Source organism: Rhinoderma darwinii, chromosome 2 (genome assembly GCF_050947455.1).
Source record: "Rhinoderma darwinii isolate aRhiDar2 chromosome 2, aRhiDar2.hap1, whole genome shotgun sequence".
In the NCBI taxonomy this organism is placed as follows: Eukaryota; Metazoa; Chordata; class Amphibia; order Anura; family Rhinodermatidae; genus Rhinoderma; species Rhinoderma darwinii.
The window spans coordinates 47049244-47337601 of NC_134688.1; the positions used below are offsets into that span (position 1 = coordinate 47049244).

At 43.0% G+C, this 288358-nt stretch overlaps 2 protein-coding genes across 2 annotated transcripts in view; both read left to right on the forward strand.

Annotated features, from left to right (window-relative positions):
- Positions 1-58166: 58166 nt before the first annotated feature.
- CRYL1 (crystallin lambda 1) lies at positions 58167-217011 on the forward strand. The gene is made up of 8 exons (XM_075849995.1): positions 58167-58302; positions 77399-77506; positions 112832-112958; positions 182521-182682; positions 184281-184475; positions 195380-195485; positions 211332-211438; positions 216742-217011. The coding sequence occupies exons 1-8, from the start codon at positions 58262-58264 to the stop codon at positions 216853-216855; spliced, it is 960 nt and encodes a 319-aa protein (XP_075706110.1). The 5' UTR covers positions 58167-58261; the 3' UTR covers positions 216856-217011.
- Positions 217012-288159: 71148 nt separating this feature from the next.
- The window catches only part of GJB2 (gap junction protein beta 2), a 6245-nt gene continuing 6046 nt past the window's right edge, over positions 288160-288358 (forward strand). Inside the window, exon 1 of the mRNA XM_075849996.1 lies at positions 288160-288305. The gene's annotated coding sequence lies outside the window, so the exon portion shown is untranslated. The remainder of the gene's footprint in view (positions 288306-288358) is intronic.

A 288358-nucleotide genomic window follows, 5' to 3' on the forward strand; every position in this document is an offset into this window, starting at 1 on the left:
AGTCCAAATCCTAATCAATGAAAACATTTTCATCTAGAACAGGGACTAGTCCTTAACCAGTGGCGGATTACCAAATGGGCGAATGGGGTGACCACCTGGGGTCGGGGACTTTGGGGTGGCCCATAGCTCAGGTGCCCAATACACCCCTGAAATTAGACAAACAATAACAGCGTAGGGAACCATCGGGTTCCTGCACCGCCTTATGATTTCGTAGGCCATGGTCTGGTTTAGGCCTGTAGCCTACGAGGCACCGGGAGTATGCTGATGACACCGGCGGTGCTTCACGATGACGTCACTGCATTATGCCGTCTGCACCAGGCCGCTGATCTCGTAGGAAGCAGATTGTCCGACCCGGTTGGTCGTCTATTAGGGGAGTCAAATTTTTTATATTAGAGGTGCAAAGGGGGCAATATTAATGGGGGGCATAAAAGGACTGAGTGGGGGCTTACAAAAGGGGGCTTCCTTACTGTGGGGGCATACAAAAAGGGCATTAATACCCAGGGGATGAAAAAGTGTCACTCTAAGTGTGAGGGTATTGCAAATAGTAACTAATGATAGACGCACCTCGTATAGGTGAGATATTGCATCGGAGAGTCCCCCTGGCAGCAGGCAGCCAATCTTAAGGTGTTCTGTAAAAAAAGGATAATTGTGTAGTTTCAATTCTCCAGACAGACTGACGTGTGCTCAGTATAGATCACCCAACAGCAATTTCATGTGGACGGACCTGTATGGTGGCACACAGACTGCAGTATTGGTAATGTAGACACTCTGTGTGCGCTGTGTGCTCCTCCATAACCCAACAATGTATTAGGAAATTTAATAAATAACAAGTCCCTCATATATTTCTAATATCATAATATCTGGTGTATGGAGCATTTCTATAATAATACAGAGCTGCAGTAAAATTCCCAGCGTTTACTTTTGCTACATGTGGATGAGGTTCTGAAACTGTAAAATTCACCTGTAACACCTGTGGATTTTGCTGCGCAGGAGTACAATATAGTACTCAAATAATGCAATCATACAGTGCCCAAATAACACCGCCAGACAGATATTGTCTGCCACACTGTAATGTAATCCATTATCAAGGGAATGTATCTGCATCCTGAGCAGTGCCTTTTCCTTAGGTTTTTACACCAAGTGTCGGGATTTGGTGTGCAAGCACTGGGTGCCCAAGACATCATTGCCAGCAGTGCCCCATTCAGTAGTGACAGGTGATTCACTCAGTGTAACCGTACAGGTCGCACACCCCTAAGGCAGGCCCTGGTTGACAGGTCTGCAACATTGGTGAATTTGTTCCCACAGTCTTACTTGTCATGTGTCTCTATAGGAACATTCTGGATGACATCAGATTATAGAATTTCTATAGGTTATTTGCTATAATACTTACATATATACAGTGGATCTTCCAGCATGTCGGCTGTCACTGGTGCCACATATTCAGATGTTATAAATCTCTGTAAAATACAGAATGGGTTTAATACATATACATAAAATAACCCCATATCTAGAATGAATAATAATATATTTACTTTCACACATGTAATTTCCTATCAAAGGACGAGTCAGACATTGAACACATTTTGTAATGTTAGTGTAAACCCAGGGAACATAACTATAGGGGTGAAGAGGTTGCAGTCACACAGAGGCCCTGGTGTCTATGACTGGCATAAGGGTGTCGCAATCTGAGCAAATCCCCAATGCCCCCATCTCCTAGAGGAATCCTGATTTTACTTTTGACCCCTTTGACTGCCCTCAACCACCAGATAATGTAAAAATAATCTAATTACCTCCTTAGACCACCAGTGAATTTACAATGTACCTTTTCACAGCCCTAGACCACCAGATAAATTAAAAAAGATGTTGTGGTGGGATGGCGGGTGCGAGTCTACTTTGTTTGTTGCCCAGGACCCCATTTTCCATAAAACCAGTCTATTGTGTCTGTGGTGTCCAGATTATATATGGTATATGATGGTTAGCGGGACCTGGTGAAGATTTACGTAACTTAAAATCATGTCTCCATGTAAAACCGAACCTTAAAGGGAAGAGAAACTATAGAGAAATGTGGAGTTTCTGATTCTCTTTTTCTTTTGTGGTGTCTCTGGGCACATATAATGTGGATACATGTAATGAATATACTGGGCATGCACCAAGTTTGCAGACCACAAATAAGTTTAGGTGGCAGCTTCGTCTAGATCCATAGTTGACCTCATCGGGTTTCCAGACTCTTGGTCTCTTTTCCTAATATATTACAGGTTTGTAGCTTGTCAGTAATAAGCAGTCACTATATTTTGTGAGGGGCATTTTTTTCTATTCTTTCATCTACCACCCCCAGTATTGAAGCGGGGAATATTAGGAAGAACAACCTTGTTTTTTGAGGGACAATGTGAGAAAACTGAAATTGGGTTCTTGGATTTCAGTACCAGAGAAAATATCCATTATTGTTATAAACCATCCAGCCAGTAAATATGTGATATAACGTGTGTGTAGAGATACAATAAATATTCAGCACTTACCTTGGACTCTCCTACTTTACATGCTGGGCATTAGTTGGGTGCTCTCCTTATTCTTTGAGCAGCCCGCCTACACCTGGACATGAGACCATGGTAGAGTTCTTCATTGTGCGGTTCCTCTTTTATTATTCCTGGAAATGTACGAAGAAATTGACAACTGGGTGCTGCTATTTCCTATTGTCATTGGTCGTGGTCTGATACTATACAATCAGTGCTGATAGTTTCAGAATGTTCAGGGACACGGCCTATAGACGAGAGATGGTATCCCCAATATTTATACATTTCCAGGAAGAATAATAGAGGAATGGCAAAATAATAATTTGGGATGTGTATGAGTAATATGCATGCAAGGTAAATTAAAGGAAATATAGATCAATACCTGAGTGCTGTATTCAGGACACTGCACCGGCTGCAGCAGTTCTGGGACAAATCGAGGTATCTATTCAGAAAAAAATACAAAACCTCTAATCACAGGATAGATACAAGAGTAGTTGTCACGTTACAAGAAGTTACACTTATAAACGTATAAATTAAATGTATACAATTTTTAGCACTGGAGACTATAGGTTACAGATGACCAACATATGACATCTATCAGAGGCGTCAGTCACAGCCATCCAGTAAGAAAAAGTATATAGTATGTTAAATATATAAAAAAAAATGTTAACAGTATGTGTGACGGTGGCTGATGGATGGCATCTGTCGGAGGTATACTTTAACATCTCCTGCCATACTTCTCAGGATATGTCAGGTTTAGAGATAAATTAAGGAAAGACACATCTGTATACATGAAAGATAAATTAATGTAAAGATAGATCAAGCCTGAGTCTGTATTCAGGAGGCTTCCCCGGCAGCAGCAGTTCTGGTACAAATCGAAGGATATATTCAGACAAAATTCAAGATAAAATATAAATCTCTAATCACAGGGTAGATACAAGAGTAGTTGTCACGTTACAAGAAGTTACACTAAAGTGGAAATGTAATTTATTTGTTAAAATAAAGGAGAAAAGGAACCCCAACATTTGTAAAGAAATTTCTCCCGAGTACGGCAATACCCATTTGTGGTCATAAATTGCTGTTTAGGCATACGGCAAGAATCAGAAGGAAAGGAGCGCCATTTGGCTTTTGGAGTGTAGATTTTGCTGGATTGGTTTCTGGGCGCTATGTCGCATTTGCGAAGCCCCTTTGTGAACGAAACAGTGGAAACCTCCCAGAAGTGACCACATTTTGGAAACTACACCCCTCAAGGTATTCACCTAGGGGTGTAGTGAGCATGTTAACCCTGCAGGTGTTTTGCAGAAATTAGTGTGCACTCGATGTTGCAGACTGAAAATTTTATTTTTCCCATAGATATGCCAATATGTGGTGCCCAGCTTGTGCCACCATAAGACAGCTCTCTAATTATTATGCTGTGTTTCCCGGTTTTAGAAACACCCTACATGTGGCCCTATTCTTTTGCCTGGACATTTGACCAGGCTCAGGAGTGAAAGAGTGCCATGCGAAATTGAGGCCTAATTTGGCGATTTACAATGTATTGGTTCACAATTGCAGAGGCTCTGATGTGAAATAATAAAATAAACTCCTGAGAAGTGACCCCATTTTGGAAACTACACCCCTCATGGCATTTATTAAACAGCTGTTTGGGCACGCTGTAGAGATCAGAAGGGAAGGAGCGCCATTTGGCTTTTTGGGCATGGATTTTGCTTGGTAGGAGTTTTGTTTGGAGTATTCCTGGTATTTAGTTTATAATGTGGTGGTACATGTAAGCTGGGCAGAGTAAATCAGGGGCATAGTCAGGTGGCATAATAATGGGATAAAAAAAACCACAATAAAATGATCCATAAATGTGTGTTACGCTGTGAAGCAATGCTTTCTGCACAGGCTGATGTTGCACTGATAAACGGTGTCCTTACTTATCCCCCTTTTGGCCCACACTCAGCATCTTGGCAGTTTGGGGAATTTTGCTGGGGAGTGTTGTCCTGGTATAATACAGGCACATTCGCTTCCAGCAGATCTGCTTGGGCCCTCCCCTTCCTGGTTCCCTAATTTTAGGGGCTTGATAATTCACCTCTTGAAATAGAAGTGTTCCCCTCGGGCCTGCACAATTGCATATTTTTTTCTTTCCTGGCTTATTTTTGGTTTTTTTGCGGGACGGGGACGAGCTGTAGTTTTTATTGGTACCATTTTGGGGTACATGCGACTTTTTTTTTTTTTTAACACTAATGAAACGAAAACAGAAATTGAAAACAAAAAATGGGCTCTGAGCCTTAAGGCCCAAACTAGGCTACGACCTTAAGGGTTTAAAGGGAATGTGTCGCTAGAATTTTATTTTTATTTTTTTTGTTAAACAGTTAGTGCATACATGATTAGACATTATTATAATTTTGTAAAATTTTTTCACAAGTCAGGAAATATTATAAATTAGATTCAAATTTATAACATTTCTCTGTGCTGGTCACTAGAGGGAGCAAGTCCCAAAATTGCAGCATTGGCATGTGGTAAAGCAACCACATTGCTTTATGCTGCAAATTTGGTGTAAACACACACGCTCTAGTGAGCTCACAGAATCCTTCCTCCCTATCCTGGCTAGTGCCAGGAGAAAGGAGGGGATTGAATGTTCAAGCCTCCTACACTGTGTGCTGCCATTTTTTGAGCGAATGCACAGTGTAGTAGGCTTACATACACAAACATGACTTACCTGCTCCTGCCGCCGCCTCTCCCTCCGGTCCGTCTGCTCCCTCCGCTTGCTTCTGAACACATGCCCGGAAGCCGCAACCGGAAGTAGTCATCTTACTGTCCGGCCGTGGCTTCCGGTCCACAAGAAAATGGCGCCGGATGTCGCTCAGCCGAAGACCTTCCATTTGGACTGTGTTGGAGCGGCGCATGCGTACAGCATAGTGAATGGAACGGCTCCCGTTCGCATTCTCTATGGGGCTGTATGTGCCGTATTCCATGTCTGTATGTGTCGTTAATCGACACATACAGAGATGAAAAAAAAAAATGGCAGCCCCCATAGAGATGAAAAAGTTTGAAAAAAAACAAAAGTTAAACACAAACACACAAATAAAGAAACTTTTTTTTAATAAAACACTAAAAGCAAATTTATCGGAAAAAATTTTTTTTTCGCGACACCCTTCCTTTAAATGCTGCGGTCGTGATTGACCGCAGCATTTCAGGTGTTAAACGGGTGGAATCAAAGTGAACTTTGATTCCGCCCGTTGCAGTGAGGTGTCGTCACCCCCTGTGTATGGGCTGCTATCCCACGAGACTGTATAACTGTATGTACCTGAGGAAGGGACCTGTCCGGTCCTGAAACACTAATTCAGTAGGAGTCGCCACGGTGGCCGAGCTCCTGCAACTGCTGATCAGCTTCGGACTTCAGAAAGAACCGCACCAAAGTTCTTTCATAGAAGCTAAGGCGCAGCGGACCGACGGGGACTACCAGGAGGACGGCATGAGGGGGCCGGTGCCTACTGCTCACTCCCATGAAGTCCTTCCCGGCCACGAGCGGGAGGTCAACTTGCTCGGACTTGGAGCGCGGAGCAAATGTGCCCTCTCATAGACTTACAGCGTGTGGCCAAATTCATACCCCTAAAAGTGTCACCTGGCCAAATACACCGGGGTAAGGTGCCAAAGTACTCGGGCTCCTGGAACTGCTCCCCGGCTACTGCCCAAAATACAAACCTCATAGGGTTTTTTCTCCATAACGGCAATGAAGACCGACCTTCGAGCGAGGCCGACGGGGACTTCCAGGAGGTCGGCATGAGGGGTCACTGCCTACCGGTCACACCATGGAAGTCCTTCTCGGCTTGGAATGGGAGTAGCTCCCCGCTCGGACGTGGAGCACGTCCTCCTTCACGGAATTCGGTAGGAGTCGCCAAGGTAAGCGAACTCCTGCAACTGCTGGTCGGCTTGGGACTTCAGAAAGAACCGCACCAAATTTCTTTCATAGAAGGTTAGGCGCAGCGGACCGACCAGCGAGCGAGGCCGACGGGGACTTCCAGGAGGACAGCATGAGGGGGCCGGTGCCTACCGCTCACTCCCTGGAAGTCCTTCTTGGCCACGAGCGGGAGGACATCCCGCTCGATTTTGGAACGCGGAGCATATGCGCCCTCTCATAGACTTACAGTGTGTGGCCAAATTCACCCCCTTAAAAGTGTCACCTGGTCAAATACACTGGGGTAAGGTACCAAAGTACCCGGGCTCCTGGAACCGCTGCCCGGCTAAGGCCCAAAATAAAAACCTCAGGGTTTTTCCTCCATAACGGCAATAAAGACCGACCTGCGAGCGAGGTCGACGGGGACTTCCAGGAGGCCGGCATGAGGGGGCCACTGCCTACCAGTTCCTCCATGGAAGTCCTTCTCGACTTGTAACGGGTGCAGCACGTCCACATTCAACGTTCCTTCTGTAGGAGTCGCCGAGGTGGCCGAGATCCTGCAACTGCTGGTCGGCTTGGGACTTCAGAAAAAACCCATCAAAGACTTTAAAGAAGGAAGGTAAGGCGCAGCGGACCGACAAGCGAGCGAGGCCGACGGGGACTTCCAGGAGGCCGGCATGAAGGGGCCACTGCCTACCGATCCCTCCATGAAAGTCCTCGGCTAGGACGTGGAGCACGTCCTCCTTCAAAGTTCCTTCGGTAGGAGTCGCCATGGTGGCAGAGCTCCTGCAATTGCTGGTCGGCTTGGGACTTCAGAAAAAACATCAAAGTCTTTTAAGAAGGTAAGGCGCAACAGCGGACCGACCAGCGAGCAAGGCTGACGTGGACTTCCAGGCAAGCGGCATGAGGAGGCCGCTACGTACCGTTGTCGCCCTGGAACACCTCCCGCCCTAATCATGACCTGGAGCTTCTCTGCCCCCTCACAGACTTACAGCGTGTGGCAAAATTCACCCCCCTAAAAGTGTCACCTGGCCAAATACATCGGGGGTAGGCGCCAAAGTACCCGTGCTCCTGGAACTGCAGCCCGGCTAAGGGCCAAAATAAAAATCTCATAGGGTTTTTTCTCCATAACGGCAATGAAGACTGACCTGCGAGCGAGGCCTTACGGGGACGTCCAGGAGGCCGGCATGAGGGGGCCACTGCCTACCGGTCCCTCCATGGAAGTCCTTCTCGTAACAGGTGTGCAGCACGCCAAGTTCCACTTCATCCCTTGGAGGCGCGTTCTTCTGGTACCCATATTAGTACACCATTCCTCTTCTACCTACAACAAATGACCCATTCTTTGCCCACAATATGGGAAAGAATGAGGGGCACACCGCCAATTCGAACTGGAAAACAACAATCTTTGTCTTAACGTGTGACAAACTTGTATGTATTCTGGACTATCAGGCTATAAAAAATGAATTTAACAACATGTGTGCAAGCCTTCAGTGCATGCACACATGGTGTTAAAAAAAATCCGGCCAACTACTGCCCTTCATCCAGGCCATTCCATCTCCAGAATTGGTGCATTTTTAGGAGTATTATTACACCAATATTTCCGAACATCTAGTTTAAAGATAGGATAGTACCTGCTTGCCCAGAATGTCCAACGCTCCCTATCGCAAGTGCTGTCCATACCTTTCCTAAATGTGTTACTCCACGATCCAACAGGTGTGTAGCGCGCTAAGTTCCTCTTCATCCCTTGGAAGCGTGTTCTTCTGGTACCAATATTAGTACACCATTCCTCTTCTACATACAACAAATGACCCATTCTTTGCCCACAATATGGGAAAGAATGAGGGGCACAATGCCAATTCCAACTGGAAAACATGCTTTGTCTTAACATGTGACAAACTTGTATGTATTCAGGACTATCAGGCTATAAAAAAAATGAATTTAACAACATGTATGCAAGCCTTCAGTGCATGCACACATGGTGTTAAAAAAAATCCGGCCTCCTCCTACCCCTTCAGCCGGCCATTCCATCTACAGAATTGGTGCATTTTTAGGAGTATTATTACACCAATATTTCCTAACATCTAGTTTAAAGATAGGATAGTACCTGCTGGCCCAGAATGTCCAACGCTCCCAATCGCAAGTGCTGTCCATGCCTTTCCTAAATGTGTTACTCCACGATCCAACAGGTGTGTAAGTTCCTCTTCATCCCTTGGAGGCGCGTTCTTCTGGTACCAATATTAGTACACCATTCCTCTTCTACCTACAACAAATGACCCATTCTTTGCCCACAGAATGGGAAAGAATGAGGGGCAAAACGCCAATTCGAACTGGAAAACAACATTCTTTGTCTTAATGTGTGACAAACTTTTATGTATTCTTGACTATCAGGCTATAAAAAAAATATAAATTTAACAACATGTGTGCAAGCCTTCAGTGCATGCACACATGGTGTTAAAAAAAATCCGGCCTCCTCCTACCCCTTCAGCCGGCCATTCCATCTCCAGAATTGGTGCATTTTTAGGAGTATTATTAAACCAATATTTCCTAACATCTAGCTTAAAGATAGGATAGTACCTGCTGGCCCAGAATGTCCAACGCTCCCGATCGCAAGTGCTGTCCATACCTTTCCTAAATGTGTTACTCCACGATCCAACAGGTGTGTAGCGCGCCAAGTTCCTCTTCATCCCTTGGAGGCGCGTTCTTCTGGTACCAATATTAGTACACCATTCCTCTTCTACCTACAACTAATGACCCATTCTTTGCCCACAATATGGGAAAGAATGAGGGGCACAGCGCCAATTCGAACTGGAAAACATTCTTTGTCTTAATTTGTGACAAACTTGTATTTATTCTGGACTATCAGGCTATAAAAAAATGAATTTAACAACATGTGTGCAAGCCCTCAGTGCATGCACACATGGTGTTAAAAAAAATCCGGCCTCCTCCTACCCCTTCAGCCGGCCATTCCATCTCCAGAATTGGTGCATTTTTAGGAGTATAATTACACCAATATTTCCTAACATCTCGTTTATAGATAGGATAGTACCTGTTGGCCCAGAATGTCCAACGCTCCCGGTCGCAAGTGCTGTCCATACCTTTCCTAAATGTGAAACTCCACGATCCAACAGGTGTATAGCGCACCAAGTTCCTCTTCATCCCTTGGAGGCGCGTTCTTCTGGTACCAATATTAGTACACCATTCCTCTTCTACCTACAACAAATGACCCATTCTTTGCCCACAATATGGGAAAGAATGAGGGGCACAACGCCAATTCGAACTGGAAAACATTCTTTGTCTTAACGTGTGACAAACTTGTATGTATTCTTGACTATCAGGCTATAAAAAAATGAATTTAACAACATGTGTGCAAGCCTTCAGTGCATGCACACATGGTGTTAAAAAAAATCCGGCCTCCTCCTACCCCTTCAGCCGGCCATTCCATCTCCAGAATTGTTGCATTTCTAGGAGTATTATTACACCAATATTTCCTAACATTTAGTTTAAAGATAGGATAGCACCTGCTGGCCCAGAATGTGCAACGCTCCCGATCGCAAGTGCTGTCCATACCTTTCCTAAATGTGTTACTCCGCGATTCAACAGGTGTGTAGAGCGCCAAGTTCCTCTTCATCCCTGGGAGGCGCGTTCTTCTGGTACCAATATTAGTACACCATTCCTCTTCTACCTACAACAAATGACCCATTCTTTACCCACAATATGGGAAAGAATGAGGGGCACAACGCCAATTAGAACTGGAAAACATTCTTTGTCTTAACGTGTGACAAACTTGTATGTATTTTTGACTATCAGGCTATAAAAAAATGAATTTAACAACATGTGTGCAAGCCTTCAGTGCATGCACACATGGTGTTAAAAAAAAATCCGGCCTCCTCCTACCCCTTCAGCCGGCCATTCCATCTCCAGAATTGGTGCATTTTTATGAGTATTATTACACCAATATTTCCTAACATCTAGTTTAAAGATAGGATAGTACCAGCTGGCCCAGAATGTCCAACGCTTCCGATCGCAAGTGCTGTCCATACCTTTCCTAAATGTGTTACTCCACGATCCAACAGGTGTATAGCGCGCCAAGTTCCTCTTCATCCCTTGGAGGCGCGTTCTTCTGGTACCAATATTAGTACACCATTCCTCTTCTACCTACAACAAATGACCCATTCTTTGCCCACAATATGGGAAAGAATGAGGGGCACAACGCCAATTCGAGCTGGAAAACATTCTTTGTCTTAACGTGTGACAAACTTGTATGTATTCTTGACTATCAGGCTATAAAAAAATGAATTTAACAACATGTGTGCAAGCCTTCAGTGCATGCACACATGGTGTTAAAAAAATCCGGCCTCCTCCTACCCCTTCAGCCGGCCATTCCATCTCCAGAATTGGTGCATTTTTAGGAGTATTATTACACCAATATTTTATAACATCTAGTTTATAGATAGGATAGTACCTGCTGGCCCAGAATGTCCAACGCTCCCGATTGCAAGTGCTGTCCATACCTTTCCTAAATGTGTTACTCCACGATCCAACAGGTGTGTAGCGTGCCAAAATCTTCTTCATCCCTTGGAGGCGCGTTCTTCTGGTACCAATATTAGTACACCATTCCTCTTCTACCTACAACAAATGATCCATTCTTTGCCCACAATATGGGAAAGAATGAGGGGCACAACGCCAATTCGAGCTGGAAAACATTCTTTGTCTTAACGTGTGACAAACTTGTATGTATTCTTGACTATCAGGCTATAAAAAAATGAATTTAACAACATGTGTGCAAGCCTTCAGTGCATGCACACATGGTGTTAAAAAAAAATCCGGCCTCCTCCTACCCCTTCAGCCGGCCATTCCATCTCCAGAATTGGTGCATTTTTAGGAGTATTATTACACCAATATTTCCTAACATCTAGTTTAAAGATAGGATAGTACCTGCTGGCCCAGAATGTCCAACCTTCCCCATCGCAAGTGCTGTCCATACCTTTCCTAAATGTGTTACTCCACGATCCAACAGGTGTGTAGTGCGCCAAGTTCCTCTTCATCCCTTGGGGGCGCGTTCTTCTGGTACCAATATTAGTACACCATTCCTCTTCAACCTACAACAAATGACCCATTCTTTGCCCTTAGTATGGGAAAGAATGAGGGGCACAACGCCAATTCGAACTGGAAAACAACATTCTTTGTCTTAATGTGTGACAAACTTTTATGTATTCTGGACTATCAGGCTATAAAAAAAATATTAATTTAACAACATGTGTGCAAGCCTTCAGTGCATGCACACATGGTGTTAAAAAAAATCCGGCCTCCTCCTACCCCTTCAGCCGGCCATTCCATCTCCAGAATTGTTGCATTTTTAGGAGTATTATTAAACCAATATTTCCTAACATCTAGTTTAAAGATAGGATAGTACCTGCTGGCCCAGAATGTCCAACGCTCCCGATCGCAAGTGCTGTCCATACCTTTCCTAAATGTGTTACTCCACGATCCAACAAGGTGTGTAGCGCGCCATGTTCCTCTTCATCCCTTGGAGGCGCATTCTTCTGGTACCAATATTAGTACACCATTCCTCTTCAACCTACAACAAATGACCCATTCTTTGCCCACAGTATGGGAAAGAATGAGGGGCAAAACGCCAATTCGAACTGGAAAACAACATTCTTTGTCTTAATGTGTGACAAACTTTTATGTTTTCTGGACTATCAGGCTATAAAAAAAATATTAATTTAACAACATGTGTGCAAGCCTTCAGTGCATGCACACATGGTGTTAAAAGAAATCCGGCCTCCTCCTACCCCTTCAGCCGGCCATTCCATCTCCAGAATTGTTGAATTTTTAGGAGTATTATTAAACCAATATTTCCTAACATCTAGTTTAAAGATAGGATACTACCTGCTGGCCCAGAATGTCCAACGCTCCCGATCGCAAGTGCTGTCCATACCTTTCCTAAATGTGTTACTCCACGATCCAACAGGTGTGTAGCGCTCCAAGTTCCTCTTCATCCCTTGGAGGCGCGTTCTTCTGGTACCAATATTAGTACACCATTCCTCTTCTACCTACAACAAATGACCCATTATTTGCCCACAATATGGGAAAGAATGAGGGGCACAACGCCAATTCGAACTGGAAAACATTCTTTGTCTTAACCTGTGACAAACTTGTATTTATTCTGTACTATCAGGCTATAAAAAAAATGAATTTAACAACATGTGTGCAAGCCCTCAGTGCATGCACACATGGTGTTAAAAAAAATCCGGCCTCCTCCTACCCCTTCAGCCGGCCATTCCATCTCCAGAATTGGTGCATTTTTAGGAGTATAATTACACCAATATTTCCTAACATCTCGTTTATAGATAGGATAGTACCTGTTGGCCCAGAATGTCCAACGCTCCCGGTCGCAAGTGCTGTCCATACCTTTCCTAAATGTGAAACTCCACGATCCAACAGGTGTATAGCGCACCAAGTTCCTCTTCATCCCTTGGAGGCGCGTTCTTCTGGTACCAATATTAGTACACCATTCCTCTTCTACCTACAACAAATGACCCATTCTTTGCCCACAATATGGGAAAGAATGAGGGGCACAACGCCAATTCGAACTGGAAAACATTCTTTGTCTTAACGTGTGACAAACTTGTATGTATTCTTGACTATCAGGCTATAAAAAAATGAATTTAACAACATGTGTGCAAGCCTTCAGTGCATGCACACATGGTGTTAAAAAAAATCCGGCCTCCTCCTACCCCTTCAGCCGGCCATTCCATCTCCAGAATTGGTGCATTTTTAGGAGTATTATTACACCAATATTTCCTAACATCTAGTTTAAAGATAGGATAGTACCTTCTGGCCCAGAATGTCCAACCTTCCCCATTGCAAGTGCTGTCCATACCTTTCCTAAATGTGTTACTCCACGATCCAACAGGTGTGTAGTGCTCCAAGTTCCTCTTCATCCCTTGGAGGCGCGTTCTTCTGGTACCAATATTAGTACACCATTCCTCTTCAACCTACAACAAATGACCCATTCTTTGCCCACAGAATGGGAAAGAATGAGGGGCAAAACGCCAATTCGAACTGGAAAACAACATTCTTTGTCTTAATGTGTGACAAACTTTTATGTATTCTTGACTATCAGGCTATAAAAAAAATATAAATTTAACAACATGTGTGCAAGCCTTCAGTGCATGCACACATGGTGTTAAAAAAAATCCGGCCTCCTCCTACCCCTTCAGCCGGCCATTCCATCTCCAGAATTGGTGCATTTTTAGGAGTATTATTAAACCAATATTTCCTAACATCTAGCTTAAAGATAGGATAGTACCTGCTGGCCCAGAATGTCCAACGCTCCCGATCGCAAGTGCTGTCCATACCTTTCCTAAATGTGTTACTCCACGATCCAACAGGTGTGTAGCGCGCCAAGTTCCTCTTCATCCCTTGGAGGCGCGTTCTTCTGGTACCAATATTAGTACACCATTCCTCTTCTACCTACAACTAATGACCCATTCTTTGCCCACAATATGGGAAAGAATGAGGGGCACAGCGCCAATTCGAACTGGAAAACATTCTTTGTCTTAATTTGTGACAAACTTGTATTTATTCTGGACTATCAGGCTATAAAAAAATGAATTTAACAACATGTGTGCAAGCCCTCAGTGCATGCACACATGGTGTTAAAAAAAATCCGGCCTCCTCCTACCCCTTCAGCCGGCCATTCCATCTCCAGAATTGGTGCATTTTTAGGAGTATAATTACACCAATATTTCCTAACATCTCGTTTATAGATAGGATAGTACCTGTTGGCCCAGAATGTCCAACGCTCCCGGTCGCAAGTGCTGTCCATACCTTTCCTAAATGTGAAACTCCACGATCCAACAGGTGTATAGCGCACCAAGTTCCTCTTCATCCCTTGGAGGCGCGTTCTTCTGGTACCAATATTAGTACACCATTCCTCTTCTACCTACAACAAATGACCCATTCTTTGCCCACAATATGGGAAAGAATGAGGGGCACAACGCCAATTCGAACTGGAAAACATTCTTTGTCTTAACGTGTGACAAACTTGTATGTATTCTTGACTATCAGGCTATAAAAAAATGAATTTAACAACATGTGTGCAAGCCTTCAGTGCATGCACACATGGTGTTAAAAAAAATCCGGCCTCCTCCTACCCCTTCAGCCGGCCATTCCATCTCCAGAATTGTTGCATTTCTAGGAGTATTATTACACCAATATTTCCTAACATTTAGTTTAAAGATAGGATAGCACCTGCTGGCCCAGAATGTGCAACGCTCCCGATCGCAAGTGCTGTCCATACCTTTCCTAAATGTGTTACTCCGCGATTCAACAGGTGTGTAGAGCGCCAAGTTCCTCTTCATCCCTGGGAGGCGCGTTCTTCTGGTACCAATATTAGTACACCATTCCTCTTCTACCTACAACAAATGACCCATTCTTTACCCACAATATGGGAAAGAATGAGGGGCACAACGCCAATTAGAACTGGAAAACATTCTTTGTCTTAACGTGTGACAAACTTGTATGTATTTTTGACTATCAGGCTATAAAAAAATGAATTTAACAACATGTGTGCAAGCCTTCAGTGCATGCACACATGGTGTTAAAAAAAATCCGGCCTCCTCCTACCCCTTCAGCCGGCCATTCCATCTCCAGAATTGGTGCATTTTTATGAGTATTATTACACCAATATTTCCTAACATCTAGTTTAAAGATAGGATAGTACCAGCTGGCCCAGAATGTCCAACGCTTCCGATCGCAAGTGCTGTCCATACCTTTCCTAAATGTGTTACTCCACGATCCAACAGGTGTATAGCGCGCCAAGTTCCTCTTCATCCCTTGGAGGCGCGTTCTTCTGGTACCAATATTAGTACACCATTCCTCTTCTACCTACAACAAATGACCCATTCTTTGCCCACAATATGGGAAAGAATGAGGGGCACAACGCCAATTCGAGCTGGAAAACATTCTTTGTCTTAACGTGTGACAAACTTGTATGTATTCTTGACTATCAGGCTATAAAAAAATGAATTTAACAACATGTGTGCAAGCCTTCAGTGCATGCACACATGGTGTTAAAAAAATCCGGCCTCCTCCTACCCCTTCAGCCGGCCATTCCATCTCCAGAATTGGTGCATTTTTAGGAGTATTATTACACCAATATTTTATAACATCTAGTTTATAGATAGGATAGTACCTGCTGGCCCAGAATGTCCAACGCTCCCGATTGCAAGTGCTGTCCATACCTTTCCTAAATGTGTTACTCCACGATCCAACAGGTGTGTAGCGTGCCAAAATCTTCTTCATCCCTTGGAGGCGCGTTCTTCTGGTACCAATATTAGTACACCATTCCTCTTCTACCTACAACAAATGATCCATTCTTTGCCCACAATATGGGAAAGAATGAGGGGCACAACGCCAATTCGAGCTGGAAAACATTCTTTGTCTTAACGTGTGACAAACTTGTATGTATTCTTGACTATCAGGCTATAAAAAAATGAATTTAACAACATGTGTGCAAGCCTTCAGTGCATGCACACATGGTGTTAAAAAAAAATCCGGCCTCCTCCTACCCCTTCAGCCGGCCATTCCATCTCCAGAATTGGTGCATTTTTAGGAGTATTATTACACCAATATTTCCTAACATCTAGTTTAAAGATAGGATAGTACCTGCTGGCCCAGAATGTCCAACCTTCCCCATCGCAAGTGCTGTCCATACCTTTCCTAAATGTGTTACTCCACGATCCAACAGGTGTGTAGTGCGCCAAGTTCCTCTTCATCCCTTGGGGGCGCGTTCTTCTGGTACCAATATTAGTACACCATTCCTCTTCAACCTACAACAAATGACCCATTCTTTGCCCTTAGTATGGGAAAGAATGAGGGGCACAACGCCAATTCGAACTGGAAAACAACATTCTTTGTCTTAATGTGTGACAAACTTTTATGTATTCTGGACTATCAGGCTATAAAAAAAATATTAATTTAACAACATGTGTGCAAGCCTTCAGTGCATGCACACATGGTGTTAAAAAAAATCCGGCCTCCTCCTACCCCTTCAGCCGGCCATTCCATCTCCAGAATTGTTGCATTTTTAGGAGTATTATTAAACCAATATTTCCTAACATCTAGTTTAAAGATAGGATAGTACCTGCTGGCCCAGAATGTCCAACGCTCCCGATCGCAAGTGCTGTCCATACCTTTCCTAAATGTGTTACTCCACGATCCAACAAGGTGTGTAGCGCGCCATGTTCCTCTTCATCCCTTGGAGGCGCATTCTTCTGGTACCAATATTAGTACACCATTCCTCTTCAACCTACAACAAATGACCCATTCTTTGCCCACAGTATGGGAAAGAATGAGGGGCAAAACGCCAATTCGAACTGGAAAACAACATTCTTTGTCTTAATGTGTGACAAACTTTTATGTTTTCTGGACTATCAGGCTATAAAAAAAATATTAATTTAACAACATGTGTGCAAGCCTTCAGTGCATGCACACATGGTGTTAAAAGAAATCCGGCCTCCTCCTACCCCTTCAGCCGGCCATTCCATCTCCAGAATTGTTGAATTTTTAGGAGTATTATTAAACCAATATTTCCTAACATCTAGTTTAAAGATAGGATACTACCTGCTGGCCCAGAATGTCCAACGCTCCCGATCGCAAGTGCTGTCCATACCTTTCCTAAATGTGTTACTCCACGATCCAACAGGTGTGTAGCGCTCCAAGTTCCTCTTCATCCCTTGGAGGCGCGTTCTTCTGGTACCAATATTAGTACACCATTCCTCTTCTACCTACAACAAATGACCCATTATTTGCCCACAATATGGGAAAGAATGAGGGGCACAACGCCAATTCGAACTGGAAAACATTCTTTGTCTTAACCTGTGACAAACTTGTATTTATTCTGTACTATCAGGCTATAAAAAAAATGAATTTAACAACATGTGTGCAAGCCCTCAGTGCATGCACACATGGTGTTAAAAAAAATCCGGCCTCCTCCTACCCCTTCAGCCGGCCATTCCATCTCCAGAATTGGTGCATTTTTAGGAGTATAATTACACCAATATTTCCTAACATCTCGTTTATAGATAGGATAGTACCTGTTGGCCCAGAATGTCCAACGCTCCCGGTCGCAAGTGCTGTCCATACCTTTCCTAAATGTGAAACTCCACGATCCAACAGGTGTATAGCGCACCAAGTTCCTCTTCATCCCTTGGAGGCGCGTTCTTCTGGTACCAATATTAGTACACCATTCCTCTTCTACCTACAACAAATGACCCATTCTTTGCCCACAATATGGGAAAGAATGAGGGGCACAACGCCAATTCGAACTGGAAAACATTCTTTGTCTTAACGTGTGACAAACTTGTATGTATTCTTGACTATCAGGCTATAAAAAAATGAATTTAACAACATGTGTGCAAGCCTTCAGTGCATGCACACATGGTGTTAAAAAAAATCCGGCCTCCTCCTACCCCTTCAGCCGGCCATTCCATCTCCAGAATTGGTGCATTTTTAGGAGTATTATTACACCAATATTTCCTAACATCTAGTTTAAAGATAGGATAGTACCTTCTGGCCCAGAATGTCCAACCTTCCCCATCGCAAGTGCTGTCCATACCTTTCCTAAATGTGTTACTCCACGATCCAACAGGTGTGTAGTGCTCCAAGTTCCTCTTCATCCCTTGGAGGCGCGTTCTTCTGGTACCAATATTAGTACACCATTCCTCTTCAACCTACAACAAATGACCCATTCTTTGCCCACAGAATGGGAAAGAATGAGGGGCAAAACGCCAATTCGAACTGGAAAACAACATTCTTTGTCTTAATGTGTGACAAACTTTTATGTATTCTTGACTATCAGGCTATAAAAAAAATATAAATTTAACAACATGTGTGCAAGCCTTCAGTGCATGCACACATGGTGTTAAAAAAAATCCGGCCTCCTCCTACCCCTTCAGCCGGCCATTCCATCTCCAGAATTGGTGCATTTTTAGGAGTATTATTAAACCAATATTTCCTAACATCTAGCTTAAAGATAGGATAGTACCTGCTGGCCCAGAATGTCCAACGCTCCCGATCGCAAGTGCTGTCCATACCTTTCCTAAATGTGTTACTCCACGATCCAACAGGTGTGTAGCGCGCCAAGTTCCTCTTCATCCCTTGGAGGCGCGTTCTTCTGGTACCAATATTAGTACACCATTCCTCTTCTACCTACAACTAATGACCCATTCTTTGCCCACAATATGGGAAAGAATGAGGGGCACAGCGCCAATTCGAACTGGAAAACATTCTTTGTCTTAATTTGTGACAAACTTGTATTTATTCTGGACTATCAGGCTATAAAAAAATGAATTTAACAACATGTGTGCAAGCCCTCAGTGCATGCACACATGGTGTTAAAAAAAATCCGGCCTCCTCCTACCCCTTCAGCCGGCCATTCCATCTCCAGAATTGGTGCATTTTTAGGAGTATAATTACACCAATATTTCCTAACATCTCGTTTATAGATAGGATAGTACCTGTTGGCCCAGAATGTCCAACGCTCCCGGTCGCAAGTGCTGTCCATACCTTTCCTAAATGTGAAACTCCACGATCCAACAGGTGTATAGCGCACCAAGTTCCTCTTCATCCCTTGGAGGCGCGTTCTTCTGGTACCAATATTAGTACACCATTCCTCTTCTACCTACAACAAATGACCCATTCTTTGCCCACAATATGGGAAAGAATGAGGGGCACAACGCCAATTCGAACTGGAAAACATTCTTTGTCTTAACGTGTGACAAACTTGTATGTATTCTTGACTATCAGGCTATAAAAAAATGAATTTAACAACATGTGTGCAAGCCTTCAGTGCATGCACACATGGTGTTAAAAAAAATCCGGCCTCCTCCTACCCCTTCAGCCGGCCATTCCATCTCCAGAATTGTTGCATTTCTAGGAGTATTATTACACCAATATTTCCTAACATTTAGTTTAAAGATAGGATAGCACCTGCTGGCCCAGAATGTGCAACGCTCCCGATCGCAAGTGCTGTCCATACCTTTCCTAAATGTGTTACTCCGCGATTCAACAGGTGTGTAGAGCGCCAAGTTCCTCTTCATCCCTGGGAGGCGCGTTCTTCTGGTACCAATATTAGTACACCATTCCTCTTCTACCTACAACAAATGACCCATTCTTTGCCCACAGTATGGGAAAGAATGAGGGGCAAAACGCCAATTCGAACTGGAAAACAACATTCTTTGTCTTAATGTGTGACAAACTTTTATGTATTCTTGACTATCAGGCTATAAAAAAATGAATTTAACAACATGTGTGCAAGCCTTCAGTGCATGCACACATGGTGTTAAAAAAAATCCGGCCTCCTCCTACCCCTTCAGCCGGCCATTCCATCTCCAGAATTGTTGCATTTCTAGGAGTATTATTACACCAATATTTCCTAACATTTAGTTTAAAGATAGGATAGCACCTGCTGGCCCAGAATGTGCAACGCTCCCGATCGCAAGTGCTGTCCATACCTTTCCTAAATGTGTTACTCCGCGATTCAACAGGTGTGTAGAGCGCCAAGTTCCTCTTCATCCCTGGGAGGCGCGTTCTTCTGGTACCAATATTAGTACACCATTCCTCTTCTACCTACAACAAATGACCCATTCTTTACCCACAATATGGGAAAGAATGAGGGGCACAACGCCAATTAGAACTGGAAAACATTCTTTGTCTTAACGTGTGACAAACTTGTATGTATTTTTGACTATCAGGCTATAAAAAAATGAATTTAACAACATGTGTGCAAGCCTTCAGTGCATGCACACATGGTGTTAAAAAAAATCCAGCCTCCTCCTACCCCTTCAGCCGGCCATTCCATCTCCAGAATTGGTGCATTTTTATGAGTATTATTACACCAATATTTCCTAACATCTAGTTTAAAGATAGGATAGTACCAGCTGGCCCAGAATGTCCAACGCTTCCGATCGCAAGTGCTGTCCATACCTTTCCTAAATGTGTTACTCCACGATCCAACAGGTGTATAGCGCGCCAAGTTCCTCTTCATCCCTTGGAGGCGCGTTCTTCTGGTACCAATATTAGTACACCATTCCTCTTCTACCTACAACAAATGACCCATTCTTTGCCCACAATATGGGAAAGAATGAGGGGCACAACGCCAATTCGAGCTGGAAAACATTCTTTGTCTTAACGTGTGACAAACTTGTATGTATTCTTGACTATCAGGCTATAAAAAAATGAATTTAACAACATGTGTGCAAGCCTTCAGTGCATGCACACATGGTGTTAAAAAAATCCGGCCTCCTCCTACCCCTTCAGCCGGCCATTCCATCTCCAGAATTGGTGCATTTTTAGGAGTATTATTACACCAATATTTTATAACATCTAGTTTATAGATAGGATAGTACCTGCTGGCCCAGAATGTCCAACGCTCCCGATTGCAAGTGCTGTCCATACCTTTCCTAAATGTGTTACTCCACGATCCAACAGGTGTGTAGCGTGCCAAAATCTTCTTCATCCCTTGGAGGCGCGTTCTTCTGGTACCAATATTAGTACACCATTCCTCTTCTACCTACAACAAATGATCCATTCTTTGCCCACAATATGGGAAAGAATGAGGGGCACAACGCCAATTCGAGCTGGAAAACATTCTTTGTCTTAACGTGTGACAAACTTGTATGTATTCTTGACTATCAGGCTATAAAAAAATGAATTTAACAACATGTGTGCAAGCCTTCAGTGCATGCACACATGGTGTTAAAAAAAAATCCGGCCTCCTCCTACCCCTTCAGCCGGCCATTCCATCTCCAGAATTGGTGCATTTTTAGGAGTATTATTACACCAATATTTCCTAACATCTAGTTTAAAGATAGGATAGTACCTGCTGGCCCAGAATGTCCAACCTTCCCCATCGCAAGTGCTGTCCATACCTTTCCTAAATGTGTTACTCCACGATCCAACAGGTGTGTAGTGCGCCAAGTTCCTCTTCATCCCTTGGGGGCGCGTTCTTCTGGTACCAATATTAGTACACCATTCCTCTTCAACCTACAACAAATGACCCATTCTTTGCCCTTAGTATGGGAAAGAATGAGGGGCACAACGCCAATTCGAACTGGAAAACAACATTCTTTGTCTTAATGTGTGACAAACTTTTATGTATTCTGGACTATCAGGCTATAAAAAAAATATTAATTTAACAACATGTGTGCAAGCCTTCAGTGCATGCACACATGGTGTTAAAAAAAATCCGGCCTCCTCCTACCCCTTCAGCCGGCCATTCCATCTCCAGAATTGTTGCATTTTTAGGAGTATTATTAAACCAATATTTCCTAACATCTAGTTTAAAGATAGGATAGTACCTGCTGGCCCAGAATGTCCAACGCTCCCGATCGCAAGTGCTGTCCATACCTTTCCTAAATGTGTCACTCCACGATCCAACAAGGTGTGTAGCGCGCCATGTTCCTCTTCATCCCTTGGAGGCGCATTCTTCTGGTACCAATATTAGTACACCATTCCTCTTCTACCTACAACAAATGACCCATTCTTTGCCCACAATATGGGAAAGAATGAGGTGCACAACGCCAATTCGAACTGGAAAACATTCTTTGTCTTAACGTGTGACAAACTTGTATTTATTCTGGACTATCAGGCTATAAAAAAATGAATTTAACAACATGTGTGCAAGCCTTCAGTGCATGCACACATGGTGTTAAAAAAAATCCGGCCTCCTCCTACCCCTTCAGCCGGCCATTCCATCTCCAGAATTGTTGCATTTTTAGGAGTATTATTAAACCAATATTTCCTAACATCTAGTTTAAAGATAGGATAGTACCTGCTGGCCCAGAATGTCCAACGCTCCCGATCGCAAGTGCTGTCCATACCTTTCCTAAATGTGTTACTCCACGATCCAACAAGGTGTGTAGCGCGCCATGTTCCTCTTCATCCCTTGGAGGCGCATTCTTCTGGTACCAATATTAGTACACCATTCCTCTTCTACCTACAACAAATGATCCATTCTTTGCCCACAATATGGGAAAGAATGAGGGGCACAACGCCAATTCGAGCTGGAAAACATTCTTTGTCTTAACGTGTGACAAACTTGTATGTATTCTTGAATATCAGGCTATAAAAAAATGAATTTAACAACATGTGTGCAAGCCTTCAGTGCATGCACACATGGTGTTAAAAAAAATCCGGCCTCCTCCTACCCCTTCAGCCGGCCATTCCATCTCCAGAATTGTTGCATTTCTAGGAGTATTATTACACCAATATTTCCTAACATTTAGTTTAAAGATAGGATAGTACCTGCTGGCCCAGAATGTCCAACGCTCCCGATCGCAAGTGCTGTCCATACCTTTCCTAAATGTGTTACTCCACGATCAAACAGGTGTGTAGCGTGCCAAAATCTTCTTCATCCCTTGGAGGCGCGTTCTTCTGGTACCAATATTAGTACACCATTCCTCTTCTACCTACATCAAATGACCCATTCTTTGCCCACAATATGGGAAAGAATGAGGGGCACAACGCCAATTCGAACTGGAAAACATTCTTTGTCTTAACGTGTGACAAACTTGTATGTATTCTTGACTATCAGGCTATAAAAAAATGAATTTAACAACATGTGTGCAAGCCTTCAGTGCATGCACACATGGTGTTAAAAAAAAATCCGGCCTCCTCCTACCCCTTCAGCCGGCCATTCCATCTCCAGGATTGGTGCATTTTTAGGAGTATTATAACACCAATATTTCCTAACATTTAGTTTAAAGATAGGATAGTACCTGCTGGCCCAGAATGTGCAACGCTCCCGATCGCAAGTGCTGTCCATACCTTTCCTAAATGTGTTACTCCACGATCCAACAGGTGTGTAGCGCGCCAAGTTCCTCTTCATCCCTTGGAGGCACGTTCTTCTGGTAGCAATATTAGTACACCATTCCTCTTCTACCTACAACAAATGACCCATTCTTTGCCCACAATATGGGAAAGAATGAGGGGCACAACGTCAATTCGAACTGGAAAACAACATTCTTTGTCTTAACGTGTGACAAACTTTTATGTATTCTGGACTATCAGGCTATAAAAAAAATTATTTAACAACATGTGTGCAAGCCTTCAGTGCATGCACACATGGTGTTAAAAAAAATCCGGCCTCCTCCTACCCCTTCAGCCGGCCATTCCATCTCCAGAATTGGTGCATTTTTAGGAGTATTATTACACCAATATTTCCTAACATCTCGTTTATAGATAGGATAGTACCTGCTGGCCCAGAATGTCCAACGCTCCCGATCGCAAGTGCTGTCCATACCTTTCCTAAATGTGTTACTCCACGATCCAACAGGTGTATAGCGCGCTAAGTTCCTCTTCATGCCTTGGAGGCGCGTTCTTCTGGTACCAATATTAGTACACCATTTCTCTTCTACCTACAACAAATGACCCATTCTTTGCCCACAATATGGGAAAGAATGAGGGGCACAATGCCAATTCGAACTGGAAAACATGCTTGGTCTTAACATGTGACAAACTTGTATGTATTCAGGACTATCAGGCTATAAAAAAAATGAATTTAACAACATGTGTGCAAGCCTTCAGTGCATGCACACATGGTGTTAAAAAAAAATCCGGCCTCCTCCTACCCCTTCAGCCGGCCATTCCATCTCCAGAATTGGTGCATTTTTAGGAGTATTATTACACCAATATTTCCTAACATCTAGTTTAGAGATAGGATAGTACCTGCTGGCCCAGAATGTCCAATGCTCCCGATCGAAAGTGCTGTACATACCTTTCCTAAATGTGTTACTCCACGATCCAAGAGGTGTGTAGTGCGCCAAGTTCCTCTTCATCCCTTGGAGGCGCGTTCTTCTGGTACCAATATTAGTACACCAATTCTCTTCTATTTACAACAAATAACCCATTCTTTGCCCACAATATGGGAAAGAATGAGGGGCACAACACCATTTTGAACTGGAAAACATTCTTTGTCTTAACAAGTGACAAACTTGTATGTATTCTGGACTATCAGGCTATAAAAAAATGAATTTAACAACATGTGTGCAAGCATTCAGTGCATGCACACATGATGTTAAAAAAAATCCGCGCTCCTCCTACCCCTTCAGCTGGCCATTCCATCTCTAGAATGGGTGCATTTTTAGGAGTATTATTACACCAATATTTCCTAACATCTAGTTTAAAGATAGGATAGTACCTGCTGGCCCAGAATGTGCAACGCTCCCGATCGCAAGTGCTGTCCATACCTTTCCTAAATGTGTTACTCCACGATCCAAGAGGTGTGTAGCGTGCCAAGTTCCTCTTCATCCCTTGAAGGCGCATTCTTCTGGTACCAATATTAGTACACCATTCCTCTTCTACCTACAACAAATGACCCATTCTTTGCCCACAATATGGGAAAGAATGAGGGGCACAACGCCAATTTGAACTGGAAAACATTCTTTGACTTAACGTGTGACAAACTTGTATGTATTCTGGGCTATCAGGCTATAAAAATGAATTTAACAACATGTGTGCAAGCCTTCAGTGCATGCACACATGGTGTTAAAAAAAATCCGGCCTCCTCCTACCCCTTCAGCCGGCCATTCCATCTCCAGAATTGGTGCATTTTTAGAAGTATTATTACACCAATATTTCCTAACATCTAGTTTAAAGATAGGATAGTACCTGCTGGCCCAGAATGTCCAACGCTCCCGATCGCAAGTGCTGTCCATACCTTTCCTAAATGTGTTACTCCACGATCCAACAGGTGTATAGCGCACCAAGTTCCTCTTCATCCCTTGGAGGCGCGTTCTTCTGGTACCAATATTAGTACACCATTCCTCTTCTACCTACAACAAATGACCCATTCTTTGCCCACAATATGGGAAAGAATGAGGGGCACAACGCCAATTCGAACTGGAAAACATTCTTTGTCTTAACGTGTGACAAACTTGTATGTATTCTTGACTATCAGGCTATAAAAAAATGAATTTAACAACATGTGTGCAAGCCTTCAGTGCATGCACACATGGTGTTAAAAAAAATCCGGCCTCCTCCTACCCCTTCAGCCGGCCATTCCATCTCCAGAATTGTTGCATTTCTAGGAGTATTATTACACCAATATTTCCTAACATTTAGTTTAAAGATAGGATAGCACCTGCTGGCCCAGAATGTGCAACGCTCCCGATCGCAAGTGCTGTCCATACCTTTCCTAAATGTGTTACTCCGCGATTCAACAGGTGTGTAGAGCGCCAAGTTCCTCTTCATCCCTGGGAGGCGCGTTCTTCTGGTACCAATATTAGTACACCATTCCTCTTCTACCTACAACAAATGACCCATTCTTTGCCCACAGTATGGGAAAGAATGAGGGGCAAAACGCCAATTCGAACTGGAAAACAACATTCTTTGTCTTAATGTGTGACAAACTTTTATGTATTCTTGACTATCAGGCTATAAAAAAATGAATTTAACAACATGTGTGCAAGCCTTCAGTGCATGCACACATGGTGTTAAAAAAAATCCGGCCTCCTCCTACCCCTTCAGCCGGCCATTCCATCTCCAGAATTGTTGCATTTCTAGGAGTATTATTACACCAATATTTCCTAACATTTAGTTTAAAGATAGGATAGCACCTGCTGGCCCAGAATGTGCAACGCTCCCGATCGCAAGTGCTGTCCATACCTTTCCTAAATGTGTTACTCCGCGATTCAACAGGTGTGTAGAGCGCCAAGTTCCTCTTCATCCCTGGGAGGCGCGTTCTTCTGGTACCAATATTAGTACACCATTCCTCTTCTACCTACAACAAATGACCCATTCTTTACCCACAATATGGGAAAGAATGAGGGGCACAACGCCAATTAGAACTGGAAAACATTCTTTGTCTTAACGTGTGACAAACTTGTATGTATTTTTGACTATCAGGCTATAAAAAAATGAATTTAACAACATGTGTGCAAGCCTTCAGTGCATGCACACATGGTGTTAAAAAAAATCCAGCCTCCTCCTACCCCTTCAGCCGGCCATTCCATCTCCAGAATTGGTGCATTTTTATGAGTATTATTACACCAATATTTCCTAACATCTAGTTTAAAGATAGGATAGTACCAGCTGGCCCAGAATGTCCAACGCTTCCGATCGCAAGTGCTGTCCATACCTTTCCTAAATGTGTTACTCCACGATCCAACAGGTGTATAGCGCGCCAAGTTCCTCTTCATCCCTTGGAGGCGCGTTCTTCTGGTACCAATATTAGTACACCATTCCTCTTCTACCTACAACAAATGACCCATTCTTTGCCCACAATATGGGAAAGAATGAGGGGCACAACGCCAATTCGAGCTGGAAAACATTCTTTGTCTTAACGTGTGACAAACTTGTATGTATTCTTGACTATCAGGCTATAAAAAAATGAATTTAACAACATGTGTGCAAGCCTTCAGTGCATGCACACATGGTGTTAAAAAAATCCGGCCTCCTCCTACCCCTTCAGCCGGCCATTCCATCTCCAGAATTGGTGCATTTTTAGGAGTATTATTACACCAATATTTTATAACATCTAGTTTATAGATAGGATAGTACCTGCTGGCCCAGAATGTCCAACGCTCCCGATTGCAAGTGCTGTCCATACCTTTCCTAAATGTGTTACTCCACGATCCAACAGGTGTGTAGCGTGCCAAAATCTTCTTCATCCCTTGGAGGCGCGTTCTTCTGGTACCAATATTAGTACACCATTCCTCTTCTACCTACAACAAATGATCCATTCTTTGCCCACAATATGGGAAAGAATGAGGGGCACAACGCCAATTCGAGCTGGAAAACATTCTTTGTCTTAACGTGTGACAAACTTGTATGTATTCTTGACTATCAGGCTATAAAAAAATGAATTTAACAACATGTGTGCAAGCCTTCAGTGCATGCACACATGGTGTTAAAAAAAAATCCGGCCTCCTCCTACCCCTTCAGCCGGCCATTCCATCTCCAGAATTGGTGCATTTTTAGGAGTATTATTACACCAATATTTCCTAACATCTAGTTTAAAGATAGGATAGTACCTGCTGGCCCAGAATGTCCAACCTTCCCCATCGCAAGTGCTGTCCATACCTTTCCTAAATGTGTTACTCCACGATCCAACAGGTGTGTAGTGCGCCAAGTTCCTCTTCATCCCTTGGGGGCGCGTTCTTCTGGTACCAATATTAGTACACCATTCCTCTTCAACCTACAACAAATGACCCATTCTTTGCCCTTAGTATGGGAAAGAATGAGGGGCACAACGCCAATTCGAACTGGAAAACAACATTCTTTGTCTTAATGTGTGACAAACTTTTATGTATTCTGGACTATCAGGCTATAAAAAAAATATTAATTTAACAACATGTGTGCAAGCCTTCAGTGCATGCACACATGGTGTTAAAAAAAATCCGGCCTCCTCCTACCCCTTCAGCCGGCCATTCCATCTCCAGAATTGTTGCATTTTTAGGAGTATTATTAAACCAATATTTCCTAACATCTAGTTTAAAGATAGGATAGTACCTGCTGGCCCAGAATGTCCAACGCTCCCGATCGCAAGTGCTGTCCATACCTTTCCTAAATGTGTCACTCCACGATCCAACAAGGTGTGTAGCGCGCCATGTTCCTCTTCATCCCTTGGAGGCGCATTCTTCTGGTACCAATATTAGTACACCATTCCTCTTCTACCTACAACAAATGACCCATTCTTTGCCCACAATATGGGAAAGAATGAGGTGCACAACGCCAATTCGAACTGGAAAACATTCTTTGTCTTAACGTGTGACAAACTTGTATTTATTCTGGACTATCAGGCTATAAAAAAATGAATTTAACAACATGTGTGCAAGCCTTCAGTGCATGCACACATGGTGTTAAAAAAAATCCGGCCTCCTCCTACCCCTTCAGCCGGCCATTCCATCTCCAGAATTGTTGCATTTTTAGGAGTATTATTAAACCAATATTTCCTAACATCTAGTTTAAAGATAGGATAGTACCTGCTGGCCCAGAATGTCCAACGCTCCCGATCGCAAGTGCTGTCCATACCTTTCCTAAATGTGTTACTCCACGATCCAACAAGGTGTGTAGCGCGCCATGTTCCTCTTCATCCCTTGGAGGCGCATTCTTCTGGTACCAATATTAGTACACCATTCCTCTTCTACCTACAACAAATGATCCATTCTTTGCCCACAATATGGGAAAGAATGAGGGGCACAACGCCAATTCGAGCTGGAAAACATTCTTTGTCTTAACGTGTGACAAACTTGTATGTATTCTTGAATATCAGGCTATAAAAAAATGAATTTAACAACATGTGTGCAAGCCTTCAGTGCATGCACACATGGTGTTAAAAAAAATCCGGCCTCCTCCTACCCCTTCAGCCGGCCATTCCATCTCCAGAATTGTTGCATTTCTAGGAGTATTATTACACCAATATTTCCTAACATTTAGTTTAAAGATAGGATAGTACCTGCTGGCCCAGAATGTCCAACGCTCCCGATCGCAAGTGCTGTCCATACCTTTCCTAAATGTGTTACTCCACGATCAAACAGGTGTGTAGCGTGCCAAAATCTTCTTCATCCCTTGGAGGCGCGTTCTTCTGGTACCAATATTAGTACACCATTCCTCTTCTACCTACATCAAATGACCCATTCTTTGCCCACAATATGGGAAAGAATGAGGGGCACAACGCCAATTCGAACTGGAAAACATTCTTTGTCTTAACGTGTGACAAACTTGTATGTATTCTTGACTATCAGGCTATAAAAAAATGAATTTAACAACATGTGTGCAAGCCTTCAGTGCATGCACACATGGTGTTAAAAAAAAATCCGGCCTCCTCCTACCCCTTCAGCCGGCCATTCCATCTCCAGGATTGGTGCATTTTTAGGAGTATTATAACACCAATATTTCCTAACATTTAGTTTAAAGATAGGATAGTACCTGCTGGCCCAGAATGTGCAACGCTCCCGATCGCAAGTGCTGTCCATACCTTTCCTAAATGTGTTACTCCACGATCCAACAGGTGTGTAGCGCGCCAAGTTCCTCTTCATCCCTTGGAGGCACGTTCTTCTGGTAGCAATATTAGTACACCATTCCTCTTCTACCTACAACAAATGACCCATTCTTTGCCCACAATATGGGAAAGAATGAGGGGCACAACGTCAATTCGAACTGGAAAACAACATTCTTTGTCTTAACGTGTGACAAACTTTTATGTATTCTGGACTATCAGGCTATAAAAAAAATTATTTAACAACATGTGTGCAAGCCTTCAGTGCATGCACACATGGTGTTAAAAAAAATCCGGCCTCCTCCTACCCCTTCAGCCGGCCATTCCATCTCCAGAATTGGTGCATTTTTAGGAGTATTATTACACCAATATTTCCTAACATCTCGTTTATAGATAGGATAGTACCTGCTGGCCCAGAATGTCCAACGCTCCCGATCGCAAGTGCTGTCCATACCTTTCCTAAATGTGTTACTCCACGATCCAACAGGTGTATAGCGCGCTAAGTTCCTCTTCATGCCTTGGAGGCGCGTTCTTCTGGTACCAATATTAGTACACCATTTCTCTTCTACCTACAACAAATGACCCATTCTTTGCCCACAATATGGGAAAGAATGAGGGGCACAATGCCAATTCGAACTGGAAAACATGCTTGGTCTTAACATGTGACAAACTTGTATGTATTCAGGACTATCAGGCTATAAAAAAAATGAATTTAACAACATGTGTGCAAGCCTTCAGTGCATGCACACATGGTGTTAAAAAAAAATCCGGCCTCCTCCTACCCCTTCAGCCGGCCATTCCATCTCCAGAATTGGTGCATTTTTAGGAGTATTATTACACCAATATTTCCTAACATCTAGTTTAGAGATAGGATAGTACCTGCTGGCCCAGAATGTCCAATGCTCCCGATCGAAAGTGCTGTACATACCTTTCCTAAATGTGTTACTCCACGATCCAAGAGGTGTGTAGTGCGCCAAGTTCCTCTTCATCCCTTGGAGGCGCGTTCTTCTGGTACCAATATTAGTACACCAATTCTCTTCTATTTACAACAAATAACCCATTCTTTGCCCACAATATGGGAAAGAATGAGGGGCACAACACCATTTTGAACTGGAAAACATTCTTTGTCTTAACAAGTGACAAACTTGTATGTATTCTGGACTATCAGGCTATAAAAAAATGAATTTAACAACATGTGTGCAAGCATTCAGTGCATGCACACATGATGTTAAAAAAAATCCGCGCTCCTCCTACCCCTTCAGCTGGCCATTCCATCTCTAGAATGGGTGCATTTTTAGGAGTATTATTACACCAATATTTCCTAACATCTAGTTTAAAGATAGGATAGTACCTGCTGGCCCAGAATGTGCAACGCTCCCGATCGCAAGTGCTGTCCATACCTTTCCTAAATGTGTTACTCCACGATCCAAGAGGTGTGTAGCGTGCCAAGTTCCTCTTCATCCCTTGAAGGCGCATTCTTCTGGTACCAATATTAGTACACCATTCCTCTTCTACCTACAACAAATGACCCATTCTTTGCCCACAATATGGGAAAGAATGAGGGGCACAACGCCAATTTGAACTGGAAAACATTCTTTGACTTAACGTGTGACAAACTTGTATGTATTCTGGGCTATCAGGCTATAAAAATGAATTTAACAACATGTGTGCAAGCCTTCAGTGCATGCACACATGGTGTTAAAAAAAATCCGGCCTCCTCCTACCCCTTCAGCCGGCCATTCCATCTCCAGAATTGGTGCATTTTTAGAAGTATTATTACACCAATATTTCCTAACATCTAGTTTAAAGATAGGATAGTACCTGCTGGCCCAGAATGTCCAACGCTCCCGATCGCAAGTGCTGTCCATACCTTTCCTAAATGTGTTACTCCACGATCCAACAGGTGTATAGCGCGCTAAGTTCCTCTTCATCCCTTGGAGGCGCGTTCTTCTGGTACCAATATTAGTACACCATTCCTCTTCTACCTACAACAAATGACCCATTCTTTGCCCACAATATGGGAAAGATTGAGGGGCACAACGCCAATTTGAACTGGAAAACATTCTTTGTCTTAACGTGTGACAAACTTGTATGTATTCTGGACTATCAGGCTATAAAAAAATGAATTTAACAACATGTGTGCAAGTCCTCAGTGAATGCACACATGGTGTTAAAAAAATTCCGGCCTCTTCCTACCCCTTCAGCCGGCCATTCCATCTCCAGAATTGGTGCATTTTTAGTAGTATAATTATACCAATATTTCCTAACATCTCGTTTATAGATAGGATAGTACCTGCTGGCCCAGAATGTCCAACGCTCCCGATCGCAAGTGCTGTCCATACCTTTCCTAAATGTGTTACTCCACGATCCAACAGGTGTGTAGCGCGCCAAGTTCCTCTTCATCCCTTGGAGGCGTGTTCTTCTGGTACCAATATTAGTACACCATTCCTCTTCTACCTACAACAAATGACCCATTCTTTGCCCACAATATGGGAAAGAATGAGGGGCACAACGCCAATTCGAACTGGAAAACATTCTTTGTCTTAACGTGTAACAAACTTGTATGTATTCTTGACTATCAGGCTATAAAAAAATGAATTTAACAACATGTGTGCAAGCCTTCAGTGCATGCACACATGGTGTTAAAAAAAATCCGGCCTCCTCCTATCCCTTCAGCCGGCCATTCCATCTCCAGAATTGGTGCATTTCTAGGAGTATTATTACACCAATATTTCCTAACATTTAGTTTAAAGATAGGATAGTACCTGCTGGCCCAGAATGTGCAACGCTCCCGATCGCAAGTGCTGTCCATACCTTTCCTAAATGTTTTACTCCACGATCCAACAGGTGTGTAGCGCGCCAAGTTCCTCTTCATCCCTTGGAGGCACGTTCTTCTGGTACCAATATTAGTACACCATTCCTCTTCTACCTACAACAAATGACCCATTCTTTGCCCACAATATGTGAAAGAATGAGGGGCACAACACCAATTCAAACTGGAAAACAACATTCTTTGTCTTAACGTGTGACAAACTTTTATGTATTCTGGACTATCAGGCTATAAAAAAAATATTAATTTAACAACATGTGTGCAAGCCCTCAGTGCATGCACACATGGTGTTAAAAAAGATCCGGCCTCCTCCTACCCCTTCAGCCGGCCATTCCATCTCCAGAATTGGTGCATTTTTAGGAGTATAATTACACCAATATTTCCTAACATCTCGTTTATAAATAGGATAGTACCTGCTGGCCCAGAATGTCCAACGCTCCCGATCGCAAGTGCTGTCCATACCTTTCCTAAATGTGTTACTCCACGATCCAACAGGTGTATAGCGCGCTAAGTTCCTCTTCATGCCTTGGAGGCGCGTTCTTCTGGTACCAATATTAGTACACCATTCCTCTTCTACCTACAACAAATTACCCATTCTTTGCCCACAATATGGGAAAGAATGAGGGGCACGACGCCAATTCGAACTGGAAAACATTCTTTGTCTTAACGTATGACAAACTTGTATGTATTCTTGACTATCAGGCTACAAAAAAATGAATTTAACAACATGTGTGCAAGCCTTCAGTGCATGCACACATGGTGTTAAAAAAAAATCCAGCCTCCTCCTACCCCTTCAGCCGGCCATTCCATCTCCAGAATTGGTGCATTTTTAGGAGTATTATTACACCAATATTTCCTAACATCTAGTTTAGAGATAGGATAGTACCTGCTGGCCCAGAATGTCCAATGCTCCCGATCGAAAGTGCTGTACATACCTTTCCTAAATGTGTTACTCCACGATCCAAGAGGTGTGTAGTGCGCCAAGTTCCTCTTTATCCCTTGGAGGCGCGTTCTTCTGGTACCAATATTAGTACACCAATTCTCTTCTATTTACAACAAATAACCCATTCTTTGCCCACAATATGGGAAAGAATGAGGGGCACAACACCATTTTGAACTGGAAAACATTCTTTGTCTTAACAAGTGACAAACTTGTATGTATTCTGGACTATCAGGCTATAAAAAAATGAATTTAACAACATGTGTGCAAGCATTCAGTGCATGCACACATGATGTTAAAAAAAATCCGCGCTCCTCCTACCCCTTCAGCTGGCCATTCCATCTCTAGAATGGGTGCATTTTTAGGAGTATTATTACACCAATATTTCCTAACATCTAGTTTAAAGATAGGATAGTACCTGCTGGCCCAGAATGTGCAACGCTCCCGATCGCAAGTGCTGTCCATACCTTTCCTAAATGTGTTACTCCACGATCCAAGAGGTGTGTAGCGTGCCAAGTTCCTCTTCATCCCTTGAAGGCGCATTCTTCTGGTACCAATATTAGTACACCATTCCTCTTCTACCTACAACAAATGACCCATTCTTTGCCCACAATATGGGAAAGAATGAGGGGCACAACGCCAATTTGAACTGGAAAACATTCTTTGACTTAACGTGTGACAAACTTGTATGTATTCTGGGCTATCAGGCTATAAAAATGAATTTAACAACATGTGTGCAAGCCTTCAGTGCATGCACACATGGTGTTAAAAAAAATCCGGCCTCCTCCTACCCCTTCAGCCGGCCATTCCATCTCCAGAATTGGTGCATTTTTAGAAGTATTATTACACCAATATTTCCTAACATCTAGTTTAAAGATAGGATAGTACCTGCTGGCCCAGAATGTCCAACGCTCCCCATCGCAAGTGCTGTCCATACCTTTCCTAAATGTGTTACTCCACGATACAACAGGTGTGTAGCGCGCCAAGTTCCTCTTCATCCTTTGGAGGCGCGTTTTTCTGGTACCAATATTAGTACACCATTCCTCTTCTACCTACAACAAATGACCCATTCTTTGCCCACAATACGGGAAGGAATGAGGGGTCAAACACCAATTTGAACTGGAAAACATTCTTTGTTTCAACGTGTGACAAACATGTATGTATTCTGGACTATAAGGCTATGAAAAATGAATTTAACAACATGTGTGCAAGCCTTCAGTGCATGCCAAACTGTTGGGAAAACAAAATACTATATATATCACATAAAACAAGGCCTCATACAGCCGCGTCAATGAAAAAATAAAAAAGTTATGGCTATTGAAATGCAGAGGGGCAAAAACAGAAAAAAATTAGCTGGTCATTAAGGTCCTTTCAGGGCCGGTCATTACGGGTTTAAAGGATCTGCTGATAACGTCTTGGTGCCACAGATCGCATATTCTCTGGCATGCAAGCTTACAATCCCTGTGACATAATTAGTGATGTCACAGGGTTCCCTAGCAACCTCGCCAATGCAGAAGCAGCGCTTTAACATCCGGCAGCTATCCATATGAGCGCATGTGTGACAGCTCGATCGTAACGATGGGATTGTATGCAGGATCGCGCAGTGTTATAAACACATGTAAATGAACAGGTTCCTGGCACAGGGATGAGTCCATTAGCCCACTAATTTACGTGGCTGGGGAGGGAAGCGGGTTCAATTGCACGGTACTTGGTGTCAGAAAGATGTCATACTCCACAGCAGCAACTAGTTGGAGCCACCGTCTAAATTTACAATCCGCATACCTTTAATATAAGCTTCCCATTCTGGATGTAGCCCCTTCTCCAGGTGATTGGTTACCGGGCACTCTCTTCGAGATGAAGCTCCACCTCTAGCGGATTGGTTCGGTTACTGGGCACCTACTTCTGGATGTAGCTCATACTCGGTGGATATTGTCACCAGGGCATAATGGGGGTTGCAAAATCTGGGGGTAATATAAAATCACTTTACTATTTATACCTATCCACCTGTAGCTGTCCTGCTCTCTAAGCCACACAGGGGTAAGAATATATGTAATAAACCGAAAAACTAGAGATGGAGGCTGAACCAATAAAAACTATTTTATTCGAAATTTATAGAGTAGTTGAATAAATATCATATAATATAAGCTTCAAAATTTGGACAAAGAAACGAGGATCAGTGCAAAGCTGCACAAGTATTAACCCCTTCCCGACATCCGCCGTATATATACGGTGCACACCCAAGGTCTGCCATCTTTGTACTCCTCAGGCAGGGCTTCATAGGAGACTGTCAGAATCGCGTTATACTGCAATACATTAGTATTGCAGTATATCGTGCAAGCGATCTAACGATGATATAAAATGAAATGAAATAAAAAGTGATCAAAAAGTCTCACGTACCCCAAAATGGTACCAATATAAACTGCAGCTCGCCCTGCAAAAAACAAGCCCCATACGGCAATATTGATGGAAAAATAAAAGAGTTATGGCTTTTGGAAGGTGGGGAGGAAAAAACAAAAGTGAAAATCCGAAAAATGGCTGCAGAGGGAAGGGGTTAATACAGAATCCATATAAATTACCACATATCATCAGTAGACAACTTTATGTCAAGTTCATCTAAACTAAATATACAACTATATATATATATATATATATATATATATACATACAAACTCTAGCTATAGCAAAGACAATGCTGTTTATACTAAAACCAAGCAGAAGAACTAGAAGTCCCAGCAAATGTATTTAAATAATAGTTGGTAGAACCACAGATCCCAGCAATTTCAGTTCAATGGAGTTCATAAAAAAAACAGGCACTTACAATGTTCTTTTGTAGAACTATAAGTCTCAGCAACTCTAAATCAGATGTATATAGATACCACTAAAGATATTCTCATCTTCACATACAGTATATACTCACAAATGTTTCTCATTACAATTTGGAGGGGGCTCTATTGGTCTTCATATAATCCACAGGTAATACCACAGATGAATCCTCACTGGTTTTCTTTATAATCCACAAGTAGTAGGCAGATATTTCCTCACTGTAGGCCCATCTCAGAGGCAACTCACACAGAGGCCACCACACAGGTTCAACTGCCATCCACACAAAGATAGGTAGACTCTCCCTGGCTCCAACTGCCATCCACACAAAGATAGGTAGACTCTCCCTGGCTCCAATTGTCATCCAAACAAAGATAGGTAGACTCCCAGTGGCTCCAACTGTCATTCACAGGTAGTTTGGTTGACTCTCACTGGCTCTATTTGTAATCCTCATATAGGTAATGACTGCAGTCCAATCTCACTGTCAGCCTATGCATAGGCTATTATTATCCTGGACACAGGCTATGGTCTATAGCTCAACTCCTAAGTCACAGTCTTCTTTTGGGTCCTCTTCAAATATCATCAAAAAAGAAAAGATTTCCCTTGGCTGCTCTGCTTGGGGTGGGACTTTCTGTAGGCAGCTCTCCTATTGGCCAGGGGGGTCTTCTGGTAGGCGGAGCTTCCTCTCTCCAATGACTCTTTATCTTGGCTTACTTCTGCTGGTCCTGTTGCTTCTGTCCTATCAGCATCATCGCCACTCCTGCTCCTCTGACTCTCTTCTGGCCCTCTTCAGCTCCTGATTCCATTTTGAATTGCCTCTGTGCCACAGTTACCATAGTAACAGCAGTCCAGTGGCCCATCAACAGAACAAAGGCCTTTATATGGGCCCATACATAAAAAAAAGCTGTTTCTACCCCTCACACATGCAAGGCTGCAGCCGCAAGCGGCTGAAAACGCACGCCAGTGCAGTGGAAATTCCCGCACGATTTAACCGTTAATCGTGTGGCCATTCGCCACCGCATGAAGCTTGGTTTAGTTTCGTGCAGCTTCCGCCAAGTCTGTTATTACCCCCAGATGCCGCAGTTTTATTCATTAGCTGAGTCAGCCAATAACGAAGTCTGCTCATTAGCTGACCCAGATAAGCTGCCAAATGTCCTTAACTCACATGTGGAGTAGAAAGCTTTACAGCTACAGATGATAGTTAGTCCTGCAAATCAGAGCAGGTGCAGGTCAATGTAAGAGTCAGCCGATCTTTAGGGCAGGGCCAGTCTCCCAGTAGACATTTACGGCCACACCAAACTTAGGCCCGTGGATCAGTTAGCATGGCTGCAATTACTCACCGCTCCCCAGACTTCTTCTCCTCCTCTTGTGCTGTCTGCAACACATTGCGTCCTGACGCCGTCCAGCGTTAGGACGTGGTGAGTGGTGGCTGTAATGCGTGGCGGATGGCAGAAGAGGAGGAGAAGACGCCGGGGAGAAAAAAGTGGTACGTATAAGTAAGCGTCTGATCTGGGGTAAGCGTCTGATCTGGGGTCTGATTAGTTTAAGGGGTCTGGTCTGAGGTCAGATTAATTTAGGGGCCTGGACTGGGATCTGATTGGTTAGGGGATCTGGTTAATTAGAGGAATCTGTCACCGCATTATTCGTTACAGAGCTCATATCGTAGTGAATTTCTAGATATTCATGAGCTCCTGACTCCCCCTGCCCACTGTTTGATAGTTTTCTTGCTATGCACAGTAATTGGGAGAAAACTGTCAATAAGCGTTGGCTGGGGGGGGGGGGGGTGTGGCAGCTCATGAATATGATGGACTCATTCTTCACACTGCGATGCAAGCGCTACAACAAATAGAATGTACATTTTACAGAAACGACACCACAGGCTGACATAACACTCACAAATCTGAAATCAGTTTTTCTGTCTCTACGTTATGCTGCCCTGAGAGAGAGCATCATAGAGGTGGTGATAGATTTCCTCTAAGGGGTCTGGTGTCTGAATTTGTTTGTGTTGCTATAGGTGTTGGGAATGGCTGCAGAAATAAGGGGCCAAAGATGTGTCAGCATCAAACTCTACAGTCGGCCGAAGAAGTCATCATAACGGCCTGGGCCGGACGGAGAAGAAATGAAAAGAGAACGGATACAATTAGAGAAGATGTCACCTGCAAATCACTGGATTTATAGAGGAGCTGTCACCTCTTCTGACATCTCTGTTGCCGATGTATACCTGTGATAGAATGTGCTCCCGTGTTAAAAAAAAACTGTTTACTACGTGGTATACATTTTTTTGCGGGATGCCTCTTCACAAAAAAGCATAATCAGCAATGCATTTCTAAGCAGCAATGTACATGTATACCGGACCGACGGAGGCCAAAAGTACACTCTTTTAGCCTCTGCGAGTGAATACAGGCCTATTGGTAAGTTTGGCGTATTTGCTGGGAGCTTTTCCCTACATATACGCCAAAAGTAGGGCTAAAACGTGATGTGAACAGAGCCTATTGACAGGCTTGGTGAATGTTGCCAATGATAACCAGCAGAATATTGAATGCAGCTCATGAACAATGTAGATGTCACATGACTGCATGTCCATCATGGTTGATAGTTTACATATAGCCACAATGTTTCTGAAGAGTGGACCCTGGGAAGATTTTTTACAAAATGTATTTTATTAAATGTCAATGTTATTATATCCTAAAAAAAACAAACAAAAAAAACCTTTTAAAATAGAAGCGCAGCCTGATCATACTTATTCATGAGCCTCCACTTGTATATCTACACTTGCAGGGCGACCTAAAATGACCTACTATAAGGGTGTATTCAGATATTGAAGTTGAGGTAGTTCCGCAGCTTGCACAGGTGAAGCTCATTAAAATTTCTATACTGCGCTAAATCAACGTGTGTGTTTTTTTCCCATGCGGCTTTCATACACCCGGCAAGAACCGCACCTCAACTGCAAAGTCTGAATACACCCTTAGGGCTCATTCAGACAAGCATGTTCCTCATCCGTGTGCTGTGCGTTGAAATAACTGACAGCACACGGACCCATTCATTTCAATGGGTCTATTCAGACATGCGTGAGATTTCACGCAGAGTGTCCGTTGCATGAAACTCACTGCATGTTCTATATTGGTGCGTTTTTGTGCACGTAGTCGCCCATTGAAGTCTATGGGTGCGTGACAACGACGGACAGTACACGGACGACATTCGTGTGCTGTTCAAGTTTCATGATCAGTTACAAAGAACTGCAGAGAAATAAAAAAAAGAATTGCTTTCATAGACGTGAAAAACGCATGCCACAAGCAAAGCACACTGATGCTAATACGTGACGTACACTGATGGCACCCGGACATGAAATGTAGGAAAAACGCACATTTTTATGTGTGCAAATCGGACACGCTGGTCTGAATGTAGCCTTACCGTAAAGATGTCAGGCCTTGTGTCCTCTGTGTCACTGTCTTAGTCAATACTAAGGGCTTTACTCACACAAACGGTGTCAAATCAGCAGGGAAAAATGTCAATTTTTCATGGTCGATTTGCATCTGTGTAGGACTTGAGGGATCCATGAAGACAGGCAAAAATAGGACATGTGCTATTTTTTCACGGGCCACTCACACAGTACAATAAAAAATAGTTGTATGAATTTCCCTATGGAAGTACATTGAATTTAATGTAGCCGTGTGATGGCCCTTAAAAAAACGTCCGTCACACGGCCGATTATCCCGTTCGTGTGAATAAATCCTAAGCAAAGTTGTGTTCTCAGGTACTTCTGCTGGATTCTTGTGCAGTTATGTATGTAAGTCAGTGGTGAACTTTTTACCTAAGGTGTAGCGTGGTCCCACTATACAGGTTATTACCATAATTGTTCCCTTGCGTTCTGGCCAGTTATTTATCACTTAATTCTGTTAATCTGAAAAAGAGTTCAATGTCGGTGACTGCAACATATTCTGTATGATTTACTTTTAGTTTATTAACTATGGATGGCCCGTAAAATAAAAAAGTAGGACATGTCCGATTTTTTACGGAAGGTTTCTACGGCCCGGACACATGCAATGCCCCCCCCCCTCCAAAAATTGTAGATTGGAAAGAGGGACAGTTACATGTGACGTGCAAAACTTGCCATTACAATATGTTGCAGAAATAAACTTCACTCTGGAATAATCTGGTCACACTTTCAAACCAGGGGTGCACACCCTTTTCTGGTTGACAGGTCACATTGTCAAATTATAATGCTCCTAGGATCCCCAATAAAATTTTAAGAAATATCACCATCTGGGAGATTTAAAGTTGCAAGAAAAAGAAACTGAACACTTTGGAATTACCTGGATTTCTGCATTGATTACTAATAAAATGTGGTCCGATTGTTAGGCTATGTTCACAACTGCATCAGGTCTTTCCGTCGCTCTGCTGCGTCAGAGGAGCAGAATAAGGGATAAACCAGAAGCGACAGTTCGGTAGCACCAAAGACACCACCGGTGGCCGACGGAACCCATTGACCTTATTGGGTTTCGTCGTTTTTCCGTCGGGTTTTCCGTGGTTTTACAGGAAACAATAGTGCAGCATACTCGGTCGGATCTACTACTACGGAGGCCCCTAACGGAGCTTCCAACACAGATATGAACGAGGCCTTATATCAGTCACCATTATAAACAAACAATCTAACAAAACTAATAGCACACAAAAAGTTGTACAGTTCATGTCTTTTATTGAGCACATTGAGTAAATATTTACAGTGCAGAGAGAAAAAGTTAGTAAATGTTTCTGTGGTCACAATGGTACCACTACGCCTTGATTTCTGTAGGTTCCAAATTAGAAGTAGGTATATACCAGCTGTTGAATCAGTGACGCTGAGACCAAGTTCTCAATAGGAAATATTCTCATTTATTATCATATACAGCGTATATTTATAGGACACAGAACAAAGAGCATAACTCATAGAGCGTAATCAGCAAAGGGAAAATCCCTCCCTCTGACCTTGAGCGCCATCCCGAACTGTTAGGGTATGTTCACACGGCGGGTGTCCGTAACGGCTGAAATTACGGGGATGTAAAACATCCCCGTAATTTCAGCCGTACCGGCATGTGCAGGCGCTTGAACGCCGCGTCAATTACGGCCGTAATTAGCGCTGCTATTCATTGGAGTCAATGAATAGCGGCTCCAATTACGGCCAAAGAAGTGACAGGTCACTTCTTCTACGCGGGCGTCTATTTACGCGCCGTCATTTGACAGCGGCGCGTAAATATACGCCTCGTGTGAACAGACAAACGTCTGCCCATTGCTTTCAATGGGCAGATGTTTGTCAGCGCTATTGAGGCGCTATTTTCGGGCGTAATTCGGGGCAAAAACGCCCGATTTACGTCCGTAAATAGGCCGTGTGAACATACCCTTACTTGTATAAACTGTTGTACTGCCAAAGAGAAATAACTGAGTATTCTGCAAAGCATCTGCAGATCATTACAAGACAAACTAAGAAAAAAAAAAAAAATGAATGTTACACTGCAGTGTATACTGACACAAAATACAAAACATGGAATTTTGAAATGATTCCTTCACAAATCCCACCTTTTGTAATAAATTAGGTTACTGAATTACCAATAAATGGAACTTTGGCTACTTCCTTCAGCGAAGGCAGGGCTTACGGAAGTGGTTTTCTTCACCTGATTCACCATAGATCAGTGACCTAATATCTCACAACAATCCAGTGGCAGATTAAGTAGACCATAGGCCCTGGGCTGTTCCACAAGCTTGGCCCCCCCCTTCTCCACCACCGCCCTGCCATGCTGTGTCTATATTAAATACCACCTTTCTGTGTGAGCATTGACAAATGAGTGTTACGATTCCCCTTGTCAAAGAGCTGTGTCCCTACATACTGACAGTCTCCAACCATCACTGACAGTATCACACTGTGTAGGGACACATCCTCCTGACAAGGGGAATGGTATCACACATTTGTTTATTAGTCCTGGGTACACAAAGACTTTATGTGGAATACAAGGATTTCCTATAACAGACATGTGAGGAATGGGGACAGATCTATAAATGCAATGTCTCACAGGTGATGTCTTCACTGATGGGTCGTTCTCTTTTCTTCTCCATCTGAAACAGACCGTTATGGAGACTTCTCCTGATGACTGCAGAGTTTCCTGATGAGAAATCTTTGCCCCTTGATTGTGTAGCCATTTTCAGCGTCTATAGAAACATAAAAATTCATAAATTAAACACCCTAAATCGTCTTATAGCCCAGACCCCTAAGCAAATTAAGACCCCAGGCCCATACATTAACTCAAACCAATAAATTCAGTCCCGAAGGGGTGACTAAACTTTTAAAAAACACTTGGCGTGTCATAGTGATATGTCAGAAGTTTTGATCGATGGGGGTCCCAGCATTGAGACCACCACCAATCACTAAAACAAAGCAGCAGGAGTGATCGGGTGAGCGCTGTTCCACTTAATTTCTGATTGTCTTTCCTCGGTGTGGTGTACGGACTTATAGGCTTTCTGTTGTGCCCATACACCGCTTGCTCAGCTATCAGAGGAAAGACGATCAGAAACAAAGTAACTCACCTGAGCGCTTCTGCCACTTTGTTTCAGTGATTGGTGGGGTCTCAGTGCCCGGACCCCCACCGATCAGAACATTTGACATGTCACTATGACATGTAATTTTTTTAAAAAAGTTTAGTTACCCTTTAAGCAGTCAGACACCCCTCTCCAGTGCGTCTGACTGACTGCTGAGTGCTCTATCGGAGGGTCTTAGAGTCTGACACTTATGGCTCTGGGGGGGAGGAGTTATGCCCCTATAGAACCCTCAGCAGTCAATCAGATGCTCTGAGCCCCCCTTGCACACCACACACTATATATTCAAACCACACACACTACATGCACACACTATATAGACTTACACTATATAAACTATACACACACTATATAGAATTACACTATAGACAAATAATACCCACAGCACACACTATACAATATATACACACATATTATATCCAATATACACACACTTACACTATATACACTTACATTTAACACACTATAAAGTCTATACACACACTATATAGACTTACATTATACACACCATACACTATAAAAAACGTACATTATACACAGAGCAGACACTATACACACAGCACACACTATAAACACTATACACACAGCACACACTATATACACTATACACACACACTATACACACTGCACATACTATATACACTATACACACAGCACACACTATACACACATCCCACACTATATACACTATAAACACTATACACACAGCACACACTATAAACACTATACACACAGCACACACTATATACACACAGCACACACTATACACACAGCACACACTATACACACAGCACATATTATATACACTATATACACTATACACACAGCACACACTATACACACAGCACATACTATATACACTATACACACTATATACATTATACACACAGCACACACTATACACACATCACACACTATTTACACTATAAACAAAATGAATAAATATACACACCGCACATACTATAAACACTATACACACAGCACACACTATATACACTATACACACAGCACACACTATATAGACTTATATTATGTTCCCTATATACGCACACACAAACACACTTACCAGAGCCTCTTCCTCTGCGGTGCTTGTGCTCTGGCAGCCTCCAGGACCTTAATCATGTGACTGTGACGTCACCACAGGTCCTTCACCTTCTAGTTGCAGTCTTGCCATTATCAGGCAGCTGCTGGAGGTTTAGACAGGAGGGACAGTGAACAACAGAGGAGCAGACTGTCAGGGAGAGAGACTCCAGCACCTGCCCATCACAATCTCTGACAGTCTGCTCTCTACAGCTGATGTGCTGTGCCCCTGTTCCCGGGCCGCAATTAACTCCCCCTGCATATGCCCCCCTCCTCTTTATCAGCATGTGGGACCGATCCGGCAGCAGCCCTGGATAGTTTTTTTTAACTTGTGTGCGGTTTGGGCCAATATGGGGATCCGCCACTGCAACAATCTTTCATTATATAATAGAGGCCTTTTACCAAAAGCCGTCCTTATTTTACAAAAAGTATAACAATTAAAACATGTTCGTATCACAAACAAAATCTTTAAACATATAAGTGGTTGAAACAGGTAACTTAATATTTTTGAGGCCGTGGGTGAGAACCCTGTAAAGATGTCATACCAATGATGTGTAGTGACATCCTGAAGTTGCGATGCCAAGTGTATTCAATGGCCTCCAGTAATAGTGGCTGCCATTTTCATAGTTTGTAAAGTCACATTGTGCGCTGTCATCATTTTCCTCACCTGGTCAGACTCTAGTAATATTTCCCTAAGTTTATTCAAGGGCAAAATAAGATTTTGGTAGGGTAAAGGTTTTGGTACCCATACTGTACTAATAGTTTCCTCTAGATTAGGAAGAAACACAATGGTTTGGTTGTTCCACTGTATGTGTGTAATATTATGCATACAGCCTGAAAAGGCACCAGTTTTACCGAAGGGTGTTAGAGTTTCTGGTTTCTTAGTTATTATACATATATGCTGTGGACTGATTTCGACATATACATAGGTATTCACTAGATATTATTGTGAATGCTCATGCGTTGTCTACGTGTTCCATTAAACAGGGTTCATACATAGCAGATTGTTGGTTACATACATACCCTTGGTCTGTTAGCTGACATATGTCTATGGTATGTGTATTGTTGGTGTAAATATGGGTGCCCATAAATATTTGTATGGTCCCATTCAATAATATGGAAATTGGTATGGAGTGATTCAGACACACCTGCATTAGTTCAGCAAATTTCAATGCTGAAGTGACTTTCAACTGTGCGATTGTTTATCTGTAGGTGAAATCACAACAAGTCATATTAACATGCAGGGTATAAGTTACATTTACTACTCCTTGGTCTATTTTGACAAAGACAACTCCTTGTCTGTCCCTTCTCCCAATGTACCAGGAGCAATCAGATCTTGAACACGTTATATTGAAGACATTGTACTTGTAAGTAAATAAACAATTTAATCATTTTCGAGTTCTTCCGTGTCCTTCTCCTCGGGATGTAGAACCTTTTTACAGTGGCTGGCGTGAATCCAGTTGGGTTTTCCTTCAAGTTTCCCCGAGGTACTTGTGGTTAGCAACACCTGGAAAGGACCATCGTATCTGGGGTCAAGATCTCTTTATCACAACCTCCGGGTTTCTTCTTCTGGGGTGTCAGTGTCACTAAATTCCCCATCTTGGTCATGCTACGTATCCCAGCATCACCTTGTCTACTGGAATAGGGCATACTCAGTAGCGTAGCTATAGGGGTCGCAACGGTCACAATAGCTACCGGGCCCAGAAGCCAGGGGGGCCCGCAGCCCCCCGCACCACATCAATGAAAAGTTACTATAGTAACTGGAGCCTATGTAATAAACTACACAAGCCCCTGTTACTATAGTAACTGACAGTACTTACCCTGCTCTTCCTGGAGCGCATCGGAGGTTCTGACGTCACAGCGCTGTGTGCAGCGCATAACGTCATGATGCTATGCGCTACGCACAGTATCCCGACACTTGTTGGAGAGAGGACCTGCGGCCGAAGAGCAGGTAAGTTTAATGTTAGTGTCTTGCTGATGGGTTGGGGTCAGACACCCGGGACCGCCGCTAATCAGCTGTTTTGAAGGGGTTGCAGCCGCTCGTACGAGTGCTACTTCCCCTTCATTCCGGTCACTTTCTCACACTGTATCGCCGACACGGACGTGCGGCTGCAACCTCTTCAAAACAGCTGATTAGCGGGGGTACCAGGTGTCTGACCCCAACCCATCAGCTATTGATGGCCTATACTGAAGATAGGCCATCAATGTTTAGGGACTGGACAACCTTTAAAGCCTACCGTGTGTTAGGCTTAGATACAGGGTCCCAGCTTATACTGCATAAGAATACAGTCTCCTGCACCCTGTATCTTACCCTACATTACATAGTATTACATAGTATTACATAGTTAGTACGGCTGAAAAAAGACACATGTCCATCAAGTTCAACCAAGGGAAGGGAAAAGGGAAGGAAAAATTTCTACACATAGGAGCTAATATTTTTTTGTTCTAGGAAATTATCTAACCCTTTTTTAAAGCCATCTACTGTCCCTGCTGTGACCAGCTCCTGCGGTAGGCTATTCCATAAATTCACAGTTCTCACTGTAAAGAAGCCTTGTCGCCTCTGCAGCTTGAACCTTTTTTTCTCCAGACGGAGGGAGTGCCCCCTTGTTTTTTGAGGGGGTTTTACAAGGAACAGGATTTCACCATATTTTTTGTATGTGCCATTAATATATTTATATAAGTTAATCATGTCCCCCCTTAGTCGTCTTTTTTCAAGGCTAAATAGGTTTAATTCTTTCAATCTTTCCTCATAACTTAAATTCTCCATGCCCCTTATTAGCTTCGTTGCTCTTCTTTGTATTTTTTCCAACTCCAGGGCATCCTTTCTATGAACTGGAGCCCAGAACTGGACTGCATATTCTAGATGAGGCCTCACTAATGCTTTGTAAAGTGGCATTATTACATCCCTGTCCCGCGAGTCCATGCCTCTTTTAATACACGACAATATCCTGCTGGCCGTTGAAGCAGCTGATTGACACTGCATGCTGTTATTGAGTTTATGATTTACAAGAACACCCAGATCCTTCTCAACAAGTGAATCCGCCAGTGTAGCGCCCCCTAGGACATATGATGCATGCAGGTTGTTGGTACCAAGATGCATAACTTTACATTTATCTACATTAAACTTCATTTGCCAAGTGGACGCCCAAACACTTAGTTTGTTTAAATCTGCCTGTAATTCATGAACATCTTCCATAGTCTGAACTATATTACATAGCTTGGTGTCATCTGCAAAAATAGAAATAGTGCTATTAATCCCTTCCTCTATATCATTAATAAATAAGTTGAATAATAGTGGTCCCAGCACTGAACCCTGGGGTACACCACTTATAACCGGGGACCATTCAGAGAAGGAATCATTGACCACAACCCTCTGGATACGGTCCTTGAGCCAATTCTCAATCCAATTACAAACTATATTTTCTAAACCTATAGTCCTTAATTTACCCATTAGGCGTCTATGGGGGACAGTGTCAAATGCCTTTGCAAAGTCCAAAAACACTAAATCCACAGCGGCCCCTCTGTCTAGACTTCTGCTCACCTCTTCATAAAAACAGATTAGGTTAGTTTGACAACTTCTGTCCTTAGTAAAACCGTGCTGGCTGTCACTTATAATGCTATTTATTGTCACATAATCCTGTATATAGTCCCTCAATAGCCCCTCAAACATTTTCCCCACGATGGATGTTAAGCTTACTGGTCTATAATTACCCGGGGAAGACCTAGAGCCCTTTTTGAAAATAGGCACCACATTTGCGCTGCGCCAGTCCCTTGGCACTATACCTGTCACTAGAGATTCTCTGAATATTATGAAAAGGGGGACAGAAATAACTGAACTAAGCTCTTTAAGAATTCTAGGGTGTAACCCATCTGGTCCCGGAGCCTTGTGCACATTTATTTTATTTAATTTAGCTTGGACCATCTCTACATTCATCCAATTCAGTATATCAACTGATATATTAACAGCACTGGCACCGGCTATATCAGCTGCTCTTTCTTCTGTTGTATATACAGAGCTAAAGAACCCATTTAGTAACTCTGCCTTCTCTTGATCCCCTGTGATCAACTCCCCATTACCATTATCTAGGGGTCCTACATGTTCAGACCTTGGCTTTTTTGCATTTATATGCTTGAAGAATTTTTTAGGATTTGTTTTACTATCCTTGGCCACCTGCCTTTCATTTTGTATTTTTGCTAATTTTATTACATTTTTACAGATTTTATTAAGCTCTTTATATTTTACAAAGGCTACAGCTGTACCCTCAGATTTGTATTTTTTAAATGCCCTTTTTTTGTCATGTATTGCCCCTTTCACAGAAGGTGTAAGCCATGTGGGGTTTAATTTGAGTCGTTTATACTTATTACCTGTAGGAATAAATTTTGCACTATAATAACTCAAAGTAGATTTGAAAATCTCCCATTTATCATTTGTTCCATTATTTGACATTAGTTCTTCCCAGTCTATATCCTGAATTGCAGCCCTCATCCTGGGGAAATTGGCTTTCTTAAAATTAAATGTTTTTGCCCTCCCAGCCTGCGTTTGTTTTTTACAGTATAGGTAAAATGTAACTATATTATGATCACTGTTACCGAGGTTTTCACGAACATTGACATTCCCAACAAGATCTGCATTATTAGAAATGACCAGATCCAACAGAGCTTCACCTCTAGTCGGGTCTTCCACAAACTGGCCCATAAAATTTTCCTGCAACAGGTTGAGGAAATGTCTCCCCTTTGCAGTTGAAGCCGAACCATGACACCAATTAATATCCCGGAAATTAAAATCTCCCATTATCACTACAGTACCCGCCTGTGCAGCCCGCTCCATCTGTTTATATATCTGACCTTCCATCTCCTCAGTTATATTGGGGGGTCTATAGATTACACCAAAAGTAATTTTTTCAGTGTTTACCTCCCTTTCTAGTTCCACCCACAAGGTTTCAACCTCCTCACAGTCTTCACCCACTATTGTCTCTTTCACACTCGCCTTCATATCACTTCTCACATACAGACATACACCACCACCTTTCCTATTTGTCCTGTCTTTACGAAAAAGTGTAAAACCCTGTAGATTTACAGCCCAGTCATGTGAAGAGTCCAGCCATGTTTCAGCAACACCAACTATATCTATATTTTCTTCCAGTATCAAGGCCTCCAGCTCCCCCATTTTGCTTGCTAGACTTCTGGCATTTGTGAACATACACTTTAACTTGCCTGTCAGTTTTTCACTTTTATTATCAGAAATGTGATTTGACATTAATCGGTCCTTTTTATTTACACTGATGTTTTGTAACGAAAGGATCTCCTTATCTTGTTGTCTAGTCCTCTCCCCACATTCTGTTTCTCCCCCCACCAATATAGTCTGACCCCTCTCTAACCTGGCTACCCCTTTTTTTTCTACATTGACCTCCCTCCTCAGCCCTAGTTTAAATACTCCGCCACCCCAGCTAGAATTCTCTCCCCCAGCACAGCGGACCCCCTTCCATTTAGGTGCAAATCATCTGCAGAATACAGTTTGTACCCCAATGAAAAGTCAGCCCAGTGCTCTAGGAACCCAAATCCTTCTCCTCTACACCAAGACTTCAGCCATGCATTTAACTCCCTAAGCTCCCGCTGTCTTTCCTGTGATGCGCATGGCACAGGCAGTATTCCTGAGAATACAACCTTGGAGGTCCTTCCCTTCAGCTTGTAGCCTAGTTCTTTAAAATTATTCTTAAGGCTCCTCCACCTACCATTTATTCTGTCGTTGGTACCGACATGGACCACGACAGCTGGATCATCACCAGCCCCTCCCAGCAATTTGTCCACCCGTTCCACCACATGCCGAACCCTGGCACCAGGGAGACAGCAAACCATTCGGTTGAGGCGGTCTTGGCGACAAATTATTCTATCCGTCTTCCTGATTATAGAATCCCCTACAACTATCAATTGTCTTGGCTTGCCTGCATTACCATCCCGCCGACTACTAGCTGGGCTGTTCTCCCGGCTGTTAGGGAGATCAGTATCCACTAGGGCTGCCTTTTCTGAGACTGACACCCTCGCATCATCACCCAACCTGGCAATTTTGCTTGGAATGCCAGAAACCGGATCGGCCTTCCTTGTCTTTGACCCCTTTCTACTGCCCCTAACTACATTAACCCAGCTACTTACCTGATCCTGCTCACCCATGTCTTCACCCTCCAGTTCTAACCCACTAACTGCATGCTCTGTGAGCAGCAAGCTCCGCTCAAAATTGTCTATCCTCCTCAGTGTTGCATTCTGCTCCTCCAGATCTCTAATACGAGCTTCCAGGTGAACAACATGCTCACATCTGCCACAGAGATATTCACCCTGGAACTCCGGCTCCAGTCGTGTATACATATGACAAACTGTGCACTGAAGAAAACCTCCAATCTTGCTATCCATTATCCAAGTTACACCAAAACAGCGAACAATTGTCAAAGAAAAAGAAGAGTACTTACTGGGGCTTCAACTCCTCTTTTCAAATCCGGTTTTAGAACTCCACTTAGTTCACAAGCCACTTAAACCACCAAGCTCAGAAAGAGCAAGCTCAAAATGAGGTCTGATGACTAATTTATACCACCTGTGTCCAGTTAACCCCTTCCCCCTCGTCAACTGCTCAGCTGGAACGAATCTGCAAGGGAAAAAAAAAATAAAAATTTACAAATTTTTTTTTTTAAATTGTGTGAGTTTTTGCTATCTTCTATTTGCTAGCAATCAAAACAGATTCACAAACACAGAAATACAGCAACACAATACAGAAGTACAGCAACACAATCCGGTTTTAGAACTCCACTTAGTTCACAAGCCACTTAAACCACCAAGCTCAGAAAGAGCAAGCTCAAAATGAGGTCTGATGACTAATTTATACCACCTGTGTCCAGTTAACCCCTTCCCCCTCGTCAACTGCTCAGCTGGAACGAATCTGCAAGGGAAAAAAAAAAAAAAAATTTACAAATTTTTTTTTTTAAATTGTGTGAGTTTTTGCTATCTTCTATTTGCTAGCAATCAAAACAGATTCACAAACACAGAAATACAGCAACACAATACAGAAGTACAGCAACACAATCCGGTTTTAGAACTCCACTTAGTTCACAAGCCACTTAAACCACTAAGCTCATTAGGCTTAGATACAGGGTCCAACAAATAGTATCACACATGCACATGGGCCCTGTTCACATCACCGCTGCCCTTCCGTTGAGGGGTTCCGTCTGGTTAACCCCTCAACGTAAAGGCAAACGGAAACCTTAGCTTCCGTTTACATCACCATTGATCTCAATGGTGATCGAAACTTTGCTAATGGTTTCCGTTTGTCACCGTTGTGAACGGGTTCCGTTGTTTTGGTGGAATCAATAGCGCAGTCGACAATGCAAAACAACGGAACCCTGCCACAACGGTGACAAACGGAAATCTTTAGCAACATTTCCGTTACCATTGAGATCAATGATCAATGATAGTGTTAGTGTGTGGTGTTTACAGTGTTTGACACAATTAAATTAATGGACACAGTGTATAATACCATTATATACAAAGGGCGCAGTGTATGGTAGTATTATATTGAGGAGTACAGTGAATAGTACTATTATTTTCAGAGGCGAAGTGTATAGTACTATAATATTCAGGGGCGCAGTGTATGGTAGTAGTACATTCAAGAGTACAGTGTATAGTACTATTATATTCAGGGGCATAGTATATGGTACTATTATATTCAGGGGCACAGTATATGGTACTATTATATTCAGGGGCACAGTGTATAATACTATTATATACAAGGGCGCAGTATATATCACTATTATATTCAGGGGCACAGTGTATGATACTATTGTATTCAGGGGCATAGTGTATAGTACTATTATATTCAGGGGCATAGTGTATAGTACTATTATATTCAGGAGTACAGTGTAAAAGTACTATTATATTCAGGGGAACAGTGTATAGTACTATTATATTCAGGGGCGCAGTGTGTATTACTATTATATTCAGGGGCACAGTGTATGGTACTATTATATTTAGGGGCTCAGTGTATGATACTATTATATTTAGAAGCATAAAGTGTGGCATCATGAGAATTTTATCTTCGCTTATAGGTGCGGAAATGTTGGAAAAGTGAGGAACTGAAGAAATCTGAGCTGAAAACTGCAGAAATGGGTCGTGCCCGGGAGAAGTCATCATAGAGGTCTGGACCGGATGGAGAAGAAAAGAGAAAAAGAACGAAAAAGTATATGGGACATCATCTGTGAGTCATTCAACGTAAATGTTTATTCTCCCTGTGACTGATCAGTACTGTAGTTGCATAACCTAACCATTGTTCAAGCTATACTGGGAGCTGTCGTTTTATGTCGTACAAATTTATACAGCAGGGGTTAAACTGAATTAGCAAATGATCTCTGTACTGAACTGTATTTGTTCTGGTGCTGTATATATGTACTGAGCTTCGTTCTGGCGCTGTATATATGTACTGAGCTTGGTTCTGGCACTGTATGTACTAAGCTTTGTTCTGGTGCTGTATTTATGTACTGAGCTTGGTTCAGGAGTTATATATATATATATATATATATATATATTTACTGAGCTTTGTTCTGGTGCTGTATATATGTACTGAGCTTAGTTCTGGAGCTGCATATATTTACTGAGCTTTGTTGTGGCACTGTATTTATGTACTAAGCTTGGTTCTGTTGCTGTATATATGTACTGAGCTCGGTTCTCGTGCTGTATTTATGCACTGAGGTTGGTTCTGGGGCTGTATATATATACTGAGCTTGGTTCTAAGTATGTATATTTGTACTGAGCTTGGTTCTGGGGCTGTATATATTTACCTTCTCTAGGTAAAAGTAGATGTTAAAATCTACTTTTACCTTAGGAGAAGGTAAATATATACAGTAAAAACTAAACCCAAAAAAACATGGAGGAATCTCAGTTTTTTCCAATTCACCCATTATATGGTACTTTAAATGGTGCCAATAAAAAATAAAAAAAATTAATCCTGCAAAAAAATAATCCTTCACAACCCACTCCATTGACTTAAAAATGAAAAAGTTATAAAGCTCCTTACCACTTTAGTTTCTCAAAGTATTCTGCTTTTACAGCTAATTCACAACCGTGCCAGATCTGTGTCTGCCTAAACAGAAATATGCAAATATATACAGTACATCGTCTTCAAAGTCCTGTCTTCAGTGTTCGGGGGGGGGGCAGACTTGAAAAAGTGCTCGGGGCTCATGGTACCCTTAATCCTCCCTTGGGGATAGGGGGTCCAAGCTGAATTGTTGCACCATGGCCCATGAGCCTTTAGTTGCGCCTCTTGATCCCGGATAATCTTCCACATTGTAGTTACATATCTTTCCATACAGATTGGTTCCGAAAACACATTCTCTGTTATCATGCTATACAGGAAAATAATATAACCATAATAGATAAGGAAATTGCACAAATAGCGGTTCCCCCATATATTCTTATTATTGCTGTCACTCCTTTATGAGTAAAGCATACCATTATTTTCTGTGGGCTTACATATGAAAGCCTTCTTATGAAATAGTAGGCATGTGTAGGTACAGTAGGACCCATTAACTGCTATGGATGCCGTACTATGTTTCCATACAATTCGGAGGTTGTACAGAACTGCAATACGCCATATGTGCATGAGCCCTCAATGTGATATGTCATATGTATGTAGAAGCAAACTGCGAAAAGGTTCAATATTAAAGAGCTGTATTTATTCCCCCTTTCGTCTCATGTAAGTTTTCCTCTGTTATCACGTGGCAGCTTTATTGTTATTAGGTAACCAATCTATCATTATAATTCCTCTTGTAAGCAGATCAGGCCAAAAAGGCAACAATATGTAACACTCGTAGGTGTTAGTTTTATTTGTAACTGACAATTTATGATTGACTAAGGTGTCACTGGGTATAGTGAGAGCATGGGATTTCACTACAGTGTTTGGGTCAGTTCACACAGAGTTTTTTGGCGCTGATTTTGACACGGAAACCGCGTTGGAATCAGCACCAAAATACGGTCTATGTCACCTTCCATTGATTTTATTGCTTTTAGCCGCTCGCGCGAAAAAAAGCGGCGGTTCCGCCTCTAAACTCCCATTGAAATCAAGTCCTCAATGGCCGCAAATGAAAAACGCTGCTAAAGCAGCAGAAAAAAAGTGCAAATTCCTGAAGGAATTTTGGGTCAGATTTTTTTCTAGTGTGAACTAGGCCTTATACTTCATTGCATGAAGATTTGTATACATCAGAAGTGATTAGGATATTTATTGAATAGTTTTTTTTTCGTAGATTAGAGCTGGGCAGGCATTTTCATGGAGCGTAAGGGTATGTTCACACGCTTACTAAAAAACGTCTGAAAATACGGAGCTGTTTTCAGAGAAAACAACCTCTGATTTTCAGGCGTTTTTGAAGCTGAAAATGAAGCTTCTTTTAATTTGGAACTTCTTGTGAGGCTTCTTTTCAGGCGTTTTTTTGAGGCGTTTTTCATAGTGTTCAATGGAAAATCAGCTCCAAAAAATGCCTCAAAAAGTGACATGCTACTTCTTTTTACGGTGCGTCTTTTTACGCTCCGTTTTTTAAAATAGCAGCATAGATAGACGCCCCGCATGAACTAAATGCTGTTTTTCTCATTGATTTCAATGGGCATATATTTGTAGGCAATCAGCTTCCATTTTTACAGGCGTTTTTCGAGGCATAAACGCCCCAAAATACGCCTGAAAACACTGCGTGTGAACATACCCTAATGCTTGTCAATGATAAACATATACTTATGGGACTAGTAGTAAACATAGAAAAATTGAAGAAGCTCTTGCATATTTACCATTTTGTTAAATGGACAATAAGAAATATAGAAAAACTTCCAATAATATAAGTACTAGATGAATGTACATATAATGCGCGGCCCCTCACTTGCATTCTCCGCTTTCCAAGCCAAACTACACCTACAGCACAGCGGATTTTAGAACATGGAAAGAAGAAACATGCCATGTAGATACAGGGTAAGGCTTCATTCTCATCTGTGTCAGGACTCTGTTCATGGGTACCGTCTAAGCATTCCGTCAGGGGAACCCATGAACAGAATCCAAACTGAAACAAACGTAAACCATAGGTTTCCATTTGCATCACCATTGATTTCAATGGTGACGGATCCGGTGCAAATGGTTTCCGTTTGTCACCGTTGCGTAAGGGTTCCGCTGTTTTGACAGAATCAATACCGTAGTTGACTGCGCTATTCGTTCCGTCAAAACAAAGGAGCCCTTACACAACGGTGACAAACGGAAACAATTTGCACCGGATCCGTCACAATTGAAATCAATGGTGATGCAAACAAAAACCTATGGTTTCCGTTTGTTTCAGTTTGGATTCCGCTCATGGGTTCGTCTGACAGAAACTCTGACGGAACCCATGAACTGAGTCCCGAAGCAGATGTGAACGAAGCCTTACACTTCAATGCCCATGTCTAAGGATCTTCCGTACCTTGTATGCATCTACTTGTTTTCTAAGGAAAGTTCTCATATCAGTTTCATTGATCTTTATGACTAACTGGCTGTTATTTGCAGGAGCCACAAAAGAAAATGGATATTGCGTTTTCATTTCTGGTGCTAGTTTGAGGCATTAGTTGTTTTGCTGCGTTTTTAAGCGTTTTCTTGGCGTTTTTAGTGCAGGCAGATGTTACATTAAAGTCTATAATAAAATATAAAAAAACACTACATACACTGCGTTTTTGCTTGTGCCGTTTTTGTTGTATTTTTGGCGTCTTATACAAATGCAGCATGCTCTGGGTATGGCGTTTTATAGCTGCCATTTTTTTCCCCATAGCCTTCTCTATAGCGCTTAAAAAACAACACTAAAATGCCACTGATAATGGCATAAAAAACTGCTGCAATATTTAAAAAACCGCTGACATTTCAAAATGCATTTTTTTACTTTAATTTTAAGATGCCAGCAACACAAATCTACGTGTAAAGGAAGCATTAGGCTGGGTTCACATGTGGCGGAATTTCACTTAAATTCCGCTGCGGACACTCCGCAGCGTTAATCCGCAGCGGAGCCGTTTGTCCATTGACTTCCACTTTAATTTAGCAGTGTTCGTTTAGACGATGCGTAAAATTCCGCTGCGGAGCATAGGCTGCGGAGCGGAATTTGGTGTCCGCAGCATGCTCTGTCTGTTGCGGAGCAGTGGCGGACTCATGGCGGAATTTCTCCATTGACTTCAATGGAGATTCTAATTTCCGCAATGAAGTCCGCAGCTGTCATGCACATGTTATGTGTGCTGCGGATGCGTCTTGCTTTTTTAACTTGACATTTCTTCATTCTGGCTGGACCTATGTATTTCTAGGTCTACAGCCAGACTGAGGAAGTCAATGGGGCTCCCGTAATGACGGGAGCGTTGCTAGGAGACGTTTGTAAATAGTCACTGTCCAGGGTGCTGAAAGAGTTAAGCGATCGGCAGTAACTGTTTCTGCACCCGGGACAGTGACTACCGATCCCAATATAGAGCAACCTGTCAAAAAAATAGAAGTTCATACTTACCGAGAACTCCCTGCTTCTGTCTCCAGTCCGGCCTCCCAGGATGACGTTTCAGTCTAAGTGACGGCTGCAGCCAATCACAGGCCAAGCACAGGCTGCAGCGGTCACATGGACTGGCGCGTCATCCAGGGAGGTCGGGCTGGATGCCGAAAGAGGGACGCGTCACCAAGACAACGGCCGGTAAGTATGAAATTCGTTTACTTTCACTAGGGAAAGTGCTGTCCCTTCTCTCTATCCTGCACTGATAGGGAGAAGGGAAGCACTTTTCCCGCAGTCCGCAGCAGCTAGTCCGCATCAAGTTTCTGCACATTTTGTGCAGATCCGCAGCAGAATCTGCAACGCAGATTCTGTGCGGCATTGATGCGGACAGTTGCGGAGGAAATCCGCCACGTGTGGTCATGCCCTTAGGCTGGGTTCCCACAGTGCAGATTTGCTGTGTTTTTTAAGCCAAAACCAGGAACAGAACCTAAACAGAAGAAATATATAAATGAAGGCCTTATAGGTCTTCTCCCCTGGATCCAATTTTTGGTTTTGGCTTACAAACTGCAGAATAAAACTTAATGCCGTTTTTGGTAGAATTTTTGGCTCTGTTTTTTGAGCCAACGCCACAAGTGGATCCATAAGGAAGGAAAGGTGTAAAGAAAAGTGTCCACATCTGTGTATGGCTCAGAAAAACGAACCCAAAAACGGCACTAAAAACTGCATCAAAACTACGTGTGTGATCCTGACCTATGGCAGAATTTACACGTCAGATTTGTTGACGACATTTCTGCGACTGGCCCATTCTTCTGAATGAAACTTTAAAAAAAACATGTACATGTTGCAGAATCGCCTCTATTCAAATGAATGGAATGGATTTTTAATCACAGAAATTTCTGCAAAACATCTGCTGTGTGTGACTACACCTTTAGGGTATGTTCACACGGAGTGTTTTCAGCCGTTTTTCGGGCCGTAAACGTCCCGAGAAACGGCTGAAAAATCGGAAGCAGAACGCCTCCAAACATCTGCCTATTGATTCCAATGGGAAAAACAGCGTTCTGTTCCAACGGGCCGTTTTTTTGCAGACGTTTTTCAAAACAGGCACGTAAAAAAATAGCCGCAAAAAAGAAGTGCATGTCACTTTTTCAGCCGTTTTTGGAGCCGTTTTTCATAGACTCTATAGAAAAACAACTCCAAAATCGTGAGTGGCTTAAAAACTGTGTGAAAATCAGGAGCTGTTTTCCCTTTAAAGCAGCTCCGTATTTTCAGACTTTTTTGCTAAGAATGTAAACATACCCTTAGTGTATTCTCAGTTAATATAGGGAAGTCTCACATTGGGGTCCTCCATCACTCTCTGTGTAGTACTCGGCACATATGTACATTACAAGGACAGCCCATTGATTTCAATGGTCACCATGTGATGCTTTATTCCTCCTATGGTGGCGCTGCAGGGGAATTGTACCCTTGCTGCTATGTTCGTCGCATATTATAGCTGATCGTTTGGGTTCCTAGTTGCAGAACCCTCTGTGATCAGTTCACATTAACTATCGAGATGCAGTAATACCTGTCAGCATCTGGTGTTTGCTGATGAGACGACGAGTGGCTGCAAAGAACGGGATTTCCGTGACTTCTCTAAAGTATCATAAAATTACTTACACAGGAGGGTACACATTATGGAATTTCTATTTATGCGATTTCCTAATACCCTAGTGCAGGTTTAACAAAGGTGACCATGAATTTTGATATAGCCACTAAAGTGGAAAATTCCTCAGGCCACAAAGGGGTTAACCGACTGGCTTAGTTAGTCCACTTTTCACACTACGCTTTTGATAGTTTGCCTTTAGTGAAACCCTATGTGATGGTGATTTCAATATACCAACCCTGAGCAGTTGTATCTGCCATAACAGAGTTGTATGAAATGAAGGTGGAGCACTGGACTGAATATCAGGAGCCAATCACTGTGCAACTTTTATGCTTCAGGCTGGAGCCTTTCAGGACAGCCAATCAGGTCAAGGATTGTATGAGACGTCGTGTAGACACCAAGTAAATAGTCTGGGTTGTGAAACTGCTGCTGGTCTAGTGCTGGCTGGATCCTTCCTGCAATCTGTAGTCTAAGCAAACTACCGGCGAACATGACTGACCCAAAGGAAGGGAGTATTGTGATCATTGGAAGGTAATTTATACACCGCATGCTGCTACAACTGCAATTCCTGTGTGCATTTAGTTTACATTTTAACTGTTTGTATAGTTTATAGCAGAAGTAGCAATTTTAGTTTTTCATCAACTGCTGTAGAAATACAAGTTCCAAACCTGACATGCTGGGGTTTGTAGTGCTACAGCAATTGAAGCGCAAGAGCAACTCTACACCCCGATCTCATATTTAACAAAGGAACCAGAACAAATTATTAAAATTTACCCGTGAATTATCGATTTATTTCAATAGTTTTTGTTGTTTATTCTTTAACAGGTTTACTATTTTACCTGAACATATTAATAATATGTTACATGTGAATTTTAGATGCTACAAATGATAGATTGTCTTTATAGGTGACTCGTATAATTTCATGTTTGCTCAGAACTTGAAGTTTCCAAAAATTTTTCTATCACCCTCAAAAAACAGGAAGCTGAGAGCTGATCCCAGATGACCTTCCACATTGCCAGAAACAGTCTCTGATTTTTTTGCTTTTCAGCAAGTTAATACAAGCATAATAGATGAGGAAATTGCACAAGTAGCAGTTCCCCCATATATTCTTATTATTGCAGACGCTACTTTTTCATACCTCCCAACTATCACGTATCGAAAAGAGGGACAACTGATGCAGTGCGCGTAGCAATTTTTTTTATTTTAACCCATGCCTGTAACTCTGCCCAATCCCTGCCCATAAACACCCGCTTCAGCCCTCACAGTATCCTGCTCCCATAGTGCCTCCCCACAGTATAATTCCCCCATAGAACCTCCACACAATATAATGCCACTATAGCTGCCCCCCACACAGTCTAATGCCAAATAGCTGCCCCGGCACAGTATAATACCCCATACAGTATAATGCCCACACAGATGCCCCCATACAGTATAATGCCCACACAGATGCCCCCCATACAGTATAATGCCCACACAGATGCCCCCCATACAGTATAATGCCCACACAGATGCCCCCCATACAGTATAATGCCCACACAGCTGCCACATATAATATTATGCCACCATAGCTGCCACCATACAGTATAATGCCCACACAGATGCCCCATTCAGTATAATGCCCCATAGTGCGACAATGCCCTGTAGATGGTGCCCACATAGATGGTGCCAGTGCCCACATAGTGCCACAGTGCCCATGTAGATGGTGCCCATGTAGATGGTGCCCATATAGTGCCACAGTGCCCATATATAAAGTGCCAGTGCCCATGTAGATGGTGCCCATATAGTGCCACAGTGCCCACGTAGATGCCACACCCCCCTTGAAGATAGTGCCCCCTGCTTGTAGATAGCGCTAACCCCCCTGTAGTAACGCAAGGGGCTTCTCCAGGAGGGGAATCCCCAGCCAGAGTTTCAGCAATGCTCTGGCCTCGGATTCCACTCCAGGAGGTGCCACTGACGTCTCTATCCATGTATGATGGGGCTTTCCCAAAACAGGAGTCCCCGGCCATGGAGCTTGCTCTGCTCTGGCCCAGTACTCTTTAGTTGAATGCTGGAAGCAGGGAGCTGATGGTTCCGTGATTCAGCATTGGATGCAAATGTATCTGCTTGTAAGCCGTCACTTTCCAGGCTGAATCCTGGACGGTTAGGAGGTGTGCCTTTATCAGTGGAGCATATTCATATTAAGGTTGTTGGACTGAAAATAATTCACATTCCCTCTCGCTGCTATGTGAATCTGTCAGCACAATGCAGAATGCCTCTTAGGGAAGCCTATATTCTATCTATGGAGCAACAGAGAAAGGTTGTCAGAAAGTAATAAGAATATAATAGGTAATTGCTACTGTACTGACCAGTTGGCTCTCATAGTTGCCAGGGCTCACGCAGTGCTCATATGTGTTAGGGTTTTCCAGTAACCACCTTTTAATAATGTAGAATGTTGATCCAGGGATTGCCAGCAGGGATGAGGAACTCTTCCGCATCATCCGAGTAATATGTTGCCCATAGAAGTTTATGGGATCCTACTATGCATCTGATTTCATACAGTGCCCAGTTCTGTTGAAAGCCGTATTACAGAGCCATTCTCCCTCTATAAGCACTGCTTCTATGGAACAATATCTCGGTTGTATGGCACTATATGGAGTTACCATATGGTGGCATGTTGAGTGCCTTCAGCTTTATACTACGAAACTTCAGGGTTTCTCTGTGCCTTAACACAAGCTCAGGGGCGGACATACAATACGTGCAACCAGTGCATCTGCACAGGGGGGTAAGGGCCCTACTGCCATCCTAAAATCAACTAGTAGCTTCCTACTGTCTATTAGCTTGCATGGTTGATTGTTAGAGAGAGAGAATGTTGCTCTATAATGAGCTTTTGGAGAGCAAGAAGCCCCTATACTGTTCTTGCATGGGCAGAGGTATGGGGGTAGTCATCAGAAAATGTGTACGCAAATTGACCTGCGGTGCAGATTCTCACCCTGCGACATGTCAATATATCTTGCAAACTTTTTGTACAGAATTTCTGGACAGAAAGTCTGCAGAATTTACGCTACGTGTGCAGGGGACCTTAGGAAGCATTCACACTTCTGTATTTGATCCGTATTTTGTATCTGTTTTATAAGCCAAAATCAGGAGAGGATACTAAAAAGTCAAGTATAAATGTTTACACTATACATATATTTTGTTTAAGATCCAGTCCTGGTTTTGTCTTTGTACTAGCCGAGTACTCAAGTGTAAATGAGGCCTTAGGCTATGTTCACACGGCGAGTTTATGTTTAACGGGTCCCGCCGCAAAATCCGCCGCAGTATTTTTTCTGCCGTTAGCAGGAAGATTCCTACTCCTATTCTCCAATGGGAGGGCAGAATCCACCCGAAGATCAGGCAGGATGCTTCTTTTGTCCGCTAGCTGAAAAAGTCAGCTAGCAGGAAAAAGAAGCGTCCGCCTCCCATTAAAATGAATGGGAGGCGGAATGTTGCGGCGGATTCCACCGCAAAGATTCTGCCATGTGATCAGGACCTTACTCCGGATTAGCTTTGATTTGTAATTATGACAAGTTTAACTCAATGGACAAATGCATTTTTTTTCACCTCAATATGTAACTCTAAAATATTTATTTTTCTTAAATAATATAAAGGAGTTATAAAGGCTCTACAGAAAACTTTTAGAAATTAACAAAAAAAAAAGCCTAAAACAATTCAAGACCAAATGTACAAGAGCCTTTATGTTAGGCAGAGAAGACTGTGTATCGTCCATGACAATGTTCATAAAATGGATTAACGTAGAATAAAATAAATCGGACACGAGGGGCTGTCTCCCTAGAACCTAGGGAGGACATCTCTATTTGAGGAAGAAGATGCTGATGCAAAGTTAAACAAGCAAGAATTGGCTCACCATGCAGCTCAAACATCCATTGTGGAAGTTCAGGGTTCCCTTCGGGCAGGGCAGTCGTGGACCGGGCGGCCATTGAAACAGATCAATAACAGAGAAGTGCAGAACTTCACCACTTCAATGGAATGTTTTAGTCATAGCATGAATTGTAGCAAAAAAAAGGGTTCCCTATGATATAATAATGCTATACAGTTAGAAGACCCCCCTGACTAAGGAAACAGAGGATCTCCTAAAATATCGGCTGACTCCTCTACATAAAAAGTCACTAAGATGTGGGTATATGACAGGTATTCAAAAAGCAGCAAAGAAAATAGCTGTCCCCTTATGTTCTGCATTAGATTTGTCCAGAGTGACCCTTAAAGCAAATCTCCTGCACTACTTTATCCGAGGGCAGCATAGGAAAGTGAGTACAATGCTAATGTAAAAAGATGAGGCTATGAAATATTATACATACGGTCAAAAAGTGGCGCTCTATAAACGAATACTATCTGAACAAGCAATTCTAGGTGTGGTAAACAGCCAAATTGATTCCCACTTTTTATAGTTGTGAAACCCACAGCAGGTACAATCACGGGGAGGGTCACCGGTAGGTTGTTGTGGCCGTATCGCCAATGAACGAGCGTTGACAACCAGGTGGATCTGCACTAGAGGAAAAAAAAAAAGACAGAAAAAAGTTTGGAAATTTCTGTAGGTGCTGCTCAAACGAGCAAGCAGATGTAGATGCATATAGATTCAATTAATAATTAATTTAACTGATTATTAAAAAGAGCTATGCGTTTGGATACCATACAAGTCTGAAGAACAACTTACCAGTAGTCAAACATGGTAGTGGCAGTGGAACTGTGTGCCCATACTTTTCTGCTTTATGACCTAGGCAACTTGTCTTAATTAATGGAACTATGAATGCTGCTCTGTACCAGAAAATCCTGAAGGTTTATGGCCTGAAGTTCATGCGCGATTGGTTATGCAGAAAGACAATGCTGCAAAATATTTAAAAAGGTCCAACTCTGAAAATTTGGACTAGATTTGTCAAAGTCATAACTTAAGATACTGTGACTGGATCAGGATTGGCAGTTCATACTCAAAAACCTGCCAATGTGGCTAAATTCAAACAATTCGGAATAGAGTAAACCAGTCTGTGGAGCAATTTTAGGGTATGTTCACACGAGGGTGTCCGTTACGGCTGAAATGACGGGGATGTTTCAGCCTGAAAACATCCCCGTAATTTCAGCCGTACCGGCATGTGCAGGCGCTTGAACGCCGCGTCAATTACGGGCGTAATTGGCGCTGCTATTCATTGGAGTCAATGAATAACGGCTCCAATTACGCCCAAAGAAGTGACAGGTCACTTCTTTGACGCGGGCGTCTATTTACGCGCCGTCATTTGACAGCGGCGCGTAAATTATGCCTCGTGTGAACAGACAAACGTCTGCCCATTGCTTTCAATGGGCAGATGTTTGTCAGCGCTATTGAGGCGCTATTTTCAGACGTAATTCGGGGAAAAAACGCCCGATTTACGTCCGTAAATAGGCCGTGTGAACATACCCTTAATCTCCGGCATTTGGTTGCAGTTGTTTCTGCTAAAGGTGACGCAACCAGGTATAATGTATTTCACATGGGTAGTATAGGTAATGGATAACTTTTTTTTTCCTTTTAATAAATGAAATAATAAAAAAATTGTGTTGTGTGTTTATTTTATCTTTTTAATTTTTGTGCCAAGTTTGCACATAGATTCCATTGACCATTAGAGTACAGGTAGCAGCCAGTGAGAGACTAAAATCATACTTTAAGCCACTCCGTCAGATATTTATAAAGTTATTGACTCTTAAAAACTATTTTCCTTGAAGTAATATCTTCAACCAGGAGAAGCTATAGGTCCTGAATCTCACTCAATCCCTAAACATTTCATGATAAAACTATCTTTAACCCTGGTACTACCTTTCTACCTAAAGTAGTCCCTACATCAAACATGTCTCAGGACATCCTACTTCTATGATTCTCCCCACCCCCACATACAGATAGCTAAAATACGGCTCTGTACATGAGCCGTATATTATGTGCAAAGCACAAGATCGGATCCTGTCAGACTAAAACAGGGAAACTTTTTTCCAAACATAGCCAATGTAAAATGTTTCCCTTTTTTGTTGTGACTGAAAATATACTTATAGCTCATGTTCGGTTGGTTTCTATTTTTTGAATTTTGTAATTGAGGCGTCTGCCAGGGTTGTCATCGTCTTTGTCGGGTGGTTCGGAGTGTAGGGGGGGGGGGGCTGCTTCATCCAATGCATTTTTGGGAGTGTTATTGTAAAGTTTGGCAGCCAGATTGGGACAGGAGAGGGAAGAGATAGGGGACTGTAGGCTGTCTATGAGTTGCTGAGTGTTAATGGCATGTAGATTTCTGTATGTCTGACAGGTAGGCATTACCTGAGGAGGCAGAGAATATTTTATAGTAAAGGAGAGAAGGTTGTGGTCAGAGAGCGGGAGAGGAGAGTTAATAAAGTCAGAAACTGAGCAGAGACGGAAGAAGACCAGGTCAAGCGAATGTCCGTCTTCATGTGTAGGAGAGTTAGTAAGTTGTGACAGACCTAGGGAGGAGGTTAAAGATAGAAACTGGGAGGCAGATGGAGAGATTGGGTTATCAATGGGGATGTTGAAGTCACCCATGATGAGAGTGGTGGGTGTTTCAGAGGATAGAAATTGTGGAAGCCAGGCAGCAAAATGATCCAGGAATTGGCGGGGTGAGCCCGGGGTCAGTAAACCACTGCCACTCGGAGGGAAAAAGGGTGAAATAGTCTCAGGGTGTGGACTTCAAAAGTGGGAAATGTGAGCGGGAGTACCAGCGGAATGACCTGAAAAGTGCAGTGTGGGGAAAGAAGTCTACCTACTCCTCCAACCTGCCTGGTCTCAGGTCTGGGGGCATGAGTGAAATGGAGACCACCATAAGATAGAGCAGCAGGGAAGCAGTGTCAGACAGGTGTAGCCATGTTTCTGTAAGAGCCATATATACAGTGGATATAATAAGTCTACACACCCCTGTTAACCCCTTCCCGGTTCCATAATCGCCGGCTGTAACGGCGGGGACCGAAATTAGCTTAGATCCCCGCCATTAACCCCTTAAGTGCAGCGCTCAAACGCGATCACTGCATTTAAGGTGTTTGCAGCTCATCGGAACCCAAGCAATGAAATTGCCAGGGTTCCGGTGGCTGCAATGGCAACCGGAGGCCTAATACTGGCCTCCCGGTCTGCCTAGCACGGAAGCCGGTCAAGATCCGCCCGGCGGCGGAGCCTGATCGGCTTCCGTAGCTGCCGGCAAGATGGCGCCGGGTCAGAAGCTGATCCGGCGTCATCAGCGGTGGAAGTCAGCTGTATATTACAGCTGACATCCACCTGTAACGGCAGGAGCCGGAGCTAGCTCCAATCATTTCCAATCATTTCTCTAAAAAACCTGTGCGGTCAAAACGCTCACTGTACCCCTAGATAATTTCCTTGAGGTGTGTCGTTTCCCAGATGGGGTCACTTTTGGGGGATCTTTACTGTTTTGACACCGCAAGAGCCCTTCAAACCTGACATGGTGCCTAAAATATATTCGAACAAAAATAAGGCCCCAAAATCCTCTAGGTGCTCCTTTGCTTCTGAGGCCGGTGCGTAGCATGCTACGGCCACATGTGGGATATTTGCTAAAACTGCAGAAACTGGGCAACAAATATTGAGTTGCATTTCTCTGGTAAAACCTTCTGTGTTATAAAAAAAATTGTATTAAAAATTTATTTCTGCAAAAAAATATGACATTTGTAAATTTCACCTCTACTTTGCTTTAATTCCTGTGAAATGTGTAAAGGGTTAAGACATTTTCTAAATGCTGTTTTGAATACTTTGAGGGGTGCAGTTTTTAAAATGGGCTGACTTTTTGGGGGTTTCTAATATATAAGGCCCTCAAAGCCACTTCACAACTGAACTGGCCCCTGTAAAAATAGCCTTTTGAAATTTTCTTGAAAATGTGAGAAATTGCTGCTAAAGTTCTAAGCCTTGTGATGTCATAGAAAAATAAAAGGATGTTCAAAAAATGATGCCAATCTAAAGTAGACATATGGGGGATGTTAATTAGCAACAATTTTGTGTGGTATAACTGCCTATCTTACAAGCAGAAACATTTGAATTGAGAAAAATGCTAATTTTTGCAATTTTTCGCTAATTTTTGGTGTTTTTCACAATTAAATATTGAACATATCGAGCAAATTTTGCCAGTAACTTAAAGGAACAGTGTCATCACAAATACATTTTTTATATGTTAAAGATGTTAGTGCTTTAATAAAAACGTTTATATTCATTTGTGTGTTTGTGTTTTACTGTTTCTTATTTTTACACTTTTTCTTCCCTATGGGGGCTGCCATTTTTTGTTCCATTTCTGTGTGTGTCGATTAACGACACACACAGACATGGAATACGGCAGCCACAGTCCCATAGGGACTGTGAACGGCTCCCGTCCCATTGACTGCCGTGTACGGCGTCTGTGTGGGAACTGCGCATGCGCCGCTCCCACACAGTCCTATTCGAAATTGGCGCCGTCCGGCGCCATTTTCCTGTGGACCGGAAGTCGCGGCCGGACAGTAATATTACTACTTCCGGTCGCGGCTTTCGGACTTGTGCACATGGAACAGCGGCAGCAAACGGAGCGGACGGGCCGGAGGGAGCCGCGGCGGCAGGAGCAGGTAAGAGATTTCAATGTATGTTAGTGTTTGTGTGTGTTTACAACTGTATGTAAACCTACTACACTGTGGGTTACCTCAAAAAATGGCGACACACAGTGTAGGAGGTTAAACCTTTCAAACCCCTCGTTTATCCCGGCACTAGCCAGGATAAAGGAGGGGGGGATGCTGAGAGCTCACTAGAGCGAGGGCTTTTAACCCAATGTTGCAATGCTGCAATTTTGGGAACTAGCTCCATCTAGTGACCAAAAATGGGTAGTATTATAAATTAGAAAAAATTAATAATATTTCCTGACTCGCGAAAAAAATAAAAAAAATTTGAACAATGTTTAATCACCCACACACTAAATGTTTAATTTTTTAAAAAAAAACATGTTTTTCTGGCAACACATTCCCTTTAAAGTGCAATGTGTCATGAGAAAACAATCTCAGAATCACTTGGATAGGTATAAGCATTCCGGAGTTATTACCACATAAAGTGACACATGTCAGATTTGAAAAATGAGGCTCTGTCAGGAAGGTCAAAAGTGGCTAAAGAGGGAAGGGGTTAAAATGCCAGGTTTTTGTCATGTCAAAAAAAATCAGTGCAAGATGACTCATTTCAGAGCTTTTTCCACCTTTAATGTGACCCATAATCTGTACGATTCCATTGCAATCAAACTGAAATCATTTAGAGGGGAAAAATAACAAAGCTACAATATTGTGGTTGCCTAAGTGTGAAAACCCTCTTATAATTGGGGATGTGGTTGTAATCCGAATTAGCCAATCACATTTAAACTCATGTTAAATAGTAGTCAGTAAACAGCTGCCATTATGTAAAGTGATTCTGAGTATCCCCATATAAAGTTCAGCTGTTCTATTAGGATTTTCCTGCCATTTTCTTTGTTGCATGTGACCGCAAATACCATGGTCGGTAAGGAGCTTACAACGCATCAAAGGGATCTGATTATTGAAAGGCATCAGTCAGGAGAAGGGTACCAAAGAATTTCCAAGGCATTAGATATACCATGGAACACAGTGAAGACGGTCATCAAGAAGTGGATTACATTTGGTACAACAGTGACATTACCAAGAACTGGACGTCCCTCAAAAATTGATGAAAAGGCAAGACGAAAATTGGTCTAGGAGGCTACCAAGAGGCCTACAGCAACATTAAAGGAGATGCAGGACTTTCTGTCAGGTACTGATTGTCTAGTGCATGTGACAACAATCTCCCGTATTCTTCATATGTCTGGGCTGTGGGGTAGGGTGGCAAGATGGAAGCCTTTTCTAACAAAGAAAAACATCCAAGTCCGGCTATGTTTTGCAAAGACCTACATCAAGTCTGCCAAAAGCATGTTGGAAAACGTGTTATGGTCCGATGAGACCAAGGTTGAACTTTTTGGCCATAATTCCAAAAGGTATGTTTGGCGCAAAGCCAACACTGCATATCACCAAAAGAACGCCATACCCACAGTAAAGCATGGCGGAGGCAGCATTATGCTTTGGGGCTGTTTTTCTGCAGCTGGAACTGTGGCTTTAGTGAAGGTGGAGGGAATTATCAACAGTTCCAAATATCAGTCAATATTGGCACAAAACCTGCAGGCCTCTGCTAAAAAGTTGAAGATGAAGGGTAATATCACCTTTCAGCATGACAACGACCCAAAGCATACCTCCAAATCAGCAAAAGAATGGCTTCACCAGAAGAAGATCAAAGTTTTGGAATGGCCCAGCCAGAGCCCTACATGAATCCCATTGAAAATCTGTGGGGTGACCTGAAGAGGGCTGTAAATAGGCGATGGCCTCGCAATCTTACAGATTAGTAGCGCTTTTGCAAGGAAGAGTGGGCAACAATGGCCAAGTCAAGATGTGCCATGCAGATAGACTTCTACCCAAAAAGGCTGAATGCTGTCAAAGTCAAAGGGTAATTCAACAAAGTATTAGTTTAAGGGTGTGTTTATTTATGCAATCACATTATTTTTGTTCTTTATTTAGTTTTTTCCGCCCTAAAAGATTTCTGTTTGTTTTTCAATACAATTATACAGTTTATAGGTGACATTAAAGGTGGAAAAAGTTATGAAATTGGACTGATTTTGGAACATGACAAAAACCTGTCATTTTAACAGGGGTGTGTAGACTTTTCAGATCCACTGTATGTGTATAACTGTTAGTAGTTGCCTATCACCTAAAAGTAGGATACTCTATAAAAGGCCGGGGAGGTCAGAGATTCCAAATTGTTCAGTACGCTGGAGAGTTTTAACATAGAGGCAAGTTGATAGTTTGTCAAAGTGCCTGCTCTGAAGAGCCGAAGCACTGTAACTTTATTTATACTCATTTTATGCTTCCTTATTATATAGCAGTACTCAAACATTACAAAGCATTCTAAACTTCTATTGACTCAAGTAGCGCTGGACCTTCTTAGGCCTTCAGAACCACAGCACTTTGTTGTGGCATAGATTCCACTAGGTGTTGAAATCGTTCTGCAGGAATGTCAGATTCTTAACATCCTCCTCTAACCCCCTTATTTCCATGGGATCCCCTTTCGGTGGATGTTTTTCCTCGATCACACTATTCTCGGTATACTTTCGACACCAATGCACGAGACAACCCAACCAATGACCATGCCTCGTTCAAAGTCGCGGAATTGCTATCAAATAAATATATGCCATTTTTACAGTAAGTAAGGACTATTAGGGGATATTTACTGTCTGTAAAAGACTAATCCTGCAATAGCAATATGGTGAACAACATGTTGCCTAACAAAGTACATCTCTATTGCGGAGTTCAGCACATGCTATAGTTGTAACGTTCTTTGCCACTTTTCTTATGGTAAAATTGTTGAACAGTAGTAAATCAGTCGAACTCTGAGCTTACTGTTTCTACCACAATATAGAAACTTCACTTGTGGTGGTCAAAGAGGTGGATATGGCCGGGGCCGGCCTGAGGAGTGTGCGAACTGTGTCATTGCACAGGGTGCAACACTCCAGCAGGTGGAAGGGGGCGCTGCGCTGGCTTCCTTCCCCTGCTCATGTTTCAGAAGGGCCTGGCGACTCAGCAGCTTCCTTTCCGCCCGGCGCTGCTTCTTTCAGTGGGGTCTCTACCTCTGTAGTAGCCATAGTGGCTGCTAGTGGTGACACTGGGCATGAGGGCACCCCTGCCATATATGGACAGAGACATCAAGCACTCCGTCCAGGAGTGGAATCCCCGGCCACAGGGGGATTCCGCTCCTTCAGGAAGCTACAGTGACGCAATCTACAAGGGGGCTGTGTGGCACTAGCTACGAGGGGGCTGTGTGGCACTACCTACGAGGAGATGAGGGGCACTACCTACGAGGGGGCTGTGGGGCACTACCTACAAGGGAAGGAAATTTGAAGCAGGTTTTTTCTGCCTTACAAAAAACGCTGTGTGAACATACCCTAAGAGTGTAGTGCTTGTTTTTAATCACTTTCTGTCCTAGGTGAGTAAAAAAAAATTGGGGGGCACGGTCTACAAGGGGGAGGTGGGGGGCTGTATGGCACTGTCTACAAGGAGGAGGTGAGGGCTCTATGGCACTGTCTACAAGGAGGAGGTGTGGGATTATGGCACGGTCTACAGGGAGTCTGTATGGCACAATCTACAGGGGGCACTATATACAAGGGGGGCATTATACTGTGTGGTGGCCACTAAGCAGACATTATACTGCGTAGGGGCACTGCATGGGGCAATATACTATGTGTGTGCCACTTAGGGGGCATAATACTGTGGGGCACAATTAGAGGACAAAATACTGTGTACTTGAAGGGATTATAATATATTATATTATTATTATACTGTGTGGGGGTACTATATAGGGAATTATACTGTGGGGGTATTATACTTTTTTATGGGCCATTTTTTTTATGATTGAGGTGGGGCGCCAAAAGATAATTTTGCACGGGGCGCCATCTATCCTAAGGCCGACCCTGGATGTGGCTTCATAGATTTCTCATTCAGCCTAAACAAAATATTTTCCCATGCAATTATGTCAGAAATCTGGTGTTAATCATTCTCCCCTAATATGATTTAAGAATTTACCCAAAAGCTCATTTGTATAAGAAATTTTGTACAGATGTGGAATTGTGCTTGCCACGGAAATGCCACTAGACAGAAAATTAACCCTCTGTGTCTTTGTTGGATTTGGCATAGGGCTAAACTTCTGGTAGAGACTAAGATGCGTATTATGTGCGGATTTTGCTGCACCAAATCCGCAGCGTAATACAGTACCAGCAAAGAAAATGAGATCTCAAGAATTTTTCCGCATATAAATTGCCCTGCGGTGCATATTTTAAAATCCTGCATGTCAATTTTATCTTGTGTTTTAATCTCAGAATTGTATCTGACAAGTTTATAAAAAAAAAAACGCACCAAAATCTGCAGCATAAAAACCGCACCTATTTCCGCATCAAAATGTAAAAATGCGGAAAGAAGTGCGGATTTTATGCTGCAAATTTTGGTGTGTTGTTTTTTTTTACTTGTCAAATACAATTCTGAGACGGAAACGCAAGATAAATTGATCTGCGGATTTAAAATCTCATTTACTTTGCTGGTACTGTATTACGTTGCAGATTTGCTGCAGGAAAATCCGAGCAGCAAATCCACACGTAATACGCATCGTGTTCATGTGACATAAATTGCCTCTTCGGGGTTGTGGACTTTGCTAAGGAAATGCCCAGGTCAGGTCTCCAACAACAACCGCTGTCAGCTGGAATAAAGCGGGGTACAAAATTGTGAGGCAGAAGCATGGTTGTATAAATCTGAGGTCAAGACTGGCAGAGTTCATTCAATATAGAAGAACAGATATGGGTCAGAGCAGGTAGCGATCCATAAGCAAAATCAGAAAACGTCAGTCAATTCAAACATAGCAAACCTAATAACCCCTAAACATAATAAAGAACTAAACAAACTTTGTTGTCCAGGTAAGGTTAGAGTGTCCGGGGCAGGAATAAATGCTAGAAGGCGCCTTGTTGCAGGCTGAGCAGAATTTAATTTGCTGCACGCTGGTCATTTAAGCAGGGCAGAACTTCGACAGGGAGCCAGGAGAAACATCAGCGTCCGGATAAGTGTCCGACGTCCTGTAATATTTCTTTAGGCTTGATTAAATGTATATTAGCAACTTAAGAACTATATTAAGGAAGCCGTGTACAACAACCTAAAATACTGATGAGAGGTTCCTATGAATCTGAATAAATAATTTCTATATAGGAAAAAGTTAGTCATGTAGAAATTATTTTCTGTATTACTAGTCACAAATTAGCTTTAAAGGCTATGCACTTTTGAATGGATTTTCTTTTTAAAGGCTATGTGCACCTTTTTGATAGGATTTTTTTAAAAGTAAAAAGCTCAATCATTGTGATTGGTGTAACTTTATAAATAGTTTTTTATTAAAAATTATTTTTACTTTTTGAGATACAGCTTCTCGTATTCTGCATACAGAGCAGCTGTATTGTTCGCTAACGCCTAAATCTGTCAGTCCCACGGACCTGTCAGGTTCAGTATCCGTCTCTGACACGCAGGATCCGCCTGTAATCTATCACATCTAAGTTATGAACTGTTCCAACAGACCTGACAGGAACAGGATTTAGCTAATGATACAGCTGCTCTGTATAGAGAATACAGCGCAGCTATATCTCAAAAAGTAAAAAGAATGAATAAAAAAAGAGTTATATAGTTGCACGAATCACACTGATTGGCCTGTTTTATTTAAAAAAAAAAAAATCCCTAAAGGTTACATAGCCTTTAAGCAATTTTCTAATTGGCTTTTTACGATACAGCTTCTGTGTATCCTGAATACATAGAGGCTGTATCGTTCTCTCTAAACCGATTCCTTCATTTCAGCTGAACCAATAGGCTTGGCTAATGAACTTAGATTTGATCGATATTAGGTGAATCCTGTGTGTCAGAGACACACAGGACCCACCCTCAGCTGAGCCATCAGTTCAGCCGAACTAACAGAATCGGCTGATAGAGCACGATACGGCTTCTATGAATACAAGATACATAGGGGCTGTATGGTAAAAAGAAAAAGGTGTAGATAGCCTTCAGGCTGGGCTCACACGACCTATTTTCAGACGTAAACGAGGCGGATTATGCCTCGTTTTACGTCTGAAAATAGGGCTCCAATACGTCGGCAAACATCTGCCCATTCATTTGAATGTGTTTGCCGACGTACTGTCCAGACGACCTGTCATTTACGCGTCGTCGTTTGACAGCTGTCAAACGACGACGCGTAAATTGACTGCCTCGGCAAAGAAGTGCAGGACAATGTAATTTGAGCCGTTCTTCATTGAAGTCAATGAAGAGCAGCTCAAGATTTACGAGCGTCACTGATGCCTCGCATAATGCGAGGAGGAACTTTTACGTCTGAAACGACGCAGCTGTTTTCTCCTGAAAACAGTCTGTCTTTTCAGACGTAAAAGGCACTTCTCGTGTGCACATACCCTTAATCTTTCAAACATTACACCTAAAGGCTTTACATTTCGCTGCCAATGTATGCACAAAGGTTGATAAACAGTAAATATCAGATTGTTTATTATTGTTAGTGTTCGTGCCCCATGTTGGTGGACTTTAGAGATAGATGTAATTTTAAATAATTAGTAAAATAAAGTTTTTACTTAAAGAGAACCTTTCACCTGCCCATACATGTGCAGCATGTAATGGGCAGGGCTGCACAAACCCTGGGGCACTTTAACCCCTTCCCTCTTTGGCCACTTTTGACCTTCCTGACCGAGCCTCATTTTTCAAATCTGACTTGTTTTACTTTGTGGTAATAACTTCGGAATGCTTTTACATATCCAAGCGATTCTGAGATTCTTTTCTCGTGACACATTGGACTTTATGTTACTGGCAAAATTTGCTTGATACGTTCAGTATTTAATTGTGAAAAACATCAAGATGTAACGACAAATTGCAAAAATTAGCATTTTTCTCAATTTAAGGGCTTATTCAGACGAACGCAATATACGTCCGTGCAACGCGCGTGATTTTCACGCGCGTCGCACGGACCTATATTAGTCTATGGGGCCGTGCAGACGTGCGTGATTTTTGCGCAGCGTTGGTCCACTGCGTAAAAGTCACGACATGTCCGTTCTTTGAGCGTTTTTCGCGCATCACGCACCCATTGAAGTCAATGGGTGCGTGAAAACCACGCATGCCGCACGGAAGCACTTCCGTGCGAACTGCGTGATTCGCGCAACAGCTGTCAAAAGGATGAATGAAAACAGAAAAGCACCACGTGCTTTTCTGTTTACAAACATCCAAATGGAGTGTCATAATGATGGCGGCTGCGCAAAAAGCACGCAGCCGCGCATCATATGCTGCTGCCACACGGAGCTGTTAAGTGGCTTTTGCGCAAGCAAAACGCCGCGTGTTTTGCGTGCGCAAAAACGCCATGCTCGTGTGAATCCAGCCTAAGTGTATCTGCTTGTAAGACAGGCAGTTATACCACATAAAATTGTTGCTAATTAACATCCGCCATATGTCTACTTTAGAATGACATTGTTTTTTGAGCATCCTTTTATTTTTCTAGGACGTTACAAGGCTTAGAACTTTAGCAGCAATTTCTCACATTTTCAAGAAAATTTCAAAACGCTATTTTTACACGGGCCAGTTCAGTTGTGAAGTGGCTTTGAGGGCCTATATATTATAATACCCCAATAAATCACCCCATTTTAAAAACTGCACCCCTCAAAGTATTCAAAACAGCATTCAGAAAGTATTTTAACCCTTTAGGCGTTTCACAGGAAATAAAGCAAAGTAGAGGGGAAATTTACAAATTTCTCTTTTTTGAGGGCCTTTTATATTAGAAACCCCCAAAAAGTCACCCCATTTTAAAAACTTCACCCCTCAAAGTATTCAAAACAGCATTTAGAAAATTTCTTAACCCTTTAAACGTTTCACAGGAATTAAAGCAAAATAGAGGTGAAATTTGCAAATTTCATATTTTTTTGCAGAAATAAATTTTTAATCAATTTTTTTTTGTAACACAAAGTTTTACCAGAGAAATGCAACTCAATATTTATTGCCCAGGTTCTGCAGTTTTAGGAAATATCCCACATGTGGCCCTAGTGTGTTAATGGACTGAAGCACAGGCCTCCGAAGCAAAGGAGCACCTAGTGGATTTTGGGGCCTTATTTTTATTAGAATATATTTTAGGCACCATGTCAGGTTTGAAGGGCTCTTGCGGTGCCAAAACAGTAAAAATCCCCCTAAAGTGACCCCATTTGGGAAACTACACACCTCAAGAAGCATTTTCACCGCACAAGTTTTTTACAGAAATTATTGGAAGTAGGCCGTGAAAATTAAAATCTAAATTTTTTCAAAGAAAACGTAGGTTTAGCGATTTTATTTTTTTTCCTCATTTCCACAAGGACTAAAGGAGAAAAAGCACTGCAAAATTTGTAAATCAATTTCTCCCGAGTAAAACAATATCCCATATGTGGTCATAAATTGCTGTTTGGACACACGGCAGGGCTCAGAAGGGATAGAGCGCCATTTGGCTTTTGGAGCTCAAATTTAGCAGGAATGGTTTGCGGAGGCTATGTCGCATTTACAAGGCCCCTAAGGGGGACAAAACAGTGGAAACCTCCCACAAGTGACCCCATTTTGGAAACTACACCCATTGAGAAAATTATCTAGGGTATAGTGAGCGATTTGATCCCACAGGTTTTTTGCAGAAATTATTGGAAATAGGCCCTGAAAAAGAAAATCTAAATTTTTTCAAAGAAAATCTGGGTTTAGCTATTTTTTTCTCATTTCCACAAGGACTGAAGGAGAAAAAGCACCGCAAAATTTGTAAAGCAATTTCTCCCGAGTAAAACAATACCCCACATGTGGTCATAAATGGCTGTTTGGAAACAAGGCAGGGCTTAGAAGGGAAATAGCGCTATTTGGCTTTTGGAGATCACATTTAGCAGGAATGGTTTGCGGAGGCCATGTCACATTTGCAAATCACCTGAGGGGACAAAACAATTAAAACGCCCAAAAAGTTACTCCATTTAGGAAACTACACCCATTGAGGAATTCATCTAGGGGTGTAGTGAGAGTTTTGACCCCACAGGTGTTTCATAGAATTTATTAGAATTGGGCAGTGAAAATAAAAACAATCCTTTTTCTTCAATACGGATTTAGCTCAAAATTTTTAATTTTCTCAACAAATAAAGGAAAAAAAGAACCCCAACATTTGTAAAGCAATTTCTACAGAGTACGGCAATATCCCATATGTGGTCATAAACTGCTGTTTGGGCACACAGTAGGGATTAGAATGAAAAGAGCGGCATTTGGCTTTTGGAGTGCAGATTTTGCTGGATTGGTTTCTGGGCGCCTGTGGGACCAAAACAGTGGAAACCCCCAGAAGTGACCACATTTTGGAAACTACACCCCTCAAGGTATTCACCTAGGGGTGTAGTGAGCATGTTAACCCTGCAAGTGTTTTGTAGAAATTAGTGTGCACTCAATGTTGCAGAGTGAAAATGGGATTTTTTTCCATAGATATGCCAATATGTGGTGCCCAGCTTGTGCCACCATAACAAGACAGCTCTCTAATTATTATGCGGTGCTTCCCGGTTTTAGAAACACCCTACATGTGGCCCTAATCTTTTGCCTGGACATTTGACAGGGCTCAGGAGTGAAAGAACACCATGTAAAATTGAAGCCTAATTTGGCGAAAGTATTGGTTCACAATTGCAGAGGCTCTGATGTGAAATAATAAAAGAAAGTACCGATGAGCTGCAGACACCTTAAAGCGATCGCGTTTGAGCACTATATTTAAGGGGTTAATGGCAGGGGTCTAAGCTAATTTCGGTCTCCGCCATTACAGCCGGATGTCAGCTGTAAGATACCGCTGACATCCGGCGATGATGGCACCGGCTCAGATTCTGAGCCGGTGCCAAGCATTTGGTGTATGGATACGACAAAATGCGGGAAGCACTAGCTTTCCATGAAGTATCCATACGGCAAATGTCGGGAAGGGGTTAAAAATGTTTACTATCCTCCTTATTTAGATATCGGTGCCATTATATTTGGCGCCCGATATTTAATAAACTCCCTGAACTGTCAATGGGGCGTGTAATTGGCAAGGGGGCGTGTAACATCGCCGTGACACTGTCCAATCAGCTACGGACAGTGTCACTGCAAGAGCTCTGCGACTATGCGCGCTCACGCTCTCACTCTTCAGCTTTCGGCAGACAAGCTGAGAGATCACACAGTCTTGTCCTTGTCTGCCGAGAACTGAAGCGTTAGTTCAGGGGGTTATTTAAATATCGGGCGCCAAATATAACAGCACCGATATCTAAATAACGTAGAAAGATAGGATTTTTTTTTATAAGGAGACGAGGTATGGGCAGGGCACTTAACAAACACTGACCAAGTTAACTTCAGTAATTTAGAGTATGTGTGGTAGTTTTAATAAAATTAATTTTAGACCAAGGTGTTGCTGCAAATGAATTAAAGGGTAGCCAACAAAATTGTGAAGAAATGTATGCTTAATTCACAAAGTAACAATTTGACTAAAAATATTTCATCTATTGACTGAAACCACAATCAGATCCCTAAAATCAAATGGTCAAGTTACACTTTATCAAGTGCACAAACCAGTACCTAGTACTACTAGTAACCAGTAAGTTGTACCAGTTTTATACGTCAGGAGCCCATAGGCAAAGAATTCTCGGTGCTGAAGGCCTTGCCCTTTATTCTAAAAAACATTGTCAAAAAATTGCAAGTGGATGTTTAACATTCCCCATCTTTTAATAAGGTGTGTCCCTACACAGTCTGACATTGTCAGTGCCAGAGTGTGTGGGAACATGCCCCATTGACAAGTGGAATGGTAACACCCAGTTGTCAATTTATACATTTCCAGGAGGAATAACAGAGGAACAACTCAGTGCAGAAGTGCTCCAGCATTTTTTTTTTATGGGGAATGTAAGTAGTTTAATAAAATGGTCCTGTTTAAAGAGCAAAAGTAAAGTAGATATTGATATGATAAATTTAGGTTTTATGGAATCCATGAAAATACTTGTTGTTTATATACTTTCTTCTTTTTTTTTTTCAGTGGTCTCATTGGTCGCAGCTGGGCCATGGTGTTTGCGAGTGGTGGCTTTAAAGTCAGACTGTATGATATTGTAAAAGAACAAGTCACCGCTGCTCTGGAAGATATACGGTATGGTTCCTAAATATTACAAGCAGGAAACATTAAACAGTTTTGCCCTCTTTGCTGGAATTAAAGGAATTGTACGGGATTAGAGAAACATGGCTGTTTTCTTCCAGAAACAACTGCCCACCTCTCCATAAATTTTGTCTTGTATTGCAGCTTCACGCCATTGAAGTGAATTGGGCTGAGCTGCAATATCACACACATCCTGTAGACAGGTGTGGCACTGTTTTTGAATGAAAGAAGCCATGTTTTTCTAATCATGTAAAACCTGTTTAACCCCTTTAGGACACAGCCTGTTTTGGCCTTGTGGCACAGCCGATTTTATTCAAATCTGACATGTGCCACTTTATGTGGTAATAACTCCGGAATACTTTTACCTATCGAAGCGATTCTGAGATTGTTTTCTCGTGACATATTGTACTTTATGATAGTGGAAAAATTTGGTCGATAAATTCAATATTTATTTGTGAAAAACACCAAAATTTAGCAAAAATGTGCATTTTTCTAAATTTAAATGTATCTGCTTGTAAAACCGATAGTAATACCCCACAAAATAGTCACTAGTTACCATTTCCCATATGTGTACTTTATATTTGCATAGTTTTTTGAACATCCTTTTATTTTTCTAGGACGTTACAAGGCTTAGAACTTTAGCAGCAATTTCTCACATTTTCAAGAAAATTTCAAAAGGCGATTTTTACAGGGGCCAGTTCAGTTCTGAAGTGGTTTTGTGGGCCTTCTATATTATAATACCCCATTAAATCACTCCATTTTAAAAACTGCACCCCTCAAAGTATTCAAAACAGCATTCAGAAAATATTTTAACCCTTTAGGCGTTTCACACGAAATAAAGCAAAGTAGAGGGGAAATTTACAAATTTCTCTTTTTTGTTTGCCGAAATTCATTTGTAATAAAAAAAATTGTATAACACAGAAGGTTTTACCAGAGAAATACAACTCAATATTTATTGCCCAGGTCCTGCAGTTTTTAGGAATATCCCACATGTGGTCCTAGTGTGCTAATGGACCAAAACACTGGCCTCAGAAGCAAAGGAGAACCTAGTGGATTTTGGGTCCTGCTTATTTTTAGATTATATTTTAGGCACCATGTCGAGTTTGAAGAGGTCTTGTGGTGCCAAAACAGTGAAAACTCCCCAAAAGTGACCCCATATTGGAAACTAGATCCCTCAAGGAATATATCTAGGGGTATAGTTAGCACTTTGACCCTACAGATATTTTGCTATATTTATTGGAGTTAGTCTGTGAAAATGAAAATCTACTTTTTTTCTGAAATAACATAGACATTTTTAATATTTGCAAGGAATAAAGAAGAAAATTCACCCCAACATTTGTAAAGCATCTTCTCCCGATTACGGAAATACCCCATATGTGGTAATAAACTGCTGTTTGGACCCACGGCAGCGCTCAGAAGGGAGGGAGCGCCATTTGGATTTTGGAGCACAGATTTTGCTGGATTGCTTTTTAGTGCCATGTCGCGATTGCAACCCCCTGGAGGGAACAAAATAGTGGAAACACCCCAAAAGTGACCCCATTTTGGAAACTAGACCCCTCAAGGAATATTTTTAGGGGGTTAGTAAGCATTTATACCACACAGGTCTTTTGCAGAATTTAGAAGAATTAGGCCGTGAAAATGAATATAAACATTTTTGTCCACTAAAATGTTGAATTTTTTCATTTTCACAAGGGATAAAGGCGAAAAAGTTGCCCTAACTTTGTAACGCAATCTCTCCCGAGTACGACAATACCCCACATGTGGTAATAATTTATTTCTTTAATAGAAATTAATTAACCTTTGCAGGAATGATCCTTTTTTCTTTTCCATTTTAGTTTTTCACTCCCCGCCTTCCAAACGCCATAACTTTTTTATTTTTCCATGAATTGAGCGGTGTGAGGGCTTATTTTTGGCAGGACGAGCTTTAGTTTTTATTGGTACCATTTTTTGGTAGATGCAAGTTTTTGATCACTTTTTATTACATTTTATTTAGAGCTTTGGTGGCCAAAAACAGTGATTTTGGCGGTTTAAATTCTTTATTTCTTACGGTGTTCATACTGCGCTATAAATGACAATTTTACTTTATTCTGCGGGTCGGTACGATTACGGCGATACCATATGTATATAGTTTTTTTATGTTTTGCAACGTTTGCACAATAAAATCACTTCTTTATAAAATAATTTCTTTTCTGTGTCACCGTATTCTGAGAGCCGTAACTTTTTTTATTTTTCAGTCAAAAAAGCAGTGTAAGGGCTTTATTTTTGCGGGACGGGTTGTAGTTTTTATTGGTACTATTTCCGGGTATATGCGACTTTTTGATCACTTTTTATTGTATATTTTGGGAGGGGTGGTGACCAAAAAATAGTGATTCTGGCATCGTTTTTAGTTTATTTTTTTTGCGGCGTTCACCGTGCGGTAAAAATAACATTATAGTTTTATAGACTGGGTTGTTACGAACGCGGTGATACCAAATATATGTACTGTTTTTTAACGGTTTCATTTTTTCCCTGTAATAAGAGACTTATTATAGGAAAAAAAAATCTTTTATTTTTACACTTTTGTAAAACATTTTTATTAACTTTTTTTTTAATTTTTTCTTTACTTTTTACACTTTCTTTTTTTACCTGCAGCTCTGATCGCTGCTAGAATACATTACACTACCTAGGTAATGTAACGTATTCCAACTGTCAGTGTGATGTCACAGTCACTCTGACAGTTAGTCTACGAGGACCAGCAGAGGCTGATCCTCATTGGCTTGCATACATGGCAGACCCGGGGGCCGTTGTTTGGAACCCGGGTGCCATCACAAGCATCAGCAGCCCCCACAATTGCATAGGGGCTGCTGATGTGCTACAAACCCTGTACATGCGGGGATCACAATCGAGCCCCGCATGTAACGGGTTAATTGCCGAAATCAGCGGCAATGAGCCGCTGATCGGCAACTAACTAGTGGAGTGTCAGCTGTCAGGGACAGCTGACCTCTCGGTTCCCGATGCACACTGTCGCCGATCGTGTCACAGACACTGTCATCGACAGTGTGAATCGCGAACGGCAGTGACGTCCTGTCACTCTGACAGGAAGTCTATCAGGAGGCTGATCCTGATAGGCTTACGTACATGGCAGACACAGAGGCCATTACTTGGCCTCCGATCGCCATGCTAGCCATCTGCAAACCTCACGATTTCATCGTGAGGTCTGCCGATGAGCTAGAAACCCCTGAATGCGGTGATTGCAATCGATCACCGCAATCAAGGGGTTAATTGCCGGAATCAGCGGAAATAAGCCGCTGATCGGCATACAGTGGAGTGTCAGCTGTCAGGGACAGCTGGCCTCCCGGTTCCCGGTGCACACTGTCGCCGACAGTGTGCACCTATAACCACTCAGTAACTGTACGTCCCTGTGCCTTAAGACACTGGCCGCATGGACGTACAGTTGCGTCCTCGTGCGCCTATTGGTTAATATACATAAAATGTTGGATTTCTAATTACTTTGTTTTAATTATTTTGTACTGATTTTATGGTACAAGATGTTCTTCATTGTGTTACTCTTTTACAAAAAAAAACCCGCAAATAAACAGCTCAGTATTTGCTCTGTATTTATCAGAGCAGCCCTGTTGATGAATGAGCTATGCACTACACTGAAGTTACACCAGTATCAATGAATATGCCCCAAAGTACGCATTTAGTTCTTATCTAAGGTAGCTTTATGTATATCAATCTTTACAACTCCTTGTTCAGATTTTGGAATATCTGGTGTGGATTTGGCTAGTAATCCACGGCAGAAATCTGAGGCTTAGGCCTTATTCACACGAACGTGTTTAACGTGTCGCACGGACCTATGTTAGTCAATGGGGCCATTCAGACATTCCGTGATTTTCACGCAGCATGTGCCCGCTGCGTAAAACGCACGACAAGTCCAATACGCATGTCGTGCGTGATTCGCGCAACAGTAGATCAAGAAATTAAGGGAAAAATAAAACCACTTCCTTTCTTGTTCTAAACATCAAAACCGCGTGTCATAAGGATGGCATATGCGTGAAAATCACGCAGCTACGCAGCAAACCCTTATGACACACGGAACTGCAACGCGCAAAAAACACAGCGTTCGTGTTAATAAGGCCTTACTGATGGATTTCTGCCAGGAATTTAAAGATCAATCTTCTTCGGATCTTCACGCAGATTAGTCCCATACAATGGCTCTAACCAGGTCCGACCTTAGGGGCGTGCGACCTGTGCCATTGCACAGGGTGCATTGCTCCAGCAGGTGGAAGGGGGCGCTGCGCTGGCTCCCTTCCCATGCTTGTTTCAGAAGCTCCCGGGCCCGGCGACTCGGCAACCGCCTTTCTGCCCGGGCGCTTCTTCACTCTGTGGCGTCGCTACCACTGTAGCAGTCAAACTGGCTGCTAGTGGCGACACCAGGCATGAGGGCACCCGTGCCACCCGTCGGGACGCCATGGCCGGCGGCGCTGCTAGCAGCCGCTTCGGCTGCTAGAGCGGTAGCGATGACACTATAGTAGAGCAGGGAGGTATCTCCTTGCTCTGCTATCTACTAGCGCCACTGTAGCTCCCTGAAGAAGCGGAATCCCCGTGTGGCTGGGGATTCCGCGCCTGTACAGAGCGCTTGATGTCTCTGTCCATACATGGACAGTGACATCAGGGGCAACTCCTGAAGAGGAATCCCCGTCCAGAGCGTTGCCAACTCTGTGACCGGGGATTCCACTCCAGGAGAAGCCAGTGACTTCACTGTCCATTAATGGACATAGACGACAGGGGCTTCTCCTGTGGCACTACCTACAAGGGGGCTGTGTGGCACTATTTACAGGGTGAATCTGTGAGTGGCAGTGTAAAGGATCTGCCAGGCACTACGTCTGTGGATACTCCCAGGATTAATCAGTCGACACCTGAGGCCAGACCTCTTAGACTGACACCGGCTCCCACCAATCAGGGTGGCAGGCTCAGGAGTGGGAGAGCCTATCGCGGCCTGGTCAGTCGGAGTTAGCTCCGCCCCCTGTCCATTTATACCTGCCGTTTTCTCTTCCTCATTGCTTGTTATTCTTCTTGGATTCCTGACCCCACTGCTGCCTTGCTCCAGCCTGCTTCTGCCGTGTTTCTGCCTTGCTTCAGTTCCCGCTTATCCTGTTTCGCTCTGCCCCTGGCTTGCTTCCTGCTCCGTGCTCTGCATTTGTATACTCCACTACATCCTGATCCTGACTGGCTCGTTCACCACTCCATTTCCTCACGGTGTTCCGTGGGCTACTGCCCATTCCCTTGCTTGTTCCCTGTCTGTATCCCCTTGCACTTAGTCAGCGTAGGGACCGCCGCCAAGTTGTACCCCGTCGCCTAGGACAGGTCGTTGCAAGTAGGCAGGGACAGGGCGGTGGGTAGATTAGGGCTCACTTGTTCCCTTCACCTCCTTCCTGCCATAACATAATAACAAGCCCATACCTAGTATACCTTTTCTCCTACGCTGACGCTATCATGGACACCCTTGAGACCCTGACCCAGCAGATGCAGGGCCTCTCCCTACAGGTCCAGGCCCTGGCTCAGAGGGTCAACCAGTCTGACGCTGCCGTAGTAGTACCCCTCACCTCACCTCTAGAACCCGACCTCAAGTTACCTGACCGTAAGACTTTTCTCTCCTTCCGGGAGAGTTGCAGACTTTACTTCCGTCTAAAACCTCACTCCTCAGGTTCCGAGAACCAGCGGGTGGGTATCATTATATCCCGACTCCAGGAAGGGCCCCAAGAGTGGGCCTTCTCCTTGGCTCCTGACGCCCCTGAACTTTCCTCCGTCGATCGTTTTTTCTCTGCCCTCGGACTCATTTACGACGAGACTGACAGGACTGCCTTAGCCGAGAGTCAGCTGGTGACCTTACGTCAGGGTAGGAGACCTGTTGAGGAATACTGTTCTGATTTTAGAAAGTGGTGCGTAGCTTCTCGGTGGAACGACCCGGCCCTAAGGTGCCAGTTTAGGTTAGGATTATCTGACGCCCTGAAGGATCTGCTTGTTAGCTACCCCTCTTTTGACTCCCTAGACCAGGTTATGGCCCTAGCAGTACGACTTGACCGACGTCTCAGGGAACGTCAGCTTGAATGTTTCAATGTTTTCCCCTCTGACTTCCTTGCGATTCCCCCCGAGGTCCCATCTCCTCGCTCTTCCACGGAAGACTCGGAGGTACCTATGCAACTCGGGGCCTCCATGTCCCCTCGACAACGTAGAGAGTTCCGCATGAAGAATGGTCTCTGCTTCTATTGTGGGGGTGATAAGCATCTACTGAACACCTGTCCCAGGCGCAAGAATAAGCAGCCGGAAAACTTCCGCGCCTAAGTGATCATCGGGGAGGTCACTTGGGCGCACAGGTATTTCCCGTTAATATGAAACGCAATAAAATTTTGCTTCCCTTTCAGGTCTCGTTTGCTGGCCGGTCTGCCACTGGCAGTGCCTTCGTGGATTCTGGCTCATCTGCTAATATCATGTCTGTGGAATTTGCTATGTCTCTAAAAATGCCTTTTATTGATTTGCCTTATCCTGTCCCGGTAGTGGGTATCGACTCCACTCCTCTTGCTAATGGTTATTTTACTCAGCATACTCCTGTTTTTGAACTCCTTGTTGGCTCCATGAATTTGGAGCAGTGCTCTGTACTGGTGATGCAGGGATTATCGTCCGATCTGGTATTAGGTCTTCCCTGGTTGCAGCTGCATAATCCCACGTTTGATTGGAATACTGGGGATCTCACCAAATGGGGTAATGAATGCCTGACGTCATGTCTTTCGGTTAACTCTATTTCTCCCCGTGAGGTAAACACGCTACCTGAGTTTGTTCAGGACTTCGCTGATGTGTTTTCTAAGGAGGCCTCCGAGGTGTTGCCCCCTCATAGAGATTACGATTGCGCCATCGATTTGGTACCTGGTGCTAAGCATCCTAAGGGTAGGATCAGTGGCGTAACTACCGCGGTAGCAGCAGTAGCGGCTGCTACGGGGCCCGGGGCTTGAGGGGGCCCGGTGGCGCCGCTAGCAGCCGTTATGGCTACTACAGCGGTAGCGTCGCTACTGTGGGGCCCGCGACGCCGAGCCTTACACAGGCCATCTCATGCCTGTAGGTGTCGCTAGCACCGGAGGGGGCCCCAGTGCTAGCGGCAGCCAAATACATGAATGGCCGGGCATGTTCCGTGCCTGACCATCCAGTGCCTTACAATGACACTGATTGGCTAGCGGCGCGATGACATCATCGCGCCGCTTCCATGCTTGGAAGGTGCTGATTGGCGGGGCAAGTCATTCTGCCCCGCCAATCAGCGTCATTGGAGGACGCTCGTTCAACTCCTGCAGACATGCTCAGAAGAGAGCATGTCTGCATCGCCAGTGAACAGCGTGGGAACCGGAGAATGTGAGTATGTCAAGTTTTTGTTTTTTTTCCCCTCATAAAAATGTGAATGGCATTATCTATGGGGGGGGGGGGTCATCTTTATGTGGGCTATTATATATAGGGGGTCTATATGTGGGGCAGTAGCTACAGGGGGGGTCTATATGTGGGGGTGTGGGCCATTATATACAGGGGGCTCTATATGTGGGCCATTATATACAGGGGGGTCTATATGTGGGGGTGTGGGCCACTATATACAGGGGGCTCTATATGTGGGCCATTATATACAGGGGGCTCTATATGTGGGCCACTATATACAGGGGGGGGTCCATATGTGGGCCACTATATACAGGGGGGTCTATATGTGGGCCACTATATACAGGGGGGTCTATATGTGGGACACTATATACAGGGGTGGGTTACCTGTGGGGCACTAGCAACAGGGTGGCTATATGTAGTGCACAGTCTACAGGGGTGGGCTATATGTGGGACACTATATACAGGGGGAGCTATATGTGAGACACTATATACAGAGGTGGGCTATACGTGGAGCACTAACTATAGGGGAAGCTATATGTAGGGCAGCACGGTGGCTCAGTGGTTAGCACTATTGCCTTGCAGCTCTGGAGTCCATATGTGGGCACTATCTACAGGGGCTTCTATGTAGGTCACTATCTACAGGGGACATGTTGTGTGTTTGTGACAGTTATATTTAGATGTGTTGAGAATTTTAACTTCGTTTTATAGGTGCAGAAATGTTTTAAAAGTGAGAAGCTGAAGACATCTAAACGGAAAACTGCAGAAATGGGTCATGGCCGGGAGAAATCCATCATAGATGTCTGAACCGGAGGGAGAAGAAAAGAACTAGAATCTGAGACGTCACCGGTGAGTCACTTAATGTAAATGTTTATTCTGCCTCTAATCAGTATTGTAGTCACTGTATGATCTGCAGCGAGATGATGGTGATAGGATTTTTTTTGTGAAACCGCATCTCCCAGCATATCCTTACCATTGTTCCGGCCATGCTGGGAGCTGTAGTTTTACGCCGTACAAACTTATACGCAGTGGCGTAACTACCGCTATAGCAGCCGTAGCGACTTCTACAGGGCCTGCAGCATGAGGGGGCCCGTGCCACCCGCCGGCACGGCCCCCTCCCATGGCCGCAGGCTCCGCTAGCAGCCGCTATGGCTGCTACAGCGCGACGCCACTGAAGGGGTTGTTCCTACATAAGACATGTATCCCCTATCCACAGGATAGGGGATACATGTGTGATCGCTGGCAGCGATGAGGAGAACGGGGGACCGAAAGTCCCCCCTAAGTTCTCCATGACAAACCTCGGACTTCCGGGGTCTGTGTCGGCAGCTCCGTAGAAATGAATGGAGCGCCGGTCGCGCTTGTGCGCATGCGTGACCAGCGCTCCTTTCATTTTTATTGAACTGCGCAGACGCCGGAAGTCCGAGGTTAGTCATGGAGAACTTCGGGGGACTTTCGGTCCCCCGTTCTCCTTATCGCTGCCAGTGATCACACATTTATCCCCTATCCTGTGGATAGGGGATGCATGTCTTTTGTAGGACAAACTATAGGACGTTTTTTTTTGGGGGGGGGGGGCTATATAGCGTTATCTACAGGGGGGGCTGTATGGCGTTATCTACAGGGGGGCTGTATGGCGTTATCTACAGGGGGGCTGTATGGCGTTATCTACAGAGGGAGTCTGTATGGCGTTATCTACAGGGGGGCTGTATGGCGTTATCTGCAGGGGCTGTGTATGGTGCTATCTATAGGGGGGCGCTGTGTGGTGGAATCTATAGGGAGGCACTATCTACAAGGGGGGGGGGTTGTGTGATACCCAGCAGAGGGGGGGCCCCAGTCAAAAGTTTGCTATGGGGCCCAGTCTTTCCTAGTTACGCCCCTGGGTAGGATATTTAATCTTTCATGTCCTGAACGTGAAGCTATGAGGGAGTATATCCAAGAATGCCTGGCCAAGGGTTTCATTCGCCCCTCGACTTCTCCTGTAGGTGCTGGCTTCTTCTTCATGGGGAAGAAGGATGGTGGTCTTAGGCCGTGCATTGACTATCGGAACTTGAATAAGGTCACAGTAAGGAACCAGTATCCCCTTCCTTTGATTCCGGATCTTTTTAATCAGGTTCAGGGGGCCCAATGGTCTCTAAGTTCGATCTACGGGGGGCATATAACCTTATCCGCATCAAAGAGGGGGATGAGTGGAAGACTGCGTTCAACACGCCCGAAGGTCATTTCGAATACCTGGTAATGCCCTTTGGGTTGTGTAATGCCTCTGCCGTCTTCCAGAATTTTATTAATGAAATTCTGAGAGATTACCTGGGAAATTTTCTTGTAGTGTACCTTGATGACATACTGGTGTTTTCCAAGGACTGGTCCTCCCACGTGGAGCATGTCAGGAAGGTCCTCCAGGTCCTCCGGGAAAATAATCTGTTTGCGAAAACCGAAAAATGTGTGTTTGGGGTACAGGAGATACCATTTTTGGGTCAAATCCTCCTCATGAATTCCGCATGGACCCTGCCAAGGTTCAGGCTGTGGTGGAATGGGTCCAACCTGCCTCCCTGAAGGCGCTACAGTGTTTTTTGGGGTTCGCTAACTATTACAGGAGATTTATTGCCAACTTCTCGGGCGTCGCTAAGCCTCTTACGGACCTCACTCGCAAGGGTGCTGATGTCCTCCACTGTCCTCCTGAGGCCGTCCAGGCTTTTGAGACCCTCAAGAAGTGCTTTATCTCGGCCCCCGTGCTGGTTCAGCCCAACCAAAGGGAGCCATTTATTGTGGAGGTTGACGCGTCCAAGGTGGGAGTGGGGGCCGTCTTGTCCCAGGGTACCAGCTCCCTCACCCATCTCCGCCCCTGTGCTTACTTCTCTAGGAAGTTTTCGCCCACGGAGAGTAAATATGATATTGTCAACCGCGAACTTTTAGCCATTAAATGGGCTTTTGAAGAGTGGCGTCACTTCCTGGAGGGGGCCAGACACCAGGTAACGGTCCTTACTGACCACAAGAATCTGGTTTTCCTAGAATCTGCCCGGAGGCGTAATCCTAGACAAGCTCGATGGGCGCTATTCTTTACCAGATTTAACTTCTTGGTTACCTATAGGGCTGGGTCCAAAAATATTAAGGCCGATGCACTGTCACGTAGTTTCATGGCCAATCCTCCTTCTGAGGAGGATCCTGCTTGTATTTTACCCCCTGGTATAATCGTTTCTGCCACTGATTCTGATTTAGCCTCTGACATTGCGGCTGATCAAGGTTCAGCTCCCGGGAACCTCCCTGGGGACAAGCTGTTTGTCCCCCTGCAATACCGGCTAAGGGTACTCAGGGAAAACCATGACTCCGCACTATCTGGTCATCCTGGCATCTTGGGTACCAAACACCTCATTACTGGGTTGCCTAAAGATGTTAGGGCTTACGTCGCCGCTTGTGAGGTTTGTGCTAGGTCCAAGACCCCTAGGTCCCGACCTGCGGACTTACTACATTCTTTGCCCATTCCCCAGAGACCTTGGACCCATATCTCCATGGATTTTATCACCGATTTGCCTCCATCTCAGGGCAAGTCAGTGGTGTGGGTGGTAGTAGACGGCTTCAGCAAGATGTGCCACTTTGTGCCCCTTAAGAAACTACCTAACGCCAAGACGTTAGCTTCTTTGTTTGTTAAACACATTTTGCATCTCCATGGGGCCCCAGTCAATATCGTTTCTGACAGAGGGGTACAATTTGTTTCCTTATTTTGGAGAGCTTTTTGTAAAAAGTTGGAGATTGATCTGTCCTTCTCCTCCGCCTTCCATCCCGAAACTAATGGCCAAACGGAAAGGACTAATCAATCCCTGGAACAATATTTAAGGTGTTTCATCTCTGACTGTCAATTTGATTGGGTCTCATTCCTTCCCCTCGCCGAATTTTCCCTGAATAACCGGGTCAGTAACTCGTCGGGGTCTCCCCATTTTTCTGTAATTTCGGGTTTAATCCAAGGTTCTCCTCCGTTTCTCCTGGTTGTTCCAATAATCCCGAGGTAGAGGACGTTCATTGGGAACTGTGCACAGTCTGGGCCCAGGTTCAGAAGAACCTAGAGGCGTCCCAGAGCGTACAAAAGATTCAGGCTGATAGAAGACGTTCTGCTAACCCCTGGTTTGTCGTCGGGGATCTGGTGTGGTTGTCGTCTAGGAACTTGTGCCTTAAGGTCCCGTGCAGGAAGTTTGCTCCCCGATTTATTGGGCCGTATAAGGTCATTGAAGTCCTCAACCCTGTATCCTTCTGTCTGGAGCTGCCCCCATCCTTTTGCATACACGACGTCTTTCATGCCTCCCTCCTTAAAAGCTGCTCCCCGTCCTGGTCCCCCTCGAGGAAACCTCCTGTTCCCGTTCTCACCCCTGAGGGGGTGGAATTCGAGGTGGCCAAGATTGTGGACAGTAGGATGATCCAGGGCTCCCTCCAGTACCTGGTCCATTGGAGAGGATACGGGCCGGAGGAGAGGACTTGGGTACCTGCTCGAGATGTTCACGCTGGGGTATTGGTCAGGAGGTTCCACCTTCTCTTCCCCACTAAACCGGGTCCTCTTAGTAAGGGTCCGGTGGCCCCTCATAAAAGGGGGAGTACTGTAAAGGATCTGCCAGGCACTACGTCTGTGGATACTCCCAGGATTAATCAGTCGACACCTGAGGCCTGACCTCTTAGACTGACACCGGCTCCCACCAATCAGGGTGGCAGGCTCAGGAGTGGGAGAGCCTATCGCGGCCTGGTCAGTCGGAGTTAGCTCCGCCCCCTGTCCATTTATACCTGCCGTTTTCTCTTCCTCATTGCTTGTTATTCTTCTTGGATTCCTGGCCCCATTGCTGCCTTGCTCCAGCCTGCTTCTGCCGTGCTTCTGCCTTGCTTCAGTTCCCGCTTATCCTGCTTCGCTCTGCCCCTGGCATGCTTTCTGCTCCGTGCTCTGCGTTTGTATACTCCACTACATCCTGATCCTGACTGGCTCGTTCACGACTCCGTTTCCTCACGGTGTTCCGTGGGCTACTGCCCCTTCCCTTGCTTGTTCCCTGTTTGTATCCCCTTGCACTTAGTCAGCGTAGGGACCGCCGCCAAGTTGTACCCCGTCGCCTAGGACGGGTCGTTGCAAGTAGGCAGGGACAGGGCGGTGGGTAGATTAGGGCTCACTTGTTCCCTTCACCTCCTTCCTGCCATAACAGGCAGGCTGATGGTCATTTTACTGTGAGTGGGGGGGCTGATGGGTATTTTACTGTGAGTGGCGTGCTGATGGTCATTTTACTGTGAGTGGCGGGCTGATGGTCATTTTACTGTGAGTGGCGGGCTGATGGTCATTTTACTGTGAGTGGGGGGCTGATGATCATTTTACTGTGAGTGGGGGTACTACAGGGGGCAATATACTGTGTGTGGCACTTAGGGGGCATAATACTGTGTTGGCACAACTAGAAAACAAAATACTGTGTCCTTGAAGGGGTTATATTATTATTATACTGTATGGGGGCACTAAAGGGGCATTATACTGTGTGGGGCACTATATAGGGCATTATACTGTGGGTGGCATTATACTTTTTTTATGGGGCATTTTTTTATAATGGGGGTGGGGCACTGAAAGATAATTTCGCACAGGGCGCCATCTATCCTAAAGCCGGCCCTGGCGCTAACATAGGTGTGGCTACGCAAGGCTGTTTTTGCATGGCAAAATGGTTAAGAAGAGACGTCGTTTTTTTATTTTAGTAACGCAGTTTTGATTCCTCACATAGAAAAGAGAGATCTTGAAAACCGTGAGGAATTATTATAGGCTAATGTAGCTTTGCTTCATGGTATAAGCGAAACAGGCGAAAACAAGAAGCAGACTATGCCACTGCTATGTCTGCATCACATGTTGCCTATGCTGCAGCAACAATAAACTTGAAGCTCCTTGTCCCCAAGATAAAATTCATAATGGGGGCCCCACCCATCATGTCCCATTTATGATACTGATGTCTTTTGGACTGGTCCACTCCCGGGCCAGCACTAACCCCAGTCAGAACGCCGCCGCATGACCTCCTGGTTCCTCCTAACGGTGAGTCACGTCAGGCAGAGCGGAGAGTGGTAGCGGTAGGCTACTGCTACCGCTCTCCTCTCTGGCGGCAGTGTGATACTAAGTACAAGCAGGAGGGGGTTTTGTGGCACTAACTACAAGGGGGAGGTGGTTGTGTGGCACTAACTACAAGGGATAGGGGGCACTGAGGCACGAAGTACAATGGGGTGGGGGCAGTGTGGCACTAAGTACAAGGGGGAGGGGGCAGTGTGGCATGAAGTTACTTGGGGGGGTTATGGCACGAAGTACAAGGGGGGGCTGTGTGGCGCTACCTACAAGGGGGGGCTGTGTGTGGCGCTATCTACAGGGAGCTGTGTGGCATTATATACAAGAGGGGGGCTGTGTATGGAGCTATCTAGAAGGGGCTGTGTGTCGCCTCTTTAATTTATTTTATTTTAATTTATGGTTATGGTAACTCCCTTATAGAACTATATTGCTTGTAAAATGTAGAAATGGTTTTATGCTCGAGTTACATTAAAAAAATTGTGAAAAAAAAAAAAGACACCTCATTGATTGGTAAGGAAAGCAAACATATTGAGGCAGAGGGAGATTTCAGGAAAGAAGTTGAAGGGGGGGGGCGCCAATCTGAATCTTTTCCCCGGGTGCAGGAGAACCTAGCTACGCCTCTGCAGTATGTCCAACCTTGAGCTTGTCTGCCTGAAACTAGTTGTGATGTCACAGTAGCTAACCAGACTAAAATCCACGTGTGATGTAGCCGCAGCTTACCTTACTGAAACAATTAGGGTCAGTTCACACATTGCGTAAATACTGCGGATTTTCCGCAATCGAATTCATTGTGTAAAATACACAGCATAATACAGTAGCAGCAAAGTGGTTGAGATAGAACAAATCTCATCCACACGCTGTGTAAATACTGAGCGGGAACACCGGCGGCGGATTCGAGACAGTTCCGCCGCAAAAAACGGAACTTAGAAAAAAAAAAATCTCATACTTACCCAAAAGTCTGTGTTTCTTCCTCCAGGCTGGCCTCCTGGGATGACATTTCATCCCATGTGACCGCTGCAGCCAATCACAGGCTGTAGCGGAGGTCACATGGGATGAAACGTCATCCTTGGAGGCCAGCCTGGATGATGACAGAGGGCCAGCCTCCTGGCATGACAATCACAAGCTGCGTCGGTCTCCTGGGATGAAATGTCATCCCAGGAGGCCGGCCTGCTGCAGTTTCCGCAGAGGACATGCCGGGCGAAAACTGCTCCACAGAGCAACGCTCTGGCCGGAGATTCTGTTCATAGAGGAAACCCCTGAAGACGTCGCTATCCATATATGGCCAGTGAAGTCAGGGGCTCCTCCTGGATGCCCGGAATACCCGGCCAGAGGGTCGCCGATCCTCTGGCCGGGGATTCCGCTCTAGGAAGAGTGAATTGCAGAGCAGGAAGCGGATAGTTCCTGCTCTGCCCTAGTATTCAATTGTATCTGCATCCTGAGGACGCAGATACACTTGAATGTGGACAGTCTCGGCAGATTCGGGACTGTTGGCAGATAGGCACACAAATAGCTGAACCAATTGGTTTGGCTTCTGAGCATGTGATCACTATGATCAATAAATCATGGTGATCTCTGAAAAGTTTGTTTGTAAAACAAACTTTTCACGCTTATCCTCTCCTCTCAGAATCCTTCACTCTGTCACATGTTTTTTAGAGAGGTAACTTATTGACAACATTGCAGACAAAGTGTGTGTGTGTGTGTGTGTATTTACAAAGTACTTTTTATTCCCTGTGCCCCTTAGTCTAAGGGCTTATTCACACAAACGTTTAATACATCAGTGCTACGCGCGTGATTTTCACGCGCGTCGCACGGACCTATGTTAATGAATGGGGTCGTTCAGACTGTTAGTGAATTTCACGCAGCATATGTCTGCTGCGTGAAACGCACGACAGGTCCTATGTTTGCCCGTGTTTTGCGCTGCACGTACCCATTGAAGTCAATGGGTGCGTGAAAATCACACTCGGCACACGGAAGCACTTCCAGGTGCCGTGCGTGATTCACGCAACAGCAGTAAAATGAATGAATGAAAACAGAATAGCACTATGTGCTTTTCGGTTTGTAAACAGAAAACCAGAGTGTCATCATGATGCTGGCTGCGCGAAAATCCCGCTACCACGCACCATATGCTGATGACATACGGACCTTTTGCGTGCGCAATACGCCACATTTTTTTGCGCGCGCAAAGCTGACACGTCCGTGTGAATAAGGCCTTAGAATAAGCAGGCAGGAACAGTAAGTTAGTTAGTGTATCCGTCTGCGCACAGTGTGAATAAGCTATCACCGGCCAGCAATACATGTTGCGAAACTGCATGTAAAAACCTTATTAAATCACAACGCAACCACTTTTATATCAATGGCAGTTGGTCACCATTTGGTATATATTAATCCTTCTTAAAGCGGATCAGTCAGATATTATTTATGGTGGCCTTTCTGAGGGTAGTATAAAGAGTGACAGACACGCTGATATTAGCGTGCTGTCACTTATTAGTTAATGTTAAACAGTTTAGGAGAATTTAGAACTTGTGGCCAGTGGTGCAAGTATGAGTCCAAGTATTCTCATATACAGTGAAGGAAATAAGTATTTGATCCCTTGCTGATTTTGTAAGTTTGCCCACTGTCAAAGACATGAACAGTCTAGAATTTTTAGGAAAGGTTAATTTCACCAGTGAGAGATAGATTATATTTAAAAAAAACAGAAAATGACATTGTCAAAATTATATATATTTATTTGCATTGTGCACAGAGAAATAAGTATTTGATCCCCTACCAACCATTAAGAGTTCAGCCTCCTCCAGACCAGTTACACGCTCCAAATCAACTTGGTGCCTGCATTAAAGACAGCTGTCTTAAATGGTCACCCGTATAAAAGACTCCTGTCCACAGACTCAATTAATCAGTCTGACTCTAACCTCTACAACATGGGCAAGACCAAAGAGCTTTCTAAGGATGTCAGGGACAAGATCATAGACCTGCACAAGGCTGGAATGGGCTACAAAACCATAAGTAAGACGCTGGGTGAGAAGGAGACAACTGTTGGTGCAATAGTAAGAAAATGGAAGACATACAAAATGACTGTCAATCGACATCGATCTGGGGCTCCATGCAAAATCTCATCTCGTGGGGTATCCTTGATCCTGAGGAAGGTGAGCGCTCAGCCGAAAACTACATGGGGGGAACTTGTTAATGATCTCAAGGCAGCTGTGACCACAGTCACCAAGAAAACCATTGGTAACACATTACGCCGTAATGGATTAAAGTACTGCAGTGCCCGCAAGGTCCCCCTGCTCAAGAAGGCACATGTACAGGCCCGTCTGAAGTTTGCAAATGAACATCTGGATGATTCTGAGAGTGATTGGGAGAAGGTGCTGTGGTCAGATGAGACTAAAATTGAGCTCTTTGGCATTAACTCAACTCACCGTGTTTGGAGGAAGAGAAATGCTGCCTATGACCCAAAGAACCCCGTCCCCACTGTCAAGCATGGAGGTGGAAACATTATGTTTTGGGGGTGTTTCTCTGCTAAGGGCACAGGACTACTTCACCGCATCAATGGGAAAATGGATGGAGCCATGTACCGTCAAATCCTGAGTGACAACCTCCTTCCCTCCACCAGGACATTAAAAATGGCTCGTGGCTGGGTCTTCCAGCACGACAATGACCCAAAACATACAGCCAAGTCAACAAAGGAGTGGCTCAAAATGAAGCACATTAAGGTCATGGAGTGGCCTAGCCAGTCTCCAGACCTTAATCCCATCGAAAACTTATGGAGGGAGCTGAAGATCCGAGTTGCCAAGCGACAACCTCGAAATCTTAATGATTTACAGATGATCTGCAAAGAGGAGTGGGCCAAAATTCCATCTAACATGTGTGCAAACCTCATCATTAACTACAAAAAACGTCTGACTGCTGTGCTTGCCAACAAGGGTTTTGCCACCAAGTATTAAGTCTTGTTTGCCAAAGGGATCAAATACTTATTTCTCTGTGCACAATGCAAATAAATATATATAATTTTGACAATGTGATTTTCTGTTTTTTTTTTTTATATAATCTATCTCTCACTGGTAAAATTAACCTAGCCAAAAAATTCTAGACTGTTCATGTCTTTGACAGTGGGCAAACTTACAAAATCAGCAAGGGATCAAATACTTATGTCCTTCACTGTATTTATCCCGCCCCCCCTCCCTGCTCCGCCCTCCAGCCGCTAAATCACACTTTTCTCCCTATGGACATTAATAGAGAGAAAAGTGTCAATCAGCGGCTAGAGGGTGGAGGGAGTATAAATCTATGAATATACTTGCACCGCTGCCCACGGCTCCAAGTATAAGTTCTGAATTCTGCTAAACTATTTGACATTCATTAATAAGTGACAGCACGCTGAAATTAGACTGGGCAGCATAAATATCTTCTTTGCAACTTGTACAGCATGTCATGTGTGTTCTTGTACATCAGAGGGCAGCAAAGCTAAAGAAAACCAAAAACTGGTCTGTACCCTGTGTACTGCATGTCATCTGCTATAAATTGACATCTACTGTTTAATCATTGCTATGCAGGGGATTGCATATATCAGGAAGATTACCAGGTTATGGAAGATGTGTGATTAGAAACATCTCCCTGTGCTTTTAAAATGCTGTATACAGAATACTTGAGAGGTAAGAGGGAACCAGAAAATTAGGCAAAACTGCATAAATATAGATCATATATGTAGTATACTTCATCTAATTCATTCAAGAAATAGTCAGGACTATAATCACGATTCTGTCCTATATGCCTATAGTATATATGCATTGGGGACTGAGGAAGACCGTTCCGGAGTGGCACGGCAAATATACGTGCTGCACAATAAAGTATAGTTTAAGAGCAATTGCACTGTAAAGCTATTTTATATGAATTGAAGTACGGTTCATTAATATAGCTAAGATAAAAACATAAAAAAAGATTGCCTTTAATCCGGATTTAGGACCATGGTGCAAATACCTGACAGGAAATCTAAGACCCTTCCGTCTGTGTGGGAAGAGGACATGGCATCTGCGCTGCATGCAAAAGAAAAGTGATTCAGAGATGTCACTTTTTTTAGTCCACTTAACCCCCACCCAACCCATGGGTCAGAATATGCAATGTGAATTTAACCCAAGATTGAATTGCTTTTTGTTAGGCTGGATTCACACGACCATGTTACATCCGAAGTGGACGGAACATATATTGCAGCCGCAAGTCCCGGAACGAACACACTGCAGGGAGCCGGGCTCCTAGCATCATAGTTATGTACGACGCTAGGAGTCCCTGCCTCTCCGTGGAACTACTGTCCCGTACTGTAATCATGTTTTCAGTACGGGACAGTTGTCCTGCAGCGAGGCAGGGACTCCTAGCATCGTACATAACTATGATGCTAGGAGCCCGGATCCCTGCACTGTGTTCGGTCCGGGACTAGCGGCCGAAATACGTTCCGTCCATTACGGACGTAATGTGCTCGTGTGAATCCAGCCTTACGGTACTTACCAAGATCGAGAAACCAGTTTTGCATGAAGTAAGTGAAGTGAAAATTGGTGCAAATCTGTTGTTTGATTTTTTTTGCCTGTTTGAGAGGTCAAAATGAACCAAATTTATTAAGGCTTTTTAATACATTTGGTGCAATTCACTCCAACTACCTACTCCACTTTGACTGGCATAATAAGATATGCCAGTATGAGTAAATGTGGGTCCATAATTCTGCCCTGAAAAAAATACATGAATTATAGATCACTTGTGCCCAATGGAGGTAGCTGGCACGAGTATTCTGCCTACTCTACTGTATGGATATCGCAATGTGGAATATCTTCAGGTTTGGATACGGTGTAGGTAGCGTGTGTCTCAAGTATGTGGACAGTCTCCTGGGTGCACTAGGATTTGGAACAATTGAGGGGTCCTTGGCATCACAAGGTCTGGGGGCACTTTGTAACCTTAATATATTAGGGTTGGTTTTGGATATGTTGGGGTCTTGAAAACCAAGATCTTGAAAACCAAGAGGAATTTATACAGAAAATATGATGGAAAATTGTAGAACTATTCATTTAAGGCCAGGTTTCCACAATGCAGTTTTTGACATCTGAAATGTGAGAATTACTGATAATGGGGCAATACTTTGGGTAATTCTTTGCCTTTTTTATGAATAATAATCACAATTAGTTTTCTCATGGATGTTATACTTTTTTTTATCACCAAATTCCTTTCCTGCTTTAAAAGGCAGTTGCTGATAGTTCTAAGTCACAATGAGCTAATAACTATGTATGGATTTATTATCCCGAAAAATAGCCTCATTATCATCTTAACCCCTTAAGGACACAGCCAATTTTTTTAAATCTGACGTGTCACTTGTGGTAATAACTTTGGAATGCTTTTATGTATCCAAGCGATTCTGAGATTGTTTTCTCATGACACAATGTACTTTATGTTAGTGGTAAAATTTGGTCAATATATTCCGTGGTTATTTGTGAAAAACACCAAAATTCTGAGAAAATGTACAAAAATTTTCATTTTTCTAAATTGAAATGTATTTGCATTTCCCATATGTCTACTTTTATGATGGCATCATTTTTTAAAAGTCCTTTTATTTTTTTAGGACCTTACAAGGCTTAGAACTTTAGCAGCAATTTCTCACATTTTCAAGAAAATTTCAAAAGGCTATTTTTACAAGGACCAGTTCAGTTCTGAAGTGGCTTTGTGGGCCTTATATATTAGAAAGTCCCCATAAATTACCCCATTTTAAAAACTAGACCCCCTCAAAGTATTCAAAACCGCATTCAGAACGTTTCTTAACCCCCTTAGGCGTTTCACAGGAATTAAAGCAATTCATTTGTAATACATTTTTTTTTCTTTAAGGGCATGACCACACATGGCGGAATTCCTCCGCAACTGTCCGCATCAATGCCGCACCTAATCCGGGTTGCGGATTACGGCTGCGGATCTGCACAAAATGTGCAGAAAATTGATGCGGACTAGCTGCTGCGGACTGCGGGAAAAGTGCTTCCCTTCTCCCTATCAGTGCAGGATAGAGAGAAGGGACAGCACTTTCCCTAGTGAAAGTAAAAGAAATTCATACTTACCGCCCGTTGTCTTTATGACGCGTCCCTCCTTCGGCATCCAGCCCGACCTCCCTGGATGACGCGCCAGTCCATGTGACCGCTGCAGCCTGTGCTTGGCCTGTGATTGGCTGCAGCCGTCACTTACACTGAAACGTCATCCTGGGAGGCCGGACTGGAGACAGAAACAGGGAGTTCTCGGTAAGTACGAACTTCATTTTTTTTTACAGATACATGTATATTGGGATCGGTAGTCACTGTCCCGGGTGCAGAAACAGTTACTGCCGATCGCTTAACTCTTTCAGCACCCTGGACAGTGACTATTTACTGACGTCTCCTAGCAACGCTCCCGTCATTACGGGAGCCCCATTGACTTCCTCAGTCTGGCTGTAGACCTAGAAATACATAGGTCCAGCCAGAATGAAGAAATGTCAAGTTAAAAAAGCAAGACGCATCCGCAGCACACATGACATGTGCATGACAGCTGCGGACTTCATTGCGGAACTTTGAATCTCCATTGAAGTCAATGGAGAAATTCCGCCATGAGTCCGCCACTGCTCCGCAACAGACAGAGCATGCTGCGGACACCAAATTCCGCTCCGCAGCCTATGCTCCGCAGCGGAATTGTACGCATCGTGTAAACGAACACTGCTAAATTAAAGTGAAAGTCAATGGAGAAACGGCTCCGCTGCGGATTAACGCTGCGGAGTGTCCGCAGCGGAATTTAAGTGAAATTCCGCCATGTGTGAACCCGCCCTAACACAGATGGTTTTACCAGAGAACTGCAACTCCATATTTATTGCCCAGATTCTTCAGTTTTTAGAAGTATTCCACATGTGGCCCTATTGTTCTAATGGAATGAAACACAGGCCTCAGAAGCAAAAGAGCACCTAGTGGATTTTGGGGCCTCCTTTTTTTTTTTTTAGAATATATTTTAGACACCATGTCAGGTTTGAAGAGGTCTTGTGGTAACAAAATAGTGGAAACCACCCAAAAGTGACCCCATTTTGGAAACTACACCCCTCAAAAAATTTATTTAGGGGTATAGTTAGCATTTTGGCCCCAACGTTTTTTTGCTAAACTTATTGGAATTAGTCTGTAAAAATGAAAATCTACTTTTTTCTAAAAAAACATAGACCTTTTTAATTTTTACAAGTAATAAATGAGAAAAAGCATCCCCAACATTTGTAAAGCATCTCCTGATTATGGCAATGCCCCATATGTGATGATAAACTGCTGTTTGGACCCACGGCAGGGCTCACAAGGGAAGGAGTGCCATTTGGATTTTGGAGAGCAGATTTTGCTGGAATGGTTTTCAGTGCCATATCGTGTTTGCAACGCCCTGGAGGGACCAAAACTGTGAAACCCCCCCCCCCCCCCAAAAAAGTGACCCGATTTTGGAAACTACGCCTGTCAAGGAATATTTCTAGGGGTGTAGTAAGCATTTTGACCCCACAAATTTTTTTGCAGAATTTATTTGAATTAGGCCATGAAATTGAAAATCAAAAGTTTTTCTAATAAAATATAGTTTTAGCTCAAATATTTATATATTTTTTAATATTCACAATAGATAAAGGAGAAAAAGCACCCCAGCATTTTTAAAGCAAACTCTTCTGAGCATATCAATACCCCATGTGTGGTAATCAGCTGCTGTTTGGACACACGGCAGAGCTTAGAGGGGAAGGAGCACCATTTGACTTTTGAGCTCAAGTTTTGCTGGAATGGTTTGCGGAGGCCATGTCACATTTGCAAAGATCCTGAGGGGCCAAAACAGTGCAAGCCCCGCAAAAGTGACCCCATTTGGCAAACTACACCCCTCATGGAATTTATCTAGTGAGCATTTTGAACCCACTTTTTTTTACTGAATTTATTGGAATTAGGCAGTGAAAATTCAAATCTACATTCTTTCCACTAAAATGTTGATTTTTTTTCATTTTCACAAGGAATAAAGTAGAAAAAGCACCCCCAACAATTGTAAAGCAATTTTTCCAGAGTATGGCAATACCCCATATGTGGTCATAAACTGCTGTTTGGACAACCTGCAGGGCTTAGAATTGCAAGAGTGCTACTTGGCATGCAGATTTTGGTTGATTGTTTTTTGTGCGACTTGTTGCATTTCCAGAGCCACTGAGGTACCAGTACAGTAGAAACCCCTGAGAAGTGACTCCATTTTGGAAACTACACCTCTCAGGGCATTCATATATGGGTGTAGTGAGCCTTTTGACCCCACAGGTGTTTCATAGATTTTATTAGAATTAGGCATTGAAAATGAAAAATTTAATTTTTTCGAATTTTTTATTTTCACAAGGGATAAAAAGGAGAAAAAACAACACGCAATTTGTTACCCAATTTCTCCCGAGTACGGCAATACCACATGTATGGCCATAAACTGCTGTTTGGGCACATGGCAGAGCTCAAAATGGATGGAGCGCCATTTGGCTTTTAGAGCGCAGATTTTGCTGGACTGGTTTACGGGCTCCATGTCGAATTTGCAGAGCTGCCTTAGGTACCAGAGTAGTGTTGGAAAGCCCAGAGAAGTGACCCTATTCTGGAAACTTTGTTAGTAAAACAAACCCCCAAATAGTGACCCCCATTTTTGATCACAGGATAGGTGATTATTTATGATCGCTGGGACCACCACCAATCGTGAGAATAAGGGTCCCGAACCCCCAGATACTCCTTCCCTGCTCGAGGAGGACATTGAATAGAGCGACAGTAGAGCATGCGCGCTGCCGCTCTATTCAATGTCTATGGATTCAATGTCCATTCAATATCTGTGGATAGGTGATAATTTTGGGAATACCTCTTTAAATGCCCATCCCATACACCTCAATATCCACACCTACTGTATACGTAGGTTCTGAAAATTGACTATGCCTGTCGTTGAAGCAATTTGGTAATGGAAATGTGTAAATTCAGTAAAATTTCTCATCTAAAATACTACAGCAGATGAACCGCCAAAAAAATGTCCAATATAAATGTGGCCTAAATTTGCTTTTGAAACACTACATTTCAGGCTGTGTATCTGGCACAGCCTCATACCGCAAAGTGCCAAAGTCCATCAAGTTCAGTTTATTATTACATCTACCTGAGTTGATCTAAGATAAAAATCAAATATGTCCCCAGTGAGATACTTGGCAACAAGTACAGGAGAGACCTAGGATCTAACAAAAAGTAAACACCATTGTGACTTGTGAAAATAAACGTAATAATCTAGTATATCGTTTATAGCATAATACGATTCCAATGTTTGGTGTCATAAACATCAACCTGTAATCTATTGTCAGGAAGCAGTGTGAAATGTACAGTTATGAGTACTCCCATAGCTAAAACAACAATATAAAGACTGCAAGGATATTCACCTTCTTACCATCATACCGCCCAGGATCCATTAACTCTTTATTCTACTATAAAACCAAGACATGTTGTATTGGGAAGTGGAAGTGGCCACAGCTTTATTATCAAAACAATATCTTTATTTTGAATAATAAATAAAATTAAATCAGCTTGAAGGCTTTATTCTCTTTAATGTTCTTCCAAAGCCTGAGATGCCATTGAAACGCTGTTCCAGCGGGCATGTAGGGTGCTAAACCGCCTTCATAGCTAAAAACTCTGCCATGAAGGGAAACCTAGAAACATACTCGTTTCCCCAACCACCCCACTAAGAAGCGCCAAACCTCGCTCGACCTCGTCGAGCAAATCTAAAATTAACATCTATCGTTTAAATGTACGCCATCTGGAGCCAGCAGACCTGCATTGCCCCCTTCTAGTAAGCGGTGACCCAAAGAAATTCCCCCCAGCGAACGCACAAATCTGGAAATGCGCACGTTCACCAATCTCCGAGCTCTCTCGATTGCTGAGATATCCCTGGCACTGCGGCACACTGACCTAGCCACTATCTCTAACCATATTAAAACGTACTTGGGGAACAGTTGCTGCAAACGACCCAGGTCTAAACGCATAAAGGACAATAACTCCGCTAGTTTTACCTGACCTAATTAGTTTCCCCCAGCATGTACGATCAACACTGATGGAAAATTAGCATTAGTAGCTAAAGAAACCAGCTTTGGCAAAAACTGTACCCACCGCATGCCCCTGAAACTGTGCCATTGCACATCAGCGTGAGCCAAGCCCAAATTGGCACCAAGAGGCCGCCAAGCCGCACATATAGCGGCCCCATGCACGTATGAGTGCCCTATGATCAAAACTTGGAGCATGCCGGATCCTGCTGAGCAAAGAACTATAACATCAGTACGTCAACACACAAAACATAATTATTTCAACACAAAACAATCAAGGAAACGATTCAAGAATGAAAACGCATCAACCATCCTTGACCACTAAATCCCGGCATACGTAAGATTTAAAACTCCCAGAAGTCCACCTGCCTAACCGCATTAATGCAGCGTCTTTCAAACCCAGCACCAGTGGCAGCACCTATGTGGAAGGAATGTGTCCCAAATTCATGTGCCGGCAGACCCAGGAGCCGTAAGCATGACTTAAAAACTGAGGTAAACTGAAAACGAGTAAGGGGGGAGTTGTTGGCATTTAGCAAAAACTGCAGCCCTGGGGCACGTACTTTCAAAAACTCAGACCCACAGCCATTGGGCAATGCAGCCCACCTAACTGACCGATGGATAACCAAGAACGCCTTCCCAACTGGTCAGTCTTAGATCTACGTACACAAGCTTTGAAAAATTCAGAACCCACCACCACCACATCCGAGATTGCCAGCCCCCCTTGACAGCACTAGGGGGAACCAATTCAATAACGCACAATGCAGCGAAGAAAGCCAAGGAAAATGTTGCACGAAACATAATGATCTGGACACACCTGCAACACTGCCACCAGTATTTTGCCTAATAATACAAAGGAAACCTGACGTCTCATATCCCGTGTAACTTTTTCCTCCTTCCAACCCTTAAGCGCTTGCCGCACCACAAAGGATTTTGTAACCTCAGTAACACCCCATAACTTCAACATAACAGCCACGCCGGCTTGCCCACAGTAGTTGCACTGCTGCCCGACTTACGCAAGCGAACTATAAAATCTATAGTAATATCCAAATGCCGGCTGTCATTAAACGGAAAAACATTATCAGCTACCTCCATCCACAAGGACCACGACTTACAATGGCTCTGCCACGTAGACGGGATGACAGAACCCATTAAAGAGGCTCTGTCACCACATTATAAATGGCCTAACTTGAACATGATGTGATCGGCGCTGTAATGTAGATTACAGCAGTGTTATTTATTTAGAAAATTATAATTTTTGACGGTGTTATGATCTATTTTAGCTTTATGCTAATGACTTTCTTAATGGACAACTGGGCGTGTTTTACTTTTTGGCCAAGTGGGCGTTGTGGAGCGAAGTGCATGACGCTGACCAATCCGCGTCCTACCCTTCTCTCCATTCATTTACACAGCACATATCGATCTAGCTATATCGCTATGTGCAGCCACATACACACACACGAACGTTACCGCAGTGTCCTGACAGTGAATATACATTACCTCCAGCCAGGACGTGATGTCTATTCAGCATCCTGACATTTCGCTATCGTTCTGTGAGATTTACAGCAAGGTAAGCGTAATCTCGCGAAATTCCGCTGTAAAATGTCATTTAAAACGAGATTACGCTTGCCTTGCGGTAAATCTCACAGAAAGATTAGCGAAGTGTCAGGATGCTGAATAGACATCACGTCCTGGCTGGAGGTGATACCTATTCATTGTCAGGACACGAGTAACGTTGAGTAACAGTGTGCACTACCAACATATTATCCATCCAAAACCGAATGCATCTATTAGCCATCTCATGGCCCCACAACTCCACTGCTAAAATGATAGGAAAGAGTTCCAATAAGGGTAAAGTCTTAGTCAATCCGAGGTCAAACCAAGAAACTGGCCAAGGAGACCTGCACCAGCTACGGCCAAATATCGCACCGAAACCATCGCTACCTGCAGCATCTGTAAACATCCGAAAATCAACACTAGAGACTTTCATATCCTGACTGACTGTGCGCCCGTTACAAGAAGCCAAGAAACAAACAAGTCCTTACGCATATTGGCAGAAACCCGTATAAAGTGATCCGGACATTGCACTCCCCTAGTAGCCAGGGACAATCCCCTCAAAAACACCCTAGCTGTAGAGCGGCAATAAGGAGACAATTGGTTTCTTTCGTACTTTTATTGATGTGAATTACAGTAGCAATACGCTGAGTGGTCAACTCGTGGCCAGGGACCTCAACTGAACGCAGGAGTTCCACCCTGTACCGGTTGCGTCTAATATTCGACCGGACGGTCGTTGTTCCTACTGCGCCTCCGCGGGTCACTGCGGGAACCACCCCACTACCTCACGGCCTACTCCAAGAGTAAGAGAGGAGCTCTCTGCTCTTGGTTGCGCCACGAACTTAGAGAACGTCGCTGCTACGCCACTGCTGGTCCTAGTGGTGGTTAACCACTACCTTTCACAGTATCACCGGTAACCCACACGAGCGTTTGCTTGCAAACATCACAAGCAACCCAATTTAATCTTCCGACAGGGGAATGTGCCACAGCATAGTTCGTAGTCCACCGTTCAATTTACGGGCTACCATCCCTTTAAGACCAACTCCCCATTAAACAGCAGATTTGCAGATAACTACACTCTGCTTCACCAGAACTCTAGAATGTAACACTTAACTTGTCCTGCAGGGTCTACTGGTTGCCAATAGGAGGGTCTGAGTGTCCTGTAGCTTTCAGCATATCAGAGCTGCTCCATTCAGAGAATCAGTAATACACTGCTCTCTCTCCTGCTGTTCCTGGATAATAAGGATGCAATTCAGCATCCATTCACTGCTTCAGGCTGAGGAAAGCCCTAACTCTTCCTCACAGGTTGCACTCTCTCTCTCTCTCTCTCTCTCTCTCGCTGTGTCTCTCTGTCTGTCTCTCTGTCTGTCTCTCTGTCTCTGTCTCTCAGCCCCTTTTTCGGGGAAGCGCTGAAAAAAAAACGTGCGCCAGGGTAGCATAACCCTGAAGCCAATTATTAAATATCAAGGAAAAAAATATGGAAGAATGAGTTAGTTGACAGGAGAGTACCGAAAGGAGCCACACCGCAAAATATCGAGTCCCTAAATTTCAAACGACTCCATTCTGATTCCTTCGCAGACGGGAGATTAGCCCCCCCCCCCTGGCGAAACCGAGTGAGCAGGAGCTCCCTCATTCACATTTAAACCAATTACAACAGCCTTTAAAAGCGAAACCAAATCATTACCAGACAAAACGCTCCTATTGAGCCATGCGTTATTGCATGTAGACTTACCAGTGGCAGAGGTCGTAGCGTCTACCGAAGATATAATGGCGGACAGGCAATGGAAGACTCCTGGGACAGCGGGACTGCCGTTGCGATCATACGATGTGCTTCCTGATGCAGACCGTGATTCCGCCTCCTTGAACGACCCTAGCCGACTCCCGCGGGGACCGGGAAGATGATGAAGACGAAGAGGAGGGTTTATTACTGGAGGATGACCGGGGACCTTTGACGTTTATGGCAATTATGGCAACGATGCTTCCTCGAGCGATTTCTCCTCCCTCCCCAAGACATCTGACGCAGCACCTGTTGAAGAAAAAAGTGACACGGCAGAGGAGTTGTAACCGATATTAACATCCTCCCTATCACCGACAACACTATGGACTTTTTTCTGACTGGAATACCTGGGAAGGGAGCAACTCGGTGCATCGCGCAACTGGTCCGCTCTGCGCGGCCGTGGGCGAACTTTCGACAGTACAGCCGGTTGCTCGTTCAATACCACCGGCCACACAGTCTACTCAACTGTAAGGCGGGCATTCTTGGCAGATATCTGTCTTTTCTGCCTGTGTCTGCGCCTCTTCCCTCTCACAACCGGTTCCTGGCCCTTTAAGGGAGCAGCAGTGCTGGGAGATGCTGTAAGTGGAGTCGCCGGTCACACTCCGGTGAGAGTTAGCTCCTGCACACAGGCTGCAAAGTAGGACACCATCTCGGCCACATCCAATGTAGGCACTGCCTCAACGCTGTCCCGAATGGTAAGTAGAGGGGTATTCCCATTCCCCACCCTACGCTCCGCAGCGGCGGGTGCAGGAATCGCTGGCGCCCCTGTAGGTGCATGCAATGCCAGCCTCCGCGGTCCATGAGGTGGGAGATGGGAGGAATGGGTCGGGAGGGGGAAATCCCATCCCCCACTGAAGCAACGGAGGAGGAACGCCTCTGACCTGTACGATGTACTACCTCTGCCCCACAATGTGCATTTGCGGCACTACCACTACCGGAAGCGGAGGCGACACGAGACCGGTGAGTACCCCTGGTGGCCGGGCTAGGGCTTAATCTAGCTGGGGGAAGCATCACGCGTTGCGGCCTAACTCGAGTATCTGTGGCACGATGGGTACGTGGACCCACTGGGCCGTATCAGGATAGCAGCTGGCCAACAGGATACCAAGTCACAGTCTATAGCTCGGATGGGACCTTGGCAGCAGGCAGACACCAGGCATGGTGTAACACGGAAGGCGTAGTATACGCACGACTACAACTCCCAATGGCACAGGAACAAGGTAGCACAGGATACAGGTGGCAGGTATGGGAACACTGGGAACTGGAAAAAAACTAAGGGACCATTTGCAAAGACTAAGGTAAACACAACAACGCTCAGGCAATTAGGGAAGAGGCAGGGCCCTTCTTATAGTCCAGGGTTAGTATGGGCTAATTACATATTAATTTTATGTGCGTGCGCTGGCCCTTTAAGGCTGGGCACGAATGTGCACGCGCACCCTATGGGACACTGCAGAATGAAGTGGAAGTGAGATAAATGGCTGCGGCTGTCAGGAGGTGAGTAAACCTGGGTGTTACAAGCTGCTGGTAACTGCTCTTGTGGCGGTTTGTTTACTCCTCTGTTCCTCCCTGTTAACCGTGAATCCAGCCAGGCTGTCCCTTCAAGAGCCATCGCTGTGCAACCAGGTGCAGGAGTTCGTCAGCCATCAGGAAGAGGATGAAGGCAGAAAATGGAGGCTCAATATCTTCCCACTTTACAGAAGGTGTACGTCTCATTGGAGCAGAAGGTAAGAGGGGGAACTTCACTTGAACCTTCACATTTATTAACCTTACCACACCCCTCTCACCACCCTGTAACCAATTCATGAACTTTTCACCTCCCCTCCTCCATCTCTAGCAGTCCCTGGCACTTTCCCTAAGCGGTTCATTGCCTACAATTCTGAATCTTTCCCAAATGCAATGGCTATGAAGGGGGTTGTTTATTTTGATAGAAGGGTCCTCCGATGCTTACAGATTAGTCTGTATCAGATGTAATCTGTGGGGGGGAAAAAACAGTAGAAAAAGTTAGACTTTTTTTCCTGCAGTGCCTTGACAGGGAAAACAAAAAAGCATTTAAAGGCTATGTACACATTTTTTGAGAGCTTTTTTTTTTTTTTTTTTAAATAAATAGATCAGTCAGTTTGTTTTGTGTAACTTCGTAATTCGTTTTTATAAAAAAGAGATACAGCTGTTCTATATTCTCCCTACAGAGCAGCTGTATCATTCACTATTCATTGAATCCGTCAGTCCTGGGTTCCTGACTGGTTCAGTGTCAGCTGGTCCTGCATGTCTGTAATCTATCACCTCAATGTTATGAACTTGGATCTGATAGTTTACTGGTGGATTCTGCGTGTCAGAGACACGCAGGACACGCTCCCACTGAACCAGTCGGGTCCGTGGACCTGACGGGAACAGGATTTAGCGCTAGATGCAGCTGTTCTGCATAGAGAATATAAAACAGCTGTATGTAAAAAAAGTTAAACAAAACACTAGTTAAGAACTTACACTAAACACACTGATCTATTTATTACAAAAAAACAAAACAAAAAAAAAATACACAAAGGTGTACATGGCCTTTTAAGGTCCTTTTTGGATGGCCCGATATTGGCCCTGAAAACGAGCGCCGGTTGCGGTTGCAACACGTCAATTCGCAACACTTGTTCATTTGCTCCAGTCACAAGGAGCAATGATCAGTGATTTGTAGAGACGAACGCTGTTAGGGTATGTTCACACGGCTTAGCAAAATATGTTTGAAAATACGGAGCTGTTTTCAGGCGAAAACCGCTCCTGATTTTCAAAAGTTTTTGTAACTACTCGCGTTTTTCGCAGCGTATTTTACGGACGTTATTGGAGCTGTTTTTTAATGGAGTCAATGAAAAACGGCTCCAAAAACGTCCCAAGAAGTGACATGCACTTCTTTTTCGCGGGCATATTTTTACGCGCCATATTTTGATAGCGACGCGTAAAATAACACCTCGTGGGAACAGAACACCGTAAAACCCATTGAAAGCAAAGGGTAGATGTTTGTCGGTGTAATGGAGACGTTTTTTCAGGCGTAATTAGAGGCGTAAAATGCCCGAATTATGTCTGAAAGCAGTGCGTGTTAACATACCCTTACTACGATCGTTCGTCCCTGTGTATCGGCATCATGTTTGCAGCACATCTCCCTGTTTACACATGGAGATGTGCTGCCAACTAGAGACCATTTTATTGGCTGCATAAAAGATCCGATCAGATGATGAACGAGTGCTTGCTGATCGTTGCCCTGTTTGCACAGGGAAATAAATGGGAGTGAGCGTTCATATGAATACTCGTTTGCAAGATCATTGGCCCATGTAAAAGGACCTTTACACAGTTTGCATTGAAGTCAATTGGCTGTTTGTGTAATATATTAATGTGCCGGGTCCTCCAGGGTTAGTGATGCTCTTTGTAACCACTCTCTTCTCTGACTAATAGACGAGGACTCTCGGCACCCGCCTCTAATAACTCAGAGTCCATTAACTAGGTATTTGAAAATAGGTTTTCTAAACTAGACAAGGCCTTTTAAAGAATTTGTCCAGGATTAGAAACTCATGGCTGCTTTCTTCAAGAAACCGCACCACATCTGTCCATGGGTGGTGTCTAGTCCTGCAGCCCGGTTCCATTGAAGTCAAGGGGACGCAGATGCAATAGCACACACAGCCTGTGGACAGGGGTGGCACTGTATTCAGAAGAAAGCAGCCATAGTTTTCTAACACCTTAAGGAGATCAACATTAATTTTGAGTGCTCAATATTGTAAGCAGTGATTGATTAGCTGAGCCTTTGAGCTTCGGCTGGTATAAATAATCCGACAGATCTACCAAACCTACCAAATGTATGTTATCAAGAAATAGGGGACAGATGAGAGTACAGCTGCAGGACCTGTGTAATGCTCTGCCCTAGATTAAGAGTTCAAGAGCATACATGGATACCAGTCCCTGGCTAGCGTAGTAGAAACTTTGCTGATGGCTCAGGAGCGGTGCTGCAGCATGGTACAGTGTAGCGGGAACAGACTTGAGCGAGACTGAACAAGTTACGGTAAATTGATCTGTGCTCCTCCAGCGCAGCACATGTTTCACAGCAAGCAGGGAAAAACAATTTCGGAAACTTTGACACATGGGGAGCAGAGTCAAAGAAATTCCTTTTTTTTTTTTTACCCTTAACCTCCAAGGTGGTATGGTCCTAAACATGGTCCCCACCAAAGTCCTCAATAGACTATTGGGCTGCAGATGTCAATCAATGTCGCAGAGGCGTAGCTAGGTTCTCCAGCACCCGGGGCAAACATTCAGTTTGGCGCCCCCCCCCCAACCTCTTTCCCGACATCTCCTTCCCCCTCGCCGTGTTTGTTTTCTCTACCAATCGACGTGTCATCTCTTTTTATGTAACGCGAGCATAAAATTATTTGTACATTTCACAAGCAATATGGTTCTATACACAGCACAAGAACCAAGCTCACTACATATATACAACACCAGCACAAATACAGCTCAATTTAGTGCAACCCCTGCTGTATAGGTGTGTACGGCGTAAAACTACAGCTCCCAGTATGGCCCGAACAATGATATGGATATGCTGGGAGATGCCGTTTCACAAAAAATAAATCCTATCATAATCATACCACCCATCATCTCACTGCAGATCATACAGTGACTACAGTGCTGATTAGAGGCAGAATGAACATTTACATTAAGTGACTCACCGGTGACGTCTCAGATTCTAGTTCTTTTTCTCCATTTGGTCCAGACCTCTATGATGACTTCTCCCGGTCACAGCCCATTTCTGCAGTTTGCCGCTTAGATGTCTTCAGCTTCTCACTTTTCCAACATTCCTGCACCTATAAATAAATATAAAGTTATCATTATACCACACACTACGCCCCTAAATATAATAGTGCCATACACTGCACCTCTAATTATAATAGCACCATACACCGTGTCCCACACACACACACTGTGCCCCCTGTAGATAGTGCCTGCCATAGAGCCCCCTGTAGATAGTGCCTGCCATAGAGCCCCTGTAGATAGTGCCCCCATATAGACCACCACTGTATATAGTGTCCCACAAATAACTCCCCCTATAGTGCTCTTGATAGCCCACCCCTGTATATAGCCCCCTGTAGATATAGCCCACCCCTGTATATAGAGATCTACAGATAGCCCAACCATGTATGTAGCCCCCCTGTAGATATAGCCCACCCCTGTATATAGTGCTCCACATATAGTCCACCCCTGTATATAGTGTTTCACAGATAGCCCACCCCTGTATATAGCCCCCCCTTGTACATATAGTCCACCCCTGTATATAGTGCTCCACTAGATAGTCCACCCCTGTATATAGTGCTCCACAGATAGCCCACCCTTGTATATAGTATATACAGGGGTGGGCTATCTGTGGAGCACTATATACAGGGGTGGACTATATGTCCAAGGGGGCTATATACAGGGGTGGGCTTTCTGTGGAGCACTATAGGGGGGAGCTATTTGTGGGATACTATATACAGGGGTGGGCTATATCTACAGGGGGACTATATACAGGGGTGGGCTATATCTACAGGGGGGCTATATCTACAGGGGGACCATATCTAAAGGGCTGGGCTATACACAGGGCTGGGATATACACAGGGGGTCTATATCTACAGGGGTGGGCTATACACAGGGGGGCTATATCTACAGGGGTGGGCTATACATAGGGGGGCTATATACAGGGGTGGGCTATATACAGGGGGAATATATCTACAGGGGGCTATATCTACAGGGCTGGGCTATATACAGGGTGACTATATATACAGGGGGGGGGCTATATACTGGGGTGGACTATCTATGGAGCACCATATACAGGGGTGGGCTATATCTACAGGGGGCTATATACTATATAGCCCACCCCTGTATATGGTGCTCTATAGACAGCCCACTCCAGTATATAGCCCCCTGTAGATATAGTCCCCCTGTAGATATAGTCCCCCTGTAGATATAGTCCCCCTGTATATAGCCCAGCAGATATAGTCCCCCTGTATATAGCCCACCCTTGTAGATAGTCCCCCTGTATATAGCCCCCCCTGTAGATATAGTCCCCCTGTATATAGCCCAGAAGATATAGTCCCCCTGTATATAGCCCAGCCCTGTAGATATAGTCCCCCTGTATATAGCCTAGCCCTGTAGATATAGTCCCCCTGTATATAGCCCTGTAGATATAGTCCCCCTGTATATAGCCCAGCCCTGTAGATATAGTCCCCCTGTAGATATAGTCCCCCTGTACATATAGTCCCCCTGTATATAGCCCAGCCCTGTAGATATAGTCCCCCTGTATATAGCCCTGTAGATATAGTCCCCCTGTATATAGCCCAGCCCTGTAGATATAGTCCCCCTGTAGATATAGTCCCCCTGTAGATATAGTCCCCCTGTAGATATAGTCCCCCTGTATATAGTCCCCCTGTAGATATAGCCCCCCTGTAGATATAGTCCCCCTGTATATAGCCCAGCCCTGTAGATACAGTCCCCCTGTAGATAGACACCCCCGTAGATAAAGTCCCCCCGCAGATACAGCCACACTTCTATTACAATTTAAAAAATATATAATAATTCAAACTCACCTTATTCCCGCTCCCACGCCGTCCGACAGCCATGGAGACCTGCTCTCTTCTGCGCAGGTCTCCTGGGGGTTGAACGCGGCGTCTATGAAAGGCGCTGATTGGCTGGGCAGGATGACTTTCCCTGCCAGTCAGTCAGCGCCTTTCATCGATGGAAGCGTCACTGGTACAAAAGGTACCAGTCGCTTCATTCGTGGAGAGGCGCTGAATGGCCGGGCACGGAACGTGCCCGGTCATTCATTGCTTCTAATTGTACCTGTGTCCTTGCGACACAGGTACAATTATAGTGCAGGAGGAGGGGGCGCTGGCGCCCCCCTCTGAACTGCGCCCAGGGCAAGTGCCCCGCCTGCCCCCCCCTAGCTACGCCCCTGAATGTCGTGGTGAAATGCAACCGTGTCGGTAACAAGAGAGCAACGTTAGGTCTGGAAACGTGGTCAGGCCAGAGGTCGGTACACTTTTCATCGGATCAACGAAATCAAACATAAGGAATCGCAGGAAATCGCCTGGAAACTCCCCACCTGGGAGAGAGCCGCGCAGAGGAGGGAGATGTCGCCTTGGCAACAAGACACCACAGCTCCGTAGCCTCCGTATGAGCTGGCGAGCTGTAGACCTGAAATAAGAGAATTTTTAATCAAGACTTTTTGAAAAGTTGCTTCATTTTTATTTTAGACGCATTATAGCAATAATAATGAAATTTTTTTTCTTCCCTAGAGTAAACATAGCCTTTAATTCTGCAATTTGCATATTTGTTCCCAGTAAATTTATTTCAACTATTTCAAAATGTCTGAAGTGTTACCTTGATATATTGTCTATAGGAATAGGAGCGTTATTCTGTACACAAGAATTGAGAAGCTGTTTTGGTTTTATACTTTTTGTTTGTTTTCTTTCCTTCAATTAGGAAGCAGATGGAAGAACTGCGAAAATCAGGAATGTTACGGGGAAGTCTGAGCTCTGAGGAGCAAATCGCTCTGATCAGTGGTTTCAGTGACTTGAAGTCGGCATTAGAGGGCGCCATATTCATTCAAGTAAGAGACTAGATTTTCTTTACTGTAGTAAAATAACAATATAGCACAATAATGTACTGGGAAGCTACTGGGCCAAACCATCTATGTACAGGGGTGACTGATTGTATGGCAGCACAATGAATCACATAAACACAAAAATTTGAACAGCACATTCCAACAAAATGAAACAAAACGTGTATACAGGTGCAAGAACGACTGTGACTGCAAAATTATACAGCACACAAGAAAATGGTGACCGCACTCTGCAAACGCTAATGCCACATAAGCCACTAAATATAAATCAATATGCATTACTGCTAAATCTACTTACAATAGGGAGGTTCTTAGCGCCGATCACAAAATGTCCTCCTGCTGGGATCAAGAGCGATCAGCTGTAATCCAAGGGGAAACCTGGCTGAATAAGGATATGTTCACACAGCTTATTTTCAGGCTAATTTTGGAGCAGAAAAGCATGTTTTTATGCTCCAAAATACACTTGAGATACGCCTGTAAAGAGTTTCCCATTAATTTCAATGAGAAATACACTGCTGTTCACATGAGGCTTATTTCTATGCTGCTGAATTCAAAAAACGCCTCATAAAAAGAAGTAGCATGTCACTTCTTGAAGTTGATTTTCTATTGACACTATGAAAAATGCCTCAAAAGAAGCTTTTGAAAACCGCTCTGTAATTTTTATACCCCAAGTGTTCCATTTTCCTGCAGCGCCACCACAGGAGACATTAAGTATTGCACAGTACCCTTTTTGTATCAATGAGTTGTTTGTGTAATGTCGGATAACGCGAGACCTCCACACATTTTGGGGCGTTGTAAAGTAGCAAGGGCAAGCTTCTTACGGGAGTTTCCCCAGATAAAAGACATTAAGGAATGTAATTTATTGAAAAAAGTCCTAGGAATTGGGCCACTTGCGTGCTCTAACATATATAGGCCATTTGGTAAAAGCATAATTTTCATTAAATTCACTCTACCCGCTACTGATAGGTAGGTCCTCCAGAAGGATAGACACTCATTGTAACCATTGTCCTCTTCAGATAAGAGATGATGAGCCTGTACAGAGCACCCCTCTATTAGCTAAGAATTCTCTAATAGATTATATGAAAATGTGTTTTCTAAACTGGACAACCCCTTTTAACTAGGGTGCATATAAATAAATAGTGGCTGAACGCGACCGCAATATAAATTCTATTTTAGGGTCTCTTTACAGAATTAAAAACAAAGTTTGAACATGAAAATGTTGTTGATTTTTTCTTTCTATTTTTCACACTAAAAAAAGCATAAGAAAATAACAATTCCAAGTATTTGGAGTATAATAATGCACTACATATCATGTGACCACTGCAGCCTGTGATTGGCTGCAGGGGTCTTGCAATGAAACGTCATCACAGGGGCAACCTAAACAAAGTGCACTTTGAATAACAGGGACGCGTAGCTATGGCAGCGCTGTGCGAGGTAAGTATATATTTATTTTTATCTGTGTCATTTTCCGCAAATTCTGCAAACCATGGCATTTGTTGAGATTTTGACTTCCATATTGAAATCAATGGGGAAATGCAGCAACAAATGCGCAGCGAATTCGCAAGAATAAATTGACATGCTGCATGTATTCTGTGCGTATCTTATTCACAGCGTGTGATGAGATTTGTTGAAATCTCCACGTTTTACAGTTAGGTTCTGTTTACATCACATTTTATGCCTCAGTTTAACATATACGCTGTCAAAAGCTCCTGAGGTATATATTACACAGTGGCATCCATCACCCATAGGCTATAATGGCATCCATGTAATGGATACGTCATATGCTTTGCTTTAGTTTTTCATGACGTATCTGTTAAATAGATGCCATTATAGCCTATGGGTGATGGATGCTACTATTAGGTATGTGTTTAACGCATTGGTTACCCATAGGCTATAATCCGTTTAACGGATACGTCATGAAAAGCTCCTGACTTATATGTTTAACAAAGGCTTGTGACGGATTCCATACGTTTAGCGTGTACGTTGGAATCTTTCCTGACATACATGGTAGACATAATAACAGGGAAAAAGGGATGGGAGGAAACCTCCAGCTCACCAGCTTCACACTCCTGTGCTCGATATCGCCCGGATCAACCGCGACGGCTCACGGCAAGAAACAATGGCAAAGTCTTAGCCATGATTAAGAGCACAGCCAGTGCTTGAAACGCGTAGGCTTCATTTCTTGCCATTTCAACCACCTCGTTATTCTCCTGGTGTTATCCGTCATTCTGCTGGATTTGTTTGTCGGTGTATTATCCTCAATAAAGTGGAAACGGAGTTTCCCCCACTTATATCACACATCGCTGGATCTTTTCTCTTTTTTGCCATACATGGTAGACGTAAACAAAAAAACGTCACGTGAGCAGGACCTTAGATAAATTACATGGAAGAAAGTGAAAGAAGAGAAATGCAAGGACATTTTTAAATAAGATTGTCCGCTAAGAATTAAGACTCTAGGTGCCTGCCTATGGATATGAGAGGTTCACTACCATTCTATGATGTTACATTTCAAAAAATATAAAAATTAAAATCACGTGGAGAACATTGTGTTTACCTTCATTTGGTATAAGGTAAATTTGTACCACATAATTTAACCTCATCAAACATCCTTGACATCTATAATAGACAAGTAGGGGCATGTTCCGTGTTTTAAATCTTGTAATTTGCCAGCTTGTGCAATGAAGTGGCACTGTTTTTTTTTATATCAAGGTTACTACCCGAAATGCTAATCTTTCTTTTAATAAGGTTTGTGTGCCTGATGAAGAGACCTTAGGTTACATTCAGACAAACATAGCCAACCTCGGACGTGAAAAACTGCCGCTTTTCACGTCTGTGGTGCACCTGTGCGGGACGCGTTATCACGCATCCCCCATTGACTAGAGTCTATGGAGAGATGCGTAAAGCGCAAAAAAATAGGACATGTCCTATTTTTTCACGGACCCTTCACACGCTCCGTTGAAACAAAGGTCGTGTGAACGGCCCCATAGAAATACATGAGTCAGTGTGATAGCCGTTGTTTTAACGGCCGTCACACAGACTACATATATACGCTCGTCTGAATGAACCCTTAGTAGTCTGGAGAGCTTTCTATTTGACATATCTTTTCAGTTAGCCATTAAAAGGTATCAACTACTGAGAACTCTCAATTTTTCTGTGCCAATATCATGCTATGTTGTTAGTTGGAATGTGGTGGATTGTGCCACTGTAAACCCAGGACATTGTATCCCGTCATGGCCAATACACAATACAGCTGGGCACTTTTACGACCACCGTCTAAAAACGAGACTATCATGTGCTGTATTCACCAACATGGCAGATGCCTGTTCAGGGATACAGCACACAGAACTCAACAATGGCAGGATTCCAAGTCCCTACGTTTTCCTCTTCTGTCAAGTTGTGAATCCGTTCTATTCAGCCATTGCTCGTGTCATGTACCGTTCCTATTTCACTACACTGATACGTATACTCAACGCCTAGGAGACCAGCTCTGAGACAAACTGCTTACAGTCAAAATTTCTGTAGGATATCTTAAAAAAAAAAAAAGTATAGGAGTTTTGGTGTTGGGCGAGAGTCTAACCCTGGACAAAATTGAAAATACAGAGTTCTGGCCAACTGTCTGTTGGCCGACCACTATCTTCTCCTACCACCCCATAAACATGCTTTCTCAGTTTGGACGAGCATGATTCGTTTTTTCAATGGAGTTTTTTGTCTGCTACAAAACAAGGATTGGGCATCTTAAAGGGAGTCTGTTAGGTCCTTTCTTTACAATTAAATGAATAACAGACTCAGGTAGGGGACTTAAACATATGTTCAAATATACCTTTGTGGCAACAGATAGACTTGGCACTTCAGAGAAATAGAACTTTGTTTTCATATGCCAAGTAGGGTGCATGTCCCCCGAAGATGGTCCCAAGCCCGACCAGAGCTACAGCTCTCGTGAGTAAACCCTGCCGAATGCCTCCCCCTTTTGCTTTGATTGAAGGCTCCAGCGTTCGGTGACGTCCCTGTCATCGGCTGAATGCTGAGCCATTAATTCTGGCCAAGGGGGCCCTTAGTAGTACCTTCACTACAGTACCCCTCACCGTGAAATCCATACGGTTTGTAGCTGTGTCTGGTACTGCAGCTTAGCTCAGTCATGTGAACGGAGCTGACCTGTAGTACCTGGCACAACCACACTCATATAGATGTAGCTGTGCTGTGTACTGCGGTGAAGGCTCAGAAGTGCTCCAGTAACTGATGCTCTGATCATTCTGTTATCAATTGAAAACCCAGAACAGAGCCTTAAAGAGGACTTCTCATGTCCCTAGAAATGTATTGCTCCCTTCTCCCTGATTCCAGCTACATTTATTTTATGTTTGTGGGTCATCCGTTCCTCTGCAATCATACTCTATTCCCCCTGCTTTCAGACTGTTCATGTCGGCGGGTGATATGCTCCTGCTTATGAATAAATTGACAAATGGGTAGTCCTTACCGTCCAGCGCCAATGGGGAGTGAATCTAACTCACTCTGACAGAATGGCTTATGTTCATGACCAGTTAACAACTGCGCTTGGCAGACCACCCGGTTGATGGAGGAATGGATAATAAATGAGTTTATCCGCCACCATCATAGAGGCACCTACAAACCTGAAATAAACGGCAGTGGAATTGGGGAGATGGGAGTAATAAAGGTATGTCAACAGATTAATATTTCTGGGGACATGAGAAGTCCTCTTTAAGGCTCTGTTCACACTTGCATTCCATAAGGTGTTTTTGGTTCACTCTTCTATCTAGTGAACAAAAAAAGAGCAACCAAATGGAAACCTGTGGACCTATCAAAAATCAATGGGTTCTGTTCTAAAGGGATAAAACATGATTCATTATGGATTTTTTTTAAATAGGGGCCATAACAACTGGCCAGCAGTAAATTGTCCATCTACTTTTTGATAACTGGCATCACTAAATTTATTTTCAGGTTATTCAAGATTTAGAGTGGTTCCATGATAAAGGGGTTGTCTGTAATGAGCTTCCGCTGGGAAGTTGCTATCATCATACTGCATATTCCCTGTGGTGATTGCTGCAGGGGAAATGTAGTATTACATGCAGGGATTCTAGTGAAAGGCCATCAATGTAACACATGGATGGACTAGAATGAAAGCTGCTGCTTGTTAGCGTCTCTCCACTCTGGCTCATAGAGAGGGGTCCTGATTGGAGGAACCTATATAATGTTTATATTCCCTAGTGGCATATTTAAAGAGGTTGTCGAGAGGACCCCTTTAAGTGAGACAAACTAAATCTATCAAAAATATATTTCATGTTTTATTACTTTAGTTGGATTTTGTTTCCACTTTTCATCTTCGCTGCAGCATCTGCGATAATATTCATGATTAATGTGTATTAAGGGAAGATAATGGTTTCAGGAGAAGTGGCTATTAAAGCCGGGAGAAGTGATGACGCAGGCTGCAAATCCTTTCCTGCCCCTGTTCCTGAGGTGTGGCGTAAGTAGCAGAAATTGCAGCACTTTGTAAAAATTAGCTTTATTATGTCTCAGGCTGGCTGACATTTTTTTCAGGATGAAACATGTTATTACTGGAATAATCAACACATGCCAATTCTTAGGAATGGGATGAGTCCCTGGACCAGTTAATAGTTGCTTATTGCATAATGGTAATTCTGAGTAAGTCGTCTTTATGACTAGATTAGATTTATTGCAGATCTTTATCGCTAGTAAATTTAATAATCATAATAAATGTGATCAACGAATGGTGAAGCTTTTTACAAACGGCAAACGTGATGGCACAGTATAATATTATTTCTGTGTGAAATAAAGTTTTATATATATATATATATATATATATATATATATATTGTTAAAGGGGTTGTGCAATCCCACATATTGATGGCCTATACTCGGGATAGACCATCAATTTGTGATTGCTCTTGGTCTTCCCGCACCCCCGCCGATCAGCTGTTTTGAAGGGGCCATAACTTGTATGGTTGTTACAAAAACAGTCGAGCAGCAATTGCTCAGCTGTTTCTGTCAGGGTATGTGCACACACACTAATTACGTCCGTATTTGACGGACGTATTTCGGCCGCAAGTCCCGGACCGAACACAGTGCAGGGAGCCGGGCTCCTAGCATCATACTTATGTACGATGCTAGGAGTCCCTGCCTCGCTGCAGGACAACTGTCCCGTACTGAAAACATGATACAGTACGGGACAGTTGTCCTGCAGCGAGGCAGGGACTCCTAGCATCGTACATAAGTATGATGCTAGGAGCCCGGCTCCCTGCACGGTGTTCGGTCCGGGACTTGCGGCCAAAATACGTCCGTCAATTACGGACGTAATTAGTGTGTGTGCACATACCCTAACTCCCTCTGAACAGAATGGAAAGAGTCACGTGCACACGTGACCCTTTCTCCACTAGCCCCCGTCTAAATTCTGCACCCAGCGGCTGGCGAAACGGGGGTCAGGAGACCCCCATTCTCAACATAGTTACGGGTCCCAGAGCTGGGTCCCGCATCAATTAGATATTTATGACATATCCTGTGCATATGCCATACATGTCTGAGATGGGAAAACACCTTTAAGTCTGCTAGAGTAAGAGACACTCCTTGTCAGGGGCTCTCTCCTCTGGCTCACAGAGAGAGCCCCTCTTTGATAGCCTGAAACATTCTTGTTAGGGCATATGGACATGTTCACACTACATTTTGGGGTTACATTAAACCAAACGTAGCTATAGGCACCCATTGACCTGGTGTATATCTAGCGGGTCCTTTTGCAATGTGTTTGGGCAACACGCCTCAAGCATATCTTTTTTTTCTGCAGTATTGCATTTGAACTTGCAGTCAGAGTCTTTATTCACACCATTGATTTTCAGAATGAAAAAGCTAAAAAAATTGTCACTGGAAGTCTAACTACGTGTTCGAAGCTGGTTGGAACAGATTTATTGAGCACTGAGTTTTATTCGCAAAAATTCGGCCTTTTTACACTACCTTTACCACTTTACAGCTATATCGCTATCTGCTGTGTAAATAAATGGAGAGAAGTGCATGACACTGATTGGTCAGTGTCATACACTCCTCTGTACAACGCCCACTTGGTCTAAAGTAAAAACACGCCCACTTGGGCATTAAGAAACTAATTAGCAAATCGCTCATAAAGTGGTAAAAATAGATCGTTTTTCTAAATAAAAAGCACTGCTGTCCCCTACATTACAGCGCCGATCTCCTTATGTAGGAGATAGGGCACTTATAATGTGGTGACAGAGCCTCTTTAAGGAAAACTGAACAGAAAATACGCAATGAAAAATAAAATAAAAAATAAACCTATATCTCAGCAATTCCTCCCTCCTATTTTCTTTTAATCCTATTTTGTCTCCTATTGCAATTAATACTGAGAAATAAATATATATTCTTCGATATGTGTTTCAGGAGTTTAGCCATGTTCCCCCTCATTCTCTTCACAAACCTGTGTTTTTCTGTAAGACAATTGGCTGCAGCAGGTGCCCACCCCCCCTTGCCCTGTCTGCAGTAGGACATACAACGTTAAGGCTCTATTCACACGACAGGGTCCGAGTGTCGGCTGATACAAATTGCCGTTTTGGTCCATTTTTCTTGGCCGTTTTGCATCAGCTCCATTCTGGGGCCGTGTTTCCGTTTTGAACGGCTGATTTTGACCCGTTTGCATCAGGTTTTTTTTCCCTGTCCGTTTTAAAAACTGATGAATTTCATTTGTCAATTTTTTGCCACACACTTCCCTCTGTAGATAATGCCACACAGCCCCCTGAAGATACTGCCAAACAGCCCCCTGTAGGCAGTGCCACACAGCCCCTTTGTACATAGCACGCCCGTAGATGGCACCCCCTCATAGATGGCGCCCCCCTCCTTCCTGTAGATAGCGCCACTGTAGGGGACTGCTCCAGGATAAGTCCCTGTGTTCACTGTCCATATATGGACAATGAAGTCAGGGACTTCTCCTGGAGCTGAATCACCGGCCGCTGTGTCCGGGGATTCCGCTTCCGAAGTAAGGGACCGCTCCAGGAGGAGTCCCTGACGTCACTGTCCATATATGGACACATCCAAGTGGCAGCCATGCTTTACACGGCCCCAAAGATTTCTATGGGAGCTGTGCGGCCAGGACAACGGCCCAAAATAGGGCATGTTCTATTTTATGACAGCCCGGTTTACCAGGCCGTCAAAAAATTGGCTGTGTGAATAGCCCCATTTGGGATCTATTGTTCCTACTGCGGCCGTGTGATGGTTGTTCAAAAAATGGCCGTCACACAGCCGAGAATCCCAGTCGTGTGAATAGGGCCTAAGTCCCGTCACCTTTGATAATTTCTTCCCCATCAGCCGTTCACCAACCGAAAATGGAACAGATCAGCGGCAAATTAACCCCAGTTTCTCTGCAGGTTTTGTATATGACTGTCTCAGGAACATTCAGAAGATCCAGCAAGCTAACAAGTTTATCTCCTGTTTACTTTTAACATTCATTTCTAGGTGTAGTGTTGATTTAAATTTATTTTTTAGATTTTTATAACTTGGCTGTATATATACTGTATATAAACTTTATTTCACACAGAAATAATATTCTACTGAGCCTTCACATGTTTGCCATTTGAAAAAGCTTCACCATTCGTTGGTCTTATTTATTATGATATTTATTCGTGATAATCTAATTAATCTAATCTAGTCATAAAGACAATTTACAAAGAATTACCATTATGCAATAAGTAACTATTAACTGGTCCAGGGACTCGTCCCATTCCTAAGAATTGGGATGTATTGATTATTCAAGTAATAACATGTTTCATTCTTTATAATGGTTGTTGACAGAAAATGATTTGTGCTGTTTTTATTCTTGTAAATGAGACTCTCTCTGAATTCTGCACCCCACTTTTACAAAGATTATTTTTTTCAGTTTTCAACTTTTTTATTTTTATTTTGTGCATTTTTTTATTATGTTCTCCTACTCCCTTGCATGATCTTCTTCAGCCCCTCAGATGATTCCTACCACTATCTCTCATATCTCTCAATCAATTCTCCTAGTATTTTTCCATAGTTAGTTCCCTGTTCTTCTTAGGGTATGTTCACACGGCCTATTTTCGGTCGTTTTTCGGGCCGTAAACGCCCGAAAAACTGCCAAAAAATCGGAAGCAGAAGGCCTCCAAACATCTGCCATTGATTTCAATGGGAAAACGGCCTTTCTGTTCCGACGGAGCGTTTTTGGCTGTGTTTTTTTACGCGTAAAAAAACGGCCGTAAAAAAGAAGTGCAGGTCACTTCTTGGGAAGTTTTTGGAGCCGTTTTTCATTGACTCTATCGAAAAAAGATCTAAACACGGCCGTAAAAGAACGCTGTGAAAAACGCAGCGAAAATCGCGAGTGGCTTAACCCGTTAGTGACCGCCAATACGCCTTTTCACGGCGGCCACTAACGGGCTTTATTCTGATGCATAAGCCTTTTCACAGCACTGCATCACAATAAAGTAAGCAGAGCAGGGAGCTGTCAAATCTCCCTGCTCTCAGCTGCCATAGGTAGCTGAGGGCTGGGGGCGTTCCTGCTCGAACGGGTGAGATCGATATAAGTATCAATCTCACCCGTTTAACCCCTCAGATGTGGTGCTCAATAGCGTGCACTGCATCTGAGTGGTTTTGGAGAGAGGGAGGGAGCTCCTTCTCATCCCCCCGGCACCCGGCGATAAGATCGCCGAATGTCTGTGTCTCCAATGGCAGCCGGGGGTCTAATAAATGCCCCCAGGTCTGCCTGTAGCGAATGCCTGCTAGGTCATGCGGCAGGCATGACCTAGCAGATGCCTGTCCATGTTAAACGGACAGGCAGTAATACACTGCAATACAAAAGTATTGCAGTGTATTATAATGGCGATCGGAGGATCGCATATTAAAGTCCCCTAGTGGGACTAGTAAAAAAGTTTACTAAAGTTAATAAAAATAAATATGGAAAAACCCACTTTTTCCCCTTACAAACTGCTTTAGTATTAAAAAAAACCAAAATAAAGTAAAAAAGTTTATGCATATTTGGTATCGCTGCGTCCGTAACGACCCCGACTATAATGCTATTACATTACTTAACCCGCACGGTGAACGCCGTAAAAAAAAACTACAGAAAAATTGCTGTTTTCTGTGAATCCTGACTTTAAAAAAATGTGATTAAAAAAGTGATCAAAAAGTCGCATCTACTCCAAAATGGTACCAATAAAAACTACAAGTCTTCCCGCAAAAAAAAAAAGCCCTCATACAACCGCATCGGCGAAAAAATAAAAACGTTACGGCTCTTCAAATATGGAGACACAAAAACAAATAATTTTGAAAAAAAAGCGTTTTTACTGTGTAAAAGTAGTAAAACATACAAAAACTATACAAATTAGGTATTGTTCCAATCGTGACAACCCACTGAATAAAGTTATTGTGTTATTTATACCACACGGTAAACGGCATAGATTTAGGATGCAAAAAAGAGTAGCGAAATTTCAGATTTTTTTCTATTCTCCCCCCCCCCAAAAAAGTTAATAGAAGTTAATCAATAAATAATATGTACCTCAAAATGGTGCTATTCAAAAATACAACTTGTCCCGCAAAAAACAAGACCTTATACAGCTATGTCGACGCAAAAATAAAAACGTTATAGCTCTTGGAATGCGACGATGGAAAAACGTAAAAAATAGCTTGGTCATTAAGGTCTAAAATAGGCTGGTCATTAAGGGGTTAAAAAACTTCTGAAAATCAGGAGCTGTTTTCCCTTGAAAACAGCTCCGTATTTTGAGACGTTTTTAAGTTTGCGTGTGAACATACCCTAACACGTTTTATATACAACTTTTACGATCTTTTGATAGGCAGGAAATCCAGACTGATGAACGTATTGCGGAATTGAAGTGAATGTCCAGTGTCCCCAGTCTACATATTTCGCAATATAGTCTTTAGCACTTTAAACATTGAATTAGAAAAGGGTGTATGTTGCCATGAATGTTATCCTGTTAAGTTTGGTTTTTTAACTGGTCCATGCGTGTGTTCGAAAACGTGATGTTAATTGGCTGCTTACCAAGAAATATCTCAAGGCAAAACTGACTTTGCCTACAACTCTGGCACACCTTTTTCTATTCTAATCTGAATATAAGTGAATAAAAACCTTTTAAGTAATGAAAGTTTAAACTCTCAGTCAAGTGTTCAACCATACTGAATATATGACATGACTGAAAGGAACACTAATAATGAAGAAAGACATAAAAAAAAACAACTAGTGGCACTTGATCCATTTTATTTCTCCCTGTTTTACGCTATCAAGCTGCTGTCCCCTGGGACTTGGGTCCCACATTAGGCACATAAAGGCCCAATGCTCTGTCTGGCAGTTAGGATTCAGTCATAGATTCAAGGCATAGATTCAATCAAGCTTGCACAGGAGGAGGAAGGATTTCTCATTGTGACTCCCTAAGGCCTAGTTCACACTGAGTTTTTTGGCGCTGATTTTGATACAGAAACCACATCTGAATCAGTGCCAAAGAACGCCCCAAATCTTCCTCCATTGATTTTAATGGGAAGTAGAGCCATTTATTTTTCCGCCGGATTTTGACCACTCGCGGAAAAAAAAGCGCCCTGCCCTATCTTAAAGCGGAGGCGGGAAAAATACCAGCTGTTTTCGTTTGAAACCTTTTTTGACGAGGTTTTTGCATTTGATTTATTAAATAGACCTAAAACAAGTGTCAAAAAAGCATAAAAAAAACGCTTTCATTTTCAAATCTGCCTCAAAAATGTAAGGGAATTTCGAGGCAGATTTTTTTTTTTCTGCCTGACAAAAACCTCTGTGTGACCCGGTCTTGATAAACTAGATTGGGAGTATTTAAACACTATAGAAACCCCTTCATTTTTTATACCTGATGAATACCTAGGTCCTAGGTTGAAACACGTGGCATTCTTACATTGTTTTATTTGTTTGTGATTTTAACAATATGGATATATTATACTTTTTCGTAATACATATCTTTTAAACTTCATTTAACGGAAGGACTGTGGTGTGCTCCTTACCAAACATAGGAAAGCTATAAGCCACCTATTAGAACGACAGGAGCGCCATAAGAAGGAGTGAACTCGTTTTTCGAAATCCATTTGATCTGTGTGAACTAGGCCTTAGAGACTTGTGGAAAGGTGGATTAATCTCTGGGAAACCAATACAGTTACTTAGTGTCAAAACCTCAAGGTAGAAATCTGGAGCACAAACAGTAGAGTTTACAAGAAAAGGAAGATTTAAGTTAAGGAACATGGGGTTTCGGGACACCTGGGCAGTGACTTCTTTGGTGCTTTTGAACAGAGTCCTCCAACTGAAGAGCTGATTCCAACGTACCTGTAGAACTGACAAAGTACAAACATATTTGAACCATATCAAGAAATCAAGAAATTTGCAAGTTGGATGTATTGAGGGAAATATTCCCATGTCTGGGATAGCAAGTCTTTGTTAAACCAAAATACATAACCTCTGAGAATTTTACTCTTTAGCAAAAAATTATTTTTTCCCTTGAATGTACAATGCAGAAAAAAACCCAGAAAAAACCTACCAGGGCAGGTACAACAAACTTGTATATTGATGCCTTGTAACTGGGCAAGTGAATTTAACTTCACATCAGTGTTTCAGGTGACTACGTAATGAGATTAAACAAAGGAAAAATACTCTTAATTCTTATATGTTGTGATAATCTCCTGAGATGATCTAATTATTTAGAAGACTTTAAGATTTTTAACAACGGTTTTATTCCCAATTATGGGAACGCTGTGAGTCTACTAAGAATTTACTTGCGCTAAGTACTTCAATTACCAGATTAGGCCACTTTTACCATTTAACACTCATTAGAGCTTGGATTTACCTATTGCATTATTCAGATGTTATACTTCTTATCACAGTATTTAATCCCAGCCCCTAATGGTTTGGAGACCTCACTAGTCTAAAGTATACCGAAAATAATCCCAAACTCAATATTTAATACAGACTCGCAATTTATAGCCTTTATTAGAAGGTTAACGTTTTGAAACTATTCATTTAAAAAATCCTTTGGAGACACTATAAGGGTATGTTCACACGCTTAACAAAAAAATGTATGAAAATACGGAGCTGTTTTGAAGGGGAAACAGCCTCTGATTTTCAGCCGTTTTTCAAGCAACTTGCATTTTTTGCGGGGTTTTTTGGCCTGTTTTTGGAGCTGTTTTTCTATTGAATCAATGAAAAACGGTTCCAAAAACGTCTCAAGAAGTGACATGCACTTCTTTTTACGAGGCGTGGAAATGGACCGCTGTTTTTTCCATTGAAATCAATGGGCAGATGTTTGGAGGCGTTTAGCCCCCGCATTTTTTGTCATTTTTCGGGGCGTTTAGGGCCCTAAAAAGGGCTGAAAGTAAGTCAGGTGTGAACCGAAACGTTGCTCATTCTTTCCACCTGGTGGTGAATAAACCATCTCCCCAACTTTGAAGTCCTGGTGCTGTTACTTGTCTTCTGTTCCTGCTGTTTAATTATATATACACTACCGTTCAAAAGTTTGGGGTCACCCAGACAATTTTGTGTTTTCCATGAAAACTCACACTTATATTTATCAAATGAGTTGCAAAATGACTAGAAAATATAGTCAAGACATTGACAAGGTTAGAAATAATGATTTTTATTTGAAATAATAATTTTCTCCTTCAAACTTTGCTTTCGTCAAAGAATTCTCCATTTGCAGCAATTACAGCATTGCAGACCTTTGGCATTCTAGCTTTTAATTTGTTGAGGTAATCGGGAGAAATTTCACCCCATGCTTCCGGAAGGCCCTCCCACAAGTTGGATTGGCTTTAGGGGCACTTCTTGCATACCATACGGTCAAGCTGCTCCCATAACAGCTCTATGGGGTTGAGATCTGGTGACTGCGCTGGCCACTCCATTACAGATAGAATACCAGCTGCCTGCTTCTTCCCTAAATAGTTCTTGCATAATTTGGAGTTGTGCTTTGGGTCATTTTCCTGTTGTATGATGAAATTGGCTCCAATCAAGCGCTGTCCACAGGGTATGGCATGGCGTTGCAAAATGGAGTGATAGCTTTCCTTATTCAAAATCCCTTTTACCTTGTACAAATCTCCCACTTTACCAACACCAAAGCAACCCCAGACCATCACATTACCTCCACCATGCTTGACATATGGCGTCAGGCACTCTTCCAGCATCTTTTCAGTTGTTCTGCGTCTCACAAATGTTCTTCTGTGTGATCCAAACACCTCAAACTTCGATTCGTCTGTCGGACCATAACACTTTTTTCCAATCTTCCTCTGTCCAATGTCTGTGTGCTTTTGCCCATATTAATCTTTTCCTTTTTATTAGACAGTCTCAGATGGCTTTTTCTTTGCCACTCTGCCCTTAAGGCCAGCATCCCGGAGTCTCCTCTTCATTGTAGACGTTGACACTGGCGTTTTGTGGGTACTATTTAATGAAGCTGCCAGTTGAGGACCTGTGAGGCGTCTATTTCTCAAACTAGAGACTCTAATGTACTTGTCTTGTTGCTCAGTTGTGCAGCGGGGCCTCCCACTTCTCTTTCTACTCTGGTTAGAGCCTGTTTGTGCTGTCCTCTGAAGGGAGTAGTACACACTGTTGTAGGAAATCTTCAGTTTCTTGGCAATTTCTCACATGGAATAGCCTTCATTTCTAAGAACAAGAATAGACTGTCGAGTTTCACATGAAAGCTCTCTTTTTCTAGCCATTTTGAGAGTTTAATCGAACCCACAAATGTAATGCTCCAGATTCTCAACTAGCTCAAAGGAAGGTCCGTTTTATAGCTCCTCTAAACAGCAAAACGGTTTACAGCGGTGCTAACATAATTGCACAAGGGTTTTCAAGTGTTTTCTAATCATCCATTAGCCTTCTAACACAGTTAGCAAACACAATGTACCATTAGAACACTGGAGTGATGGTTGCTGGAAATGGGCCTCTATACACCCATGTAGATATTGCATTAAAAACCAGACGTTTGCAGCTAGAATAGTCATTTACCACACTAACAATGTATAGAGTGTATTTCTGATTAATTTAATGTTATCTTCATTGAAAAAAACTGTGCTTTTCTTTCAAAAATAAGGAAATTTCTAAGTGACCCTAAACTTTTGAACGCTAGTGTGTATGTATGTATGTGTATATATATATATATATATATATATATATATATTTATATACAAACAGAGTACAAAAAGGGCAACAGAGTATATAAGGGGCAGCAGGGTATATAGGGGCAGCAGGGTATATAGGAGGCAGCAGGTTATGTAGGGGGCAGCAGCATATATAGGGGCAGCAAGGTATATAGGGGGAAGCAGGGTATATAGGGGCAGCAGGGTATATAGGAGGGAGCACAGATATCTTCGTTTTATCTATTCTACTTTAATATTGAACACACACTTTTACAAAGTAACATAAACACATGCAGAGACATACTCTCACACACAAACACACACACACACACACACACTGTAACGTATACACATACAAACACAGAGACACATACTGTATACACACAGAGACACATACTGTATTCACACACATATACACACGCCTTTACACAGAGAGATACTCCCCATCTCTCCTTGCTGACAGGATCACAGGCTTCATGCAGGATGGCCTGTGGGCGGAGCTTCCTCCTCTTCTCTTGCTCATCGGCTCCTGTTTACTGTGTGTGTGTATCAAGGAGCAGAGCGCAGAGTAGAGGCAGAGCCCAGTGGCGCCCTATGCGCTCGCACAGCCCTATGGCTGGCCCTGGTGTGAACATACCCTTAATAACGCAAGAACTTGGTTAAAGAGGACTTGTCAGCTTTGCTGACATGTCTGCTTTAGTAAATACTTGTATTCCCCATAAAATACAGATTCTCGAGCATCTTTAATTAGAACTCTGCATTGTGCCGTTCTTCTATTATTCCTGCTAGAAATGTTATGAATAAATTGACAACTGGGTGTTACCAGTTGGGTGTGTCCCTTCACAGTCTGACTGTGTGGGGATACACCCCTTTGACAAGGGAAATGGTAACACCGAGTTGTCAAATTATTGAAACGTTTCTAGGAGGAATAACAGAGGAATAATAGAGAAATGGGAAATTGGAACAAAGGCAGAGTTCTAAGAAAAAATGGTACAAAATTGTGATTTTTAGGGCGAATACAAGTATTCACTAAAACAGACCTGTCAGGAGAGATGACAGGTCCTCTTCAAACTGAAAAGAAAAATATCCAAAAAGTAAACTGGTTTCACTCTTTGTAAACATATCCATATAACTTTATAGCAGTATTATCATAAGCAGAATAAGACATTTACTCTGGAATATTTACAACTTCATAATCAAAGGTAGGGCAGCATACCGTAGTTACTGACACGTTGATTTCAGCCGTGTCACTTACGTGTGAATATGTTTTAGTTGTGTAGAATTTACATGTTATTCGTTGCAGCGCTATGCGAGTTCTATGAGGCAGGAGTCCAATATATTATTGAGATGCAAGCTCCTGACGCTGATTGACAGCTTTCTCCCTATTACTGTGCATATGGAGAAAGTTGTCAATTAGCGGTGGGAGGGCAGCATAAACGGGCTGACGGGTTCCCTTTAAGGGAAAAGGAACATGGCATCATAGCAAGTTAATGGGCAATACAACTGAAGAGGTGTGCTGTTGCCCTACACCTAGAGAGGACGTCAGAAAGAAATTAGCGCAATGAGGAACATTATTTAAAAAAAAATTGGTGTTATAAGAGGGGCACCAAGAACAGAGTAAGGACCAACAAAGAGGGAAAACACTACCACAAATATTTTGGACCTGCCTAGGCTGTTAGCCATACACATTAATAATGAAGTTGGATTGGGTATGGACATCCATTCACTCAACAGTTCAGGGCCGTAGTTATAAGGGGTGTAGAGCTAGCACTCGTACCCTGGCCCTGGGACATGAGTGTGCCCAATAGCCCGTCTGCCACATAAGAAGACACCAGATTTATAAATGGCACATGGTAGGTTGGGAGGCCTTGTTACAGACTTTGCACTGGGGTCGAGGAGCTTCATGTCAGATTGTACTTGTAATGATGTCAGTGTTCAAGTTTGGAGTACACATCATGTTGTCTTCATTTAAAGGATGCATGTGCACTTGTCTTGGTCTTCTTTCTATTGAGCCATTGCTCATAAATTCCATTATTGAGGTCCTGTGAATGTTTTTTTTTTTTTTCTTCACTTATATCACATACAATATTCTATAATTTGATATTTATTAATCTCACATGTATTTAATGAGCATTTAGCATGTTTGTTCTTATTGGATAAGTTTAAAGATGCTCGATCTCCACATTATAAGTGCCCTATCGCCTACATAATGTGATCAGCGCTGTAATGTAGATAACAACAGTGTTTTTTTATTTTGAAAAACAATCATTTTTGAGGAAGTTATGAGCAATGTTAGATTTATGCTAATTACTTTCTTAATGCCCAACTGGGCGTTTTTTTACTTTTAACCAAGTGGGCAATGTAAAGAGGAGTGTATGAGGCTGACCAATTATACTCAGCACAGCGTGATCTAGCGAGATCATGCTGTGCTGTCACATACACCCACATTAACTTTACTGAAGATCTGGACCGAGAGATAGGTGATTCTAAGACAGGAGTGCTTTCACCCATGCGTCCTCACATGCCGTGGCCGGAACCGGAAGTCTCTGGGTGTTTTTAACTTTTGACCAAGTGGGCGTTGTGAAGAGAAGTTTATGATACTGACCAATCAGTATCATACACTTGTCTTCAGTCATGTCCATTTGTACTCAGCACAGTGTGTTTTTGTTTTGCTGTCACATACACCCACATTAACTTTACTGAAGTGTCTTGACAGTGAATAGAAATCACCTCCAGCCAGGATGCGATGTCTATTCACAATCCCGACACTTCAGTAAAGTTTGTGTGGGACTTAATCACTGCACAGTGTGATCTCGCGAGATCACGCTACTGCTGTCATTCATAGCGCGATCTCGCAATTTTATTTTTAAAAATTTATTCTCAATTTATATGATTACAAAAGTAAAAATAACATTAACTGTTTATATAGCCCATCCACACACCCCGGGAGTACTGAGGAGGGAAAAAAAACAACAACTACACATTAACCTGTTATGGTCCTGTATTCATCCTTAGAGATTGTAACCATGGATTCCAGCTAGCCCCCCAAAAAAAGCCTGCTGATTTCTTTTTCTTCTTGTATATCCTCCTCTCTCTAAGTATCATAAGATTAAGCAAATTTTCCAGACTGCATATAATAGAATAATATTTAACAACCAAAGTTGTAGAATCAAAATTTTTGCCACAAAGAGGGCCTTAGTGATAGATTTATTTTTATACACCGAGGTTCTCAATTCATAGCTATCACTGAGTATACACAAGACCAGACACATCTGGATATCCAACTTGTATTTACGTTTTTAACTTTTCAATCACTTTCTCCCAGTATAGAGATGTAGCCATCTTTAAAAAGGCTCTGTCACCAGATTAAAAGTGCCCTATCTCCTACATTATCTGATCGGCGCTGTAATGTAGATAACAGTGGTTGTTTTTATTTTGAAAAATGATCATTTTTGAGCAAGTTATGAGCAATTTTAGATTTATGCTAATTTAGTTTCTTAAAGAGGCTCTGTCACCACATTATAAGTGCCCTGTCTCCTATATAAGGAGATCGGCGCTGTAATGTAGGTGACAGTAATGCTTTTTATTTAAAAAAAACGATCTATTTTCACAACGTTAGGAGCGATTTTGGTTTATGCTAATGAGCTTTCTTAATGCCCAAGTGGGCGTATTTTTACTTTCGACCAAGTGGGCGTTGTACAGAGGAGTGCATGACGCTGACCAATCGGCATCATGCACTCCTCTCCATTCATTTACACTGCACCAGCGATATAGTTATATCACTATGTGCAGCTACATACACAAACCCTAACATTACTACAGTGTCCTGATAATGAATACACATGACCATCCAGCCTGGACGTCATGTGTACTCAGAATCCTGACACTTCTGACTCTTTTTTGTGAGATTCCGGCAAGTGAAACCAAATCTCGTTTAGCTCCGTAATCTCGCGAGATTTGGTTTCACTTGCCGGAATCTCACAAATAAGAGTCGGAAGTGTCAGGATTCTGAGTACACATGACGTCCAGGCTGGATGGTCATGTCTATTCATTATCAGGACACTGTAGTAATGTTAGGGTTTGTGTATGTAGCTGCACATAGTGATATAACTATATCGCTAGTGCAGTGTAAATGAATGGAGAGGAGTGCATGATGCTGATTGGTCAGCCTCATGCACTCCTCTGTACAACGCCCACTTGGTCGAAAGTAAAAATACGCCCACTTGGACATTAAGAAAGCTCATTAGCATAAACCAAAATCGCTCCTAACGTTACTAAAATAGATTGTTTTTTTTTAAATAAAAATCATTACTGTCACCTACATTACAGCGCCGATCTCCTTATGTAGGAGAGAGGGCACTTATAATGTGGTGACAGAGCCTCTTTAATGACCAACTGGGCATGTTTTTTACTTTTGACCAAGTGGGCGTTGTACAGAGGAGTGGATGATGCTGACCAGTCAGTGACCAATCAGCGTCATACACTTCTCATTGTTCCAGCCCAGCTTTCTTTCACTGCACAATCACACTGTGCTGGCGATCATGCTGGGCTTCTTTTAATAAATAAAAAAGATGGTGTTGCGTGTAATCTGTGCATTGTGAACCAGTGTGAAAGATTCCAAGACATATTAAAAGTAATGTTTAAAATAATTAGCTAATACTCTAACATGTAACTTGTGAGATAGATCCTATATCTTTTTGTCAGTTTTCACAGGAAACAAAGCAGTGATCTATAGAAGGATGCTCTACAAGCATCTCATATATTTTATATGTGACCTTCTCCTTTTTACTTTTCTCTTCCACTGTGTCCATGAGAATGAATTTGCTCCTCAATCGCAAAACTTGAGCATTACAGCTGCATTCCGTAGTCTTACTATAATCTATAAAGACCACATTAGGTCATACTGGGAGGTCTAGACGATTGAAACTTACTTAAAAAATTCCATTGGGCCACATGCTTTACGAATTACCCTGGTTCCAGCACTGAGGTTGAGATCTGGGAATTTGATCAAAAAGTAGGAAAAGTAATCAATCGATTCATCTCTTAGATTTATGCATATTCTTCTGGAGGAAGAAAAACTGTTACTTGATCGTAGCGCTAAAATCTTAAAGACCGGATTGAGTCAGTAAAGAAATTCTCGGCTAGTCAGGAGTTTGAAAGGAAGGAGACTGTCCTACAGCAGGCGATTGAGAAGTTTACCGCCCACATAAAGTAACGTAAGCACTTTCAGTTTGTTAGAGATGCGATTGATTTCAAGGAGGGTAGAATCTTTGACTACAGTAGCAGACAGAATGTGCATCAGGAGGTGGACATAGAACTGTCGTCCTCCGAACAGGATGTGTCTGACACTGATAATCCAAGGTACCCCTTAAGGAGACCTAGAGGGAATCCTGCCCAGAACAGGTACCCAGGTCGTCCAAATCCGAGAGGAAGAGCTAGGGGAAAGGGCCCTAATCGGGAGGGTTTTTTGTCCAAAAGCCATCCGATTTCGGATCATCCCTTACAAGACAGAAGCAACACCTAAATGGGGTGGCATCTCAATCTGAGGATGGCCTCCAGATTATCAATTTATCATCACGCCTACTGACCACCGATGAGATTAATCTCTTGAAAAAGGGCTTATCATTTGTCCCTACAAACGGCTTCTATGCTTTTTCCTTGGTGAAAGATTCAAATTTATAAGTATAAATAAGCCGCCTGAGTTTTTTAGGTGATCAGGAATGCTAAGACGTCCCACCAATGCCATTGGCGGCTCACTGACGGGGCCGTCCCTGGTCACGGACGTCATGTATGACGTCCTGAATTGTGATTTGGCCGCAGTCCCCTGAGGATGCTGATTCTATGGGCGGGGCTAAGTCAATTTATACTCGGCATTCTCTCGGCGTGCGAGCAGCCAGATATCAGTGTTGTTCGCACGCCGAGAGACACGATAAAGCACTTCTCAGTGCTGTCCAGCATTACAACAATTTACTGTGAAATACAGAAACTGGGTTAAGTCCTAAAATACAGCAGAGGACTGCCTGGTTGTCTGTGACCCCTGAGGACGCAATCTTAATAATATAGAGTGCAGAAACGCATATGGACACTGTTTATTTAGGCAGGTGCAATTTCTAGTGCCAATGTGCATCAGAACTATATGGTTGTATGAGATGGGTTGTCAGATGTTTGTGACCTAAGCTGATGCTCTTTGTCACTAGCACTCTCTCATTCACCTTGATGCTAACTGCCTATGCCGGTTACCTGAGTCGTTTGGCTATCAGCCCATTTTAAATAATACTCAATAAAATTTAGTATTATTTATTTTTTATCGTTCTTGCAGGTAGTAATATATTATATAAAATTGAACGTACACTACTTATCAGCAAAAGGTGGAATTACATGTCCATGAGACACTTAAAAAATATCCAATTTTTGCAGCGTCAAAATGAAACTTTTTGTTTGAGCATTTATAGCGTGTCTTAATTGAAAATATCGAAACATAGAACTACTACAAATTAGGGTTGTCACGATACCAGAATTTGGACTTCGATACCAATACTTTGTCCAGTATTGCAATATTTGATACCAAAACGATACTTTGCCAACAATAATAATAATAATAAAAAAAAAAAAAAGTTCTTCCATTTTCCATTTTGAATGTGCTTCACATTAATGGTAATTAACCCCATCATGTTTCTCAGTGATAATGGACAACATTGGGTTAATGAGGTACATGATTGGGTTAATTACAATTAATGTGAGGCACATGGAGGTTAAATTCATCACACCAAGTGTCTTACGTTAATAAGTGTAAAGTTTTTATTACATTTTTTTACACTACTGAGCGCAAGCACTGAAGACAGAGAACATGGGTGTTTTTTGCAGCGCGCCCGCCATGTTGTGTCTTCAGTGCAGCCACTCATTAGTGCAGCGCTGGCCGCATCATATCATGCTGACCGCGTGCACACTTATCAGGACTCGGGAATGGGGCAATGGCTCTCATACATTCATGTGTTACAATGATATGCTGTGTGGCCGCACAGCTTAGTATCGAAGTACAAGAAATAACGGTATCAAACCGTTTGAGGGTGCACAGTATAGAAACCGTATCGAAGTTTTGATGCATTGTGCATCCCTACTACAAATATATTAGATTCCAATTGTGCATTTTTCTAAATATGCTAATTTGGCTATACTTGCCAAATGGGAGGTGACTCTTTCTTTTCACTCTGGGCGGTGTAATGTTTTCTGTAGGACCCTGTCTAATCAGCCTCATACAGCTTCTCCCTCTTCCCTGCCCAGCAACACAGTGTGATCAGATAGTATACAGCTTTAATTCCCGACTGTGTTTTCAACTGATGATGTCTCTGGTTCTTTCACTGCTATAACTTTGATCATGGTACCATATGAAAGAATAGAATCTCATCTTTTATATGCCACCATTGTTCTAGGTGGTCCACAGCCCGAGATATGGCTATTTTAAGTGAGCCCCCTTCCCCCCAGCCTCAGTCTCTCACACTGTGTGAAGTAGCTTCATACTGATAGGACAGCGTCAGAGGCTGTGAGGACGCTCCACCTCAGGAAATTCGCTGGTATTGACACCCACTTGTCTAGTATAACCTCATTTGCATATTTAGAAAAAAGTCCCTAACTTTTAAAATAATCTTTTTGGGTAACCATTTTCACTGGCATTATCAGTGTGACAGCACCTATTAGATTAGCTATGAGATTCGGCATTACTGAACTCGTGACAAATCCTCTTTTAAATTGTATGTTATGACATAGAGGTGTCACCCATTTATATATCTCAATTCTACATAAATGCTTCATAGTTTTCCATACTTTTTTTTGTTTTGCATGTAATACGTGGGCAAGTTCTTAAAGGGACCAGAAGTTAAAAGACCTCCCTCAAATAAGTCAATTATATTCATATCTATAGCGCAATGGACCCGGTCAACCAAAAAACGATTGACTGGCTTCAATTCCCAATATTTCAACTGTGAAGCCAAAAAATAGAAAAAGAAGTTAGGGGCCCCAAACCCCCTCTCTCACTCGGCTGTTGTAAGTGGATAAGAGTTAGTCTAGTCTTTTTACCCTACCAAAATGTCTAAGATTAATTTATCTACAATCTTAAAGAGGCTCTGTCACCAGATTTTGCAACCCCTATCTGCTATTGCAGCAGATAGGCGCTGCAATGTAGATAAGAGTAACGTTTTTATTTTTAAAAAACGAGCATTTTTGGCCAAGTTATGACCATTTTTGCATTTATGCAAATGAGGCTTGCTAAAGTCCAACTGGGCGTGTTTAAAGTAAAAGTCCAACTGGGCGTGTATTGTGTTCGTTACATCGGGCGTTTTTACTTCTTTTACTAGCTGGGCGTTCTGACGAGAAGTATCATCCATTTCTCTTCAGAACGCCCAGCTTCTGGCAGTGCACAGACACACAGCGTGTTCTCGAGAGATCACGCTGTGTCGTCACTCACTTCCTGCCCCAGGTCCTGCATCGTGTCGGACGAGCGAGGACACATCGGCACCAGAGGCTACAGTTGATTCTGCAGCAGCATCAGCGTTTGCAGGTATGTCGATGTAGCTACTTACCTGCAAACGCTGATGCTGCTGCAGAATCAACTGTAGCCTCTGGTGCCGATGTGGCCGACACGATGCAGGACCTGGGGCAGGAAGTGAGTGACGTCACAGCGTGATCTCTCGAGAACACGCTGTGTGTCTGCACCAGAAGCTGGGTGTTAACGAACAGAAGTGGATGATGCTGATTCGTCAGCATCATACACTCCCATTCCTAACGCCCAGCTAGTAAAAGAAGTAAAAACGCCCCGATGTACGCACATAATACACGCCCAGTTGTACTTTTACTTTAAACACGCCCAGTTGTACTTTTGCAAGCCTCATTTGCATAAATACAAAAATGGTCATAACTTGGCCAAAAATGCTCGTTTTTTTAAAATAAAAACGTTACTCTTATCTACATTGCAGCGCCTATCTGCTGCAATAGCAGATAGGGGTTGCAAAATCTGGTGACAGAGCCTCTTTAAATACTTTTAAAGGTATCCAGACTGGACTATTTGATAGAATAAAGATAAACTTTTATTTGATGTGTGACTATATTATTGTATAAGCATATATTTATCTTGATATCTATATGTTTTTCTTTTGTTACAAATTTTTAGATCCATGTTTTCTGGATCCTGTTAATTCCATGGATAGTTTCTTTGCCCTTCATTAATTGTCACTTCTAATTGTTATTGCATTCATTAAGAAAACAGTTTAATGCCTTATTCATACTATGATTAATTTACCATTGATGATATATTTTTAAGAGTCTGTTACATGTATGTTTTGGTGGAGCGAAAATAAGGAATATTTATTAACCTGTGATTTATTTATGTATTTGAAAATTGGCTGTGCATCTTTAATGTCATGCCCATGGCCGCTGGCCGTCACGCTCACTCACCTCCTGACGCCCGCAGCCATGGAACTGTGAGCGCTGGTCCCCATCTCCTCCTCAGGAGAGGCCAGCGCTCACTTCCGCTTCTCCCAGCTGGGTCCCGGGTTACCCTAGTCTGTCTAAGCAAATGGTCTCCTAAGTGTTTTCCAGTTCCCAGTGTTTCCCGTTCCTGCTACCTGTAACCTGTATCCCGTGCTATCCTGGTCAAATACGTGTTGAGCTGAAGCCGTGCTGTGCTGTATACCACGCCTGTCCTGCTACACCACGTCTGGCGCCTTCCTGCTGCCTCGTCCCAGCCGAGCCTGTCTTGCTACAGTCTGAGCTAACACAGGTACACTATACGAACTATAGACAGTGACCTGTGTCCTGTTGGCCAGCTTTTAATTTTAATGTCCACTGGTGCACTTAGGGCCATAGTTGCCATATCTAGGCTCATTTGCTACCGATTGCTTTCACTGCATTGCTGACAGCAGCCGGCTGTTTAACTTACAGCACGAGCGTGCTATTAGCGCAGCACACCCTGCTGTTACTCCTGAGCAGCTGGGTGTCAGCTCCCACCAGCCGCTACGTTCCTTTTGACCGCTGGTGAACCCACCGTGCGGTCTTGTCATTGGGCTCACAGCACCAACGTGCTGTCAGCACAAGCATACCCCGCTGTCATTTTTGAGCGGCTGGGTGTGAACTCTCACCAGCCGCTACGCTCTTTCTGACCGCCGGTGAATTCACCGAGCGGTCCTGTCATTGGTGCACTCACTGGATCAGGGCTGCTGCCTTGCAGGACAGCTCATCCTGAGGGGCTCCTTGATCTCTCAGCACTGGAGGCATCGCTCCATTCTGAGAACCATTACACTTGCCAAGTCTGACTCCACTGACAGTTGAGTCACACTCTGGCAGAGCTTTGCGTTACCGCCTCTCAGCTGACGCTGAGCGCGGCCACAGCTAGGCAACCCCGGCTGTTCCTGCAGATGTGAAACACAACACGATCAACCTACTGCCTTACATCTACACATACTGCTTTTGACTCATAATAAAATTTATTCTACCTTCTCTAAGTCCTATGTCATTCAGCATGGCGATCACATTGCTATACAATTGACAGCTCTGCAGCCATCACTGTGCCACACGCTCAGGTTTTGGTTCACCTAGATCTTTACCTGGGGGCGTATATAGCAAGGTCACATTCACACTGTGCTGCAGCACAGCCGCATGGTAGTGCTATCGGCCACCATTGCCCTTATATTAGCATAGCTGCAGTCTTAGACTTCAAGCATGGTAGCGCAATAGTGTTCCCCTCACTGAAGCACTGTTGACAGCAACACATTCCATTTATTATCCATATACCATACTTTACTACACATGGCCCACAGGTATGTGAGTTTGGGGGTCACTCACACATACCTTGGTGCACCATTGGACTTTTAGCTCAATTGTTCATTTAATGTATACCAATAAAAGTTAACTCTTAATTACAGATCACATACTTTCTTCCCCCTTTCCCTTCCTCAATCATATGACTTTATTGGGTGGTGCACACCTATGTGATCTCTTGACAATCTTGTGTGATAGGTGGTCTTCCACACATTTCCTGTTGGCCAGCTGCCATACTGTCAAGGCGGTATGGTCAAGTGGGTCCACGTACCCAATGTGACAGTAGGCTCAGGTCATGGATCCCGCTGATCAATCCAAGACCATGATGACGTCACAAGAGATGCGGATGGATATGCTAGACCTCCGGTCTCAACAGGACCAACTCCTCTAGACCTTGAACGTTATGTCACGTCGGCTGGAGGTGCAAGCTGCCGATCCTCCTACTACACCTCCTGGCAGTGCTCATCCCAGATTTCTCTTTGCCACTTCCTGACAGCTATAATGGAGACACAAGGACCTGCCGTGGATTTTTGAACCAATGCCAGATCCACTTTAGCCTGTATGCAAGGGCATTTTCGTCTGATGGTGCAAAGGTCGCTTTCATTGTCTCTCTCCTCACTGGCAGGACCCTTGCTTGGGTGAACCCTATCTGGGAGAGACAAGGACCAGAGATCTGTGACTTCCAGTGGTTTCTACGGACATTTTGCATGGTCTTTGAGGAGCCTGGACGAGTCTCGTCTGCAGCCTACCTTTCTGAACCTATGCCAGGGAGACACCTCCGTGGGTGAGTACACCATCCACATCCGCACCCTGGCGGGAGAACAGTTGTAGAACAATGAGGCCCTGGTGGCTACATTCTCGCAGGGACTGTCTCCTAAGATTAAGGACGAGCTTGCCGCCCGGGATCTACCATCTACGCTGGATGACCTCATCCTTCTGGCCGCCCGGATTGAGATAAGGATCCGAGAACGGTTCCAAGAAGCTTGTTGGGAGCACTCCCTAGTCCGGTTCCTACTTTGCAGCAACCCCTGCTGTACTCTGATGCTGATCATCCTAAGGAGTCTGTGAGGATGGACTCGTTTAAGCTGTCTACCCAGGAGAGACAACACAGATGCACCTCGGGACTCTGTCTATATTGCGGCCTCGGAGGCCATCCTCTGCGCCTGTGTCTCCAAAAGCCCCAGAGCATAGGGTTGGTGGGAGAGATCACCTTGGGTAAAGAAGTACTTTTGTCTAAATTATCCATTCCCGTGACCATAGTGTCCGGCGAGAAAACGCATCGGGTCTCTGCGTATCTGGACTTTGGATCTGCTGCTAATTTCATTCGTAGAGACCTGGTGGATCTTCTCCAATTACCCACTACCTCTCTGGAGAGGCCGTTGATGGTTACATCTGTGAATGGACTGCCAGACCCAATTTTAGCTGTGACCAAGCCGCTGAGGCTCCAAGTGGAAGCCCTCCACTCCGAGCTCCTCTTGTTCTTTGTCCTGGCTAAATCCGTCAATCCTGTGCTACTGGGCCTGCCCTGGCTCCGATTACATGCTCTGGTCCTGGACTGGAGCTCTGGAGAGGTTCTCCAGTGGGGCCCCGAGTGTCACAACCATTACCTGGTACAGATTCGTTTGGCTCAGCCTCCTCTGCCTTGGTCCTTGGCAGGATTGCCCGGTCATTATTCTGCATTTTCGGATGTCTTCAGCAAGAAAGAGGTGGAGACTCTGCCCCCACACAGGACTTATGACTGTCCTATCGACCTAGTTGCTGGTGCATCCCTTCCCCATGGTAGGGTATATCCTCTCTCCTTGCCAGAGACTCTGTCCATGTCCGCCTATGTTAAGGAGAACTTGGAGAGGGGCTTCATACAGAAGTTTTCCTCCCCGGCAGGAGCTGGGTTCTTCTTCGTCAAAAAAAGGATGGTTCTCTGCATCCTTGCATTGACTACCGGGGTCTCAACCAGATCATGGTAAAAAAAATAGGTATCCGTTGCCATTGATCTCTGAACTGTTTGATCGCATATGTGGTGCCAAGATTTTTTCTAAGCTAGACCTGCGTGGGGCTTACAACCTAATCTGAATTCGCCGGGGTGATGAATGGAAGACTGCATTTAACACCCGTGACGGACACTGAATATCTAGTAATGCCCTTCGGTCTGTTTAATACTCCCACAGTCTTCCAGGAGTTCGTTAGTGACCCCTTCCGTGACCTCCTCTATGTTTGTGTTGCGGTCTATCTTGATGATATCTTGATTTTTTCTCCAGATCCAATGACTCATCGGAGATGTGTCCATCAAGTTGTGCTGCTGTTAAGGGAGAATCACCTGTACGCCAAGTTGGAAAAGTGCGTGTTTGAGAAAGATGCTCTACCCTGCCTGGGCTACATCATCTCAAATCAAGGCCTCAAGATGGATCCTGAAAATGTAAAGTCTGAAAATGTAAAGTCCATCCTGGAATGGCCACGTCCTCAAGGTTTGAGGGCCACACAGCGTTTCCTGGGATTCGCCAATTTCTACAGACAGTTCATTCTGAACTTCTCCTCACTGACATCTCCTATCTCTACTCTCGCCAAATTGTAAAAGAAAATAAAATAAAAAAGAGGGATACTGTAGGCGCTGCTTGGTTGATAAAAGTTGGTTTATTGCATTAAGCAAGGTAAACAGATTGCTACGCGTTTCAACGCCGGACTGGCGTCTTCCTCAGGCAGATAACACATACAGTACAAGATCATGCATATATACACATACAAGTGAACAGTGATAGGGCCAATTCAGTAAAAAAAAACGCCAAAAACGGGGAAAGGTCAAAGGTCACAGAAACAACTCTTGTTTATAAAGTTGGGAAAAAAAAAAGTTGAGAAAATAAAAAATAAAAAAATAAAAAAAAAAGCCCAATGTGGAATATGGATGGTCCGTGTGTAGCAGTGTAACCTAACCGACATAGATCATGTGCTAGGTAGGAAGCCCGTAAGTAACAGTCAGTTCATGTTAAAAAGCTAAAATAATTCATATTTAATATTTAATAAATTTCACCGAAAAAATGAGGTAAATAGCGTATGTGATTAGATGAATATGATATAAATATGGAACATATAATATCAAAGACTCCTTAATGTTTATCGGTTAGAGGGAGGTCACGCCTCCGGGAGCCATCACAAACAAGGACCTTGGAACGCACCATGAAACGCACAAGCAAATGGCGTTGTATGGGCGTCATGACAACCATCATGGCAACTCATGAGGGCCAGATGTCCATGAAACGCACGGTGGACCGGAAACCGCACCACACGGAGCAAAGTACAGAGGGGAGATGAATGGTAGGTGCAAACCTATCTTTTTATATTAATAAACATTTGTGCTTCATAATCATCGCAATTAATAAAATATTAGATACTAGGCTATTAAAATATCAAATTATTAAACTATTAAAATATCGAAATGCTCCGTTGAGAGAGAGATAAGTGTATGCATAAAATATAGTATTACGATAGTAATTTGTTTGGAAAACAGAATAATAAAACAATGATAATACAAGGGTAATAATAATATAGCAACAGTATAGTAATAATAATATAGCAACAGTATAGTAATAATAATATAGCAACAGTATAGTAATAATAATATAGTTGCTGAAATACAATTTAACCCCTTAAGGACTGAGCCTGTTTTGGCCTTAAGGACACAGCCTATTTTTGCAAATCTGACGTGTCAGTTTATGTGGTAATAACTCCAGAATGCTTTTGCCTATCCAAGCGATTCTGAGATTGTTTTCTCGTGACATGTTGTACTTTATGATACTGAAAAAATTTCGTCGTTAAATTCAATATTTATTTGTAAAAAACACCAAAATTTAGAGAAAATTTGCAAAAATCTGCATTTTTCTAAATTGTAATGTATCTGCTTGTAAAACAGATCGTAATACCACACAAAATATTTACTAGTTAACATTTCCCATATGTCTACTTTATGTTTGCATCGTTTTTTGAACGTGCTTTTATTTTTCTATGACCTCACAAGGCTTAGAACTTTAGCTGCAATTTCTCGCATTTTCAAGAAAATTTCAAAAGGCTATTTTTTCAGGGACCAGTTCAGTTCTGAAGTGGCTTTGAGGGCCTTATATATTAGAAACCCCCTATAAAACACCCCATTTTAAAAACTGCACCCCTCAAAGTATTCAAAACCACATTCAGAAATTATTTTAACCCTTTAGGCGTTTCACAGGAAATAAAGCAATGTAGAGGTGAAATTTACAAATTTCGATTTTTTTTTTACGAAATTCATTTGTAATACAGTTTTTTTCTGTAACACAGAAGGTTTTACCAGAGAAATGCAACGCAATATTTATTGCCCAGATTCTGCAATTTTTAGAAATATCCCACATGTAGCCCTAGTGTGGTAATGGATTGAAATACCGGCCTCAGAAGCAAAGGAGCACCTGGTGGATTTTGGGGCCTCTATTTTATTAGAATATATTTTAGGCACCATGTCAGGTTTGAAGAAGTCTTGTGTGCCAAAACAGTGGAAACCCCCCAAAAGTGACCCCATTTTGGAAACTACACCCCTCAAGGAATTTTTCAAGAGGTATAGTTAGCATTTTTAGCCCACAGGTTTTTTGCTAAATTTATTGGAACTGGTCTGTGAAAATGAAAATCTACTTTTTTTCTGAAAAAACATACGATGTTTTAGTTTTTACAAGGAATAAAGGAGAAAAAGCATCCCAACATTTGTAAAGCAATGTCTCATGATTACGGCAATACCCCATATGTGGTAATAAACTGCTGTTTGGACCCACGGCAGGGCTCAGAAGGGAACGAGGGCCATTTGGATTTTGGAGCGCAGATTTTGCTGGAATGGTTTTCGGTGCCGTGTCGTGTTTGCAAAGCCCTGGAGGGACCAAAACAGTGGAAACTCCCCAAAAGTGACCCCATTTTGGAAACTACACCCCTCAAGGAATTTTTCAAGAGGTATAGTTCGCATTATTAGCCCACAGGTTTTTTGCTAAATTTATTGGAACTGGTCTGTGAAAATGAAAATCTACTTTTTTTCTGAAAAAACATACGATGTTTTAGATTTTACAAGGAATAAAGGAGAAAAAACACCCCAACATTTGTAAAGCAATGTCTCCTGATTACGGCAATACCCCATATGTGGTAATAAACGGCTGTTTGGACCCACAGCAGGGCTCAGAAGGGAACGAGGGCCATTTGGATTTTGGAGCGCAGATTTTGCTGCATTGGTTTTCGGTGCCATGTCGTGTTTGCAAAGCCCTGGAGGGACCATAACAGTGGAAACTCCCCAAAAGTGACCCCATTTTGGAAACTACACCCCTCAAGGAATTTTTCTAGGGGTATAGTGTGCATTTTGACCCTACACGGTTTTTGCTGAATTTATGGGAATTATGCCGTAAAATTGAAATTCAAAATTTTTTCTAATAAAATGTAGTTTTAGCTCAGATTTGTTAATTTTTACAACAGATAAAGAAGAAAAAACACCCCAATATTTGTAAAGCAAACTCTTCTGAGCACAGCAATACCCCATATGTGGTAATAAACTGCTGTTTGGACACATGGCGGAAGTTAGAAAGGACGGAGAGCCATGTGACTTTTGGAGCTCAAGTTTTGCTGGAACGGCACCATGTCACATTTGCAAAGCCACTGAGGGGCCAAAATAGTGCAAACCCGGCAAAAATGACCCCATTTTGGAAACTATACCCCTCGTGGAATTTATCTAGCGGTATAGTGAGCATTTTGACCCCACAGTTTTTTTGCTGAATTATTGGGATTATGCAGTGAAAATGAAAAATCTACATTCTTTCCACTAAAATGTTGAATTGTTTTCATTTTCGCAAGGAATAAAGGAGAAAAAGCGCCCCAACAATTGTAAAGCAATTTCTCCCGAGTACGGCAATACCCCATATGTGGTTATAAACTGCTGCTTGGATACACCGCAGTGCTCAGAATGGTAGGAGTGCTACTTGGCATGTAGATTTTGGTTGATTGTTTTTTGGGCGCCATGTCGCATTTGCAGAGCCCTTGAGGTACCCGTACAGTAGAAACCCCTGAGAAGTGACTCCATTTAGGAAACTTTACCCCTCAGGGTAATCATCTAGGGGTGTACTGAGCATTTTTATCCAACAGGTGTTTCATAGATTGTATTAGAATGAGGCAGTAAAAATGAAAACATTTTTTTTTTCCAAAAAATATGTCGTTTTGCACCCAATTTTTTTTCCCACAAGGGGTAATAGGAGAAAAAACAACACATAATTTGTTACCCAATTTCTCCCAAGTACGGCAATATCCCATGTGTGGCCCTAAACTGCTGTTTGGGCACATGGCAGAGCTCAAAATGGAAGGAGTGCCATGTGCCTTTTAGAGGACAGATTTTGCTGGACTGGTGTAGGGGCGCCATGTCGCATTTGCAGAGCATTCTTAGGTACCAGAGTAGAGTGTAAAACCATGAGAAGTGACCCCATTTTGTAAACTACACCCCTCAAGGCATTTATCATTTGCCTGGACATATGACAGAGCTTAGGAGTGACAGGCGCATGTGAGACCTATTTTGGTGATTTTCGCAGCATTAGCCCACAACGGCAGGGCTCTGAGGTCAAATAGTAAAACAAACCCCCAAGTAGTGACCCCCATTTTGGAGACTGCACCCCTCAAGGCATTTTGACCACACAGGTTTTTTTTTTTCTATTAGAAATGAATGCTCAGTGGATGGTGCAAAGTGAAAATTGCAAATTTCCACAGGTATGTGCCATTTTAGTGCACAATATTTTGTGCCCAGTTCGTGCCACTGAAGACAAATACCTCAAACTGTTAAGCGGGTTCTCCCGGGTATGGCGATGCCATATATGTGGACGTACACTGCTGCTTGGGCACGCTGCAGGGTGCGCCATTTGGCTTTGGGAGCGTGGATTTTGCTCGCTAGTTGTTTTGTTTGGGGTTTTGCTGGTATTTCAGTTTATGATGTGGGGGCATATGTAATCTGTGTGGAGTACATCAGGGGCATAATAAGAGAGTATAATAATGGGGTAAATAAATAATTATCCACAGATATGTGGCCGGTGTCACACTGATAAATGGCGCCCGATCTTACCCGCTTTTGGACACTTTGCACATTTTGCATTGCAATATTCTAAGAGCCAAAACGTCTTTATTTTTTCTCCACCGGAGCCATGTGAGGGCTTATTTGTTGCGGGACAATCTGTAGATTTCATTGGTACCATTTTGGGGTACATGCGATTTTTTGATCACTTTGTATTTCATTTTTTTGGCAAGCAATGTGACCAAAAACCTGCAATTCTGATGTTTTTTATTATTTATTTTTTTACGGCGTTCGCCATGCGCTATGAATGACAATTTTACGTTATTCTGCGGGTCGGTACGATTACGGTGATACCAGATGTATATAGTTTCTCTTATGCTTTGAAGCGTCTGCACGATAAAATCACTTTTGTCTCAAATAATTTATTTTTGGTGTCACCAGATTCTGAGAGCCATAACTTTTTTATTTTTCCGTCAAAAAAGCGGTGGGAGAGCTTGTTTTTGCGGGACGGGCTGCGTTTTTTAATGGTATAATTTTGGGGTACATGCAACTTTTAGATCCCTTTTTTTATTCTGTTTTGCGAGGGGTAGCGACTAACAAACAGCGATTCTGAAATAGTTTTTTATTAATTTTTTTACCTACGGGTAAAATAGCGTGATATTTTTATAGTTTGGGTCGTTACGGACGCGGGGATACCACATATGTCTACTTTTTTTATGTTTTTTGGTTTTTCCTATAATAAAAGACTTATTATAGGAAAAAAGGCTGTTATAGTGTTTTTTAACATGAAACTTATATTTTTTTTACTTTTTTACAACATTTTTATTAACTTGTTTTAACTTTTATTTTTGTCCCACTAGGGAACTTGAAGGCATGAAGCCCTGATCGCTATTCTAATACACTGCACTACCTACATAGTGCAGTGTATTAGAGCTGTCAGCTATTCACTGACAGCAAGCCTATTAGGCTTCGCCTCCCGGCGGGGCCTAATAGGCTTCCGTACTAGGAAGCGATTGTTAGGCTATGGTTGCCATAGCAACCATCGGAACACTTGCGGGTGCCGATGGTTGTTATTAGCAACCATAGGGTACGATTTAATCACTTAGGTGCAGCGATAGCTGCATCTAAGGGGTTAATCGGCCAGATCGGAGCCTTGCTCCGGTCCTGGCCGTTAGGGCACGATGTCAGCTGTGACAAACAGCTGACACCCGCACCCGTGGCAACCATCGTGGTTGCCGACAGGCTACAAGCCACTTCGATGCATCGATCACGTTGATCGATGCATCGAAGGGGTTAATCGGCCGGATCGGAGCCTTGCTCCGGTCCTGGCCGTTGCAGAGGGGCGTCGGACAGTGATTTCCCGGCGGTGATAACGCTGGCTCAGCTTCTGAGCCAGCGTCATCACATACACACGTCATAGAGCTGTGATTGGTCAGTCTGCTTTGACTGACCAATCACAGTGATCGACGGCAGGGGACCGCTGTGAATGGTCTCCTGCCGTCTTACTGTGCCAGTCAACTGTCATAAACAGTTGACGGCACAGTTCTGTCACCTTGTCCTTTGACAGGGTGACAGTTTTTAGCCAGGACTCACCGGTACGTCCCTGTGCCTTAAAGCACTTCAATGCAGGACGTACCGGTGCGTCCTGGTGCGTTAAGGGGTTAAACAAGATGTATTATTAGATTGACAATGGGATGATAAGTACAATGAAAATATAATAAAAATATGCCAAGAAAAGATTGTTTAAAAAATAAGACAGTTGTTAAGATACAGTTGCTGGGGCCGGGGATATTATTAGATTGACAATGGGAAGGGAGATAGAATTGCGGAATTAATCTAATGAAGATTCCGTGATGTCATTAAGCCCATTAGGATGTAAGGTCCCCAATTTATAGATCCAGAAATTCTCCCTCTGTTTAAGTCTGGTAAATCTGTCAGAGAGTTCACACGGTATGCTTTCAATGGGAGTAACTGTCAGGACATCAAAATTGCATTTATGTTCCAGAGCGCAATGTCGGGATACGCTATGTTTCAGATAACCATTTTTAACATTAAACCTATGTTTATTCATCCTATCCCTAAGGGTTTGGGTTGTGCGCCCTACATATTGGAGGTTGCATGTGCATTGTAGTAAGTAGACCACATAGCTGCTGCCGCAATTCAAAAAGCTTTTTATTGCAAAACTTTCATTAGTTACCAAAGATGTAAAATGGGATGTCTTGGTATTGATATTCAAACAACATAGGCATCTTGTTTTCCCACAACGGAACGAGCCGTAGGTAGTCAGAGGTGTTTTAGGGGGGTGCTGTTGGACAGTGCGTAATTTGCTGGGTGCAATGAGGTTCCTCAAAGTTTTTGCCCTCCTATAGGTGATCTTGGGTCTTGTTGGAATAACATCTTTCATGTATTGGTCATTAGTGAGAATTGTATTTTAGCAACTATATTATTATTACTATACTGTTGCTATATTATTATTACTATACTGTTGCTATATTATTATTACTATACTGTTGCTATATTATTATTACCCTTGTATTATCATTGTTTTATTATTCTGTTTTCCAAACAAATTACTATCGTAATACTATATTTTATGCATACACTTATCTCTCTCTCAACGGAGCATTTCGATATTTTAATAGTTTAATAATTTGATATTTTAATAGCCTAGTATCTAATATTTTATTAATTGCGATGATTATGAAGCACAAATGTTTATTAATATAAAAAGATAGGTTTGCACCTACCATTCATCTCCCCTCTGTACTTTGCTCCGTGTGGTGCGGTTTGCGGTCCACCGTGCGTTTCATGGACATCTGGCCCTCATGGTTATCATGACGCCCATACAACGCCATTTTTTTGTGCGTTTCATGGTGCGTTCCAAGGTCCTTGTTTGTGATGGCTCCCGGAGGCGTGACCTCCCTCTATCCGATAAACAGTAAGGAGTCTTTGATATTATATGTTCCATATTTATATCATATTCATCTAATCACATACACTATTTACCTCATTTTTTCGGTGAAATTTATTAAATATTAAATATGAATTATTTTAGCTTTTTAACATGAACTGACTGTTACTTACGGGCTTCCTACCTAGCACATGATCTATGTCGGTTAGGTTACACCGCTACCCATGGACCATCCATATGCCACATTGGCCTTTTTTTTAAAATTGTTACATTTTTAAATTTATTTTTTTTCTCAACTTTTTTTTTTTTCAACTTTATAAACAAGAGTTGTATCTGTGACCTTTGACCTTTCCCCGTTTTTGGCGTTTTTTTTACTGAATTGGCCCTAGCACTGTTCACTTGTATGTGTATATATATGCATGATCTTGTACTGTATGTGTTATCTGCCTGAGGAAGACGCCAGTCCGGCATTGAAACGCGTAGCAATCTGTTTACCTTGCTTTATGCAATAAACCAACTTTTATCAACCAAGCAGCGCCTACAGTATCCCTCTTTATTATTTTATTTTCTTTTACAATTTTCATCAAGGCAACTCCTTTAGGTGTTTGCGTTTGGGGATCGGCAGCAGCTTGCACCTCTTTGCATTTACCTGCCAGTATTTGCAATTTGGAAAAGGAAGCACATATTTTGTTTCCCTGTAAAAACAAACCTCTTCTGGCACCGTGTCCTTCTTTTATCTATCATTCTCTACTCTCGCCAAGAAAGGCATGAACGCCAAAGTGTGGACTCCAGAAGCAGAGGCCGCATTTAATAGCCTGAAGAGTGCCTTCACGTCAGCCTCTATCCTCCATCATCCAGATGTTTCTCTACAGTTCTCGTTGGAGGTGGACGCCTCTTCTGTCGGTGCTGGTGCACTCTTGTTCCCGAGAGGTTCCTAGGGCAAGTTAATGGTATGTGGCTATTATTCTAAGCTCTTCTCTTTTGCAGAACGCAACTACTCGATTGGGGATCGGGAGTTACTGGCCATCAAAAGAAGAAATCTCTCTCTCGTTCTGGCCCCAAGAGGAGGAGGCGTAAGCGGGGGGACACCGTTATGATCATAGCCGCGGGCCGTCAGGCTCACTCACCTCCTGAAGCCTGCAGCCATGGAACTGTGAGCGCTGGTCCCCATCTCCTCCTTAGGAGATGCCAGCGCTTACTTCCGCTTCTCCCGGCCGGGTCCCGTAGGGTGCATGCGCATGCTCGTGCCCGCTCTTAAAGGGCCAGCGCACGCACCTGAAATTAAGTACAGAATTAGCCCGTGAGCCCTGGACTATAAGTGGGGTCCAGCCCCTTCCTGCTTTGCCTGAGCCTTGTTGTCGTTACACTAGTCTGTCTAAGCAAATGATCTCCTAAGTGTTTTCAAGTTCCCAGTGTTTCCCGTTCCTGCTACTTCTAATCTGTATCCCATGCTATCCTGGTCAAATACCATGTTGAGCTGAAGTCGTGCTGTCCTGTATACCACGCCTTTCCTGCTACACCATGCCTGGCGCTTGCCTGCTGCCTAGTCCCAGCCGAGCCTGGCTTGCTACTGTCTGAGCTACCACAGGTACACTATACAAACTATAGACTGTGTCCTGTTGCCAGCTGCCATACTGTCAAGGCGGTACGGTCCAGTGGGTCCACGTACCCAACGTGACCTTTAATATGTTTTTTTTTTGTTGTTTTTTTAAATAAAATTGCATATGTGGAGGACAACCTCAAAAAGAATTTAAAGTCCTTGTTTCCCTGCAAGCTTTCTTTCTTTCGCTCTTTCTTTTTCTTTTCTTTCTTTTCTTCCTTTTATTTCTTTCTTTCTAGTGTATTGCTAGAATCTGCAATGATTTAGGACCCTGGGGGACCAAGTATTGACATTTCGCCCCATGCATATGTGAACACCTATAAAAGATCACACATGAACTATTTTATACAAATCTATAATTCTTTATTAGAAGACCATGCAATTCAAACATTACATAAATGGATACAATGTCCATGAAGATGGATTCCCACACAGTCCGGGTTCTCAACCCTCAATAAAGAGCAAAGCGCAAAAAGGGGACAGGTACGCTATGTCTCAAGTAATTACAGACAAAAAATATTGTCCAAAGTGTTAAGCATTATAGACAGAAACCAAGTAAAAAATACAGGGAGGCATACAGACCGGGGCTATGAGGGTTTGGATCCCTCATTGGCCCATGTAATAGGGCCTTTAGCAACACAAATGGCCACACTTTGGTAAAGCACACATGTTTTAGATACCATAGTAACCTACCACAATGCCAACTATAGTGCTCAATATCAGACACTGTGTCTCCACAGCAATTACCACTTAGCTGTCCCCATAAAAAGCTTCCCACGTAAAAGGTGCCTGCCAGAGAATGACCTCCTTCGCATACATTATATTACATACTAATGTAATATAACATGGCATCTATTGAAATAAATGGGCAACCATATAATTTGTGGGCAAATTTACAAGAGAAGGAGCCAGCCTTTCCAGCACCTTATATAGGGGGATCACAAGCAGGAGACCATCTTCTATGATGTCCATATGCTCTACTAGCACACATGAAAACAAACCACTATCCAAAGTCAAGTCCAATCTTATGCGCGTGATAAAAATAATTAATAATGACTATTAATAATAGTGATGAACTTGATCAAAATACTATTAACATAAAGACCAAAAACGTCTATACCAATAACATTTTACACGTTTATTGAAGCATGCATTACACTGAAGTAAAACCTATGCTGAACAACAACCGCAAGTATAATTTTATATATTACACCTGTTTGAAAAACTCCAACTAGAGATCATCATGCTACATTAGTAGTTCAGCGGAGTGCAATTGAGAAATGTTTTGTCCTTTCACATGATAGGGTAGTACTTAGGATGGAGAAGCTGAACATGCTTTTACCAGTGCCAAAAAGTGGCCCAGTACAATCTTAGAATAGACCCATTTACCCTTTGCTTCGAAAGATTTATATAGGCTTTGCATTCTTCACAACATGACCTATTTCACTCTGTACACTTCTGCCTGTTCTTGTTCTCCAATAATGTTCCCATTAGTGTGCTGTTATCTAAGCATTAAGTAGTGTGTTGACTATCATTGACTGGCAATACGCAGAAAACAGCAACAGGAAGCTATACTATGGAAAAATAAGGGCAACTTGATTTTTACAAAATTCAGTTTGAAGCCCATCTTACCTGTAAACATATTATTTTACATGGAAAGACAAAGAACGTCCGATAAGGTAGTAGGTTATGCCAATGAAAGCAACAGTTTAAATTGAAGCTTCACTTTTGGGCAAGCTTTGTCCAGTCAGTGGATTATAAAAAAAGCAAGGTTTCCTATATATTTTTACTAGCACGTTGCCTTCTGTTTAAAGATGTCCTACCTTTTTGGTCCTAGTTGCCACACAAGACCAATGAAACTTATTAACAGATCCACCGATCATCAGGAAATATTAAGTACTACTAAGAGAGGGAGCATCGGCTAACCACCCCTCTTTTTAAGTCTAGCATACTTCTAATGATGCTTTCACACGGCCATTGCAAGGCTGTATTTTATTGTCTGTATCATGGACGTAATACCCGGTACTGAACCGGACTTGGGTTCAATCAGGAGATCCGGGTCTTGTGCAAATAATACGGATGTTAAGGTGCATCTGTGTTATTGCTGTCTGAAACCAGTTTTATGGTGTAGTGCATGGCACCAGCTCTCAAATATAGTATTGGTGACATAGTCAACTGATTGGCCTAATTGAGAGTCAAGCTTTAATTTTGGCGTGGTAGTAACATCTCTTGCTAATAGACCTCTAGGCAGCTGTAAATTGCTCGTGCTGGATGTCATACAGGTTGGTTAGATAACCAGACCAAATGGGGTCCAAAAACTGGCGTATTACCATAGATTTACAACTCTTTAGGCTTGCAGGTAAAAATGTATAATGTGAACATCATGCTAAAGTGAACCCTTTGCTGATACTTAGAATATGACGTTAGTTGCTCAACAATTACTTTCTCAACCTTTTTAAGACCGGCACCAGCAAGAATAAAGGGAGGGTTTAACACACCTGAGCATTATGCAATGTGTGCATTTCACGTGTGTAGACCTTGGGTTGCTCAAGGTCAGTTATCTGCTAATGTATACCATCTAATGGCCTATCAGGTACAAGAAGTTCAGGAAATGGTTATTAATTCGTTCGTACAAACGAATAAGTAGAGTGGACATAGTTCCATATATAAATATATATAGAAATGTTCTATTACATAGTTAGATAATTGTGTAGTCCAGTAATGTTGATCTAATTCAACCTATTCGGCAATCAGAATAAATCTGCAAACAATCCCATGTCTCTGCGGTTATTTTAGTACGGCACATGACCTCCACAGTGGTAACAATTCGGTACAAAAGATCACCGATCCAGCCCATATAAATGGAAACTGACGGTGGATGGTAGACCTGCAGCAGTGGGGATTAAAAGGTGAGTTCCATCTTTTATTCACCAAATTATGCCATAGGCAGGTGAAAAGTAATTATATATATATATATATATATATATATATATATATATATATATGTATGTATGTTAATGATGGATCTACCTTCCCTCTGGATGTAATTGGTTTAGGTAAGGCTTTCCTCAAGTATTAAAAGCTCACACTGAGCTGAAAAGTTGCATGTGGGAATAAAAGGATCACTTTTATTTTTGGGGTGCTGCCTGACTTCCCATTTTTCACATTGGACTGTGTCCCTAACGCGTGCACACACCTACTTATATTTGTTTTTTGTGCTGCTGATGTCCATTGAATATTCACAGGATAGGTGATAACTTTGTGATCACTTTGGGCCCCACTTCTGCGATCCCCACCGATCGTGCACCCCCTGCAATAAGGAGGAGCTTGAAATGAGCAGTGGTCGAGCATGCGCCACCCCCCCCTATCCAATGTCTAGGAGAATGATGAAAACAGTTGAGCACTGTTTCTGTCATTCCCATAGACTTCATTCAATGTCCTCTTCACTGTAGTTGAGCACTGAGGAGGAATGTGTATGGCACTAACTACAAGGGGGCTGTGAGGCGCTAACTACAAGGGGGGCTCTGTGTGGCGCTATCTACAGGGGGCTGTGTAGAAGTTGGGGGGGGCGCCAATCTGAATCTTTGCTCTGGGTGCAGGAGAACCTAGTTACGCCTCTGGTATCCAGATACAGCTTCACTATTGTGCCATGGAGCGACCCTTAGCAATAATAATCTAAGGGAAACCGTAAAAAAAAGACTCAATGTGGGGGTGGGGGGTTTGCATGAGCTGTTTATAGGCTGCACTGCTAGGTGCTTTTCCAGTTAGAAAATTAATGGTGCCGTCCTGGAATACTGCAAAATTCATACTTAATGATGCGATCGCTTTATAGAAAATAAAAAGCAATGCATTTCTTTAATAGATCTGTTCTGGGAATCCAGAGCATGACGAACTGACAAGGTGTTCTAGTTTCCATTGTCTTTAGATTAAAAAAAAATGATGTAAGATTAGATTCTGTGTCATTTGATAGCAGCACAAAAAACAATATGATTCTTATTGCTATAGACTGAAGAACAATTATTCCTAATTAAAACGTAGTGACGTTATTTTGCTTAATGGTTATTTTAAAAATGTCATAGCTTAAAGGGACGGTATCATCCAAATATTACATACTATTTCATGTTTCTGAGCTACAACACAAGAGAGTGACGAGTTGTCGCAGGTGCCCACAAGGAACCGTAAGGGGGGCCACTGGGCCTCCAAGAAGATAACAGATAGGGAGTCATTGGTTAAGATGGAGCTGGGCACATAGCTGGTGGTGCTGGAAAGTCTAGGGGGGTTTTATAGGGAACAATAGGAGTCGTTACAACAGGAACATGTTGAGACGGGTGATTGGAGAGGGGATAGTATAGGTGGAATTAAACCGGTAGGAGGCGAGGTTCTAACAATGCATTTTACTTTATAAGGTGAAGCATGTCCCAACCTTCCAGCCCTTGTTGTCATGGTGATGTTTTTTGCTGTGAGGTGGGCTTGGGGTTGTGGCACTTCACACGTATGAAGTCAGTAGCTATGGGCCACAGTGAGCTAGCTACAGACTGTGTGGCAGGTCCCTGGTTTAAGATGGAAACGGGCAGCCACGAAGGTTGGTGGGGATGACCAATGTCTGCTCAGGGGAGCCAGTTCAGGTGTGCGGGCTCTGCTGATCTTAGTTGGTTGGAGGGCTGGGGGCATGCACACCCCAGCCCAGAGTGTGGGTGCCGCAGTCTGTTGGGTTAGCCAACTGTACTGTTGATCTTGCATAATTTTGTGATGTTGTTGTTGTGTAATATTGTGGCGGAAGATTGGGGTTTAAAGTGCACTTCTTACTAAAAGATAAAAATTTTAGGTAAATATAGGTCAACCCATGAAGCCGATAATGTGAAGTCTCTGCTGCTGTCTCAAAGATGGTTTAAGGCTTAGGCTGACCCCAATATCTAATGGTCTACTGCCGCTGGTATTAGTTTCAGCCTAAGCCGAAAGGCACTTTTATGAACGCTCGATCCCGATCATTGCTCTCTGTAAATAGGGAAACGATCAGCCGTTCATCTTGATGTGTGTGTTATATTTCTTTTTAATACTATACTGTAGCGATTTTTTATTTCTAAAAACTTCACTGGGGCAGCCATTTTGGAGTTACACATTTCCTTCCTACTTTGTATAGATAGTGCAGAAGGGTGTGTTTGCTTTATGGCAGCTGCAATGAATGGGCGTCTTTGCCTCCGTATGCTCTGGTGCCGTATGTACTAAGCTATTCTTTCCTAGCAGCAACCCTTCGTACAGAATCTGACGGAAATAATTCTGCTTTTGTTTGAAATTGGAGGCATATAGAGGTACCGTAAAGGCTCAATGTACTTCTATGTGATACCTACTACAGCTCAGTACAAAATAATAATACAACCGTGTGCATAAGGCCTAAATGGACAGAAATGTTAATAGACTAATGCAGTCTCCTAAAAGTGATGGAATACCTTTTTCCCCGAACAGTGACAATGGAGATGCATACAAAACCTTATCTGAGTGTATAGTGTTGCTATCTTGCCCTATCTAGGCCTCTAGCAGTACAATAGAGATGTCATTAAAGAGGCTCTGTCACCAGATTTTGCAACCCCTATCTCCTATTGCAGCAGATCGGCGCTGCAATGTAGATAAGAGTAACGTTTTTTGTTTTTTTTTAAACGAGCATTTTTGGCCAAGTTATGACCATTTTTATATTTATGTAAATGAGGCTTTCTAAAGTACAACTGGGCGTGTTTAAAGTTAAAGTACAAGTGGGCGTGTCTTGTGTATGTACATCTGGGCGTTTTTACTTCTTTTACTAGCTGGGCGTTGTGAATAGAAGTATCATCCACTTCTCTTCACAACGCCCAGCTTCTGGCAGTGCAGACACACAGCGTGTTCTCGAGAGATCACGCTGTGACGTCACTCACTTCCTGCCCCAGGTCCTGCATCGTGTCGGACGAGCGAGGACACATCGGCACCAGAGGCTACAGTTGATTCTGCAGCAGCATCGGCGTTTGCAGGTAAGTAGCTACATCGACTTACCTGCAAACGCCAATGCTGCTGCAGAATCAACTGTAGCCTCTGGTGCCGATGTGTCCTCGCTCGTCCGACACGATGCAGGACCTGGGGCAGGAAGTGCGTGACGTCACAGCGTGATCTCTCGAGAACACGCTGTGTGTCTGCACTGCCAGAAGCTGGGCGTTGTGAAGAGAAGTGGATGATACTTCTATTCACAACGCCCAGCTAGTAAAAGAAGTAAAAACGCCCAGATGTACATACACAAGACACGCCCACTTGTACTTTAACTTTAAACACGCCCAGTTGTACTTTAGAAAGCCTCATTTACATAAATATAAAAATGGTCATAACTTGTCCAAAAATGCTCGTTTAAAAAAAAACAAAAAACGTTACTCTTATCTACATTGCAGTGCCGATCTGCTGCAATAGGAGATAGGGGTTGCAAAATCTGGTGACAGAGCCTCTTTAAAGAGGCTCTGTCACCAGATTATCAAATCCCTATCTCCTATTGCATGTGATCAGCGCTGCAATGTAGATAACAGTAACGTTTTTGTTTTTTTTCTAAAAACGATCATTTTTGGCTAAGTTATGAGTAATTTTATATTTATGCAAATTACCCTTTCTAATGGACAACTGGGCGTGTTTTCTCTTATTTCCAACTGTGCGTGTATTGTGTTTTAAGCAACTGGGCGTGTTTATGTAAAGGATCTGCCAGGCACAACTTCTGTGTATACGCCCATAGGTAATCAGTCTGCACCTGAGTCTATGTCTCTGAGACTGACTCCATCTTCCACCACTCAGGATGGAAGACTTAGGAGTGGGAGAGCCTATCGCAGCCTGGCCAGACGGAGCTAGCTCCCGCCCTCTGTCTATTTATACCTGCCTTTCCTGTCCCTCCTTTGCTTGTGATTATTCTCGTGTGGTTTCCTGACCCAGCTACAGCTTCTACTATTTGATCCTGCTCCATACTGACCCTGGCTTACTGACTACTCTCCTGCTCTGCGTTTGGTACCTCGTGCACTCCTGGTTTGACTCGGCTCGTTCACCACTCTTCTTGCTCACGGTGTTGCCGTGGGCAACTGCCCCATTTCCCTTAGCTTTGTGTACCCTTGTCTGTTTGTCTCGTGCACTTACTGAGCGTAGGGATCGCCGCCCAGTTGTACCCCGTCGCCTAGGGACAGAGTGGCGGGTAGATTAGGGCTCACTTGTCCGTTTCCCTACCCCCATCATTACAGTTTACTTCTTTCACTGCACAATCACACTGTGCTGTGGATCATGCTGGGCTGGAACAATGAGAAGTGCAGGACACTGATTAGTCACTGATTGGTCAGCCTCATACACTCCTCTGTACAACACCCAGTTGGTAAAAAGTAAAAACACGCCCAGTTGTCCATTGAGAGTCATTAGCATAAATCTAAACTAGCTCATAATTTGCTCAAAAATGATCGTTTTTCAAAATAAAAACCACTGCTGTTATCTACATTACAGCGCCAATCAGATTATGTAGGAGATAGGGCACTTATAATCTGGTGACAGAGTCTCTTTAAATTACCCGCTCTAAAATGATAGAGATGGCTCTGCTTGCAAGTGAGCTGCAGAGAACTGGAAATATCGGCCACTTGTGTGTGTGCTCTAGTGGCCAGTGTGAAAACTGGAAAATTCCAGGATTTATTTAAAATGGATAGGCACATAAAAATAATAAAAAAGCATCAAAACTTTCAAAGAATTTTTATTGAATGTTTTCAACAGGTTGCACTAATAATAATAATTAATAATAATAATAATCTTTATATAGCACCAACATATTCCGCAGCACCTTACAAAGAGGCTCTGTCACCACATTATAAGTGCCCTATCTCCTACATAATGTGATCGGCTTTTAGATTTATGCTAATTACTGTCTTAATGCCCAACTGGGCGTTTTTAAACTTTTGACCAAGTGGGCGTTGTGGAGAGAAGTGTATGACTCTGATGAATCAGTGACCAATCAGCGTCATACACTTCTCTCCATTCATGTCCATTTGTACTCCACACAGTGTGATCTCACGAGTTCATGCTGTGCTGTTACACACACCCACATTAACTTTACTGAAGTGTCTTGAGAGTGAATAGACATCACCTCCAGCCAGGACGCGTTGTCTATTCACACTCCCGACACTTCGGTAAAGTTTGTGTGGGACTTAATCGCTGCACAGCATGATCTCTCTGTGCTGTCATTCATAGCGTGATCTCGCGATTAAGTCTCACACAGACTTTACCGAAGTGTCGGGAGTGGGAATAGACATCGCGTCCTGGCTGGAGGTGATGTCTATTCACTCTCAAGAAACTTCAGTAAGGTTAATGTGGGTGTTTGTGACAGCACAGCAAAAACACACTGTGCTGAGTACAAATGGACATGAATGGAGAGAAGTGTATGACGCTGATTGGTCAGCGTCATACACTTCTCTTCACAATGCCCACTTGGTCAAAAGTTAAAAAACGCCCTGTTGGCCATTAAGAAAGTAATTAGCATAAATCTAAAATCGCTCATAACTTGGTCAAAAATGACCGTTTTTCAAAATAAAAAACACTGTTGTTATCTACATTACAGCGTCGATCACATTATGTAGGAGATAGGGTGCTTGTAATGTGGTGACAGATCCTCCGTAAGTACAATGGTCCAGCCATCTTTTATACACCTGGGGTGGTACACATAAAGCTGTATGAGCCGATTACCAGCCAGTATCTGTGTATGATAGACGTGAACACGACGTGCATTAGGGTGCAAGGAGTGTGGGGGATACTGCTGAATGAGAGGGGCAATTTCTGATGACTCATTTTAAAAGGGGGCAGGGAAATGAGTCCGATTAGGGAATGTTATAGGCCTGTCTAAAAAGATTTGTTTTCAGGGCACGCTTAAAACTATGGATGTTGGGAATTAATCGATTGTCTGTGGTAGCGCATTACAGAGGACTGGTGCAGCACGAGAAAAATCTTGGAGACGGGAGTGGGAGTTTTGTATTATGGAGAATTTTAATCTAAGGTCGTTTGCAGAACATAGAGCATGGGTAGGATGGTAGACAAAGACGAGGGAGGAGATGTAAGGAGGTGCAGCACTGTGGAGAGCTTTGTGGATGAGAGAAAAAAGTTTGAATTTAATTTTGCAGGGAATGGGCAACCAGTGCAGGGACTGGCAGAGGGTAGAGGCATTGGTGTAACGGTTCGTCAGAAAGATGAGCCTGGCTGCTGCATGAAGGATCGATTGGAGAGCGGTGAGTTTAATGAGGCGAAGACTGATTTAGTAATGAGTTATAGAAGTCAAGATGAAAGTGAATCAGAGCGACAATGAGATTTTTGGCTGTACCACAGTAATAAAGGGGTGGATTCTGGCAATGTTTTTGAGGTGAAACTGACCGGAGCGTGAAAGTGAATGAACGTGTGAAATAAAGGAAAGATCTAAGGGCCTGTTCACATCAGCGTTGGCTGTCCGTTCAGGGGTTCCATTGGAGGTTTCCGTCGGGTGAACCCCTCAATGGAAAGTCAAGCGGAAACCTTAGCTTCGGTTTGCATCACCATTGATATCAATCAAGTCAACTGCGCTATTGATTTAGTCGAAAAAGCGGAAACCTGCCGGAATGGTGAGAAATGGAAACCATTAGCAATGTTTTCGTCACCATTGATATCAATGGTGATGCAAACAGAAGCTAAGGTTTCCATTTGACTTTCAGTTGAGGGGTTCACCCGATGGAACTCTGAACGGAAAGCCAACGCTGATGTGAACAGGTGCTTAGTCAAAAATAACCCCAAGACAGCAGGTGTGCTGCCTAGGTGTTCTAGTAGTGCCGCATACTGAGATGGAGACAACAGGTTTAGGTAGGTTAGTAGATGGTGTTTTGGATTAGAGCAGGGGTGATGTCATTGAAAGAGGAATATAATTAGGTGTTATCAGCGTAGAGATGGTACTGGAAGCCAAATCTACTGATGGTTTGTCCAACAGGGGCTGTGTAGAGAGAAAAGAGGAGCGGACCTGGGACTGTTCCCTGAGAAACCCCGATAGCAAGGGTAAGAGGAGAGGTAGAACCATCAAATGACACAATGAATGAGCGGTCAGAGACATAGGAAAAAAACCAAGATAGAGCAGTGTCCTTAAAGGGGGTATCCGGGGACCAAAAATTGCATTGAAATAATATATTTATGTGAAACTAAGTAACTTACTAATATACTTATAGTGTCACGTCACTGTCCATATATGGACAATGACGTTGGCAGAGCAGTACTGGAGTCCCAGAGCGGAGCAGGAGAGAAGGGGATCAATGTTACTAGGGGACTGGGAGATAAAATCATGCCGGATGTTGTGAATTTTAATTTTAAAATAAGTGTCCAGGTCTTAAAGGGATCCTGTCATCAACATCTTACCTGTTAAACTCACCTGACCCCTCAATGGCCGCAGCTGTCCAGAGTTCATTCCTGTTCTCTTCTTTCCTGAAGTCCTCCTCTGTCAGTAAATATAGTCGTTTAAACTTTTCCCGCCTTTTATGGTAAATATTTTTCCCTCTGGAATGCAGCTTCTTAACCACGCCCACTGCCACCACCTGTCCGGCCCTGACTGGCTAAGGAGCTGTCAATCAAAAAGAAGGAGGTGGAGTCCACTCTGAGATGCTGGAGGAATGAAAACCTGACTCTTTTCAGATGAAGATTTGACTCTTTTCTGCTCATTTGCATATGGCGTGGGACCACTGAAAAACGGAATACTAAAGTTACAGAGCTTACTTAGAACATATTTATAGCTTAAATGCCAATGATTTTTCACCCACTTTTACCAGGTATTGCTGGCTTTATAGCTAAAATGCTGGTGACAGGTTCCCTTTAAGCACTGAGATCTGTGATTGTCGTCTGCACTTTAGGACTAAGGAGGGAATGAAATGTATCGGAGAGTTGTTTTGGATTATTAGATAGTGTGTAGATGAGAGAGGTGAAATAGACTTGTTTGGCGCAGTGAAAGGCAGAGTTTTACGTTTTGAGCATAAATTTGTAATGGAGGAAATCTGCTGTAAATGCGATTTTTATCCACAGACGTTCGAACCATCTCGAGCACCAGTAAAGAAAGCGGGATTGAGGCGTGTGCCATGGTTAGGAAGCTAGAACAATTGTGTCTTAATACAGGTTACAAAGTAGACCACTTACATGCAAAGATCTTAACGGTATAAAGGTATAATACAATGTACTAACAATATCACATATTCCAAATAACACCTTTGAGGCAATACAAATATCGTCATAGTTCAAATATATAATGCCACAAAAGCATAACTAAAGGCCCTTTTACACTGGCCAATTATCGGGCAAACGAGCGTTGTGTAAACAGGGCAACAATCAGCCGATGAATGAGCAAATGCGCTATTGATTGTCAAGAACAACGGAACCCTGTCACAGAGGTGACAAACCGAAACCTTTAGCAATGTTTCCATTAGCATTGAAATCAATGGTGAGGGAAACTGAAGCTAAGGTTTTAGTTTGCCTTTCCATTGGGGGGTTAACCCGACAGAAACCTCAGACGGAACCCCTCAACGGAAGGGCAACGCTGATGTGAATAGGACCTTAGGCGCTACATTCTTAGTCAAATATTTGGACATTTTATTGCATGCAATGAAAATGGTTAAGGATCCTCCGACCCGGTAAGTAAAAGTCTCCACTCAATTTATTTGAACCTTTTTGAACAATAAAAATAAACCTTATATCTTGTTTTAAGTATTTGAGTTTTTGTCTTTTATCTTGAACAAATATTAGACTTTGGTGTTGATAAATGAGTCCGTTTTACTGACATTGTAACCCCCCTGTGAATAACCAAGCTCCCGGTGCCCAATCTAATCTTCCTGGCAGGCATGATAAGCCTTGTGTAATCTCGCAGATACACAGGGCTCTAACCTAATAAAACTAAACTGAGTTTCACCTTTACTAAAATCCTTCTTTTAGGGCCAGAGGTCCACAGTCATTTAATGTACTGTGATTATCGCACGCTGTGACCGTCTTGGAGCGTATTGGGATATTGCGCATTATTTTCACTAATATTACACTAGGGGAGGTCACATAAATTGTCACAGATCGCATGTAATCTGGGAATTGCAGTAGTGCACCGCAATGTAACGCAGTTGTGTGATAATCGCCATGTGTTCATGTCATCTATAATAGGGGAACCTCTCATAATGGAGCACAGGGGAAAAGCTTTACTAATCCTTAACCCAAAAACCTAGACCATTTACGATAAAAAAGTGGAGTACCCATATTCTCTATAGATGGAGGGTGGGCCCTCAGAAGCATTTCTTGTGTGGATGCAAGGAACCCAACTCCAAGACTGGGCACTAACTGTAAAATACATAGGGCAACTTCCCCAAAAAACAGTAACCCTATTCTCCAATCTTGCCCTAAGTGCACCCTAAAGTTTCCTTAAAATATCCAGCAACGTCAGTGTGTTTCCATTTCGAATCGGAAGCACACAGAAGTACTGGGGAGAGAACCTCCAGCTCACCTTAACACTCCAGTGTGGTGTAGATTGTAGGCTGCGCTCGGATCCTCGTGTCGGCACAACGGCAGGTTAACAAGCAAAGGAGAAGGTAGGATCCAGCGCTGGATCCTACCTTCTCCTTTGCTTGCACACAGAAGTACAGTATGGGCCCATAGCAGGTTATGAATGCCATGTTTTGGATTTGTGTGACACGGATCCCGAATACGACTGAATGCATGAATTCTAAGGATGAATACCAATAGAAAATGGGGAAAAAAAAATTGCAACAAACACATGTCAGATTTGTTGCAGATACAACTGAAAAATCCATTCTTTACATCTGAATGGGGATGTTTCTTCAGCATGTGCATGTATTTCTGCACGCCCCATTCAAATGAATAGGACAGGGGCAAAAATTTCTGCAACAATTTTGATGCTTTTGAATTCACCCTAAAGGCCCTTTTACACTTGCCAATTATCGGGCAAAGGAGCATTCAAAGAAGGCTCGTTCCCGATTATTGTCCTGATAGTATCGTTTTAAAAGTGCAAAAGACTATCATTGTGTAAACAGGAAGACGTGCTGCCAACATTATAGAAATATATGGGGACGAGCGATCGGAGTAACAAGCGCCTGTCCCCATACTAGCTCCTTGTGAAAGGAGCAGAAGATTGCCGATCAACGAGCTATCTCATTGATTGACGCTCGTTGCATCGGCCAAAATATTCCCGTGTAAAAGTACCTTAATTGACCAATCAGCCTCTCCCCAAGAAATAGGCATGGCATTCATCTAATGGTGAATCTGTGCTTTAGGGGTCTGATATGGGAAGGATCTGTTCATTGTAAACACATTTTTGGATGTGTTGGCATATTCAGTTGTGCAAAGTTCCTCTGGATGTCAGACACCTAATTCTCTGACCAACATGCCAAACCATTCATAGCCACATTTTTCAAAACATCCATACGATTCAACATATCTGAAGCTAACTTTTGTATTGTGTAGTGTAGTTTTGAAAATGACTTTCTTGATATTTGCGTTCAGATAAAACAAAATGGCAGCCAGAGTTACAAAGTAGCAGATTTAAGGCTAATTGGATCATTGTGTATAATTTGTTGTACTGTAATTATCATACCTGACAACAATTCCAATGGAAAAACAGATACATACGAGACCAAACCAAAAACCACACTGTATCAAATAACAGACTTTTGGCAGATATATTATCATCTCAGTACATTGTGTATGTTACATGGAGTTGTTTGACTGGTTTACGTTTTTTTTTCTAAGCAGGCACATATTTACATTGGCACGCAAGCTGTGGGTTTTACTTAACTTTGATCTATTAAGTCACACATGGGAATTATTAAATGGTGCAAATAAGCAGAGGAAGTTGTGAAAAGGTACACATCAAGTTTTGTGCACTTTTTAACCTTTTTTTTTTATTTTATTTTTTTTAAACATTATTTTTGTGCACGGAATTTATTTAAATGCATTTTCTGTGCTTGCTATTATAATCAGTAGTAACTTTCCCAGTAATTTACTGGGTAGATTTGTTGATTTTTTAAAATTTTATGTTTATAGATGTTCATCATTTATTTATTCTCACTCAAGCATTTGACTTATCCACAGGACGTGCCATAAATGTCTGATAGGTGGGGGTCTCGCCTCTGTGACCCCTCGATACATTATCCCCATAGACTTCAATAGAGAGATGCGTCATTGTCTGCAAAATCATCCATTTGTTTCATCTGCTTAAAACCGGGGTCAGGGGACAGTACATCATTTCTTATTGTCCTGTTGATATGCCATAAATGCTTCAGATGGAAAAACTCTCAAAACAATGGATCCAATTTTGGACTTGACGACCAGAATGTGTTTGTTGAAACATATCTGCATTCCAGCATTGTAACTTTTTTATATTGGCATAGCTGTGTGGGTGCTGAATTGGTTGTAGTGTTTCTAGGCTCCAATTTTTGGCCAATTCCTCCATTTTTATTTTTTTTTGTTTTTATGCAGTTCACTGATCACCATAATATTTATTGTATAATTTGTTATTTATGGGAATATTGAATGTCCAAATGTTCATTTAGTCACATATTGGCCTTATCTATATTGTTCCAATGATTGACTTATACAGTATTTCATTATCATTTGTACTAAACAACAATCAGCCCCAACAGGCAATTTGACCAGAAGACCATTCAGTAAGTGGAAAGTACACCGTGTTCCAAATTATTATGCACATTGGATTTAAGTGTCATAAACATTTAATTTATTAGTTTTTAAATTAAAGTCATGGGTGGTATTGTGTCTTATGGCTCTTTGGATCATTGTAATCAATCTCAGACACCTGTGATAATTAGTTTGCCAGGTGTGCCCAATCAAAAGAAAACTACTTAAGAAGGACGTTCCACATTATTAAGCAGGCCACAGGTTTCAAGCAATATGGGAAAGAAAAAGGATCTCTCTGCTGCCGAAAAGAGTAAAATAGTGCAATACCTTGGACAAGGTATGAAAACATTGGATATTTCAAGAAAACTTAAGCGTGATCATCGTACTGTGAAAAGATTTGTGGCTGATTCAGAGCACAGATAAAGGCATAATGAGGAAGGTTTCTGCCAGACAAATTAATAGGATTAGGAGAGAAGCTGCTAAAATGTCATTGCAAAGCACCAAACAGGTATTTGAAGCCGCTGGTGCCTCTGGAGTCCCGCGAACCTCAAGGTGTAGGATCCTCCAGAGGTTTGCAAGTGTGCATAAAGCTATTATTCGGCCACCCCTAAACAATGCACACAAGCAGAAACGGTTGCAGTGGGCTCAGAAATACATGAAGACTAATCTTCAAACCGTGTTGTTTACTGATGAGTGCCGTGCAACCCTGGATGGTCCAGATGGATGGAGTAGTGGATGGTTGGTGAATGGCCACCATGTCCCAACAAGGCTGCGATGTCAGCAAGGAGGTGGCGGAGTCATGTTTTGGACTGGAATCATGGGGAGAGAGCTGGTAGGCCCCTTTAGGGTCCCTGACGGTGTGAAAATGACCTCTGCAAAGTACGTAGCGTTTATGACTGACCACTTTCTTCCGTGGTACAAAAAGAAGAACCGTGCCTTCCATAGCAAAATTATCTTCATGCATGACAATGCACCATCTCATGCTGCAAAGAATACCTCTGTGTCATTGGCTGCTATGGGCATAAAAGGAGAGAAACTCATGGTGTCGCCCCCATGTTCCCCTGACCTCAACCCTATTGAGAACCTTTGGAGCATCCTCAAGAAAAAATATCTATGAGGGTGGGAGGCAGTTCACATCAAAACAGAAGCTCTGGGAGGCTATTCTGACATCCTGCAAAGATATTCAAGCAGAAACTGTCCAAATACTCACAAATTCAATGGATGCAAGAATTGTGAAGGTGATATCAAAGAAGGGGTCCTATGTTAACATGTAACTTGGCCTGCTAAGTTTTTTTTTTATTGAAAGAGCTTTTGATTTCTGTAAATATGACCTCCTGATGCTGCTAATTAAACAAATTACCATTTTAGTTCTCTTTACAATCTTTGAAATGTTTTGATCTCTGTTGTGCATAATAATCTGAAACCGTGCATTTTGAGTTTTTTACTTCTAAAAAAAAATCTGTTATCATCATTAGGAGATTTGTTCAATAAAATTTGCATTATACTCCAACGGTTGATGCTTGAAGATTATACTGACTGTCATTTACATCGACTATTTAGGAAAATCAGCGAAAAATAACATTTGCATAATAATTTGGAATTGGTGTATTGTCTAAACCAGGGTAGCCTAAGAAGTACTGGACTGCTGGAATTTTGAAAGACCAGAAAGAAAATCGCAAAATCTCTTCGGTATAGAGAACATTTACTTGAAGCCGGAAGGAATGATTTGGCAACTGACCTAACCCTGAGATATAAGTGGCTCATTGACACAAGTGAGACATAGGGCTCTTTGAAGAGACAGGAGAGGAATCTGAAGCTTTTGGGTAAGGGAATATTCAAGGAGGAAGTTCCCTGCGGCACCAGTATCTATGAAGAGCAAGTAGTACTCTCATCCACCGTCAAAAGTAAGGATGACTGGCACAAGAATTTTATCTCACCTTTGTCCACAATAGAGACAGACCTCAGGTAAGATATTGAGTTCTCTCCTCTCGTCTGGCTTATCTGGAACCATAGCTGAAGGATTGCTGAAGTTTGGTGCCAGACAAGGATAACAATGGGCATGGTCCATTTTGTTGCGCTCTTACCTGGAAACGAAGATCCACCCTGGTAGTCTGAAAAATTTAATTGTCCAGTCCTGGAGGGAGGTTTTGACTCACCAATTTATTGTTAATATAAACTGAAAAACCTTCATAATAGGCTGCCATCAAAGCCTCGTTATTCCAAATGAGTTCCGGCACAGGGTAAAAAACTTAAATGATGTACTGACAAACTGTGGAAACACCCTTTTGTAAGCATAAGAAGTCCAGAGAGTATGAACTGGCTCCTCAAAGAAACACCAGAAAGTAGCAAGGAAGGTGGACAATGATGACAAAACGGGTCATTTAGTTCGCATAGAGGTGATACTCAAGCCAGTGCCTCTCCTGAAAGTCAAGGACCTTTTACACTGGCCGATAAGCGTCAATACACCGGCCAATACATCGTTGATCGGCGCTCGTTTGCTCCTGTCACACGGAGCTGGGGATGGGGACGAGCGGTCATTACTCAGATTGCTCCTCCCCATACATTATTATCATATCAGCAGCGCGTCTCCTTGTTTACACAGGGAGATGTGCTGCCGACAACGATAATATTTCACTTTTTTAAAACGATACGACCAGCAGATGATCGAGCGTTTGCTCGTTCATCTGCTGATCACTCCCCTGTTTACACTGGGCTATTAACGGCAACGAGCGTTCTGTCAACGCTCCTCTGCCCGATAATCGTCCAGTGTAAAGCCCCTTTACATATTCATATGGGCCACTTTATCCACCAACAATGGAACGCTGATTAAACCAAAGTTTGAAATGTATAGTGCATTAGTTGACAGGCTTTAATCGGTTCAGGACCGGGCTATTTTGAGCCTTCAGGACCAGACACCTTTTAGCCATTTTTAGCACACAATAGCTAAACGGCTATAAATTTTTTATTTGTTGGGCTAGCGACATGATTTTTGCAATGTTTTTTCATAGACCATGCTGGTTTCTTTTCTTTTTTTTTTTTATCATTTTCATACACATTTTTAGCTATTTTAGAATTTCTAGGCCTCATTGGCACTTTTCTGGTAGGGCTCTGTTAATGTGCTAAAGGCTGAGTCTGTCGGAGTATACTCTGGTGAAGCTAAACTCCTATCTGCATTTTTTTAGCCAAACAAGGTGCAGATACAAAAGAGAGGATAATATTTTATTTTATATTTTTTCCTTTATTTTTTATCCACTCCCGACTTTGACTGCCTGTTTGTGTGAAGCATTATGGATATTAATATTTTGAAGTTCAGTTTAGATCACCGGAAAGCTTGTGATTGTTTTCCATTTTTCCTGTTCTCTAATGGCATTCAGTTACTTATTAGGGAATGTTCACACGCCCTATTTACGGACGTAATTCAGGCGTTTTACACCTCGAATTCCGCCCGAAAAACGGCTCCAAACCGCCTGCAAACATCTGCCCATTGAATTCAATGGGTCTTACGGTGTTCTGTGCAGAGGGGCTTTTTTTTTACGCGCATAAAAAGACGCCCGCCTCAAAGAAGTGCATGTCACTTCTTGGGATGTAATTGGAGCCATTCTTCATTGACTCCAATGAAAACCAGCTCCAATTACGTCCGTAAAAGATGCCGTGAAAAACGCCTCCACTTGTCAAAACGTCTGAAATTCAGGAGCTGTTTTCACCTAAAAACAGCTCCGTAATTTCAGACGTATTTGGCGTTGCCGTGTGAACATACCCTTTTCTATAGAGTCAATGAAAAACGGCTCAAGAAGTGACATGCAATTCTTTTTCGTGGGCGTTTTTTTATGCGGCCGTGTAAAAATAACGCCCCGTCGGAAAAGATTGCAGTATTTCCCATTGAAATCAATGGTCAGATGTTTGTAGGCATTCTGCTTTCAATTTTTCAGCCATTTTTAGTGAGGTTTACTGCCCGGAAAACAGCTGAAAACACTACGTGTGCACATACCCTTATATATCTTAAAAATTATGGAAGATTCCAGGGACGTTGTTTGGAATTTCTCCATTAGACACGTATAAAAAGTATCCTCCACCTGTTCCAAATGTTAGAGAATGGCACTAGTACTGATACAGAATGCGGCAATAATAGCAAGTCCAAAAAGTAATTTGCTTAATTTAAATTGCACACTCAGTGTAAGGTCCTACGTAGTAGAGGACGAATCCTGGTCTGCTTGCAGTGGCCAAAGGCGCATGATTTTGCTGGGTATTACCGGCACAATTGTGTGCCCATTTTCCACAACATGCTGAAATGGTTCTTCTGCATTCGGCCACTGCTACGTGGAACCGTACCCTGATTGATTGATTGATTGATTTGATTTGATTTGATTGATTGATTTGTACACCGCGTTCCAAATTATTATGCAAATGTTATTTTTCGCTGATTTTCCTAAATAGTCGATGCAAATGACAGTCAGTATAATCTTCAAGCCATCAACCGTTGGAGTATAATGCAAATTTTATTGAACAAATCTCCTAATGATAACAGATTTTTTTTAGAAGTAAAAAACTCAAAATGCACTGTTTCGAATTATTATGCACAACAGAGATCAAAACATTTTAAAGGTTGTAAAGAGAATTAAAATGATAATTTGTTGAATTTGCAGCAATAGGGGGTCATATTTACAGAAATCAAAAGCTCTTTCAATAAAAAAAAAACTTAGCAGGCCAAGTTACATGTTAACATAGGACCCCTTCTTTGATATCACCTTCACAATTCTTGCATCCATTGAATTTGTGAGTATTTGGACAGTTTCTGCTTGAATATCTTTGCAGGATGTCAGAATAGCCTCCCAGAGCTTCTGTTTTGATGTGAACTGCCTCCCACCCTCATAGATATTTTGCTTGAGTATGCTCCAAAGGTTCTCAATAGGGTTGAGGTCAGGGGAACATGGGGGCGACACCATGTGTTTCTCTCCTTTTATGCCCATAGCAGCAAATGACACAGAGGTATTCTTTGCAGCATGAGATGGTGCATTGTCATGCATGAAGATAATTTTGCTACGGAAGGCACCGTTCTTCTTTTTGTACCACGGAAGAAAGTGGTCAGTCATAAACTCGACGTACTTTGCAGAGGTCATTTTCACACCGTCAGGGACACTAAAGGGGCCTACCAGCTCTCTCCCCATGATTCCAGCCCAAAACATGACTCCGCCACCTCCTTGCTGACGTCGCAGCCTTGTTGGGACATGGTGGCCATTCACAAACCATCGACTACTCCATCCATCTGGACCATCCAGGGTTGCACGGCACTCATCAGTAAACAACACGGTTTGAAAATTAGTCTTCATGTATTTTTGAGCCCACTGCAACCGTTTCTGCTTGTGAGCATTGTTTAGGGGTGGCCGAATAATCGCTTTATGCACACTTGCAAACCTCTGGAGGATCCTACACCTTGAGGTTCGCGGGACTTAAATCCAATGTGCATAATAATTTGGAACACGGTGTATATTGACTGCATTAATTGCAATGTTGCTGAATACGAAATAAGGCGTTTTCAAAGCCTGATATGATCCTAGGCTAAGGGTTATTTTGTACCAGGGGATTTCCGGCCGGGTAATGACCGCCGATCAACGATAATAGCATTTTTGTCAGCACTTGTTTAGTACATTTAAATTGAGCAATAATTGTGAGTGTGGGGACAAATGATCGTCAATATGATCATTTGTTGGGGGGCGTGGCCTGCTAGCGACATTAACTGACGTGCATAGAAGTAGCTCCCGCTTTTAACACGCATTAATCAGAGTCCTGCCTATAATCCTGAGGCCAAATACATCTCTCCAGGTCTACAGGTCACCTAGAGTATCTAGCGCCGAAGGTTTAACAAGATGGGCCCCACAAAAATTATATCCGCAGCGGAAAATCTTAAAGAATATGCCAGAGATAACTGACAAAATGGCGCAGCGGCCTTTCAAACAGCAGAACACTCATGCAATTCACGCTGAGGTGTCTGAATCTGAACTCAAACTCAACCTTAGGCCTTATTCACATGAGTGTGTCCGTTTTGCGCGTATAAAAAAATTCAACGTGTCCGTTTTGCGCACATTGCAGTTCCGTGTGACATCTGTGTATGGTGCGCGTCTGCGTTTTTTACGCGCATATGTCATCCGTATGTCACGCGTTTTTTATGTCAGAAAAAAAAAACTGATGGAGGTGGGGGTTTTTTCTCCTAATTTCTTTAGCAACTGTTGTGTGAATCATGGACAGCACATGGATGACGTGCACAAGAATAGGACATGCAGTAAGTTTCACGCAGCGGACACACACTACGTGAAAAATACTGAATGTCTGCATGGACCCATTGAATTGCATAGGTCCGCGTAACGTCCGTTTTTTTAACGCGCGTAACACGGACGTGAAATACGCTCGTGTGAATAAGGCCTAAAACAGGTATACGAACAACTGCTACAAGCCATTACCTTGTCTACTACCTTGCTGACAGGAAGATAGAGGAGGTAAGGGTGGATCTGTGCCTGCTATGCCATGATGTACAGCGTCTCCGGGACAGGGTGAGAGAGACGGAACAACGCATTTCTACTCTGGAAGTCAAAACTGCTCATATTCCAGATCGCCTGTCCGCTGTGGAAAAGAAAGTGGAATTATGGCAGTAAAATTGTGAGGATTTGGAAAACTGCTCGCGCAGAAATAATATCTGATACATTGGTATACCGGAACGCGCAGAAGGGTCAGCGCCTGGGGCCTTCATTGAGCAATGACTCAGAGCTTCTTTTCCAGCTGCTCAATTTTCATCGGCCTTGGCACTGTAACTGGCCCACCGAGTACCGGCATGACTACTGGCTTGCTACCAGGAGCTTTACTTGCCCGCCTCCTAAACTGGAAAGACTGTGACATGATCCTGCAAATGACTCAGAAAAAACAGGAGATAAAGTATGAGAATACCCGAATTTCGCTGTTCCCGGACTTCTCGGCAGAGCTTCAAAAGAAACGGGCGTCCTGTATAGTGATGAAGAAGCGCCTAAATGACTTGAACATACCCTATTCAATGGCCTACCCGGAGATGCATCTCCGGGTAACTGATGGGGAGGAAGCTGTTTTCTTTTGGGGACCTGAAAGATGCTAAGGAATGGATATCGAGTAGGCCAGGAAGGCCCACACCACTAATCACAATATAATATTGAGGGACACTTCCAGTTCTAGTTGAACTTGAATGAGATTCACAAGTACCGGTGACTATATGTTCCTTTTATGACCTGGGGGGGGGGGTGAGAGGCGACCATCATTACCATTTTTCCAGATCATAAGGACCCCTGAAAATAGTCTGTCTGCTTTCACTGTTATGGCTTTTAAATCTATATACTGAAACTTTGGCATACATCTATGTACTGGCGGATACTACTTATGGCCTTATTCTGTTTTTTTGCAGTGTAACGTCTCACTCTTTTTTTCTTTTTGTATGCACAGATAGTGTAACTATAAGCCACAAAAAACACATTAGTATAAAATCTCAATATTGTTAATGCGTTTGGGAGGAGATTGGAGGAGATCCCTCCCAACTTTACCCTTACAGGGCCTGGTTACTTTTTTTTGGTTATATGTTGTGAAGCTTGATATTCCTTTTGCACACCATGAATGTACTAATTTTTTAGATGAATCACATTTGTCTCCCATAGCAACTACAGAATATACCTTGCCAGCTTACATATCTACATTATCATTATGTCGGTGTAAAAAGTGATGTAATGGAATATTCGAGGGTTAGGAAAATCCCGTAAGAGAATTGCCGTCTTTGCTCACATTCGAATGTTTGGTCCTTATATTTTATGTCTCCAAAAGACACATTTAACAGCTTATTCCGTTAATAGACTACAGAAACCGTGGGATTAGTGGGCAAGACACTTGTGGCACTCTTCTTACTCCCAAGATGTATCACTGTCAATTCATGGTTCAGTACGCTGGGATACTACTAGGTCACTTGTGGATTCTGAGGGTAAATATGTTTTTGTTAATGCCTATATTAACTGTATATCATATGTGATCATCGTTTTATATACTCCCCCTCCAGCTAACCTCGCAGTAATGCAACTAGCCACTAACTTTGTTTACAATTTTCTTGAGGCCAGAATTTTATGTACGGGTGATTATAATATGCTCTTGCAATCCGCTAACACCTCCAAGGGGGCTTCTGTCCCACACACACCTTCCACTTTACAAATACTGGTTTCTGAGCTGGAATGGGTGAAATTGTGGAGAGAGAGGGACATCCTGTCACCATAGAATATAGACTATATGTATGGTTCTCCTTCAGTTTGCCTCATGCTCTCTAGCATTGAATATGCCCCACCTAGTGTATCAGATCATGCGCCACCTTAGGCAGAGATTACACCATATGATAGAAGAGCCAGCAAAACGAATTGGAGAATTCATCCCTTCTGGGTCTCATTAATTGGTCCAAATGACCGCATCCCTGACCAAATCAACCAATTTCTGGACATACACCAGGTGGAAAGTGACATTTTATCTCAATGGGATACTTTTAAAGGCATATCTGAGGTGGTGTCTGAAATCAACAATTTGAGTCATTAAAAAAGAATCACACAGTGTTGAGGAAGAATTGGCTACTTCATGTAAATTCTTAGAGACATCCTTTTTAGCTGATCCTTCCGAGGATTGAAGGAATAATATATGAATGTGACAAAAAAATGGATCATGAGCGGCGCTGCTACTTAGTAATAAGGAATAAAGATAATAGATAACTATTTATTGTAATCCAGGCTGAAGGAAGGCATGGTTACAGGCGGGTAGAATGTATTTGCTGCACCTTCAGGAGAAAAGTGATAGGAAACTATTGTTCCTCAAGCAAGATGCTTTTGAGCTTGAGAACCAGTCTAGTAGATTACTGGCTCGTATAGTCCATAGCAACCAATCTTCACTAACCGTCCTCAGTATCTCCATGGAGGATGGGCAGGAGGTTTGTAGTGCAGATCAAATAGTAGACAGATTCCACAGATTCTATGCTGAATTATACACCACCCAAATCAGATATTTTAGTGTAGCCTTGAATGATTACCTTGATGAAATTACATTTCCACAAATCTCTCCAAATAGGGATCAGCTGCATAGGGACATCACCTTAGAGGAGTTAGCAAAGGCAATGAAAGAGATGTCTAATGGGAAATCGTCTGAACCAGACGGCATACCACTGGAGGTGTACTCTAAATATTTTTATGTTTTTGGCCCTGAACTGCTGAAAATGTACCAGACCGCTTTTGATATGGGTCGCTTACCTATCTCGCTATATGAAGCAACTCTGATTGTTCTGCTAAAACCAGACAAGGACCCTTGGAATGTGGGTCTTACAGGCCCATCTCCCTACTTAACAATGATTATACGTTACTGGCTAAAATCTTAGCTAAAAGGCTCAACACTGTTATCTCTTCTCTTACACTTCTGAAAACATCTGTAGAGTCCAGGTGGTTTCACAGGTGGGGGTTGGAGGAGGGGTGCAATGGGCCTTGGCCTCGCTTGATGCGGCCAAAGCCTTTGACTCCATGGAATGGAGATACTTGCACATGGTTCTCTCCCGTTTTGGTTTTGGTCCTGGGTTCTCCAAATGGGTAACCATTTTATACCATAATCCTAAGGCAAACATATTGGTGAATGGCATGGAATCATCCGTTTTTTTGAGTTCGGTAGAGTAATTCGACAAGGGTGTCCTCTATCCCCGCTCGTTTGCACTGGCTATAGAGCCACTCGCATTACGTATCCGTCAGGATCCTGTGTTCCGAGGGGTAGCTTTGAGACACAGGGAAAGCAGAATAGGCCTATATGCAGATGATTAAGTACTTTTCATGTCTGCAGTAGACACTACATCACCTAGAGCTATTGAACTAGTAAACCAATTTGGCTCCTTCTCAGGGCATCTGATTGGTCAAAATCTGTTCTGATTCCTCTGTAGGAAGTGGACTGGCCAGAAATTTATTACGCTCTCCCGGTACTTAAGATGTTCAAATACCTGGAAATCTATATTACTAAAGTTCCTAATGTCTCTCACATTATAAATATATATCCCATAGAGGAGCTTTTTATTCACAAAATCAAAGCCTGGCGAACTCTACCGCTATCAGTAGCGGGTAGAGTGAATTTAATGAAAATTATGCTTTTACCAAATGGCCTATATATGTTAGAGCACGCAAGTGGCCCAATTCCTAGGACTTTTTTCAATAAATTACATTCCTTAATGTCTTTTATCTGGGGAAACTCCCGTAAGAAGCTTGCCCTTGCTACTTTACAACGCCCCAAAATGTGTGGAGGTCTCGCGTTATCCGACTTCGACCTCTACTTTTTGGGGGGTCAGCTACGATACTTAAAATCATGGTTGTCTTTGGAACAAAAGCCTTATTCAGAATATACAGAGTGATTCAAAAACGACGGTGCAAAAGTAACGGCATGTAGTTAAAGTAAAATCAGTGGTAAATCGCCAGTGACTGAAAATCAAAGCAAAACTGGCTTAGATGCCCATAGCAATTTATCACAGCACAGCTTTCATTTTCAAGACAAAATTCGGAAAATGCTCTTATATAGTGTGACATATGATGGTGACATCGAAGCAAGAAAAATATTTTTGCGCGTTGGAATTTGCAAGAAGGGGGTCTGTGGTTACAGTACAATAGTATGCGAAACTTTCAGAATAAATTTGGTAAATGTGCTCCGCATAGAAACTGCATTCCAGCAACCAAAGTACTTCGAAAGAGACAGTGATCAGGATTCTAGCCGTGTACGAGCGTAGTCGTAGAAAGACAACCAGGCTGACTAGTATGAAACTACAGGTGCCACAAACCACGGTATGGCGTATCTTACAAAAACGTCTGCGTTGTAAACCATATGTAGAGATCTGAATGTCACCAATGGAAATCACTTTGAACATTTGTAGAATATAGATAAAACTTGGATAGATAGTGTGTCTTTTCATGTTAATAAATTTGTGTTATGTTCTCTCGGCTATAAATACCAAGGCTATAATTTTGCACCATCCTTTTTGAATCACCCTGTATATTGGTACAGTTACTGGGGCAGATGACCATATGGTCTATTTAAGAACAACCCACAAGGTTTCGAGGGAGGCCACTGCTAATACATAAACTTGCTCACCAAGTATGGAAGGCAACTAAGGCTTTGCAAGGGTGGAGGAAACCTGACTTTGGGATAACCCAATGTTCCCTCACTTACAAATATTGGAGGGTACAGAATTTCGGAAGACTCGAGAAATACTCTATTGATGTGATATATATGTAATGTACTCATGTCATTTACACAATTGAAGGTACTTGCAACTTCGCCTTGCACTAGTTTCGCAATTTCAAAGGGACGGCCCCATTTATCTAAATTTCCATTGATCGAAATTCTTAAAACCCAGGGTCCAGAACATATTATATTCAAGCTGTACACCCATCTCCTAAATGCTAAAATAGATTCCCAAATGTTATCTGCAGAAGCAGTTTGGAAGTAGCCATCCCATCTTTGTCTAAGGAAGAAGCATTGGAATCACATTTATATGTTTCTCCTTCGGTAAATAACAAACTAACCAAACTATACACAACTCACCAATGCTACCTCACCCCTATCGGATTACAACGGATCGGTCGCTTACCCCATTCGGATTTCCATAGAGGCCACACACCAAATGCACATTTTATGCATCTTATTTGGGAATCTCCACCTTTTGGGAGGAGGTTACAGCCTTTTTGTCCAAAATCATTTCACAGCCAGTGCCGATAACACCAGCGGTATGTCTACTAGGATTGCTGCAAGAAGAGCATTCAACCCACCACATGCGAATATTTCTTAGAGAAACACTATTTATAGCGAGACGGGATATAGTCGTGCACTGAATGGCCGAAAGACGCCCCCCCCCCCCCACCCACAATAGCACAGTGGAGATCCTTGGTAACCAAGACTATTCCTTATGAGAGAGCAGTTTTTCGGAATAGGAAATACCCCTTGAAGTTTGACAAAATTGGAATCTCTGGATTTCTCCTCCCTTGACGCTAGGCTCCGAGGGAGCTGTATGCTCTTGTCTCACCAGGATATTAGATAATCAGTAAGATGTGTGATGTGTCTAATAGTGACAATGGTATGTTTTTTTTTTTATGGCTTTGTATATTTGTTGTCCTGACTATTGCTATATGTATTTGTGCATTTTTTTGGTATGTAAATCTATGTTTGTATAATCATTGATTTGGTCTTGCTCATGTTCAAGCTTTGAGTTCTATAAAACGAGTATAAAAAAAACTTATGATTGTTCGTCCTCATACAGTTTGCATACTCTGAGCAGCACACAACATGTTTACATGGGGGAGATGTGCTGCCGACAAACTATGATTATTTTTTTTGCCCGCATAAAAGATACGATCAGCCAGCAAACGAGCGTTTGCTTTTTTTTGGCTGGTAGCTGCCATGTTTATACGGAGCAAGGATCGGGAACATTCGGACGATTATCTGCCTACGTAAAACGGCATTAAGTCTCAGTGTAGTGTAGTGAGGCTCATAGAAGTCCGCAATTACTTTATTCTTTGGTCCTGAATCATACATTTTTTTACTCCCGAGAGTGCAGATCTGATATAAGGCCCTGTGCACATCATGATCAGGTGATCTGCTTATTTCCTAACATTTCCTTAGGAAATCCTTTGTCCCTCCTTTCCATCAAAACAGACATACGAGGGAGCAGATCTACTAATCGGAATGTGCAAAAGGTCGAATTCAAACAACAAAAACATTCATTGCTTGTACTCATGTGTAAGGACTATGAGGTTTTAATTGGAAGTGCAATTATCAGCAAATGCCAGTGATAGCCATTAGTTTTATTACATTAAGCCACAGGATGTGCCAGCCAGACCTGTTGGGCAGGTTATTCTGGAGCAATACGTGTCACAACTTTAGTAATTGTGCTCGGCAGCTCTTGAGATTTGAGCAGTTCCAGTGGTTCCCCCTATCTTCTGTTGATCACGGAAAAATCAAACCAGCTTCTGGAATGGTCTCACTGGTTCCTAAAGTCTATTGTGATTTGTCCAAGACTGTACTATGTATTGGCAGAGTAACATAATGCTAATGTATATGATGTATCCAAAATGATGGCTTCGAAATCCTCAGCTTGTACTTGAATACACAAGGTCCATACAGCTATGTCAACATAAAAATAAGAAGGTTTTTCAGGTAAATCATTTTAAATTAATTTATTAAAGTGTCACTAAACATTTAAAAAAAAGTTTAACTTGTCATAGTGAAATGTCAGATGTTTTTATCAGTTAGGGTCCACGCACAGAGACCCCCACCGATCGTTAAAACGAAGCGGTAGAAGTGGTTGGGTGAGTGCTGTGCTAACGGGATCAATGGAAAGTCTACGAGTCTGTACACCACTGGCTTCGCTTTCTGAGGAAAGTCGATCATAAACAAAGTGGCACTGCGCTCACCTACGTGCTTCTGCCACTTAGTTTTAGCTATCGGTGGGTGTATCAGTGCTCAGACCCCCACTGATCAAAACTTCTGACATGTCACTATGACATGTTAAAAGTTTAGTTACCCTTTAAGTTATTCAGTACCAGTTCCAATGGCAATGTTCTATATGAGGCCACTGGTCATTTCTGTGGCAGTTTTTTTAATTTGTGATATATTTATTTATTTTTTTTCTCATTTAAGAGCTGAAAACGACAAGTGCCCGATAATAAGGGAGTATTTTTTCACCCACATAAAATATGTTTTCAAATAAACCCCACCCCTTTTGTGGTCTGCTTCGTGGGACATTGCTAAAAAAAAACGGAACTGTTCGCATCTATGCTCTCCACCCTCTAGCATTCAACTGAAGATAACATTTGGTATATTCTAGACTCTAAATAGTAAATTAACTATTCATTTTATAAGAAAATGCAAATTACTGCTGCAACTAAAGAGCTTAGGCTTATCATATTGTTTTTATTATTTTTGTTATGTATTATCTCACTTTGAAAGTCTTGTAAAGTATTTGATTTCCTTTTGTGTAATAAACTTTCCCAGAAAACAGAGAATAGTCTCAGTCTTGTCTACACTTTCTGAAGTCAAGCAGCAGGTCGTGACGTTCTCTGTAAAGTGCAAGGTTCACATTGTCAATAAGGACATGGTGCCCCTGATCGGGGTGGATGATTTTGTGCCTAACAAAAACTTTATTGGAGTGATCCAAAAGCACACGACAATTATGCCAGTGTAAATGAGCCTTTCAGCAAACAGCCCATTCATGCATCCTGGATAATCGGAGCTGGTTGGGTTTCTTGCAACCTTGAGTTTTCTTACTTCTGGTTTTCATATGATCTGAGCTGAGGAGCATTGCCTTTCACTATTTGCTGACACAATGGGCCTATTCTTTGGACTTCATTTATGGCTTTGCATAGAAACTCAAACTTTTGATGACTCTCTTACCGTCCTGAAAGAAACTGTTTACTCTAGCCTTGTACACATTTTGGCATTGGTGAAATCTGTGTTTATTGGATATCTGTCATGTGAGAAGATCAGTAGAGTAGAACATCTAAAAAAAATTTGTCACAGTGTATTACATATTGCAAAGAAATGGTTTTACAGCAGTTTCTTAGGCCCCTTGCACACGAACGTGCATTTGCGGCCGCAATTCCCCCGATAATCCATGGGAGAATTGCGGCCCCATTAATTTCTGTGGGCCCATGCACACGACCAGGCTCATAGAAAATAATGTACGCGGCAATGTGCACTGCCCGCGATTTTCGGGCGGCTCGCGGGTGACACTCCGCGGCCGGCCGACCCGAAAATCACAGCCGTGCACATAACTACGGTCGTGTGCATGAGGCCTTAATGTTAACCGCAATCGGCCTTGTTCTGGCTCATGATACTGGGGCAATAATGTCGATAGACCGCAGCTAAATCTAATTCCTTATGGTTGCTTTCCCTGGTACCTCCAGCAGAATATAAGCACCACTTACAGTGCACCCATTTTTAAAGCGGGTAGGGGCTACAATAACCATTTTCAACTTTATTTTTGTACTCCTTAGTAAACACATTTCAAACACCTTGTCAGGGGATTCTGTTAATAGATGAGAATTACTCATTTGGAATCCTCATTTATCATCCATAGAGGAGGACACAACACGTCTGTACATTTTTCATAGACAGCCCATTGATGTTAATGTGTAATGCTTCATTTGCCCTGTGGTGGTGCTTCAGGGGAATTAAGTCCTTTCTGCCAGGTTCCTCTGCAGTTTACAGCTGATCACTGATCCCAGCAGTGTGACAACCAGTGATCAGTTTAATGTTGTGTGACCCTGCTAAGAAGGAAAAAAAAAAGAGGTACTTGTCCAAAGCAGACAACTTTAACTCTCAAATTTCCTTCATTGTCCCTTTGTAATACTCCATAAAACTAAAATGCTAGTCCATGCACTTGATTACTGCAATACCCTCCTATGTTACCTACTGATGAACAGACTGGCATTCCTCCAGTGTATCATAGACTCCGCCACTTCACTTCCAGACTGTTGACAACTGTGCTCTCCTAATGATAAAACCCAGATGCCAGTGGGGCATGAGTCAGATCCCTATTGTGGGCAACTGATCACAAAATTATCTGCTCTGAATACCTGTCACCGTTGCCAGAAAGCACCTTCTTCTCCTGTTGGTAAATCTATGTTTTCCAGTATGGGTAATAGGGGAGAAAGGTAAGTTGAAATCTCAATTTTTGTAAAAAGCTACCACAGGAGATTAATACATGGTCAGATGAGAAAGAAATCCAGGTGCTGCCATTAGTGGAAGCTACAGGAGATTTTCTAATAGAGATCCGGTATTTGAACTACCTATACAACTACTCTCACTACTTATACAACTACTTTCGCTACTTATACAACTACTCTCGCTGCCTATACAACTACTCTCGCTGCCTATACAACTACTCTCGCTGCCTATACAACTACTCTCGCTGCCTATACATCTACTCTCGCTGTCTATACAACTACCAACTTCTCTTGCTGCCTATACAACTACTCTCACTGCCTATACAGCTACCAACTACTCTCGCTGCCTATACATCTACTCTCGCTGCCTATACAACTACCAACTTCTCTTGCTGCCTATACAACTACTCTCACTGCCTATACAGCTACCAACTACTCTAGCTGCCTATACAACTACTCTCACTGCCTATACAGCTACCAACTACTCTCGCTGCCTATACATCTACTCTCGCTGCCTATACAACTACTCTCACTGCCTATACAGCTACCAACTACTCTCGCTGCCTATACATCTACTCTCGCTGCCTATACAACTACCAACTACTCTTGCTGCCTATACAACTACTCTCACTGCCTATACAACTTCCAATTACTCTAGCTGCCTATACAACTACTCTCGCTGCCTATACAACTGCACTCGCTGCCTATACAACTGCTCTCACTGCCTATACAACTACCAACTACTCTAGCTGCCTATACAAGTACTCTCGCTGCCTATACAACTGCTCTCGCTGCCTATACAACTACTCTTGCTGCCTATAAATCTACTCTCGCTGCCTATACAACTACCAACTACTCTTGCTGCCTATACAACTGCTCTCGCTGCCTATACAACTACCAACTACTCTAGCTGCCTATACAACTACTCTCGCTGCCTATACAACTGCTCTCACTGCCTATACATCTACTCTTGCTGCCTATACATCTACTCTCGCTGCCTATACAACTGCCAACTACTCTCGCTGCCTATACAACTGCTCTCGCTGCCTATACAACTACTCTTGCTGCCTATAAATCTACTCTCGCTGCCTATACAACTACCAACTACTCTTGCTGCCTATACAACTGCTCTCGCTGCCTATACAACTACCAACTACTCTAGCTGCCTATACAACTACTCTCGCTGCCTATACAACTGCTCTCACTGCCTATACATCTACTCTTGCTGCCTATACATCTACTCTCGCTGCCTATACAACTGCCAACTACTCTCGCTGCCTATACAACTACTGTCATTGGCTGGCCAATGCCAAAGAGGGTTGGCTATTTAATTCTGCCAGTTTACGACCCCATATGAGCATATTTTCATGTCTGACTGCCAAGTCAGACTGACTGCCAAGAAGAAGTAGGTAGGGATGGATATAAGAAGCGCTTGCATATTAGTAAATTCTACATTTTGCCCCCATAGGCGCCGCCATTTTCTCACATAGGTGCTTCTTCGCGTTTGTATTTAGATTTCTGACATTATTTTCCATATGTATTACTTTCTTTGGAAACATCAGCTCCATTCTTCTCACTATTTTTGTGGTTCAAATTGTGAAACTGTAACTATGAGAAAATCATTCGTGCCAGGGCTTGATGGTTCATCTAATAAAAATAATTGAGCTTCTGGTGATTTATTTTTTTGTTATTGTTTTTAGGAATGCGTCCCAGAGAATCTGGAATTAAAGCTGAAGATATTTTCTGACATAGATCGTTACATCACCGATTCAGCCATAATAAGCAGCTCAACATCTTGCCTCTCACCCACAAAGATGTTTAATGGACTCCGACATGTCCAGAACTGCATAGTAGCACATCCCGTAAGTCCCAAACATTTTCACTAGTTTGGCAGGTAATCCCTGTGATTTTACATATATTTAAATGGTATAATTTTGTTTAATAGTCTGTCTAGGAGCCGGAGAGTTACATGATCCTAGGGAGTTTTCGTAGAGTTTCTCAGCTAGTTGTGGTCCATATTGGGTAAAAGGTAAAGATCTAATCCCTGCGGAGCCAGCTCTGCTGGGTGTCTAAAGTTGGCTATGCAGTTGAAGACTTGCTCTTGATGTTTTTTTTTTTTACAAGAATGGGAATGATTTTCCAAGTCTGCATGTGTTACAAATATCATTCAATAGCATAACTGCCAAATATATTCTCATTTGATAGTTGATAAAATGTTTCATTAGTAATGACTCCGAGAACCAGAGAAAAAACAATTATCATTAATATTTGTTAATTTCCAGTAAGGCCATTCATTGATGTTTTTACATAAGAATGGAGGAATGTGTCTCGCCTACCGCAGGTGTTAATGAGACCACTCACAAAAAAACACATCCAAAGAAAATGAAATAAATGTGAAGGTGCACATATGCTGTGACTGCAAACGATAGAAAACAAAAAAAAATGCAATACCACTCTGCGGGCGCTAAGACATATGCAAACAGTGAATATATATATATATATTATTTAAAATTGCATTAATGCTACGTTAACTATACTTATAAATGTGACGTTTGGGCCAAGTGCTGCATGCTGATGTATTAAGAGGACTGCTTAGCTCGGCGATATAATGGAGAGGACTCCTAAGACTCGTCATCAGCATGCAGTGAACGGCCCTTTTGCGGATTTATAGTGGGGCAATGCAAGTGAGTAGAAAAGTCAAATTGAATGCCCTTTTTCATGGGCCAATTAACGGGCAAGCGAGCGTACATTTAAAAAGAATAATGATCAGTCGATCAACGAGCAAATCCTAGTTAACATAGTTAAACTTTATTCTCCTAACTTCTTTAGAGGGAGCTTACTGCAATATTGAGTTAAATGTGTATAGGCTATGTACACCTTTTTGAAGACTATTTTCTTAAAATATATATATATATATCGTTTCATGTGATTTTAAACAACTCTTAAATTGACTTTTATTTTAACTTTTCTTAATTTTTAAGATACATCTTCTATGTGTACTGTATACATAGAAGCTGAATCGTTCCATCAAAGACGATTGCATCAGTTCAGCTGAACGGACGGCGTGTCTCAAAGCTGGTCCTGTGTGTCTCTGACACACAGGATCCACCTAGTAATAATCACATCTAAGGTCATAACTTAGCTGGATTCTGTGTGTCAGTGACACACAGGACCAGCTTTTAGCCAAGCTGCCCGTTCAGCTGAACTGACGCAATCGTCTTTGATGGAACGATTCAGCTTCTATGAATACAGTAAACATAGTAGATGTATCTTAAGAACTTTAAAAAAAATGTATTCATCAATTTAAAAGTTGATTAAAATCAGATAAAATATTAATTAATTTATTTTAAAAAATCTGATTGTGGACTGATTGTTTTCTATGTGTAACAAGGACACTTTAGACTTTTTGCACATATAAGGCCCAATGACTTTAGAATTAAAAATTTGTTCTACCCAACAGGTGAATCCACCGTATTATGTTCCCTTGGTTGAATTGGTTCCCCACCCACAGACGGAACCTGTCACGGTGGAGAGAACATATGCTCTGATGAAGAAAATAGGGCAGTCACCTGTTAAATTAATTAAGGAGACTGATGGTTTTGTGTTGAACCGACTCCAGTATGCAGTGATCAGCGAGGCATGGAGACTTGTCGAGGTACAATATGTGCACATCGGAGTTATATGTAATATAATATTGTGTGATATGCTGTTCTATGGGAAACTATAAGATATGTGTCTTATGTGGATCAACGTTGGCTCATTGGCTACCACTGTTGCCTTGCAGCACTGGGGTCCTGAATTTGAATCCTACCATGGCCAACATCTACATGCAGTTTAATTGTCCACCTTATGCTTGCATGTTTTTTTCTCAAGGTATTGATTGGTTAACTAGCTTTCTATGAAATTGACCGTAGCATGTATGCTTGTTTGCATTCTTGAAATAGGAAGATTAAATTGTAAGCTCCGATGGAGACCAGGACCGATGTTAGTGATAATACATGCTTTAAAACATGTAATACCCGGTCATACCTTCTTAGTATCCTAATCCGATCACTGGGGCACCATCCTGCCTAAACTGTCCAAAAAACGGACCACATAAAGGTACACATAGGAGATATAAGGTGATCAGCATTCTTCAAAGAAATAGGCAGGTTAACTCTTGTGCTGATTCGTTTATGTTGGTATCTCCAATACACCGTTGATGAAGTGACCAGGCAAGCAGAGTAAGTCACAGCTGCTTTCTCTGATTTTCTTCATTTCAGCCAATTGGGAACAGGGGATCAATACTTGCCACTAATTGAAATCAGATAGTGAAACATAATCTTTTTTTCTAATCTGCTTTTATTTTTTTTATTTTAGATTTTCTATCTAGTTTTTGTACATGATTATGGGGACAGCCATTTTGCCTGAGCTGCTTTTAACAGCATTTAGAGTTCTGCTTTACAGCAACCATATGTATATAGGTTTCATTGTAATCCTGCTTGTGTTGATAATGAGATGACTGCTGAGAAGTGATCTCTACGGAACAGGAAGGGTCATGCTATTGTCAGGATTAGTGGTCAAAGTGAAAACTGCAAGATTTTTAAGGATTATTTTTTAACATGGATAATGACAAAATCACATATCAATTCTTAAAAAAATATGTTTAACATAAAAACTTGATTTAAACAATAGGTAATTTTCTTATGATACATTTCCTTTTAGCCAACATCTAAGCGTATCACATTCACTATTGTATCTGTTAACCCTACAGCACCACTTTCTCCTCGTGACACGTTCACTAGATCTGATTATAAAATGTTGTCCTGTTTAACAAACACATGGGGATGATAAATAAAGTGGTTTCTGTAATTTAAAAATATATGGATTTAGGTTCAAAATTCCAATATATAGAACTCTGTTATGTACTTACCTTACTGATTTCCCTCTAGTCTTGTTGGCTGACAGTGAAATCTGATATAATGTCCATAATGAAAAAATGTCAGGGGATCACAGCATCTTTACGTATAGATCATCATGAGGTCAGTGACTGTTCTCCGTGGTCACCTGATGAGTCCTCACTATGGATTTTACATCAGCACATATTGTAGGACAACAGGAATGTGGAGGACGCACGAGAGGGAGGGCAGAATCGGTAAGATTTTTTTTATTTATTTCGAGCCCAAATTTTTAAATCCTGGAAAACCCCTTCAATGCTAACAATAGGACTTTGCCCTTAAATAGCACATTCACTTCCATTACTTTTTTTTATTTCCTCTGTACTTTCTCCTTCACCTGATAGGGCCCTAACCAGTTTGTCATGGTATTCCTCCATATCTGATATGATCCTCGTGGCACAGCTATCTGACTGTAGGCCACTTATACTATTAATACTAGTCTTTATTTTGCTTGCACAATATTAGTCTGAACTATGAAAACATTGCAAGAATAGTTATATGTTCTTTTTCTGGGCAGTCCTCTAGTTGTAGCCTTCGTAAGAGTCAGTAGGCTTTTGGACAGCACTGTAATGTATAGAGTAGAAACAAATTTAACCTGTTCCGATAATGTTCCACTTTTTTCCACTACAATCATGCTAAAACAAATGCCAAAATAGAACTCATGCTATGAAGGTCATCAACATAACAGATATGGGATCTGGAACTTCTATCAGATAAAATCCATTGTAGGTTTGTCTAAAAGATATTTCAGACTATGCTATACTAAAATCCATTACTATTATTCAACCTCCAGCAGGTTAAAGGGAATGTGTTGCCAGAAAAACATGTTTGTTTTTTTTTAATTAAACATTTAGTGTGTGGGTGATTAAACATTGTTCAAATTTTTTTTATTTTTTTCACGAGTCAGTAATATTACTGTCCGGCCGCGACTTCCGGTCCACAGGAAAATGGCGCCGGACGGCGCCAATTTCGAATTGGACTGTGTGGGAGCGGCGCATGCGCAGTTCCCACACAGACGCCGTACACTGAAGTCAATGGGACGGGAGCCGTTCGCAGTCCCTATGGGACTGTGGCTGCCGTATTCCATGTCTGTATGTGTCGTTAATCGACACAGACAGAAATGGAACAAAAAATGGCAGCCCCCATAGGGAAGAAAAAGTGTAAAAATAAGAAAAAGTAAAACACAAACACACAAATGAATATAAACGTTTTTAATAAAGCACTAACATCTTTAACATATAAAAAAATAATTTGTGATGACACTGTTCCTTTAAGCTTTGTGTTATCTAGCATTGGTCTCCACAAGAATGTCTCGTGACTAAGGGTTCTCTCACAAGGCCCGACATGGGCCGTGTAAACGAGCGATTATCAACGAGACAGCTCGTTGATCGGCGCTCTTTTGCTCCTTTCACAAGGAGCTATGTATGGGGATGAGCGATCATTGCTACAATCACTCGTCCCCACGCGTTTCTATCATGTTGGCAGTACATCTCCCTGTTTACACAAGGATATGTACTGCCAACAACGATAATATGTGCCTCTGTGATGGCACTTCTTATGTGCCTTGTTTAATGATTACAAATGTCTATTTCATGTCTGATTACTTTGCTGATAGATATATTTGTGTCCCCCATGCATAGCCTTCTATGTTTTCATCCATAAAAGATCCATTAAAAAAATCTATTGAAAATTATGGTGTTCCGGCCAAATGCCATATTATGAAGCCCTTATGCTTCTTTTTCCAACACGTCTGAATGTATAAAAAAAAAGTGGTAAATTCTTCAAATTCATACTCCGTGTCCATATTGGGGCCCACAATCTATGTTTTTGGAGAGTGGGAGGAAACCGAAGTTCCCCAAAGAACCCAATGCAAACTTGGGGAGAACAAACTCCTTGCAGATGTTGCTCTTGGTCCCAGGACACCAGCGCTGCAAGGCAATAAGACTAACCACTAAGCCACTGTGCTGCCCAATGCACCAGTACTTCTAAATCGCCACCCATTGTTTAGATTTCAATTTCCGTAGTATTTTTACATTTCTTTAAGTGTATATATTTTTTTTAAACAATGTTATAAAAAAATATTGCACATTCTACAAAGCTTTATAACTTGTCTCGGCTATGGATCCCAGTTTCCTCCAGCCTCTTTGGTTTCTTTGCATACAGCAGTGACTATAAAGTAGTCATGCAAAGAAACTATATGTATTTGTATTACTTATATGAATTATATGAATGTTTCCAAATAATATATAGAAAATTCTACTTGGTGGAATATCAGATATTTATAAATATAAGGATGTTGCTTATGTTTGTTGTACAGGTTTTTGTAGATTTAGTAATTAGGTTTTTCTTAATTTCTGCTTCCTCCCATAGATAATTATGTATATGAATCATTGATCTGTGTTGTAACGTATGTAAACCTTCTTGTGCAGAGTTGCTCTTTGGGTAGCCTGAGCAGGAATTACATGGATGCGAAAGTCACAGATTATGCAATAATAAAATAGAATCACTTCCGACCATAAATTTGAAACCAGTATTGTTACTACTGCAACATTTTTACAGTATCAGAGTTGCAAGGTTTTTATTTGTATCATCCTGTGTTATTAAAGGGGTTTTCCAGCCGATAAAAATTGATTGCTTATCCTCCGGATAGGCCATCAATAGCTGATGGGTCAGAGTCTGACTCCCGGGACCCTCGCCAATCAGATGTTTTGAAGGAGTCACAGTGCTCCTCCCCTTTACTTCTTCTTGCTCACTGTGAATGTTCGACACACATTTAGTGGTGATTCACAGGTATTGCAGCCTTTTCTCCCATTCCCTTCAATGGGGGAAAAGGCTGCAATACCTGTGAATTGCCACTTAATGCATGTCGATGACTCAGTGAGCAAGAAGAAACAAAGGAGAAGCAGCACTCGTACGAGCGCTGCAGCCCCTTCACAACAGCTGATCGGCGGGGGTCCCCGGGAGCCGGGATGCACACACACTAATTACGTCCGTAATTGACGGACGTATTTCGGCCGCAAGTACCGGACCGAACACAGTGCAGGGAGCCGGGCTCCTAGCATCATACTTATGTACGATGCAAGGAGTTCCTGCCTCTCCGTGGAACTGCTGTCCCGTACTGAAAACATGATTACAGTACGGGACAGTTGTCCTGCAGCGAGGCAGGGACTCCTAGCATCGTACATAAGTATGATGCTAGGAGCCCAGCTCCCTGCACTGTGTTCGGTCCGGGACTTGCGGCCGAAATACGTCCGTCAATTACGGACGTAATTAGTGTGTGTGCACATACCCTCAGATGTTAGACACTTTTCTCCTCTATCCGCCGCCTCTTGGCAGGCTTATGTTCACACGGAGTATTTTGGGGGAGGAATATCTGCCTCAAAATTCCGTTTGGAACTTTGAGGCAGATATTCCTCTCCCTGCACGCCGATTTTCGCGGCAATTATCGCGCCGTTTTTTGCCCGCGGCCATTGAGCGCCGCGGGCATAAAACAGCGAGAAATACGCTTTCTCCTGCCTCCCATTGAAGTCAATGGGAGGTCAGAGGCGGAAGCGCCCGAAGATAGGGCATGTCGCTTCTTTTTCCCGCGAGGCAGTTTTACTGCTCGCGGGAAAAAGACGCCGACGCCTCCCATTGAAATCAATGGGAGGCGTTCTCGGGCCGTTTTTGCCGAGTTTTGCGACGCGGTTTCCGCGTCAAAAAACTCGGCAAAATACCCCGTGTGAACATAGCCTGAGGCAGATATTCCTCTCCCTGCACGCCGATTTTCGCGGCAATTATCGCGCCGTTTTTCGCCCGCGGCCATTGAGCGCCGCGGGCATAAAACAGCGAGATATACGCTTTCTCCTGCCTCCCATTGAAGTCAATGGGAGGTCCGAGGCGGAAGCGCCCGAAGATAGGGCATGTCGCTTCTTTTTCCCGCGAGGCAGTTTTACTGCTCGCGGGAAAAAGACGCCGACGCCTCCCATTGAAATCAATGGGAGGCGTTCTCGGGCCGTTTCTGACGAGTTTTGCGACGCGGTTTCCGCGTCAAAAAACTCGGCAAAATACCCTGTGTGAACATAGCCTTACTTGACTCCAGTATTTTGTGTCAATATTGTGTTGCATACTATTAATAAATTTGACACAGTTTAGGACTCCAATTAGTGAAGCAAAAAGTGTGTGAAACACATAATAAATCTGGTGCATGGCATGTGCACAATTTAATGCAATTTGAGACAAAATTCTGGCGCATTTGGCTTAGTAAATCTGACCTAATGTGTTTTTCAGTGTTAAATACATCATCATTTTCAGATAAAACAGTAATTTTAAGAGGCATTGTTGGCTTACGGCTACATTGAGGCTAGTGAGGACCATATCACAGGAACTTGTCCCTTGCGTCAGGACCTGGTATCACTATACAACTCGAATCTGCACAAGGAACATAGCGCAGCCCAATGTTTTTTTTATATATAGTTAAATTGACTGTATATGGATGATTTTTGATAATTCCAGTGAAGTGTCTCGTGACCTTTATCCTTAAAACGTGAGATGACGCCACGCCACTTGGTATTTTTTTTTGTATTGCTTTGGGGCGAATTTGTGGACATTTCCTGTAGACATTGTGTAGTTCTGGGGTTTTCCTCGCTGTTGTTCTCCCTCACAAACTTGCTCTTCAGGCTTCTATACAGGTATTGTGTGTGTGTGATGTAAATATTGTGTGTGCGTGTGTGATGTAATTTCTTCTTACCACAGCATTACAAAATAGGATGATGTCACTGACAACCTCACAGTGATGTAACAGGTGTTTCTTTACTGAATTTTAGTAAATTAAGTACATTTTACTTTTTCTGCAACCCTCCCAAAAATGTCAGACTGTCATAGAAGGATTATTACAGCACCTGCTTACAACCCCTTAATAACACGGCCAATTTATTTTTTTTATTTCAAAATTTTTCTCCTCGCCTTATAAAATCCATACAATTTTTTTTATTTTTTTCATCAACATAGTGGTATGAGGGCTTGTTTTTTGCGGGAGAAGTTGCAGTTTTTCATGGCACCATTTAATGTACCATGTAATGTACTGGGAAACTGAAGAAAAAAAAAATGTGTGTGGTGAAATGGGCAAAAATAGCGATTACACTATTTTTGTGGTGGGTTTAAGCCATTTATCATGCTGTAACAGCTACATGTTCGCTTCATTCTATGGGTTGATATGATTAAGGCGATACCAAATTAATATATTTTTTTATGTTTTACCACTTTTATAAAAGAAAAACTATTTGTTAAAAAAAAAAATTGTGTTGTGTCACCATATTTTGAGAGCCATCATTTTTTCTTTTTTTTCGTGTCTAGCGGTGTGCTGACTTATTTTTTGTGGGGCGAGCTGTCATTTTTATTGGTGCCACTTTGCGACTTTTTGATCACTTTTTATTCCTTTTTGGGGAGCTAAGGTAACCAAAAAAACAGCAATTTGGGTGTTGTTCATTTTTTTACATTTATTTAACTTTTTTTTACGGTGTACACCGAGCGGCTAAATAACATTATGTTGTAATAGTTATGACTTTTACAGACATGGTGATACCACTTATGTTAAGATTTCTTTTTAACATTACCTTAGGGAAAAAATGGGAAAAGGTTTACTTTTTTATTTATATTTGGTGCTTGATATGTATATTACCCCCTGTTTCTTTTTTTGAAAAAGGCAGGGGGGCGTGATACTTAGCGCTCTGACACCGTCCAATCCACTACGGACAGTGTCATAGTGGCTTGTGCTTTGTGATCTCTCTCGCGAGATCACAGTCTTTCCTTCACTATCTGACAAGAGCTGGAGGGAGAAGGAGAGCGCGCGCACAGCTCCGACGCCGCCACTATGGAACAGAAAAGGAGAAGAATTCACATTCTTCTCCTCCTCCTTTGTTCCGTGGCCGCGGAGCTTTGCGTGCGTGCGTGAGCGCGTGCTCTCCTCTCTCCAGCTCTTGTCAGACAGTGAAGGAAAGACTGTGTGATCTCGTGAGAGCGATCACACAGCACAAGCCACTCTGACACTGTCCATAGCTGATTGGACAATGTCGGAGCGCTAAGTATCACGCCCCCCTGCCCTTTCCAAGAAAAGAAACGCCCCATTGACAGTACAGGGGGTAATTTTACATATTGGGTGCCAAATATTACGGCACCAATATTTAAAAAACGTAGGAGGCTAGAAACCTAGTTTAAAGTGACACAAAGTCTGTGCAGCAGTGCCTATTACATGGTGCACTCAGCTGCATGTATGGGCTAGTGAAAGGTTCCATTTAACGGCTGCTACATACATGTACGTGGCATGTCGTTAAAAGGTTAATAGATTCTCCTGAAATATGCTTCAATAAGTAAACACCTTTTACAGGATTGGCTAAATGACAAATTAGCTTTCGCCATAGTTAAGGCCCTTGGTTTACCCACGGCTCTCCCCTTTCTCTTACACCTTCCTTAATCCTTGCTCCCACCCATGGTCAAAGAGAACCCTTTTCTCCTTTCTGTCTGGAAACATGGGTCACTTCTAGATGCCATCTCCATCTCTCTGCTCAAGTCTCCTTGTATCTCCCATTTTACCGTAATCCAGCATTTCAGAGCGGTAAAGTACACTCCACTTTTCACAGATAGGCATCACAGGGCTATACTAAGGGTGAAAGATCTGGTTGGCTGCTATGCACAAATGCTCTCCCGTTCTCCCAAGCCTGTGCCAAATACAAATTCATTCGCCTGCATTTTTTTTTCATTTTTCACAAGCTTAAATCTACAGTATGAGTATATTGCGCTCCATGGAGGAGGGGACTGGGACAACAATTTTAGTAGTAGAATTGTCACTTTGACTAAACCCTACAAGCAAATCTCGGCTTACTACTCATTATTCTGATGGAAAGAAAATAATGAAATAGTCACTCGGGTTTGGATTGGTGGCATTCTCATGAAAATAGTGAGACACTGAGAGGACCCTAGTAGTTGGCAGGTATAAGAATGAATCAAGGAACTAATGTGCCTATGGCACAGTGAAACCCAATTTCTCAACTACTAACTAAAAAATGAATAAAATATAACTTTTAATGATGTGCTTATAAAAAGCGAACGTTCAGCAGTCTGCTGCTTCGAAGTGAAGCAATTACACTCCCGTATCTACGATACCTAATCCTGCCACAGTGAAGGCGCAGTTCACATAGAGCTCGTGCTAGCGGACTTTAGCTATACATTTTAAACTATTGCGCAAGTTGTCTGTCTTTCCTTTGGACATTTTATAAGCACATCATTAAAAGTTATATTTTATTCATTTTTCAGTTAGTAGTTGGGAAATTGGGTATCACTGTGCCATAAGCACATTAGTTCCTTGGTTCTTGAAAATAGCACGAAAAGGTTATCTTTCCCCTGTGGAAATTCCATATCGAAAACATACCAACCTCGCTTGCACTCAGTGTGGAGCAGACGTGGCCAACATGTACCATGGTTAGTGGGCCGCCACAGTGACCCAATATTGTTTTTTTACACATAGGCAAACTAACATATACCATTAACCTCTGGTCAAACTCTCTTTGGCCAACTGCCAGACACCACTTCTCCAATCTCCAGAATACATCCGAGGCTCATATTTTGTATTTTCGCAGAAACCATCCTACAAATCTGGTTGGTGTGCAAACATGCTGTCCCACTGCCTATTTTTGGAGAAATTGGGTTTCCAGCTTGTCCCCAATGCTGGAGCTGAAATATTAGGCAACATTTTGTACTTTTGTAGCAGTCTGGTGTAGAGGAACCAGCATTTGAGATGTTTTCCTGGCGTTCATTTGGTGTCTGCTCATGGATCTGAGCGCATATAGCAAGAGGAAGTGTCTGTTTAAATAGGCTTGTAGGTATGGTGAATAACATGAGGAGTTGCACAGCATCTTCTATTGGGTTTATGTCAATATTTTGACTAGACAATTTAAAAAAACATTTTGTTACAGACGTTCACATGTAGACCCCTACCCACCCCTGTTCTGACATACTACATCCACACTCTTTGATGTTGTCATATGAAATGCTGTGTTTGCTTTAGATTAGACATAAAGAAAGCTGCCTTGTCCCTCCATTTGACCCTTGGAGATCATTGAGATGTGTTTTTGCAAATATGTAATGAGATGTGTATTAAGGTGACTCTTGGGTAGTAGAGGTATCTTTGTTTCTATACTCCCATGGATTGAGTTTTTTGTCTGGCTTTCTGATGATGGTCATGAATACAGACCTTAGATGAAGCTCGTGTTCTACAGTTCTGTAGGTTTTCTTCTGGAATGTTTTGTGAATGTAAGAAATAATCAGCATGTGTAATAGCGTGCAATGATCGAACTACGAACGCTAAATCATTGGGTTTCTGTGGATCGGCCACATATGCCTGGGTGAAAGATTATCGTTCGTTCGCTGCCACATCCCCTCGTCAAATCAGAAATCTTCCAGTGGTTTAGAGATGAGGTGTGGGTGAACGAGCAATGATCGCAGCAATGATTGCACAGCGAATCTTTAGCAACTATTGTCACATGAAATAGACCGTCTTTTAAACGTAAACTACTCGCTAAATTCTAACTCATCGCTCGTTCATGAAGGATCTGCCTGTTTGATAGGACCCTAAAGGCCCTTTTACACTGGCCAATTATCGGGCAAACAAGTGTTTCAATGCATGAAAGTTTTATAAAAGTTGCCTAAGGAAGTGATTCTATGTATTCCCATGGACTGTAAAGGCCTTTTTATACAAGGCACTGACCGGGCAAACAAATACTCGTTTCGACTGCTCATTCCCGATAATTGCCCTGTGTAAACAGGGCAGCGATCAGCAGATGAACGTTCATCAGCTGATCGTATCGTTTTAAAAAAGTAAAATATTATCGTTGTCGGCAGCATGTCTCCTTGTGTAAACAGGGAGATGTGCTGCCGACATGATACAAATGTATGGGGACGAGCGATTGGAGTAACGAGTGCTCGAGTCGTCTCCATACTAGCTCCTTGTGAAAGGAGCAAACGAGCTGTCGTTGATCGGCACTCGTTGCACCGGCCAAAATTGACCGGTGTGAAAGTACCTTAAGGCCACTTTCACATGGTCAGATCCTATTATGATCTATGTGTGCTTCAGTAGAACCGCAGGAGGGCCGTTTATTGTGGTTGTAATATGGAAACAAAAATTTTGCTATTACAGCTTCTGAAAGAGGCATTAGAGTAAGTTTTGCTGACTGGGACTAATCGATTTCAAGTCTTCTTTATTAGGTGATAATGGCTCTCACTGTGGTTGACTGTGGTTGGATAGAGCCCGTAGCATGTTGTTGTTTCAAATTATAAGGTTTTGTGGTTTGCGGCCGCCTTTGCACCACAATTAATAGGTTAATTGACTTCCTATTAAATTGACTATGGTGTGTGTCTGAAATGGGTAAATTAGATTGTGAGCCCCATTGGGGACAGGGACTGATGTAAATGATGACAATGTCTGTACAGTACAATATGTTGGTACTATATAAGCAGCAAGAACAGTCTCTCAGAAAATTAAAAGTAATTACAGAAAGAAAAATGTATACTGTAATAAAATATAATTTTCTGTAGCTGTAACAGTGTTAATCGGTTCTATGTCTTGTATTATTGCGGTATTTTGAAACAGGATGGAGTGATATCACCGAGGGATGTTGACACTGTCATGTCTGAAGGTCTTGGAATGAGATACGCTTTTCTTGGTCCCCTGGAAACTGCACATCTTAATGCAGAAGGTAGGATCATGATCTTAACTAGTACTAAAGCATATAATACTTAAAGAGGCTCTGTCACCACATTATAAGTGGCCTATATTGTACATGATGTGATTGGCACTGTAATGTAGATTATAGCAGTGTTTTTTATTTAGAAAAACAATCAATTTTGACAGAGTTATGACCTATATTAGATTTATGCTAATGAGTTTCTCAATGGACAACTGGGCGTGTTTTGCTATATGACCAAGTGGGCATTGTACAGAGGAGTGTATGACGCTGACCAATCAGCGTCATACACTTCTCCCCATTCATTTACACTGCAGATAGCGATATAGCTATATCGCTATATGCAGTCACATAAACAGACTATAATGCTACTCATGTGTCATGACAATGAATATACATTACCTCAAGCCAGGACGTGACGTGTATTCATTCTCCTGACCACTTCTGTAGTGTCTCTGTGATTTACAGATTAGCGAGATCTTGCTGTGAATGACAGTTTACAGGGTAATCTCGCGAGACTACGCCTGCTGTGCTGTAAATCACACAGACGCTACAGAAGTGGTCAGGAGAATGAATACACGTCACATCCTGGCTGGAGGTAATGTATATTCATTGTCATGACACATGAGTAGCGTTATAGTGTGTTTATTATATCGCTATCTGCAGTGTAAATGAATGGGGAGAAGTGTATGACGCTGATTGGTCACTGATTGGTCAGCGTCATACACTCCTCTGTACAACGCCCACTTGGTCATAGTAAAACACGCCCAGTTATCCATTGAGAAACTCATTAGCATAAAGATAATATAGGTCATAACTCCGTCAAAACTGATCATTTTTCTAAATAAAAAACACTACTGTAATCTACATTACAGCGCCGATCACATCATGTACAAGATAGGCCACTTATAATGTGGTGACAGAGCCTCTTTAATACTTCTCGCAAATAACAAAGATGTGTGATTGACTTATTTATATGTTTCTTTACACCTGGGCAGTACGTCCCTGTGTTTTTATATAGGCATTTTTACTACTGTATTATAAGTCATAATGCAAAGAAATGAAGATTTACTTGCTTACCTCCACCCACAGTAAAAAATTCAGAGTATTATAAACCCAATTTACAATGTGTGATTGTAGGTATATTTCCTTGACTCTTTCTTAGGAAATAGGCATCTGCCTTTCCATAAAATATATAAGTAAATGTCATTATCTCATGTACTTACTCAAAAGAATATATCATTCCCGCTGCAGTCTCTCTTTTCACAATAGGCCATTTAAACATGGTAGTTTTCTGGTCAGTATTTTGCTTCAGTATTTGGAAGCCAAAATCAGGAGTGGAACCTAATCGCCTTCCATAGATGGCAGACCGGAAGCCTTTGTTATGCTTCCGGTTGCCATAGAAACAATCGGACCCCGCAATCACGTAGCGGTGTGCCGATATTGTTGTAACAACTTTAAATGCGGCGGTCGCTATTGACTGCCGCATTTAAGGGGTTAATCCGCTGTGATCCTACCCGATGTTTTCCCCCAGTACTAAGGCTGCTAGTAGCAGCCCATACTGGGAGATGCCGGGCTGCGGGGACTGTCTGTGTGCTCTGTTATGAGCACACACAGATTAACCCTTTCAGGACCAAAAGTCATCGCTGCCTCAATTACCAGCCCCATTTTTTCAAATCTGACGTGTCATTTTATGTGGTAATAACTCTGGAATGCTTTTGCCTATCCAAGCGATTCAGAGATTGTTTTCTCGTGACATATTGCACTTTATGTTAGTGCAAAAATTTGGAGAATAAATTCATAGCTTATTTGTGAAAAACACCAAAATGTAAAGAAAATTTGCAAACATTTTATAATTATTCTAATTTTAAATGTAATCTACTTGTAAAACAGATAGTAATGCCACACAAAATTGTTGCTACTTAACATCCCCCATATGTCTACTTTATATTTGCATTGTTTTTTGACCATTATTTTATTTGTCTAGGACGTTACAAGGCTTAGAACTTTAGCAGCAATTTCTCACATTTTCAAGAAAATTTCAAAAGGCTATTCTGTCAAGGACCAGTTCAGTTCTGAAGTGGCTTTGAGGGCCTTCTGTACTAGATAGACCACATGTCACGAGGGGTCTGTGGACCCACTGGGCCGTACCGCCTTGGCGGTAAGGCAGCTGGCCAACAGGGAGCAGGTGAATGTCTATAGGTACCTGTGGCAGCTCAGACAACAGCAGGGCAGGATCGGCTGGGACTAGGTAGCAGGTGAACGTCAGGCACGGTAGAGCAGATCAGACGTGGATGCAGCACAGCACGACTTTGGCACAACTCAGTGCTAGAGCAGGGATGTATGGTTTGCTAGGAACAGGAACTGGAAACAGGTATAGGTACAGGGACAGGAACAGGAACAGGGACTGGAACAGGAAACACACTAGGAGGCCATCACATAGACAAACTAGGGAACACAACAACGCTCAGGCATAGAACTAGGGGGCTTGACCCCTCCTATAGTCCAGGGTACACAGGGGTTAAAGTTCATCAACGAGGTCCGGTGCGCGCGCTGCCCTTTTAAGAGCGGGCACGAGCGTGCGCGCGGCCTTTACGGGATTCGAATTAGGTAAGTGGACGCGAGCGCTGGCATCTCCTGAGGAGGAGGCTGGGGCCAGCGCTTGCCGACTCGTGGCTGTGGCTGTCAGGGGGAGGTTGGAGCTGACAGCCCGCAGCCACGGACATTACACCACATAAAATCACCCCATTTTAAAAACTGCACCCCTCAAAGTATTCAAAACAGCTTTCAGAAAGTTTATGAACCCTTTAGGCGTTTCACAGGAATTAAAGCAATGCAGATGTGACATTTACAAATTTAATTTTTTTTTGCCGAAATTCATTTGTAGTACATTTTATTCTGTAACACAGAAGGTTTTACCAGAGAAATGCAACTCAATATTTATTGCCCAGATTCTGCAGTTTTTAGAAATATCCCATATGTGTCTCTACACCGAGTTCCAAATTATTACGCAAATGTCATTTTTCGCTGATTTTCCTAAATAGTCGATGCAAATGACAGTCCGTATAATCTTCAAGCCATCAACCGTTGGAGTATAATGCTAATTTTATTGAACAAATCTCCTAATGATAACAGATTTTTTTTTAGAAGTAAAAAACTCAAAATGCACTGTTTCAAATTATTATGCACAACAGAGATCAAAACATTTTAAAGGTTGTAAAGAGTACTAAAATGGTAATTTGTTGAATTTGCAGCATCAGGAGGTCATATTTACAGAAATCAAAAGCTTTTTCAATAAAAAAAAACTTAACAGGCCATGTTAACATAGGACCCCTTCTTTGATATCACCTTCACAATTCTTGCATCCATTGAATTTGTGAGTATTTGGACAGTTTCTGCTTGAATATCTTTGCAAGATGTCAGAATAGCCTCCTAGAGCTTTTGATTTGATGTGAACTGCCTCCCACCCTCATAGATATTTTGCTTGAGTATGCTCCAAAGGTTCTCAATAGGGTTGAGGTCAGGGGAACATGGGGGCCACAGCATGAGTTTCTCTCCTTTTATGCCCATAGAAGCCAATGACACAGAGGTATTCTTTGCAGCATTGTCATGCATGAAGATAATTTTGCTACGGAAGGCACGATCCTTCTTTTTGTACCACGGAAGAAAGTGGTCAGTCAAAAACTCTACGTACTTTGCAGAGGTCATTTTCACACCGTCAGGGACCCTGAAGGGGCCTACCAGCTCTCTCCCCATGATTCCAGCCCAAAACATGACTCCGCCACCTCCTTGCTGACGTCGCAGCCTTGTTGGGACATGGTGCCCATTCACCAACCATCCACTACTCCATCCATCTGGACCATCCAGGATTGCACGGCACTCATCAGTAAACAACACGGTTTGAAAATTAGTCTTCATGTATTTCTGAGCCCACTGCAACCGTTTCTGCTTGTGAGCATTGTTTAGGGGTAGCCAAATAACAGCTTTATGCACACTTGCAAAACTCTGGAGGATCCTACACCGTGATGTTCGCAGGACTCCAGAGACACCAGCAGCTTCAAATACCTGTTTGCTGCTTTGAAATGGCATTTTAGCAGCTGCTCTCCTAATCCTATTAATTTGTCTGGCAGAAACCTTCCTCATTATGCCTTTATCTGAACGAACCCATCTGTGCTCTGAATCAGCCACAAATCTTTTCACAGTACATTGATCACGCTTAAGTTTTCTTGAAATATCCAATGTTTTCATACCTTGTCCAAGGTATTGCACTATTTCACGCTTTTCGGCAGCAGAGATATCCTTTTTCTTTCCCATATTGCTTGAAACCTGTGGCCTGCTTAATAATCTGGAACGTCCTTCTTAAGTAGTTTTCTTTGATTGGGCACACCTGGCAAACTAATTATCACAGGTGTCTGAGATTGATTACAATGATCCAAAGAGCCCTAAGACACAATACCATCCATGAGTTTAATTGAAAAACTAATAATTAAATGTTTATGACACTTAAATCCAAAGTGCATAATAATTTGGAACATGGTGTATTTGCCTTTGACAGGTGTTTCTCAAAAATAAGATAGAAAGAGCAAAAGGTAGAGCATGTCAAAATAAGAAGATAGTGAAAAAAGATATAATAAGAAAAGAAAAAAAAAAGAAGTTGATTATCTTTCCAGACCTAGGTAAGCAGTCTGACATTGTGGCAAAATTTATAATAGACCGGAAAAATGATTAGGCTGGAGACAAACAGAGAGAGATCCCGAAAGACAGATGCGAGATTCCATGGGGTGACAGGGAGCAAGTCAAGGATAGGCGTATGCCATCCCAGACCGGGTCCCCATCAACCCATGGATAAGAGAGAAAGCAGGAAATTGCCCGCAATTGATAAACTAACAATAGGGCTCAAAACTAAATAAGGAATTGGTTTAGACACTGGTACACAGTCATCAAACCAATAATCCTATATATTAGATAGCAAAGGGGACCTTGAGGTTTATCTCAAAGTCATAAGAACATATTGAATTTGATCTCCTTATTCAATCCACTTGACATTAAAGTGCCCTATGTATATATCCACATAGTCTCCTTTTGCAGAAGTACTCTATTTCTGTCTCCTCCTCTTCTATCCTCAAATAGATGGTATATCCCCATATATTTTAAGCGAGAGGGAGACTGATGATGATAGGACTTTTCATTTCACCCTTCTTGATATCCAATATGTGTTCCCCGATACGTATCTGAAGTTCGCGTATGGTTTTCCCTATGTACATTTTATTGCAGGGGCAGATGATACAGTATACCACCATACAGGAGCTACAGTTGATAAAAGTCTGTACTCCATACTTCTTTATCCCCTTTGCATCCATAAATTTATCCGATTTCAAGATATATTTGCAATAGGGACAACTTCCACATTTGAACATGCCCTTTGGGCGTTTTTTTAACCAAGCCTGACTTTCTCTCGTTTTACTCTTGAATTCCAAATTAACCAAGATATCTTTGAGGTTTGGGGCTCTTTTAGGCACCATACTCGGTGAGGTGCCCACCAGTGTCCCAATTTTAATAATAGTTTTCTATTTAATCTATGGGATATATTTTCCATCGGATTGTCCTTTAGACAGACATAGCAACTTGAGTTTAATTGTCTTTGGATCTCGCTGACATAGTACCTCTCCCTAAGAAGGACAACATTTCCACCCTTGTCGCTGGGTTTTATAACCACATGTTTCAGTTTGCATAATTCCATTAGGGCTATTCTCTCTCCTTTATTAAGGTTGTCCATACCCATGAAGGAGGACCAGTCAACGAGACCCAAATCTCTCTGCATTGATTCCAGAATTTACTAGCTTGCGTCAAAAGAGTAGCCCAATGTGATTCTAAATAGATACACACAATCTTTTATGGAAGCAATGCAGAGAGATTTGGGTCTCGTTGACTGGTCCTAATTCATGGGTATGGACAACCTTAATAAAGGAGAGAGAATAGTCCTAATGGAATTATGCAAACTGGAACATGTGGTTATAAAACCCAGCGACAAGGGTGGAAATGTTGTCCTTCTTAGGGAGAGGTACTATGTCAGCGAGATCCAAAGACAATTAAACTCAAGTTGCTGTGTCTGTCTAAAGGACAATCCGATGGAAAATATATCCCATAAATTAAATAGAAAACTATTATTTGCATTGGATGAGGGATTGATAAATCGTCATGAATACAACTTTTTGCTGGTAAGGGAACCACGAATGCCCACCATGTACATACTTCCCAAGGTGCATAAAAATAGGGACTCTCCCCCGGGACGACCGATAATCTCTGGAATGGGAGGACCATCCGATCACCTTGGGAAATATGTTGATGAGAAACTTAAGCCCTTTGTCCGCCAACTTCCATCATTTATCTTAGACACTGAGGACCTCTTACGGAAAATTAACAACTTGAAATTTCAGTGTAACTTCTTATTAGTAAGCTTGGATGTAGAATCTCTTTATAGCTCTATCCCTCATGAATGTGGCCTGAAAGCCAATGCCTCTCTCCTTGAGGGTCGGGGTGGTGACTGGGCACATCAAAATGAATTTATAGTTGAGATGCTGGACTTTGTTCTTAACCATAACTGCTTTTCTTTTGATGGCAAATTATTCCGCAAAGTTCAGGGGACGGCGATGGGCTCATCTTGTGCGCCATCTTATGCCTGTCTTCACCTGGGCTGGTGGGAGGAACATATAGTCTATGGAAATGCTTTATTCAAAAAAATATGTTGCCTGCTGGTACAGATTTATGGACGATATTCTAGTCTGCTGGAAAGGATCGGTTTTTGAATTGGATCTCTTTCTGAGCGAATTAAATCAGAACTCTATAAATATCTCGCTAACATGTACTCATAGCGAGGGATCAGTAAATCTCCTGGATTTGAACATATATAAAAAGAATAACATGCTGATGACATCGACTTATCGTAAACCGACAGCACGCAACACCTTACTTCTAGCCAGTAGTCACCACACCCCCCCCCCCTCAGATAAAGGGAATACCGGTGGGAGAATTCTCCAGAATTAGAAGGAATTGTTTGAATTTTGATAAATTTAAAACTGAGGCTATAGAGTTATATAGAGAGATTTCAATCAAGGGGATATTCTAAAAAGATAATAAAACGTGGATACAACCGATCTTTGAGAATGGACAGAGGTGAAGTCTTAGAAAAAAAGAATGATAAAAGAACAAAAAAGGATGATAGAGTCCGTTTTATATCTAGATATGGCTCTCATTGCGAAATCTTACGTAATCTTATGCTAAAAAATTGGTCTTATTTGACTCTGAACCCTAAAATTGGGACACTGGTGGGCACCTCCCCGAGTATGGTACCTAAAAGAGCCCCAAACCTCAAAGATATCTTGGTTAATTCGGAATTCAAGAGTAAAACGAGAGAAAGTCAGGCTTGGTTAAAAAAACGCCCAAAGGGCATGTTCAAATGTGGAAGTTGTCCCTATTGCAAATATATCCTGAAATCGGATAAATTTATGGATGCAAAGGGGATAAAGAAGTATGGAGTACAGACTTTTATCAACTGTCGCTCCTGTATGGTGGTATACTGTATCATCTGCCCTTGCAATAAAATGTACATAGGGAAAACCATACGCGAACTTCAGATATGTATCGGGGAACACATATTGGATATCAAGAAGGGTGAAATGAAAAGTCCCTTGGCAGCTCATTTTAAAACCTGTCATCATCAGTCTCCCTCTGGCTTAAAATATATGGGGATATACCATCTATTTGAGGATAGAAGAAGAGGAGACAGAAATAGAGTACTTCTGCAAAAGGAGACTATGTGGATATATACATAGGGCACTTTAATGTCAAGTGGATTGAATAAGGAGATCAAATTCAATATGTTCTTATGAATTTGAGATAAACCTCAAGGTCCCCTTTGCTATCTAATATATAGGATTATTGGTTTGATGACTGTGTACCAGTGTCTAAACCAATTCCTTATTTAGTTTTGAGCCCTATTGTTAGTTTATCAATTGCGGGCAATTTCCTGCTTTCTCTCTTATCCATGGGTTGATGGGGACCCGGTCTGGGATGGAATACGCCTATCCTTGACTTGTTCCCTGTCACCCCATGGAATCTCGCATCTGTCTTTCGGGGTCTCTCTGTTTGTCTCCAGCCTAATCATTTTTCCTGTCTAAAATAAATTTTGCCACAATGTCAGACTGCTTACCTAGGTCTGGATAGATAATCAACTTTGAATATATATATATATATATATATATATATATATATATATATATATATATATATATATATATATACAGTGAAGGAAATAAGTATTTGATCCCTTGCTGATTTTGTAAGTTTGCCCACTGTCAAAGACATGAACAGTCTAGAATTTTTAGGCTAGGTTAATTTTACCAGTGAGAGATTGATTATGTTAACAAAAAAAACAGAAAGTCACATAGTCAAAATGATATATGTTTATTTGCATTGTGCACAAGAGAAATAAGTATTTTATCCCTTTGGCAAACAAGACTTAATACTTGGTGGCAAAACCCTTGTTGGCAAGCACAGCAGTCAGACGTTTTTAGTAGTTGATGATGAGGTTTGCACACATGTTAGATGGAATTTTGGCCCACTTCTCTTTGCAGATCATCTGTAAATCATTAAGATTTCGAGGCTGTCGCTTGGCAACTCGGATCTTCAGCTCCCTCCATAAGTTTTCGATGGGATTAAGGTCTGGATACTGGCTAGGCCACTCCATGACCTTAATGTGCTTCTTTTTGAGCCACTCCTTTGTTGCCTTGGCTGTATGTTTCGAGACATTGTCGTGCTGGAAGACCCAGGCACGAGCCATTTTTAATGTCCTGGTGGAGGGAAGGAGGTTGTCACTCAGGATTTGACGGTACATGGCTCCATCCATTCTCCCATTGATTCGGTGAAGTAGTCCTGTGCCCTTAGCAGAGAAAAACCCCCAAAACATAATGTTTCCAAGTCCATGCTTAACAGTGGGGACGCTGTTCTTTGGGTCATAGGCAGCATTTCTCTTCCTCCAAACACGGCGAGTTGAGTTAATGCCAAACAGCTCAATTTTAGTCTCATCTGACCACAGCACCTTCTCCCAATCACTCTCAGAATCATCCAGATGTTCATTTGCAAACTTCAGACGGGCCTGTACATGTGCCTTCTTGAGCAGGGGGACCTTGCGGGCACTGCAGGATTTTAATCCATTACGGCGTAATGTGTTACCAATGGTTTTCTTGGTGACTGTGGTCCCAGCTGCCTTGAGATCATTAACAAGTTCCCCCCGTGTAGTTTTCGGCTGAGCTCTTACCTTCCTCAGGATCAAGGATACCCCACGAGGTGAGATTTTGCATGGAGCCCCAGATCAATGTCGATTGACAGTCATTTTGTATGTCTTCCATTTTCTTACTATTGCACCAACAGTTGTCTCCTTCTCATCCAGCGTCTTACTTATGGTTTTGTAGCCCATTCCAGCCTTGTGCAGGTCTATGATCTTGTCCCTGACATCCTTAGAAAGCTCTTTGGTCTTGCCCATGTTGTAGAGGTTAGAGTCAGACTGATTAATTGAGTCTGTGGACAGGAGTCTTTTATACAGGTGACCATGTAAGACAGCTGTCTTTAATGCAGGCACCAAGTTGATTTGGAGCGTGTAACTGGTCTGGAGGAGGCTGAACTATTAATGGTTGGTAGGGGATCAAATACTTATTTCTCTGTGCACAATGCAAATAAATATATATAATTTTGACTATGTGATTTTCTTTTTTCTTTTTTATATAATCTGTCTCTCACTGGTAAAATTAACCTAGCCTAAAAATTCTAGACTGTTCATGTCTTTGACAGTGGGCAAACTTACAAAATCAGCAAGGGATCAAATACTTATTTCCTTCACTGTATATTATTTTTTTATTTTTTTCTTATATCTTTTTTCACGTTCTTATTTTGACATGCTCTACCTTTTGCTCTTTCTATCTTATTTTGAGAAACACCTGTTCACAGGAAAATAGAGAGAATCTTACATAAGAAAATTCTACCCAGAACTGTACTTGGGAATATATGAATTTGTAATACCTTCATAAATAGGAGATATTTTGATTATTTATGATATAATGGTAATTAATGTCGGTAGAACTACTTTCTATCTACATTAAATCTTCATAAAACTCTTTGAAAGCACTTAGTAAAGGGGATAAATGGAAATTTATAGGAATATGCTAACTATAATGTTAAATATTTTGAGAAACCTTTTTCCTCCTTTCCTTGAAAATTAATGGGAACATTTAATTGAAATTGGGAACGAACCATATATAAACTGCACATACCTTGAGTGCAATAACGGCTCTGAGGAAGTCCCAGATGGGATGAAACGCGTTAGCCAATCGAATTATTCTTTGACACGTGTGTGTTTGACGTCACACACCGTGTACCTGTGCTGGATCTAACTCTAGGCTGTGATGAGTTCAGTCTAACCTGCACCACACCTGAACGTGAGGAGGCGCAAAGGGAGAGAGATCCGGACAAAGCCGTAAAGGCTATGAGAAATCTTATGGAGGACGGAGGCTTGCCCGGACCTTATGCTAACTGGATCCCGTCCTGAAAGACATGTTGGAACCTATACTACACTCCTAACATAAAGGTACCGGTGAATGAACATCTAGCCAAGAGGTTGAAAACATCCTCTCTAACCTTATTTGGGGAGTGGCTCATATGTCTCTCCCGCAAACACATGAAGTGAACTTGATGTTGCTAATTTCACAAAGAGATCGATCGGTTCTTTTTCTTGGCACATACCTTTACTACCTGGCCACCTTCAGCTACATGTAGATGACTGTTCCCCCGAATTAAACACTGTCTATAAGGATTGCTTGGATGCATGCATCTATTGCTCGGGATATTGGAATAGTGCCCTTACTATAATAATGATATGTAACTTTGTTTTTTCATTGTATTTTCATATTTTATTGACTATTGTCTAAGATTTTAATAATGAAATAACTTTGTATTTTGCTACTTATTTCTTACCCAAAGTGCGCTGGTTTTGTTCAATAATTTTTTCTTTTGTTATATAATTATATTGGACGGCACCGTTCATTAATTTATTGCATTTGTTGGGTTATATAAATAGGATATTTTCTTTTCTTTAGGTATGACCGTCCCCCTAAATACAGACCCATTAAACAAATCAATCCCCTTATACTTATAGTCAGTCTTCTCTGTGGAGTCTTGCTTCTGCTGCTGCTGCTGCTGCTGCTGCTGGAGGTCCTGCGGTCATGTGACCAGCAGGTCTCTAAGCAATAGTAAGAACTTCAGAGATGAGGTCATGTGACTTTATGTCTAAAGGTCGTTTTGCAGGACATACACAATCCAGTTTCGTCACGTTTTTTGCCACGATCTGCGGCAAAATCGTGACAAAACGACAATGTACTTTGGGCGGCCATGATAATATGATGATCCGCCATTGAACGGAACGTACCCGGCCATTCATTGGTTCTAATTGTGCCTGTGTCCTATAGACGCAGGTACAATTATAGTGCAGGAGGCCTGTCCTCCCCTAGCTACGCCCATGACTCTGTGTGTAATGAATCTATGGAATATGAGTTTCACTTTTTGAATTGAATTACTGAAATAAATTAACTTTTTGATATTCTAATTCATTGAGAAGGACTTAGTAGTTGCATACACCGGTCTGTACATTCGGTGGGACCATTTCATATTGCACTGCATGTGGTGTGAAACTAACCTAAAGTTGTCTCGTTTAGACTTTTTTTTATTAGTCATGGAGGAATATCAGAAGTGAGATGTCACTGTTCTGTACCGGTCAGGATCATATATGGAGATTACAGTAGTGTGGTATTATTATGTCACTGTCATACTTCAGGCTGCTCTCGCCTGTCTTACCCTTAGTTCAAAAGGTGACCTAGTGAGAAAATCCTGTACATCCGATGAGACCTTTTGGCTAAAAGGTAAATTGGACTGAATCCTAAAGACAAAATAAATAAGACAATGAGAACACCAGACTCTGGTGAGACAGAAACCTGAGTGCTGAATAGGCTATAATACTGTAGCCCAGGGAAGAAGAATCTATCCTTTATTTTCGCAAAAGTAGCTGCAGAATAGCATCTAATAGTAGAACATGATAGTAGTGTGAACTGATTCTAGTGCTGATGTTTTCTGTGATCCATGTACAAGTTCCAGAGCTTTTCAGTCATGTAACTAAGAAGTACTGATGATCGGAATAGTGTGTTACACTTGCTGGTAATTATACTGTAAGATTTATTTCTTAGGCTACGTCCACCTTTTGCAACTATTTTTGTTATTGCTCCAATTCATCTAAAATAAACAATGAAGCAACTTTGCAAATAGTCTTGATTGAAAATATGCTACCGTTTTGTGCATGCAGCTTCTTTGCAGATTTGTGTATTTCCATGGTAACAGACTACAAACAAACCTAGTGAGGCGATCCTGCAGGGATACTTCCTTCCATATGTCACCTACTTCTTGTTGACTGCAGGACTATAACCATGAAGATATAAGTCTGCCTAGGAGCTGCATCCACAAAACGGTAGAATATTTTCTAATCAAGACTCTTTGCAAAGTTGCTTATTTTGGATGCATTAAGGCTATTAAAAATTCTTGCAAAGGTGTACAAAGCCTTTAAGTTTTCTGAATTGAACTGTTACACTGTATATATACATTTCTCTACTCTTATGTGACCCAGTAATAGAGCGGGTAGCAGTAGTTCCCGGTCATTGACCTTTAAAATAGTCAGCAGCAGGGGCGTAACTAGGAAAAACTGGGCCCCATAGCAAACTTTTGACTGCTCCCCCTCCGCTGGGTATCACACAACCCCCCCCCTTGTAGATAGTGCCTCCCTATAGATTCCTCCACACAGCGCCCCTCTATAGATAGCACCATACACAGCCCCCTGTAGATAACGTTTTACAGCCCCAATCCCCCTGTAGATTACGCCATACAGCCCCCTGTAGATTATGCCATACAGCCCCCTGTAGATAATGCCATACAGCCCCCCTGTAGATAACGCCATACAGAACCCCCCAGTTAGATAACGCCATACAGACCCTCCTGTAGATAACGCCATACAGACCCTCCTGTAGATAACGCCATACAGAGTCCCCCCAGGTAGATAACGCCATACAGACCCTCCTGTAGATAACGCCATACAGACCCTCCTGTAGATAACGCCATACAGAGTCCCCCCTGTAGATAACGCCATACAGAGTCCCCCCTGTAGATAACGCCATACAGAGTCCCCCCTGTAGATAACGCCATACAGCCCCCCTGTTGATAACGCCATACAGTCCCCCTGTAGATAACGCCATACAGTCCCCCCAGGTAGATAACGCCATACAGACCCCCCTGTAGATCACGCCATATAGACCCCCCCTGTAGATCACGCCATCCAGAGTCCCCCCTGTAGATCACGCCATACAGAGTCCCCCCTGTAGATCACGCCATACAGAGTCCCCCCTGTAGATCACGCCATACAGAGTCCCCCCTGTAGATCACGCCATACAGAGTCCCCCCTGTAGATCACGCCATACAGAGTCCCCCCTGTAGATCACGCCATACAGAGTCCCCCCTGTAGATCACGCCATACAGAGTCCCCCCTGTAGATAGGGGATGCATGTCTTTTGTAGGAACAACCCCTTCAGTGGCGTCTCGCTGCTAGCGGAGCCTCCGGCCATGGGGGGGCCGTGCCGGCGGGTGGCACGGGCACCCTCATGCTGCAGGCCCCGTAGCAGCCGCTACGGCTGCTATAGCGGTAGTTACGCCACTGGTCAGCAGAATTCAGGCCATTGTTTGCAGCGGCCTGTATTGTGCATATGGCTCAGTAGACAGGTAGGGAGTACTTCTATTGCTCAAAAGTATTTTACTGGATAATGAGCAATGATCGCTTAATAGTATGACTGTGGATAAAGAGGCTCAATTCCTAAAAATATGGAAGCCTAGGTTAGATTCATCTGGAACGGTTTTGGGACTTTATCACAAGTATTCTGTTATGACTCTGACAGACTTTCCTTCCTCCTCTCATTCAGGTGATTACTGTATTTGCTTTCATTTTCTTTCTTTATTCTTTACCGCCCCTTTTTTTTTCTTAATTCTCTATTCTTTTGTCCCCAATGCAACTTGGTCCTTTCTACGTGGACCTTAGATATTTACCGTTTTCTTGTGATCCTATGAATGCATATTGACTTCAAGTGTATTTTTGTAATTATACTGTTCGCTTTTATTGTAAAACAAAGCATTTTAGTTAAATGCAAGTGTTGGCTCATTTTAAAAATGGTGGACTTAGTCCGTCGCACATTAATTTTACTACAAATTGCTGCGGATTTCAGCCTTTCGGCTTGTAGAAGTGAGGCATGTGGTTTCAAAGTGCTTCATCTGCACAAGCCGCATGGCCGCATGATAATCCCCGGTAAAACCATATGCATTTTTGCAGCACGCTTCTCGGCCGTACAGTACACAAATGTAGCACAGCCGCTGCGAGTACGGGCACTCATACTTTAATATATTTCATAAATGTACAGTAAATCCAGACATGTGCCACCTATTAAATTGATGGTTCTGAACCTCTTTAGGGTTGGTGAACATTTTTGACACTTGAAGGGCTAGAAAAATCATGCTTGTTCAATTTGGGGGAAAAAACGCCCTAGAGGTGATATTATTAACATATATAAGTATATGTGTGGTCAATACAAAGAACTAGCACATAATCTGTTCTTTCCAAGGACTCTACAAAGGACAAATGGACATTCATTGCGTGTGGAAGAAAGACGTTTCAGAAATCAATATAGGAAAGTGTTCTTTACAGTTAGAGTAGTCAAAGTATGGAATGCCCGACCCCAAGAGGGAGATACTATGTCAGCATTTATATAAAGTCTAGATGTTTTTTTATGGGTGAATAGCATTGAGGGTTATAACTAATCTGGCAATGAATGGCATGTAATTGATTGAGAAAGGTTGAACTTGATGGACCTGTGTCTATTTTCAACCTATGTAACATACAAGGGCCGAATAGCACAATTGGGGGTAACTTGGCTCTTTATTTCTTTTAACATGGCTAAAGAAAATGATCAAATCTGACAACCTAGTTTGAACCTGTGTTGAGATCTATGGAAAGAAGCAGGAATGTTGCCATTTTGTTGGGAAACCCATTTCTATACTCAGCATTTAAAGGGGTTTTCCCATCTTGGACAATTATGGCATATCAACAGGATATACCATAAAAGTCCCACATCTGGAATCTGCACCTATCTCTGAAACGGGGCCCCCTAAACCCCGTTCTATCTTGCTCCGCTCTCGCGGCCTCCCGGCCACTTCCTGGTTGGGTGGGAGGGAGTTACAGAAACAGCCAAGCTCACTGAGTTACGCTGTTTCCGTAACTCCCCTAAAAGTGAATGGGAGTTACTGAAACAGCGTGGCATGGCCAGCTACGCTGTTTCCGTAGCTACCGAGTTCTGAAAACAACGTAGCTCGCCGTGCTACGCTGTTTCAGTAACTCCCATTCACTTCTTAGGGAGTTACGGAAACAGCGGAGCCGAGTAAGGTAGAACAGGGTTCAGGGGGCCCTGTTCCAGAGATAGGTGCGGATCCCAGAGGTGGGACCCACATCTATATGACTTTTATGGCATATCCTGTGGATATGCCATAATTGTCCAAGATGGAAAAATCCCTTTAAGTTTGACTGTGCATCTATCGAACTACTGTAACATATTTTAAAATCTAATTGCATTTACTTCATCTTAGAATTCTCATAAACTTGAAATATATTGATTTTTTTATTTAAATTAAAATTGATTATAATCGTGGTATATGTCCATTCATATGTTCTAGGCTTTAAAAGCTACTGTGATCGCTATGGAGAAAGTATAAAACGGGTTTTGGCAACTTTTGGACCAGTTCCAACTTTTTCAGGTGAAGTTGCGGTGAAAATTGACCAGGTATGTATAAAGTTCTTGAGTATTATGCTCTTGTATATATTTATAATTATACCCAGTTCCTTTCACAGCCCAATGGTATATTTAAACTGAACACCTCTGAACACATTTCGCTTTTAGGTCCAAAGTTTCTGTGCTGATTCATTTCATAATATATCTTTATAGGGGTTGACCACAGTGTTTTCTGATACAGAGCTTCAAGTCCCCTATAAAGCCATGTAGCTTAATTTATAAAATTCTGGCTCCCTGTAGCTACCACTAGGGGGAGCTGCAGGGAGCTTTCTGTATATGCAGGCAGCCCCATCGAAGATATTTATGGCATATCCACAGGATATGCCGTAAATGTCTAATAGTTGTGGGTCCCAAACCTGGGACCCACATCTATCTCTAGAACTGGGGTCACCCAATACCTGTCCTGCCTAGTAAGGCACCAGACGAAGAGTCAATGGAGAGGTGGCCGTGCATGTGTGCAGCTTTCTTCATTGATTCCTATGGGAGTTAGGGAAACAGTCGAGGAAAATAACCCTTTAACTCCGTCTACATGAAGGGAATCTGGAGCTCTATAACCAAAAAATGAAGTTCATACTGCTGTTCATGTTTTTTTCAGTTTTGGGCTGTAAAGAATACATTTGCATTGAACACTTTCTACATATATTATTTATTCATTCATGCATGTATTTATTTCTAGTACGATTTCAGCCAATAAGTAAAATTTTCATCTATGATTACTGCAGAAATATATATTGAAGAGTTAGGGGGCTGTCAGTCTCCCTGTAAAATCCTAAACAAACTGCATTGCAGCTGGTTATGTTTTAACCTCTAATCCATCTAACATCTGTAGCCAAAATAGATTATCCTTTACCCACTATTCTTGAGTTTTATTCCTAAATGTCATTAGCGCTTTATCGGACACTTACACTGTCACATGATCTATGCTACTGAAAAGACAGTGTTACTTTTTTTTAAGTACATTCCAGATCAAGCATAAACGTTTTATATCAAATATTTCCAAAAAATTCTACATTGAAAATATACCCTGGGCAGATATACTAATACTATCTTATGTTTTAGACCATGTAAACTGAAACACGGCAGTAAGAAAATGCACCAAATGTATCACAGTGGTGTGTATTGTTTGATAAATGCTAGACACTTCTCTGCCTTATACCACCTATTAGTTGGCTTAGTTTACGCCAGCTTTTTGAGCCAGACTAGACACACAGGATTGATTTACTTTTGAATCAAAGGCTAAGTTTACACATTGTGGCCACTGCACTTCGTTTGCAAACCGCGACTTGCATGTCTTCGTGGCCGCAACAGCCTTAACATCATTTAAATAGAACTGTTCCAGCAAAAGTAAGGTGGCTAAAAGTTCTCAACAAGCAGCACAGCTATGCCGCAAATAAAATAAATTCCTAAAGAGATATTAATGTTTTTTAAATATATCACTCTGTAAAGGGTTACAAAACTATTTTTAAGACTCTAAGATCACAAACCTCAGTGAAAGCCATTATCTCCAAATGGAGAAAACTCTGTGTTGAATCTTCTGAGACTTCATAGACCTCAACAACCAATGATGAGGCCGAAGCATTGCCATGTTCTGACTGGTAAGGCCCCAGAAGAAAAACTTTGACATGCCCTGCATTAACGTATAATGATATAAAAACAATTAGATGTGTTTTTTTAAATTATAATTTACTATCCTCTAAAAGACCACAACACAAATAAATGCATTTAGCTGCAGTAATTGTAGGTGTATAATATTCATGGGTAAATAAAAAGATCTCTTCTACTTGTAAATTGTCAGACATATAACCTGGATAAATATGTCAGTGAATCTTTGTAAATTTCACTTAGAAAGAGGACTGCAGAGTTGTAAGGGTCAGTTCACACGGCGGATTTTGCTTGGCGGGTCCCAACCTAAAGTCCGCCGCAGAATTATTCCTGCCATCGGCAGGAAGATTCCTCCTCCCATTCACTTCAAAGGGAGGTTTGGGTGGAATTCACCCAAAGATCGGGGAGGACGCTTCTTTTTCCTGCTAGCTGAAAAAAATAAGTTAGCGGGAAACAAAGGCGTTCAGATCCCTTTGAAATTAATTAAAGGCTTAATTTTGTGGTGGAATCTGCGGCGGAATCTGCCCCGGATCTTTGGCCCTGGGTCGCACTGGGGTCGCAGCAGTCGCAATTGCAACCAGGCCGCGATTGGGACCGGGCCGTGGCCCCCCTGTCTATAGAAACTTACTATAGTAACTGGGGCCTATGTCATAAAATACATGGGCCCCTGTTATTATAGTAACGACACAAATACTTACCCTCCTTCCTGAGTGCAGCGGAAGTCCTGACGTCTTCTCGCGTCATGACGCTGTGCGACGCGACATGACACTGTGCATGACGGCACGAAGCTTGATGGTGTTGGGACATCCGCTGCACCGAAGAGCTGGGTAAGTATAACATCATTACTTCTTCTGGGGTCCTGTATCTAAGCCTGCCTTGTGGTAAGCTTGGATACAGGGTCCAACAGACAGCATCACACATGGGTTTAGATACAGCGCCCATGTGTGATACGGTCTGTTGGACCATGTATCTAAGCTTACCACAAGGCAGGCTTAGATACAAGACCCCAGCAGACCGTAATCTTATATACAGTATAAGATTACGGTCTGCTGGGGTCCTGTATCTAACTAAGCCTGCCATGTTGTAGGCTTAGATACATGGTCTAACAGCCAGTATCACATATGGACCCTGTATCTAAGCCTACTAAATGTGTTACTATTGTGGGTTTTTTTTGTGTTTGTCATTCTTTACAGGCTTGGTTGTTGGACTACGTTGGATTCGAGGACTACTTCGATGACGGCTTTTTTTTATTTTCAATAAAATGGTTAATGAGGGTTGTGTGTTTATGTTTTTTTTATTTCAATAAAATATATTTTTTCTATACCTTTTGTATTTTCTTTTAAACTTCATTAATACCGCCTTTAGTAATGGCCGCTGGATGATTGACAGCATCCATTACTAAGGCAGGGCTTAGAGTTAGCCGGTGCAGAGGCTGGGTACGATCCAGTACTCAACGATCTGCAGCGATGGCCGAGCACTGCGGCGGCCGCAGGCTGGTATTATTAAGCTGGGAAAGGCCACAAACAGTGGCCCTTCCCACCCCGGTAATGCTAGGCTGCTGCTGCTGCTATGATGTATATGGCTGGTTACCAAAAATGGGGGGGACCCCACGTCATTTAAAAAAAAAAAAAAATGTAATAAATGTCGTGTGGTTCCCCCCCCCTCACCATTTTTCATAACCAGCCAGATACAACATCGCAGCAGCAGTCTAGCATCACCAGGATGGGAAGGGCCACAGTTTTTGGCCTTTCCCAGCCTAATAATACCAGCCTGCGGCCGCACCAGTTCCTAGCCTACGCTACACATGGTCGGGACTGGATCGTACACAGCTCTTCCCGGTACCCCAGGTGGCGGTGGATACCGGGGTAATAGTGGGGCTTAGTGTTAGCCTCTGCAACAGCTAACACTAAGCCCTGTCTTAGTAAAGGACGCTGTCAATCAACCAGCAGTCATTAATAAGGCGGTAGTAATGAAGTTTAAAAGAAAATACAAATGATGTAGAAAAAATATTTTATTGAAATAAAAACCCCCACACAACCCTCATTAACAATTTTATTGAGAATAAAAAAGCCGTAATCAAAGTAGTCCTCGAATGCGATGTAGTCCAACAAATACACCAAAAACACAAATACACCCCAAAAATTTGTAACACATTAAAAAAGCAAAACAAATATTATACTTACCTTTCCTAGGTCCATCGCTGGAGCCGCAATGTCAGCGAGCTGGACCCTACATCTAATCCTATCATGTGTGATACTGTCTGCTGAGCCACTGTATCTAATCCAATCTATAGCTATAGGGTCTTAGTGCTATAGCTCTCTCATACATATATTACACACACACACACACATACATTTACATACATACATACATACATACATACATGCACACACATTTTTTTGGCGGCAGTGAACATATGTTAGTACAAGAATACTTACTGCTGGGGCCCTGTATCTAAGTATCATGTACGATACTGTCTGCTGGGGCCATGTAGCTAAGCCTATCATGCGTGATACTGTCTGCTGAGACATTGCATCCAATTCTATCCAGCGGTGAAGCTATAGGAGTCTTAGTCTTATAGTATGCTATCTCTGATATGTATGTAAAAATGTATTTATTTTTCGGGGGTGGTAAATATTTGTCTTGGGGCTTGTGCCCCTGATCTTTTAAGACCCTAGCAATGCCCCTGGTGTGAACATACCCTAAGGCCTCATGCACACGTCCCTATTCTGGTCAGTATTTTGCTTCAGTATTTGGAAGCCAAAACCAGGAGCGGGTTTAAAACACGGAAGAGGTGCAAATTTTTCCATTATATGTTTTCTCTGTTTATGTTCAACTACTGGTTTTGGCTTCCAAATACTGAAGCAAAATACTGACCAGAATACTGACTTGTGCATGAGGCCTAAGGAGAAGCATGAATCTAATCCCGCCAATAATATTGTGCAGGATTTTCTCTTGATGAACTCAGTGGCAAGAAATCCAACACAGAGCATAATGTCTATTAGTGATTTTTGTACACATACTAATATATTGTCATACAAATAGTGAAGTGCATAGTTGCCACTGGAGTCTTTGAGACTATCCGTTATTGGTTTATATGGTAAATCCAATGATGACACGAGCAGAACGTGCATGTGTATAGAGGACTCGGGAGGAATAACTATCGGCCGAATAATCGTCAGCTATCTCAAGTGTCTGGCCAGTTTAAAGGTGTTGTCCAGATATGGAACGGTTTTCCATACTGATTACCTATCCACAGCTCCCGACACCTGGACCCCACACTGATCAGCTGTTCCGGCTGCCTCTGTGCGCCGTAAGTATATGGCTCCGGTCACAGTATGGCAGCCGAGTTACAGTTCTGCAGCACGGTCGCTATGCAGTGTACGGAACCATCTGCTTCTGGCTCCGAACAATGCATACCCTGCATAACATCCGGTGCCCTGAGGCAGCCAGAACAGCTGATCAGTGTGGGGTAGGGTGTTGGACCCCCACCGATCATATACTGATGCCCTATCCTGTAGATAGGTCATCAGTATAAAAAAACAAAATGGACCTACTCATTGCAACATTCTCTTTGACGTGTTGCTAGTTGTGCATCATATCCAGATTGTAGGATGGGGACCGTATCTTGGGTTATATCCATATGAAACAACTTAACAAGAGCTGATTTAATCCATATTTCTTTTTTGCAGGCATTGTGGGAGGACCAGACTGATAAACCTGATCATCTTAAGACACAGAGAGAATGGAGAGATGCGTGTCTGAGTCACCTAGCCAAGCTGAAGAAAGAGAAGAAAAAGAATTAATTAATGTTTGCCTCCCAATGATTCAGAGTGTCATTCAGTGCGCGTTTCGCTCATCCCCTGCCCTTTGGCTAGAATATACGCGTTTGCTGCCAGAAAGGCAATGCAGTGTATTATATTACAGCAAAAAGTATACAATAAATCTAGCTCGAGTGAGAAGATCATGTGTTTATAGCATTGCCTGACCCTATGGGCTCCATGTTTGATTATGTGCCCATGTATAGGACGTTTCTGTATAGTGTTACTGTAGCTTGTACCCAGGGACCGATTACCAAAAATATTGTTTTCCACTGGACAAATTTTTTACTGAATTTTTAATTTTCTTTACTGGATATTGATCTTTTCATGGGTAACCTCCCTTTTACTAGCTGCTAGCAAGACTATGGAATGGTTTTCATTCTTTTTATAGCCCTGGGATGATTATATAGTATAAATACCTGTCACAACACATACTATTAGTTTCTTCCTGCACCTTTCTTGTGACCAGAGAGGTAGTACAGAATTGAAATGGCTTCCACAACTAAAGTCTCCTTAAAAAGGGTTCTCAAGGATTGAAAGAAAGTGTGTGATCTATTTTTTTCAAAAACATCACAACGCTTGTCCATGGGCTATTGCATGATAACCATTGTCAATAAGTTCTAGTAGGGCATATGGATGGCAAAAAGTGGGGTGAAAGCCAATGCAAACAGTGGCTATTTATCAATGCACACATGTATTTTATGGTCACCCATTCATTTAAATACTCCTCCGGTGGCCGCACACACTACATGGGTGTAAGCAAACCCTTAACTGGTTGGCCTGGATCAATACAAACACTTGTTCCCTTAGCTGGAAGTCCTGAATACGTGACCTATCTCTCATATTTAAAGACTACATTTTGGAAAATTGCTGATTTTGGCAGGAGGGTTTAATGATTGCTGCGCTAAACTCTGCGATGACCCATGCCACCAGTGGTGTACTGAAGCTGAACACTTTTACCAGTCAACAAGCTAGATCTGTCATTAACCCAGTCAAGCTTTCTTCAATGTAATATGGCACTTATACTGCACATTCTGACCATGAGGTGAAAATAAGTATATAAAAATATTAAATAGTTATCATCTGCTTACTTAAATTGGGATGCATATTCTTAAGAGAGACTATGCACAAAAAAAAAAAAAAAAAAAAAGCTTTCTCTCTATCCTGAATGTCACTCAGAATTCCTTTTACCCTGGAAGGAGTTTCCTGCTGTACTCACTGTTGCCCCCTGCTGAGTAAGATCATGTTTACAATGCTGTATCTTTGGTCAGTGTTCCCACCAGCAAAATCCAGGTAATTATCTTTTGGGGTATCCTTTTATTTGCTAAAATAGAGAGAATACGGACTGAACATATGGCTGTGTAGATAAGCACTAATTAAATTTTTATGACCTGCCAAGAAGAGTGGGGGAAGGGACAACAGCTCTGAACACATTTCTGGGTCAGTGGATCTTTTCAAGTTTATTCACTGTTGCCTTCACAAATTGAGTATCACAGAACATTTACGATATTGTGTGTACTTTCAAAAGTTTACACTCCCATTAAAGATAAATGTGATTTTCCTTCTGTGTTATCTAATTTTTCTATGCCACTCACAGTCATACCTCCCAACTTTAAAGTATCACAAAGAGGGACAATTTTTTATTTTAAGCCATGCCTCTAATCCCACCCAATCGCCACCCATACACACCCGATTCAGCTCTCACAGTATCATGCTCCCATAGTGCCTCCCACACAGTATAATACCAAATAGCTGCCCCTACACAGTATAATACCAAATAGCTGCCCCTACACAGTATAATGCCCTCTAGCTGCCACCATACAGTATAATGCCCCATAGATGCACACATACAGTATGATGACGAACGGAAACCATTAGCAATGTTTCCGTCACCATTGATATCAATGGTGACTGAAACGGAAGCTGTGGTTTCAGTTTGACTTTCCGTTGGGGAACCCCGGAACGGAAAGCCAACGCTGATGTGAACAGGCCCTAAGGCTTCTTTCACACTAGCGTTTCTATACGTTTATCTGTCTTCCGTCAGAGGAAGAGAGGATCGATACGGTAAACGGAAAGCAACGGTTCCGTTAGAATTACCATTGCCTTCAATGGTAATTCTTTTGTATCAGTTGCTTTCCGTTTGTCTCCGTTCGCTAAGTTTCCGTTTTTTCTTTTAAGGAAACAAAAGTGCAGTCTGCAGAACTTTTATTTCCATTCAAAAGAACGGAAACCTAGCGAATAGAGACAAGCGGAAAGCAACTGATACAAAAGAATTAACATTACATTCAATGGTAATTCTAATGGAACCGTTGCTTTCCGTGTAACGTATCAATCCTCTCTTCCTCTGATGGAAGACAGATAAACGTATATTAATGCTACTGTGAACTTAGCCCAATACAATTAAGATATTAATAATATTTAAAAGGAAAAAAAAAACCCTGCTGGTCTTTGAACCAGCAACCAGGTATATGTAAGGCAGACAAGCTGACCACTACACTATAGAAGATGTCATATTCAGTTCATGCCGAACATAGTAGTTGGGGGTTTAGTCAATAATGACAGGCACTATCTCAGTCTATCCTGCCAGCAACTTCTGTCTGTCTGTCTGCTGCGTATGGGTGGTGACTGGTCAGAAACTCACAATCAGACTGGCTGCCGCATGCAGTGTGCACTGGGAGTGACTAAGAGACTCACCAGTCACAGCCCCGCTTGTAGCTTTCCCACGATAATTAAGCACAGGAAAGCTACAAGCGCGGCTGTGACTAGTGAGTCGGACACTCAATCCACCCGCACCCCCTGTCTGGTCTCTGGACATGAGGTCAGGACCAGGTGACTCACACGTTACTGGTACCGGCACCGACTCAATGATGGTCTGTGTGTCTGTGACTGAGGTCACCCCAGTCAGAGACAGTTGGAAACCCTGCTCCCCGGACACAATGCTACTATAAGTGCTGTGCTCGTCAAAGCCATTGACAGTACTGTCCATATATGGACAGTGACGTCAGTGGCTAATCCTTGAGCGGAATCCCCGTTGCCGACTCTGGCCGGGGATTCCGCTCATAAATGGACAGTACCGTCAAGGGCTTCCCCGAGCACAGCGCTTAAAGTAGCACTGTGCCCGGGGAGCCCTCGGCGAGAGGAGGACCTCCCTCTGCTCCTCCACTATGAACTAATTCTGAAGCAGGGAGCTGATGGTTCCCTGCTTCAGAATTAGTTTGACAGCGGGACATACCCCAAGCCGCCCAGGACAGCGGGACACCGCCCGGAATACGGGACTGTCCCACTGAATCCAGGACGGTTGGGAGGTATGCTCACAGACGCATCAAATTTTATTGTATGTGCAAATATGTCGGGGTGACACTGTTTTACTATTTGTTTAAAAATCATAAGATCAAATGGACATTCATCAATTTGGTCAAAATAGGTAGAAATGGCTGTGTGCTGTCTAACTAGGTCAGTCCAAGACAGACTTAAGTTAAATTACAGACACTTAAAGGGGTATTTCCATCTCAGACATTTATGGGATAACCACAGGATATGCTATAAGGGTCTGATAGATACAGATCCCACCTCTGGGACCCGCAACTATGTCTAGAATGGGGGTTCCCCCGACCCCCGTCATGCTTGATGAGTTGGCTGACAGCCACCACCTCCAGGAGAAGGAAGAATGGAGAGGAGGCTGCACATGTGCACAGCTCTATCCACTCTGTTCTATGGGAGTTACAGTCAAATCCTAACAAGCATGCTCAACATAGGTGTGGGTCCCAGAGGTGGGACCTACCTCTATTACAATTTTATTGGAAATACTGTGGATATAACATATATATATGTCAGAGATGGGAGTACCCAAATAAGCAAGGTTGGCAAGAAGAGAGGGCAGATGGTGGAACACATAACTAAATGATTAGACTACACACACACTATTTGTAGTCTGACTGTAACCATGGAGATACATAGGTCTGCATAGGAGTGGTATGTACAAGATGGTAGTAGGGGATGGGGGACTGCTGGACCACCTCCATACACATTAGATTGTTGCCGATCCATCTCGAAGTTTCTGACCTAAGCATAATACTGTATGTCCAAAGAACATGAACCTCCAAAAACATAATAGGAGTAATATTAATATGTACAGTACCTGTTCCATCTTGTGCAATGCCAATTATTCACATCTGTATCTTATTCATTTCTGCGTATCAGTTGTCAGTGAGCGGAATTCTGCGTCTTTACATTGTAATATTTGCAGAAAATTTCAACAGGAATATAATCCTTTTGTCAACTTTATAACCATAACCGTAATGCACATTATGTTCAGTCGTTAAACAAATAATCCTCCTTGTTTAGTCACGTCCAGATTGAAACTTGCAACTATGGTAAAATGGATTCAATGTAGTTGAAGTACGGTAATTAATTTCTTCTTTCATTGTTTAAAGCAGTGGTCCTGTTACTGTGGAACCCTAACCTATCCATATTCAGTACATGTTGTCAGTATAGTTCGTACACTAGGATATGCTATCACTGATCGGTGGGGATCTGCCCGCCTTCATCCCCACCGATCCTGAGAATGATTATGATGAAAATAACCCTTTGAAGGAGAACTCTTTTTCATATATCCCTTCGACAACCATTCCTCCGCTGTGTTCTGGTAGTACCAAAGGGATTATGGGCCTCTTACCAATTGATCTTTTTTCATTTCATCTGTTCTAAAAAAAATAAAAACTTAATTCGAATTGTTTTTTTAAGGTACAATTTCTTCTTGATTTATAGGGGTTTCCAACCTAGAAAAATTTTCCTGTGTCTCCCATTGACCTATATACAGTGAAGGAAATAAGTATTTGATCCCTTGCTGATTTTGGAAGTTTGCCCACTGTCAAAGACATGAACAGTCTAGAATTTTTAGGCTAGGTTAATTTTACCAGTGAGAGATAGATCATATAAAAAAAAATAAAAAAATCACATAGTCAAAATTATATATATTTATTTGCATTGTGTACAGAGAAATAAGTATTTGATCCCTTTGGCAAACAAGACTTAATACTTGGTGGCAAAACCCTTGTTGGCAAGCACAGCAGTCAGACGTTTTTAGTAGTTGATGATGAGGTTTGCACACATGTTAGATGGAATTTTGGCCCACTCCTCTTTGCAGATCATCTGTAAATCATTAAGATTTCGAGGCTGTCGCTTGGCAACTTGGATCTTCAGCTCCCTCCAAAAGTTTTCGATGGGATTAAGGTCTGGAGACTGGCTAAGCCACTCCATGACCTTAATGTGCTTCTTTTTGAGCCACTCCTTTGATGCCTTGGCTGTATGTTTCGGGTCATTGTCGTTCTGGAAGACCCAGCCACGAGCCATTTTTAATGTCCTGGTGGAGGGAAGGAGGTTGTCACTCAGGATTTGATGGTACATGGCTCCATCCATTCTCCCATTGATGCGGTGAAGTAGTCCTGTGCCCTTAGCAGAGAAAAACCCCCAAAACATAATGTTTCCACCTCCATGCTTGACAGTGGGGACGGTGTTCTTTGGGTCATAGGCAGCATTTCTCTTCCTCCAAACACGGCGAGTTGAGTTAATGCCAAAGAGCTCAATTTTAGTCTCATCTGAGCACAGCACCTTCTCCCAATCACTCTCAGAATCATCCAGATGTTCATTTGCAAACTTCAGACGGGCCTGTACATGTGCCTTCTTGAGCAGGGGGACCTTGCGGGCACTGCAGGATTTTAATCCATTACGGCGTAATGTGTTACCAATGGTTTTCTTGGTGACTGTGGTCCCAGCTGCCTTGAGATCATTAACAAGTTCCCCCCGTGTAGTTTTCGGCTGAGCTCTCACCTTCCTCAGGATCAAGGAGAACCCACGAGGTGAGATTTTGCGTGGAGCCCCAGATCGATGTCGATTGACAGTCATTTTGTATGTCTTCCATTTTCTTACTATTGCACCAACAGTTGTCTCCTTCTCACCCAGCGTCTCACTTATGGTTTTGTAGCCCATTCCAGCCTTGTGCAGGTCTATGATCTTGTCCCTGACATCCTTAGAAAGCTCTTTGGTCTTGCCCATGTTGTAGAAGTTAGAGTCAGACTGATTAATTGAGTCTGTGGACAGGAGTCTTTTATACAGGTGACCATTTAAGACAGCTGTCTTTAATGCAGGCACCAAGTTGATTTGGAGCGTGTAACTGGTCTGGAGGAGGCTGAACTATTAATGGTTGGTAGGGGATCAAATACTTATTTCTCTGTGCACAATGCAAATAAATATATATAATTTTGACTATGTGATTTTCTTTTTTTTTTTTATATAATCTATCTCTCACTGGTAAAATTAACCTAGCCTAAAAATTCTAGGCTGTTCATGTCTTTGACAGTGGGAAAACGTACAAAATCAGCAAGGGATCAAATACTTATTTCCTTCACTGTATAGGTAAGAAATGTTCCAGGTCGGAAAACCCCCTTTATGTAATGTGAGCAGATAGTAAACCACTATGACCGTCCATCACAGACCAATGTGTCACATAGAGATAAGGATCTAATGAAAACTTGCGTGTTAAAGCTAGGGTTAAGGACTTTAACCTCTTCACGCGCTGCGCCGCAACTGTACTTCCCGCATCAGGACGTACAGTTGCGGAGTAGTTCCCGGCGCACACTATCTTAACGGACAGTGTCCGGGAACCGGGAGGTCCGCTGTCCCCGACACTCCAGTCTTGCCGGTCAGCGGACCATCGCCGCTGATTTTGGCAATTAACCCCATAAATGCGGCGACAGATTGCGTTCGCCACATTTAAGGGGTTTGAAGCACATCGGCAGCCCCCACAAAGTGATTGTGGGGGCTGCCGTTGCTTGTCGTGGAATAAGGGGCAACTACTGAAGTGGAATCCCCATGTGGCCGGTGATTCCACTTCAGGAAAAGCCCCTGTCGTATGTGTCCATTTATGGACACTGAACGTTACTGGCTTCTCCTGGTGTGGAATCCCCGGTCACAGAGTGTTCAGGGATTCCGCTTCAGGATTTGCCCCTGATGTCACTGTCCATACATGGACAGAGACATCAAGCACTCTGTCCAGGAGCGGAATCCCCGAACACACGGGGGTTCTGCTCCTTCAGGGAGCTAAAGTGGGGCTAGCACATAGCAGAGCAGGGAGATACCTCCCTACTCTGCTATAGTGGCGTCACTACAGCAGTAGCAGCCACAGCCGCTGCTAGCTTTTAAAACAAGCAGGAGAAGGGAGCCAGCGCAGCGTCCCCTTTCACCTGCTGTACACGCCGGCCCTGCCACACAGTACCCCTGTATAAGGGCACCCCCACATTGTAGAAACTTACCTGCAGCATACAGAGCTTCGTCCGAATGGCATAAACTCCTACTCCTCCCATGCGCTCTGCGCTGTGAGGAGAGAGCGAGCGACGGTAGACACGGCCGTCACTCGGGACACATTCCAGTGATGGCCGTGTATTACCCGGCCCCATAGACTTCTATGGGAGCCAGGGTGGCCGGGTGAACGGCCGAAAATAGGGCATGTCCCATTTTATGACGGTCGTATGAATAGCCCCATTAGGGGTATATTGTTCCTACTGCGACCGGGTGACGGACGTTTTATGAACAGCCGTCACCCGGCCAGGAAGCCCTGTCGTGTGAATAAGGGCTTAGGCAGAGACTTGATCGAAAAACAATCCAAGTTCTGTAAACTGATAAGTGGCAACAGGTTGTATCGTAAGGCAGAATGGGACTAGACTACTGGCATGTAGCTCAATAGTCTAGAAATCAAGAAGTGCAAGGTCCAGGCTTGTATAGGAGCCAGAAGGGTGAGATCAATCAGGTAATCAAGGCAAGGAATTTTCAAGAACTAAAATTAAGAGAAACTAGAAAGCAGATTCAGCAGTAGAGCTGTCCAGTGAGAAGAGCTGCTGCCTGGGACACAGGAGTTTCTGGGTTTATATCCTGACAAAAGAAGTACTATAATAATCTTTGCAGACCCCAATACTGGCTTTTTCAAGAGGGGATCACTGTTCTTGGTGTAGTTGTGGAGGCGATATGAGAAAGGCTTAACTCAGCCAAACAACTTTTTCCTGACCTTCATCAGGTTAATTTCGTTTTCCTTATACAGTATATTCATCATTGCAAATTTCACCATGTTTACTTTTTCATTTTTTTCATAGAAACTCTCGAAAAAACACAACTAAAAAATAATCTCTACTAAATGCTCTTTATGGTAATGGACAGGTCCCAATCCAAGAGCATGATGCAATTGTAATGCAAAAGTGCCAAATTCAGTCAGGTGGGTCAACTGCCGAGCTAGGAGATTATATAGTGATGTATATTCATTATCAGGACACTGCAGTAATGTTATAGTGTGTGTATGTAGCTGCACATAAAGATATAACTATATCGCTAGTGCAGTGTAAATGAATGGAGAGGAGTGCATGACACTGATTGGTCAGCGTCATACACTCCCCTGTACAACGCCCACTTGGTCTAAAGTAAAACACGCCCACTTGGGCATTAAGAAACTCATTAGCATAAAGCTAAAAATCTCTCATAAAATGGTTTAAAATAGATTGTTTTTCTAAATAAAAAGCATTACTGTCACCTACATTACAGCGCCGATCTCCTTATGTAGGAGATAGGGCACTTATAATGTGGTGATAGAGCCTCTTTAACCTTAAACATAATTTTTCATTTCCTGCTTATAAAAGACCAGCAGAGTTTCCCGGCTTCGCACGGGTCTATTTGTTTGTTGTTTGTGTTTGTGGCTAAAAACTTTTTTCCTACTCATTTGAAGCCGACATATTCAACAAAGTAAAACTTTTACTACAAAATCCACAGAGAAGTGGCGAATATGGGACGACTAATCTTTTGTAAATTTCAACATCGGCCATGCACACAACCTGCTGCACTTTGATCTTTTTTAGACTGCAGTCATGCCCCAGTCTGCTGTGGAGTTCTAGCAGCTTGCTGTTGACAATGACATATTTTGTCAGCCTGGAGACGAGCTTAGGTCTGCTTGGAGGTTTCAGCAGCTCGGGCAGCAGCCATGCACTTTGCTGCAAGTGTCTTTCGTTCAAGTGCAGGTTCCTTTTTGGACGCATGACTGGTCTGAAAGGGGTTCAATTTATGAGAATGCTGAAATCCAGTATAAGTACAGTCCGTTCACGGCAAGTAAAGAAAGATGGCTGCATTGTTATGGAAACCCAATGTAAAACAAAAATGGCTGGATTGTTATGGGAACCAGGTGTAAAACTGTGTGTATGTGAGTGAGGATAAGAATGAAGGACCTGCGAGCTTCTATTGGCTAATACAGGTCAACTGATGTGATATGAAGGTCCTTGATGTGGAAGCCAGTGGTGCCATATTTGCTTTTGTGAATATGTAAAGAACGGTAGGTCCTAGAGAGCTGAAACCCAGTCGAAACCTTTGAAGCACGTGATTTGCTTATGTCCCAAATTTGGTGCAGATTGGTCCAGTCATTTGGCCGTGCATAAAGAACAGACAACAGAAATAAAAAAAATTCTATATAGAGATAGCATGACCATGTATTTTGCATTGAAATGTCATAATATGGGGAGAATAAAATGCACATGACACCTTCCTGTATATTGTGATTAGTCATTGACTAATTTTCCTGACACAACAGATTTACGACAGGGTTGTACATGTTGAAAGTGGAGTAAGTTTAACAGAGTTAGTCAATGTGATATGGCAGAATCCCCATTTTACTTTGATTAAAAAAATATATCAAAATTTATACAGTCAATAGACTGCTTTAATCTGTTTCATTTACTGTGATTTTTTTTTAGCTTTGTTTTATCTTGACTTTATAGCAATCTATTTTTAGTTTATACTAAAAATAAAAAAAAGGATATAAATGGATGGTAAAAAAAAAGATGGAAAAAAAATGGAACAAAAACTTTTGTCATTTAGAAAACGGATGTCAATTAAGAAAGGCATAAATTACAAACAACAAATCCAATATAAATAAACAGATTTGTTAATAGACTGATAAAGAGACCTGTGATTAATTGTGAACATTCCTTTACTATAAAAGCAGAAATAAAATGTATTTTTTATGGTCATATAGGGGTTGTCTGGTTTGTCGTCGGAACAGGACCATGACTGACAAACAGAAACCAATGGTTTCCGTTTCCATCACCATTGATTTCAATGGTGACGGATCCGGTATCAATGGTTTCCGTTTCTCTCAGTTGTGCAAGGATTCCGTCGTTTTGCATGAATCAATAGTGTAGTCAACTGGAAATGGAAACTTTTGGTTTCTGTTTGTGTCAGTGAAGGTCCCGTTCCAACGGAAAGCTCAGACGGAACGTTGGAACGGGACCCTGGTGCAGATGTGAACGAAGCCTTAGATCTCTATAGAACCCTATTATGATCTAAGCTTGATCTAGTAGAACTGTGGGAGGTCCAGGGGTTTACAGCCATAAAAGAGATGCAAAAATATGTCCTTATCACAGCTTTTTGAGACCGGCCTTCAGCAGTCCTACATGCCAATGCCCCTTTTTTTGCATTAGCTTAGCATAACAGATGTACTAAATCTTAATAGCATTAATTTACGGTTCCATTAGATTGGCTACAAATTAAATTTACTACTAGGGTTATTGTATTAGTCAGAAGAACACCAAGAAATCCAATTTCCTGCAGTAAAACGGATACTCTGCTATCAGTACCAGCCTGTGACAAACACATTTTTTATTGACTATTCAGTCAGTCTTTGTTTGGACGACAAGGAGCTCAATATACAAATGAACACGCTCACACCCAAACCACAGATCACGCCACCTTATCTCACCTTGTGCTACTTTTTTATTAATTTTTTACAACTAACCCAAACCAAAACAAAAAGCAGTTTTATGGTGTTTTACCAGGTGTAAGGCCAGATTCACACATGTGGTTTTGATCCAGGAGTGCATCCAGAAGAAAGACTGAAGTGTCCCCCTTTTTTTGGATCCATTTCTGTGTTTGGTTTAAACATCTGCTTCAAAAACTGCCTAGGTGAGTCCAGCCTCAAGAAGGTCTTTCAGTGAGGCTAAATCCACACTCCATGAATATAGATGATGTATCTTTTAGTGGAGAATAGTTCTGTACATACAGGACCTGACAGAGCATTGTATGGGGTTACAGGCTTTCTGCCGTGTGCACGGTCCGTGATTACGGCACGGACGGGACGCAAAGTGTCATCCGCATTTGTGGTCCATGCTCACAGTAATAAGTATAGGAGCATGGTCCGTAAATGCGAAAAATAGGACATGTTCTATTTTTTCGGCTCCTTTCTATGGCCCAGACACACACCCGTAATTATACGGGAAGGTGTCCGTGGCGGATAGAAATGAATGTGTCAGTGTTTTGATCCACAATTACGGATTCGTAAATTGCGAATAAAAAGCACGGATATGTGCATGGGACTTAAGTGTATACTTGTGAACAGCAACCTACACTTTTTAGGACAGCAAATAAACACACAAACAGTAGTTCAAGGGAAACCCACAAATGTATAAAAAAGGGAAACACTTTTGTCATATTTTTGCCCCATAGAAGGTTTGCCAGACGAGGAGCAGACGGAAGACCAGTCAAAGGAACAAAATGTGCCATTTTAGAGAAATAATCCACCACTACCCAGACCGTAGTACATCCAGTTGAAGGAGGAAGTTATGTAATAAAGTCCATAGCGATATGTTGCCAATAGGTATTAGGGTCAGGCAGGTGTAGGAGCAGACCAGCAGGTTTGGAACGGGTGCACTTTTTTTTGCGGCACAGTTCGTACATGAGGAAACATAGTCCACAACTTCTCTAGGCAGCGTGGGCCACCAGTAATGACGAGATATCAAGTCAAGTGTCTTACGGGCACCAGAGGGCGCAGCCAGTTTGGAGCTGTGTCTCCCGTGGAGAATTCTCTTCTTGTCTGCAAGACGAACAAAAGTCTTTCTAGGGTGGAATGTTTCTAATTTGCCGAGGTTTAGCAGCAATAATCCTAGAGACATCTATGATATATTGAGGAATTTCTTCAGAGTCATTAGTTTTAAATGATCGAGACAGAGCATCCGCCTTCATATTTTTGTCTGCAGGATAGAAGTGGAGCAGGAATTGGAATCAGGCAAAAAACAACGACCATCTGGCTTGGCAAGGATTTAGTTGTGCTGTCTGTAGGTACGTGAGGTTCTTGTGGTCCGTATAAATAATGATAGGATGAATAGCGCCCTCCAGCAAGTGTCTCCACTCCTCTAAGGCTAACTTGACGGCCAGCAACTCCGGATCCCCGATGGAGTAGTTGCGCTCTGCAGAAGAGAATAATTTGGAAAAGAAGCCACAAGCCACCGTCTTGCCCTTGGAGTTTCTTTGAAACAGCAGTGCTCCAGCACCAACAGAAGACGCATCCACCTCCAGAAAGAACTGTCGAGAAGCGTCAGGATGATGAAGAACTGAGACTGAAGTGAAAGTACTCTTAAGGCTGGTAATTGCTGACTTTGGCGTTCACCCCTTCTTAGTGAGAACAGAGATTGGATCAGTCAGAGACGAGATGATTGGCATGAATTGCTGGTAGAAGTTTGTGAACCCAAAAAATCGTTGTACACACCGAATACCCTGTGGATGATGGATTTCACCTTCTCTGGTTCCATCTGGAGTCCACGATCGGAGACAATGTAGCCCAAGAAGGGAAGAGAGTTCCTTTCGAATACACATTTTTTGAGTTTAGCATATAGCCGAATCCCCCTTAACTGCAACAGGACTTGGCGAACATGCTTCCGATGTGTCATCAGGTCGGGTGAGTAGATTAGGATGTCGTCCAGATAGACTACCACACAGACATACAGCAGATCCCGGAAAATATGTCATTTACGAATTCCTGGAACACAACTGGTGCATTACACAGTCCAAAGGGCATCACAAGATATTCGTAGTGACCGTCTCGGGTGTTGAATGCGGTTTTCCACTTGTCACCTTTGCGGATAGGGATCAAGTTATAAGCCCCGCATAGATCCAGCTTTGTGAATACCTTGGCCCCACGAATTCTGTCGAAGAGCTCTGAGGTGAGAGGCAAGGGGTACTTGTTTTTGATCGTGAATTGGTTCAAATCTCGGTAATCGATACATGGACAAAGAGATCCATCTTTATTCTTTACTAAGAAGAATCCGGGTCCGGCTGGGGAGGAAGACTTCCGGATGAACCCTCTGTCAAGGTTCTCCTTCACGTGAGCCGACATGGCCTGGGTCTCTGGCAGGGAGAGAGGATAGACTCATCCATGGGGAGGTGAGACGTCAGGGAGCAGTTCAATAAACCAATGGTAGGTGCGATGGGGAGGAAGAATCTCTGCCTCCTTCTTGCTAAGCATGCCTGCGTAGCTGGCATAATATGTAGGTAGATCAGAGAGTGACTGAGGCAGTGGAGACAAAACACGATGAACCTGTGGCAGGCAGCGGTGAAGACACTTGGATCCCCATTGGAGGATCTCTCCAGAACTCCAGTTGAGAGTCGGTGCATATAGACGAAGCCAAGGCAGGCCCAGCAGAATAGGGATAATAGCTTTAGGCAAGACGAGAAAGGCAATTTGTTCCGAGTGGAGGACTCCGACTTGTGGTGTCAGCAGTTCAATGATGGACAAAATAGGATCGGGCACTGGTAGTTCAGTCACAGAGGCAACAGCCAGGGGTCTCTCCAGAGGGGCCTGAGCGTACTGTCACGATCCTGGGGTCTGTGGACCCACTAGGCCGCTTCGCCGTAGTAGAGTGGCAGCTGGCCAAACAGTTATGTAAAGTCAAATGCAAAGTCTTTAGTACCTGTAAGAGTCCAGACATACACGAGGTGTAGCAGAGGCTTTGGCACAGATGGAACATGACGTGGAAGATGACACCAGACGTGGCAGATTATACCAGATGTGGCAGATGACAACAGACGTGGCAGATGATACCAGACGTGGCGGATGACACCAGACGTGGCGGATGATACCAGACGTGGCAGATGATACCAGACGTGGCAGATGATACCAGACGTGGCAGATGACACACTCGACTCCAACTAAAGGCTTAGGCTCAGAAAAAAACACAGCAACAGGATATAGGATACAGGAGCAGGATTCGGGAACACTGGGAGCAGGAAACAAATAAGGGGCCATTTTCAATACGAACATGGGTAGACAACAACAACGCTCAGGCAAGAGTGGAAGGGCAGAGCCATTTTTGAAGTCCAGGGTGATCTGGGGATTGGTTAGTAAACTTTTTACATGTGCGTGCGCTGGCCCTTTATGGCCGGGGACAAGCGCGTGCACCCTAGAAGACAGTCCAGAGCAGGACGGCCACCTGTACTGGCATCTCCGAGGAGGGAAAGCCTGACAAAAAGCCAGGGGTCTGCGGTCACGGCCGTCGGAAGGTGAGGAGTGGCCATTATATATATTCCATAAGCATATGGGTAATAAGCTAAAAAAAACATTATAGATAATCAGCACAGCAAATTAGGTAGAATGTGTAGTACCTTATGAAAGTATTCACCCCCTTGGTGTTTTTCTTATTTTGTTGCATTAGAGCCTGGAATTGAAATGGATTTTACATTTGATTTTATGTGATGGACCTGGCAAAATAGTCCAAGTTGTTACAGTGGAATGAAAAAAAAGTTGTGAGTGTCTTTTGGCGGCAGGCGGTGCATGTCCTTAGTCTACCTTGACGGACTGGAGAAAGAAGCAGGGAGTTCTCGGTAAGTATGAACTTCTATTTTTTTTTACAGGTTGCTGTATATTGTGATCGGTAGTCACTGTCCAGGGTGCTGAAACAGTTACTGCCGATCGCTTAACTCTTTCAGCACCTTGGACAGTGACTATTTACTGACGTCGCCTAGCAACGCTCCCATAATTACGGGTGCACACACGTAGTCACCCGTAATTATGGGTGCACACACGTAGTCACCCGTAATTATGGGTGCACACACTTAGTCACCCGTAATTATGGGAGCCCCATTGACTTCCTCAGTCTGGCTGTAGACCTAGAAATACACATAGGTCCAGCCAGAATGAAGAAATGTCATGTTAAAAAACCAATACGCTCCGCAGCACACATAACTATGTACATGACATCTGCGGACTTCATTGCGGAATTTTGAATCTCCATTGAAGTCAATGGAGAACTTCCGCAATGAGTCCGCAACCAGTCCGCCACAGGTCCGCAACATCCATTGTATGCTGCGGACACCAATTTCCGCTCCGCAGCGGAATTTTCCGCATCGTCTAAACGAACCCTACTAAAAAGCAGTGGAAGGCAATGGATAAACGGGTCCGCTGCGGATTAACGCTGCGGAGTGTCCACAGCGAAATTCCAAAGCTATTCCGCCACGTGGGGCTTTGCCCTAAGCCTTCTGTCCGGGCACATATGTGCTGCCCTCACAGCAGGCTGTGTCATGGTTACACAGTATGATGTATTAGTATACAGGAGTATGCTAATACATTCCAAGTAAAAAATTTAGTTATAAATAAAGTTATCCCTTAGTGGGATTAATAAAAAAAAGTAACAAAAAAAGTTTTAAAAAAAAGTCATTATTTAGCATAAAATATATTTTATTGCCCCTACACTAAATAAAAACAGAAAACCTATATATATTAGGTATCTAAACAACCGTAATAACCTGAAGAATTCATCTAACAGGGTATTTAGCGTGAAACGTGAACGGGATAAAAACTAAACAAGAAAAACTATGCCGAGAATCGCTTTTTCTTATATTCACGCTGTAAAAAAAAATTCTACCTCCAAACTATGAAAAAAAAAAATACAATTTCTCCCGCATAAAAGAAGGCCTCTTACGTCCATGTCAATGAAAAAATAAAAAAGTTATGGCTGCTGAAATGCAGAGAGGTAGAAACTGAAAAATGTAGCAGGTCATTAAGGGGTTAAAGAAAACATAAGAAATAACATTTTGACTTGAGGAAAACCTGTTTTAGGGTATGTTCACACGTACACGTCCGTAACGGCTGAAATCACGGAGCTGTTTTCAGGAGAAAACAGCTCCGCAATTTCAGACGTACTGGCAAGTGCAGGTGCTTTTCGCTGCGTCCATTACGGACGTAATTGGAGCTGTTTTTCCATGGAGTCAATGGAAAACGGCTCCAATTACGTCTCAAGAAGTGACATTCACTTCTTTGACGTGGGCGTCTTTTTTACGCGCCGTCTTTTGATAGCGGCACGTAAAAAAAATGAACGTCGGCACAGAACATCGTAAAACCCATTCAAATGAATGGGCAGATGTTTGCCGGCGCTTTGGAGCCGTATTTTCGGACGTAATTCGGGGCTAAAATGCCCGAATTACGTCCGTAAATATGCCGTGTGAACATACCCTTAGTCTGACAGAGATTTGAGACGGGGACGGAGTTTCACCTTCCAGCAGGACAATGACCCTAAACATACGGCTAAACCTACACTGGAGGGGTTTAACCCCTTCCCTTTTTGGCCACTTTTGACCTTCCAGAAAGAGCCTCATTTTTCAAATCTGACATGTTTCACTTTATGTGGTAATAACTCCGGAATGCTTATACCTATCCAAGCGATTCTGAGATTGTTTTCTCATGACACATTGGACTTTATGTTAGTGGCAAAATTTGCTCAATACATTCAGTATTTAATTGTGAAAAACACCTAAATTTTGCGAAAGTTTGCAAAAATTTGCATTTTTCTCAATTTAAATGTATCTGCTTGTAAGACAGGCAGTTATACCACACAAAGTTGTTGCTAATTAACATCCCCATATGTGAGCCCAGAGCTAAGCAGAGCTGGGCAGAGGGCGTGACGGGTCTGGGCCTGCAAGGTGTCATTTAGAGGGGTATTTTGGTTATAGGTTGGTGGGTGGGTTTGAATTAGGAATTGCGCTAGGGGGTTGTGAGCATTGGGGGTGGAGTTAAGGGGATGTATATATAGTGGGATAAGCAGGGAAGCCATTTTATGGCTTGAAAAATTTTGTCCCGCCCTCCCTCCCGTTATTTTTCTTTTGTATTAGGGTCCACAAGTGCGGGTTGTGTGGAGGAGGGATACAAGTAGTTTATTTAATCTGTATATGCATTTGTTTTGCAGATTCTGGACTATTGTTTTTTTGCTTTGGTTCTTGGTGTAGGCGGGTCCTTGGCAACGCTATTTATGGTTTTATATATTGCTGTCTTTGACACAATATCTTGGTTTTATTTTAAAGCTATGGATTTGGGCTTCTCTAAGGGGCGAACCCTGGGAAGCGTGGTGCTTTAGCATACCCGTGGTGACGCCGCTGTAGCTTATATAGTCACGGCTAGTGGTTTAAGGGTATTGCTTTATTTATGTTTTGGAGGTTCTCAAGGACTTAGCCACATAATGTTAATATGTTAATTATGTTTATACTTGTTTTTTATATATTCTCAGGTTCTGTAAAAGAAAACATTCAATAAAGCTGTGACAAGCACCTTCCAATTTTAATTGTGTCGTTGTATATTTATTAGATAAGAGGGTGTTTGTGTGGCCCCTTGTCGCCCTTGTACCGTCATGTCTACTTTAGTTTGGCATCGTTTTTCGAACATCCTTTTATTTTTCTAGGACGTTACAAGGCTTAGAACTTTAGCAGCAATTTCTCACATTATCACGAAAATTTCAAAAGGCTATTTTTACAGGGGTCAGTTCAGTTCCGAAGTGGCTTTGAGGTCCTTAGATATTAGAAACCCCCAATAAGTCACCCCATTTTAAAAACTGCACCCCTCAAATTATTCAAAACAGCATTTAAAAAGTTTCTTAACCCTTTAGACATTTCACAGGAATTAAAGCAAAGTAGAGGTGAAATTTACAAAGTTCATTTTTTTATCTCCAGAAATTCATTTTGAATCCATTGTTTTTGTACCACAGAAGGTTTTACCAGAGAAATGCAACATTGTTAGGCATATATGACAGCCTACATTTATGGTATACATTGGGGACTTCTCCCAAAGTATATGTCAAAATTAGGCAGAAAACGTGATGTGAACATAGCCTAATAAACAGATGACTTGGTTGTACATCATATAAAATGATGAAAAATATGATCAATTTCACATGTGCTTTCCATCCCTCTTGACACCAGTGCTGAGCTATTAGAAAGTCTGTAATACAGGAAACATGTTTGCATCTGTTCAGTAGCACTTTATACGCACTTTACAGGGGATTTATATCCAAAAATGTAAATTTAGCTTTAGAATAAATTTCAGCATAACCAAGCGTTATTATTCTCTGAGGCGTCCCCAGGTAAAGATCAGCAGGGGTAGTTTTTCCCTATGATTTCCCCTTTTGGCAGCCTCATTTGTGGACCAAAAAAGACAGGAAATGAAATAGTCATGTCTTAGGCCAGGATCACACACACAGTTTTGATGCCATTTTTGGCTCCGTTTTTTGAGCCAAAGCCAGAAGTGGATCCAAAAGGAAGGAAATGTTTAAAGAAAAGACTGCTGCATCTCCTTTCTGTTGTGTTCACTCCTGTGTTTGGCTAAAAAAAACTGCACCAAAAACTGCTTTAGGCTATGTTCACACGGGGTATTTTGCCGAGTTTTTTGACGCGGAAACCGCGTCGCAAAACTCAGCAAAAATGGCCCGAGAACGCCTCCCATTGATTTCAATGGGAGGCGTCTGCGTCTTTTTCCCGCGAGCAGTAAAACTGCCTCGCAGGAAAAAGAAGCGACATGCCCTATCTTCGGGCGTTTCCGCTTCTGACCTCCCATTGATTTCAATGGGAGGCAGAGAAAGCGTATTTCGCGCTGTTTTATACCCGCGGCACTCAATGGCCGCGGGCGAAAAACGGCGCGAAAATCGCCGCGAAAATCGGCGTGCAGGGAGAGGAATATCTGCCTCAAACTTCCAAACGGAATTTTGAGGACGCATTTTAGCATTCACATCAGACCTGAGCACCTGCGGTTCTACTGAACCAAACTTTGATCACTGTAGGAATCTATGAATATCTACGTTCAGTAGAACCATAGAGTTCTAATGGGACTATGTTCTGGCATTTTTATTAAGCTTACTACAGAAACCAGAAGTTACATGGGAGAATAATAAAATCGAAACCAAAACAATTAAACAGCCCAGTTTTTGAGTGGCATGTGCTATTATGACAGCCCTAACATCCTGTATTGTTACTGCTTAAAAAAAAAAAAAAAATACTATACAATCTTTCCAATATCTGCCTTTTGGTGGATACACAAATAGATTTTCCAGGGACTTTTTAAGAAACACTAGAGTTTTTCCACTGCAAAATAAACAGTTATTCGGCTGGGTTAACACAGAGTTTTTTTATTCGTTTTTTGGCGCGGAAACCGCTCCGCAAAACTCGCCAAAAAACGGCCGAAAATGCCTACCATTGATTTCAATGGGAGGCGGGAGCGGTAAAACCGGCTCGCGGGGTAAAGGAGGAACATGTCCTATATTCGCGTGATTAAGCCTCTGACCTTCCATTGACATCAATGGGAGGCAGAGAAAGCGTATTTCACAGCGTTTTTTGCCCGCAGCGCTCAATGGCCGCGGGCGAAAAACACAGCGAAAAACGCAGCGCAAATCGGCATGCAGGCAGAGGAAAATCTGCCTCAAACTTCCAAACGGAATTTTGAGGCAGATTTTCCACCTGCAAAAAACTCCATGTGAACCCAGCCTTAAAGAGTTTTTCACAGCAGGTTACGGCTAGAGATGAGCGAACTTATGAAAAGTTCGGTTCGGCAGGTTCGACGAATTTCATGAAAAAGTTCGATTCGGACCGAACTAGTTCTGACCGAACCTGTAAGACAAGAAAGCCCCTAAAAATCGTGTATAACACTGTTTCAAAGCCCTAGAAGCCCTGTATAACACTCTTAGGTCACCCATGAGTGTATCCAAGTACTTTTGAGCTGTCTTTAACAGGTTCCCGACCGCTGGCCGTAAATATACGGCCAGCGGCCAGGGTCTCTAAAGTCCGGCGTATAGTATATATACGGCCGCACTTCAGAGACTGTGCACGCGCGATCGCGTGCACACAGCTCTATGCCCTGGCTGTTGCTAACAGCCATGGGCACTGGGCAGAATGTCAGGGGTCAATCTTTTGGCCCCTGAACATGTGATCGCTGTGACAACCAATCACAGCGATCACATGCATTTCTGCATAGAAAACAGTGTGCACGCGATCGCGTGCACACAGCCCTGTGCCCTCGCTGTTACCAACAGCTCTGGGCACTGGGCAGAGTATCAGGGACCAATCTGATGGTCCCTGATCATGTGGTCGCTGTGAAAACCTATCACAGCGACCACATTTGTTTTATTTTGACTTTTCTGGCAGTAAATCTCCTGCCTCTTTTCTTCTCCTCAAACATTGTTTCAGTTTGAGGAGAAGAAGAGACTCGGGAGAATTGCTGCCAGAAGAATACAGTGAAAAAAAATACAGTTACACTAAAACATTCTCTGTATAGATAGATTTCTATCTATCTATACAATCTATCTATCCATCTATCTTTTTTTCTATCTATCTACCTTTCTTTCTTTTATTCTATTAGAATAGGCAGGTAGGGAGTATATAATTATATATATATCCACATATATATAATATATATAGCAATAGCGGTTTATTTTTTTGTTAGCGGTAGTGTAGATATATATAGCAGTTAGTTTGTGTGTTTTATAAAAAAAAAAAAAAAAATTTGTTTAGTTAGTGTTAGTGTTAGTTACGTTATGGCGAGGAAGTTGTTTAGCGCCGAGGAGGCATACGCCATGCTGTGGTCTGAGTCGGAGACCGCATCAGAGATGGCGTCCGAGATGGAACCTGTTTTAGGTAGTGACGATGACAGCGTCACTTCAGGTTCATCTTCAGGGGACGTTGTCCCTGATGCAGTCGAAACTGCAGAACATGAAAGTGCAGGGCCAAGTAGCGCTGTAGCACGGGACAGCCTGGTCCCTCCAGTCCAGGCTCTTGTATGGGCACCTGCCCCATCTTTTGGGCCTAGAATCCACGGATTTACGGCCACTCCTGGCATAACCGTGGACAATACAAATTTTGTCCAAATGGATTACTTCCATTTATTTATAACGGACGACATCCTAAATCAGATTGTCCACGAAACAAATTTATATGCCACGCAATATATAAGGCAGAAACCTTCATCCACCCATGCCAGAGATTGGACGCCCACCAATTTGCAGGAATTAAAAAATTTTTTGGGGCTCACCCTAAATATGGGTATTGTCAAAAAGCCCTCCATTAGGTCTTACTGGTCAACAAGACCCGCCCAAGCCACCCCAGTATATTCTGCAGTAATGCCCAGGTCTCGTTATGAGACAATAATGAGGTTCCTCCACTTCAATGACAACGCACAGGCCCCCCCAAGTACCGATGCAAACCGGGATCGGTTGTTCAAAATAAGACCGCTAATAAATTCCCTGAATAATTTATTTCTGCAACTCTACACCCCTGAGCAGAATGTAAGTGTGGACGAATCCCTCCTCAACTTCCATGGCAGACTTAGCTTTCGCCAATATCTACCTTCAAAAAGGGCAAGATATGGCGTTAAGCTCTACAAATTGTGTGAAAGCGGGTCAGGATATACCACCGCCTTCAGGATTTATGAAGGGCGGGACCGCACAATAAATGTTCCTGGATGCCCCCCTGATCTTTCCACCAGCAGTAAGATCGTGTGGGAGATAATGCAGCCTCTGCTTCACAAGGGGTACCACCTGTACTGTGATAATTTTTATTCGAGTGTGCCCCTGTTTAGGCATTTGCATGCTGCAAGGACTGGGGCATGTGGTACCATGCGCAAAAACAGAATTGGTTTTCCACAGCAATTAGTGGGGAAGCGCATGGTAAAGGGGGACTCCTGTGCTTATGCATCTGAGGAATTGCTGGCGGTCAAGTTCAGGGATCGCAAAGATGTGTATGTGCTAAGCACGATTCATACCGCAGGAACAGTGGCAGTGAGGGAAAGAGGGGCAACATCGGACAAGCACAAACCAGTGAGCGTGTCCGAATATAACAAGTACATGGGGGGGGGGGTGGATTTAAGCGACCAGGTTTTACAGCCCTATTTAGTAAAACGCAAAACTAAAACCTGGTACAAAAAGGTGGCCATTTATTTGTTACAGGTGGCCATCCACAACTCATTTGTGCTCTATAAAAAAAACAGAGGCAGAGACACATACCTGGATTTCCAGGAGAAAATTATTGAAGGCCTCATTTTTGATGTTCAGGACACCCGAGAATGCCCCCAGTCTGAGGATGTCACGCGACTGACTGAAAGACACTTCGTCAGTCGGATTCCCCCAACAGCAACCAGAAGCAACCCCCAGAAAAAGTGCCGCGTCTGCAGAAAAGACGGGCACCGCAAAGATTCCCGATATTTCTGTCCCTCATGTCCCTCGCAACCAGGCCTGTGCATTGAGCCATGTTTTAAAAAATACCACACTGTTCTGAATTATTAGATTTTAGTTAATTTGTTGAAAATATATTTGCCCTACATTACGTTTTTATTTTTCCCCTGATTTTACTCCAAGGGTGAGGGAGGGAATGGGTGGGGGGTGGATGTCATGTTTGATGTTTTCTAAAGTTCATCTGCTGGAGAGCTCCATTTGCATTAACCTGAAATTTCTTATTTTAGAAAACCCCAAAAAATAAATTCCCATTATACCCCTAGATGAATATTTTGGGATTTCTGCTTCAAGAGCAGATATTTTGGAAGTGTTATAGAAACTCTGTTGAGTTTTGTAAAACCAGCTTTGAAAAAAAGCGATTTGTGAAATAATCTTCTTCTATCGTCCGCCCTCCTACATCTCTATGTGATAAATAAGGCCACATATTTGGTATCCCCATGCACGGGAGAAGTGGCAGAATGTGAACGGAGATTAATTTTGACCGTGGTCTATACCGTGTGTGAAAAATGCTGGTATAAACTGACGCATTTGCTAAAAAATTGCTAATTTTATTTTGATCCATCTTATTCAAGAAACTTTCAGAAGAAAACGGGACTGTCTAAAAATATGATAAACCCCTTGAAGGAAACCTTGTGGGGTCTACTTGTGTGAATGAAGTCATTTATGGGGTGTTTCTAATGTTTCAGCAGCATTAGGCCCCCCAGAAAACAGTATGCTGCTATAAAATCAAGTGCAGAATTCCTGGACCGAAAAGGCCAAAAAGCCTCCTTTTATGCCAAGCCCTGGCACATGCCCGTGAATAAAGCACACATATTTGGTATCCCCATGCACGGGAGAAGTGGAAGAATGTGAAATGCGATGAATTTTGTCCGTGGTCCATTTTGTGTGTGAAAAAGCTAGCATAAACTGGCGCAATTGTTAAAAAAAAAAGGTAATTTTATTTTGTTCCATCTTATTCAAGAAACTTTCAGAAGAAAACTGGACTGTCTAAAAATATGATAAACCCCTTGAAGGAAACCTTGTGGGGTCTACTTGTGTGAATTAAGTCATTTATGGGGTGATTCTAATGTTTCAGCAGCATTACACCCCCCAGAAAACAGTATGCTGCTATAAAATCAAATGCAAAATTCCTGGACCAAAAAGCCTCCTTTTATGCCAAGCCCTGGCACATGCCCGCACAGCGAATAAGGCACACATATTTGGTATCCCCATGCACGGGAGAAGTGGAAGAACGTGAAAGGAGATGAATTTTGGCCGTGGTCTATACCGTGTGTGAAAAATACTAGCCTAAACTGACGCATTTGCTAAAAAAGTGCTGATTTTATTTTGTTCCATCTTATTCAAGAAACTTTCAGAAGAAAACTGGACTTGCTAAAAATATGATAAACCCCTTGAAGGAAACCTTGTGGGGTCTACTTGTGCGAATGAAGTCATTTATGGGGTGATTCTAATGTTTCAGCAGCATTAGGCCCCCCAGAAAACAGTATGCGGCTCTAAAATCAAATGCAAAATTCCTGGACCGAAAAGGCCAAAAAGCCTCCTTTTATGCCAAGCCCTGGCACATGCCCGCACAGTGAATAAGACACACATATTTGGTATCCCCATGCACGGGAGAAGTGGAAGAACGTGAAAGGAGATGAATTTTGTCCGTGGTCTATACCGTGTGTGAAAAATACTAGCCTAAACTGACGCATTTGCTAAAAAAGTGCTGATTTTATTTTGTTCCATCTTATTCAAGAAACTTTCAGAAGATAACTGGACTTGCTAAAAATATGATAAACCCCTTGAAGGAAACCTTGTGGGGTCTACTTGTGTGAATGAAGTCATTTATGGGGTGTTTCTAATGTTTCAGCAGCATTAGGCCCCCCAGAAAACAGTATGCGGCTCTAAAATCAAATGCAAAATTCCTGGACCGAAAATGCCAAAAAGCCTCCTTTTATGCCAAGCCCTGGCACATGCCCGCACAGCGAATAAGGCACACATATTTGGTATCCCCATGCACGGGAGAAGTGGAAGAACGTGAAAGGAGATGAATTTTGGCCGTGGTCTATACCGTGTGTGAAAAATACTAGCCTAAACTGACGCATTTGCTAAAAAAGTGCTGATTTTATTTTGTTCCATCTTATTCAAGAAACTTTCAGAAGAAAACTGGACTTGCTAAAAATATGATAAACCCCTTGAAGGAAACCTTGTGGGGTCTACTTGTGCGAATGAAGTCATTTATGGGGTGATTCTAATGTTTCAGCAGCATTACACCCCCCAGAAAACAGTATGCGGCTCTAAAATCAAATGCAAAATTCCTGGACCGAAAAGGCCAAAAAGCCTCCTTTTATGCCAAGCCCTGGCACATGCCCGCACAGTGAATAAGGCACACATATTTGGTATCCCCATGCACGGGAGAAGTGGAAGAACGTGAAAGGAGATGAATTTTGTCCGTGGTCTATACCGTGTGTGAAAAATACTAGCCTAAACTGACGCATTTGCTAAAAAAGTGCTGATTTTATTTTGTTCCATCTTATTCAAGAAACTTTCAGAAGATAACTGGACTTGCTAAAAATATGATAAACCCCTTGAAGGAAACCTTGTGGGGTCTACTTGTGTGAATGAAGTCATTTATGGGGTGTTTCTAATGTTTCAGCAGCATTAGGCCCCCCAGAAAACAGTATGCGGCTATAAAATCAAATGCAAAATTCCTGGACCGAAAAGGCCAAAAAGCCTCCTTTTATGCCAAGCCCTGGCACATGCCCGCACAGTGAATAAGGCTCACATATTTGGTATCCCCATGCACGGGAGAAGTGGAAGAATGTGAAAGGAGATTAATTTTGGCCGTGGTTCATACCGTGTGTGAAAAATGCTAGCATAAACCGACGCAATTGTTAAATTCTTGCATTTTTTTCCAATTTTGCCCACTTTAGTGAAAAAAAAAAAAATGATATATACTGACAAATGCCACTAAAACAAAGCCCTATCTGTCCTTTAAAAAGAGTGTAAAATTCAAAGATGAACTTTATTCACCTGCTGAGTTATAGTCATGTAAAGAAGCGCATAGCAAAATTGTGAAATTTGCTCTGGTCATTTAGCTGTAAAACAGCCTAGTCCTTAACCGGTTAAGGCAAAGTTAGTGTCAAAGTTACGCCAACATGTATGGCTATAGGAAAACGGATGGGACACGGTGATAACTAACAGAAACCACTGCACTTGTGCATGTTGTATGCTTAATGCATTGTTAGAAAAGGTACAAAAATTAACCATTTTTGGCGGCAGATGCCTGCCAGGGTTCATACATATAAGGTGGTAAAAGAAGAAGCAATGGCTTTTGACAAGCCCTCAAAAAATGTACCCTTTATGGTGGCAGATGCCTGCCGGGGTTCATCCATACATGGATGTAAAAGCAACAAGCAATGGCTTTTCACAAGCCCTCCAAAAATTTACCCTTTTTATTGGCAGATGCCTGCCGGGGTTCATCCATACATGGATGTAAAAGCAACAAGCAATGGCTTTTCACAAGTCCTCCAAAAATGTACCCTTTCTATGGGCAGATGCCTGCCGGGGTTCATCCATACATGGATGTAATGTAAAAGCAACAAGCAATGGCTTTTGATAAGCCCTCCAAAAATTTACCCTTTTTATTGGCAGATGCCTGCCGGGGTTCATCCATACATGGATGTAATGTAAAAGCAACAAGCAATGGCTTTTGAGTGCAAGCCCTCAAAAAATTTACCCTTTTTATTGGCAGATGCCTGCCGGGGTTCATCCATACATGGATGTAAAAGCAACAAGCAATGGCTTTTGAGTGCAAGCCCTCCAAAAATTTACCCTTTTTATTGGCAGATGCCTGCCGGGGTTCATATATACATGGATGTAATGTAAAAGCAACAAGCAATGGCTTTTGACAAGCCCTCCAAAAATTTACCCTTTTCATTGGCAGATGCCTGCCGGGGTTTATCCATACATGGATGTAAAAGCAACAAGCAATGGCTTTTGACAAGCCCTCCAAAAATGTACCCTTTTTATTGGCAGATGCCTGCCGGGGTTCATCCATACATGGATGTAAAAGCAACAACCAATGGCTTTTGAGTGCAAGCCCTCCAAAAATGTACCCTTTTTATTGGCAGATGCCTGCCGGGGTTCATCCATACATGGATGTAATGTAAAAGCAACAAGCAATGGCTTTTCACAAGCCCTCCAAAAATTTACCCTTTTTATTGGCAGATGCCTGCCGGGGGTTCATCCATACATGGATGTAAAAGCAACAAGCAATGACTTTTCACAAGCCCTCCAGGCCTGCTTGTAGCAGACGGCAGTGGAGGTGTATTGGTGGTAGTAGAGGTAGCCAACGGACAGCAAGGGTGGTAGTAGTAGTAGTAGCAGCACATTAAAAAAAGAGACTGGACAGTCACAGGAAAAAAGCCCTGTGGTGGGGCAGGCCTGCTTGTAGCAGACGGCTGTGGAGGTGTATTGGTGGTAGTAGAGGTAGCCAACACAGACAGCAAGGGTGGTAGTAGTAGTAGCAGCACATTAAAAGAGACTGGACAGTCACAGGGCAAAGCCCTGTGGTGGGGCAGGCCTCAGGCCTGCTTGTAGCAGACGGCAGTGGAGGTGTATTGGTGGTAGTAGAGGTAGCCAATGGACAGCAAGGGTGGTAGTAGTAGTAGTAGTAGTAGCACATTAAAAAAAGAGACTGAACAGTCACAGGACAAAGCCCTGTGGTGGGGCAGGCCTGCTTGTAGCAGAAGGCAGTGGAGATGTATTGGTGGTAGTAGAGGTAGCCAACACAGACAGCAAGGGTGGTAGTAGTAGTAGTAGCAGCAGCACATTAAAAGAGACTGGACAGTCACAGGGCAAAGCCCTGTGGTGGGCAGGCCTCAGGCCTGCTTGTAGCAGACGGCAGTGGAGGTGTATTGGTGGTAGTAGAGGTAGCCAACGGACAGCAAGGGTGGTGGTAATAGTAGTAGTAGCAGCACATTAAAAAAAGAGACTGGACAGTCACAGGACAAAGCCCTGTGGTGGGGCAGGCCTGCTTGTAGCAGACGGCAGTGGAGGTGTATTGGTGGTAGTAGAGGTAGCCAACACAGACAGCAAGGGTGGTAGTAGTAGTAGCAGCACATTAAAAGAGACTGGATAGTCACAGGACAAAGCCCTGTGGTGGGGCAGGCCTCAGGCCTGCTTGTAGCAAACGGCAGTGGAGGTGTATTGGTGGTAGTAGAGGTAGCCATAAGACAGCAAGGGTGGTAGTAGTAGTAGTAGCAGCAGCACATTAAAAAAAGAGACTGGATAGTCACAGGACAAAGCCCTGTGGTGGGGCAGGCCTGCTTATAGCAGACGGCACTGGGGGTGGATTGGTGGTAGAAGTAGTAGAAGCACCAACAGCAGCACATTAAAAAAAGAGTGGACAGGACAGAATCCCGTAGTAGCAGGCGGCAGTAGCAGGCGGCAGTGGCAGCAGCCATGTCAGATCTAATCAGTGGCATCAGGCACAGGGGTTTTAAAATCCTCACCAATCCACGCTTGATTCATTTTCAGAAACGTGAGATTTTCCAAGCTGTTGGCGGACAATCTTGTTCGCGTAGGGGTGACGAAGCCCCCTGCGGCGCTGAATACCCTCTCTGACACTATACTGGAGGGTGGACAAGACAGTACACACATGGCAAACTGGGCCAGTTCTTGCCAATGATCCAATCTGCTGACCCAGAAGTCCATGGGGTCTGGGATCAGCATTTCTGACGGAGAAAGGGCACAGTCCAGGTACGAGTGAACCTGGTTGTTTAGGTGCTGCACCTGGTGATGGTGAACATCCCTTTGGTGAGTACGATGTGTGTCAGGTCGGGGTATTGGATGTAAAAATGTTGTCATCATATTTTCCAAACTGAATTGGCTGCTGCTGCTGCCGCCGCCGCCGCCACTGCCTATTGCAGAGGTAGCTCTGCCAGAGGCGGTGTAACGATGAGGTAGTGGGGAGCGGAGAGTGGCCCCCCGGTCAGACATGCTTGCAGCAGGTGTTTGCTGTTTGAAAGCCGTGACAAGCTGGCTGCATAGCTTCTCTCGATAATAAGCCAATCTTGCCTCCCTCTCGGAAGGCGCAAAAAACTCCCCCATTCTGGCTTTATACCGAGGGTCTAAAAGTGTGGCTATCCAGTACTCATCTCTTTGCTTCATGCTAACAATATCGACAGTCAGCGCGCAAGTAACGAAGCATACAGCTCGCCATCCTGGCCAGCGTTTCAGAGGGCCCGGTTGGTTCCATCTCCGCCCCATACTGTCATGGTTGTCCATCATCAAGGTCGTCGTCAGACTCGTCATCACCACCATAACTGTCATGTTGTGCGGCTGCCTCGTCCCCTATCCCTTCCTGTGATTTCATCTCCAAATCCAGCTCCTCTTCAGGTCCTGTTTCCTCATCCTCATCCTCCTCCTCCTCAACATCCATAGCCAGATGTGATCCTTCCTCCATCCTTTGCTGAATCATCGCTGTGAGCGTTTGCTCCATAATGAATATCAGCGGCATAACATCGTTCATTCCGCTAGCGTCACGGCTCACAAATCGTGTGGCCTCTTCAAAGGGCCTCAAAACGCGACATGCGTCTCTAACCAGCTACCAGTGCCTGAGCTCGAAATTACACTGGCTCCAAACGCTGCCCGTCTGCTGCATCAGGAAATCATTCACGGCTTTCCGCTGTTCGTACAGACGGTCCAACATGTGAGGGTGGAATTCCAGCGTGTTGGAACGTCGCAAATCAGGCTGTGTTCTGAGAGATTGTTTTGACGCTGCAAGTCCAGGAGGGCGTACTTAAATGCATACGAACATCTAAAGCGAACGCAAACCCTCCTGGACATGGCCAGCACACCCTTCAAACCAACATATGACTTTAAGAAGTGTGTTATGACCAGATTGATCACATGTGCCATGCAAGGAGCGTGTGTCAGGTGACCTAGACGCAGTGCAGCCACAACGTTCTTCCCGTTATCAGAGACAACATTGCCCAGTGTGAGTTTCAGAGGAGACAGCCAGCGTGCGATTTCCTGCTTGATGCACAGCAGCAGCTCCTGCCCTGTGTGGCTTTTCTCGCCCAGGCTCAGCAGGTGTAAGACAGCGTTGTGGCGCTTCCCCTTGCACCTATGAAAAGAGGAGGGAGGAGGAGTGGAAGATACGCTGTGTCCTGTCGGGGACGGGAAGACCTCCAAGGAGGAAGGCAAGGAGGAGGAGTAGGAGGAGGATGGTAGGTGCCTGGTGTCCGGAGTTGAACCAGAAAGATACAAGCGTGGAGGTGGTAATGCCTGCCATTGCTGTGGTGGTGCATCGGACTGCAAAATATTGACCCAGTGGGCCGTGAAAGACATGTACTGTCCCTGCCCATAGTTGCTGCTCCACGTGTCGACGGTGGCATGTACCCTGCTGCACACGGATAATTGCAAGGACTGGCACACCTTTTCCTCCACATGCTTGTGCAAGGCAGGGACAGCTGTTTTGGAGAAGTAATGTCGGCTAGGTATTCGCCACCTAGGCTGAGCGAACGCCATCAATTGCTTGAAGCCGGCGGAGTCGACCAGGTGGTACGGCAGCGACTGCACCACCAACAACTTAGCCAGGTGTGAATTAAGCTGCACGACAAGTGGATGACTGGGTATATATTGTTGCTTATTGGACAACGATTCCGTAATGGATAACTGACGGGACGTATGAGGAGCACTAGATGACAGTGATGATGATGATGACAACGACATGGTGGATAAGGCCTGGCTACTACTTAGATGACAGGGACTCGGAGCAGCAGCAGCGGCAGAGGGGTCTTCATTAGATTTTCATGGTGATGGTGGGGCATGTCGATTGTCGCACATGGCCTTGTGATGCCGCTCCATGTGTTTACGTAGAGCGGTAGTTCCTACATTGCTGCCCTGCCCACGCCTTACTTTCTGCGTGCAGATACGGCACTGTGCCATGTTTTCGTCCTCCGGGAAGGTACAGAAAAATTGCCACACGGCAGAGTATTGTAAAGAGGTAGTACCACGTCGTCCACCACCACCACCACCACCACCCGAGCTTGCCCCATGTCTGGCAGGCTTTTTTCGGGAGCCTACACCAGCATCAGTGTTGCCGTCACCGGCTCCTGAGCTGACCCTACCGCTGTAACGTTTTGCAGATTGACTTCTGCCCCTACCTCGGCTTGGCTGTTTATCACGGCCAGTGCCGCCACTACTACCCTCCTCCTCTGACGCCGTCATCACCTCGTCACCTGGTTCCCACGTCCTGTCTAAAACAACATCATCATCATAGCCCTCCTCATCATCCCCGCCACTTCTGTCACTGTGTTGTGAATGTGATGTGACATCATGGCGGGCTCCATGCCCCCCCTCATTACTGCGTCTGCCACCACGGCTACCACCACCAACACCCCCACTACCGCAGCTATGCGTCTCGGACACCGCTTCCACCTCCACCATCGCCGCAACACACTCCGTTGGCTGACTCGCGGAAAACAAATCATCATCACTATGTTGTTCAGTATCTTCCTTCGCACCCGAGGAGATGTCTCTTAGGACTCTCAGGAAAGATGGCTTCCCGCTAGGAAGGGGGAGTGAAGACATAGATGATGGAATGGAAACACTAGAAATACCCATATTACTACTGTCACTGTGCCAAGGAACTGTAGAGGATCTGGAATCCAACGAAACCTGGCTTGAAGCCAGATCGTCAGAGTCTTCCTGCTGCGATGACCGCTAGCCAGCCAACCAGTCCACAATGGCCGTATTGTCTAAAGTAACCCGCCCACCGGAGGAGATGGACAAGTCTGGCTTGCTGATACTGCTACTACTACCAGCAGGCACATGGCTGCTGCTACTAGTGGAACTGGGCACATGTCTTGTGCCACAAATGCTGGTACTGGGTCTGGCACCAACAGATCCAACATTTGGACTGGAAGAGGACACGGCATGGGTGTTTTTTCCTCTACCTCGTCCGTTCACAACCTTTTTTTTACCAGACATTTTACTGCTGGAGTGCAGCAAGTTGAATCAAAACCCGGGGGATGAGCCCCTTCTAAAAGCGTATTCACACTGACACTGGCTTGGAAAATGGCAATGAATGAGAATTTCTATCAGGCACGCCGCGGTGCACTCAGGGAATGCTGGGCCTTGTAGTACTACTACAAAGGCTGCCTGTATTGCAAGTTGGATTGTTATTTCGTTATGTTAACGGCCGGGGATGAGCCCCTTCTAAAAGCATATTTACACTGACACTGGCTTGGCAAATGGTAATGAATGAGAATTTCTATCAGGCACGCCGCGGTGCACTCAGGGAATGCTGGGCCTTGTAGTACTACTAGGCTGCCTGTATTGCAAGTTGGATTGTTATTTCGTTATATTAACGGCCGGGGATGAGCCCCTTCTAAAAGCGTATTCACACTGACACTGGCTTGGCAAATGGCAATGAATGAGAATTTCTATCAGCCACGCCGCAGTGCACTCAGGGAATGCTGGGCCTTCTAGTACTACTACAAAGGATGCCTGTCTTGCAAGTTGGATTGTTATTTATGTTAATGGCCGGGGATGAGCCCCTTCTAAAAGCGTATTCACACTGACACTGGCTTGGCAAATGGCAATGAATGAGAATTTCTATCAGCCACGCCGCGGTGCACTCAGGGAATGCTGGGCGTTGTAGTACTACTAGGCTGCCTGTATTGCAAGTTGGATTGTTATTTCGTTATGTTAACGGCCGGGGATGTGCCCCTTCTAAAAGCGTATTCACACTGACACTGGCTTGGCAAATGGCAATGAATGAGAATTTCTATCAGGCACGCCGCGGTGCACTCAGGGAATGCTGGGCCTTGTAGTACTACTACTACTACTACAAAGGCTGCCTGTATTGCAAGTTGGATTGTTATTTCGTTATGTTAACGGCCGGGGATGAGCCCCTTCTAAAAGCGTATTCACACTGACACTGGCTTGGCAAATGGCAATGAATGAGAATTTCTATCAGCCACGCCGCGGTGCACTCAGGGAATGCTGGGCCTTGTAGTACTACTACAAATGCTGCCTGTATTGCAAGTTCGATGCAATGGGGATGAGCCCCTTATAAAAGCGTATTCACACACTGGCTGAGTAGTGAGTAGTGGATGAGCCCCTTCGATTGCTGGATTCCTGCCTTTTAGATTCCTAAAGCTTTCCCTAACTGCACAGAGATGCTATCCCTACAGCTCCTGTCTGTAAAATGGCCGCTGAGCTCCGTGCATAGACTTTTATTGCAGGCTTGAGCCCGCCCCTATGCTGCCTCCCGATTGGCTGGGAGAGCCGTTTGCAAGGCATTATGGGGTAGCCTGATGTCAGGTGATCTTGTGAAATCCTCCATTTTACATCTAACATGTGGCAGACGCCAAAATGTAGCCGGGTTCGGTCAAAACCCGGTGAAGTTCGGATTCACTGCGAACCGAACTTTTCCCGATGTTCGGACCGAAACCGGGTTCGGTTGTCCCGGTTCGCTCATCTCTAGTTACGGCTCTACGTGCATTTCTACTAACTTATACATCTAAAGTGCCCATTGACCTCTATTACCAGGACAAAATACTATACAGGGTGGGCCATTTATATGGATACACCTAAATAAAATGGGAATGGTTGGTGATATTAACTTCCTGTTTGTGGCACATTAGTATATGGGAGGGGGGAAACTTTTCAAGCTGGGTGTTGACCATGGTGGCCATTTTGAAGTCGGCCATTTTGTATCCAACTTTAGTTTTTTCAATGGGAAGAGGGTCATGTGACACATCAAACTTATCGAGAATTTCACAAGAAAAACAATGGTGTGCTTGGTTTTAACGTTACTTTATTCTTTCATGAGTATTTTAAAAGTTTCTGACCACTTATAAAATGTGTTCAAAGTGCTTTCCCATTGTGTTGGATTGTCAATGCAACCCTCTTCTCCCACTCTTCACACACTGATAGCAACACCGCAGAAGAAATGCTAGCACAGGCTTCCAGTATCCGTAGTTTCAGTTGCTGCACATCTCGTATCTTCACAGCATAGACAATTACCTTCAGATGACCCCAAAGATAAAAGTCTAAGGGGGTCAGATCGGGAGACCTAGGGGGCCTTTCAACTGGCCCACGACGACCAATCCACTTTCCAGGAAACTGTTCATCTAGGAATGCTCGGACCTGACACCCATAATGTGGTGGTGCACCATCTTGCTGGAAAAACTCAGGGAACGTGCCAGCTTCAGTGCATAAAGAGGGAAACACATCATCATGTAGCAATTTCAGATATCCCGTGGCCTTGAGGTTTCCATTGATGAAGACTGGCCCCACTATCTTTATCAGAAACTTGTAAATAACTCATGAAAGAATAAAGTAACGTTAAAACCAAGCACACCATTGTTTTTATTGTGAAACTCTCGATAAGTTTGATGTGTCACATGACCCTCTTCCCATTGAAAAAACTAAAGTTGGATACAAAATGTCCGACTTCAAAATGGCCGCCATGGTCAACACCCAGCTTGAAAAGTTTCCCCCCCTCCCATATACTAATGTGCCACAAACAGGAAGTTAATATCACCAACCATTCCCATTTTATTTAGGTGTATCCATATAAATGGCCCACCCTGTATATCAAAAGACTGACCTTTTTGTATACGCTGGTATATCTTTGACTCAAGTGTATTGAAAGCGCAGTAAAGTACATTTTCCATTACAACTGTATAAAAAAAGTACTCAATGTTATATCTGTTTTGAGAAATATAGTTGCCATTACCGACCCCTACAGGGTTTGTCACCCAACTTTAGCCCCTTCCCTTCCCTTAGCCATTTTTCAGATTTTCACTTTTGTTTTTTCCTCCCCACCTTCCAAAAGCTATAATTTTTTTTTTTTTTTTTTTACATTGATTTAGGGCAAAAATGTGAAAAGGGGAGTTTTTTGAACTTTTAATACTTTTTTTTTTGGAACATAAAAAAAACCTTTATTTAACTGTTTTTTACTTTTTTCTATTAGTCCCCCCCCAGGGGACTTGAAGCAGTGATTGTTGGATCGCTTCCATGATATACTGCAATATTAATGTATTGCAGTATATCGTGATTCTGACAGTCTCCTGCCGGAGGCAGAGCTTCAAAGGAGTACAAAGATGGTAGACCTGGGGGCCTTTATTAGGCCCCCAGGTTGCCATAACAACCATTGTAACTGGCCGATCGTGCCGCGGGGGGGGGGGGGGCACGATGGCTTGTTTGAGGGACGCCCCCCTGATTCTAACACTTTAAATGCCGCAGTCGCGATTGACAGTAGCATTGAAGATGTTAAACGGGCGGAATCAAAGTAATCTTTGATTCCGCCCGTTGCAATGAGGTGTCGGCCGCTGTGTATGGAGCACGCTCAGCCCGTGAGCTCGCTCCATACTTCCCCTTAAGGGTATGTTCACACGACCTATTTTCAGATGTAATTCAGGTGTTTTACGCCTCGAATTACGCCTGAAAAGACGGCTCCATTACGTCTGCAAACATCTGCCCATTGCTTCCAATGGGTTTTACGATGTTCTGTTCAGACGAAGTGTAATTTTATGCATCGCTGTCAAAAGACGTAAAAATACGTTCTCGTCAAAGAAGTGCATGTCACTTTTTTGGAAGTTTTTGGAGCCGCTTTTCATTTACTCCATTGAAAAACAGCTCCAATTACATCCGTAATGAACGCCGCAAAAAACGTGTGTACTTGCAATTACGTCTGAAATTCAGGAGCTGTTTTCGCCTGAAAACAGCTCCGTAATTTCAGATGTATTTTGCATTTGCGTGTGAACATACCCTTACCCTTATCACGTACAGTTACGTGATAATGCGTTAAGGACTATTGAATGGCTTATCTTCCTAGTAATGTTGTAACAGCTCTCTAGTTGTTTACAGTTTCATTTAGGCCTGATTCAGACGAACGTGGCGTTTTTGCGCACGCAAAACACGCGGCGTTTTGCCTGCGCAAAAGCCACTTACCTGCTCCGTGAGGCAGCATCATATGATGCGCGGCTGCGTGCTTTTCGCGCAGCCGCCATCATTATGACACTCCATTTGGATGTTTGTAAACAGAAAAGCACGTGGTGCTTTTCTGTTTACATTCATCCGTTTGACAGCTGTTGCGCGAAACAGGCAGTTCGCACGGAAGTGCTTCCGTGCGACCTGCGTGGTTTTCACGCATCCATTGACTTCAATGGGTGCGTGATGCGCGAAATACGCCGAGATATTGAACGTGTAGCACTTTTTACACAGCGGACAAACGCTGCGCAAAAAGCACGGACTGTCTGTACTGCCCCATAGACTTCTATTGGTCCATGCGTGCCGCGTGAAAATCACGCGGCCTGCATGGACGAAATTCACGTTTGTGTGAATCTGCCCTTATAGGTAGATTTTCTAATTAGGAGTCTAGAAAAGCAGATTTATCTCGAGGGATCTGTGATGGTTGCCATATTGGATGTCATTAAGCTTTTCAGGAAACTGAAAAAACTAAGTTAAGACCCTACATATTTTAGGGTGTATTGTTCTGTTAATTGACACACTACAGTCTTAAAGGGGTTTTCTAGTGAGAAAAAATTTCCTCAGGATAGGCCATCAATATCTGATCAGGAGAAGGCTGTAATAATGTGAACTGCAGCTACGAGTGTGTCTGCGTTTCACAGTACAGAGCAGGGAGAGGAATGAATGGAAAGCAGCACTTGCATGAGCTCCGCGACCCTTTCAAAACAGCTGATCAGCGGGGGTGCCAAGAGTCGGACCCCCACCAATTAGATATTATAGTTGCATAGTTACATAGTTGATAAGGTTAAAAAAAGACACAGGTCCATCAAGTCCGACCTACAATCCTACCATGTTAATCCAGAAGAAGGCAAAACCCCCATGAGGCTGATGCCATTTGCCTAGGTAGGGGAAAAAGTCCTCCCTGACTCCAAACATGGCAATCAGAATAAATCTCTGGATCAACATCCCATCTCCAGAATCTAGAACTTATAACTTGTAATATTATATTTTTCAAAAAGGCATCAAGGCCCTTCTTGAACTTGTTCAAAGGATCAACCATCACAACATCCTGTTAAAGAGTTTTCCATAGTCTCACTGCTCTTACCGTAAAGAATCCCCATCTATGGTGGCGGTGAAAACTTTTCTCCTCTAGACGTAGAGGATGCCCCCTAGTCCTTGTTAGAGGCCTAGGTGTAAGAAGATCATTAGAAAGATCTCTGTACTGTCCAGTTATATATTTGTACATTGTAATTAAATCACCCCTAAGCCATCTTTTTTTAAAACTGAATAGCCCCAAATTTGTTAACCTTTCTTGGTACTGCAATCTGCCCATTCCCTTAATTACCTTGGTCGCCCTTCTTTGCACCCGTTCTAGTTCAGCCATGTCCTTCTTATACACAGGTGCCCAAAATTGTACACAATATTCCATATGCGGTCTGACTAGTGATTTGTATAGAGGCAAAACTATGTTCTTGTCATGAGCATCTATACCTCTTTTGATGCATCCCATGATTTTATTTGCCTTGGCAGCAGCTGCCTGGCACTGGTTGCTAAAGGTAAATGTACTGTCCACCAATAGTCCCCCAAAAAATTTCAGTGGTAGTTTTACCCACTGTTTTACCATTTAATGCATAATTGTACAATTTGTTTCCTGAGGATAGGCCATTAGTTTTTTTTCTCACTGAAAAGCCCCTTTAAAGCCAATGATCATGCAAGTGAGTACTCGTACAAATGCTCCTTTCCGATCATTTCTCTGTATAAACAGGGCAGCAATCAGCCATCTGTCGAATAATCGGATAGTTTATGCGACCCAAAAAATAGATGCTAGTTGGCAGTACATGTCCCCGTGTAAACACTGGATTTGCTGCCGAAAAGATGAAAATGTATGGGGATAAATGATCGTATTAACGATCGCTCATCCCCATGCATTCGAATCATTACTCCGTTTAAATGGAGCAAGCGAGCGTCGATCAACATGCTGTATTGTCGATGGGCACTGATATACCGGGCAGAAAATCTGGATGCTTTTGATAGACAGACTCTTGTAGGTCCTATGTAAAGGTTGTAGGGTTGCTGTTTCTTTTAATCATTCTAAGGCCTCATGCACACGACCGTATTTTTTCCCAAACGTAAATACTGGCGTAAATACGGGTCCGGTGTCACACGTATTCCACCCGTTTTGCACCAGTATTTACGAACCCGTGCTCGTAAATATGGGTCCGGTGTCACACGTATTCCACCCGTATTTACGAGCACGTTTTTGGCGGCAAAATAGCACTGCACTAATCGGCAGCCCCTTCTCTCTATCAGTGCAGGATAGAGAGAAGGGACAGCCTTTTCTGTAATAAAAGTTAAAGAAATTCATGCTTACCCGGCCGTTGTCTTGGTGACGCGTCCCTCTCTTCACATCCAGCCCGACATCCCTGGATGACGCGGCAGTCCATGTGACCGCTGCAGCCTGTGATTGACCTGTGATTGGCTGCAGCGATCACATGGCCTGAAACGTCATCCAGGACGTCGGGCCGGATGTCGAGAGGGACGCGTCACCAAGGCAACGGGCGGGAGACCGGACTGGAGGAAGCAGGAAGTTGCCGGTAAGTATGAACGTCTTTTATTTTTAGTTTTTACAGGTTTATACTGATCGGTAGTCACTGTCCAGGGTGCTGAAAGAGTTACTGCCGATCAGTTAACTCTTTCAGCTCCCTGGACAGTGACTATTTACTGACGTCGCTTAGCAACGCTGCCGTAATGACGGGTGCACACATGTAGCCACCCGTTATTACGAGAGCTCCATAGACTTCTATGGACTGTCCGTGCCGTTATTACGGCCAGAAATAGGACATGTTCTATCTTTTTCAACGGCACGGGCACCTTCCCGTGAGAAAACGGGAAGGCACCCGTCGCCAATAGAAGTCTATGAGCCCGTTATTACGGGTCGTGATTACGACCCGTAATAACGGGAGTTTTTACGGTCGTGTGCATGAGGCCTAAATCTTTAGCAGAGTTTTCTCTAGCCATTTGCGATGGTTACGCCATACACACCTTAATAAACCAAATGTACGGTATGTCCACATCACTCACTAATTCACACCCTATTGTTTCATCATTTAACTTTTAATTAGAAAGTGTTCACTCAACAAAGCCCAGTAAACCATGATCAGATGACAAACTTATGTGTATAGAGTTATATTCACCTTGCAATCTAACCTCACTGATGTCTGACACGTCAAGGGTTATTGTGCTGTCCAGTCTTTATTGTTGATATCTATTGTCTTTCATTGATGCTGTTCAAATACACAAAGCTTTAAATCCCCAGATTCTCGGTCACTGATTTTCTGGACTGTTTACCTATCAATGCATTTAAATAGCTGAAACCCAATTTCCTGAACACATATAGAGAATTGCTATTGTGGAAGAGAGAAATTATCACTACTTTTATTTAAGTGATAACTAAACTGCCTAAAAAACGCCTTTTACCTACAATGCATCCTGAAAGAAACAATGACACCTGACCCGGCCATAACAACCTGCAAATAGATCAGTATTGAACGCAACCTACATATAGTATTGAATGCGTGCAAGACTCCATTGTAATTGTAAAGGAAATTACTTTGACTTGTGAAATTTACCTATCTTATGCCAATACCAGTACGTCCATGTGCAGATCACCCTTACTACATGTATGGAATTTCTTGAAATGCATGTTATTGTTAGAAAGCTATAGACCTTATAATTCTTTATTTAGGGCTCATGCAGACACCAGTGTCATACAAGCGTCTAGGGTAAAATACATCCGTACATACGGAATCTGATGGAGAATATCTTTATGCGACAGAAATAAAATCTGTATGCCTCCGTATGAAATCAGAGGCCAACGAAGGTACAACAGAGGCTTCATGCACCTCTGCGGCAGCCCTATTACAGCTCTGTACAAAAAGGAGCCATTACACGGTTGTGTGGATGAGCCGTAGTATTCAATAATGATGTCTAATAGTTATTATTTGGCACGTGTCATTGACTGATACAGTAGATATTTTCAACCATTGAGAAATAAGCTGCAGAGCTCTCATTCTGTGTAGCAGCTCAGGCTCCTAATGATTTCGAGGTGTAAACGCCCCAAAATACTCCTGAAAACACTCCATGTGAACATACCCTAAGAGTTTACCCTCCAACAATCCTGATTTGGGCTATAAACACATCTGAACAGTTTAAAACTTTGGTGCAATAGAGGCATTAGAGTCAGGTGCAGTTTTTTAATACACACCCTGTCCTCGTCCTGAGCTCATCATAGTAAAGAGGGCAGTGTGGGAGCTGTATAAGAGAACATCCTGAATGTCTTGTCTCAGAAGCACAAATGTCTCCATCTCCATACATTAGCCCTTACCTCCAGGCAGAACTGGACTACTACTACTACGTGACAGTATATCTAAGGACACTGTGGTAGACATTATATGGCTACTATGACAAAGGCACTATGGGCACTGTCAGTAATAATATGGATGCTACTGTCATATGATAGCGTTGTTTGGGCACTGTATGGCAGTATTACTTAGAATTAGCACATAGTATGGGAACATTATCGTTACCTCCAAATACACTACTTTCTTTCTATATCTTCCTTTATACCACATGCCTTCAATATAACTTTTTATGAAGCTACCTGTCACGGCTCACCTAGGGAAAAGGGGCTGATTTCAGTCCTGTACTCATAATTTAGAAGCACAACATACAATGGTCCTACTACGTATATGCTAGCTTGGGAGAGAGAACTAAGGACTTTGCCTGATTTGACCTCGTGGCAACAGATATTTGATAGAACAGCTACAGTGTCCTTATCAAACAACATTAAGGAAACATCATATAAAATCTTAACAAGGTGGTACCTCACTCCTGATAGAATAGCCAAATTATCCTCGGGTAGCCCCAATAACTGTTTTAGAAATTGTGGAGAAAGGGGAACTATGGCTCAAATACAGGGCCGATTCTAGCCTCTCTGCTGCCTGAGGCGAAAATGGAAATGCCATCCCCCCCCCCCCCCATCCACAAAAAAAAAAATTGTAAGTAAGAAACAACTTGTAAAACAAGTTACTCAGGGGTACAAGGGACCACCGTTCTAGTTATCAGTGGGGGTCCCGGTGGTCGGACCCCCACCAATCAGCATGTTATGTCCTATCCTGTAGACAGGGGGTAACATTTAATCTTGGAACAACCCCTTTAACTGCAAGGTGCAAAAGTTTATATTTAGAAAAAAAGGCATATGGAACAGTAGCAAAGCAAAAAACAAACTGCGCACAGCCTATAAATAAATATGTACCAGCAGTGTATATACCGCACAGATCCATATATAGCAGCGGTGAATATACCGCACATATAAATATATACCAGCAGTGAATGTTATCAGCCACAGTCTGCCCTTCTCCTCCTCCTCTCATCCAATAACATGTGGAGATCTGTCAGAAGGAAAAATGTTTCCCGATGAGTACAAGAAAGCCTCACCTGGTAATTACACTTTCTTGTACTCCACAATGGGGAAACATTTTTTCCCTCTGGCGGATGACTTTTCAGTTGACAGGAAGCAGAGTTACATGAAGGGAAATTATTTTTCCTTGACCTCTAGTTTCTATTGTGGCGCAGGGGAGAAAAAAAGTATAGGTTTTATATTTTGAATACTGCTAACTTTCGGCTGGACCATTTAGACTAAGTCATAGATTAGTTGGTCTACTTCGATAATGTAAGTTATTTATTTATTTTTTATAAAATGGTGAAAGAGAGTTGTGTGGGGGAGTTTTTATTTCAATAAATAATGTTTTCTTATGTCTTTTTTTTAAAAATTATATTTCCCCCTTTGTAGTGGCCGCTGTCTGTTTGACAGCGTCCATAGTAAGGTAGGGCTTAGCGTTAGCCAGTAAAAAGGCTAACAGTAACGCCCCATTATTACCCCGTTACCCACCGCCACCAGGGGTGCCAGGAAGAGCCGGGTACCACCCAGTACCCGACCATCTGTAGTGATGATCGGGTACTGGAGCGACTGCAGGCTTGTATTATAAGGCTGGGAGGGACAAAAACCCAAAAGGGCCATGCTTTTTTGTTTTCCCACCCTGGTAATGCTATTCTGCTGCTGCTGTGTTGTATCTGGCTGGTTATGAAAAATGGGGGGACCCCACATAGTTTTTAAAAAAATAGTTGAAAAAAACTAGGTGGGTTCCCCCTAATATTTCATAACCAGCCAGATACAACATAACAGCAGCAGCCTAGCATTACCAGGATGGGAAGGGCCAAGGTTTCTGTCCCTTGCCAGCCTGATAATACCAGCCTGCGGCCGCCCCGGTGCCAATCCATCACTACTGATGGTCGGGTACTCAATTGCACCCGGCTCTTCCCGGCACCCCTGGTGGCGGTGGGTCCCAATGTAATAATGGGTGGTTAGTGTCGGCCTTTTTACTGGCTTAGGCCTCATTTACACGAGCGTAATATACGCGCGTGCGATGCGCGTGCTTTTCACGCGTGTCGTACACACCTATATTACTCTATGGGGCAGTGCAGACGGTGCGTGAATTTTGCGCTGCGCGAGTGCGTGGCGTAAAACTCACGACATGTTCTATAATCGTGCGTTTTTCACGCATCACGCACCCATTGAAGTCAATGGGTGCGTGAAAACCACGCATGACACACGGATGCTCCTGCGTTGCATGCGCGAAAATCACGCATCACTTGTTATGTCCATGAAAAAGAGTCTATAAAGCTGGACAAAGCAAACAAAAACCAGGAAGTGCTTGCGTTTTGACTGCGAGTGGGCAAGGCTAGTGACTTGAGACATAACTAACTTAGCTTCCACTGACATCTGCTGCCATGCCGCGTGGGATGGACGTGGAGCGCCTCATCGCCCTGGTCCAGGGCCATCATGCTATTTGGGACACTCGCGCGGAGGCGTACCACGACCGCACGGTCAAGGAGGACGCCTGGGAGGAGGTCGCGAGGGAGCTTTTTGGCCAGGAGTGGGAGAGTGGCCGAACCCGGGACCGCAGTCGGTTGGGTGAGTACCATGCTTTTTCTGTCAATGCAATGTCATCCCTATTGAAGAACTGGGGCCCTGTATGTGTCTTCCGCGCATTTGCCCGATGACCTTTTGTGGAGCAGGCGCATCACCGTGTACCACGTAATTGGCAGTGCAGGGCCCCTCATTTTAGTGAGAGGGCAGAGTTCTTATGGCGTGATATTTGTTTTTACTCCAACAGTCCAAGACATCAAAACACGGTGGCGGAGCTGCCGTGACCAATTCCGCCGGGAAATGGGGGAAAAGCGACGCAGCAGAGATGGCCGATCGCGTAAGCGCCCTTATCTCTACACCAAACAGCTGATGTTCCTGAAGGACATAATGGCGATGCGCACGTAAGAGATTCTGCTTTTGCATGTGTCTAATGTGTGTTCGCCAATGTCCTGTGTGCCATCGTGTTGTTGTGTGCATTGTTCTAGATTCTGTACTAACGTAATTTTCCCATTATAAAACCACCGACAATTTGGAGGATACGACAGAGGAGACGGACGTTGGAGAGTCTCTGCCGGAACCTCCTGCTGCCCATGTCCTGCCCCCTAGCCCCGAGCCGACACCCCTGGACCCCGCCCCTGTCCAGTCCGCACGGGCCGTCGCCTCTCCGGCTGAGGAGCGCCCCGTGCGTGCCCCCACTCGCCGGCGCCGTGCTCAACAGGCCTCCGCTGCTGTGCAAATTGACAGCCGTGTCCTGGAATATCTCAGGCGAGCCGCAGATGAGGACGGGAACGACTCCTTTGGGCGCAGCATCGTTCCCCTACTTCGGCTGGTCCCCATGGACCGTATGGCCCGTCTGCAGGTGTCGATCGTAACGTTGATCGACGCCTCCACACCGCCCCACAATCCCAACCACTGCTTCACGGCCATTGAGCAGTGGCGCAGTTTAGCCATGCCGGCCACAACGCCCCAGATGCCGGGCACATACCATCCCGCCCCCCAGATGCCACGTCCGCATCCCTATATGCACCCTATGGCTCCCCACTTCCCTGCCCCAACATACCACGGGCAACATCAGCACCACTATGCTGGCGAGGAACAACCTCCACAGCTCCAGGTCCAGCATAGTGGTGCTGAAATGCTGGCGTATTCGTCCCCGGGCCACCAGTGCCAACACCTTTGAGTGTGTTGGAGGCGAGATATTTGGGCGGCATAGATCATTTTGATGCAGGGATGGCAACTCGCCGTCTTATGTATGTTATGTATATTACACCATGTTGGTGTTTGTTTGTTTATCCCATATGTTTGTGTGTTTTCCTGACCACACCATGTTTCCGTTGTGTGCATTCCAAACACATTAAAAACATGGATGTTGATTGTTTCTATCGCGTGTTGTTTTGAATTGATACCCCTCAACACAATGTTTGACCCACATTTCCTTTGGCTATACCCTCTCACACTTCTGGCCTTTGGGCCCAATGCATACACACGTGATATGAGGTTTTAGTTAATCTCTCGGGGTTTGACATGGTTTGCAAGAGGTGCTAACGTTTAGGTGCTGTCATGGGCCCCGAAGCAAACTAAGTACACTTGCAATTGGACTTTCCTAACTTTAGGCCGCACATCATTCTATCTCCAGAAAGAAGGTTGGCAACTGTCAAAAGTCCTGCTCAAACCCCGACAGATGTAAGCTCGCCACCCGCGTCAAGGGTCCTCATGTTTTGCGAGTCCCTAACCCAACACGAACCCCAAAAACGTCAAAAAAACCTGGCCACATGTGACGTGTGTAGTGAAGCCGCCAAACAACAGACAACTCTTCAAAGGTCATCACGCCCCCACGGTGCGGCTCCTGAGGGGCACTCAAAATATGCCGCCAAAGTATCCTGCACTCGAAGGCCGGAAGAGAGAGATCGGCCGAGAGGAATCACCGGGACAGTGTGGCTTGTGCCTGCATGTGTTAGGATATATTCTGCATCAAAGGTAGCATCATTAATGCGGCAGAAGTTATGCAGAACGACACACGCTTGTATAACACGTGTGATATTCTGCATGGACAATTGCATTGTCGTCAGAAAGACACGCCACCTGTTCGACATAATGCCAAAGGCACATTCCACACATCGACGAGCTCGGCCTAGGCGGAGATTGAACATGCGCCGACGGTCATCCAAGCCCCTTCTCGCAAAAGGACGCATGACTTGCCTTGTCAGGGCAAACCCCTCATCCGCCATGATGACATACGGGATTGGGGGTCCGCTGGAGCCCGGGAGGATGGAAGGTTTCCGGCACCGCCAGTCGATTATTCACGATTCGCTTGCCCGTTCTTGATGAACGGAATATGCGGGCATCTGCCGAGCTTCCATACGAGACAATAGTGAAACAATAATTAGTGTCCGCCAAGGCTAACAATACCATAGAAAAATACTGCTTGTAGTTATAGTATTGAGAGCCACTGCGTGGGGGCTTTCTCACACGAATGTGTTTGCCGTCTAGGGCACCAATGCAATTTGGAAATTCACTTGCTCTAAGAAATCCCTCTGAAATACTTAGCCACTGTTGTGTCGTGGGCTGAGGCATGACCGTGCTCTTTAACCTCTGCCACAACACGACACAGGTGGATGTGACAATGAACGAAATGGTGGTCACTCCCAAAAGAAATTCAAAATGTAACGAATGATAACTATTGCCTGTGGCCAGAAATCTATAAAACAAAGAGAAAGAAAAAGAAAGCCACAACACATGTTAGGGGGGGGGGGGGGGGCTGGTAAAGCAGACAGCGTCATTGACTAAGTAATAGCAGCTGCACACATACCTCAAGGTCACAAGCAGACGTTCCTCGGGCGAAATGCAGCGTCTCATGTTGGTATTCTTGTAGGTGAGACCAGAGCGAATCTGCTCAAGCAGAAGGTCAAATGTGGCCACAGACATGCGGCAGAAGGCTCGAAATTTGTCAGGATGCCGTCGTAAGTCCTCATACAGGCTATGGAAATGGCCTTTCATCGTACGTTGGGCCACAAGTGGATGAACCCAAAGGCGACATCTTACAGGCGTCTGGTGCTGCAGCATGGGTCGACGCTCCCCAAAACGACGTGAGATCATCCAGGCAAGAAGCACACGTGCCAGCGACTGAGAAGGCATAATTGTGTCGTGCCAAGGCGATAACAACCTCAATGGAGAAACACACACTGTGGTTTCTGCAGAGGCGGAAATAAGGTGCAAAACCGGCTTCTCCCAGCAAGCAGGGGTTGGGCCAGCTGGCCTATTTGTAGGCTGGCCTCGCATTAATCCCCTCGGCGTTTTTTACGCGCGATGCAAACGCTAGTCGTGCGCGCGTTTAAAACGCAACAACGCTGCGTATACGCAGTGCAAATGCAATACCAACGCGCGCAAAACGCTGCATTTTTTCCGCGCGCAAAACGCACACGCTCGTGTAAATTAGGCCTAACACTAAGCCCTGAATTAGTAGTGTGGACATCAACAATCAGACAACTGCCATTACTAAGGTGGTAATAAAGTATTAAAAAAACAGAAACAAATTATTATTTTTTTATTGAAATAAAAATGTCCCCACACAAACTTCTTTGGCCATTTTATTTAAAAAAAATAAAAAATAAATGAAGTGTAAATCATCGACGTAGTCCAACGAATCCTTGACATAGTCCAACCGGTCCAGCGGAACCTGCAAAACAAAAATTTGCTGTAATGACGGGGGTGGAGAGACAGACAAGTGAGCCCTAATCTACCCGCCACTCAGTCCCTGCCTACATGCAACGACCCGCCCTAGGCGACGGGGTACAACTGGGCGACGGTCCCTACGCTCAATAAGTGCACGACAGACAAACAGACAAGGCTACACAGAGCTAGGGGGAGAAAGGGGCAGTTGCCCACGGCAACACCGTGAGCAACAAGAGAAGTGAACAAGCCGAGTCAAACCAGGAGAGTACAAGGTGCCAAACGCAGAGCAGGAGAGTAGTGAACAAGCCGAATCAAACCAGGAGTGTACGAGGTACCAAACGCAGAGCAGGAGAGTAGTCAGCAAGCCGGGGTCAATATGAAGCAAGGACAAATAGTACAAGAAGCTGCAGCAGGGCCAGGAAACCAAACGAGAAGAATCACAAGCAAGGAGGAACAGGAAAGGCAGGTATAAATAGACAGAGGGCTGGAGCTAGCTCCGTCTGGCCAGGCTGTGATAGGTTCTCCCACTCCTAAGCCTGCCACCCTGAGTGATGGAAGATGGAGTCAGTCTCACAGACATAGAAGCAGGTGCAGACTGATTATCTATGGGCGTTGACCCAGAAGCTGTGCCTGGCAGATCCTTTACATTTGCAATAAGAAAAATAAAAAAACTTATACTCACCCACAGGAGTCTTCTGTCTTCTCCCCTGTGCCGCAATAGAAACTAGAGGTCAATAAACTGTCATTTCTATTGTGGTGCACAGGACCTAGAGATGCGCCAAAAATATTAATATATAATTCTGGCCCATCTGGGAGGTCCTGTGTGCCAGAAAAAGCTAACGCAGGGACTCCTCTAATAAAAATTATAACACCTTTCTTTTAAAGTGTAACTAAATTATTAAAAACTTTTGACGTCACACTGACATGTCAGAAGTTTTGGCCGGTGGCTGTCCGAGCACTGGGACCCCCACTAATCGCTAAAATGAAGAGGTAGAAGTGCTTGGGTGAGTGCTGTGAGTCTTTGAGCCCATACACCGATCCGAGAAAAGCCAATCAGAAACTAAACGGCACAGCGCTCACCCGAGCACTTCTGACGCTTCATTTTAGCGATTAGTGGGGATCCCAGTGATCGGACCCTCACCGATCAAAACTTCTGACATGTAAGTGTGATGTGTCAAAAGTTTTTTTAAAAGTTTAAAGGAGACTTTAAAGGAAAGGCGTTACAATTTGAAGCAGTCAGACCCCCCCCCCCCATGCCCCCTTGCACTATAATAACTACTGAGGATGCTATGGGGGAAATTATACTACATGGGGGGTCTGAGTGTCCGACTCTGATGGCTCTGTGGTGGGGGGTTATCCCCCCCCCCATAGAGCTCTCAGCAGTCAGTCAGATGCTCTGGCCCCCTCCCTTACAGTATTAGGGTATGTTCACACGGCGGGGGTCCGTAACGGCTGAAATTACGGGGATGTTTCAGCCTGAAAACATCCCCGTAATATCAGCCGTACCGGCATGTGCAGGCGCTTGAACGCCGCGTCAATTACGGGCGTAATTAGCGCTGCTATTCATTGGAGTCAATGAATAGCGGCTCCAATTACGGCCAAAGAAGTGACAGGTCACTTCTTCTACGCGGGCGTCTATTTACGCGCCGTCATTTGACAGCGGCGCGTAAATACACGCCTCGTGTGAACAGACAAACGTCTGCCCATTGCTTTCAATGGGCAGATGTTTGTCAGCGCTATTGAGGCGCTATTTTCGGGCGTAATTCGGGGCAAAAACGCCCGATTTACGTCCGTAAATAGGCCGTGTGAACATACCCTAATAATAACTACTGAGGGCTCTATGGTGGGGATTATACTGTAGGGGGTGCTGAGCATCTGACTGACTGCAATACCCCCATAGAGCCCTCAGTAGGTAATATACTACAAGGGCAGATCACGCAGGGCTGGCCTTAGGTTGGATGGCGCACTGTGCGGGGGACTCTATTGCTGCCCTCTACAAATACAGGCAAATATACACATATATATATATATATATATATATATATATATATATATATATATATATATATATATACACACACACACACACACACACACACACACACACAAGGCATCTTTACATAAATACACACACACGGCATGTATACATATACAGGCACATATATACACACGCATACACAGACACAATGCATGTATACATATACAGACACATATATACACACATACACACACACACACAGACAGACAGACAGACACAAAGCATGTATACATATACAGACACACCTATACACACACACATACACATACACACACAGATACTAAGCACGTATACATACACACACAAACAAACATAAAGCACACACACACAGCCACAAGGCATGCATACATATACAGACACATAAATATATACACACACACATACACAGACCGACACAAAGCATGTATACATATACAGACACATATACACACATATACACAGACAGACACAAAGCATGTATACATATACAGACACATATATATGCGCGCACACACACACACACACACAAAGCATGTATACATATACAGACACATATATACACACACACACATACACAGACACAAGAAATGTATGCATATACAGATATATATATATATATATATATATACACACACACAGACACAAGAACTTACCATCTCTCCAGCTGCACAGGTTTCTTGCAGGTCGGGCTGTGGGTGGTGCTTCGTTCTCGGCTCTGCACTTGCTTCCTCTGGTTCCTCAGTGTGTGTGTAACGAGGAGCAGAGAATATAGAGTCCAAAGTACGGCCTGCACAGTTGCGCCCCCTACATGGTGGGAGGCTGCAGCACCATGACGCACACCTCTAAGGTTGCCCAATGCAGTCAGTCAGATGCCCCCCCCCTTTTCAGTATGGTAGCGGCCCATCACTTTTCAATTAGTGAGGGCAGGAGGCTGAGCGCAGTAATCGGCACTCTGCCGCTCTACTCTTTAACAACGACTCAGCCTCCGGTCCTCACCTCATTACTTACCAGCCGCTGTTCTTTTCATCAGGAGAGAGCATTCGGCCGTTCCTCCCGCACACCTCCAGGTTCTTTCTGCTCCTCTCTCGCGGCGCGTGTAGCGTCAAAGAGGGGGAGTGTACTATCAGACGTGCGCCTATCGTGCTGCACGTCTGCTAGGTAAAGTACTCTCCCCTGTCCTCCTCACGCGTCCCCCCTGGCCCTTCCACAATATGACGCCCCCCATTTTTAGCTCGGTGGCGCCGCCTGAGGCGGCTGCCTCATCTCGCCTCATGGCATGTGCGGCCCTGCTCACATATGGTGGTCCTGCCCAGTGGCAAAGGCTCAATGGAAAAGAGTAGAACGCCTAATTAACTCTAAACTACATTAACAAATCAAGCTATCTCCTTGGTCAGCATTACTGAATGCAGACATTCCAGATGTACCTAGACATAGTAGAAAGCTAATCTCACGTGTTCTTTCTGCAGCAAAATGGACATTAGCAATAAGCTGGAAATCCCTAACTATCCCATTTTTGAGGACACTTAATAAAATTAAAGAGATACATCAGTTTGAGAGATTAGTCAGTATCCTCGAAAATAAGCTGCCAAAATGTGATGCCCAATGAGCAGGTTGGTCCTCGTAAAAAACGCTTTGAGACACCTGTTTGAATATGTGAAACACCTATTCGTGCAAGAAGTAAAATACTTTGTTAAAGTTAGTTGCACAACATTTAGATTGTTATATTTTCAAGTTTAACTCTTCTTTACTAACTTCTTCCAAATCGGACATGATATTTGAACACTACCAAGAGATAACCCTTAACTAAGTTTTAAAACACAATGGTCTTGGAATAGATTATGTGTATTGCATTAATGCCATACTTATGTATGTTTTTGACTGTACAGTAAATTTTTACATTTGGGGTACATTTGTTTAACTACCATTCTACCTCAAAATGTTTACTACTGCTATTGTTACCATAGCTCTGCAAAGCTATAAATGCTCCCGACCTGTGGGAATATTCATTGACTTATCATGTCTTATTGACAAATAAAGAGTTGGAAAAAGAATTAGCACATAGTATGGCATAATTTGGTGATTGTATCACACACATTTTTGGGCACTTATGGCAAGTAATTTGGGCATTTTATGAAATATATGGGCAAGATGTGGCACAGGAAAAGTTTTGCTATGGTGGACATGGGTATGTAGTTGTACTTGTTGGAGGGTATGGTGGTGTGTGAGAATAAAATAAGTCTGCTACTGCCATTAGCTTCATAGGTGGCATACCTTAAGCATTTTCTGCCAGTTGTGTGGTGTGAGTCATATGAGCCTGGTACTACTCTTTCAACTTCCTTGTGGGAACTGGGAAAACTATGGCCCCTTCCCAATTGTAGTCTGAATGCAGGCTACTTCTCGTCAGATGGCAATTCTTCGGAACTGCCAGAGAACTTTTTAGATTCAGTTGCTAATTATTCTAAAGTGAAGAAACCTTCAAGAAAGTGGTAGAAATTGTACCACATCCGTTTGGTTGTACAGACCAGGCAAAATGAGCACAAAGCTTGTTGCAACAGTATTATAAACAATGCGTTGCCTGTGGGTCATGAATGATACTGCAAAGTTGCTATGTGATGATACAGTGACATTTTAGAAGCTGTGAAGTAGCCTACCCCTAATATTTAAATTCTACTATGTCGACTAACCTAAAAAAGCTGGATCACTGCTCAACACCCGACATGCAGAGAAAAAAAGTATATATTATTATGCCACAATAATCAAGATAACACTACACATAAGATTATCACGCAGGTTATTAAATAAATAAATAAATAAGCAGTACAATACATATATCAAAGACTATAACAATTATGTGACTAAGTGACTAAGTTTATATCATGTTTTGTCACTATCATCCAGCCATATACTGTACATCTGTATACCAGAAAGAGGTATATAGATGTATGCTGTAACAAACCCATATGAGTCAGTTGTGCAGATGTATGCTATAAGAATATCCTTTTGGCATTCATTTGAAAGGTTCATGTATTTTATTTTTATTTAGTTTTAATTAATTAATTAAATTTGTATTTAATTTTCATTACATTTTTTGAAATGCTGAAAAGCTCTTCAGAACCACGAAATATGTATACATTAGGGTATGTATATATATATATATATGTATATTTATATATATATATATATATATATATATATATATATATATATACACACACAGTATATATATTTTTTTAAAGTGAAATTTGATGGTAGACATATGGTTGTATCTAATTAGTCAGTATACATTAAAAAAAAAACTAAAAAAAAACCTGTGTCTTGATTGTATTGCCCAAACATTGTGTGAACTTAGCTTAAGACCAAAAATCCAAGATCCCAATGTGGTTTATTTGCCTTTTGAGGTTAATTTGGCAAATGACCGACTGTGCGCTGTAACCACATTCACATAGGCCAGTAATGGTGCGGTAGAAAGCACCATGTGAACACATGTAGTTATTTTCACAATTTTGACCTTAAATTGGACTTGTCACCTCAATATGCTGCCCTAGGTAAGGAACAGGTCCGTTTTCAAGTTTGCCAAAACAGCACGAAAAAATATATTGCACCATTTGGCTTAGCAGAGCGATAAAAAAATATGCTGGATTTATAGTCCGGTGTATTCATGAGGCGAGCACTTTGATTGACACGGGACCCCTATTCTCACAATAGGTCGGGGTTCCAGGGGAGATACCCTCACTTATCTGACATATTTATGGCATATCCTACAGATATGGCTTAAATGTCTATGATCCGAATACCCCTTTATTGTGCCTTAGACTTCATTCACACGAGCGTGTCCGATTAGCGTGCGCAAAAACCGAACCGTATTTCATGCATTCCATGTCTGTGTGTCATTAGTGTGCTTTCCGCTCCGCATCAGTGTTCTTTGCGCGTGGCATCCGTTTTTCACGTCCGTGATTCTCCTATGCAAGCACTTCCTCTTTTTTTTTTCTGCATTTCTTTAGCAACTGATAGATGAAACACAGAAAGCACACGGATGTCGTCCGTGTGCTGTCCGTGTTTTTCACGCACCCATAGACTTCAATGCGACCACAATGTCCTCAAAAACAGACCAATATAGGACATGCAGTGAGCTTCACGAAACAGACACAAGCAACGTGAAAAATCACGCATGTCTATGTAGCCCTATTGATTTGCATGGGTCCGTGTGCTGTGAGTTATTTCAACGGACAGCACACGGACACGGAACACGCTCGTCTAAATGAGCCCTTACTGTAACATAGTATTGACAACCACAAAGTTAGATGTGCACAGAGCCAGCCTTAGGATAGATGGCGCCCCATGCGAAATTATCTTTCAGAGCCCCACCCCATCATAAAAAAATGCCCCATAAATATAGTATAATGCCCACCACAGTATAATTCCCTATATAGTGCCCCCTACACAGTATAATGTCCCTTTAGTGCCCCCAATACAGTATAATAATATTTAATAATATATTATATTATAACCCCTTCAAGGACACAGTAATTTGTCCTCCAATTGTGCTCACACAGTATTATGCCCCCTAAGTGCTACACGTAGTACATTGCGCCCTGTAGTACCTCTACACAGTATAATGTCCGCTTAGTGGCCCCCATACAGTATAATGACCCCTCCCCTGGCTGCCACACTCAGCCCCGCTTGTAGATAGTGCCCTCCTGTAGACAGTGCCATAATCCCCCACTTCCTCCTTGTAGGCAGTGCCATACATCCCCCACCTCCCCCTTGTAGATTGTGCCATATAGCCCCCACCTCCCCCTTCTAGACAGTGCCCCCAAACAAAGAAAAAACTACTCATCTAGGCCCCGTTCCCACGACAAACTAAACTGCTCCACGACAGGACCCTTGGGTAGGCCGGCTTGATCCTGTGCCCTAGTACAGAGTTTCCCAACCTTTTCGGACTCGAGGCACCACTGGAAAAATAAAATTTCCTCAGGGCACCCCTACCAAAAATTGTTTAGAGAAAGACAGTTAATGGCTAAAAACAAGCACTAAACTCATATGGTATGTTCACACAGCGTTTTTTTGTAAGGCAAAAAAAATCTGCCTCAAAATACCTTCAGGAATTTTTTTGGGCGTTTTTTTAAGCAGTTGAAGCTAATGCAAAAGACGCAGGCAAAAAAGCACTCACAACAGGCCTTCTATTAATTTCAATTGGAGCTCAGAGGTGGAAACCATAAAACTTGAAGACTAACAGCCCCCCACTCACAGTAAAATAACCATCAGCCCGCTACTCACAGTAAAATGACCATCAGTCCCCTTGTAGGTAGTGCCACACAGCCCCCTGTATGTAGTGCCCCACAGCCCCCTGTAGGTAGTGCCACGCAGCCCCCTGTAGGTAGTGCCATGCATCCCCCTGTAGGTACTGCCACACAGCCACCTTGTAGGTAGTGCCACACAACCCCCTGTAGGTAGTGCCACACAGCACCCTTGTAAATAGCACCGCACAGCACCCCGTAGGTAATACCACTCAACACGGCCCCCTTGTAAGTAGTGCCACACAGCCCCCTGGTAGGTAGTGACACACAGCCCCCTTGCAGGTAGTGCCACACAGTCCCCTTGTAGATAGCACCCCCCACTTTCCTGTAGATAGTGCCACTGTAGCCCCTGAGGGAGCGGAATCCCCCTGTGGCCGTAGCCAGGGATTCCGCTCCTGGAGCGCTCCGCTTGATGTCTCTGTCCATATATGGACAGTGACATCAGGGGCAACTCCTGAAGCGGAATCTCCATCCACAGTGTTGCCGTCGCAGTGACTGGGAATTCCACTCAAGGAGAAGCCCCTGTCGTCTGTGCCCATTTATGGACAGTGCTGTGGTCGGGGATTCCGCTTCAGGAGTTGCCCCTGATGTCACTGTCCATATATGGACAGAGACATCAAGCTCTACTTCAGGGAGCTCCAGTGGTGCTAGTGCATAGCAGAACGGGAAGATACCTCCCAGCTCTGCTATAGTGCCGTCGTTACCGCTGTAGCAGCCGCAGCGGCTGCTAGTGGCACCGCTAGTCATGGGGGTGCCCGTGTTGATGGGCAGCACGGGCGCCCTAATGCCCAGTATCACCGCTTGTAGCCGCTATTACTGCTACAGTGGTAGCGACGCCACTGAGTGAAGAAGCACCTGGGCGGAAAGGCGGCTGCTGAGTCGCTGGGCCCAGGCGCTTCTGAAACAAGCAGGGGAACAGAGCCACCGCAGCACCCCCTTCCACCTGCTGGAGTGATGTGCCCTGTGCAATGCCAAAGGTCACACACCCCTAATGCCGGCCCTGGATGTGCATGCAGTTTTGTAGTGATTGCAGCTGCGGTTTTTGCTACAGTAATAGTTCTAGGAAATATTTTATCATAGTATTACCCTATTGAAGCACAAATCATATCCTAGCAAAATCCTGAAAGGGCGTGCTGCGTTTTTTTTTTTTAAAGTAACCACCATGGAGAGCCTATAGAATAGTATTTAGGCTTCTCACTGCTGTTGTACATAGAGAGACTGTTTCTCTCTCCATGATATTTCATCCTCATAACAGCTAGTCAATAGCCGTGTCCTGAAACCTCCTTGGCGCACAGAGGTAAAAAAAAAAGAAGGGGAAGCGGAACAAATGGTCATTGTGTCCAATGCTGTGGAAAGAGTAGATAATTGTGAGCACTCACTGATTCTGGCTTGGGTATAATAACCTGGTTGCACAGGAATAGACATTTGATCACTCGCCTTCAAAACAGATGACTGATCTTCTCTGCAGCAAAGACAAATGGTGGATTGAACTGATGGGTTCAATCTGGAAAGTCCTTCACTATTGTAATACACATTCAAATCCAGGTATCTGGCTCTCTTGGCAGCCACACCTCATAGATGATGGTCACATCTCCATAATTAAAACTCAAAGCAAAGCTCGGCACAACAATATAGGCTTACTCCCAATCCGCAAGTATTCCATCTTTTTACATTGGAATTTATTGCATCAACACACTACGTTACTGTAATCCCAATTATGGGGCAGAGCTGCAAAACTAAACACAGCCTATGGACAAAACTGACGTTCTTTCTGGAGTTAAAAAAAAACAAAAAAATAAACTACCATTTTTTTTAATCATTTTTGATTAATTCTTTATGTGTGAGAAGAATTTATAGCGCATACTTAGCAGAAGGTTTTTGAGTCTAGATTTGGAGCTGCATACAGAGTCGTAGCTTGGAAGTCCTGAATTTCAATGTGGAATCTATACCTGGTCCTTCACCTAACTGTCAATGTCTTCACGTGCCCCCATATCTAACAATGGCATGAAATACAGGATATATGTACGTCATAAATGTAGCATCCACGGCCGCAGACTGTCGGGATTGCTCACCCCCCGACGGCTGCAGTCATGGATCTGTGAGTGCTGGCCTGCATCTCCTCCCAAGGAGACACCAGTGCTCACTTCCTGCTCTATTCTGCTGTGTCCCGTAGGGTGCACGTGCACACTCGTGCCCAGCCTTAAACGGCCAGCGCGCACATGAAAATAATTATTTATTAGCCCATGATCCCCATGACTATATGAAGGGCCCTGCCCCTTAACTCCTTGCCTGAGCTTTGTTGTGTTTACCAGTGTTATTCTTGCAAATGGTCCCTTTGTGTTATCCTGTTCCCAGTGTTCCCGTACCTGCTACCTGTATCCTGTATTCCGTGCTACCTTATTCCTGTGCCTTAGAGAGTTGGAGTCGTGTTGTGCCACCAGTCACGCCTGCTGTGTTACACCACGCCTGGTGTCTGCTGCCAAGGTCCCATCTGAGCCTAGCCGTTGCTACTGTCTGAACTACTACAGGTACCCTTGTGCTTGGACAATCACCAATCACCACTCACCAATCTAAACAAACAGTGATCTCCTGTACGGACTTCATATGCGTCGACTACGAAATTCTCGGCGTCTCAAGCGCCGAGTTGCGCATGCCCAAACACTAGCTGTCCATTGGGTAAAGCGATACACGTGTTCTCTAGTTGCCATGACACAGTACAACAGTGTGGCATCGGACTTCACTATATTAAAATGGAGACGTGATCTTACCGCGCAGGCGCTTTAGGCTAAGTTTAGATTGGTGAGTGCCAGCTTTCTTAGATTTTAATATTGATTACTGTTTATACCTAATTAGTGTATTACACTTATTTACATGCACATGTTTGATATAACATGATTTAACAGTCCCCTATATTATATGTCATCACTTGACTCTTAACACGTTCTAATTGTATTTTGATACACTGTTACACATTGTCAATTTTTTTGCCTTATTTGTATAATTGTCAATATATATAGCACTTGTTAATTTAGCTATGCTCTCCCTATATATACTTGTATGTTGTTTTCACAAATTGCTTGAAAATGCTTCCATTGAGCAAGTGAAACGTTGCATCTGCTGGGTGATTAAAATCCTCACTTTGTTCTGAGTGCTGCTTCTGTGCTCTTTATTTTGTGGATAAATATAAAACTATGTAGATGTATATATATATACACTACCATTCAAAAGTTTGGGGTCACCCAGACAATTTTGTGTTTTCCATGAAAACTCACACTTATATTTATCAAATGAGTTGCAAAATGACTAGAAAATATAGTCAAGACATTGACAAGGTTAGAAATAATGATTTTTATTTCAAATAATAATTTTCTCCTTCAAACTTTGCTTTCGTCAAAGAATGCTCCATTTGCAGCAATTACAGCATTGCAGACCTTTGGCATTCTAGCTGTTAATTTGCTGAGGTAATCGGGAGAAATTTCACCCCATGCTTCCAGAAGCCCCTCCCACAAGTTGGATTGGCTTGATGAGCACTTCTTGCGTACCATACGGTCAAGCTGCTCCCACAACAGCTCTATGGGGTTGATATCTGGTGACTGCGCTGGCCACTCCATTACAGATAGAATACCAGCTGCCTGCTTCTTCCCTAAATAGTTCTTGCATAATTTGGAGGTGTGCTTTGGGTCATTGTCCTGTTGTAGGATGAAATTGGCTCCAATCAAGCGCTGTCCACAGGGTATGGCATGGCGTTGCAAAATGGAGTGATAGCCTTCCTTATTCAAAATCCCTTTTACCTTGTACAAATCTCCCACTTTACCAGCACCAAAGCAACCCCAGACCATCACATTACCTCCACCATGCTTGACAGATGGCGTCAGGCACTCTTCCAGCATCTTTTCAGTTGTTCTGCGTCTTACAAATGTTCTTCTGTGTGATCCAAACACCTCAAACTTCGATTCGTCTGTCCATAACACTTTTTTCCAATCTTCCTCTGTCCAATGTCTGTGTGCTTTTGCCCATATTAATCTTTTCCTTTTATTAGCCAGTCTTAGATATGGCTTTTTCTTTGCCACTCTGCCCTGAAGGCCAGCATCCCGGACTCGCATCTTCACTGTAGACGTTGACACTTTTTTTTTTTGGGTACTATTTAATGAAGCTACCAGTTGAGGACCTGTGAGGCGTCTATTTCTCAAACTAGAGACTCTAATGTACTTGTCTTGTTGCTCGGTTGTGCAGCGGGGCCTCCCACTTCTCTTTCTACTCTGGTTAGAGCCTGTTTGTGCTGTCCTCTGAAGGGAGTAGTACACACCGTTGTAGGAAATCTTCAGTTTCTTGGCAATTTCTCGCATGGAATAGCCTTCATTTCTAAGAACAAGAATAGGCTGTCGAGTTTCACATGAAAGCTCTCTTTTTCTAGCCATTTTGAGAGTTTAATCGAACCCACAAATGTAATGCTCCAGATTCTCAACTAGCTCAAAGGTAGGTCAGTTTTATAGCTCCTCTAAACAGCAAAACTGTTTACAGCGGTGCTAACATAATTGTACAGGGGTTTTCAAGTTTTTTCTAATCATCCATTAGCCTTCTAACACAGTTAGCAAACACAATGTACCATTAGAACACTGGAGTGATGGTTGCTGGAAATGGGCCTCTTTACACCTATGTAGATATTGCATTAAAAACCAGACGGTTGCAGCTAGAATAGTAATTTAGCACATAAAAAATGTATAGAGTGTATTTCTGATTAATTTAATGTTATCTTCATTGAAAAAAACTGTGCTTTTCTTTCAAAAATAAGGACATTTCTAAGTGACCCTAAATTTTTGAACGCTAGTGTGTATGTATATGTGTATATATATATATATATATATATATATATATATATATATATATATACAGAGTATAAAAAGGGCAACAGGGTATATAAGGGGCAGCAGGGTATGTAAGGGGAAGCAGGGTATATAGGGGCAGCAGGGTATATAGGAGGCAGCAGGTTATGTAGGGGGCAGCAGCATATATAGGGGCAGCAAGGTATATATATATATATATACACACATGTACATGTTTTGCTGACACAGTACTACTATTTTAGTGACCTGTGTGTCAGTAACATGTAACACCACACATTACTGCTTTGTATCTTCGCATGACTTGCACAAAGTGTACAGAATATCAACGTGACTACGTTATGATAATTGTACCCTACGGAAAATCCCAATAATTTCCCTCCATTATGTAGACTTTATAAGATGTTGTTAAACAGTAGATGAGATTTCGGCAAATTGGCAGCCTCGTATATCCATAGTATACCTACTAATGAGAATATTTAATCCACGCAGTCTCCAAACGCTTCTCGTCTTTGGGCCTGAGGGTAAATAATGAGGACTGGGCGTTTGTATGTGAGATTATTATTACTTTAATGACTGTATTATCATCAAGAAGTTCTAAAATAATTCCATGGAAAGGGGCGTAATGGGAAGAAAGGATCATTTCTGCAGATAAATATGCTTGCTGTCTCTTAGTTTAGTACAATAAAACATTCAGTAATTTTAGTAATCCTAATGATCTGTCTTGGGTGTTGTCTAATTGACCGAAGAAGATGCTCTCTGTAATATGGCCAAACTGTAAGACCATTGTAGGAACTGATTAATCGTAATACAGTGGGAAAATCTCAATAAAAGCATGTGACACATCAATGTCCATGGGGTATTCAGGGACGTCCAAGAAATTATCGACAACATTTTGGAAGTCCACATCTGACCAGTGGTGTCCAGGTTTACAGCACTCCATAGGTATTCCATTAGGTATTTCATTTTGTCATTGTAATTTTTCCCCATTGAAGTCAATGAATTATTTTTTTAAGTAACCCCATGGAGAGCCCGTAGAACAGTATTTAGGCTGTTAGCTGATGTTTTACATAGAGAGACTGTTTCCCTTTCCCTGATATTTCATCCTCATAACAGCTGGTCAATATTCGTTTCCTGAAAACTCGTTAGTGCACAGAGGTAAAAAAAATCAAAAGGGAAGCGGAACAAGTGGTCTGAAAAATCAGAAAACAAGCAACATGGGAGAAAAGGGGTTCACATATCAAAGAATATAAAATGGGGTGAAATTCTTTGTTGCTACCTCCCAACCCCTAATCCCTGAATGGAGAAGCTCATATGCGGAAAAGAAGGGATGTTGGCTCTTGGGTTACTTCCCCATTAATTTGGTGTCAATGTTAAAGGGAACTTGTAAATAGCGCCACACAGCCCCCCTTGTTGATAGTGCCACACCCAGCCCACTTCTCCCAGGTAGGCAGCGGCACACTCCACCCCTTGTAAATAGTGGCACACTCCCCCCCTTGTAGATAGTGCCACACACAGGCTGCTGCCCCTTTGTAAATAGCGCCACACTGTAAATAGAGCGGCGAACGGTAGCCTACCGCCACCACTCGCTCTGCCTGACTTACCGGAGGAGCCGAGGAGGTCATGCGGCGCAGGCAGGGGCGGAGTTCCTTCTAACTAGGGTTGGTGACAGACAGGGCCGGCCTTAGGTTGGATGGCACCCTGTGCGGGACTCTCTATTGCCGCCCCCTACACAAACCAAAAATGAACCACATATATAGACAGGCACATACTGAAACATATAAACTGTACATACATAAAGACAGATTTTTAGACATACAGGCAAATATACATACACATATCTGTAATAAATACATACAGGTAAATATAAAGATGTACAGATACATATATACACACACACACACACACACACACACACACACACACACCGGCAGATAAATACACAGACAGGAACATATACAAATACATATAAGATACATATATACAAGCACAAAGACATATTCACAAACAGAACCATATAGACCCAGTACAGCTAATGTAGTAGATTTCACATGCAGTCCTATGTAACACCACAGATTACACAGTGATAACTCTGAGTACAGATAGTGTAGTAGATTTCACGTGCAGCCCTATGTAACACCACAGATAACGCACAGTAATAACTGAGTACATATAATGTAGTAGACGTTACCTGCAGTCCTATGTAACACCACAGATAACACAGTGATAACTCTCTGAGTACAGATAATGTAGTAGATGTTACCTGCAGCAGGATATATAGGGGTCAACAGGGTATATAAGGGGCAGCAGGGTATATAAGGGGCAGCAGGGTATATGGAGCAGCAGGGTATATAGGGGCAGCAAGGTATATAAGGGGCAGCAGGGTATATAAGGGGCAGCAGAGTATATAAGAGGCAGTAGGGTATATAGGGGCAGCAGGGTATATAAGAGGAAGCAGGGTATATAGGGGAAGCAGGGTATATAGGGGCAGCAGGGTATATAAGGGGCAGCAGGGTATATAAGGGGCAGCAGCGTATATAAGGGGCAGCAGCGTATATACGGGGCAGCATGGTATATAGGGGCAGCATGTTATATAAGGGGCAGCATGTTATATAAGGGGCAGCATGATATATAGGGGACAGAAAGGTATATAGGGACAGCAGGGTATATAAGGGCAGCAGGGTATATAGGAGCAACAGGGTATATAGGAGGCAGCAGGGTATATAGGAGGTAGCAGGGTATATAAGGGGCAGTAGGTTATATAAGGGGAAGCAGGATATATAGGGGCAGCAGGATATATAGGGGCAGCAGGGTATATAGGAGGCAGCACAGATATCTGCATTTTATCTGTTCTACTTTAATATTGAACACACACTTTTACAAAGAGACATAAACACAAGCAGAGACGTGTACACACACACACACACACACACACACACACACACACACACACTGCAACATATACACATACAGAGACACATACTGACAGGATCACAGGTTTCTTGCAGGACGGGCTGTGGGCAGAACTTCCTCCTCTGCTCCTCGGCTGTTATTTACTCTGTGTGTGTGTGTGTGTGTGTGTGTGTGTAACAGCAGAGCACAGAGTAGAGGCAGAGCCCTGTGCGCTCGCAAATCCCTAAGGCCGGCCCTGGTGACATCCCGGGAGTGGACCTGTCCAGTCACCTGACCTGAGTCATCTGACCTCATGTCACTGACATGACGTCAGGTGACTGGACTGGTCCACTCCCTGGCCGTCACAGACCCCAGTCAGAACGCTGCTGCATGATCTCCTGGCTCTTCCTAAAGCTGATCGCTGCTGCAGGTGTCCGACATACAGGGCGCCTATCAGCAGCGATCAGCTGCTCTGCGGCGCACCCCCCTTCCCTACATCTGTGGTGTTACATAGGACTGCAGGTAACACTACTACATTATCTGTACTCAGAGAGTTATCACTGTGTTATCTGTGGTGTTACATAGGACTGCAGGTAACATCTACTACATTATCTGTGCTGTGTACATATGTGCCTGTGTGCGTATATATGGGTCTGTTCGTGAATGCGTCTTTGTTCTTCTATATATGTGCCTTTTATGTATTTGTATATGTCCCTGTCTGTGTATTTATCTGCCGGTGTGTGTGTGTGTGTGTGTGTGTGTATATATATATATATATATATATATATATAATGTGCCTGTATGTCTATATATTTACCTGTATGTGTGTATGTATAATTGCCTGTATGTCTAAATATCTGTCTTTTTGTATGTACAGTATATATGTTCCAGCGTGTCCATATATGTGGTTAATTTTTGGTTTGTGTAGGGGGCGGCAATAGAGAGTACCGCACAGAGCGCCATCCAAGCTAAGGCCGGCCCTGGCTGTCACCAACCCTCGTCAGAAGAAACTCCGCCGCTGCCTGCGCCGCATGACCTCCTCGGCTCCTCCGGTAAGTCACACCAGGCAGAGCGGAGAGTGGTAGAGGTAGGCTACTGCTCACCGGTCTGTTCACAGTGTGGCGCTAAGTACAAGGGGTGGGAGTGTGGCTCTATTTAAGGGGGGGGGGAATGTGGCACCATTTACAAGGGGGGGAGTGTGGCGCTATTTACAAAGGGGCAGCGGGCTGTGTGTGGCGCTATCTACAAGAGGGGGGAGTGTGCTGCTATCTACAAGGGGGGAAGCCGGCTGTGTGTGGCACTATCTACAAGGGGGGGGGGGGGAGTGTGGCGCTATCTACTAGGGGGAGGCGGGCTGTGTGTGGCACTAGCTACAAGGGGGGCTGTGTGTGGCACTATCTACAAGCGGGGCTGTGTGTGGCACTATCTACAGGGGGCTGTGTGTGGCACTATCTACAAGAGAGGGGCTGTGTGGCTCTATATACAGGGGGCTGTGTGTGGCCTCTTTAATTTATTTTCTTTTAATTTATTTTTATGTTAAATACATCATAGAACTACATCGCTTGTAAAATTTAGAAATGCTTTTATAATCGAGTTACATTAAAAAAATTGTGAAAAAAAATTACATCTCATTGATTGGTAGGGAAAGAAATCATGGCGAGGGGGAAGGAGATGTTGGGAAATAAGTTGGGGGGGGGGGCGCCAATCTGAATCTTTGCCCCGGGTGCAGGAGAACCTAGCTACGCCTCTGCGTAAGGGTATGTGCACACACAGATTCAAATACGTCTGAAAATACAGAGCTGTTTTCAAGGGAAAACAGCTCCGGATTTTCAGGCATTTTTAAACCAAACTCGCGTTTTTCGCTGCATTTTTGACGGACGTTTTTGGAGCTGTTTTTCTATAGAGTCAATGAAAAATGGCCCCAAAAACGGCTGAAGGAGTGACATGCACTGTTTTGAAAAACGGCCACGTAAAAAACACCCCGTGGGAACAGAACGCCATTTTTCCCATTGAAATCAATGGGCAGATGTTTGGGGGCATTCTGCTTCTGATTTTTCAGATGTTTTTCGGGATGTTTACGGCCCGAAAAACGACTGAAAACACTCTGTGTGAACATAGCCTAAAGATCTGACAAGAGCCAAAGTGTGATGGCTAGATGACTGGGTCAGAGCATCTTCAAAATGTGAAAAGTGACAAAAAACTTTTGTAAATTGGTCGCACACAGTGAGGGTATGTTCACACGCTTAACAAAAAAACGGCTATGAAATACAGAGCTGTTTTTTCAGCCGTCTTTTAAGCATCAAACATTTTTTGATGCGTTTCTTGCGGCCATTTTTGGAGCTGTTTTTTTATTGACACAATGAAAAACGGCTCCATAAACTGCTCAAGAAGTGAATTGCACTTCTTTTTACGAGGCGTTTTTAACGCAGCGTTTTTTCAAACGGCCGCGTCAAAAAAACGCTTTGTCTGAAAGAAACACAGTTTTTCCCATTTAAATCAATTTTCAGATGTTTGGAGGCATTCAGCTTCCATTTTCACAGCCGTTTTTCGGGGCATTTACGCCCGGAAAAACGGCTGAAAATAAGCCGTGTGAACGTGTGTGTGTGTGTGTGTGTGTGTGTGTGTGTGTGTGTTTGTGGTCGGTACTTTTGTTATCTTCACAAAGGCAGAAAAATATAAAAAATTTAAGACGAGTTAATTTTTATAAAAATAATTTAAAAAAAATCGAATGTTAGAAATGATAAATAGTGAAGTGACAGTTAAGTTGTTAAGGAACTACAATTCTTAGTCTGAAGCTGCTGTGGATTGTTGGGTGTTGTAGTCTCACAACATCTTAAAGGCTATGTACATCTAAGGGTATGTTCATACGCAGTTTTCAGATGTATTTCGGGTCGTAAACGCCCTAAAATATGCCTTGAAAAACGCTACCTAAATGCCTACACACATCTGCCCATTGAATTCAATGAGAAAAACAGCGTATAGTTCAGATGGGACGGTTTTTTTTACGCGGTTTTAAAAAACGGCCCGTAAAAAGACGCCCCATAAAAAGGAGCATGTCACTTCTTGAAACGTTTTTGGAGCTGTTTCTCATTGTGTCAATGGAAAATGGCTCCAAAAATGCCTCAAAAACGTTTTTGGCTTCAAAAATGTTTTTGGCTACAAAAACGACTGAAAATCAGGGGCTGTATTCCCTTAAAAAACAGCTCCGTCACTTTCAGATGTTTTTGATTTTGCGTGTGAACATACACTTCTGAATTGACTGCATTATTCATACAATAATTCAGAATTTGGGGCCCCACTTTTAACGTTGCAGAGGGCCACACTTTGGCTAAAACTAGCCCTGGCTCTAACTATATTCAGTAACAGTATGGGGGGGTATAATTCAGTCACTATGTGGTTATGGTGTGGAGGTATTATTTAGTAACAGTATGTGGGTATTATTCAGTTACTATATGGGGAGGGTGTGGCAGTATTATTCAGTCTCTATGTGGTTATAGTGTGGCGGTAGTATTTAGTAACAGTATGGGGGTATCAATGAGTCTCTGTGGTGCTTGTGAGGCAGTATTATTCAGTAACAGTATGAGGGTATTATGCAGTCACTATGTGGTTATGGTGTGGCAGTATTATTCAGTAACAGTATGGGGGTATTATTCAGTCACTATGTGGTTATGGTGTGGCGGTATTATTCAGCAACAGTATGGGGGTATTATTCAGTCTCTATGTGGTTATGGTGTGGTGGTATTATTCAGTAACAGTATGGGGTATTATTCAGTCACTATGTGGTTATGGTGTGGCGGTATTATTCAGCAACAGTATGGGGGTATTATTCAGTCTCTATGTGGTTATGGTGTGGTGGTATTATTCAGTAACAGTATGGGAGTATTATTCAGTCTCTATGTGGTTATAGTGGGGCGGTATTATTCAGTTACCAGTATGGGATATTTAGTCACTATGTGGTTATGTTATGGCAGTATTATTTAGTAATAGTATGGGGGTATTATTCAGTCTCTATGTGGTGATTGTGTGTCAATTTTATTCAGTAACAGTATGGGGGTATTAGTCACTATGTGGTTATGGTGTGGCGGTATAATTCAGTAACAGTATGGGGTATTATTCAGTCACTACGTGGTCATGGTGTGGCGGAATTATTCACCAACAGTAAAGGGGTATTATTCAGTCACTATCTGGTTATGGTGTGGCGGTGTTATTTGGACCTTTTATTGCATTATTATTGTTTGGTCTTATAATAGTAACAGTTTGCAGGTAATATTTAATCTGGTATACTGGTATGATTTAATAACTGTATATGTACAGTATATAGATAATTTTATATAGTGTGGCGGTATTATTCAGTCTCTATGTGGTTATGGTGTGGCAGTATTATTTAGTAACAGTATGGGGGTATTATTCAGTCTCTATGTGGTGATTGTGAGGCAGTATTATTCAGCAACAGTATGGGTGTATTATTCAGTCTCTATGTGGTTATGGTTTAGCTGTATTATTCATTAACAGTATGGGGGTATTATTCAGTCACAATGTGGTTATAGTGTGGCGGTATTATTCAGTAACAGTATGGGGGTATTATTCAGTCTCTATGTGGTTATGGCTTAGCTGTATTATTCATTAACAGTATGGGGGTATTATTCAGTCACTATGTGGTTATGGTGTGGTGGTATTATTCAGTAACAGTATGGGGGTATTATTCAGTCACTATGCGGTTATGGTGGGGCGGTATTATTCATTAACAGTATGGGGGTATTATTCAGTCACTATGCGGTTATGGTTTGGCACTATTTTTTGGACTTTATATTGTGTTATTATTAATAATATTGGTCTTATAATTGTGAGTTGTGTTTAGTTACAGTATGCAGGTAATATTTAATCTGGTATAGTGGTATGATTTAATAACTGTATATGTATAGATAATTTTTTGTGTGAGCGGGGGGGACGGACGGACATACAGTATGCTTTGGGACTTGCTACACTCCTGGACGCCGAAGAAATCCGCGATGCAGTTCTCTGCACTCTGCCTTCTGAATTGACAGCATTATTGATACAATAATTCAGCATTTGGGGCCCCACTTTCAACTTTGCCCAGGGCCACACTTTGGCTAAAACTAGCCCTGGCTCTAACTTATGGTGTTTTGCACTTTTCTCATATCCCTAGATGTGAAAACGGGCAGGGTAGAGTAGGCATACTTCTTTCCCCACACTGCACTATCTAGCTCATTTTCCTCTTTCGAGGTCCACACCCTCAGCTGTCTACCGCCCCTCCCGATTCACCTCGCCATTTCCTGGATCACTTTGCTGCCTGGCTTACTCATTTCCTATCCTGTGAAATACCCACTCTCATTATGGTTGACTTTAACATCCCTATTGACAACCTAACTTCCTCATATGCCTCTCAGTTTCTATATTTAACCCCCTCCCTAGATCTTTCACAACTTACAAATTTTCCTACACATGAAGACGGACATTCACTTGACCTGGTCTTCTTCCGTCTCTGCTCAGTTTCTGACTTTATTAACACTCCTCTCCCAATCTCTGACCACAACCTCCTCTCTTTCTCAAGATACACTCCCACTGAGTCTCTTCAATGAGAGCCCATACCCCCCCTGAGCTCCATCTGGCATCTTATTCAGTCAACCAGTAACCTGCAGTGATGAGGAGCAAGAACCCAAAAATAGAGCTGTCTACAGATGTGTCTTCTTCTTTTTGGAAGAGTCTCTGATTTGGCTGATATGATATTTTGCATACTTTTTTCACATGGAGCATTGCCTGTAATTAACCCCTTCCCGTCGTAAACAACTTTCAGATTTGAATTTTCGTTATTTCCTCCCCTCCTTCAAAAAGCCATAATTTTCCATCGATATAGTCCTATAAGGGCTTGATTTTTGCAGGACGAGTTGTAGTTTTCCGTAGCACCAATTATTGTGCCATATAATGTATTAGAAAACGGGAAAAAAATTATTTGTGGGGTAGAAAATGAAAAAAACAGTGATTCCGCCATTATTTTTTGAGCGTAGTTTTTACAGAATTCACTGTGCAATTAAAACAACATGTTAACTTTATTCTGTGGGTCAATATGATTATGGCGATACCAAATATATATAGTTTTTTATATATTTTACTAATTTTACAACTAAAAACCTAAGTGTAAAAAAGAAAATTTATTTTGTGTCGCCAAATTCCGAGAGCCATAACTTTTTTATTTTTCCATTGATTAAGTTGTATGAGGGCTTATTTTTTGTGGGATAAGCTGTAGTTTTTAATAATACTATTTTGGTGTACATGCGACGGTTTGATCACTTTTTATTTCATTTTTTGTAGGAGATGAGGTGACCAAAACATAGAGATTCTGGCGTTTACAATTGTTTTTTACGGCGTTCACCGTGCGGGTTAAATAATGATATATTGTAATAGTTAAGACTTTTACGGACGCGGCGATACCAATTATGTTTGTTTTTTACTTTTTTTACTATGCTCTAGGGGGAAAATGGGAAAAGGGGGGTTTTTTGAACTTTAAATTTTTTTTTTTTTTTTTACATAAAAAAAGAACTTTATTTGACTAATTTTTACTTTATTTTACTCATTTTATATTGTTACATCGCTTGCACGATATACTGCAATACTAATGTATTGCAGTATATCGTGATTCTGACAGGCAACTATTAAGCCTTGCCAGAGGCAGCGCTTTATAGGAGCACCAAGATGGTGGACCTGGGGGCCTTCATTAGGCCCCCAGGCAGCCATAGCAACCATTGCCCCCCCCCCCCCCGCTATTGCAATGCGGGGGGTGGCGGGGGGTGTGATGAGCTGTTAGAAGGGGTCGCCCCCTCTTTCTTACTATTTAAATGCTGCAGTCGGTATTGACCGCAGCATTTAACGAGTTAAACTAGCGGGATCGCACTCGAGCGCAATGGCGCTCGTTACTCTGAAGTGACGGCTGTATCATACAGCAGACACCGGCATCGTATGGAGCGGGTTCACTCCGTGAGCCCGTTCAATACTTCCCCTACCCGACTTTGGCGTATGGATATGTCAAATGTTAGGAAGGGGTTAAGTCTCCATACGCCTGCTCGGTCTCTTCAATGAGAGAGTTACTACCCCCGCCTGAGCTGCATCACACATACAGAAATCTATATGCCATTAGCACTCAATTTATACACAGTCTACAGTCCTCATTGTCCCTTATCTCTTCCCTCTCCTGTCCCAATCATACTGCTAAACCTTACAATGAAACTCTCAAAAATGCCCTGGACTAAGCAGCGCTCCATACACTCCAAATCTCCGATGCAGAAGGTGGCAACCTTGGTATATGCCTTAAACCCATTGTTTTCAACACTGATCTAGGTGTGCCGATTGTCTATAAAGAAAATCATATATGTCAGCAAACTTCCTCCTTTACAAGTTTGTGCTGAAAACTTACAACTCTACCCTTTACCATGTTAACCAAGCCTATTTTACCTCTCTCATCTCCATAGTAACTAAAAATCTAAAATTACTCTTTTACTCCTTCCTTAAAGGTGTTTTCCAGCTTCTGACAAGTGATGACCTATCCACCGGATAGGTCATCAGTACATGATCTGCGGGGGTCCGACACCCGGACGTACAAGCCGGAAACAGTTAGCTCCAGCCACGGAATAGCGGCCGAGCTGCAGTACTGTTCAAGTGAATAGGAGCAGACCTGAAGTTCCGCAGCACGGCCACTATGCTATGTACGGAGCCAACTGATTCCGGGCTCCGTCCTTAGCATTATGTGCCACAACATCCGGTGCCCGCAGGCCACCAGAGCGGATTATCAGTGCGGGGTCCGGGTGTCGGATCCACACCGATGACATACTGATGACCTATCCGGTGGATAGGTCATCAGTTGTCAGAAGGTGGACAACCCCTTTAGTAGTCCTAAAGTGCATATGTCTATCACAGATCTCAGTGCTGAAGATGTGGCCACTTATTTCAAAGTTAAAATTGACAATATCCGGCATGATATCATGTAGCATTGATCTCCTTCCCTCCCACATGTCCTATTCTTCCCTTTCAGCATTTGACCCAAAACAGAAGAAGTCACTAAGTTCCTCTCTTCTTTCTCTCCCACTAGCTCCATTAGTGAAGCTATTTCCTCACCTCTTGTCCAGTCTTTCTCATCTAACTAAGATATTTAACCTCTCTCTTTCTGCTGGGATCTTTCCCTCATCTCTCAAACATGCTGTTAAAACCCCATTACATCTCTTGACCGGTCCTGTGCTGCTTACCGACCTGTCTCCAATTTCCCATTCACCTCTAAACTCCTGTACCGCTTGGTCTACTCTCACCTAATCCACCTTCCCTCTGCTTACTCTCTACTCGATCCCTTACAATCTAGTTTATGGCACTCTACACTCTACATAAACTGCCCTTACTAAAGTCTCAAGTGGTCATCTGAGGACTAAATCTAACGGCAACTGTTCTCTATTGATTCTTCTGGATATCTGTGCAGCGTTTCACACTGCAGACCACCAACTCCTACTCAATATACTCCACTCTATTGGTTTTAAGGACACTGCTCTTTCTTGGTTTTCTTCCTATCTCTCTGACCGCTCTACAGTGTATAATTTGCTGGTTCTACTTCTTCTCCTCTTCCCCTGCTGTTGTGATTCGTTAGGGTTCAGTTCTAGGTCATCTCCTCTTTTCTCTCTACACAGCGCCTATTGGACAAACTATCAGCAGGTTTGGCTTCCAGTACCATCTCTACGCTGATGACTCCCAATTATATACCTCTTCCTGTGACGTCACCCCCACTCTAATGCAAAACACCAGTGACGGTCTTTCAGCTGCCTCTTACATCATGTCCGCTCTCTATAACTAAATCTTTCAAAAACTGAGCTCTTTGTGTTTCCACCTTCTATTACTCTACCTAAACCTGTCTCCATTTCAGTGTGTGGTACTACCAGAACTCTTACTGTGGAAACAACAAGAACTCTTAGGGCCCATTCACACGAGCGTGAATCTCGTCCGTGTGCTGCACTTGGAAATCACACACAGCACACAGACCCATTGAATTGAAGTGCTTTGCGAGTGCGTGAAAAATGCATTCCATTCGCAAAGCACATTGATGCATAACGCAACACACATGGACCAGATTTACGCGCGTGAATCTGATACGCTCATGTGAATGTAGCCTTATTGTCGCTCTGATCAACTCTTGTCTTGACTGCTGTTACTCATTACTAATCTGTCTTCCTCTCACTAAACTCTCCCCTCTCTAATGTATCCTGAATGCAGCAGCCAGGCTCATCTTTCTGTCCAACCGCTACACCAATGCCTCTACGCTGTGCCAGTCAGTGCCCCAATTGCCCATTCCCTTTAGAATAAAATGTAAACTTATTACTCTCACCCACAAAGCTCTCCACAGTGCTGCACCCCCTTAGATCTCCTCTCTTATCTCTATCTACCACCCTACTCGCGCTCTACGTTCTGCCAACAAACTTACATTAACGTCCTCCATAATCCGAACCTCCCACTCCTGACTCGTGCTGCACCAGTTCTCTGGAATGCGCCACCCCAGACAATTAAAGTAATTCCCAACATCCACATTTTTAAGCATGCCCTAATACCACATCTTTTTAGGCAAGCCTATCATATTCCATAAATTGACTCCTGTCAGTTTCTCACCATTATTCCCCAATACCTGCCCCCCTCATTCAGCAGTATCCCGCACACTCCATGCACCCTAATGCACTTCACGTTTATCATACACGGATACTGGCTGGTGACCGGCTAATGCAGCTTTATATTACTACTCCATGTGTATAAAAGATGGCCGGACCATTGTACGTACAAACACTTTTACATTTTGTGTCACCTATATTTCCGCTTAGATTGTAAGCTCTTGCGAGCAGGGTCCTCACTCCTCTTGTTTGATTTGTTTACCAGTTTGTTACTCTGTAATGTCTGATATTGTCTGGACATGTTTCCTTTGACTGCGGAATATACAGCATTATATAAATAAAGATTATTATTACAGGTTTATATTAATCACATTTACATTCATCATTTCAACTTATATATTATATACGTGTCCGCGCTAGGCAGCCAGGGGCCAGCATATTCCCGACCTCTGCAAACTTGTGTCTTCTTCTAATTATTATAAATGATCAACCAACCCTGGTGCACATAGGTTAGAACAGAGAAGTGTCAAATTAACTTTTGCTGTGTTTGCAAATGGGAGGGACCAGAGAGGCAGCAATAAATAGTACCTGTCTGAGTTGTCAGTAAAGTTTCAGATTGGAGAGGGAGCTGATACCTCCTACCTGAGCCTCTGGAACAGGCAGTCATTCTGGATTTCTACTAGTCGCTCTCACCTGTGGGAAATCTCTCTCTGCGCCCAGTGCTGTGGGCACAGCTTATTGGATAAATTAGCCACCCGTCAGAGCACAGGTGAGTCCCTCATTTTCCTCATTCCACTCTAAACTGTCATAACTCTGGACTTG

Excerpts from the sequence above, each read along its gene's own strand:
- CRYL1 (XM_075849995.1), top strand. The coding sequence starts at position 58,262 with ATGACTGACCCAAAGGAAGGGAGTATTGTGATCATTGGAAG. Across the intron at positions 77,507-112,831 it reads GCTGCTCTGGAAGATATACG|GAAGCAGATGGAAGAACTGC; the intron begins GTATGGTTCCTA and ends TCCTTCAATTAG. Across the intron at positions 211,439-216,741 it reads TTGCGGTGAAAATTGACCAG|GCATTGTGGGAGGACCAGAC; the intron begins GTATGTATAAAG and ends TCTTTTTTGCAG.